The sequence below is a fragment of the Schistocerca piceifrons genome, chromosome 6 (genome assembly GCF_021461385.2).
Source record: "Schistocerca piceifrons isolate TAMUIC-IGC-003096 chromosome 6, iqSchPice1.1, whole genome shotgun sequence".
Taxonomy (NCBI): Eukaryota; Metazoa; Arthropoda; class Insecta; order Orthoptera; family Acrididae; genus Schistocerca; species Schistocerca piceifrons.
This window is the reverse complement of record NC_060143.1, coordinates 517,463,230-517,751,587: the sequence shown is the minus strand read 5'-3', so window position 1 is coordinate 517,751,587 and position 288,358 is coordinate 517,463,230. Positions and strand designations below refer to the sequence as shown.

General features: G+C 42.9%; 1 protein-coding gene and 1 long non-coding RNA gene across 4 annotated transcripts; one reads left to right on the top strand and one right to left on the bottom strand.

Moving 5' to 3' along the window:
* Positions 1-15,421: 15,421 nt before the first annotated feature.
* LOC124802931 lies at positions 15,422-55,701 on the top strand. Of its 3 annotated transcripts, XR_007017167.1 has the most exons (5): positions 15,422-15,584; positions 49,471-49,673; positions 50,018-50,170; positions 50,746-50,860; positions 55,298-55,701. It is a non-coding gene; the product is annotated as an uncharacterized LOC124802931 (long non-coding RNA). The 3 variants fall into 3 exon arrangements; XR_007017165.1 differs by lacking the exon at positions 55,298-55,701 and having other exon boundaries at positions 50,746-50,980; XR_007017166.1 differs by lacking the exon at positions 55,298-55,701 and having other exon boundaries at positions 49,471-49,751; positions 50,746-50,980.
* A 39,790-nt stretch (positions 55,702-95,491) lies between these two features.
* On the bottom strand, positions 95,492-222,487 carry LOC124803426 (cytochrome P450 4g1-like). Its single transcript, XM_047264609.1, has 6 exons — positions 222,276-222,487; positions 170,025-170,241; positions 158,282-158,509; positions 153,475-153,705; positions 116,974-117,174; positions 95,492-95,932 (listed from the first exon to the last, which is right to left on the bottom strand). The coding sequence occupies exons 1-6, from the start codon at positions 222,485-222,487 to the stop codon at positions 95,492-95,494; spliced, it is 1,530 nt and encodes a 509-aa protein (XP_047120565.1).
* Between the last annotated feature and the right edge of the window lie 65,871 nt (positions 222,488-288,358).

Below are 288,358 nucleotides of genomic sequence, written 5' to 3'. Positions count from 1 at the left end.
TCTGAGGCGTCAAGGGATCACCAGTTTAGTATTGGAGGGCAGCGTGGAGGGTAAAAATCGTAGAGGGAGACCACGAGATGAATACACTAAACAGATTCCGAAGGATGTAGGTTGCAGTAGGTACTGGGAGATGAAGAAGCTTGCACAGGATAGAGTATCATGGAGTGCTGCATCAAACCAGTCTCAGGACTGAAGACCACAACAACAACAACATAAATGATGTCAAGATTCCAGTAAATGGTATTCACATAACCCTGTTTGTGGATGACACAAACATTGTAGTAACTGACATAGAGAGCTGCACCAAACCAGTCTCTGGACTGAAGACCACAACAACAACAACAACAACATGTTTTAAATTCACAGAATGTTATTCTTTGGTAAATTATGCATCAGCAGCATTTAGTGTTTTATCGATATAGTCATCATCTCACTTACAAAGAACCATGAGAGAACAATGAGTACAAAGCCAAGACATATGTAGAAGACCTCTCGTCCAGCACTCCACATATTTTAAATCTTGGCATTGTCTACATATAGGGGACATCTAAGTCTGTTGGAAATAACAGCTGCTAACTGAATGCCCATTGAAAAACAGAAAATACGAAATGAATATCGTTGGCCATGCAACAGAAATCTTTATCAGTATAGAAATAGCCGATTTCTACAAGGAATTGAAATATACAACTTGTCAGTAAAAATAATGTGTATTGTCTTTTCCTTGTTTAGGGGAAATCTAAAAGCATTTTTGCTTGATAATTGTTTTTAAAATGTATCTTTATTTGTGTATAAAACAAAAGAAATACAACATTAGCAAATGCAAGAATAAAGGATATAAGCAATCATGCAAAATCTATTTTAGTGAATTTCTTTCATATAAACACTACAGGTGCCAAAACAAGGAAACATAAAATATGCATCCGAGTAATGCAAAGGAGTCATCACAATCACAAAAATAATGAAGCTATACATGCAGAGTAAAGACAGTTTGAAAACGTTTACGATCAGTCGCTATACCTTTACTCGATAGAATTCATTCCCATGGAAGTAAGCCTATCATAAGCTCACTGTGATTTGTCGATGACCTGATAGAGCGAGTCAGAATTAGAACGACATCCGTCAGTAACCATACTGTGTGCAGTATTAAGGGCAGTTCTCAATAGCCATCACATCATGTCAAAACATTCCACAGTACATTTAAAATGGCGGCATTAATATACACCATCAACGGACTGTCACGTCACGTAAAAGTTTCATGGAAAGAAAGTTTTGACGGTGTTATCGTTTCCTAACATCGGAAGATAACCTGTTTTGGCCATGCTCATTCATTTTCTAGTAGTATATTCAGTACTTTTGCGTCAACTTTATTTTATTATTATGCTTTCTTTTCGTGGCAAATCGAAAATAGTTCGTAACGACCTGAAATTTTCTTTCATTCTGAGTTCTTCCACAAGGGAGATCAGATATCTGAAAGCGAAAAATTATTTAGGTTTTACGATAACTGAACAGAGCTGACACCCACACAGTATACAAATAAGGACATAATTTTATGAATCAGTTTTCATTAAACAAGATTTTGTGTGAATAATTCAGCTCTAATAAGGAGAAAAATGCAGTTGTTATGACAATATTAATCGTGTAAGAAAAAATAATGGATTAAGTACACAGGCTTTATTTATTCAATTATGAATATTGTTTGATGTGTATGCACGCATATATATTTGCTAGCAAATAAGTGCCTATGCTTTGAAATGTTGTTTCGTTTCTCAGCAATTTACCAGACAAAATTGATCAAGAGCTTGCGTTTGCTTAGGCCATTAATGAACTTTCACCATTCAATATTGGGCTAAGCAAACTGATGTAATATTATGAGACAGACATTATGAATACACTCTGATGTGATAGTGCTGTGACATGATGTGACATGATGGCTAGTGTGAATTGGGCTTTAGCAGTTACATAGTATCAGCATCATATGGCCAATGTCTTCATTACACTGGTCCACAAATTTTCACTTTTTATTTTTTACAGAAACAGAAGTAGGGATACTTGATAAATTTAGTTGCACTGAACATGAATATCAAGGTTGAAATTGTCTCCTAGCTCAGGTTTACAAGAAAATAAGGTGTTAACGTTTCACAGTCACACTTACAGGACATTATGAGAGCTACATGCAAAGTCATCGTGACAAGGGTTCCCCTGTCATAACTGAGATGAATTCTTTCAGTACACTTCAGCAAAACTGTTCTACACTGTGAAGTTTGTTGTGCCTGCTATTTGGCGTGAAACCACAATCATGCATGGGATTTCTGTACCACCATTGACCAGTGCCAGCAATGATGCTGAACTGATATATACAAATAAGAAACTATCATCCTTCAGTGACTCTGACATACATAACACCAACATCGTCATCTGGAGAACACACAAAATCACTCAGCATGAACCCAGTGACCTGTTAGGGTTTTAGATCTTCCAAAGCTTAGAACCAAACTCTTGGCCTCAGAACTACAGTAGTGGAATTTCCTCTTTGACACAGTACATGCGTGTGTTACCTGTGTGTTACACCAGCATCAGAAAAAAACCTGAGTGTAATTTCAGTTCTGCAGGTCACATCGGATTCTGCAGTGTTATTGATTTCTTGGAAATCTGAACATTACATGCAAGCTAGAGAAGTGGAGACTCTTTATGGGACGCTCAAAAACAAGACTGTGGGCAGTACTGTTATACAGTAGTAATGAAGGGCCATTCATCACTGTCACGTATATCTGTGATAGATAAAGAATGTTATACCATGCTTTAATCTGCTGTAAACTGCATTAAAACTGTAAGCATGAATGGCTGATATATGGAGATTTCAAAGTCATTGTGATGCCATTGGATTTGCCAGAGGGGCTACACTAAGTATTGCTGCTACCTGTATGAGTGGCGCAGGTGTGCAAAACAAACACAGATAGCTCTGGTGCCTGCATCAAAAAATGTTGTTATGGAACCTTTAGTGAATCTGAATAAAATGCTTCTCCCACCATTGCACATTAAGTTGGGACTCATTTGTTAATGCTGTGCCCAGAAATGAAGCAGCATTTCAGTATTTGTGTAAGACGTTTCCACAATTCAGCACAGAGCAGTTCACAAATGGAGTAGGCATTTGTTCACAGTTATCCCAACTGTGGGGGGACCTGCACTTTGAGTCCACTCTAACCTATGATGAGCTGCATGCATCGTATTGTTTTCATTGTGTGACAACAGCATTCTTAGGGAACAGAAGAACCAAGGACCTCATGAACAAACTCATTTGTACATTTAAGGTCATTGGCTGTAACATGACCATGAACAAGCGCTTGCTTTACTGCAACCTCGAGAAATTTCCAGAGAACTGTGCTGCATTCAATGCTGAGCACTGTGAGTGGTTCCACAAGTACATTTCTCTCAGGGGAAATCGGTGCACAGGACTGTGAACTATTGCCATGTTGGCTGATTTCTGCTGGATGATGCAGGGAGGTGCTCCAGACACCATCCTCAAAAGGAAGGCAAAGAAAAGGTGGGAATACGCTAGGGAAGTACAATTAATGTATGTATCCTTTTGGTTATGGTAACAATGTACATGAATCTTGAAGTCCCAAGCTTACTTGTAACCCGGAGCTAGGAAACAGTTTTAATTGTGATATTTGTGTTCAGCACACCAAAATATATGAATAACATTTGCTTTGGTTTCTGCAAAAAATCCACTGTGCACCAGTATTATGTATGATAGAAATAGTGATGTACAATGTACTCAAACTGACAAATACATGATTGCAGTTTTTGGTACTTATATATATTCGTGAATATATATTTGTGAATAAATATATATATGTGAATACTTGATAATAATTACTTATTCCAGTTAAATTATTTTCTGCCACATCTTCTATGGTTGTACATCATCAATTTACTTATACATTGTAGGGCAGGTAACCTAAAGCTCACAAGGCTTCATAAACATATGACATCAGTTTGGTGTTACACTCTGAATCGAAGACAAAAAGAGCTGTCTGTCGACTTTCGTGATCATTGGGTTCTCAATGTGTGAAGCAAACGTGATGTTCAAAACCGTAACATTCACTGCACGTAAAGAGGTTGCGAATTTTCTTTACTGCACAGTACATTAACCTCGAAGTTACATTGTTCATAAATATGTAAAGTTCTGTACACGCACACGCACACGCACACGCACACACACACACACACACACACACACACACACACACACACACACACAGAAAGAGAGAGAGAGAGAGAGAGAGAGATAAACAGAATTCTTATATTTATATAACATCAAATATGACATAAAATACTTTTATTAACTAATAAATTAATAAAGAAGGATGCCCCATAGCCTTTTAGAAACGCAAAGGCGAAAATAAAAATTTAGACATGGCAAAATGTGAACTTTGCAACAGCACAATTTCAGTCGCCATTCTGCAATGAATTTGCGAAATTTTAGCGCTTGTGCTGATACTTAGATTTCATGTAGCCTTCAACCACTGGTGTTTCACTATGTGACATCTAATTATATTGAATCATACCAAGAGTGATGTGTTTTCATAAATCTACAATGTAGGGTTGCCAGATGTTCTAACTGAAAATAATGGAGATTCTTCAAATAGTCTACATACTATATGAAGTAGGATGAACTACTACACTATCAACGTTTTTTGTAGTATTTCTGTTTTTCACTTTGATGAGTTCAACCAAATTTTTTATTCTTGCAGACTTAAAATACATAAACACGTGATTGAACAAATATGGTTACAAACACAATTTGATATGCATTCAGAAAGAAACTTAACATGATTTTTCACCATTTTTTCTGCCTTTGTGAGCTTACAGGACATTTTTCGTGTTACAGCAGCCACTGGATAATCCTCTTAACTGTTTACTGCCACAGTTTATAGTATTAGAACTTAATTTGTTCTTCACTGCATGGTAATTTATAGCTACTTCTGAGACTAAAGATTTGTCATCAATTCTTGTTGCCGAGCCTGTAGGCCTGTTGAGGAAGGTAGAGATTTTGAATTTTTGTTTCGTTTTGCGCCCCTTACTTTTATGAGCTATGAATTTAAAACTGTATAATTACTTCACCTTTTCAAAGTCTGGTATCATGTTTTACTTTAGTTTAACATATACACTCTTTAGATGAAATGAGCCAACAAAACTTAACTTTATACTGCACTCTACCAACTACATTAAATGATTAGTTACCTGTAGTAGATCCGTGTTCTAGGCAGTCAGTGTTCGCTCCCTCTGCGATGATAATTTTTTTCCTACACAAGGAACAGTACACTTTATGTTTATTTGTTTTCTCTCAGTTTGAAAGGTAAGCACACATATAACGAGGCTTCTTCTTTGGTAATGTTTTATGGTAGTCCTCATTAATTTGATCGCCCATATAATTTCATTTATGCTGTAACAGACGTGATCTAAAACCATACCAAAGAGAAGAGACACACACCCAGTGGCCTAACTGCCACATAAATGCAAAACCAAAAGAAAATTCGAGGGGAGTTCGAGAAACACTATCATTAACAAACTTAATAATTTTGTTCCATGTAGCAGTTCTAGAACCTAAACTAATTTAATGTTGACAGTAATGCTAATGCACTATGTAGAAGTTTCATTAATGCTTCTGAACAAAGCTGTGATTCCAGTGTATGGTTCGATCTATCACTCAGCATATTTTTGATAATAGAAATGGAATCTTTTTTGTATCGCCCACCTCAACGTTTTCAGTGTCTGACAGTAGCTCTCTGAGTTAATTGTTGTGTATTTCAAGTAAATCAACGAGAATCACTCCCTTAGGGCCCTGAACCACAGTAACCATGATCTCTCTTTCTGGTAGTGTTTGAAAACCCTTCCATGGTATCTAGCGAAAACTTGTGTGTCCCCATTCCATCGACTGCCTTTTTATTTCACAACTGGCATGTTTCAACCAAGTCTCGTCCCTAGTTACGATACAATAGATACATTTGTTACCACTGTTAATCTAATTTCTTATTTAATCTCTACTGTTCACGTAATCTTCGAGGACAGTCAGTGCTTTAGCCAGTCTCTATTTTTATGGTTTTCCTTAGGATTTTGGGAAGCCACCTAGAGTAAACTTTGTGTTAACGAAGCTTCTGCACCACAGTTTCACCCACAAACTCCATGAAATTCGGGGAAAATCTTGGGAAAGTTCCGTAATCGTGAAACGACGATTTTTACGAATTTTATCGTTGATTTTCATCACCAGTTCGTCAGTCACTAGGCTAGTCCAACCACGGCGATCGTCGTTGTGAACATTGGTATTGCCGTCTTTTTTGTCTCACTTGGCTTTCAGTCATTACTCTTTTCTCGTACTCATAACAAAGATCACGATAAATTCCAATTTGTTTGCAGTTTTCTCGCCAACAAAAACCTACACAGAACATACCTCACAAGTTGCAGTGTTCTCTACTGCAGCACACATTTTAATAAGTCATCGAAAGCAAAGACAAAGGCTAGGTGTGTATCGAATGTGTGAAAATTATGGGGCACGGTGGTTTGCCTGTATAGACAATCACACTACCTAAAACATACTACCGTCTTCAATGCTGTTACAGCCATTCTTATTATCAACAGTACACTGACAGCAGTCTCAAGTCGTTTTCAGTGCTTGTATTTAACTCTTTTCACGTTGAATAAGAAGTCAGTTTTCTTAGAAATATACACGTTTTGTTAAAAATGCTAAAGAAACCTCCATATACGTAAAAATTTAGAAAAGAGTGATTAAAGGATGAAGAGGTAAAACACAGTATTAAAAAGGTACTGTCAGATAAAACGAAGGTGCACTGTTGTCTTTGTCAATGCCACCTCAACTGCAAATGTTTGGGTCTGGGGTATCATTCTAAATCTGTCATGCATGTGAAAGCGGCTAAACCATTTTCTTGTGATAGACAGTCTAAACTGAATTTTCAGCGTAAAGTTACGACAGTTGCAACAACTAGAACTGAGGTCAGAATGACATAATTTGTGAATATGTCTCATGCCAGGTAGCTTGTTGACCACCACAGAGAGCTGAACAAGTGGGGTTTCCAAATAAGAGATTCGAAAATACATCACAGGAAATGCAGTGAAATGATAAAAATGTAATATATAACAATTTTGTTGAGAAATGATGTTGATGGTAGTTTGTTATCATACTTGTGGCCGAGAACAATGACATTACTGTTACGAAACAGGTATGTGTTTCTATTTTGTACTTCTCAGAAAACGAAGGGTGTGTAGTATCAAAATTTTTGAAACTTTTAGAGATTAACTCAGGTGATGAAATAGCAACTGTTGAATGTTTGAAAGCTATATTATTTGACTTTGACTGAATTTACAGAAAATGCATGATATTAGCACAGAGAATGCTCCTATTATGGTCTGCAAAGACAATGGAGTTATACTCTCCATAAGCGAACAATTCCATACCTAATCCTCATATCATGTTCTCGTCACTACATCCAGTTGGCCCTTTCTCACTTGCGTAAAGAAGAATTACCAGCCCATTTGGAATTCATTTTTTTCAGAAACACACAATTGGTTTTGCTGCTAATCTATAAGGCGAAAGGCCTACAGTTATCTATGTAATACACTTTATGAACAGGATCCCTTGTAGATACTGCAAATCGCCAGAAAACGATGAATCTCATTTGAACCCGTCTGTGAGCATGTACTTAATCAGTGGGTGGTTCTGGTGGAACACTTCAGGGGAGCCTAGTGAAGTGCTACACTGATCAGCCTCTATATAAAATCTATAAAGACATTAAGAACAAATTTTTTCCGTATGTCTACGACCAATTCTATGAGAGTGCAATACTGTTAGTAAGGCCCTCCAGTTTAGATCTGTCTATCTCACCAAGCTGCTGCAAGATCTCACTGTTTTAATCGCAACACTTGTACAAATGGTAAAGGTAAAAGGATGTCAAGATGACCTGTTCCTTTTTTGTAAATGTTAAGATTATTCTTTGTCCAAGGGCACATTTGGGTTCTGCTTTTGAAAAGCTATTAAGAATTTTGCGTACCAATCGTAGAATAACTATGGGTATTGAAATGGGAATTTGGAAATCTTGCATTAACTTTATTGCATACATTATCAGGGATCTTCAATCCTGTTTCTCTAAGAATGTTGAAGTCCTATGCAAGGCATTGTCTACAGGACCAGAAAAGTAGAGGACAGTATCACACCATTAGCTTTGGAAACAGGTATCAGACCGGCCTCGGTTTTACTTAGAACGCCAATGGCAGAAAATCCACTTTGTGGAGCGGGAGAATGTGACAGACACGATTGGATAATGGTTTGACGTATCAAAATATGAGAATGCAAGCCATCAGAAGTCTTTTAGTGAATTCTGCAGTTTGGTTAAGGTACTTCTAGTTCTGCCTTGGTCAAATGCAGAAGAAGAGACATGCTTCAGTGAATCTAATATTGCCAAAAGTCCGTATGCGAGCAGGATGGGGAGCGCCACGCTCAATTTTATTCTAAAGATTCGTGCTGGGCTTCAGCGCCTCTGAACGTGTTTCACAACTTTCAGTTTAAGGAGGTAGTTCCGAAAAATAAATAACTGCAAAAATTTATAAATGTTTTGGGTTACTACACTACAACGCTTTACCAAATAAATATTGTTTGTTTGATAGGTAACATCCAAGCCTATGGTAAAGGCCCATCCACACGCAACGATCTGTCTGCGCAAATGTCTGCGCACATCACATCTGCGCAGACAGATCGTTGCGTGTGGACAGAAGATGTGCACCAGCCTGTGGTGTGTGTAAACCTGGAAGTTGGAGTTGGAGGTTTGAGCGAAACCTCTCAAATCTGTGGGTTCAGACTACATCTGCGCAGACAAGTTGGAGCGTGTGGACAGGAGATCGCCGCAAATCTGGCGCGAAACAGCTGTTTGCTCAGTCTAGTGTTTTTATTTGTGCGCACAGGGCAGTAAAATGGCTGATACTCGTCAGTGATCTCGAGAGTTTGTTAGTGAATTCATTGAAATACATAGAAACCACCCATGTTTGTGGAAGATTAAAAGTAAAGAATATAGTGACCGCGACAAAAAGACAGCACCATACAATGCTGTAATTGAAAAATTGCGGGCAGTTGACGCCTCGGCAAACAGAGAAACAGTAATGAAAAAAAATCGTTGCGAACTGTTTACCGAAAAGAGTTATCCAAAGTTCAGAAATCTAGAAGATTTGGTGTAGGAGTAGATTAAGTATACCAGCCAACGTAATGGTATTTTGATCTGCTTGGCTTTCTTAAGCTTCGCCCTGCAAATCTCGCAGTAAATTTACGTGAGAAAACTGCTTTCGCTTTAGCAGCCACTCTCTACACCATTTTGACCGCTTTCTATGTTTCCTGCGGTTGGTCTGAAGGTTTTTGCAACACAAGTTGCGAACACAGACCACAACAGAACTTCCTCCATTTCTATATTTCAAAATAACTTAATTAAATTTTTGACGTTTACGGGGAGCGTAGTCGCTTGCCACTGATATTTCTTTTCAACACCGACAGATGGCGGGCGAGTAGTAGATTGGGGTTTGTGTCGTGTGAACACACCATATTTGCAGCGATCTTTTGCATGTACAGACATCTGCGCCGATGTCTGCGCAGACAGATCGTTGCGTGTGGACCGGCCTTAAGTGTAGTGGCGTTAGTAGTGACAACCTTTTTTTTTTTACTTTATTGTAATTTTGAAACCTGAACAACCAGGCAGGCTGGCAGCAGCACAATACGCCGCTCTTCAGCCGAAGAGAGTACATGGAGATAAAACAAAGAAGAGACATTACATAGAAAAACGGCGGGAAAAAACAGGAGACACAGGAATAGAAAAGCACAAGAAGCCGTTCACACTTGAGGACAATCCACACTATGAACTGGAGACCCGACGCACAAACACTAAAGAAGACGATGTCACTGGTGAACAATGGAGCGTGACGGCGAAACTGAACACTAAACATGACGGCACACACGATACACTGATGGCGGTGATCTCCGGCGCGCGAATGTCCACTGAGCGTGTGCGAGTCCGGGGACCTGCCAAGAGGGCAACAGGGATGAGGAGGGGGAGAGGGGAGGAAAAGAGGATGTCACGGCTTAGGAGACGGGGACAGGAGGATAGGGACAGGGGAGGGGGGGGCCCGGGGGATGAGGGACGAGAAAAGGAGGTGGGAGGGAAAAGGGAGAGAAGGGAGGGAGGGTGCCCAGAGGAGCAAGCACAGGAGGAGGGCGGGAGGATCAAAGTTGGTAGGAGGGGTAGATGGAGGGGAGGAGGGCATCATCAGGGAGGGGGAGCTGGCGGAAGCCACCTTGGGAGAGGGTAAGGAGGGTGGAGAGATGGAGACCGGGTGGGACATGGGAGTACAGGCGTGGCAGCGGGCGGGGGTGGGAGAGGATCAGGGAGACGAGCGGGTGAGGAGGATCGAGTTTACGGGAGGTGTATAGGATTCGTATCCTTTCGAGGAAGAGGAGGAGGTGGGGGAAGGGGATAAGGTCATACAGGATCCGCGTGGGGGAAGGGAGACGGATGCGATAGGCAAGGCGGAGAGCATGGCGTTCAAGGATTTGGAGGGATTTATAAAAGGAAGGGGGGGCGGAGATCCAGGCGGGATGGGCGTAACAGAGGATAGGGCGGATGAGGGACTTATAGGTGTGGAGGATGGTGGAGGGGTCCAGACCCCACGTTCGGCCGGAAAGGAGCTTGAGGAGACGGAGTCGGGAACGTGCCTTGGCTTGGATTGTCTGGAGATGGGGAGTCCAGGAGAGGCGACGGTCGAGGGTGACGCCAAGGTACTTAAGGGTGGGGGTGAGAGCGATGGGACGGCCATAAACGGTGAGATAGAAATCAAGGAGGCGGAAGGAGGGAGTGGTTTTGCCGACAATGATCGCCTGGGTTTTGGAAGGATTGACCTTGAGCAACCACTGGTTGCACCAAGCGGTGAACCGGTCAAGATGGGATTGGAGAAGGTGTTGGGAGCGTCGCAGGGTGGGGGCAAGGGCAAGGAAGGCGGTGTCATCGGCAAACTGGAGAAGGTGGACAGGGGGTGACGGCGGCGGCATGTCCGCCGTGTACAACAAGTACAGAAGGGGGGAGAGGACGGAGCCTTGGGGCACACCGGCGGAGGGGAAAAAGGTGTAGGAATCGGTGTTACGGATGGTGACATAGGAAGGACGGCGGGAGAGAAAGGAACCGATCAGACGAACGTAGTTAATGGGAAGGGCGAAGGTTTGGAGCTTGAAGAGGAGACCGGAATGCCATACGCGGTCATATGCGCGTTCGAGGTCAAGAGAGAGGAAGATTGCGGAGCGACGGGAATTGAGCTGTTCGGAAAGGAGATGAGTGAGGTGAAGGAGAAGATCGTCGGAAGAGAAGGACGGCCGAAAGCCACACTGGGTAACGGGGAGGAGGCGGTGCTGGCGGAGATGCTGGTGGATGCGGCGGGTGAGGATAGATTCCAGGACCTTGCTGAAGACCGAGGTAAGGCTGATGGGACGGTAGGAGGAGACGGCGGACGGCGGTTTGCCAGGTTTGAGGAACATGAGGATACGGGAGGTTTTCCACAGGTCGGGGTAGTAACCGGTGGACAGGACTACATTGTAGAGCCTGGCCAGGGTGGAGAGAAAAGAGACAGGAGCTTCACGAAGGTGACGGTAGGTGACACGATCGTGACCAGGAGCGGTGTTGCGTTTGGTGCGGAGTGTATTGATGAGATCCTGTGTGGTGATGGGGGCATTAAGGTCCATGTGTGGAATGTTGTCCAAGTACTGGAAACCAGGAGCGAGGGGAGGGACAGAGGTGTCAGTTCGATCGCGGATATCTGGGAAGAGGGAGTAATCGAACTGGGGATCATCAGGGATGGAAAACACATCGGACAGGTAGGAGGCAAAGTGATTGGCCTTACTAAGGGCGTCAGGGAAGGGGTGATCATCGTGGAGAAGAGGATAGTAGGGGGAGGGTTTAGTTCCGGTAAGGCGACGGAAGGCGGTCCAGAACTTGGACGAGTTTATAGGGAGGGTAGCAGTTAAACGGGTGCATGTCTGTCGCCAGTCCCGGCGTTTCTTGGCCGCGAGCAAATTTCGAATGTGTCGCTGTAGTTGCTGGTGGCGTCGTAGGGTGTCCGGGTCACGCGTGCGGAGGAAGGCACGGTAGAGACGACGGGATTCACGGAGGAGGAGGACGGCCTGTGGTGGTAAGGTAGGACGGTGGGGGTGGATGGCAACAGTAGGGACGTGGGCCTCCACGGCCTCAGACAAGGTCTGCTGGAGAAAGGAGGCGGCATGGGTGACATCATCGGGACGGCGGTAGGCGAGAGGGTGGCTATCGACCTGAGTGGAGAGGGTATCCCGGTAGGCATTCCAGTTGGCACGGGAATAGTCATGGATGTACTTAGGGGGAGGGTCATGACGAGGGTCGGGGCGGGGGCGACGGCCGTCTGAAACGGTGAGGAGGACAGGGAGATGGTCGCTACCAATAGGCTCCAGGACATCCACCGTAATGCGACCAAGGAGGTTGGGGGAGGAGAGGATAACATCGGGAGTGGAGTTGGATTCGGGACGAGTGTGCTGGGGGATGGGGATGAGGTCGCCTTGAAGGGAGGAGAGGAACCGATGCCACCGCCGTAACTGGGCAGCGGAGCGACTATGGATGTTGAGGTCGGCGGCGATCACATAGGAGGAGAAGGTACGGTCGATGTGGGAGAGGAAGTCGAAAGGAAGAGGGGCGTTGGGGCGGACATAGATGGTGGCACAGGTAATGGTAAGGCCGGGGAAGAAGAGACTAAGGATCAGGTGTTCGGTGGGGTCGGGAAGGAGAGGCTGGAGCCGAACGGGGATCTGGCGGTGGTGGCCAATGGCAACTCCGCCACACGCAACTGGGAGGGGATTATCGGAGCGGTGGAGGAGATAGGGGGAGGTGTGGATGGAGTGGTGGGGTTGGAGGAAGGTTTCATTGAGGAGGAAGGCATCCACACGGTGGGTAGCAAGGGTGTGCAGGAAGAGGTTCTTGTTGGCGGGAAGGGAGCGGATATTGTTGAAAAGGATACGATGCTGTCGCGCCATGATAAGGACTTATACGAGGGTGTCAAGGCGGGAGAAGGTGAAATGGGCCTGGTTATTGGAAAAGGTGGCGTACATTTTAAGGTGGAATATGGAACGGGCGGCGAGGGAGATCTGTTGTAAGGTGTGGGGGCGCTGAAAGGGATGGACGTTTTGAAGGACAATGGTGAGGAACCTGATGATGTCCTCAGCAGTGGGGGGGGGGACGAAGGGAATTGCCAGGAGGGGTGGGGGCGTCCAGGGGACGGACAGGTACGGTGAATTCAGGAGTGGTGGGAGGGGGTCGGGCTTTGCACTTTTGGGAGTAGGTGGGGTGGGGGAGGCTGCAGGTATTACAGGAGGGAGGGGATTGGAGGTTGGGGCACTGCCGGAGGAAGTGCGCTTGCCGACAATGCGGGCAGGTGGGGGCCTCGCGGCACTCTGCTGTTGGATGTGCATTGTAGCGCAGACATCTCTGGCAGCGCAGGGATTGAGGGGGGGAACGGGAGGGGTCGACCTTGTACCGCTGATTGAAGAGGAGGGCACCCTCCTTCAGGAGACGGTCAATGGAGGGGGCGTCCTCAGAGAAAACCCGCATAAGGCGGGTGGGGCCGGTCGCGTTGAAAATGCGGCGGACCGCCCGCACCTCCAGGGTGGGATGGGCCTTCAGCTCCGCCAGCACCTCCTCCTCCGTGATCGACGGGCTAAGCCGAGTGATCACGGCGGTGAGGGTCGGCGGGCGACGCGGGGGTTGGGGTTGGCGGGTAGGAGATGGGGAGGGAGCAGGGGTGAGGGAGGCGTGAGGACCAAAACGGGTGATGGGGAGGCGGGAGAGGATGTCAGTATGGAGGGTTGGGCTGGGGGAGGAGATAAGAACAGAATCCCGTCTGGGAGTAAGGAGAGAGATGGGGGCGCCAGGGAAATGTTGGCGGAGGAGGAGGGAGAGATTCCGGGCCTCGAGGAAGGAAGGATCGGGACGGGACAGGAGATATTTGTAGAGACCGGGTGGGGAGGAGGAGGAGGAGGAGGGAGCGGGGCCTGGTGGGGAGACGTCCATGGCATTTTGGGGTGGGGATGGCGGGCGGGGTGGAGCCTTTTTAGGAGCAGAGGAAGTGGAGGCGCCACTAGGACGTTTGACAGCGGCAGATGGGCGGGTGGTGACAGGAGGGACGGGAACGATGGGGAGGTGGTGGGAAGGGACAGGTCCCGGCACGGACGCAGCAGTCAGCGCCGGAGATAGTGACTGTGACGGTGCAGGCGAATGTGGCAGTGATGGTGATGGTGACGATGACGGTGGTGGCGGTGGCGGCGGTGATGGCGATGGCGATGGCGATGGCGACGGGGAGAGCTGGGCGTGGGCAGTGGCCCGACGGGCCACCACCCTAGCCGGAGCTGCAGTGACAGGCTGGGGGAGTGGGGGGAAAGGATCAGAACGAGAGGAAGATGCGGGAGAGGGGGCAACAAAGAGCGAGGGCGAAGGGATAGAGAGGAGGGGAGGGATGGAAGGAGGGGGGTGGGACTGGGCACACCAAGTGATAGTGGTGGAGGCGCCGGAAGGGGACGTATACACGATGGCGGTGGTGGTAGTAGTGACGGTGGTGGTGGGGGCGGACATGATGACAAGAAGAAGAAAGAAAAAACACAGCACTAAAGGGATAGGACACACACTGGGAGACGACGGACGGCGACGGCGACGGCGACGGCGACGGCGACGGCGAGAGGCAGGGACGCTGCTGCCGCGGACGGGGCCGGGGCGGCGGCGGCGGCGGCGGCGGCGGCGGCGGCGGCGGCGGCGGCTGCTGCTGGCTGGACTGCTGCTGGCTGGACTGCTGCTGCCACCGGAGGGCTGGCTGGCGGGCGGGCTGGCTGGCTGGCTGGCTGGCTGGCTGCGGGACCACTGCTGCAGGCCGGGACCGGGAGCTGCTGCTGCTGCTGCTGCTGCTGCTGGCACCTGGAACCCCTAGCACTTCGATTAGCGCGAAAATGGCACTATCGAAGGGCGGTAACCTTGCGGTGTACCGCCGGAGATGTAGTGACAACCCAGAAGCCTCAATATTTAACACAGTTTGTAGAAACAGAAGTCAGAAGTGGATTACCACGATAGACCTGTTTTTCATATGGAGTTAACTGTTCCATTCAAAATTCACGTGTTATACCGGTACTGAGGGAAAGTGTTATCGTAATATGGAAATGTGAATAGTCATTAGTCGGAAGAAAGAAAGAGCATGCAAAAAAATAGAGTGCTTTTGATATATGTAAAGCATGGTCCTAATACAAGTACTTTTTCTGGTCGATTTCCGGCAGATGGAGTTGGTTAGACGAAATACGTGTCACAGTTGGCAACGCTGCCCCAAATTGACAAACATGATTTCTGATCTTGTCAAATCAGTGTCAAACAGAGTAGCCGAAGAAGTACTATAGAGGTTTCGTTTGGGTAGATGCTAGATGATATGCGCGGTACGGATAACTACAGAATGCAGCTGTATACATTATTAGTGCTTGATGATTTAAGGTAAGGCTTCCCATGCGCCTCGTACTTTTATGTGGCGAAGAAATAATGTCACAGTTGCACATGTCAGACGTGGTCGACTGCGTTCTTAACACATGAGCCTAAACATTGGCCGATTGAACAGTGGAAAAACGCTGTATGGAGTGACGAATCACGGTACACAATGTGGCAATCCGATTGCAGGGAGTGGGTATGGCGAATGCCCGGTGTACGTCATCTGGCAGTGTGCGTAGTGCCAACAGTAAAATTCGGAGGCTGTGGTGTTATAGTGAGGTCGTGTTTCTCATGGAAGGGGCTTGCATCCCTTGTTGTTTTGCATGGCACTATCACAGCACAGACCTACATTGATGTTTTAAGCACTTTCTTGCTTCCGACTGTCAAAGAGCAATTCGTCTATGGCGATTGCATCTTTAAACACGATCGATCACCTGTTCATAATGCAAGGCCTGTGGGGGAGTGATTACACGACAATAACATCGCTGTAATGGACTGGCCTGTACAGAGTCCTGACCTGAATCCTGTATAACACCTTTGGGATGTTTTAGAAGACAGACTTCGTGCCCTGCCTCACTGACATAGATACCTCTCCTCAATCAAACACTCCGTGAAGAATGGGCTGCCGTTCCCCAAGAAATCTTCCAGCGCCTGATTGAACGTATGCCTGCGAGAGTGGAAGCTGTCGTCAAGGCTAAGGGTGGGCCAGCGCCGTATTGAATTCCAGCATTATCGATGGAGGGCCACTAACTTGTAAGTCATTTTCAACCAGGTGTCCAGATACTTTTGATCACATAGTGTAGGTTGTTTGTGTGGGCCAGGAACTGAACAGTTACGCTGTTCGTGTCACGTTGACGGAGCATGGTGGTAGCATATCAATAAAATAAAAGACCAAGAAATGGGAAATTGAAACCTACAAAAGTATCAAAAGTTTTAAGTTCGAAAGACTGCAGTTTATTCTGCAGAAGGGTAATCCAGTGCACATGCCCACAAGTATCTGCAAATATGCAAGAACCCCCACAGAATTAATTTCTTTTAAACTAGGAAAACCTCTACACAAAAGATCAAAACTTACCAATCTTTCAGGTTCTGAATCTGATGTAACTGCATTTTCCATGCGTACTGGACTATCACGCGACCATGCTGTTGATACAGATGATGCCCCAATTTACTAGCCAATACTGTTAAATATTTGTATTTCTTTATTGACCATGCAAATAGTAATTTAGTACATAGTTCGCATACAGTATGGGACAGATCAGGTTTTATATGGTAAATACATAGGCCTTATTAAGCTTTTGAAAAATAATTGAGTATATATTGCATATATCAGAAACATATTTTTAAAAACAAATAACATGATTGAAGGAATAGTATGGTTAAGAACATTTGATTATTTACACTGCTTTTTATGGTGTTCCAAAAACTGAGAAACAGACCAGAAGCAGTGGTCGAGCATTTACTTCACTTTAAACTTACGTGCATATGGTATCCTGTTTCAGAAGAGATGGCATGTGTTTGTACAACATACCAGTATCATACGCTACTATAGAAATATTTGTACGTGTGAATTCTTGACATGTAGGTTATGCTTCTGCATAATATGAGTGAAAAGTCACAGCTGTTCTTGAAGATATTTTCTTCTGCTAATGTGCTTACTTTTGTGGAGATAAGTACTTCATAGATTCATAAACAAGGAAGGAACATAAGATGTTGGGACACTTAACTGTTGGTCTGGATTCAGCATCATTTATTATTCTGACAATTGTTTTCTGTAGTTAATTTTTTTCTGCTAATTATAAAGTTCTTACTAAAGATAATTCCATGCAGCAGTAGGCTAATGACTGGATAGTGCCATGGTACCCAGTGACTGCTGGTACATTGTTTTTTTGTGAAAGGATTTTTATGGGTCAACCGAAGTGACCAATTCCACCTGTCGGCTTTGACCCGTGATGTAAGGTGGTTGTGGTGTGTGTCGTCACGGCGGCGCGTGTTTGTAGGTGTCGTGTTGATGCAGTCGGCGGTGCTATCTGGTGGTGTTTGTGGGTTGTGTGTTGTATTGGGTTCATTTGAGTGGTAGATGAGGGGTTTTGTTGTGGTGCCGACTGTGTCTAGTGGAATATTTTGCGTTGAGTTGATGGTGTAGTTTTTTTTATGCCTAAGTTACTGTAGTGTCGTTTTCGGTTTGCCGTGTGTGAATTTTTTATATTACTGCTGTTATGTCTTTGTTAGGTATGGATATGACCCAGAAGATTAATTGTTTTTGGTTATGGGGACTAATGGGCGACATTCCCTTGTCGCTTATAGAGTTCCTACAACTTTTCGGTCTTTGGGCAGAATTTGTGCGGCGTTTGTTGTGCGGAGAACCTATGATGCTTACCAAAGTTCTGGTGTCGTGGACCAGGGACAGCTGTATGTGAAGATGTCGGAGGGATAACGTATGGCGCTCCATATGTTGAGGTTCCTGGTTCAAGAAATCTAAGTTGGACATGCGTGAGATTGTGCTGATGAGTTATCATTTTTTGCTATCAATCCTCTCACAGTTTCTGTGACATGAGGTTGGTGTGAGTGAGCTAACGGTGCTTGGCTGGTATTCTTTTTGTCATGCGGTTTGTTCTGAATACATTAAATACAGGGGTAAGTTGGGTGGGCCTGGGGTGGTTATAGAGATTGACAAGTCGCAGTTTGGGAGGAGAAAGTATGGGAGGGGTAAGCCTGTGGTTGTTTTATGGGTGTGGGGAGCTGTGGTATTGGGGGCTGGGTCTTCAGAATGTGTTTTTAGAGTAGTTGAGCATTGTACAACAAGGGAGTTAGTGGGTTTGGTTCAGGAATATGTAGAAGAGGGTAGTACTGTAGTTTCAGATGGGTTTTCTTCTTATAGCGGGTTGGGTCGGGAGGGGTACCAGCATTTAGTAGTTAACCACAATGTCGAGTTTAAGAATTTTGAGAGTGGAGCCTGTACTAATACTATAGAGGGGTTTTGCGAGGCTGTTAAATCTGTTATTGGGAGGGGGAAGAGGCGCTCTTCTAGCCTTCAGGCTCATGTAGATGAGTACTGTTGGCAGAAGAGCGTCCCTGAGGGCTGTTGTATTTTTAGAGATTTTTTTAAGGCCTGTCAGTAAGATGTATAGGTTGAAGGTTGTGGGTTACTTAGGTTTGGGAGGGAGGGAGGTGGGGGTGTTGGTAAGGTTTGGGGAGGTAGGTGGGTGTGGGGTGGTCGTGGTTTTTTGATTATGCTGTGGAGGATTTGTTTTGCTGTAGTTTTTTTAGTTGTAGTGTGTGATTCTGATTTCTTTTGTTTTGTTTTTCGTTATTATTTGTTTAAAGGGCTTTGATTTGTGTGTGTGTGGGGGGGGGGGGAGGGGTGTCTGGCCTAGAGGGCAGTGCCAGAGCTTTTTTGTGGCAAGTTGTTTACTTTTGTTTATTTTATGTTTGTTTAGATCGTTGGTTGGTTATGTGTGTGTGTGTGTGGAGGGGGGGGGGGGGTGTTTGTATTTGTGATATGGTATTGAGAGTTTCTGTCGGTCTTTATAAGTGAAGGGAAGTATTCAGTTTCAATGTGTGGCTGTAGCTGTGGGTGGTTTGGTATCTGTATTTTCTGCTGACCTATATAGGTCAATGGAAGTGTTAGATTCCAATTTTGTCTTGTGTTTTTTGAGGTAGTGATTATTGTGGGGTTTTTTGTCGGTAGTTTCTGTTGACCCGTATAGGGCAAGGGAAGTGTTAGATTCCAGTGGATATTGTTTTCAGTTGATTTTGGGAGGGTTGTGATAGTTTTATTTTATCGTTTGGTTTAGTGCTTGTGTTTTTTAATTTGTCCCCACCCAAAAACCCCTAATTTCCCCTGCTTGTCCCATTAGTTTCGTTATGTTTTTGGAGAAATATGTGTTTGATGGTTTTTCGATCTATTTTTCTGTTTGTTGTCATGTTTATGTAATGACGTCATAGTCGTGATATGGGAGTTGTTGTGAATGGTCGTTTCTGCCAATCATTGCTCAAAGCAGATGGGTGGAATCGGATGTTTCCGTTAACCCATTTTTGTAGCATGTGTTAGTGTATTTAATTTTTAATTTATGTTATCCAGCTGTTTCTCCCATTTCAGATTTATTTATTTATTAATTATATGTTCACTAAAAAATTTATAGATGTTGCAGGATTGAGTTTCTTTGCAGTGTAGGAACTGAGTCACTGGTTCTTCAGATATTTATTACTAGCCACGTAGTTCTGAACCACTGTGTTAAGTATTGTATTAAATCCACAACTTTTTTAAGTGTCTTCATGGTGTGACTTAATTGAGGTATTTATGTCATCTGCGAGAAGTACTGTGGCCCCATTAGTTCAATTTTCTGCTAGATTGTTAACTTAAGAGATTGAAAAGAATGAACACAAGAACTGTCCTTTAATGTTCTCATCTGATTTTTTTGCACTTTGTTGTATAAATTAGAAATTTTGTATGTTTTTGTATCTTAGTGTTCAATTTGAGGGATTTGTTGTTGATCATGGAGGTAAGACTGGACCAGTTGTTTGGTAGGCCTGGCATTCCATAGTTACTTAGTTTCTGCAACAGAATATCATGATCAGTTACATCAGAAGCTTCACCAAGGTCAAGGAGTATGCCGGAAACGTGCTGTTTTTGTATAGGAAGGCAAAAACAGCTGACAGGGTTGATCTGCAAGTTTGAAATCCACATTGTGAATCACTTATCATCCCTTTATTTAGGAAGGCTGTTAATCACCTAACAAACAGTTTCTCAAGAATTTTGCTGAAGCGCTAAAAAACTCCTATAGTTTGCAGCTTCACATGTCTTCTGTTCTTGTACAGTGGTGTTACTTTTGCAATTTCCAGATTTTTAGGCAATATGCCACTCGTGCCTGACGAATTGTGAATATGTTCTACAATGAATACACTTGCTTTGATGATAATATCCGGTATTTCTTCAGCACCCAAGATATTTTTATTGGGTAGTTGTTTATAACTTTAGATAATTCCTCAGGTGTAATAGGAGGCACGAAATGTATTCTTGTACAGATTTTTGAATCTGGTTGTAGTTTATTCTGTTGGTTTGTGTATTGTTATGTTTGGTAAGTAGGTGTTGTGCTATATTTGAAAAGTATCTTTAAAATTTACCAGCCACTACAGTGGGGCCAGTTATTGTACTGTTTTTTCCATGAAGTTCCTTGTTGTAGTCTAACAAACCACTTGTTTTTTAAAATTATTTTCAAAAGTACTGGTTATGAGTTGGATTAGTTACAGCTGGTTTTAAGCCAAGGACTTCAGCAAATCCTTGACTTCACCTTTAAATTTATTGGATTTGGGGAAATTAGTGTTAGTCTTAACGCATGATTATATTTATCTGGATGATGTTGAAATTTTTCGTCAACTCTATGGTATGATAATAAAAAACTTTATTAAAATTTGGTGGTCTATATATACAAATCACAATATTTTGATTTGACAACTGTCTCATTCTGTGTGAGAGTTTTCAAATTTCATTATATTAGAGGATTATATATTATCAACACATATGCAGCTAACAGAGTGCTTGAGAATTTACAAAATTTGGCAACTAATTTGAACTGTTCTAACATGTCTTTATTCAACCAGTGCTCAGTAAAGCATGAAACAGAAATCACTCACATTGTTTAGCAAGATTTTTATTTAATTCAGTTTGTTGGAGGGAGACTGAACATTGTAGTGGATCAATTTGAAGAAAGAAGCAATAGAGAATGTATTGCTTCTTCCCTGACCTCTTACTTTTTGTATATGTAGCATTGTTAGCTGTTACAAATTCTCCTTGCCAGCCGGTACTCTGGATCCTGTCTTTCTTGTGCTTTGATGCTTCTAATAGTAATCCACCTGTTAAGTCTTTCTTTCATCTTAGGCACTCATACTTCACCCCCGAGGGAGCACGCCACTCTGTGGCAGGTTCGTGCTTGGCCACCATGGGCCCCGGCCTTTGCAGAATCTTTTCCCTTCTGTGTTGTATGTCTATCCTCTTGCTACTCTTTTCCCCCTCCCTTGGGGAAAATGTCTGGTGTGTTATTGGAATGATCCACATTGTGTGTTGCTGACATAAGAACAGTCTCACCACTGTAATTTGTTCCCTTTTCCTTTCTTTGTTTCCCTTCTTGTCTCCTTCCTCCGTTTCAGAGTTAGAGATTACTCTTTTTCATCTTCCTCCCTGTGCACTCCTGATGGCCAGCCCATACCTCTGACTCATAACAGGTGCCTGGGTAATTCCTAGCCCCGGGTTGACAGGCACAGGCCAGGCCCAGGGAGGGGTGATTGCCTGAGCTGCTACCTTACCATATTGCTGATTGGTCCCTCTGTCAGGTGTTTCAAAGACACTGCCAGCTGTACCACTGTTCCCCATGGTTTCATGTAATGAAGACAGTCAGTGCTTCACAACGATAAATCCGTTTACTATTCAGAAAGGTGTTGATGGTATTGCTGGCCCTGTGAAATCATGCTCTCATTTATGGAATGGCACTTGCTTTCGGAGACAACTTCTGATTCTCAAACCCAACAACTGCTTGCTGCCTTGCTTCTCCACGGCTATCCTGTTTGTGCCAAGGACAATAGAACTCTGAATTCTTCCCATGGTGTTACCTACACTAGGCTGCTCGATAGTCTGACACAGGCTGAAATCCAGTCTTACCTCTCTGATCAGAGTATCATTGCCGTCCATCGGGTGATGAAAAAAGGTAGATTCCTCCTTAGTGCCCATCTGCACTCTTTTTCTCACCTTTATAGAATCGTGCTTCCATCCAAGGTCAAAGCAGGCTGCGAAATTATCACAGTCCAACTGTACATTCCGAACCGAATGCGCTGCTACCAGTGTCATTGTTTCAACCACACTAGAATGTATTGTCGACACGTAGCCAAATGTGTAACATGTGGTAGTGATGCGCATGAGGGTGATTATGCACCACATCCTCCCCACTGTATCAACAGCAATGGTGGCCACACCACCTTCTCTGGGGATTGTTCCATGTATCTTAATGAACAGGCTGTCCAGAGGATCTGGGTAAAGGAAAAAGTGCCTTACCCAGTCGGCTGCAAGCTATTGTCAAGTCGCAAACCCTGTGTTCTCCCGTCTGGCACTTACAGTTCTGTTCTTGCTACCTCTCGCTCCATGGAGGACATGGCCACACAGCCATGTGACCTTACATTCAGCTCTGAGTTTGTGAAATCACCCAGTGTCAAGGTAGCATCACCATCCCTCCATCCAGCTGTACAACAAGCTATCAAACTCTCGCCTCAAGGGGCGAAGCTACCAGATACACAAAGGGGAGGCCAGAAAGGACAGAAGGAGTACTCCTGTGAAGACATCCTATGCCCCTCCAACCAACCGACACCTGTGTCTTCCTCTGCTAACCGGAAAGGCTCAAAGAAGTCCAACAAAGGTAAACAATCTTCTCCTTCGCAGACTTGAAGACTGTGCTCCTTGATGGTGTTGCCATGTTATACCTTAGCCCGTCCGGTCTCCGTGTCACCGGTGCACACCACCACCTGTTTTTCTGCATTGGACTCCACAGACCAACAGCACAAGCAAGCCGATGCTTCTGTGGTCCTCATGGAGCAGGATCCTTCTGCTTCTGTGCCCTGTAGCTGAGTGTCTTCGCAGACTGTCACTCAACAGCCACTGAGGTGACCCCTTCACTTCTTCCTCCTCATGATTCTCATCCAATGAAACGTTCGTGGCCTTTGGCCCCACAAAGGGGATTTATGGCTGCTTTTAACATTGCAGTGTCCCTTTGTACTCTGCCCTCGGGAAACAAAATTGCTTCCTCATGACTGCTTTGGGTTCTCACGTTTCTTCCCAGTTCGTTTTGACCTTCCCCCTGAAGGTGGCATTCCATCTCATGGAGGCATCATGCTGCTCATACAGGATGACATTCATAGTCAACCCATCCCCTGACTATGCATCTTCAAGCTGTTGCAGTTTGCCTTTTCCTTGCTCACCTGACGTTTTCCTTTTGTACCATTTACATCCCTACATCATTCAATGTCACCAGGGCAGACTTCCTTCAGCTTATTGGGCACCTACTTCACCCATTTCTGCTACTTGGTGACTTTAATGTGCACCATCTCATTTGGGGCTCTCCCAAAACCTGTCAGAGAGGTGCCCTCTTGGCTGATCTTCTTAATCAGCTCAACCTCTTCTGCCTTAGCACTGGAGCACCCACATTCCTTTCCGACTTCCACGCACCTATTCCCATTTGGACCTATTCTTCTGCACTGCCCGGCTTGCCCATCGTCTTGGGTAATCTATTCTTTCTGACACCTACTTGAGCGACCATTTCCCGTGTGCTATCCATCTGCCGACTCCTACCCCACATGCGTGCACACCAAAATCGCTGCTTACTAAGGCTGACTGGTGGCTTTACTCCTTCCTGGCGAACTTTGAAGAACAAGATAACCTCAGTTGAGATAACCAGATGGTATGTCTCACAAACATCATCCTTACCACTGCAGAACATTCCATGCCTCGCACTTCCTCTTTACCACACTGTGTCCCAGTCCCTTGGTGGACTGAGGCGTGTCATGACGCAATTTGCCCGCGGAGATGTGCTCTCCGTGTTTTTAACAGTCATCCTATGATGGAAAACTGCATTCATTATAAACAGATGCATGCAAAACGTCATTGCGTTCTTCAGGATAGAAAAAATGATGGCTGGATTTAATTCACTACTTACTTTAACAGTTCCACCCCTTCCTCAGTTGTGTGGGCCAACCACCAATGGGTCTCTGGGACCAAGATCCATTCACAAATTTCCAGCCTGACAGTAGCGGACAATGTCATCGTGGACCCTCTTGCTATTTCCAACACCTCGGGCCGCCATTTTAAGGAAATTTCGAGCCCTTCCCCCTATCACACTGCCTTCCTCCATCGGAGACAAGCAGAGGAGGCTCGGGAGATACCCTTCTCTTCTCAGAATTATGAGTGCTACAATGCTGCTTTTACTATGAGGGAGCTAGATGGTGCTCTCAGTTCCTCCCGATCCTCTGCCCCAAGGCCAGACGCTGACCATTCAGAATATAAATTTTCTGGGCGTTGGTGTGAAGCCACCATCATACCCATAGCTAAGCCCAGTAAGGACAAACACCTTTCTTCTAGCTACTGCCCCATTTCTCTCACCAGCTGTGTTTGCAAGGTGATGGAACGTGTGATTAACGTCAGCTGGTATGGTGGCTCGAGTCTCGCAATTTACTAATGACTGCACAGGGTGGATTTTGAGTGCGGCGGCATTCTGCAGTTGACCATATTGTTGCTTTATCCACCCATGTCATGAATGGTTTTCTGTGGAAATCCCAGACTGTGGCCATGTTTTTGGATTTGGAGAAAGCCTAAGACACCTGCTGGAGAACTGGTACCATCCATACTCTTTACACGTGGGGCTTCCATGACTGCCTGCCCTGTTTCCTTCAGGAATTTGAAAAAGACAGAGTTTTCAAGATGCATATGGGTTCTGCCTTGTCGGACACCTTTATCCAGGAAACCAGTGTGCCTCAGGGTTCTGTCCTGAGTGCCATCGTCTTTGCTATCACCATTAACCCTGTAATCACGTGTTCCCGCTGGGCATCTCCGGCTCCCTTTTTGTCAATGATTTTGCCATCTATTGTAGTTCTCCGTGGGCCTGTCTCACTGAGCGGCGTCTTCAGCGATTTCTTGATTGTCTTTACCCCAGCAGCATCAACAATGGCTTTCGTTTTCCCATTGACAAAACTCTCTCTTTGAATTTCTGGTGGCGCAATTGGTTACTCCCACTGCCTTTACATTTTGGGTCTGTTACTCTTCCATGCATTGGAACTATGAAATTTCTGGGGGTCATGCTCAAAAGGAAACTCTCTCGGTCCTACAATGCGTCTTACCTGGCAGCCCACTGTATGCGGTCCCTCAATGTCCCACGTGTCCTCAATGGTACTTCCTGCGGCGCAGGTAGAACCGTCCTCCTCTGCTTGTACCAGTCCTTTGTCCGTTCAAAACTCAACTATGGGTACTTTGCTTATGCATCTGCATGTCAGTCACTCTTATGGCATTTCAACACTATCCGTCACCATGGCATCTGTTTGGCCCTCGGCACCTTTTACACTAGCCTGGTTGAGAGTCTGTTTGCTGAAGCTGCTGAACTACCACTGTCCTACCACCATGACTTTCTCCTCAGCCAGTATTCATGTCATTTGTCTGCCATGCATGGCCACCCATCCTATGCCTCCATCTTTGATGATTCCTTTGATCACCAGTATGGGGCATGTCCCTCTTCCTTTACCTCCTGGAGTCCTCTTTTGGCACCTGCTCCAGCGGCTTAACTTCACACTACCTGCAACTTCCCTCGGTGGTGTGAACCCTTCACCACCTTGGCTCCATGAAGCAGCCCGTGCTAACATTGGCCTTCATTTGCTTCCTAAGGACACGACTCCAGCCTCGCTCTATCACCTTCAGATCGGCATTCCTTCTAATGAGGGAGTCGTGCTGCTCATTTGGTATTATGATCATGTTCAACCCATCTCCCTGACTACGTATCATCAAGTTGTTGCAGTTCGCCTTTTCCTTCCTCACATGACCTTTTCCCTTTGTACTGTTAATATCCGTCCATCATTTGATGTCAACAGGACAGACTTCCTCCAGCTTATTGGGCAACTAGCTCACCTCTTTCTGCTACTCGTTGACTTTAATGCTCACAGTCCCCTTTGGTGCTCTGTAAGAACCTGTCGGAGAGGTGCCCTCTTGGCTGACCTTCTTAATCAACTTAATCTCTTCTGCCTTAACACAGGTGCACCCACATTCCTCTCAGACTCCAGGCACACCTATTCCCATTTGGACCTATCCTTCTGTACTGTCCAGCTTGCCCGTCATCTCAAGTGGTCTGTTCTCTCTGACACATACTCTAGCGACCACTTCCCATGTGCTATTCATTTGCTCTTACTCCACCAGTGTGCACATCCAAATGGCAGCTAACTAAGGCCAACTGGAAGCTTTACACCTCCCTGGTGACTTTCGAAGAACAACATTTCCTCAGTTGTGATGACCAGGTGGAATATCTTAAAACCGTTACCGTTACCACAGCAGAACATTCCATTCCTTGCACTTCCTCTTTTCTTTACCACGCCATGTCCCGGTCTCGTGGTGGACTGAGGTATGCCGCGACACTATTTGCACATGGAGACGTGCTCTCCACATTTATAACCGCCATCCTACAATGGCAAACTGCATTCATTATAAACAGGTGCATGCACAGTGTCATCGCATTCTTCGGGGTAGCAAGAAGGCTAGCTGGAATTCATTCACTAGTTATTTGAACAGATCCACTCATTCTTCCCTGATGTGGGACAACCTCAGACGGCTCTCTGGGACCAAGATCTATTCCCCAATTTCCGGCAACGTAGCAGCAGAAGATGTCATCATGGACCCTATTGCTATCTCCAACACCTTTGGTCACCATTTTACAGAGTTTTGAGCTCCTCCCCCTGCATTCCTCCATCTTAAATGAGTGGAGGCGGCTCAGGTGATACCCTTCTCTTCTCAGAATCATGAGTGCTTCATTGCCGCCTTTACTATGAGGGAGCTAGATCATGCTCTCACCTCATCCCGATTCTCCACCCTAGGGCCAAATGCTGTTCACATTCAATGCTGCAGCACCTTTCTGATATGTGATTCCTTAATCGAACCACACCTACACACCATATCTTAAATACCATAAAGGAGGAAGCGGAATGGAATCATGGTTGGTAGTCACACTTCATAATTAAGACAATTTATTGACATTACACCTTTAAAAAGGAATTTGAAAACTACAAATTGTGGACGAGCCACTAGATAAAGCTTTGCAAATACAGTTAGAAACCCAACATACTCAATTCTCAAACAGTCCCTTACTATGAAAACAGAATTACTGACAAAAGTCAGAAATTCAGTCTCCCATATAGGATTTCCCTGAAAATACATATAATAAAACAATTACAATGACACTTAAATTTGGAAGGTAATATGTGAAAAACTCCTGGAAGTGGCCAGGTTCTTAAACACTGCCAGACCTAGACCTCGGATGACATTTCACTCCCCGCCAAGGTGCTGGCACAATCAAAAGTTTCTGCGCGAATCACAAACACATTCCAATAACTCTGAAACATAAACACTCGGCAGAACCTTCAACTCACTTGCACGTGGACAACTGTATTAATAGAGTGCAGGCATAAAATCATTTGATTGCAAGAGACACAAAGCTCTAGTAAAAGTTCTGAAAAAACTTTCAAGTAATGGCCACCATTTAGCTAGGCCAACTGAACTCTTCCACATTGTCTTAAGGTTGCACTCCGAAAGTCTCACCATAATAATAAGTTTAAATGGCTCTGAGTGTGTCGGTGAACAAACACAATTACGACGGCTTACTTCATATCAGGTACACAATACGAGGGAGTGGGTTCCACAGCTTCACCACTTCCCTTCAAATTTTGTTCCCAGTGAAGTCACAGAACTTCTATATCCAAGCTGCCCGTGTCTGCAAAATGCCCAACCAATTTCACACCACAACATGTAATAGTCGTCATGCTCGTTTGGCAGCTGTTGACACTCATCTCCCTGCGAATGTCACAAGATCTCCAGGGTTACCTGTTGAAGGGTAACAACCAAGTTGCTTCACCCGCCAACCCGGAAGATAACACACACGAAAAGCAAAGATAACACAGCTCAACCACAATCAGTCTCAACGACACATGAACAAAATAACACTGGCGCTTGCTCGTCATGGCTCAACCTTGCCCTCCTAAGTGAGAGGACATGGCCCAGGGCTGGGACAGACCATCACTACTCATCCCATCTTAACCCGGCTGAGATGTACCCTAAACAGCTTGCCCGATGTGATCTCCCTTACCTCGAAGTTAACTGGGCTCAAGATTTTACAGATACGACAAGGGCCCCTATGTCACAGTTTCAATTTTACCTACGTATCTTGGCTAGACGGAGCCGCCAAGTTACAGACAAAAACCAGGTCTCCAATCTTTCTTGAAAATGGCCTCGACACTTGTTATATCAAAGCTACTGTCACCTGTGTGCTGCTCGGATATTTTGTCTGGCTCTTTGCCAATTCCCATGGAGGCTCTGAGGAGTGATGGACATTGGTAAGAGGTCGTTTATACTCCACGAGTTTGACAATGGAGAATTAATGGTATAGGCAAACATCAACGCAGTGGGTGTCATCCAGGTTGCCTCATGTTTGGCCATATTAAACACCCGATTGAGCCAGGGCAAGATGATATCCCATCTACCAGGTGACCGGGCATGGTAGAATGGTTAGGGCTCTTTTGAAATTCCGATTAACTCTTTCTGCAAATGACGCTGTAGGATAATAAGCCATGGTGGTAATTTGTTTAATACCCTGATTGAAACAGAAGCCTTTAACACACGAGACAGAAAGGCGGGTGCATTGTTGCTTACCAATGATTTCGGCGGTCCGAACCAGAATATAACCTTCGACAATTGCTGGGTGGTGATTTCTACAGTGACACCCCCCCCCCCCCCTCCAAGTAGGAAGCAGCCATGTAAACCAGTAGAAAGCATCCACGACAACCAAGATGTAATGGTTGCCTTTCTTTGTCCAGGGCAATGATCCAATATAGTAGATAATAACTTTATCAAGGGGATACTGCTGCCACTGTGAGTGTAGAAGCCCACGAGAGACCCCGGAATCTGGCTTTGCATTTTTGCCGAGATCACACTGCCCAACAAATTGCCTAATGTCGTGATAAAGAGAGCCACACAAAATGTTCATGGATCCTGGCAAAGGTCTTATACAGGCCCAAATGGCTGCCAAGAACAGATTCATGATAATACCGGAAGACCATCAGTACTAACTCAGTAGGCAAACACAGCCTCCATTCTCAATCATCACTACCCTGCTTACTCAGTACTCCCAGTTGGAGGCAATAACACGGCACTGAAACCTCAGCCATGACCCTTTCTCGAATCGGACAACAACACAGGTTCTGCACCTGCTTCTCTCTAAGCCCACCAAACGGGTTAGGAAGGTTGTACAAAATTGCCCCATCACTTGTGTCCTGTTAGCCTTGATTCTGACCTTCCTGGGAGTCAGATATAAACATAAGACTCAGAGCATCGGCAGTTGATTTATCTGAGCCTTTAATACGTCTGACTTGAAAACAAAAGGCAGATATAAGGACTGCCCAATGTGCAATTGGGCCAGTCTTTCTTGGCCTAGCCAAGACCCAACTTAATGCTTGGTTGTTCATCTCTAATACAAATTCTTCATGCTCCAAATAGAAACAAAACTTTTCCAAGGCAAAAACAACGGGCAGAGCCTCTAATTCATATACAGAATAGTTGGATTCAGGAGCTGTCAGTCGCCGTGAGGCCTAAGCTAGAGGTCACCTCTCCCCTTCATGTTCTTGAAGTAAAACTGCCGCTACCCCAGTGTGACAGGCATCGGTATGTACCACAAATTTACTATTAGTCTGGCATAGCCAACAACGGGGGATCAGTAATTGCAGTCTAAATATGTACGAAGGCTCGCTGCTGATTTTCTCCCTGTATGAAATCGCTATTCTTCTTCCGAAGATCATTATGGGGGGCTGCAAGATGGGCGAAATCAGCAATGAATTTACAGAAGAAATTCTCCATGCCAATGAAGCGAGCGACATCTTTCTTATTTTGGGGAGGGGGAAAATCCCATAAGGCCTTGGTTCCATCGTGGTCGATGCTTACACCTTTTGCAGATACCACATGGGCTGAGAAAGAAATCTGTTGTTTGCACAAGGTGATCTTAAATGATTTCACGGTGAGGCCAGCCGAACGCAACCTTAGGAAAACGTGCTCCGGGTGAACAAGGTGTTCCTCAAAGGTGTGACTGTAGATAACTAAGTCATCTAAATAGTTGTGGACACAGATGAACTTGAAGTCCCCTAAGACCACATCCAACAAACGGGACAACACAGCCGCACCAGTGGCCAACCAAAAAGGGACATGGTTGAACTCAAATTCCAATCTGTGCAAAACGCTGTCACAGGCTTAGATGACTCGGCTAGGTGGATCTGCTAATATGCCTGATTGAGATATAAGATGGTGAACGCATTAGCACCAGCAAACCACGTAAAGCAATTGTTCAAATCGGGCAAGGGAAACGACCCCAACACCACTTTTTCATTAAGCCTCTGGTAATCAATGAAAATCTCTACCCTGGTCTTCAGGCACTGGAAATGCAGTCAAAGCATAGGACGAAGTTGATGATTTAATCACCACCTCTTGTAGCATCTTATTGATTTTTAACTCTCAAAATCTTCATCTTTGGTGGAGAGAGACATAAGGGGCCTGATGGACAGTCACACTATTAGTTAATTGGATGTCATACTTAAGAATCTCTTGTCTCCCACAACTTATCCGATAAGACCTGAGGATAGCGCTCAAAGACCTGGTTGAGAGCCTGCACTTGATGCACCATAAGACAACCCATGTCAGCCTGCACATTGTAAACTTAGCTCACATTCCCTGCACAAGACCGCTGGCACGAACACAGAGACAGTGGTGAGGTGCAAACTTAAAACAAGACACTCCAAGCATAATTGAATACCAAACCAGCATGCTGGATGAAATCACACCCGAGCAACAAAGGAACCCTCAAATTCTTAGCTACGAAAAATCTAAAAGGCCATGAGAATTTATCGACGTGCAACCACCCCCACACTTCCTCTACTAGAGGTAACTCTCGGCCATTGGTGACCCGACATCTGTGAACTGGTGACTGTGGAGACAAAAACCTGCACAAATGTCTATATTCTATGTACCAGTCATAATCAGCTAAGGATACGGTACTAACCGAATCCAGCAATGCACACACTGGTTCCTGTCCTACCCTAGCACAGATAAAAGGGAGTGCTGGAACACGCGTCGTCTGAATGGCTTTACAATTCATTTGCCAGTTGGTACTCTCACCCCTTTTTCCCATCCTCTCATCAGCTATTTGAGCGAGGGCTCCTAAGTACCGGACAACCCCCTACTAAATGATCAACCACATGGCAACAGTGGCAACGGCAGCAACACCGAGCTACTGAATTAGAACTGGTATTAATAGAGTTACTATATGTTGGTGCCTGAGATATTACTTTCCCTTGTGCAGCGGAATGCTGTTCATCCACCCAAGAAATAGCATGAATAGAATCAACTAAATGTAGAAACTGTTCCATAGAGCAAGGGCGCTGTACAAGGTTCAACCTGGCGCGATCCTGTACCTGCATGCCTTCCAACATATGTTCGATACAGTCAAGGTCGGACACACGCTTATCCAACGCCACTACGGCTGCGCGAACCCTCTCAAAGTATTGCACTTAGGTTTCGTTACACGCTTGACCTTCCAATAATGTTCCTGCTCTAATTTGACGTGCACGCTTGCCAAGAGCCTTCTATTAATAATACACTGACAGAGCTGAACTAAGGTACCCTGTTGTTCCAATTCCTCGGTGATCATGCTACTAAGCACACCCTTGGCCATCAGATATAATAATGCTAATATGACAGACTGTGGAACATGCAACGCATCAGCGTGAATCCGGAGACGGACTAACAACCACAGGAAGGATTGAATTTGGCTAAAATTTTCGATATACAAGACAGTTAAATCTTTCAAGACATTCATAATTGGATTAGATAACTTGGAAAATAAACTCAAATATTCTTCATTACCCTTAATGCGTGTGACCTCACTCATATTTTCAGGCTTAGAATTAGTACTTAAACCTCCCCCTCTTAAAGCAAGCGCTACGGCGCATGACTGCAAACCTCTGGCAACACCAAACAACTTAGTACGGAGAGCACCCATTGCATCATTGACATTGATTGACGCAATATCTGATAAACAATTACAGTAATGGGCTAAATGCACTGCATGTGACAAATTTGTTTATGCGTCAGCTGAGAGGACGTCAGAAATTCAATTGTCCGACCTACATCACTTAAAACTGTTTCGATATTCGACAAGAAGTCACCTATCTTCCTAACGATGTCTGTCGGTAGGGCAATGGGAGTGTCAACCGCTGCACGAAGCCTGGCCACCAAATCACACATTTCCATCTAGGAGCAGCTGGCACACACGGAGTTCATACATCAACTGCCCTTTCCATAAAAAAGTTTTGCCGGGAAAGCTCGAAGACTCATGTTCCTTACGGAACAGGCAGACAAGTCTCAAAACACAATAATGACAATTTTACAGCTTACTAAGCAACGACTACCAACCATAGGAGAGGATAGGAAAAGCAAACCCCCCACTCCCTTCTGTTTCTGCTACCAAGTGATATGTGATTCATTAATCGTACCACACTTACACACCATATCTTAAATACCATAAAAGAGAAGCGGGATGGAATCTTGGTTGGAAGTCAAACTTCATAATTATGACAATTAATTGACATTATGCCTTTAAAAAGAAATTTGAGAATTACAAATTGCGGATGAGCTACTAGTTAGATACCCAATGTACTGAGTACTCAAACAGTCCCTTATTAAGAAAACAGAATTACTGACAAACTTCAGAAATTCAAACTGCCATATAGGATTTCCCTGAAAATACATGTAATAAAACAATTACATGTAACAGGTGATTCAATGACACTTAAACACTAGTGCCAAGCTAAGATCCAATTACATAACATGATAGGACCACTTAAATAGGAAAAACTACAGCAGAAACATTGATCTTTAAAAAATAAACATTCACATGCTCAGATGTTTTAATAAAACAAATATTACTAGAAAAGGTTGCACAAGGAACTCGGAAGATGCTGTGCAGTTTAAGGTTTGGCCAGCTGCCAGTCCCTAACATTTAAGGAAACTTGTTCATATACGAACAGGTTACATACAATATGTATTTATATAAATACCAGCTTAAACCGCCTTGCTGGAAGGAAGATAAGTACTAAACTTTGGAAGGCAATATGTGAACAACTCCCGGTAGTGGCCAGGTTCTTAAACACTGCCAGGCCTAGATCTCAGATGACATTTCACTCCCCGCCAAGGCGCTGGCACAATCAAAAGCTTCTCCCCTAATCACAGACATTCCAATAACTCTGAAACATAGGAACACTCGACAGAACCTTAGACTCACTTACACATGGACAACTGTATTAATAGAGTGCAGGCTTCAAAAACGGCAACATAAAATCATTTGATTGCAAGAGACACAAAGCACTAGTAAAACTCCTGAGAAACTTTCAAGTAACGGCCACCATTTAGCTAGGCCAACTGAACTCTTCCACATCGTCTTTAGGTTGCACTATGAAAGTCTCACCATAATAGTAAGTTTAAATGGCTCTGAGAGTGTTAGTGAACAAACACAATTATGACAACTTACTTCATATCAGGTACACAATACGAGGGAGTGGGTTCCACAGCTTCACCAGTTCCCTTCAAATTTTGTTCCCAGCGAAGTTGCAGACCTTGTATCTCCAAGCTGCCCGTGTCGGCAAAATGCCCAACCAATTTCACACCACAACATGTAACGGTCATCATGCTCGTTCGGCAGACTTTGACACTCATCTCCCTGCGAATGTCACAAGATCTCCAGGGATACCTGTCGAAGGCTAACAACCAACTCGCTTCACCCGCCAACTGGAAGATGACACACGTGAAAAGCAAAGGTAACTTAGCTCAACCACAATTGGTCACAACGATACATGAACAAAATAACACTGGCGCCAGCTCGCCATGGCTCTCTTTCTCTTGCGGGCAAGCACTTTCTGCTTAATATGAACAACTACATCTGGGCAGAAGGCAGGTTCCCCCTGCGGGTTCGGGGGTAAGAATAGGCCCGCGGTATTCCTGCCTGTCGTAAGAGGCGACTAAAAGGAGTCTCAAATGTTTTGGCCTTAATGTGATGGTCCCCCTTGGGGTTTGACCTCCATTTTTCAAAATTCTACAGAAGTACGAGCCTTTTGGGGAAGGACACCTTACATAGTGTACCACTGGTCCTAAGTGCACTAAGACCTTGGCACTCAGCATTGCATCGGCGTTGTCACCATACCCATTATTCCTCAAATTGGGCCTAAACGCCTGATGGGTTGTCCAAGTTACGCCCATAGTGCATCTCCATCTGCACCAGCGATCATGATGGACTTTCCATGGCACCAGAAATCCAGCACGGTAGCCAGCCCGTTGTGGTGGGGTCGTCATGTACCCTCTAGGTTGTAGCCCCCTGACAACACAGGGATCGTACTGCCGATACCTGAGCTGCACCCTCCCCACGTTGGCCAAGGAGTAGATGCCCGTCTCCTTGGGGCATCAGGACTCCCGGCAATGGTCATCCTGCCAGGTGGCCCTTGCTGCGGCTGGGTGGCGCCCGTGGGGAGAGCCCCTGGTCGGAGTGGGTGGTATCGGGGCGGACGTTTCGCACATGAAACGTCAACACGTATCAGGTCGCTCTGCGGCCGAGTCTTCCAAAAGAAAAGGTACCGTTTCTAGTTCTGGTTCTCCTGCCCTTTCCCCCTTGGCCACTCCATGGGAGGAGGGACAGGCCCGCCGGCTTGGGGCGAAGTACTTCCCCCGCTATTTGGTCTGTTCTCGAACAGATGGGGGGACGTTCGCCACCTCCAAGCCCATGTTCTTTGTTCAACACATTGAGGACGTCTTCGGGGAAATCGAGGCTCTCAGCAAGATGCGATCAGGGTCCGTTCTTATCAAGACCACCTCTGCCACACAATCGGCGGCACTCCAGGCGTGCGACCGCCTAGGGGACATCCCAGTCTCCATTGTCCCACATCTGGCACTAAATAGGACGCAGGGGGTTATTTTTCATCGTGACCTCCTGCTACAATCTGATGAGGAGCTCAGGGCCAACCTGGAGCGCCGCGGCGTGCATTTCGTCCGGCGAGTCCAGCGCGGCCCCAAAGACCGTCGCATCGACACCAGGGCCTTTATCCTCGCCTTCGAGGGGGACGTTCTCCCGGAGAAGGTAAAGGTGATGTGCTACCGGTGCGACGTGCGACCTTACGTCTCACCTCCTATGCGCTGCTTTCGGTGTTTGCACTTTGGGCACATGTCGTCCCGGTGTGAGGCTGAGCCCCTTTGTGGCGACTGTGGACGTCCTCTTCGTGAGGAACATACTTGCACCCCACCACCTCGGTGCCCTAATTGTCCTGGCGTCCACTCGCCTAGGTCCCCAGACTGCCCCGCCTATCAAAAGGAGAAAAAGATACAAGAAATCAAAACTTTGGATCGGCTCTCTTATTCTGAGGCCAGGAAGAAGTATGACCGCCTTCATCCCGTGTCACTGGCCACTTCGTTTGCCTCAGTTGTGTCCACTCCTTCCGCTGTATCCTCACCTCTATCCTGTCCCCCCTCCGCCTCCTCTGCCCGTCAGGGGGCTCTGCCTCCGCCTCCCAAATCCTCCTCCCCCGCGGCCCCCACCCCCCCTGCCCCAGGGGCCACCCTTCCTCCTCCTCCTCCCCCCACGCCACCTGAGAAGCGATCCTCTTCTCAGGCGTCCATCGGGGAAACGTTCCGGACCCCAGCTTCCGAGGTCCGGCGTTCCAAAACGGACCCCGTGCGTGAGGACCTTCTTCGGGTCCAGCCCACCATCCCTGTGCCTCCTCGGCCTTCCAAGAAGGCCTCCAAGAAGAAATCTCTATCCCCCTCTCCACCCCGGCGCGTTTCATCTGACGCTTCATCCGTGAGTCGCTGCTCCCGGCCGTCCTCAGTTTCGCCGGGACGCTCTGCTGCCAGGCGTTCCGCCGGCCTTTTGTCGGCAAATGATGCGGCCCCTCCTACACAATCAGGGACAGCGGCCGCAGCTGGCGACGAGTCGATGGAACCGGATCCGCCTGCCGTCAGTTGTAGCGTTGTTGCCTCGCAACCTGGCCCTCCGCGGCCATCGAGGTGACCAGCTCTTCCCCGTCTCGTTCCCCCAACTTTTTGACTAGCAATGGCGTTGTTTCATTGGAACATAAGAGGTATTCGATCTAATCGGGAGGAATTACAACTGCTCCTCCGCCTGCACTGTCCGCTCGTCCTTGGTCTCCAGGAAACCAAGTTGCGCCCGACTGACCGTATTGCCTTTTCCCACTATACCTCGGAGCGGTATGACCTCGCCCCTGTGGACGGTATCCCAGCTCATGGTGGGGTCATGTTGCTCGTTCGGGACGATGTCTATTACCATCCCATCCCATTGACCACCCCACTCCAAGCAATAGCTATCCGCATTACTCTTTCTGCTTTTACTTTTTCAGTTTGTACCGTCTACACTCCACCGTCATCTGCTGTTAGTCGGGCTGACATGATGCACCTGATCGATCAGCTTCCCCCGCCGTTCTTATTGTTTGGCGACTTCAATGCCCATCAGCCCCTTTGGGGCCCTCCTGCATCCTGTCAAAGAGGCTCACTCTTGGCGGATGTCTTCAACCATCTCAATCTTGTCTGCCTCAATACCGGCGCCCCGACTTTCCTCTCGGACTCTACTCATACCTACTCCCACTTGGACCTCTCGATCTGTTCTACCACTCTTGCCCGTCGGTTCGAGTGGTATGTCCTTTCTGACACCTATTCGAGCGACCACTTCCCCTGTGTCGTTCGTCTCCTGCACCACACCCCATCCCCATGTCCTTCGCGCTGGAACATACTGAAAGCTGACTGGGGACTTTACTCCTCCCTGGCGACCTTTCCGGACCGCGATTTTTCCAGTTGTGACAGTCAGGTCGAATACCTCACGGCTGTTATTATCAATGCTGCCGAACGTTCCATACCTCGTACTACTTCTTCTTCACGTCGCGTTTCCGTCCCCTGGTGGAACGAGGCTTGTAGGGACGCTATCCGTGCTAGACGACGTGCTTTACGCACCTTTCGCCGCCATCCTACGTTGGCGAATTGTATTGAATACAAACGACTCCGAGCGCAATGCCGTAGAGTCATCAAAGACAGCAAAAAAGCTTGCTGGGCCTCTTTCACGAGCTCCTTTACCAGTTTTACTCCCTCTTCCGTTGTTTGGGGTAGCCTGCGCCGGCTGTCGGGCATTAAGGCCCACTCCTCAGTACCTGGCCTGACCTCAGGTAATGAGGTCCTTGTTGATCCTGTGGCTGTCTCCAACGCCTTTGGCCGCTTTTTCGCGGAGGTTTCAAGCTCCGCCCATTACCATCCTGCCTTCCTTCCCAGGAAAGAGGCAGACGAGGCTCGGCGACCTTCCTTCCACTCGCTGAATCTGGAGACTTACAATGCCCCCTTTACTATGCGGGAACTCGAACGTGCGCTTGCACTGTCCCGGTCCTCTGCTCCGGGGCCAGATGCCATTCACGTTCAGATGCTGGCACACCTTTCTCCGGCGGGCAAAAGCTTCCTTCTTCGTACCTACAATCGCGTCTGGACCGAAGGTCAGGTCCCCATGCGTTGGCGTGACGCCGTTGTTGTTCCTATACCCAAACCCGGGAAGGATAGACACCTTCCTTCTAGTTACCGCCCCATTTCTCTTACAAGCTGTGTCTGTAAGGTGATGGAGCGCATGGTTAATGCTCGGTTAGTTTGGATTCTTGAATCTCGACGACTACTTACTAATGTCCAATGCGGCTTTCGTCGCCGCCGCTCCGCTGTTGACCACCTTGTGACCTTGTCGACATTCATCATGAACAACTTTTTGCGAAGGCGCCAAACGGTAGCCGTGTTCTTCGACTTGGAGAAGGCTTATGATACCTGTTGGAGAGGAGGTATCCTCCGCACTATGCACAAGTGGGGCCTACGCGGTCGTCTGCCCCTTTTTATTGATTCCTTTTTAACGGATCGAAAGTTTAGGGTACGTGTGGGTTCCGTATTGTCCGACGTCTTCCTCCAGGAGAACGGAGTGCCTCAGGGCTCCGTCTTGAGCGTAGCCCTTTTTGCCATCGTGATCAATCCAATTATGGATTGCATTCCACCTAATGTCTCAGGCTCTCTCTTTGTCGATGACTTCGCGATCTACTGCAGTGCCCAGAGAACATGCCTCCTGGAGCGCTGCCTCCAGCGTTGTCTAGACAGCCTCTACTCATGGAGCGTGGCAAATGGCTTCCGGTTCTCTGAAGAGAAGACGGTTTGTATCAACTTTTGGCGATATAAAGCGTTCCTTCCGCCATCCTTACATCTCGGTCCCGTTGTTCTCCCATTCGTGGACACAACTAAGTTTCTAGGGCTCACGTTGGACCGGAAACTGTGTTGGTCTCCACATGTCTCTTATTTGGCGGCCCGTTTTACACGTTCCCTTAATGTCCTCAGAGTTCTTAGCGGTTCATCTTGGGGAGCGGATCGCACTGTCCTGCTTCGCTTGTATCGGTCTATTGTCCGATCGAAGCTGGATTATGGGAGCTTCGTCTACTCGTCCGCTCGGCCATCCCTCTTACGCCGGCTCAACTCCATCCACCATCGGGGGATACGTCTTGCGACCGGAGCCTTCTACACTAGTCCTGTCGAGAGTCTTTACGCTGAAGCTGCCGAGTTACCGTTGACCTACCGGCGCGACGTACTGCTGTGTCGGTATGCCTGCCGGCTGTTGTCTATGCCCGAACACCCCTCTTACAAGTCCTTCTTCGCCGATTCTCTCGACCGTCAGTACGGGTTATATGTGTCTGCCCTGCTGCCCCCCGGAGTCCGCTTCCGTTGCCTGCTTCGACAATTGGATTTTGCCCTCCCTACCACCTTCAGAGAGGGTGAGAGCCCGACACCACCTTGGCTCCAGGCTCCGGTTCGTATTTATCTCGACCTCAGCTCACTCCCGAAGGAGGGTACTCCGGCTGCAGTGTATTGCTCACGGTTTGTCGAACTTCGTGCTCGACTTGCTGGTCACACCTTTATTTACACCGATGGCTCCAAAACTGACGATGGTGTCGGCTGTGCCTTTGTCGTCGGGACCGCCACCTTTAAATACCGGCTCCTTGGCCAATGTTCCAGCTTTACGGCCGAGCTTTTTGCTCTCCATCAGGCCATTCAGTATGCCCGCCGCCACCGCCATTCATCGTATGTCCTCTGCACTGACTCACTCAGTGCTCTTCAGACCCTTGGGGCTCCCTATCCGGTCTATCCCTTGATTCAACGAATACAGCAGTCCCTCCATTGTTTCGCTGATAATGGCGGTTCTGTCAGCTTTCTGTGGGTCCCCGGACATGTAGGAGTGCCTGGGAATGAGGCTGCGGATGCTGCAGCCAAGGCTGCAGTCCTCCAGCCTCGGCCAGCCTCCCATTGTGTCCCGTCATCTGACGTTTGTGGGGATGTATGTAAGAGGCTTGTGTCCTTGTGGTGGGATGCTTGGTCATCCCTCCAAGGAAACAAGCTCCAGGCAGTAAAACCGCTCCCAACTGCTTGGACAACTTCCTCCCGACCATCTCGGCGCGAGGAGGTCCTTCTGACCAGGTTGCGGATTGGGCATTGCCGGTTTAGCCACCGCTACCTGCTCTCTGGTGACCCAGCCCTGCAGTGCCCTTGTGGTCAGGCATTAACGGTGCGCCATGTTTTATTGTCGTGTCCCCGTTTTAGTCAATTTCGTGTTGTCCTGTCCCTGCCATCTACCTTACCGGATGTTTTAGCTGATGACGCTCGAGCAGCTGCTCGTCTTCTGCGTTTTATAACTTTAACTGGCTTGACCAAAGACATTTAACCTTTTTACTTATTTCATCTGCATCTTTGTCAGGTCCTTTTGATGTCCCCCCATCCCCTTGAGTTTTAGCAGGTTCCTTGTGCTCTAACACCAGTGACTGGGCGCTAATGACCTCAGCAGTTGAGCGCCCTTCTTAAACCCTACCAAAAAAAAAAAAAAAAAAAAAAAAAAGAAGGCAGGTTTCCCATTTCCCAAATGCTGGCGTGAGGCCACTGTCATGCCCATACCTAAGCCCGGTAAGGACAAACACCTTCCATCTAGCTACCACCCCATTTCTCTCACCAGATGTGTTTGCAAGGTGGTGCAATGTATGATTCATGCGTGGCTGGTATGGTAGCCCCAGACTCGCAGTTTACTAATCACTGCAGAGCGTGGATTTCGAGCATATCATTCTGCAGTTTGTCCACCCATGTCATACATGGTTTTCTCGTGGAAATCTGACAAGGGCTGTTTTTTTGATTTGGAGAAAGCCTACGGCACCTACTAGAGGACTGGTATCCTCCGTAATCCCTACACGTGGGGCTTCCCTAGCCGCCTGCCCTGTTTCCTTCAGAAATTTTAAAAGGCGGAGTTTTCTAGGTATGTGGTATGTGTAGGTTCTGTCTTGTCGGACACCTTTATCCAGGAAGACCGTGTGCCACAGGGTTCTGTCCTGAGCGTCATCCTCTTTGCTATCGCCATTAACCCCATAATGGCCTGTCTCCTGCCGGGCATCTATAGCTCTTGGTGACAATTTTGCCATGTATTGCAGTTCTCCATGGACTTGTCTCATTGTTTGGCATCTTCAGCAGTGTGTCAATTATCTTTACTCATGGAGCATCGACAATGGCTTTCGTTTTTCCACTGACAAAACTGTTTATATGAAATTCTGGCGGCGCAGTTGGTGTCTTCCACCATCCTTACACCTTGGGCCTGTTGCTGTTCCATTTGTTGGAACTAGAAATTCTTGGGGCTTGTCTTAGATAGGAAACGTCCTTGGTCCTCCCACATGTCGTACCTGGCAGCCCACTGTACGCAGTCCCTCAATGTCCTTTGTGTCTTCAATGGTACTTCCTGTGGTCCAGATCAAACCATCTTCCTCTGTTTGCACCGGTCCCTTGTCCATTCAGTACTAGTCTACGGGTGTTTCGTTAATGCACCTGCACATCTGTCCCTCTTGAACCGTCTCAATACTATCCACCATTGTGGCATCTGTTTGGCCACTAGTGACTTTCACACTAGCTCATTTGAGAGTCTATATGCAGAAGCTGCTGAACTACCGCTGTCCTACTGCCATTCTCCTCAGCAGATATGCATTCCGTTTGTCTGCCATGTGTGGCCACCTATCCTATGCTCGTTCTTCGAAAGTTCCTTTGATCGCCAGTATGGGGCGCATCCCTCTTCTGTTACGCCCTGGAGTTCGCTTTCGGCTCTTGCTCCAGCAGCTTAACTTCATGCTACCTGCAACTTTCCCGCTGGGTATCAATGCTTTGCTATCTTGGCTTTTTGTGGCAGCCAGTGTTCACCATGGCCTTCATTCATTTCCTAAGGACACTATTCCAGCCTCGCTCTATCACCTCCAATTTCACTACCTTCGCTTGGAACTTTTTTTGTACACTCGTGGGTCTTGGACTGACAGTGGTGTCAGGTGTGCGTTCGTCATTGGCGACCACATCTTTTGATATTGGTCCTCTGGCACACTGCTCATTATTTATAGCTCTTCGCCCTGTCTCAGGCCACAGCGTACATCTGGTGACACACACCTTTCAATTGTTCTCTGCTCAGACTCACTCAGCACCATTCAGAGTTTGTGCGCTGTAAGCTGCCCATCCCTTAGTTCAGTGGGTCCAGGAAAACTGTCACTTGCTCACTCTTGGTGGAGCCAGTGTGATGTTTATGTGGGTTCCTGGTCATATCGGTCTGCCAGGAAACAAGGCTGCTGACTCTGCTACCAGGGCTGTAGTCCTCGTACCTCAGCCCACTAGTTCCTGTATTCCCTCCAATGATCTCTGTGTTGCTGTCTGTCAGAAGGTGGTGTCCCTATGGCATTGCTATTGGTCCTCTGTTCATGGGAATGAGCTCCAGCTTATTAAGCCACTCCTAGTGGCTTGGATGACCTCATCTCGGTCCTCCCGCCGGGTCGTGGTCATTTTAACTAGGTTGCTTATTGGGCACTGTCTTTTTAGTAGTCGTCATTTGATAGGTGATGGTCCCCCACCGCTTTGTACACATTGCACCCAAGTTTTAACTGTCCGTCAGTTCCAGATAGAATGCCCATTTTTTTAACTGTTTACGTTCCCACTTGGGTTTGCCGTCTGAGTTATTGGCTGTTTTATCAAATGACATGCAGGCTGTCGACCATGTTTTACTTTTTATCCATCAAGGCAATATGGTGAAGGCCATTTAATTGTCAGTTTTGGACCTCCATTTCTTTATGATGTCTTCTGTAGCCCTTTCTCCACCTCCCTGCTCTTAGCTGTCTTCTCTTATTTCAAGTGGGACTGACATATAGTAATTTTTTAACTCCTCTGTTTCTTCATGTTCTGTAGTTTTGACTTGGGCATGTATGACCTCAGTTGTTTTTGCCCCTTCAAACAAAACAAAAACACATACTTTACTGGCTTTCACTCTGTTTTTATTGCTGGTGAAACACAGATGTCTTCAGGCAGACTTTTTGGTTGAAAGATGGCTGCAGTTGTTTTGTACAACTGATAATTTTAATTAATGAAAGGAGCTCCTTCCCATTCCATTTTTTGTTCAAGTGAGAATTGTGATTTGCGAATTTATCACTTGTTAGTCATTCCATTTCATAGTTTATCCCTGCTTTTGTTCCATGATTGCAAACAGTTTGCTGTTTGCACTAAAGTGTGGTTAACTGTGCTGATTTGTTTGTTCATATATTCTTTACCAAAATTTTTAGGAATTAGGCATAAAACAAATTTCTCGTGTTATGAAGATGAACACTTAGTAAGATATTATTGATGTTTTTAAGAATGTTGTCATATATGTTTTTAGTATCATTGAACTAACATTGATATAACAGTATCACTTGCAGTCAGGCCTCGTGTTAACCATGAGACATAGTGGTTTCTGCCTCAAACCAGAAACCACTGAGGCTAAAAGTGTTTATATTTTTTATTAAAAATTTTTGCAGAGGGGAGCATTGGCTTAATAATAGTTTGAATGTCATACTTTGATTAGATTTTTCACCAGTATGTTTCTGCAGCACCTGCCCTTACTTTTGCTCACTATTAGATCTTCCAGTTTCCGTACTGTATTTCTTGATGTGCAACTGGGTTTTACATGTTTAGACACTTTGTAGTCCGGAACACTGTTGGTATCTTTAACCACAGTTTCTTCTGTTCTGGTTTTGCCGGTTTGCATGTAAACATTGTCTTTAATTAACTTCCTTAAGTAATGTTTCATTACATTTATTCTGACTTTTATGTTGAATGTATTTAAATATAATGTACTGAAGATTTTGCTATGACTGTAATTTACAGAATTTTTGAAAATAATAAAGGGTGTAGTCTGTATTTTATACGATAGCTGTTCTTGCAATGTGTTCATTTGTACTAGTTTTGAAGCCTTTTTTCTCCTTAGTGTAAGACTGATTTTGAATTAATATTGCCACTCTATAAAATACTTTTTTCTGCATTGATTTTTGACAGTTTTAGCTGGATTGTTACAAATTAGCATAGGCATTCACATTTTGAAATCAGTATGTTAGCAGAGTAGGAAGTTACGAACATATGTAATGAAAATATAATATATTAATTAACAGAACATGTCAGAAATCACCCATGTTTATGTGAATGTTGTCGGTCTGTTATCATAAAATGGCTGACTCAGAACAGATTTGTTTGGATACTCTGTAGTAATTGTTTTGCCCTACTGGGTGTCGCACTTCTGTTCCAGATAGTGTTTGGAGTCAACTCAAATGTTTGATACCACTCATTGGCATTGACATAGTGATGTTTCTTCTGGAAAACCTGGAATTCTCAGGGAATTAAATTTTACCCGGAAAAAATTGGGAAAATCTCAGGGAATTTCAGGAGTTTCATAAGGTCTCAAGGAATGCAACATTTTAACCTAGCATTGAAACTGAATTTTATTGAGTTTTATAAATCAAAAATTTTAAAATATGTAATACTGCAAAGTGCATTAATTACATGAATATTATTACATATTAATTAATGATGCTTAAAAACTGCGGTTGAACTACTGCTTATGGCTGGCATATAGCTCAGCTGAGAGGAAAGAAGTCATTGTGGTATGCTGCCCCCCCTCTGTTCTCCCTACTAATTTATCAGGAGCTTCTTTACTCTGTCTTTCTCCTCCTCACGCCTTTTTTAGGACATTTTTTTCCCAAGTTTGAGTAGCCATCCTGCATTGAGCCATGATGTCACTTGTTTACAATATTAAGCCAATAAGTATCCAGAGATTAAATATTATCTATAGGCCCATGCCAAACAATACTTCAAATTGTACTATGTTTGCCAAATATTTGACAGTGTACGGTACCATTTGATGTGTTTCTCAAATTTAGAGTGAGTTTGTCAGAAGTTTTCACTGATGGGAATATCTGACAAGATGGTGGACATTTTTTATGTTGATACTTTGCTGGATATATTTGGTGAAAAATAGTTTTATTACAATTTATCTTACTGTATAATGAGTTTCCACAACTATGGAAACTGAAATCATGGTTAAAAATAAATTAGCAGTGACAGTTACCAAAATGGTAGAGTTGTCACATCTTTCCCAGCATACATTACACAGGGGAAATTTATAAAAGAATAAATATTCTACACGCAGCATACAAGGAGGAGTGCAATGAAATAAAACATATGAGCGCTTCGGTTCTTCCACGGATGGTGTAAGCTATATGCCCCTGGATGATGTAAGCTATATGCCCTCACAGTCATAATATTTTAATGAATTGTTATTAGGGGCCCAAGTAGAGGAGAATAAATTTTCGCTGAGGGTACTTTGTCACTCAGAGGACAAAATTAGCTCTTAAACAAGATATTAAATGTTTCACTGTCCATTCACAGGAAGCTGATGTAATAATCAGATTTTCTGTGTAACATTCTCTTTAACAGGTTGTAATGTATATATTTTTCTCTCATTTAAATCATTCCCAGGAACAGATCCTTGTTTTGTTTCTTCTTCTTCTTCTTCTTCTTCTTCTTCTTCTTGTTGAATACTCACAGTTCCAAAGTCAATTTTAGAAATGCTTTAAGTGTATTTTTAGCCTTTCTTACTAGAATCAAAATATAGCATGCATGAATACTGTTTACTTCAAAAGTGAGTTTAAATTGGTATGTGTACACTGTATGTGCTTGACAAAAAAGCTGTCATTTACAAGGGTGTAGTGCTAGTCTTAGTAACTGGAGAACACTAAGATTGGAATTCATGTGAACTGTGAATTGTAAGTGCAATTTAATTTTATATTGAATAGTAGCTTAACAATTTTATTTTTTGAAATGAAATTTTTGTTCACTGTGGTAATTACATTTGGTGATCAGATGTTCTGTTGTCTTAGTTGTATTTATTGTATCCCTTCTTTTATTTCTAGGTAAATTCTCTTGTTTTTAATAAGGTATATGGTCTATGGTATAAGGATTGTTTGGTTTAGTTTACTTGTAATCTTGCTGTGTTATTTTTTGCTACAGAGATTCAAAATTAACCTTCAGTAGTTTAGTTTTATGGGCTGAGATAGGGTGTGTTGTATAAACTACTAAGTTTTTGCAGCTGTTTGGTGTTGTTAAGGGATACTGTAAATATCACATGTATGAGAATAATAAGAGATTTACGAAGAGGCTATGTCGTCACTCTTCCAATGGCTACATGTGGTAGTGTTGCCAGGATAATTTGCAGCAGTCTGTCAGATGCCGAACAAGGTTTGACAGCTTGAGACTGTCTTTGTTATAGTTCTGCTGACATACTATTTTTGTTAACGGCTCTCATTCAAATACACCATGCATGAAACTGATGGTTCTGAAAGTAGGGTAATTGATTTTTTTGTAAAAGGATGTGGGTGAATCTATTAAGTAGAGGTGATCATCAGGAGGGCTAAGGGTGATAATGGAAGTAGATAAGTCGTGCTTTGGTAAGAGGAAGAGTGGTGGAGGCCGTAAAAGATGTTGGTTTTGGGTTTTTGGAGCCGTTGTTTCTGACGGGGATTCTGATGTTCATTGGGTGGTTCTTGCAGCAAGCATATTCTGAAGTCATTAACAGCGGAATAGGCTGTGTAACAGAGGGGTGTACTATTATGTTAGATGGGTTTGCTTTATATAAGGAGTTGGGCAACAGGTGAAATAATCACCTTTTTGTGAGCCATCATAATGAATTTAAAGACTGAGACTGGGACCTGTGCTAATACTATTGTGGGATTTGTGGGGAGGGGGTGTCATCAAATTTGTTGTGGTGGTGATAGGTGGTATTTTGTCTTACAAGCTCATCTTGGTGGGTATTGCTGGTGGTAAAAGTGTACTGCAAATATGTATTTTTCAGGTATTTGTGTAGTTAATGGACAAGTTGTACAGGCTCTGGCTTGTGAGTTAAATAGGAGTGGGTGGCAGGTTTTTTGTTGTTTGTTTCTACACTCCTGGAAATGGAAAAAAGAACACATTGACACCGGTGTGTCAGACCCACCATACTTGCTCCGGAAACTGCGAGAGCGCTGTACAAGCAATGATCACACGCACGGCACAGCGGACACACCAGGAACCGCGGTGTTGGCCGTCGAATGGCGCTAGCTGCGCAGCATTTTTGCACCGCCGCCGTCAGTGTCAGCCAGTTTGCCGTGGCATACGGAGCTCCATCGCAGTCTTTAACACTGGTAGCATGCCGCGACAGCGTGGACGTGAACCGTATATGCAGTTGACGGACTTTGAGCGAGGGCGTATAGTGGGCATGCGGGAGGCCGGGTGGACGTACCGCCGAATTGCTCAACACGTGGGGCGTGAGGTCTCCACAGTACATCGATGTTGTCGCCAGTGGTCGGTGGAAGGTGCACGTGCCCGTCGACCTGGGACCAGACCGCAGCGACGCACGGATGCACGCCAAGACCGTAGGATCCTACGCAGTGCCGTAGGGGACCGCACCGCCACTTCCCAGCAAATTAGGGACACTGTTGCTCCTGGGGTATCGGCGAGGACCATTCGCAACCGTCTCCATGAAGCTGGGCTACGGTCCCGCACACCGTTAGGCCGTCTTCCGCTCACGCCCCAGCATCGTGCAGCCCGCCTCCAGTGGTGTCGTGACAGGCGTGAATGGAGGGACGAATGGAGACGTGTCGTCTTCAGCGATGAGAGTCGCTTCTGCCTTGGTGCCAATGATGGTCGTATGCGTGTTTGGCGCCGTGCAGGTGAGTGCCACAATCAGGACTGCATACGACCGAGGCACACAGGGCCAACACCCGGCATCATGGTGTGGGGAGCGATCTCCTACACTGGCCGTACACCACTGGTGATCGTCAAGGGGACACTGAATAGTGCACGGTACATCCAAACCGTCATCGAACCCATCGTTCTACCATTCCTAGACCGGCAAGGGAACCTGCTGTTCCAACAGGACAATGCACGTCCGCATGTATCCCGTGCCACCCAACGTGCTCTAGAAGGTGTAAGTCAACTACCCTGGCCAGCAAGATCTCCGGATCTGTCCCCCATAGAGCATGTTTGGGACTGGATGAAGCGTCGTCTCACGCGGTCTGCACGTCCAGCACGAACGCTGGTCCAACTGAGGCGCCAGGTGGAAATGGCATGGCAAGCCGTTCCACAGGACTACATCCAGCATCTCTACGATGGTCTCCATGGGAGAATAGCAGCCTGCATTGCTGCGAAAGGTGGATATACACTGTACTAGTGCCGACATTGTGCATGCTCTGTTGCCTGTGTCTATGTGCCTGTGGTTCTGTCAGTGTGATCATGTGATGTATCTGACCCCAGGAATGTGTCAATAAAGTTTCCCCTTCCTGGGACAATGAATTCACGGTGTTCTTATTTCAATTTCCAGGAGTGTATTTGGTAGGATGGGGTATGGGTTAAGTTGGGTGGTAGTGATTTTTTGTGTTTGTTTTTTAAATGGAAACTGTGAGGTTTGGAATGAGTTTCTTTCATGTATTGCATAGTTTTCTGTTGACTATGGTGTGTGTTCTTATTGTTTCTGTGTTTTTAAATTGGTTGGTGAATTTTGTTATCTTATTATTGTTCACACCATTTTTTCATTATGTTTTGTGCTACCTGTGTTTGAGGTGGACCTCTGATGAGGAATTTGGTGTCTGGTAAGTTTGATTCTTGGTTTTGTTGAAGTTGTTTTTGTTGTGAGAGTTTTGGCCTCTCTGTACCAGTATTTAAAGTTGAATTATATAGGTCAACTGGCATTGTCAATACTGCCTGTTGCCAGTTTTCATTGTTTTTCGCTATGTGTGTCAGTCTTGACTTTTGATTTTGTTTGTAGTGTGATCTGTTTCACGGTTTTAAGTTGAGCAGTGTAGCTCATCGAATGTTGGTAGCAGTTATAGTTTATTATCTCTCATTGCACAGTTTCTGCATTTTTGAAATTATCGTTTTATCACGTTTTTGTTGTTGCATTTTGTTTGTCTCTGGTATTGTGATTTTGCGGATATTGTGTCAGGTCTCAATTTGTCTTAGCACAGAACCCTATTTTCCTGTGATAGTTTCATTAGCTTCAGTGATTATTATGAAGAACTTGTACCATTCTAGATTTGTTTATATTTGTGCACTATGGAAAGGTTTAAGGTTACTGTTGCCATTTTGAAATAGTGTTTGTGTTGCTAATCTTGGTGCTTGATATGACGTCATTGGGCAAAGCTGATGTATGGTATCAAACCCTCTAGTTTATCTGTGTTCCCCTGGAGTAAAGTAAGTATATTACTCGGGTGTATGTTGTTAGTAAGAGTACATCAGTATACTGTATTTTGGCTATGTATATGTTCCAAATCCTTGTAGCCCTTTATACACAGTCAAACATGTTAGTGCTGCCTATGTCTCTTCCATAAACTAAAAGTAAAAATTCAAACACCATTCAGTACTGTTAAAAATGAAATTTCTGTATATCCCGCTTAAATTGAAATTAGTCTGTTTTGCGGTCCTTCCTGAACAGCAGTAAGTATTTACCTTGCAGTAAATAGGTGTTCTGTTAATTGTTCAGTTCAGACCGTGTGCTGCTGCACAAGATTTGGCCTGACAGAACAGTATTAACAGTAGGATGTCATGTGTAGTTAAGAGTGTTTTTTTGATAATATGTTTATGGTTGGGATAATTATTGAATTGTTACAGATAAAACTGTGGAAATTGTAACTTCACTGAGGAATTTGGGTGATGGGAGACACTCCATCCATACTGAATAAGCAGAGAAAATAAAGGGGCATTACTCGGCATGACTCAGCAGGCCCTCTGTCATCAGGGATTTTGCCATAAGTGACAGTCAGCATCTAACAGTGAAGTGTTGACTGTGTGTGCTGATTCTGATCATACAGAGTGTAAGAATTAACTTGATTAGTCCTCAGTTCAAATCATGGTCGATGGTACTACTAGGGAAATGTGCCACATAAAAATGAGTACGTCTTATGGCAATGTGAAAATCTGACAGTTGTTAATAAAGAAAATAAATATTTGTTTATTTTTCTTCCTACCTTTATCATAACAAGCTTTCCCTGATATATTTGAAATATTCAGTTCATTATTTCAGTATCAAATGGACTAAGTGACTTTGCTTCTGTTCATAATTAAAGTATCAGTATATCCTGAAGTTGGTATAAAAGTGAGTTTGTAAACACTATAGAAGTGAGCTGCTAAATTTGTTATCTGTGGGTTTCATCAACAGGTGAGTAGTACGGAGATGCTTCATGAAATCGAGTGTGAATCCTTTTCATGGAACACTGTTGAGAAAATTTAGAGAACCAGCATTTGAAGCTGACTGCAAACTACTCTTTTGCTGCAAGTGATAAATGATACATGTCGTGTAAAGATCACAAAGGTAAGAGGAGTTGGGGCTCATGTAGAGGTATGTAGGCAGCTATTTTCCCCTCTCGCTGTTTGCTATTGGAAAATGAAAGGAGATGAGGTGTGGTACAAGGTACTCCTGCTGTGCACCTATGGTGGCTTGCAAAGCATGTATGCAGATGTGCATTCAGTATTGGTAGTCATCAGTAGATCCGTTTGCTACTGCAATCTTCACAGTTGCATTTTTCCATATTTGTTGCTCAGTTGTAGCAAAAATGCAGTAAGAAAAAACTGTTGAATTAGAATTGTTTTTAAAGTTAAAATATTTCCTGGGATTTATCTTCTCTAATTTTCCAGATTTAACTAGTTTGTAGGGAATCTGAGCATGAGGTACAGACATTTGTAACACTATTCACAGACTGAAAGTACTACCAAAGGGTGCTGATTTCATTATGAGGGATTGTCCTGTATCACTTGCTTCCTGCAATGAAATGTATATATCAGAGTCTTAATTCATTGAAAAGAAATTTCTGTTTGTTTAACTTTTTTTCCGAAACAGTCACTTTTTTAACTAGTTGTTTTGTAACACACAAATTGTTTATTTTACAGGCCCAAAAATCTGCTTGAAGGGAACAATAAGAAGTATTAGAAGGGAAAACGAAATACTAGAAGAACAGAATTGATAAAAATTATTGTATCTAATGTTTTTAGTGTAAAAATCCAGGTGAGTTACAAAATACAGAAAGGAAATTGTGCAAATCAATTGCATTCTAATTTTCTTTCGTCAGAACACATTTAAAATTGAATCACGATATTTTCTTGAATATGGTGGAGCCATGTTATAAATGACTCTGCATATACCCTGTATTATTTAAAATGTTTGTTGATAATATGTAGTACCACTAAAAATAATAAATATCCAGAAATATATTTTATATTCACTAGAAGTAACCCTGACAATTATTTATACCCAAACCCATGACAGTGTCAAACTGTTAAAACTTATGGTGTAATTATAAGTAGTTGACTCAGAAAACTGATAAATTTGATTACAAAACACACACTGCTAAGCAAGCTGTTATGTAAAAGATGCAATGTCTGGACAAGATACATCTGTATATGCAAGAAAGTGTTTCACTCAGCTAAATAAACTTAAACATTACAACTGTAATAGACCTGGCTGCAGTATCTTTTGATCCTAACACATTTTTTAGTCTGTGTGGGAATGATGGCTTACATTGAAATATGTTAGGCTTGATGAGTGTTGAACTGTCTGTAGACAATTTTAATTAATAAAGTGGAAGAAAAATTGAGGCTGATTGACCAAAAGCGCCAACTGAATATAAAAGAAGTATAATTTAAACATGTACCTGCAAATTACACAGAGGGGGGAAAAATCTCAATGCATTGGGATATAAATGTAAACTCCAGAATTTCCAGATAATGTCATTGCTTTCTTCTTCAGCACAAATACTAGTTTGTTGCAGCTATCCACGAGTCAGTATTGTGCAAGCCTCTCCGTTTTGACATAACTGCTGCGACGTACATCAGTTTGAATCTGCTTATTATAGTCAATCTTTGGCATACCTCTACAAATTTTATCCCCTCTACAAATTTTACTAAAGTGATATTCCTTGATGCTTCGAGATGTGTCCCACCGATTGACCCCTTCATTTAGAGAAATTACTCCATAAATTTCTTCACTTCCTAATTCAGTTCAGTATCACCTTCTTAGTTATCGATCCCTCCATATAATCTGGAGCACATTTTCATAATATAACATTTCAAAAGCTGTTTTCTTACTTAGTCCATAAACCAATGAACTTTCAGATTATGCGACCATTTATTTTATGTGCCTAAACGAATATGGGCATGATGAGACTGAATATCCATTTGGTTATGGTTATAGGCTGATCTGTAGCATAGGCCAATGGCTGGGTTACGTTGGAAGATGATAATTTGATTTGTGTGTGTGTGTATATGTACTCACAATCACACACAGAACTCCACTGACAAACATTCAGAAGTTGTTCAGGGATGCTTTCCGAATATTGTGGTGTAAGGAACGTGTGGTCCCTGACAGCTCATTATAGAATATCGCATTTCATTTGGTTTCTTATCCCAGTTATCTGTATTGCACTGACCATACCTGCACAGCAGTAAAAATGTCAACAATGTGTGCTGTGTCCTGCCTGTAAACAAACTTTTTCCATTCACTCACGGTACTTGCTGTTGACAACAGTAATGCCTAGTTTACGTCTCACCCTCGAGCTTGTATTCAGTACTGCTCGGTTCTGCCTTGGGTTTGCCTTTCTGGCAGTGTTAATTGTGTGCTAACAGTGATTCACAGCATTAGGAATGGTTTACTGGTGAAGAGATAGCTAGTATGCACCTTGTGTATGGGCTAACTGAATGCTACATGGCACTGTGCTGAGGTGTTCCCACAGCAATGGCACCACACCTACTTTTACATATGCCTTGTGACTGTTTCATTACTCTGTATCTTGTGTTGTTTTGTACATTTTGGTTATTGCATATTACAGACTTCTTAAGTCAGGCATGCTCTTCCAAAGAAATTAGTGTGATTCCAGTAACAAACTGAATAAGTCATAACTACATTATTACTCTGTAATCAGCTGCCAGAGACCATGTGTCCTTTATATAAATAAAAATGGAGGATATCTCTGAACAACCTGTGAAAGTTTGTTTGTACTGCATTAATGGCAATTCACATACAGTTTTTCTACCTTGATAATATAATCACTAATGTTCAGAAAAGTCAGTATGAACTGGGGTTGTTCAATACATATTTTTTTTTTCAAACCATGAAGGACACTAGAATGTGTTGCTGGACCAAACCAACAGCAATTGGCATGTTAGGTCGTCAAAATTTGGGCTGATTGAAGGGCCCAATGTTACAAACATTCTCAGTTCGGGAGAGATCTGCTGACCCCGCTGGTCAGGGCAGCGTTTGGCAAGCATGAGAAAGCAGTAGATACTCGTGCTGTGTGTGGGCAGGCATTATCTTGGTGAATGTAAGCCCAGGATGGTTTACCTTGAATGGCAACAAAACAGGGCATAGAACATCATTGATGTACCAATGTGATGTAAGAATGCTGTGGATGACAACCAAAGGGGTCTTGATAAGAAAAGAAATGGCTATCCAGACCATCACTCCTGGTGGTTGGGCTGTGTATTTGTAAAGGCCCATAATGATAACACAAATTATACAGTACATTATTGCTGGTTTCAGCTACTGCCACTTTCAGATGCGTAAAAAAAAAAAAAAAAAAAAAAAAAAATAAAAATAAAAATAAAAAGCAGTGGTGTAACCAGCTATGTTCAGTTAGCTGAAGCAAAATCATAGTGGTAATACATAAGAAAAATAAAAAACATTTACACAATTAACAGCCATGTATACCATAAAATGTTCTGATGTAGGCATCAGTTCAAAATCTATACTTTGTGGATACACAGTAAGTACTGGTGATGGCCTGTATGCATCTGGTATTTATATGAGGCCAGCAGAGACCACTATAGCTGGGGTACATCAGTAACCAGTATCCTAAATTTAATAATTAAAATGCAGTATGCATGGCCATTAATTAAGTTACTTCACATGCCAAAATGAGTGTCCGATAATAAAACATACTGACATACAATATGTGGAATTATATCCATATTCAAAAAAATCCACATGAAAGGTGTAAAGAGGAATAATGGGAAGCTCTGAGCCTAGCAAAGTAAATATACTTAGTTGTGTAAAAGTCAGAATAAGAAATTTAAAAATAACATCACATCTACAAATGGAAGCCTTCCACCATGACAAAACAATTAAAAAATATGCACAAGCATAAGGTAATTAACAAAACAAGCTATTAATGAAAATCTCAACAACAGTCGATAAGACATCCAGAGTGGTATTTCAATACAAAGTTCTTGCTTTTCTGTGATGGAACTTGCTGAAGAAGGCGCAATCTCCTTGCTACCATTGGTAGGTGGATGCGACTACACACCAAGCTGCCATGGCACGTGATGATGCTCAGACTGATAAGTTTCCGAATACATCAAAATAAAGATTCAGGTTAAATTCATTCTATTCATTCCACAGTAATTTCAGTTACCGTTTTCTGAGTACATAAATTTCCATTTCTTCAAGCAGGTTCAGTAATTGTCCCTTTGGGGTCTTATGCAACATCTCAGTACTATTCTCTGTTTCCTGTCACACGGTTTTTCCTTATAAAAATGTGTACCGACTGTGCTCTTCTACGTGTGGTCTCTAAAATGAGTCTTGAAATTCCTTCCCATCTGACCAATATATAACTTGTTTCAGTCTCCCAGATTCTAAAAGTTGTTGCCACTGCCAACTTTGTGGCATAGCCTAGAACCAATTGTACTATTTGTTTGGGATTCAATTTTTACTTTCATTTTACTGAAAGCCTGCACAGTTGCGTAGGAAAATGCACCACTGTGTGACATTGCAACAAACTTCTTGCTTTCTGGATTTATTGCCTCCGCCTTGTCACATATTTTTAACTTTAGTTTATTATAAAGGTTCATTACATAAAGGTCCTTATACCCGTTTGCACTGGCTACCTGTTTAATCACATTTAATTCTTCCACTTTGTCATTAGGGGTGAGCAGTAGTTTTAGCATTGCGTTTATCATGGCCCTCAAGTATGCTCATCTATGCTTCTTAGTCTGATTGGAGTTTGCATTTATAATCATGTCAGTAGCAGTCATCTTCCTAAATGTGCTAATTTTATGCATTCCATCTCTCTTAGTTAACCTAAGGTCAAAAAACTTATTCATCGTCCTCCTTCCAGTTCCACTGTGAACTTAATTTTTTCATGCATGCTACTGTACAAAGGTGATGAAAATGAAATACATGAGATAGCCGAAAGAATGAGTGGGATGCACAAAAAATAAAGTTGACAGTGGAACTGGAAGGAGGATGACGTGTAAGATTTCATTAGTAAACTGCCGTTTTGTGTCTGGGATGTGATACATCAGCTAGTATTATTTTGGTATGTAGAATACAAATATACCTCTCATAATGTTCTAGCATGTGCCATTTTTCAGTTTTTAAAGGCTTTTTAGTTTTCGTATTCAGTGTTTCGCTTTTTGCTGTTCTGTTTTGATGTTTGTTTTTGATTTGCAGAGGAGAGCTAGATCATCTACAAATCATCAGTAAATGGTTGGTGTGATAATCCAGAAGTGGTGTGAAATAGATCCTCAGTGTGTGTTTCCTGTGAAAGATAGTGCAAACTTTTTGAGTTTAAGACTTACACTAAGAAAAATGACAACTAGTAAATCTCACTGCTGTCCAAGCCACCCCGACAACTTTTGTTCTGTGTGTGGGAAATTCGCTCAAAAAGCCCAAAGAAAACCAATCACTGATTTGGTTTAGAAGGCATATAAATTATGATTGTCCTGTTGGTGATCAAGATAAAAATTTTGCACCCCATATTGCCTGCATAACCTATACTACAACCTTAACAAAATGATTAAAAGGGAAACGCCGAGCCATACCATTCGCTGTTCCAATGGTGTGGTGTGAGCCTAAAGTCCATTATTCAGACTGTTACTTCTGTATTACAAATATTTTTGGACATTCATGCAAAACTAGATATAAAATAAAGTATCTAAATGTATCTTCAGTGCATTTGCCTGTGCCCCATGATAAGGGGTTGCCTGTTCCTGTCTGCAAGTTGAAAGCCACGGAACCAGACACCATGTCAAGTGAATCAGCAAATGTTGAACATACAAAAGAGCACTGCCCTCAATATCATGACACTTCGCCTCAGCTCGTTAATCAAAAGGAATTGAACGATTTGGTTCGCAATCTACAACTTCGAAACCATAGGCTGAACACTTGGGGTCGAGACTGCAACAGCGGAACCTTCTAGCTCCAGGGACAAAAATTTCCTGTTTCAGATCAAGAGGTGCTTCCTTCGCTCAGTATTTCGATATGCAGAATTCAGTGTGTGTATGTAGAGATGTCAATGTTCTAATGATGCAGCTAGGTGTACAACATAATCCTCAGGAGTGGCGACTATTCATTGACTCCAGTAAAACCAGCTTGAAAGCAGTACTACTGCATAATGGCAATGCATTTCCATCAGTAACTTCGGCTTATGCAGCAGACATCAAAGAAACTTATGAAACCATGGCTTTGCTGCTAGAGGCAATCAAATACAAGGATCATGAATGGCAGCTTGTTAGGTCGTCAACACTGCGGACCCTACGTTTTTGTCTGCCTCCACGACAAATTTGTCTCATTTGAACCTTTCGGTCGGTACTGTTCCGCTAGCTCGGCACTTCGAATGGATTGCCCTTGATGATACACACTCGAGTGACCACTTTCCATGTGTCCTTAGACTGCAGCCTCAACTGCCATATATGCGCCCGCCGATTGGACACTTTTTTTGTCTCTAGCGTCATTCGATGACAGTCACTTTCCTAGCATTGACGATGAGGTCACACATATTACAGACATTATTCTTACAGCTGCGGAACGTTCAATACCATGTACCTCCGAATTGCCCCGGCGCCCCCAAGTTCCTTGGTGGAACGTGGCATGCCGTGATGCAATATGTGAGCGGCGACGTGCTCTTCGCGTTTTCTGCCACCATCCTACTTTGGCCAACTGTATCTGCTATAAGCAGTTCTGTGCGCAATGCCATTGCATCATCCGCGATAGCAAGAAGGCAAGCTGGGACTTCTTTACTAGCTCATTTAACACCTTCTATCCCTCCTCGGAAGCTTGGAGTCAGATTCGACGGTTATTTGGTGCGCCTAGTTTCTCCCCGGTCTCTGGACTCACTGTCGCGCGTGATACATTTGTGGACCCCGTCGCAATTTCTAACTCATTCGGTCAACACTTTGCTGAGATTTCGAACTCTTAAAATTACCTGCCAGCCTTTCTCCTGAAAAAACGTTCAGCAGAAGTGCAACCACTTGCTTTCTCCTCTCAAAATCGGGAAAGCTATAATACTGTTTTCTCCATGCGGGAACTCCAACATGCACTCTCTTCTTCTCGCTCCTCCGCCCCAGGACCGGATGGTATCCACATCAAAATGTTGCTGCATTTATCAACCCATAGTCTGTGTTACCTCCTTCGCCTTTATAATCGAATTTGGACCAACAGTACTTTTCCCAGACGATGGTGGGAAGCTATCGTCATTCCTGTTCTGAAACCTGGAAAGGACAAACATCTCCCCTCTAGCTATCGCCCCGTTTCTCTCACGAGTAGTGTATGTAAGGTTTTGGAGCGTATGGTGAATTGGCGTTCAGCTTGGTGGCTGGAGTCCCGCAGTCTTTTAACACCTGCTCAATGCGGTTTCCGAAAGCATCGTTCTGCAATTGACCATCTTGTTGCTCTGTCCACTTATAGCATGAACAATTTTCTCCGGAAACGCCAAACAGTAGCAATATTTTTTGATCTGAAGAGAGCATACGATACCTGTTGGAGGACAGGCATCCTCCGCACAGTGTTCTCTTGGGGCTTTCGAGGTCGGCTGCCCCTTTTTCTTCATGAATTTATGGCAGAGCGCATATTTAGAGTGCGGGTGGACACTACTCTCTCCCGTACTTTCTCCCAAGAAAATGGGGTACCCCAGGGCTCTGTGCTAAGTGTTGTACTGTTTGCCATTGCCATAAATCCAATTATGGACTGTCTCCTTCCCGATGTCTCGGGCTCCCTCTTTGTGGACGATTTTGCGATCTACTACAGCTCTCAACGGACCAGCCTTCTTGAACGATGTCTTCAAGGATGTCTCGATCGCCTCCACTCTTGGAGCATCGCAACAGGCTTCCGCTTTTCTCCCAGTAAGACCATATGTGTTAATTTTTGGCGTCTTACGGAGTTTCTTCCACCTTCCTTACATCTAGGACCTGTCAACCTTCCGTTTTCGGACTAAATTCTGGGGTCTTACGTTTGACAGAAAACTGTGCTGGTCCTCCCACGTTTCCTATCTTTCGGCTCGCTGTCTGCGATCCCTCAACACCCGCCGTGTCCTGAATAGTACCTCCTGGGGAGCTGACCGAGTGATCCTTCTCCGCCTCTATTGCGTCTTAGTGCACTCGAAATTGGACTATGGAAGCATAGTTTACTCCTCTGCTTGGCTGTCTATTCTTCGGTGTCTCAACTCTATCCACCACCGTGGATTACGTTTAGTGTCTGGAGCTTTTTACACCAGCCCTGTGGAAAGCTTTTATGCTGAGACTGCTGAACCTCCGCTGTCCAATCGGCGAGCAGTCCTTCTGAGTTGTTATGCTAGCCATCTGTCTTCCATGCCTGCTAATCTGGCCCATGACATTTTTTTCGACACCTCCTTGGATTTTACTACCACCGGGAGTCTGCTTCCATCAACTGCTCCATTCTCTATCCTTCAGCTTTCCTAAAACCTTCTTGACAACTTGGGGTACAGCACCGCCTTGGCTCCGTCCCCGGACCTGCCTGCTCCGTGACCTTTGTCAATTTCCCAAGGATGGTACCCCTTCACTTGTTTATCGTCGGGCATTTGCTGCTCTATGTGCACAGATGAAGGATGCCACATTTATTTACACTGATGGCTCAAAAACATTGTTAGATGTAGCGAGTGCCTATATTGTTGGCGACACCCCAAATCGATTTCGGCTTCCCGACCAGTGTTCGGTTTATACTGCGGAGCTTTACGCTGTTCTCCAGGCTGTCCAATACATCCGTCGCCATCAGCGGATACAGTATGTTATCTGTTCAGATTCTCTCAGCTCTCTCATCAGTCTCCAAGCTCTGTACCCTGTCCACCTTCTGGTCCACCGGATTCAGGACTGCCTCCACTTGCTCCACTTGGGGGGCGTCTCTGTGGCGTTCCTCTGGATCCCAGGACAACTTGGTATCTGTGGAAATGAGGCGGCCGATATAGCGGCCAAGGCTGCAGTCTCTCTTCTTCAGCCAGCTATTCGCACAATTCCCTTCATCGATCTACGGAGTGTTTTATGTCATCATGTTACTCTTTTATGGCACGCACATTGGTCGACACTTCCCAATAATAAATTTCGGGATGTGAAAGCTCTTCCCTGTGCTTGGACCTCTTCCTCCCGAACGCGTCGTCGGGAGGAGGTAATTTTAACTAGACTCCGGATAGGGCACTGTCTTTTTAGCCGTCGACATCTCTTAAGTGTTGATCCTCCCCCACTCTGTCCCCATTGCTCTCAGCTGTGGACGGTAAGACACCTTTTACTTGAGTGCCCCTATTTTACTCCGTTACGCGTCCGTCTATAGCTGTCGCCTGATATATCGTCTAATTTACCAGATGACACGCGCTCAGCCGATTGCGTTCTCGAGTTTATTAGTGCCAATGAGATGACGTCAATCATTTGAAGCTCTTTTTGGGGACAACCAACCCCTTTCTATAGTGGTTTTTTAAGCTTTCCTTCTATTTTTAGTTTCTCCAATTTCTTGAGTTTCGTTCCCATTATTGCCTTTTCCTAAGTCACAGACTGGGTGCTAATGATCATAGCAGTTTTGCGCCCTAAAACCATAACAAAAAAAAAAAAAAGCTTTGCTGTGATCTAAAAATTGCACTCTTACAGGTTTACAGGCTGGATTCATGAAATACTGCTGCTTTTTGTGGCTTTGGGACAACCATGACACCAGGAACCACTATGCAGTCAAGGAATGGCCTACAAGAAAATTGCTGAAAGATCTAATCTATGACACTAAACTTCCAGATATCCAATTAGCTGCTTGGTCTTCTTTTAAAGCAGTTGTGAAGGGCTTTTTGGGTAACACAAAAGACAAAAACTTTGTTACCATTGTGAATGATCTGTTGGACAACTAAGAACACGGGGTGTAGAATGTTGCTTAAAATTCACTTTTTACATTCTCATTTTGATTTCTTCCCGTAAAATTTGGGAGCCATAAGTGATGAGCATTGTGACGCTTTCACCAAGATATTCTTACCATAGAACACCTTTACCAAGGCCCTTGGAACCCTTTGATGATGGGTGACTATTGCTGGGGTCTTGTTGGGAAGAGTGATGAAAGGGCTAACAAAAGAAGAGCTCCATCATTGCATTTTTCAAAACCAAAGACGATTAGCTGGCTGTTGTGGACAAGCGGTTCTAGGCGCTGTGCTTCAGTCTGGAAACGCGCAACCGCTATGGTCGCAGGTTCGAATCCTGCCTCGGGCATGTATGGGTGTGATGTCCTTAGGTTAGTTAGGTTTAAGTAGTCTGTCTAGGGGACTGATGACCTCAGATGTTAAGTCCCATAGTGCTCAGAGCCATTTTTGAACCAAAGACGATTAAAGGTGAAAATATCTTCTGAACTAATTTGGACCTTTTATTAGCATCATACAAAACACACACACACACACACACACACGCACACACACACACACACACACAAAGTAGTATTGATTTCAAATGTTCTGAATGTTTATTTTTGTTTGACTTAATTGTGTAAATTTGTGTAATTACCAATTTTTATTCTGGTGTGTGTCTAGGAACCCAAAATTAGGTAAATCCATCCATTTACAAACCAAATACAGAAAACAATTTAAATTTCTTAACTAGTGTTTTTGGATCTTAGGTTGACTAAAAGAGATGGAAGGCGTAAGATTAGCATATTTAGGAAGACAACAGCTACTGAAATGATTATAAATGCGTAAATGAGCATACCTGAGAGCCATGATAAACAGGATGCTAATAAGACCACTCATCCCTAATAATGAAGCGGATGAATTAAATGTAATTAGACAAGTAGCCAGGACGAATGGGTATAAGGACCAAGATGTAATGAAATTTCATAGACTGAAGTCCCAGAGAAATTGGTATAGGCATGCGTATTCAAGTACAGAGATATGTAGACAAGGCAGAGTATTGCGCTGCTGTCGGCTACGCTCATACAAGACAACAAGTGTCTGGTGCAGTTGTTAGATGGGTTACTACAGCTGCAATGGCAGGTTATCAAAATGTGAGTGAGTCTGAACATGATGTTAGCGCACCAGTGATGGGACACAGCACCTTCGAGATAGCAATGTAGTGGGGATTTTCCCGTAAAACCATTTCACGAGTGTACCATGAATATCAAGAATCCAGTAAAACATCAAATCTCTGACATCTCTATGGCCGGAAAAAGATCCTGCAAAAATGAGATCAATGACAACTGAAGAGAATCATCCAACATGACAGAAGTGCAACCCTTCTGCAAACTGCTGCAGACTTCAGTGCTGGGTCATCAACAGGCATCAGTGTGCGAACCATTTAATGAAACATTGTTGACCTGGGCTTTCGGAGCTGAAGGCCCACTCATGTATCTTTGATGACTGCACGCCACAAAGCTTTACACCTCTCCTGGGCCCATCAACAGCAGCATTGGACTTTTGATGATTGGAAACATGTTGCCTGGTCAAATGAGTCTCGTTTCAAATTGAGCAGATGGATGTGTATGGGTAGACAACCTCATGAATCCATGGATCATGCATGTCAGCGGGGACTGTTAAAGCTGGTGAAGGCTCTGTAATGGTGTCATGGATGTGCAGTTGGAGTGATATGGGACCCCTGATATGTGTAGATATGACGCGGACAGGTGACACGTACGTAAGCACCCTGTCTGATCACCTGCATCCATTCATATCCATTGTGCATTCCTATGGACTTTGGCAATTCCAGCAGGACAGTGCGGCACCCCACATGTCCAGAATTGCTGCAGAGTGGCTCCAGGAACATTCTTCTGAGTTTAAACACTTCCACTGACCACCAAACTTTCCAGACATGAACATTATGTAGCACATCTGGGATGCCTTGCAACATGCTGTTCAGAAGAGATCTCCAGCCCCTCATACTCTTGAAGGATTTATGGACAATGCTGCAGCATTTGTGGTATTGGTTCCCTCAAGCACTACTTCAGACATTAGTTGAGTACATTTCATGTTGTGTTGTGGCACTTATGCGTGCTCGTGTGAGCCTTACACACTATTAGGCAGGTGTACCAGTTTCTTTGGCTCTTTAGTGTAATAAACTTAAGTCAAAAATATGTGACCCAAAAGGATACAATAGATCCAGAAGGCAAGACGTTTCTTGCAGTGTCTTACAATGGCGCATTTTCCAACAGAACTGCCCAAGCCTTCAGAAAAATGAAAGTAAAAATTGGATTTCAAATGGAAGGTACAATTTGTTGTAAGCTATGCCGCACAGTTGGCAATAACAGCAACAAATATTCAGAATCTGGTGATTATAAAATCTGATGTCAAGGCTGTGAGAAGTTTTTTAACAGTCAGTCGGGAAGAAATTTCAAGACATGTTTTAGAGACCATATGTATAGTCGAAAAAAAAGAGCACTTGTGGTACAAATTTGGATAAAGAAAATCATGTAGCAGGAAACATAGAGAATAATATGGGAGTGTTGCATAAGGTAATAAAGGGAAAATCGCTGAAATGACTTGGAGAAATGTAAATTTATGTACACAGAAAAGAGGAACTGCAATTACTGCTGAATGAGCAGAATGAGTTTAACATGAATGCTTATTTTGCTGTATTCAGAAACCTAGTATTCTGAGCAGCATAGTGTGCCACGGCAGCTTGGTGTATAGTCATGGGCACCAGTCACTGATGGCGAAGAGGTTGGTCCTTCTTCCACAAGCTTCAATGCAGGAAAACAAGAAAATTATACAGAGAAGCCATGTGGCAGCACCATCGAAATCCCACTCCAATTGTATTATCAGCTACGGAGATTGTTATAAATAGTCACTGTTTTGTTAATTACCTTACACTTACAGCTATGTTTTAATTGTTTTGTCATGTTGGAAGATTTGAGATAAAGACTTGATGCCTTCAGTTGATAAAGTTGGGCTGAATGACGGGTAATGGTCAATTTGGGATCCCACAGTTGTCGCGGGCAACTCAGGATTGTCTTTGGCCAAGAATTTCATTGATTGGAATAGAATTGTCATCAGTGACGAGTCCTGCTTCAAATTGATCACTGATGGCCATTGAAGATATGTCTGGAAATGTCACAGACGGCAGTGGGATACCAAAATGGCTGTTGCCTGCCATACGGCCCAACAGCTGGAAGTGACGGTGTGGGGTCCATTTCTTTTCGTAGCAGGAAGTCTTTGGTTGTCATCCGCGTCACCCTTACAGCACAGCCTTACATCTGTGATATTCTATGCCTCGTTTTGTTGGCCTTCTACCACACAGCAGTACATCGATGATGTTCTGCGCCACGTTTTGTTGCCCTTTATGGCAAGCCATCCAGGGCTTACATTTCAGCAGGATAATGGCCACATGTACATGGCAAGAGTTTCTACTGCTTGCCTTTGTGCCTGCCAAACTCTACCTTAGCCGGCAAGGTCTCCAGATCTCTCACCAGTTGAGGATGTTTGAAGCATTGTAGGCAGAGCCCTCCAACCAGCTTGGGATTTTAACGACCTAGTGTACTGATTGGACAGAATTTGGCACAACATCCGTCAGAAGGACATCCAACAACTCTTTATCAATCAGTGCCAATCTGAACAATTGCTTGCATTAGGGCCAGATATGGGCCAACACATTATTGACTTGCTCAGTTTGTGAAGCTTATCCTCGTGAATAAATCATCAAATTTTTCTTAAATTGTAATCGTTTGTTTGTACATGTACATCACATCTGTTGATTTCTGTCCCATTCAGATAATTCCTTTGTGGTGTGCCTTTTTTTTTTAATGTTTTTGTGTATTTACAAAAATGAGCTAAGAGGCTGTTCCTGGTCCTAATAGTGGCTCCCTGTATACCTTTGTGTCACTTCTGCAGTGCATTAAGCCCTTACATGGGAAGAGGTGGGCCCCGTCCCAAAAGTCTGCACGCTAAGAGCCAATCACAAGCTTCTCATCCCAGAATCCTCCACTCAGGGGCCAAGTTAAAGCTTACGGTCTGTATATTGCCCTTCTGCCTTCTGAATGAATGATAAGAAAATAGAATCACACTTTATATGTGTAATATTCACCTAGTGGTAACGTGGGCACTTTATCAAATTTGTCAGTTCTTGTAACCAAATTAACTGAATAACTAATATAATATTGCGTGGAGACATGATGAAATTAGTAATAACTTTCTAAAGATTTTGAGCACTTTTGACATGATACAAATGGTAAACACTGCTGCTAGGTTAATAAATAAGTTCAGCATCAGTCTGAGACCACATGCTTACAGATATTGACAGGGAAAACTGTGAAATATTTGTAAGAGAACTTGGTCTGTTTGATTATTATTGTCAGTTTAATAAAGCCAAAGACAGGCTCTGTCAGACCTGCAAAACTGCAGGCCTACAAAAGGATCTTCTTGGAGTGTAAAATACATACTTTTTCTAGTGCAATGGCAAATGAAAGCTGGGAGTAGTGTGTATGGAAAACAGGGTGGATGCTAAGTTCTCTAAATTCTACACATTGTTTAACTCATTTACTGCAACATGCTTAATGATGGATTCATCACCAGGCTAGGCACACAGTGCTAGGTGTGAGGCTTAGCTGGGACTGCTGGCAGCCATACAGCATTAGGTGTGCAGTTCTGCCATGACTCTGTGACCACATGGCACTCAGTGTGTTACATTTATCTTTGAGGAGGTATTTCCAAAAGTAGCCATTTCTGTAGCAGCAGCAGCAGCAGCGGCTAAGGAAAATAAATGGATAACTATGGCTATTAGAAAGTCCTCTCAGACACTTAAATTTTTCCTTTCTTTACAAAACAAAAGCACTACACTAATTCGCAGTTCTTAGATTACTATAACAGGTATAAAAAATATACATACAGGAGGAAGGAGAGTACTGCTTGCAGGAAAAATATATGTATATATCATTCAGGGACAAAATAACACATAGCACAATGCAAAGAATAAAAGCCAGGTAGTGTGGGAAGCAGGAAAAATATATGTATATATCATTCAGGGACAAAATAACACATAGCACAATGCAAAGATTAAAAGCCAGGTAGTGTGGGCTATCATAAAAAAAAAAAAAAAAAAATTGGAAAAGGCAGACACAGGTACAGGGTCTGGCAACAAGACCTCCCATATTTCAAAAGTAATTACAAACAAACAAATAACAGAGGAAATACTTTTATGTGTGAACAGCAAATACGATGTTATTTTGCATTAACTGGTTTTCGAAATTGTCTGGTAAATTGTGTTCCCCTTTCCCTGATGTTGTCCATAGTTATTCGTGGTATTTCTGGTGGAATGGCGTCTATGTCCTGGGTGATTGTCTCCTTAAGTGCGTGCAGGGTTGTAGAGCAATGTGCCTTGTGTCTTGAAGTGACTCCGAAGAAAAAAATTACAGGGTAATAAATCGAGTGACTTTGGGAGCCAGCCAATGTCTTTGTGCGAAGAGCAGTCTAGGAAACAACTCTCCCATAATTTCTAGAGGTGCTTGTGAAGATCTCTGTGCAGGATTCTTCTTACATTCCTCTCGGACAATCACATGGTAACTGTGTGTTTAAGTGCTGAATGCATTGGAGATTGGTGGATGGACACTCTGACACATGTTGCATTTTCCAGCGTTCTTACTGTCTGAGGTCGGCCAGTAGATTTTCTTTCTAGTGCAGAGCCTGATGCTCTAAAGTCTGATACCTGAACTATTAATGGTTTTTCTATCAAGAACAGAATCATGTCAGTCAAGTTTGAACCAAATGTGAAATGCTTGCTGACTAGTAATCACAGAACTACCATGAATATACTCATCCACAACAAAAGTATGATGCTCACCTAGCCAAGGTGTTGCACCTATTGAAAGTGGCAGGTATACTGCTATCGAACAATGTCCCTCCACATTGTTAGCCCCACTACAGTTCACAGTGGCATCTCTAAATATGGGAGGTCATTTTTCTGGACTTGGTATAATAACATCCAAATCAAAGATGGGTATAAATAATAGAAATTCCTGAGGAATTGGCAAATTTTGTAAATGAAAAGTTCTGTGGTGTTGTGGGGAAACTGCAACAAAATCTTCCAAAACACATGTAGCATCCATAGTGACTTATACAACAAGCACACTGAAGATGTTCACCACAACAGTGCTTGAAGTCAGGAAGACAATACAGAAATGTAGTCAAGAGGTATAGATGAGATTCCAGTCTCCGTTCTGAAGGCACACACAGAGAGCATATAGGCCCATATTTTTCCAGAGTACCTAAAGCAAGCACAAATTGTGCTCTTACTATAGAAAGGTAATGCGAGAGAATCGAAAATCACTGGTCAGTTTCACTACTACTGTATCTTCATTCTCAAAAATGATTGAATTTGTCATGAAGGACAGACTAATGAGTTACATGAATAGATACCTTTTTAATGAAGCACAGGTTGGTTTCTGAAGTGGGGAATGTAAAATATTGGCCAGTACAGAATTAGCAAAAGTGTTACTTGAAGCTCTTGACAAGGGTGACTGTGCCACTGGCATATATTTAGATGTGAACAAGACTTTTGACACTATTGATCATATAATACTACAAAACAAACTAGAAGCACTAGGTGTAAGAGGAACAGAAACAAGTGGTTTCAGTCTTACTTGGAAAACAGAAGGTAGATCTACTGATAAACAGCACAGGTGTTCTCAAAAGAATTAGGGGAACACATGTATTTCTGTATGATATGTTAAATTTGATTTGATATAGGCAGACCTTTGGTCTTTTTGCAAGGCTTCACTTTTAGAGAAGGCAGCAATTATTTGCCACCTGTTGGCTGTGTTGTGCATTACAGTGTCAGATGACCCCTCAGCAGGAAGTGGGTTCCGGTGTCCCAATGTTTTCAAGTGAGGTACACAGATAGCTGTTGCCATTTGTGGATGTCATATTCAACCAAGCACATGCAGTGCAACATGTTAATGCAGTGCAAGTTGCAAGAGCAATCTGTTTGATCAAAAATGGATGAACTTCCAGTCATGTTGCTGCAGATAGGCAATGCCTCTTCATTTGTCATCCATAGGTTGTGGGCACACTACAGGGAGACACGTCAGCACACAAGGCAAGGTGGATAAGGTTGCCGAGACATTATAACCCCATGTGAAAGCTAATACCTGACTATCTTTGCATTACAGCGGCATACTGATACTGCCAGAGCACTGCAAGGTGATCTTGGAAGAGTCACTGGAGCCGCTGTGTCTGACCAGACTGTAATGAACAGGTTATGAGAAAGGACCATATGCCCCAGACATCCCGTTTGAGTACCCCACTTGACATGACAATATCTTGCAGCTCTCCTTCACTTCTGCCATTCCCATGTCAACTGGCAACTTTGCCACTGGTGAAACATTTTATTCATAGAAGAGTCCAGGTATCCTGTGATGCAAGGTGATGGCCACATTCGTGTGTGGATGCACGTGGTTAGTGTTATTTGCCAAATGTTGTCCAGGAAATTGACAGATTTCTAAAGTTATTTGATGATGTGGGGAGGCTTCAGTGTTGAGAACCGTATGTATCTTGTTGTTTTCCAGGCAGTTTGAGGTCTGCTGAAAAATTCTGAAACATTTGTTATTTCGCACCAAAGGTGTGTTGGAGTGAAATGCAGTTGGCATCCCTGCAAATGCCTCTGTTGAATGTGTAATACCAGAAGTTTCACTGTTGTATGTGTGTTAGTAATTGTTCAGTGATGTATTGAGTAGAACTTATGTCACACAGTTTGCAAATTTCAAGATGGCAGAATTAGAGGAGCAGTGCATCTACATTACATTTTGCATGAAACTCAAGAAAACCTTTAGAGAGACGCACCGAATAATAAAGGAAGCCTGCGATGATGAATGCTGAAGCTGTACTCGGTGTTGTGAATGGTTTACATGGTTTAAAAATGGCCAGGTGCAAGTTAAAGATGACCCTCAATCAGGATGTCTACTTATGACGCTCATGTCAGGAATGTCAACGAAATTGTGCATGCTAACTGAAGACTGATTGTCTGAGAGATTTAGTGGATCATGCTATGAAATCCTGACAGTATCTTCGAATGAATCATGTTGCTGGCAAGTTTGTCTCATGACTCATGAGTCAAGACCAGAAAGACTGTCACCTCACAATCTGTGAAGAGTTTTTGGATCATGCAAATGAGAACAAGATGTTCCTTAAAAGAATGATTACTGGTGATGAGATTTTTATTATTTCCAAAGTTGAAAACCCTATTGAAAGGATGAAGATTTGCAATGACAGACAAGATAAAAGAAAATTCGCAGATGACGCTTCACGCGATCGAGCAAAAGGTGTACCAAGACTGCTTCTGGATGAGGAATTGTGTCAGGAGTGGTGTATCAATTGTGGAGGAGAGTATTTTGAAGGAGACCATGCACAATAAGTAAAAGATAAGCATAGAAAAATTTTGTGTATGAAGCTCCAGGATTTTTGAGCAGATATCATGCAGTGAACAGATTGGACCTGAATTCCTTCTACTGCCAGGGCCCATGTCGCTGGCATCAGCATGGATGTCCTCTGAAGCCTGGACACTGAAGTAATCGAATGGCTGGCAATGAGCCCATACCTAAATTGTATATGTGTGGGATATGCTAGCAGACGTGTTTGTTGTTGTCTTGTTGAGAAACTCTCATGGTCTCTCATTGAAGAATGTGAATGGATACCACAATCATAAATACTCACGGCAGCCATCGATGTTATTGAGTCTCTCCAAGTCCAATGAAGATCACCTAGGATGATGGGGTGAATGATTGTTTCCATTTTGTTTTCATCACCTGTCAGATATTTCATTTCTTTGTATGCAAACAATTGAGGATGTAATGATGATTTGCTGTGTATTTAACTTGTGAAAGATCAAGGAATAATATGTTAAAATACCCGTCCTCAGTTATTTCTCAGTGGATTATGCAGATTCCCAAATTCATGTTCCCCTAATACAAGGTGTTTCAAAAAGTATATACATATTTTGAATGCATATATTTATTAAACTGTAAGACATATGAATATGAAACTTTAACACACATTTACAAACCTCTCAAATTCAGATTACAGATGTTCAATATGTCCTCCATCAGCAACATGAACAATATCAAACTGATACTCAAATTCCTCCCATACTCGGGCAAGCATGTCCCTTGTCACTGATGTGATGACAGTACGGATCCATTTCTTCAACTCTTCCAAGTTCTGTGGGAATGGTGGTACATAAACACTGTCTTTAACGAAACACCACTAGCACGATGAGTAAATTTTGAAGGACTACGTTAGAAAGAAGTTTGAATTCGTGCAACATTTTCTTCAGGAACAAGAGGGTAGCCAGGACTCTTTCCTTTACACACACACACACACACACACACACACACACACACACACACACATATACACATACACATCCTGTACCAAGAAGCTATCAATACCTTCTGCGAATGTTCCACCCATTTGGAGGATCAGTTTGGGACCTCAGCTTGAAACGTCTTTGCAATTTAATTGTGGAAATGCACTTCGCAAACTCAAGAACACAAAATGGTTTCTGCCGCAGAGTAGTCATTTTAAACATATGACAGTTACCAAGCAAAACAGAAGACAACTGACATCTAGCAGCTATTAATATAAACTAGATTATGAATTTGTTTCTCCAATAGCCAAGCCAAGGCGCAGCAATCGATAGCTCGGACAAAATAATACTTTGTAATACCTATATTCTTTTTGAAACACACTGTAGTTTTGAGCTGTGTATATCAGTTACATTCTGGACAGTATAGGACATGGAGGAAATGTTCTCTTTGCTGATAACAGCTACATCATAGTCACTGATAAGACAGCAGAACTATTACTAGAAAAAGCAAATGAAACTCTCAAGGGTGTGTACGATTGGGCAGTATGTAATAAATTGCTTGAACATAAATAAGAAACTGTATGCAGTTGCTATAAAGAGAACAAGCACAAGGTTTTTAGGAATGAATATTGATTGTCGATTAATGTTGAATGAACACACAAGAGTGGACAAGAATAATGTTATTTGCATGGTTTGCTTGAAGGTCTTTATCGTAAATTTGTAACAGTCAGTGTCTTGTTGTGGCATACTATCATTATGCAAACTTAGTTCTTAGCTATGGGATTCTGTTCTGGGGATTGAAGGCACAAAACATGGGTACAGTTTTTAAACTTGCTAGATGGATCATAAGAGTAGTAACTAGAAGTAATAGTTGGGCTAGTTGTAAAAACTGTTAAAAAAATATCTGGTGTCTTTACTGGACCTAGTGCATCCAACTGTCAATCAGTTGTGCATATCAGGGAAACCATTTATTTATTTATTTACATAGTTTATGCCAAAATTGGAGCACTAAAATCAAACATAATACAACAGAGTCTACAATGATTAAGTTTAAGTCTTAGCAGTCAGCAGTTTCTTCGTTTCCCAAAATTTCTTCATTCATTGTGATCTAGCTGCTCATTCTTCTGTAGATATGACATACTTCTTCCGTTCTGATGGTTGTAATGTCAGCCATGTGTATTTGTTCTTCAGAATCAGTTTCTCTTATCTGTGTTGAATTTGGTGTGTGGTGATGTTCAATTCATCCAGATCACTTTGTAGTTATTTAAACCAGATGTTTTTTGTTTTACCGTTCCAGAGGTAGTCAAAAAGTTGGTTCAGGATTCTAATATTTGGTAGTTGAGATATGTGGCTGAAAAATGTGATCCTCCTCCTCTGCAATGTATCAATAATGGATTCACTTTCTTTATACACTACTGAATTGGGCAAAAGTCTCCACTGCCCATTAACTTGATGTTTTTTTACTGATAAGTGTTTGAAGTATTCTTCTATCAACTTTCTGCAATTTGTCAGTTGTTGCTTGAGCATTTAGTTTGAATAGTGTTTCACTTGGATGTATTGCTTCCAGTTTAACGATGGAGGAATAATGTCAAAATTTAGCATTTATTGAGAGAGATCGTTTTTTATAGGTTGGCCATGTGGTTCTCTGCACTCACTGTAGTTTTAATGTTTTACTATCTATTGATGCTCTTTCATTAGCATTCCAGGTAATAATCTCACCAAGATATTTAAACTTTTTTACTACTTCAATTGTTTTATCATTATGGAGTATGATATGGGATGTGTGAACTGGGAAGCTGGGCATCATTTCTGTTTTCTCAAACAAAATCTGCAGTCCAACTTTCGCCGCTAATCGTTCTAGTTGTTCTATCTGAACCATTGCTTAATCAATATTTTTTTCTAACAGCGCCAAATCATCTGCAAATGCAAGGCAGTTAAGTCGAATCTTTCTTCCAAACTTAACAGATGGTGGGCATATCTTGTTCCATTCATGCATGATTTTCTCCAGCACACAATTGAACTTTAATGGAGACAATCCATCACCATGTCAAAGGGAAGTATGAAACTCAAAAGGTTCAGAGAATTCATTTCTGAACGTTACTCTAGCTTTGGTATTTCAAAGGGTGACTGCAACGAGGTTGACAAGTTTCTGATGTAAACCAAATTCTTTAAGAATTGACAGTAGAAATTCACAATGGATACTATCGCAGGTTTTTTTAAAATCGACAGAGGTGATCACTAGGTTATTGTTCCTGACCCTTTGATGTTTCATTATCCATTTGAGACAAATAATTTGATCAGCCTCCTTGATATTCACCTAGTTCATCATCAAGCTGTTCATGAATTCTGAAATACAGAACCTTGGAAAAAAAAAATTATATTTGGTTCCGATCTATCTTCTTTTTTGTGTAGTGGATGGATCATTCCAACTTTCCATTCCTCTGGTAACTTCTCAGTATTCCAAATGTCTGTAAGATGTTTGTGTAAGTTCAGAATAGTTTATACATTTGCATATTTCCAAAGTTCTGCCACTAGTTGTTTCCCACCTGCTGCTTTATAATTCTGAAGTAAGATAATCGTGCTTGTACCTCATCTAGATGTCGTGGTATAACTCTTTCTAAATGCATTTTGTTTCTTGGATAGGGGTCAAATTCCAAATGATATACAGGTTTCACACTATTTAGTAACTGTTTGAAATATTTAGCCAGTATCATGGAATTGTCATCATTGTTTTGTGCTACCTTTCCGTTTTATCCTTCATCATAAGAATAGGTGGAGTGTATTTTGATTGGTACTGTTTGAATGTCTGATAGTAATCTCTTGTCTTGTAGCAATTGAAAGCTCCCTCGATAGATTTTAGCGAGCCCTTATGAAATTGCCTTTTGACCCTTCTAATTTCTTTGGCGGTTGGTCATCTAGCATTTATTAATTCCTGCCTGGAGCTTTCAGTTCTCTTTTGTTAGTCATCTAATCAGGCCCCATGTCTATGTTGAATCGCTACATCGCACTCCTCATTCCTCCCTGCATTTTTCTTGTTTTTCCATACAGGAGCTGCTTCTTCAGCCAAGGCCTCGATTGACAGTGGCATCTAGATTGTCACTTAAAGGTATTCTTGATCTCTCATAATACATCTGATTATTAATAATATAACTAGGGTCATATGTTCTCTTTCTATCTAACTTTTGAGGTTTGATTTTTCTTTTAGGTGTCAGTTTGCTTTTAATTTTTGAAATGTAGTGGTCGGAAGCAACATCGATGCCACGCAGCACTTTGACATTGTAGATTTCCTTATGGAATTTCTGATCCATGGCCACATGATCTATCTGGAGCTCTCCTAGCTTGATGTTAAGGCATTTCCATGTCATTAACTTATGTGATCTTCTCTTAAACCTTGTCTTCAAAACCAATCCATTTATAGTACAAAATTCAATTAACCATTCCCTGTTCTTGTTTGTAAGTTTATGCTCTGGCCATCAGCGCACAACACCTCGAAATTTCTTCTCTTGTCCTATCTTCCTTACTAATTGATCAAGTTCATCCCAGAATTTTTCTGTTCCATCCTTGTCAGTTCTATTTTTAACATTAGTTGGAGCATGAATATTTATCAGTGTGTGTCTTCTTTTTTTCCGCCTTAATTGTTAACTACAACACCTTTCCACATCACAATACCATAACGATTCTGCAAGGAAATCATGAGCCAAGATCTATAGTGCTTGATAGTAATGAAATATCATTCTTCTGAGTTCAACATTCACTCTTTTTTTTTGGGGGGGGGGGGGGGATGACGTTGACACTGTTTTTCAGATGGACTCTGGGGAGGACATGAATAATCCATTTTCTTGAATGGATTTGAGTAAGGGCAAAGGGTAAGCAGGAAGTTCGTGGGTATGGATTCATCTGTTGGGAGTGGGGGGGGGGGGGGGGGTAAAAAAAAAAAATTACAGTAGGGACTAACTGACTGAGACAGTGTTGTTGTGAAGACAATATCCTCATATCTTAGAGAAGTTTGCTGTATCTGGCCATCTTGATTAGTTTTTCCTAAGTCACTTGAAGGCTGTGGCCGGCCACCTACCCTGTGCTGTTAAAGCATACATATATTTGTTTCCTCAGTCTTTTGTGATGGCCTGTCTGAATAAAGTCTTCTCAGTTTTCAAACATCATCAGTTCGAATAAAACACTCAAGCTTTCGATGGCTGTCTCTGCCATTGTCTTCAGGAGTAAAAACGTATTTGAAGCATTACATATTTTCTTCCATTCAACCCTCTTATATATGTAATTGTTTTACAATGTGCACTTACATCTACATTTTGTGTGTCCTTTCGTTAAGAATGCGTTTCTTTACACTTTAATTCAAGCAGATAGAGCTGCATTAACTGTTCAAATTTGTTTACCTCAAAGTTTTTATTTCTTCTTCATGGGTTTTAATACCTACTCCGAATTTTTCTTTTGTTTTCTTTATGGCTTGCGCAATATACAGATTGAATAACATCGGGGAGAGGCTACAACCCTGTCTCACTCCCTTCCCAACCACTGCTTCCCTTTCATGCCCCTCGACTCTTATAACTGCTAACTGGTTTCTGTACAAATTGTAAATAGCCTTTTGCTCCCTGTATTTTACTCCTGCCACCTTCAGAATTTGAAAGACAGTATTACAGACAAAACTGAAAATTAAAACAATGAAAATCCCCGGAATTCTAAGAAATTCCTGGGTTTTTCCCGGTTTTCTCCCAGATGAAAAAATTCCCGGGTTTTCCCGGATCTTTAGGTTGTCTTGGGTCTTATATACCCTGAGTATTGTTCCTAAAACCTGATTAGTCATTAACATCCTGCACAATAATGACTAGACTCAAAGATGAATAGATCTTTGTCAAGGGAGTTAGAGGGAAGTTTTATAGTGAAGTACCGTCCCAATATCAAATTACATTCCGACTTTTACAATACAATTAGTGCATTATACAAAGAAATTAAAAAATAGACATTCAGATATAAAAAGACATATAGGGGTACAATTTTTAAAAATATATTTTTTGCACTTTTAAGGAATCCTAAGGAAAAGGACGTTGAATGTACTATAAAAATTACAAAAGCATATTTCAGTAACCAATGAAACTACCTTTTTAAACTTTGAAATTGCTCTCCTGAAAAATCTATAAAAAGGCCTTATCCACTTCTTTCCGTGTGGTCTTCATTGTGGCAATCTAGGGGGCTGAACATGTTTCATGCAGTTTGCTGGTAAAAATACAAGTTCCATGTTGCTCAACTACAGTGCTTGAGGATGAGTCGAACAGTTGTCCAGAAGCAAAGTAGTTTTCTCTTCTCATGATGCATGTGGACACCAAGCTTTGCGGTGAGTCTTGAAGGGGGTTGCAATCCATGCCATGTTGATTACCTCATAGTCGGTGGGATATGATTTTACTCTCTGGGAGCATCAAGGCTTCGTTGACTTCCCAATCACTAGTTGTCGCAATTTATCTGAACCAACTACGTTTTGGGTAAAGAGTACCGTTTCCTTCACTTGATAGGTAAAAGCTTCCATCTATGGGGTATCCGACTATTCAAAATTGGCACTTAATGAATTGGTCGCAGTTTAATTTATTGATAGCTGTTTTAGAAAGGAAACGAAGGAATTACAATGTGAAATGGCGCAGAACAATTGCACACAGGGTGGTCAGCCGTTGCATCGACACTTACAAAGAAATACAAGAACGAGCCACGCAGCCATACAGCAGTGGACACATGAGATACTGAAAAATAGCTCATATATATATATATATATATATATATATATATATATATATAAATACAAAGATGAGGTGACTTACCGAACAAAAACGCTGGCAGGTCGATAGACACACACAAACAAACACAAACATACACACAAAATTCAAGCTTTCGCAACAAATTGTTGCCCTCATCAGGAAAGAGGGAAGGAGAGGGGAAGACGAAAGGAAGTGGGTTTTAAAGGAGAGGGTAAGGAGTCATTCCAATCCCGGGAGCGGAAAGACTTACCTCAGGGGGAAAAAAGGACAGGTATACACTCGCACACACGCACATATCCATCCACACATACAGACACAAGCAGACATATTTAAATATGTTTGTTTGTGTGTCTATCGACCTGCCAGCGTTTTTGTTCGGTAAAGTCACCTCATCTTTGTATTTATATATAATTTTTCCCACGTGGAATGTTTCCTTCCATTATATATATATATATAATATATATATATATATATATTATATATATATATATATAATATGTGTGTGTGTGTATATATATATATATATAGCCCAGTGTCAGACTGAAAGTATATAAGCAACTAATGGTGAGAAAAACAACTGTCATCATCAGACGGCCTTGGCAACTAATAGATCACTTTAATGACTATTGAAAAATGTAACCAATACGAAGTCATACACTGAACATCGATTATGCGGCATACAATTTGAAAGCCACGCAGGAACCATGCAGGCATAATATTTAAAAAAATTCCTAATGCACAGAATAAAAATTAAAAATATAAAGAAGTATAATTATTAAACAGAGAGCAATCATCAATTATGGAGGTAAACTATAACAGCATGCAAATTGTAAGACACAGAAATAATGTAACTTACGTTCATAACTGTTACAATGTGGGCACAGAATGTGACATTGCATCATATAAATTACAATTTATGCTCAGAAAAAAACTGTCTGAAAACGAATTACAATGTAGGCAAAAGTAACAGATTGAATTTCTCGTGTGTTATTATTAAGATCATAAAGTAAAAGGAAGGACAGGCAATAAATGACGAGAATAAATTGACAGGTAAATTGTTGAAATTGCCGGCCACGCTCTAATAATACAGTTAAGATGCTCTTATGCTGAACCCAACTTTATACCAGGAAATGTTGTTTATCAGGGCCAAATATAAGTAATAAGAAATGAGATGCATGTTATGTCATCCATAAAATCAGCGAATAAAATAAACATAACACCAACAGTGGTGACCGAGTAGCCACAAGATTGCGTCAGAGTAAATGCTAAAAGTAAGAACCAAAGAACCATAGGAATAACATTGTCTATGTCGACGTACGTACAGCGCAAGACGAACAAGGCCATTTCTAATGCACTGGCCTAGTCAGGCCACAAGGACCACAACAGTGTACGTGGTGAGGGCGTTACAGAGTATTATCAATTACTAAACGTTACACCATCTGACACAACAGAATTGCACAATGGTTAATGTCGAATCAAATTGATGACACAAATTTCAATAAAGAAGATACTAGCTAAGCACCGCCAAAGGTAACAAGAGTGACAAGTTGTAAATTAGGACAGCATATGAACAGAATCAATGCTGGCAATGTTAAGTCACAGAAGACTAAAAACAGATAGACGACAAAATTTAAATTTGAAATTCATGGTAACTAAAATAGTAACCAAGCAATTAAGAAAATAGGTAAACCCACAGTGCAACCTTGCGCCGATTAGTAAGGAGCACGCACTTACTACCTTGTCCTTCATTGCGAAAAAAATGCTAACATCTTAAAAAAATAAAAAAGGAGAAAATCAATGTTTCCTTCAATATACAATGGAAAACATACTCTCGTTTGAGACATGATGTCTGGCTGAAGAACTTAATACGTTTGGTAAAGCTGGAGTGCATACGATAACAATGCAGGAACTGTGACTACTTTTACACTGGTAAATCAGGCAGAGATTTTTCCACCCTAGTTAGATAGTTAGAGAGCATACCTATTCTAGTACTTCTAGCGCATTAGGACATCTTTTGAAACGCTAAAAAACATGGCATGCTTCCAAACACAAAGGTCAAAACATGCTCTTTTTTTCTCTGTTGTTATTTCATCCCTTCCTCCTCATATGGGCAGGGGGAGGACCGTCAACGGACACAATTTGCCATCTTTCAGCCAAAGACAAATCGTCGCTTGCATAACTTAAAATATAAAAGGTTGATTTAGTGAATGATTACCATATAGACACAGATGAATGTAAAATGAATGTCGCATACTAACGTACAAAGACAGATAGACAGTTGCACAAAGTAAAACGAAAAGGCCAATCTGTTGACTAATTAAAAAGTTGAAATAGATACATAGATAAGTGAGGAAATGAGTGGATGTAGACTGCCAGGGAAAAGAGTATTATGGGAACACAGCATTTAAAGTTAGTGAATAGGAGGGGGGTTTGTGTGGGTGGATGTTTGGATGAGGGATGGGAGAAGAATGGAGAGAGATGCAGTTCCGAAGTGGGTGGAGAGGACTGGAGGGGAAGGGATCCCTGACAGGGAAGGGTAGTTGGGACCTCCTAGATGTGGTAGGAGGGGTTACATCAGAGTGGATTTCATGGTAAGGTAAGGGAAGGCGATTAAAGTTTCTTTGGGAGAGGATGTGGAAGATGTGGAGATATAGTGTTGGTGGAATGTTATGGTAGAGGCGCAGCAAAATACCAGGATCAGTGTGCAGGGCAGGAAACTGGGGGATGGATACTTCCGAGTTTACAAGTAACATAGGACATTAGGATGTGTTCAAGATGGAAGGTACGCTGGAGAATTTTATAATTCGGTAGTGGATCCTGGTGGTGGAAGGTAAGCTGATCTGAAAGGCTAGACAGAATGCATGGTATTCAAGGATATGTAGGGTGTGATAAAAAGGAGGGAGGAGCAGGAGTCCGTGCCACATTGACATAGCAGAGGATGGGTCGGATCAGGGCTTTACAGGCGTGGAGGGTTGTGGAAGTGTGCAATCCCCATGTTCGGCTGGTTAGTAGTTTTAGTAATTTTAGTCTGTTATGGGCTTTCTGTTGAATGGTTAACAGATGTTAGTCAATGGTCAAGTGTTAGTCTGAGGTATTTTAGTGTGTTAGTTAAATGGATATGACGGTCGTAAACGGTAAGGTAAAAGTCATGGGGGCGGAACTGTAGGTTGTTCGGCCTATAATTATTGCCTGGGTTATGGTAGGATTGATTTTGTGGAGACACTGATTCCATCAGGAGATGACCAGTTTGAAATGGACTGGAGGGATCGTTGGAAGTTCTAGAGGGTAGGGTAGAGGGCAAGGAAGGTGGTGCCATCAGCATACTGAATGAGATGAACAGCGAAAGGAGACTTAGGCTGTGGCATATCAACAATGTAGAGAACACGCAGGAGAGGTGAGGTGGCAGACACTTTGGACGCATGTGCAGTGGGATGGAAGATATGGGAGTTGGTGTTATTGATAGTGACAGAAGATGGGCAGTTAGAGAGAAAGGAGGCAATGAGGTGGACATAATTTATGGGAAGTGCGTAAGTCTGGAGCTTAAAGGCCAGGAATGCCACACACGGACATAAGCGTTTTCAAAATCGAGGGAGAAAAGTACGGCGAATATTCGATTATAGATTGGGAGTGATAGGATATGAGTAAGGTACAGGAGTTGGTCATCAGAGGAAAAACTGGGAAGGAAGCCACATTGCTGGACAGAAATGGGTAGGTGTTCTTGTATGTGTTTATAGATACAGAGGGATAAGATTGACTCAGAGATCTCGCTAAACACGGAGGAGTGGCTGACGGGACGGTAAGAGGAGGTGTCAGTGGCAGGTTTATTAGGTTTGAGGAAGAGTATTGTCAACGTGACTAGGATTTCCATGAAGGAGTGCAGTCATTTGTAGAGTGTCTGTTGAATGTCTTGTCATTAGAGTTTAGAGTTCTGTCTGTGGGATGTTGTCGAGGTACTGGAAGCAAAAAGCAAGGGGTGGTGGGTAGGTATTAGTATGCTTATGGACTGTCGATAGTAAGGAGTAATCACAGTGGGGGTCTTCTGAGATGGTGAAGGTGTCAGAGAGTATACGTGCTCTTTCTTCCTTTATTGTTCTTTCATTCCTCTCAACCCATATGGGCGGAGATGGGCTGTCTGCAGTACAGTTTTCTGCTCTTCAGCCAACCGTATTAAAAACTGTTTAATGAGAAAATAAAAAACAAGACTTGAGGTTTTTTTCTGTTTTAAATTAAAAATCAAAGATGGACAGTTAAAAAATGGAAATATATAAATTTTAAAAACATATCACAGGAAAGTGAAATTCTGATAAAAACATTGAAGTGACCACGAATATGACGACGAAGTCTTACGCGATGGAGTCCTTGCATAAAAAGTTCTCAGTTTACTTGCCGCCTCAAATTTGGATAAAATCCCGAGCTTTCGATGACTACCTCCGTCATCTTCATCAGGGGTGAAACTGACTGTCGTGGATCGATGAGGCTTCCGCTCTTATAAGCAGTGGACGGCTTCTCATTGGCTGGATGACGTCACGGTGAAGACGGCGCGTACGAAGGCGGTGGCCTCTATGTCCATAGATTTTGTATGCGCGCTTTATCCAGCGTTGCTTGCAGCGCAATCCATCGCAACAGGCGGAGAACTGCGAGGGGTGTTAGAAGTCCTCCCTCTGCGCTCTTTCTTTATCAACTGCGTGCATCCATGCATTGCTGAGTGCACATCCGGAGTCTCTGTTGAAATTATTTTCACATAGTCTAATTTCAACTGCTTCCCTGATGACAGAGTCCCAATAGTATGAAGTGTGAGCAAGTATTCAAAAACAGTGAAGCACTGCACTTTCACTTAAAACTGAAGGACCTGCAAAAGGATGAAAGATATTGCTGGAGGAAAGAGTATAGTCCCGTGGGTAGGGGTGTGGGTAGGAAGACAGGGGTCTGTTAGATATGAAAAACGGTGGAGATGAGAGGTAAGAGCTGAGGTGGGTAGTGGGAAATATAGTCAGTTGGAGAGACAGAGGGTGATGAGTAGTGTGTTGTGTGGGTAGGACAGTGGTTGTAAGAGAAAAGGGATGGAGATAGATGGTGAGGGAAAGGAGAGAGCAGTCCTGATGTGCAATGGGATGTGTGGGAAGAGTTAGGGTTGGGAAGAGGGATAAACATCAGCGCAGGTCTCGTTGTCAGGGAGAGGGAGTAGGCTGAAGTTGCATTGGAACAGTACACAAGGATTGGTGATCAGAGGGGAGACAATGGGGTGATTGTAATTTAATTTGTGGACAGTATAGGAGATGCAGAGGTGTTCCATATGGGTGAGAAGGGGTGGGAATTTGATGACATTGTAGAATATATGGGTGGGTAAAAATGTGGAGAAAGTAAGCCAGAGTGCATGGCGTTTGGGGATTTGGATGGAGTTGTACAACTCTGCTGGCAAGGAGATCTGTGCAGCTTTTGCATAGCATAGGATGGGCTGGATCATGGTTCTGTAGGAATGGAGCATAGTGGAGGGTTGTAACCCCCAAGTTCAGCCTGTTAGTAGTTTCAGACTCTTGTGGGCTTTCTGTTGGATGGTTAGTAGGTGAGGTTCCCAGTTGAAGGTAAGGCCAAGATATTTTTGTGTGTTAGTTACCTGGATAGGACAGTTGTAAATCGTATGGTAGAAGTTATGGAGGTGGGAGGTGCCAGTGGTTTACCCTGTGATTATTGGTTGGGTTTTGGAGGGGTTGCTCTTGAGGAGCCATTGGTTACACCAGGAGGTAAACTGCTTGTGGTAGATTTAGGAGGATCGTTGGGTTTTCTGGAGTGTAGGGTAGACGGCGAGAAAAGCGATGATAACAGCATACTGAAGAAACCTGATTGGTGGGTGTGTTTTGGGTACATCAGCAGTAGAGGAGATAAAGGAGAGGAGAAAGGATGCAGCCTTGGGGCACTCCTGTAGTGGGGTAGAAGGTATGGGAATTGATATTGTTAATAGTGACAATGGAAGGATACAATAAGGAGGACGCAGTTAATCGGAAATGCGAGTATGTGGAGCTTGAAAAGATGACTGGAATGCCATACACGGTCTTAGGTCTTTTCTAGGCAGAGAGAGACAATAATAGAACGTTTACAGGAGTTGAGTTGACGGAATAGGTGATGGGTGAGGTGCAGAAGCTGGTCGTTAGAGGAGAAATTGGGACAGAAGCCGCCCTAGTTAATGGGAAGAAAGTGGTGTTAGTTCATTTGTTGATGGATACAGCAGTAGAGGGTTAAACGTGCTCCAGATCTCTCCTAATTTATATGCATCAAATATTCTGAAGCCTCGCTGTATTTATCTTCTGCTAGAAGCATTAGATCTTATCAGCTTTTCTTTGCATTTAAGGTAGCAATGGGATTTTGGAATGCTTAGTGTTGCTCACTTTAGGTTCAATTGGTCTTCTTGCACTCCTTCAGTTTCGTTTATTTTGTCCTGAATGGAAAGACATCTTTTGTTTTGTGGTGATCTCATCATTTTAGCATGCACAAAAATTGGAAATTAAGGCCCGTCCACACGCAACGATCTGTCTGCGCAAATGTCTGCGCACATCACATCTGCGCAGACAGATCGTTGCGTGTGAACAGAAGATTTGCACCAACCTGAGGTGAGTGCAAACCTGGAAGTTGGAGTTGGAGGTTTGAGCGAAACCTCTCAAATCTGTCGGTTCAAACCACATCTGCGCAGACAAGTTGGAGCGTGTGGACAGGAGATCGTCGCAAATCTGGCACGAAACAGCTGTTTGCTCAGTCTAGTGTTTGCATTTGTGTGCACAGGGCATTAAAATGGCTGATACTCGTCAGTGTTCTCGAGAGTTTGTAAGTGAATTCATTGAAATATACAGAAACCACCCATGTTTGTGGAAGATTAAAAGTAAAGAATATAGTGACCGAGACAAAAAGACAGCAGCATACAATGCTCTAATTGAAAAATTGCGGGCAGTTGCCGCCTCGGCAAACAGAGAAACGGTAATAAAAAAATAATTTCGTTGCGAACTGGCGAAATTATTTGCGGATGGATGTCGAAACTTATAATTATCTCTTAAAGCATGTAACCCCTCATATTATGAGAAAAATACTTGTATGAGAAGGGAAATTTCTCCTCATGAACGCCTGGCAGTAACATTAAGATTCCTAGCAACAGGAAGGAGCTACAATGATTTGGAATTTTCATCTGCAATATCGAAACAAGCATTGAGTGAAATAATACCCAACACATGTGAAGCTATTTACGCTTTCCTGAAAGATGAGTTCATGAAGGCAAGTCAAGTAAATTAGTCTGTCAGCGAACTGTTTACCGAAAAGAGTTATCCAAAGTTCAGAAATCTAGAAGATCTGGTGTAGGAGTAGATCAAGTATACCAGCCAACGTTATGGTATTTTGATCTACTTGGCTTTCTTAGTGATCAAGAAACGCCAAGACCAAGCAGGAGTACAATTGAAGATGAAATTGGAGTGTCAATGTGCGAGGAAATGGAACACGAGATTATGTAAAACAAAACAGGTTCGCCCTGCAACTCTCGCAGTAAATTTACGTGACAAAACTGCTTTCGCTTTAGCAGCCACTGTCTGCACCATTTTGACCGCTTTCTCTGTTTCCTGCGGTTGGTCTGAATGTTTTTTGCAACACAAGTTGCGAACACAGACCACAACAGAACTTCCTCCATTTCTATTTTTCAAAATAACTGAATTAAATTTTGACGTTTTCGGGGAGCGTAGTCGCTTGCCACTGATATTTCTTTTCTACACCGACAGATGGCGGGCGAGTAGTAGATTGGGGTTTGTGTCGTGTGAACACACCACATTTGCAGCGATCTTTTGCATGTACAGACATCTGCGCCGATGTCTGCGCAGACAGATCGTTGCGTGTGGACCGGGCTTAAAAGATTAACTGACTTCGCCCCTTTTTATTATTTTAATTACTTTAATTATTTTTTCCATTGCTTTCTCTGCACTTTAGAAAATGTGTTGTACTAATTAGAACGTAATCCTCTCATACAAACCCCAATGTTCACCAACATAAATATCACGGAAACATTTTAATCTGAAAACCGGTCAAAATGAGACTTAACGTAGTAAAAGACTACGACACTAAATTACACAATCACACTAACTTCTGTACACAACTGTATGTAGATGAATACATTACACTGTTTACTATGAAAGCTATGAAAGGGAGTAGCAAAATATTAGATAACTAAATTACAAAATAGTACTAATATTTATACACAACTGTACACGCCCTAAGACATATAGTTAATGAAGTACAAAATCATACTAGCTTCTACATGCAACTGCATGAGTTTAAAGACGTTACATGGTTACTGTGCGCTTTTAATGCAAATAAACTACAAAGCTGAAGGATGGTCAGCACGCTTGTCTAGAAATATCAGGGGAAACAGGAAACCAGGCAAATGGATTACGGACGTTTCTGGGGTGAACTGCAATTCTAGCATTTTTGTCCGACGAAAATCTCGTCGAAATATTTCTTCTTAGATGGAAAAAGGAGAGAGAATATTAGTGCGATGTAGGTTACCACACTCTAACGAAAGGCTCTGTAATACATTCAAAGTATACCTTCCTTGGACTATGGCTTGGTAGTGTTCATTAAATTTTGTCTCATTTGCATAGTCGACGTCAGCTGTAGCTCTGTAAAATGGACAGGGTGTCCCATGCTTCTACTGGGTGTACCACAATTAGTATCGAAAACTAAAGTGGATGACAATATACGATACTGGAAGCAAAAACATACCAGAGAAGATGGGTCTCGCAGAGAGCCGTGTTGTGAGATAATTGCGAGTGTGTGGTTACGAAACAACTCTGACTGCAGTGTAAACTATTGTGCTACTTAATGTAAAAGTATTGCAGTACATAAATTTTGTTTTAAGTTTCTGTCTAGTTGGGCCCACATTTAAGGCATTGCCTGCCTTATAAAAGAGTATAATTCTTCATAAACACGTTACATGTTACAATTTACTGTACACTCGGACCAGTTAAAGGAGGCGTTCAACATACTATCCTCGAATTTGGATGCAGTAGTGCGTTAGACTCTTCAGTGAGCTAATAATTCTTTCAAACAACCCCGGATCATCTCGTATATCTTGACAAGACTCTACAGATCGCGGCTCCAGCTCTTCAGCATTATGAAGGGGAGTTCTGTACACCTCACTTCTGAGATAACTGCAGACAGAAAAATCTAGAGGCTTGACGTCAAGTGATGAGGGATGCATATGTAAACACCCTGCGTGACTGACCCATTTTTGAACATATTGATGCGTTGGATGTCGTGTTACATCGGCAGCAGAAAAAATTGATACGGCCTCATCATACATGTACCACATTCTCTAACTCTATGAAAGGGGCATGTACGATATCTAAGCCCAATAAGATAAAAGTTTAATCGCATACTCTATATTTTAGACTACTTTGTAACAGCCCAGACAATACTTTATGCCGAAATCAGTGGCACCCCATAACCGCAAACGTGCAGTTATGTCGCCAATGGATCTTTATGGGACCTATGTTTACTGGGACGTTTTTGATTTACTATCGCACACTTTTGTCTGTATCAGTTTTCGACACTAATTGTGATAAACTTTGCATAATCAAAAGTACATTGTGCACGTGAATATTATTGTAAACCTTTTTCCAGTGAGTGATTCTATATCCTCAGTTCTTTATCTTTTCTTGCACACTAGTGTGGATTGAGCCGTAACATATTGAAAGACGTCAGTCAGTTGTTATGTCATGTATTTGTGTCGTTTTGTTATATGAAGTTCAGTATTTTTTTCTCTGACCGCTTTTGTTCACATTCCCCATGCCTGGCAGGAAGATCACACCGGGAACTTAAGTTGAAAATGTTTATTCTCAACATAGTTGCAGTTGATAGTGTGCAGTCCTAAAGCAGCGACTGCATACCAGCTAGCGCAGCGCCACGAAACGGTATCAAGAAGGCGCTGACTCGTGCACCAGTGGAGAGAGCGGGCAGCGCCACATCTCCAGCAAGACAGAGTTCTGTGCCTTCTGTCAGCGCTGGTTCAACTGCCGCCCAATGCTGTTCGCCGCAGTTCAGTCGCAGACTACGAGAGCAACAGTATTGAGTAATAGGTATAATTATACTTAGCCTGCATTCTGTGAGTAGTAATAGGGAGCGAAGAACTTGTATGTAGGAGGGACAGGAAGTAGAGCAATCAAGTTAAGTAATGGTTCTTTTCTTTTTAGAAGTAAAGTCTTCCTTTAATTAGAAAGAGTTTTGTACAGATGATTATGGATTCCTGCCACCAGCCATCGCAACTTCTCTCGCTCCTTGTTTGTGTCAGTGCTGACTCCCACAGTAGCCGACACAACAGATAGCACAATATGTGCCTGCAGCTGCCTGTCCAAAACACGGATGATCACTCGTTTCGAATAAATATGGATGTGATTACAAATGCAAGCAACTGGATAAATTCAGGTGGAAGTTCTCAGCTTAACTTCGCAGCAGCTGTTCAATGTATTCTTTGGAGCCAGCTGTGGTGGTCAGACTCGGCTGCACGACCCTGGACGTGCGGTCCTGCGACTGCTCCCTTCGAATTCAAGAGTAGGGACAAAGTCTTCAAATTTGCAGCCGTTAAACCGGGTGGACAATTTTAGGCTGAAAGAACCAGGCGCTTCCTCTCCTGTGTTCTGATATGAGGAACCACATGGAACCCTGACAAATTTGTCTTTTTGACCCGTCACTGCGCCCCCACCAAATATTTTCCCTGACTGCACGCAGAGGTGAGGTAGTTTGGTTTTTGAATAGAAGTGACTGGGGTGCGGGCAAGTCGACTCCCAGTATTTAGTCACTGCTCCGTAATCAAGTAAGCATGGCGTGCTGCTTGCGTGCACATGTGAACTGTAATTATTGAATGAGAGTTAGTTCAGTTTTGAGTTAGGATTCTCTGTAATGATAAATCTCAATTGATAAGAGCAGTACAGGATGCTCGCAAATGATGAGTTTAGTGCCGATTTATATAAAGTTAAATGGGACTGAACTTGGTCCTTAATTGTTCACGATTCATTTCACTTCATGTATCATGTGCCCAGTTAACTTCCACGTTTCTTTGCGCTGAGAGGTACAAGCCGGCTACGAAAATTCGTTGTGTGTGAGTAATTGCACGTCCATGTTGCGTTTCCTTGGTCCACAAATCTTTGCTGACTGGTAATGATCGGTACATTACTGTCGTTTAGTTCTATGGAACCATAAGTTAAGTAGTTTATGCATGTTTCATGTAAGTGTAGTTTCAGGAATGTGCTCCATGCGTTACATAAATGTTCATTACGTAACTACTTAGTTCGTTAAGCTTAGCCACAACGTGCATACCTGCACAGCTTCCCTCCTCCTGTAAAATGTAGTCTCAAGTACCCTCTGAGAGAAAATTACTTCAAGTGTCCAGTCACGTGCCGTCCTTCATAGACTGCTCTAGAGTTCACTAATTAAATTTCTATTGGACAGTTTTCCCCTTAGGATAAAAACTGGAGCTAATACTCAATTAATATTCATGGAACTCTAAACTATTTGACACTCTGGGGCAAGTAGATAATGTTAAGCGCTGTATTTGTGTAACGGATCACCCTCAGCTATAAAAGTTCCTTGATACATGGCAAAAAGCAGTTACACCACAGAACAGGAGCAATCCTTTTGATGTTTATACAGTCTGCTGGCTGTGCAAGCCCACTTTAACTGTCTTGGATCTTACTTCGCCATCTCAGCTATGACGTGATTCCTTTGTGTCTTTAGATTTCAGACTTGTAAATACCAGATACGTTCAGTAAGTAATACAAAACTTTTTTTTAGAAAGCAGGTTGTTTTTATTCGGGATTCCTGTACACCATATTACTCCCCATTCTACTTGCTACAAAACCCTGTTTTTCGACATAATCGCCGTTCAGTGCGACAATCTTACGCCATCATACTGGAAGAGCCAGTGTCCCCACTTGGTACCATTCTACTGGTTGACGTCGGAGCATCAATAATCTCCCCGTCAACAATGCTCTGCCTCCTGCAGGGTGCGTCATTCGCTGGTCCAAAAAATTGTCACGATCAGTATCGTAACAGGCGCTCTTTATGGTCTGTGAGTACGCCAACTGGTGAAAGAGTGTGTCAGCACTGTCAACAGAGACGTCCAGTTGAGCAGCGAGGTGTTTGATTGTGATTCGTCGATCACTTCGAATGAGAGCGTCCGCACATTCCAACACTGACAGTCACAGCTGTGTGCGGCTGGCCAGCACTTGGGATCTCTGACACGTTTGCGCCGTCCTTGCTGCGATGATGACAGAAGCCTCAACCAACGACTCAGAATGCTTTTGTCCACTGCCAGTTCTCCGTAGACATTCTGCAGTGGCCTGCGAATATCTGGGATTCTCTGGTTTTCCGCCAAAAGAAACTCGGTGACAGATCTCTGCTTCTCACGCACCTCCGTTAAAGACGCCATTTTGAAGACTACTTATAGTGCTGCCACCTATCGGAAATTCAACAAACTGCTGGGGCTGAAGGGGGAATATTCCACCATATCCCATAAGAAATTCCACATTTTTTCAACTGATATTGGGTGAGAAAAAGAAATATGTTGCATTACTTATTGAACACCCCTCGTAGAATGGTTAGGCTAGCAGTCTGGTCCAAACATGTCGACTGCACGTAACTTAGCTACAAGGTGGGTCACTTACACATTAATGATGCTAGTTTTTGTGCTTGTCACAACATAGTACATTCATGGAACTGAGTCAAGTGTCTGTTTACGCCCAAAATCATACCTTGCGCAAAGTAAGCGACTGCTTTTCGTCTCTTCTTCTGTTACTTTAAAAAGTGTGGTTAGATTATGTAATTTGATGCATGTGAACTTTGTATGGAAGGGGAAATTTTATTTAGGTATTTAGGGCATATCCCAGGATCATATTTGCATGTAACCAAAAGTTAAAAAAAAAAAAAGGTAGAGCTACAAATTCAGTTGATTTATGTTACTATTTGCCAGTTATCAAAAAGGGTGTGTTATGTTAAGTTAAATTATTTATAAAATCAGTTCCAGCCTGCACAGCCCACAGCTAGAATCCCACTTCGCCCCAAACCCATGCTACACTTTATGAGTAATTTTCTAAAACACACAATATTCGTTAAGATTCTAGTTCATGCTCGTCTCAGTCTCTAAACATGACATTAATTACTTCATGGGAATTGAAGAGCAAGATCATATTAATTTACGATAATCAAATCTCCAAGAACGACGCATAGTTGTCTGTAAACTGTTGTGTGTCTGTCTGTTAGGATACCAGAGTCTTATTACATGACCTGTATGGCGGTCTGCATTTGACCATTCTGAAAAAAAAAATGTGTGAACGACTCCACGTTTTGTATTAGTTTTGTAAGTAGGCTGTTTGGGTTTTTATGTTGGTAACGCCACGTAGCGCTCTGTATGATAATCACTGGCTGTGCTGTGTGCAGTCTGTGGCTGGTTGGCATTGTTGGAATATTTGCTATTGTACTGTTGGGCAGCTGGATGTGAACAGCGCGTAGCGTTGCGCAGTTGGAGGTGAGCCGCCAGCATTGGTGGATGTGGGGAGAGAGATGGCAGAGTTTTGAGAGCGGACGATCTGGACATGTGTCCATCAAAAAAAGGAAATTTGTAAGACTCGATGTCATGAACTGATATATATATTATGACTTTTGAACTCTGTTAAGGTAAATACATTGCTTCTTCTCTATAAAAATCTTTCATCTGCTAACTATGCCTATCAGTAGTTAGTGACTTCAGTAGTTAAAATCTTTTATTTAGCTGGCAGTATTGGCGCTCGCTGTATTGCAACAGTTTGAGTAACGAAGATTTTTGTGAGGTAAATGATTCATGTAAGGTATAGGTTGTTGTTAGTCAGGGCCATTCTTCTGTAGGGATTATTGAAAGTCAAATTGCGTTGCGCTAAAAAAATTATTGTGTGTCAGTTTAGTGTTGATCAGAATAAGTAAAGAGAGAAATGTCTGAGTACGTTGAGTTTTGCTCAGCTGTTTGAAACTCAAATAACGTAAGACGTTTACCAGCACAGTCATTACAAATTTTTTCTAAGGGGATGATTCAGTTTTATTGCTTTCACTAACGTTATATAACATTTATATAACATTTCGGCCAACTGTTACCAATATCTACTTTAATGGTTTCCTGATGTGCGTGCGCCCCAGTACTCCACATCAGACTTCAAGCATGTCATCTCATTATAACCGAAACGTAAGTTCCCATTAATGATTGCCATGCCCGACCGTAAAACAAGAGCATTAGTAAATTCCCTTTCTGTTAGTGCTGTCCACCTCTGGAACAAGCTGCCGTGAGTTCTGTGCGAATTTCCATGCCGTATTGTTTTGAAGAAGGAGCTAAAGCGCTACCTTCTGCAAACAGAATATCATCCTCCCCCCCCCCCCCCCCCAAACTAACGTCTCTCGTTTGCCAAAAAGTGACTTAAATGCACCCAAGTGTCAGGTGTACTTATTTCCCTTGTTATTGCTCAATAAGTCAAGCCACTTTGCTTCCTCCTGTCTACACATTTTTTCAGTCTCATTCTTCTGCGCCTCCATCCTACACTCCCTTCCGTCGTGTCCATTGTTGCTAGCTACTATATTTAAATCTCCTTTGTTGGAGTTTGTCTTTATTGTTGTACTTGCTATGAAAGAATATATATAAATTCTGTTACTTCCTCTGCACTGTTTATGTGATGGTAATTTGCAAATATTGTAATGAATCTAATGTAAAATATATACCCCCTAATGCCTTAATCTTGCCAAGTTAATTAAAAAATTTTTTCTTGCTTCTTTAGCAATTGGGGTATCAAAAAACGTCTTTTTTTTGGGCAGCGCACTGACACCAATCTATCCCAGAATAGGGGAGGTACAATTAAACTTGTCTGACACATTACTTAGCTGTATTGCAATTTGGAGACTCGTTTCATACTGCAGAACAATCGGGTAAATCTCGATTCATAGTTGACGGAATAGAACGGAACATTGAAACATTCCACAACAGTTTTCAAATGGCGGTATTCACACTGGTCGTCAGCGGAACGGCACTGAACGGAACGTCAACGTTAAATTTCTTGGGAACAATTAGATTTTACAATACAATACTGGGACAAGGAAAAGGCCTAAACCATGCGTAAATAATAACTTACATTAATAAAAATATTTTTTAGAAGAAAGTGGTTCAAATAGTGAAAAATTATGCACTTCTAAAGAAGAAAAAAACACAACTTACGTTTGACGTAATGGTAGGCGTGACGGAATAACTTTGGTAATGACACTAGTTTCGTTCGACGGAGGATTAGCTATTTCAGTATCTTTCAGCTTCATGCTGCAGAGAAATTATCGAAGTTACTAGCATCTAAAGAAATCAGCATCGCAACCAATGTTGTACCACCAACGTAATGTCTGGTAGCGTAGGGAACATCCGTGACGTACTGCCATACTCCATGGCACACGGTTGGCCACGGCGTGCCAAACTTCACGCGTGCCTAGTGTGTGCGCAGCGTGTGGGCCAAGGTTCGACTCGTCTGGTCTTTGTTCGGTCCTTCTCGGAAGTACTCGGCACAGCGCGACATCTTATTTAATATTGCGGGGTAGCATTTTTCGGTCGGAACGACTCTCTTCAGTTCGGCGGAATCGTGGTGTCAGCGGTGTTTACCCATCGATATTTGGTCTTCGTATGAAAGACAATCACAGATCCAGTGGCTGTTTACAAACATTCATTCTAGTGATCTATCGTCACAAGCATTTAAAAATGAGTGGGAATGACAGAAGAGAGGGATGAGAATTCTCAGTGTGTATTATGCAGTTCCATATGTGACGGGTACTGCCAATTTGCAATGAAACAATATTACAGTACCATCCAGAAAGATTTTGGAGATCCACTTGACAATGATAGAGTAAGAGATTACAATCCACAACAGACGGAATTTATCGTTCTCTACATCAACAAGCACTTTTTGCTCAATTTGCAGGCATACAGCACTTGAAGAAATTAGTGGTACGGAGAGTAAAATTTCTGGAGTTTCCCGCATTATTCCACTGACAGTTGCAACAGTTGCCGATGGAGATGAACGAAGAGTACTGCAAAGTACGTTGGTTCAGTCAAGGGCCATGCCTGGAAGATTTTTCGTTTTAAAACATGTTATTGTTGAATATATGAAGGAGAAAGGAGTGCAGGAATGAATATTAGAAAATCCGGAATGGATTGCAGACCTTGCATACTGCCCACAGTACGACACTGCAAAGTGAGTATTTGATAGGGAAGCTTTTAAAAAGAAGATCGAGTTATAAACGGGACACATTCTGACAAGCACAAGCTCATTGCCTGTAAAGAAAAGGGAGCTGTAAAGAATTCATTGTGGCCTTGAAAGAATTAGGACAGTTTTCTAGAAGTTTTGAGGACACTATCAATTTTACATCTGTTTTCAAGACCATTCACCACTTCAGTTCATAGTGCACTTGTAGATGTGCATATGTAACTGACTGGCCTGCAAGATAATTCGCACTTTAATGGCAAATCCTTTTACATTAAAACAATCCAGGATGCCTACGTTGCTTTCCTCGGATACAGGTTTCCATGTATCCCTAAAGAGTTTGCAAATGTGCTACATTATCTCGATCGACATATTTTTGTGAAGGACATTTTTTTGATAATGCAAGCAAAAAAGTCACAACTATGAGTGCGAAAAATCTATATTTTCCGTATCTGTCCGTAAAGTTTGTAGCGGATAACAATTATGTCTTGAGCCTGTCAAAAACAGTTAAATAATGCAGAAAATTTGTTTTGCTGTGATCTATGTTGTTGTGAAATACGAAATATAAAAAAAAGTCATATGCAGTGGGACTGCATTGTCATTTAAATGTGGCGCACTTCCAGTTTCCCACTCTTCCCCCTCCTAGCGCTCAGACAACGCGCTGTGGTGGTGGGGGAAACGTACAGTGAGGCTGAGCACTATGGCACTCGTGTCAGAGCACGGCTAGTGAGCCGAATTCTTGGTCGTTCCTGAACTAAATAAAGTACAATGCAGTCCCCAAATAACCCGCAACGATGACGACACAGCCAATCGCCGAAAGCTTGAAATTACACATAAATCTGACATGACAACAAACTCATGAAGCATTTATTCAAGAATGTCGTCACGAGCAACTGTGTTCTGAAATTTTCTTACTCCTTCATTTCTCGATAGTTCAGTACAGAGCCTTTGTTAAGGAAATCAGTTGTGAATTTTGCTTTGGCCCTTAATAAGCTTTACCATTGTGGGACCTGAGATTCTCTCAATGTATAATATGTTCAAACAATTTACGAGAATGCCTCCCAGTGACGTTTTCGACCACCACCGACATTTGGACAGGTGGAAACTCAGTTATTTCCAAGGCAAATATGCAATGAGGGAGCGCTGCATAAGGCAATTTAAAACCTTGGCGTGTGGGGCTATTCTGAGCAAGAACCATAGTACATCATATGCAGAAAGACAAATGTTAAGTCCCATAGTGCTCAGAGACATTTGCACCAGAAAGACAAAACGCAATCACTCACTCACTCACTCACACACACACACACACACACACACACACACACACAGTAAACAACAACTACCACCACACAATCAACTGTATCCAATGTCGGTAGTTATTTATTGCGAATGTATGCAACTATCACATGAGCAAGTAGCATTAATTCTGGCGCTCTGTTGTTTGCCAGGCAGAGACCAAGATTACAAATGACTAGTTCCTTCATTCTGGTACTGTCTTCTGTCTTTTTGTATCATATATGATATGTAAGAAACGTACTTTCACTGTTCTGCACTGTGCTAAACGAAGTGACGTAGAATTTCTGCTCCATTAAATGTAATTGCAGTGTGAAATACACAACCATCAGCTGTAGAAAAGGAATGATGACAATGAAAATTTGTACCGGAACACAACTCGAACCCGGATTTCCTGCCCATAGCGAGCAGTCATCTTACCATTTGGCTATCTGTGCACGCCTTATGGCCAGACTCAAACTTCCGTACATTGTTAACTGTGCGACTACAGCCTGTACTTGTACATGCCTTATATATATTCCCATACAGGTGAGACATGTTAGTTGAAAGTAGTTTGCGCAGTGGGAGGCATTGTCGGCGGATAAATACGATATTACAGTGTCTGTGTTAGTCAGAGTACGATACGAAGTTCCCTCGCAACTGCGAGTACATTTGTTGTATTTCATAACGGCTGCAGACGCTGCAGTGCCTTTTCCTTTGGACATGCTTCCATGTCCAAAGAAACTTTTCAGCGTAATTCAGAATAACATAGGCACTGCCATGTCGTATTCCCCTGTACCGTCTAGTGTGAAGACACCATTGCTCTACAGGGGCGTTCCGCTGACGTCCAGTGTGAATTGACTGTAAAAACACAAGGGCAACTGAAAGTTTGCAGCTCAAAGGAACTTTGCATCGTAATTCCCAATAACACTGGCACTGCAGTATAGTTTTTGTCCGCCGACATCGGGCAAGCGAGCTTCAAGTAACATCCCTCACCTGTACGGGAATGTACATAATGGATGTACGAGTACAGGGTGTAGACACGTGGCTGACGACATATGGAAGTCTGGATCTGGCAGTGAGTCACGCGTGGATGATCAAATGGTAAGGCGACCGCTCGCGGTAAGTAGGAAATCTAGGTTCGAATCGCGTTCCGGCACAAATTTTATTGTCGTCAATCCATTTAGAAGCTGATTGTTGTCCATATTCGGAATTTCGTCACATTTAATGTGTTTCATAACGGCTGTAGTCGCCACAGTGCCTACTCCTTTGGACATGCTTCCATGTCCAAAGAAACTTTGCAGCGTAATTCAGAATAACATAGGCACTGCCATGTCGTATTCCTGTACCGTCTAGTGTGAAGACACCATTCCTCTACAGGGGCGTTCCGCCGACGTCCAGTGTGAATTGACTGTAAAAACACAAGGGCAACTGAAAGTTTGCAGCTACGAGGGTCACGCCAAAAGAAATGCACACTATTTTTGTAAAAATACAGTTTTCTTTCTGCATCTGTGAAAGTTTTACAATGTGTAGATACATCCTTCCCGCTTGTTTTCAAACTTAGTTCAACCTGTTCCCGTGAGTGACGCCGTCGCCGCATGTGTTCAAGATGGCTGCTAAACTTGACGTTCGTCAGAAGCAACGTGCTGTCATAGAATTCCTGTGCTGTGAAAACGAGACAGTGGGAAACATCCACAAGAGGTTGAAAAAGGTGTATGGAGATGCTGCTGTCGATCGCAGTACAGTTATTCGGTGAGCAAGCAGGTACAACGTGATGAAAGCGGGCACGGCAATATTGAGGATTGTCCTCGCAGCGGCAGGCCTCGCACTGCACACACTCCAGACAATGTGCAGAGAGTTAACGAATTGGTAACTGCTGACAGACGCATCACAGTGAACGAATTTTCACGCTACGTTGGGATAGGGGAAGGAAGTGTTTGCAGTATACTGAAAGTGTTGGCGTTAAAAAAGATTTGTGCCAGGTGGGTTGCCAGGATGTTGACAGTGGCTCACAAAGAAAGAAGAAAAACGGTATACAGCGAACTTTTGGAACAGTACGAGAATGGTGGAGATGAATTTCTTGGAAGAATTGTGATGGGTGATAACAGGGTTCCATCATTTTTTACCAAAGACGAAGAGGCAATCAATGGAGTGGCATCATGAAAATTCACCCAAGAAAAAAAAAAGCACACCTTCTGCTGGAAAAGTTATGGCTACGGTGTTTTTCGATTCCGAAGGACTCTTGCTTGTGGACATCATGCCAAGTGCAACCACCATAAATACTGATGCATATGTGACGACACTGAAGAAACTTCAAGCTCGACTGAGTCGTGTTCGACCACATCGGTAAAAGCAGGACGTTTTGCTGTTGCACGACAATGCACAGCCACATGTCAGTAAAAAAACCATGGAAGCGATCACAAAACTGGGATGGACAACACTGAGACACCCGCCTTACAGTCCTGACCTGGCTCCATGTGACTATCATCTCTTTGGGAAACTGAAAGACTCTCTTCGTGGAAGGAGGTTTGAAGATAATGACTCCCTTTTGCACGCTGCCAAAAAGTGGCTCCAACAGGTTGGTCCAGAATTTTACTGTGCGGGTGTACAGGCGCTGGTTCCAAGATGGCGTAAGGCAGTTGAGAGGGATGGAAATTGTGTGGAGAAATGAAAATATTGTTCCTAAACGATGTATCTACACACTGTAAAACTTTCAAACGTGTAGAACAAAAGATGGATTTTAAAAAAAATAGTGTGCATTTCTTTTGGAGTGACTCGTGTAAATAACTTTTCCAACACAGTCTTCTCTCAGACAGAACTGGAAGGAATGTTATCTCGTGGGATGAAAGTAACTCGAAACCCAGTGACTGGCTGTGATACCATTGAAACCACACTGTCTTCCAGCTCCTCCCTGCTCGTTCCAGGCAGTATACGGTAGCGGCGCAGAACCGTCGCTAGGACGACCTTCATCTGCAAAACTGCGTACCGCTCCCCCACGCACTTGCGCGAACCGATACCGAATGGAACGTAGCTATAAGCTTTCCTGGACTCGGCGCTGCCGCCCTCCAGGAACCGGCCGGGGTCGAACTTGTCCGGCTCCGGGAAGAGGTCGGGGTGACGGTGCATGAGGTAGTAGGCGATCAGCAACGTGGTGCCTCGGGCTGCGATGTACCGGCCACCAGCCAGCGGCACATCTTCGGCCGCCACGTACAGCATGCAGGGCACCGTCGTGAAAAGTCGCCCAGTCTCCTGCCAACAAGAAAGAGGGCAGCTACAGCCAACCAAACATGGGCAGGATATCATTGCGGTCAGGACCTCTGAAACAGCATTCAAGAAGTTTATACGTTAGTAAGGCAAAACTTTATGACCCTGAACACCGCTACGTTGGATACCACTTGGTGGCGTTGTGGGCTCATGACGCGTTGGCAAAAGCAGACGTGGACGGGGGAAGATGTGGGCTACAAATGGGGAAATCCACTGAGGTAAGTGACTTCAAGAAGAATATAATAATTCCAATCGCAAAGAAAGCAGGTGTTGACAGATATGAAAACTACCGAACTATCAGTTTAATAAGCCACGGCTGCAAAATACTAACGCGAATTATTTACAGTACTAACGCGAATTATTTACAGACGAATGGAAAAACTGGTAGAAGCCGACCTCGGGGAAGATCAGTTTCGATTCCATAGAAATATTGGAACACGTGAGGCAATACTGACCCTATGACTTATCTTAGAAGAAATATTAAGGAAAGGCAAATCTACGTTTCTAGCATGTTGACTGGAATACTCTCTTTCAAATTCTGAAGGTGGCAGGGGTAAAATATAGGGAGTGAAAGGCTATTTACAGTTTGTACAGAAAGCAGATGGCAGTGATAAGAGTCGAGGGGCATGAAAGGGAAGCAGTGGTTGGGAAGGGAGTGAGTTGTAGCCTCTCTCCGATGTTATTCAATCTGTATATTGAGCAAGCAGTAAAGGAAACAAAAGAAAAGTTCGGAGTAGGTATTAAAGTCCATGGAGAAGAAATAAAAACTTTGAGGTTCGCCGATGACATTGTAATTCTGTCAGAGACAGCAAAGGACTTGGAAGAGCAGTTGAACGGAATGGACAGTGTCTTGAAGGGAGGGTATAAGATGAACAGCAACAAAAGCAAAACGAGGATGATGGAATGTAGTCGAATTAAGTCGGGTGATGCTGAGGGAATTAGATTAGACACTTGAAGTAGTAAAGGAGTTTTTCTATTTGGGGAGCAAAATAACTGATGATGGTCGAAGTAGAGAGAATATAAAATGTAGACTGGCAATGGCAAGGAAAGCGTTTCTCAAGAAGAGAAATTTGTTAACATCGAGTATAGATTTAAGTGTCAGGAAGTCGTTTCTGAAAGTATTTGTATGGAGTGTAGCCCTGTATGGAAGTGAAACATGGACGATAAGTAGTTTAGACAAGAAGAGAATAGAAGCTTTCGAAATGTGGTGCTACAGAGGAATGATGAAGATTAGATGGGTAGATCACATAAATAATGAGGAGGTATTGAATAGAATTGGGGAGAAGAGGAGTTTGTGGCACAACTTGACTAGAAGAAGGGATTGGTTGGTAGGACATGTTCTGAGGCATCAAGGGATCACAAATCTAGCATTGGAGGGCAGCGTGGAGGGTAAAAATCGTAGAGGAAGACCAAGAGATGAATACACTAAGCAAATTCAGAAGGATGGAGGCTGCAGTAGGTACTGGGAGATGAAGAAGCTTGCACAGGATAGAGTAGCATGGAGAGCTGCATCAAACCAGTCTCAGGACTGAAGACCACAACAACAACAACAAGTGACTTTGACAAAGGGCACATCATTGTTACACAAAGCCTATGAACGATTATCTCGAAAGATGCGAAACTGGTCGAATGTTGAAGTGCTACTGACTTGAGCATCTGTGGAAAGAGGAAGAAAGACAGTGAAACTATCACTAGGAAGTAAATGGTTGGATGTCCACGACTCATCACAGAACGTGGGGTTTGTCTGCTCTGTAAAGTAGGATAGAAGGTGATCAGTGGCATCTCTGCCGAAAGAGCACAATGCTGGTGCACACATGAGTGTTTCGGAGAACACCGTTGATGTTTCTTCGTTGAACATGGAGCTCCACAGCGGACCGCCCGTACGTGTTAACATGTTGATCCAACGACATCGTCAATTACGATTGCAGTCAGTTACGAATACCATCGGAATTCGACCGTCGATCAATGGAAACGTGTCGGCACTTTGGGTGAATCACATTTTTGCTATACTAGGTCGTCTCCACGAACGCTGTCATCGAGGTGAATGGAGGCTCTAAACATGCAGCGAGCCACGAACGCAGGCTGGTGAGAGCAGTGTTGTTGTGCGGGAGACATTCCTGTGCTTACATGGAAGCTGTGGTAGTAATCTCACAGACGTTGACAGCTGCGAACCACCTGTATCCCCTCATTCTTGATTTCTTTCCCGGTGTCATCAAATGGTTCAAATGGCTCTGACAAGGGAACCTCCCCATCGCACCCCCCTCAGATTTAGTTATAAGTTGGCACAGTGGATAGGCCTTGAAAAACGGAACACAGATCAATCGAGAAAATAGGAAGAAGTTGTGTGGAACTATGAAAAAGATAAGCAACTCAAGGGTTCTGCGAGGCCAGTAGCGCCGTGGTCCCGTGGTTAGCGTGTGCAGCTGCAGAACGAGAGGTACTTGGTTCAAGTCTTCCTTCGAGCGTAAAATTTAATTTTTTATTTTCAGACAGTTATCAAAATTCAGGCACTCACACATAATCAAATTCGCTCTCCAAAATTCCAGGACATGTTCAGATTTGCTTGGACATATGCAGGATTTGACGGTCTACACACGGAAAAATTTGAAAACGTTAAAAACATGTTTTGACAGAGCACAGGGAAAATTGTGCGACTGTGAAACTGTTGGATTCATTTGTTGCAGTTTATGTGACAAACTCTTATGTTTTCATCACTTTTTTGGGAGTAATTCTAACATCCACAAGAAAACCTAAATCGGGCAATGTAGAAGAATGTTTTTACCCATTCGCCAAGTGTACAAGTTGGGTGGGTCGACAACATATTCCTGTCATGTGACGCACATGCTCTCACCAGTGTCGTATAGAATATATCAGACGTGTTTTCCTGTGGAGGAATCGGTTGACCTATGACCTTGCGATCAAATGTTTTCGATTCCCATTGGAGAGGCACGTCGTTTCGTCTACTAATCGCATGGGTTTGCGGTGCGGTCGCAAAACACAGACACTAAACGTATTACAGTGAACAGAGACGTCAATGAACGAATGGACGGATCATAATTTTGCGAAAATAAAGAAAAATTTTTCACTTGAGGGGAGACTTGATCCAAGGACCTCTCGTTTCGCAGCTGCACACGCTAACCACGGGACCACGGCGCTCTTACGTTCAGAGTATCCTTGATGTTGCCACCTATCTGCGCATGGACTACTCATTTTGTATATTTTGCTCATTTTTTCATAGTTCCACACAACTTCTTCTTGTTTTCTCGATTGATCTGTGTTCAGTTTTTCGAGGCCTATCCACTGTGCCAACTTATAACTAAATCTGAGGGGGGTGCGATGGGGAGGTTCCCTTGTGAGCACTAAGGGACTTAACATCTGAGCTCATCAGTCCCCCCAAAAATGGTTCAAATGGCTCTGAACACTAGGGGACTTAACATCTGTGGTCATCAGTCCCCTAGAACTTAGAAATTCTTAAAGCTAACTCACCTAAGGACATCACATACATCCATGCCCGAGGCAGGATCCGAACCTGCGACCGAAGCTGTCGCGCGGTTCCGGACTGAAAGGCCTGGAACTGCTCGGTCACAGCGGCCGGCAGGTGGTGTCATACTTCAGCAGTATAATGGTCCCCGTCTCGCAACCAAAACCGCGCTACCGTGGTTTGAGGAGCATTATAGTGAACTCACAGTGTTGTCTCGGCGGCCAAATTCGCCTGATGTAAATCCTATTGAACCCATCGGGGTCGCTGCAAATCAGCGGCCCGTTATTTATACGAATAACGTGACCTGTGCGTAGAAATCTAGTGCCACACACTTCCATAAACCTACCTACAAACCGGCGGGTCCCTGATACACAGAATTAGTGATGACAGACCAAAGACCTTGTAAAAAATAACTAGACTCACTGATGGCGCTGCAGTCGCGGGATAATTTGAACCTTCGGCTGGACGCCATTATAGTGGTTGTAGTCTGATGTGTTGTGTAGTATTGTTGTTTATGAAGACCCTGATTCAACGTTTTATATTTGTTGGGGCGTACATACAGTATTTGTTACTCGTAATTCTACTGTCTGTACATTCCAATCAAAAGAAGTACAATGGTGAAGAGTTGTGCAGCGATTAATTGTACAAATAAATTCGAGAAAGGAACGAATATTACATTTCACAGGTATGTGAATATTTTAAGTTGTTTTGTATGTCAGTGCGCTTGCTTAATAAATGTTTTTGTAACACGGTATTAGCATAATGTCTGTGCATCTATTTGCAGGTTTCCTTTCTCAAAACCACAGCTGTTACAAAAATGGTTGCACGCTGTCAGGAAGCAAGATTTCCGACCGACAGAATACCATTTTACATGTTCTGATCATTTTGAAGAAAGTTGGCTTATCGGTAGTGTTTTCATGGTCTAGGTTAGGTTGAAACTTGATAATTTGGTTGTGAGTTGCCAAAGCACTATGCCATATACAACGCACTTCTCGTCATAAAATCTAAAGCAAGGTAGAGTCAGAAAATATCTATTAATATAGTGGGCAAATCTTCGAGTATTTTGATGCATTTTGCGTACATCTATCGTAAATGAACTACGAAAAATGCTAGGGGTCCAGTACATAACTTTTAGCTACGGCAGATTCCATATAGTACGTAAGATAAATTCATTAACAGTGACTAGTTGCTGTTTGTTCATAAATTAAAAAGTTTACTGTAGTAACGTATTTAAATGAGGCAATATGTTTGCGACCTAACTCAAGGGAAGGCATTGTATAACCAAAAGCGATGTATAAACATTCGAACTCCGCGCGTCAGTATACCACTCTAATGGCCGCCGCCCAGCTATTCAATTTGTCCCCTCTTCACAGTCGACCGCTCGTGCGGTTGTGGGGGCCTGTGACAGACAAACAACCTATTAAGCAGGTGAGCATAATGTTCCGGCTCATCAGTGTATCTTTAAATAAATTAGTTTAGCAAAGTTGTGGAGGAAAGAGCAGTTGCAAACTAAACCATGAAATTGACAAGAAACTTAAAAACAATGTTTAACACTGGATACTCTTCAGTTGCGATTTCCACGGTCCTGTCCCATTGACGTGACTACCGCCTATGTTTAACATGAATGTCCAATATTCACTCGCAGACGGCGGGTTGCAGCCCTAGCAGTGGAGGGTATATATAACGTGTCGGGGTGACGTGGAAAACAGTGCAGTCGTCATCGTAATGCGGAAACGGTGCGACTTATTTGAAGTCCAAACCGGCACGATCATTGGCTTTCGGGCAGAGGCCCGAAACAGTTCGGAAACGGCTGTATTTGTGCCACCGTGGTTGAAGTATACCGTACATGACAAAATGGCGGTACCCAAAACCAGTTCAAATGGCTCTGAGCACTATGGGACTTAACTTGTAAGGTCACCAGTCCCCTAGAACTTAGAACTACTTAAACCTAACTAACCTATGGACATCACACACATCCATGCCCGAGGCAGGATTCGAACCTGCGACCGTAGCGGTCGCGCGGTTCCAGACTGTAGCGCCTAGAACCGCTCGACCCCCAAAAGCGGCACCGAGGCAACTGTGGTGCACCATGGGCCATAGACTGGGAATGGCGATAATCGCTGAAACAGCTGCTTTTCGGTTATATCGGTCTATTTCCACGATAATTTAACCTGACTGCTAAAACCGCTGAAGATAACCGATTTTTGAAATAATCGATTTTTCGGTTTTTCATTCCTGTTATTTCCACTAATAAAAGTAAAAATCAAAGAAAGATTGAAAAATTTTGACTCTCTCTTTCAATATACACTGAAGCGCCAAAGAAACTGGAATGGGCATGCGTATTCAAATACAGATATATGTAAACAGGCAGAATACAGCACTGCCGTCGTTAACACCTCTATAAGACAAGTGTCTGGCGCAGTTTTTAGACTGGTTACTGCTGCTACTATGGCAGGTTATCAAGATTTAAGTGAATTTGAACATGGTGGGATAGTCGGCGCACGAGCGATGGGACACAACGCCTCCAGGGTACCGATGAAGTGGAGATTTTCCCTCACGATCATTTCACGAGTGTACCGTGAATATCAGGAATCCTGTCAAACATCAAATCTTCGACATCGCTGCGGCCGGCAAGAGATCCTCCAAGAACGGGACCAACGACGACTGAACAGAATAGTTTGACGTGACAGAAGTCCCAATTGCTGCAGATTTCAATGCTGCGCATTAGCAAGTGTTAGTATGCCAACCACTCAACGAAAAATCATCGATATGGGCTATCGGAGCTGAAGGCCCACTCCTGTACTCTTGATGACTGCATGACAGAAGGCTTTACGCCTCGTCTGGGCCCATCGACACCGACATTGGACTGTTGACGACTGGAACATGTTGCCTGGTCGGACGAGTCTTGTTTCAAATTACATCGAGCGGATGGACGTGTACGAGTATGGAGACGTCGTATCTGTGAATCCTTGCAATGTGCTGTTCAGAAGAAATCTCCATGCCCTCGTACTCTTACGGATTTATGGACTGCCACGCAGGATCCTGCAGGGCTGTCCATAAATCCGTAAGAGTGGTGTCACTTCACTCCAGCACTACTTCAGACTTTAGTCGAATGCATGCCGCGTCGTCTTGCGGCATTTCTGAGTGCTCGCGGCGCCTTACACGATATTGAACAGGTGTACCAGTTTCCTTGGCTCTCCACTGTATAAAGAATCAAAACATTAAATTTAACAGGCAGATAAAAGAAAACTTATTCCGTCCACCGTTCACTGCTTTTATCGAAAAGTGAAAGTGGTTGAATACTACAAAAAAATCTGTGGTATTCGCCTGTTGGTTCAAATTTTTTTAAGCTCTGCTCAGAAATTGTGTTGTAATCGGGGTTCATACGGTTATTTGGAAATTACGAATAGTCAGTGCTAAAGAATGAAAACTGAGGCTGAAGAACTCTGTTTTTCGTGTTAATGTGTCCGTCTTCAAGGGCTACAAGCTGATAGTGGCATTATATAGACACAGACAACAGATGTGCTACCTTCGGTTTTTATTGTATACTTTGAATGAACTGTTGTTGTGTTTTTACTTTATTACTGTTAAAATAATTTTCTTCTCCTTTTACTAATTCGTATAAATAACAGGCAAATCTTTAACCTTTTAAGGCAAATGAAGCATGTACTTCACTGCTATGTCACTTTGTAAGCGTAGCGTTGGTGCCGTTTTGCAACACAGCGGATGTCCCGCTACGACACCTAGAAACAATTTTATAGACCAGGTAGCGGTAGATCTTGCTCACTGCACGTACACGCGTGCCTTAAGCCACGACACACCACAACAGGTCATTATTGCCTCAGCAATGCTGTACCAATTGTTATGCCATTTAATTGTTCCTCATTTCTGTCAGCACTGTTATTAAAATAACACTGATCACTTTTTCCATTTTCTATAATAACGCAATACTTCAAACGAATGCAAATTTTATGAATAAGAATTACTCCTTTTTTAAAGAAAGGCTATTTTAACAACTCCGGTTTCCGAGACTGACATACGGTCGGAAGAGCGGTTTTGCTGACCACATGCTCCTCCATATCCGCATCCAGTGACGCCTATGGGCTGAGGATGACACGGCGGCCAGTCTGTGCTGCTGGGCCTTCATGGCCTTTTCGGGAGGCGTTTAGTTTAGTTTATTTAACAACGAGAAATTTTAGCACTGCTGCTATTGCTAATGGATTTTTAGGGTTTTTTACTCGGTTAATAGTAAAAACTACAGAAGATCCGTTATATCTGAGACCAAATAAATACCGAAAAATGCCGGTTATGCAGAACTAAAATACAGGGTGTTTATAAATGAATATCGGGGTTTTAACCCTTTACAATATTTATTATATTAAACTTACAGTTATAAATGATATGTCAAATGAAAGAGCAACTCACAGTTTTACCAAGAACCTTAGAAATGTTCAATGTGAGCACCATTTGTCACACCGCACACAAGTCTATAGCCGAGTTGTTGCCTTACGTTGATAAGTGTGTCTTCAGTGATTGTAGCAGCAGCTGCTTCAATCCGGTTTCGTAATTCAGGGAGGTCTGCTGGTAGCGGAGGCACGTACACACGATCCTTGATGAAGCCCCATAAGAAAAATCGCATGGCGTTAGGTCAGGTGAACGTGGAGGCCATGCAAAGCAAGACCTGTCATTGGGCCCCTTACGGCCTATCCAGCACTTGGGTACAGTGAAGTTCAACCCCAGTCGCGTACTTCGCTATGCGCACTGATGCCAAACACAACTGTTTGAGTTGCTCTTTCATTTGACATATCATTTATAACTGCAAGTTTAGTGTAATAAATATTATAAATCGTTGAAACCCCGATATTCATTTATAAACACCCTGTACTGGTGTCGGTTTTAACTGGCAGCTTGTTGGCATCCCTACCTAGACGACAGGGACGAACGACGGCTACGGAGATGTGTACAGGCGAACTGGAGTGAAACTGTTCAGCAGCTGACTGCCGAGATGGACCAAGGGGCTACCAACAGTGCCTCCTGAACCACTGTTCAGGGATCGTGGCTGTGTATGGACATCTGCAGCATGTCCCTGGTTCATGTATCCATGCTGACTGCTGTTCATCGGCGACGAAGGCTGGAATTTGCACTCCAGTACCGCAATTGTACGTCCGCTGAGTGGCGACATGATAGATGCTGGTTGGTGTGTATGGCGCGAAACCTCTGAAAGCAAATACCCTGCAACAATTATCGGAAGAATCTAGGACGGAGGAGGGCACTTTATGGTCTGTGGAATGTTTTCGTTGCTTTGCCTTTGTGATCTAATCATTCTGGATGGCACAGTGGATCAATACAAGTAACTATCTATCCTTGGGGACCATCTGCACCTCTACATGCAGACTGTTTTTCCTCGGCACGATGGCAGCTACCAGCAGGACAATGCAACGTGTCACACAGCTCGCAGTGTATCTGCGTGGTTCGAAGAGCAGAAGGGTGAGTTTACCCTACCTCCAGGCGACCTAACTCCCCGCATTTATACAAAATCGAGAATGTTGGGACCAACTCGATCGGGCTGAGTACCTCTCGGCACGTAAACTGTTGAAATAACTCACAGGAATGCAGTCAGGTGACGTCTTCGACAGCCACCGGTGTACCGACAGGTGCACGACCTGCTGTTTTCAAGGCAAATGGCAGCCTATGCACATGATGAAATACTGATGGTTGTGGAAGATGTCAGCCGAGTGCATTCCCGTAACTTACTAGAACATTTCTCAACAGTGTTTCGCGGAAAGAACGAGTTCTCTCCAGGAATTCCCAGTTTACTGCGCGCGTACTTCGGAAACTCGCGTGTTGACAGCCTACCCGTAGAAAATGTAGCTGTACCATTGTGAACTACTCCGATGTCTTCCGTTTGTCCTACTTTTTCGGGATCCCAGATCCTCGAGTTCACTGCAGAAGTAGAAAATGGCGATGGCTTGCTCTTCTTCCATGTGATCGTCCATCGCTAAACGAAACGCATGCCTTAGTTACAGTGCCTACAGAGAAGCTATTCACAACGGTTCGTCATCGCGATCTCCTAGAGCAAAAGCTCTCCCTCATAAAAACGCTGGTACATCGCTGAAGAAACATTTCAAGCGCTGATTAGCTGCCACACGAACTGAGCACCTACGCAAGAGCTTCAGGAACGACGGTCAACAGTTACAACCATCAGCGTATAACTAAAGGGATCGCAAATAAGAATCGCAGTGAGGAGCTAGAAAAAAAGTTTTCATATCTGCCATTCTGTGGCTGCGTTTCGGATAAGCCGCGTGCTGAAGACATACAAAATAAATTTATCTTTAGTTTTTCGTCGGCAATCTTGCAACTACTGAGTCTGGTTAAAGAGGCGTCAGGGACTTACAAAATACTCTCACAGTGCGGAAATGTGACGTTGGACAAAAGTGTGCACTTTACCTCCCAAAAACCGCTTTGTCTGAGCATACTCTATGCCATGGTCACCAGACAAATTTGGCGGTACATCTGTCATGGCTCGCATTAACGGCTTCTGGAGTAGTATAATCAAAGAAGCGACTGAAATAAGAACAACTGACAACACACTAGAGATGGCTGCGTATAACTCAGTGATCGCGAGGTTGAGTAGCGAGCAACAAACACGAAGTCACAGCCGGCGTACCAGCAGCCTGTCAGCACACACAAAGGTAGCGTTAATTCTCAAAGTGCTAGAAGCTACTCTTCCAGATTCGAAATCTGTTAGTTAAAATCCCTCTCTTAGCGCATCAGGGTACTATCGCCACCGCTGGATTCACAGCCAGAGATATTCACCACACCGACCCCGAGTTGTCATCTCCTGCCGTGGACGGACTCTACCTCCATCGCCGGGTCCTATTGCACCAACCAAACTATCAGAATGAGTACACTCCTAAGAACTCCTGCTACTGCAACAGCACCAGCAATCTTCACAATGCTGCCACCTATCTGGACAACAACATGGTCAATGACTAGCTGTCAGATTTAGGCAGGATGTTTCCACAGCACTCCAGAACCAACAATGGCGACATCGACCGCCCAGCCAACGGTATCATCACCAGCAGAAATCGCAGCACCAGTCGCATCATCGCCAGCAGCTTCCACAGCCACAACATCACCAGCAATTGCATTAATCACACCATCACCATAAGCAATCACACGACCAGCAACAATAGCTACAAGCCGTACAACGATGTCTGCAGGTAAGCATTCTCTACGGTAAACTCACCTCAAGCACAGCCTAAACCTATCACGAAAACTAACAAAAGACCCAGTAGAGGTGAACATGAGGGTGAAACCGAAAAGATCCAGCTAACTCTTTCAGACACTGGCGACATACAGGTCGAAATCATCAAAGTACCGAAAAACCCTTGCTCTTCCTTTTTATTGATTAGATGTGACCCCAAACTCCTACAACCAGCGAGGTGATGCACTGGACTCGCATTCGGGAGAACGACGGTTAAAACCCGTGTCCAGCCACCCTGATTTAAGTTTTCCACTATTTCCCTAAATCGTTCCGAGCAAATTCCGGGATGGTTCCTTTGAAAGGGCACGGCCGACTACCTTCCCCATCCCTCCCTAATCCGATGGGACTCATGAGCTCGCTGCTTGGTCCCCTCTCCCCAAATCAACCAACCAAATTCCTAACCGCCAAAACACTCCTCTGTCACATTTAACAATACCTACCAGCACTACCAAACTTAATTCCAGGAGAGGCTCCATCGTCATCAAAATCAAGGAACCCCATTCCAATTCATCCATACTCGGAACTATCACCTGTTTTCGTGCCAATGCTACCAAAACAAACCTCAAAAACTACCCGCGAGAAGAATCACGGCGGTATTAAGAGATTGGCACAGAATAATTTGAAAGTATAGTGAACTCGCTACCACGAATTTATGTCCGCAGGGGACCTCGCATTCAGTGTGATAATGGACCTCGCTTCTTCGTATTGCCTGTTCTGTGTCCAAACCACGTCACCTTGACTCCGGCATACGTCGCGCAGCTTTCATAATCGCCAAGCCTTCTGTGTGTAACGTAATAATACAGACCCGATCGGTGGTCATGATTGTCCTTACTCGCATGTTGCATGTTCATGCTACTCTTCCAAAGACGTCTCTGTTTAGTCACTGCAGGTGTTTACTTTCAACTGATATGCTGGAATCCATTTGAGTGCGGTTTTCTACCCACATATGAAATGTGGCTTTATGACAGTACTTTATAGTAATTAATGATATCCTATTCGAACACCGAGTTTTGGGGGATTATCGATGGCCGTTAGTTATTTCCTATGATCTGATCAATAGGACTGCGTGGTATATTCACCTCAGCCATGCATACTTTGATGGCTGCAAACATTTTAACGAACTGAGGGAAGCATGATATTACAGCAATATGCTGAAAAGAATTCGCCGGTTGACAGAAGTATGCATGACCTCAAAGCATGTCAGAAGGCGAAATCTCCTTCTGTGTCATATGCTGCTATCCTCCACTTGGCTGTGACAGACTTGTTTCGATCTATCCCACGAATTTACGTAAGATTTTGATGTATTTTTGTTGATACTGAAATGACAAAAATCCGTTACTCGTGTGCTCTTATGAAAAGCTACAGGGAAAACCGTAGCTGCCGTATTCTTGAAACACTTCCTGAATTAAGCTGCCATTAATTTTTGGAACTGAACTCCAGTACAGATCGCATTTGAGGCAGAAACACCGTAAGTAAATTACACTCCAACTGTATAAAAGAAAACGCTGTTTTTAAACTAAAGCAACCAAAAATGTACCAACATATGTAACCAATTTGCAGAATGACCACGAAAGATGCTTTATAAATAAAAGCGAAAAGAACATGATGTAAAAGTCTCTTTAATTAAATTTCGTTAAGCATATGACGGAAAAACCAATAATAACTGAAAAATAGACCTGTTCAGAAAAGCAGATAAAAATTCGCTTGACGTCTTCCCGAGAGACGATCTCCACTCCTTCCAAATTAACACGGTGAGTGTAGACGGGATGGGCTTCAATTCAAAGAAATAGTATCGACAGCAACTGAGAGATTTATACCAAATAACAAACGGTGGAGCCGATCCCACGTAGTACACAAAATAAGTCATAACACTGTTGCAGAAACAACGAAAAAGGCATGCCAAATTTAAACGAACGCAAAATCCCCACGATGGCGACCTTTTACGAAACCTCGATATTTAGCGTGGACTTCAATGTGAGATGCTTATAATGGTTTCCATAACGAAATCTGGCAGAAAATCCGGGGAGATTCTGGTCCTATGTAAAGTGTGCTAGCGGAATGGCACAATCAATGACTTCTGTGCGCGATACTAATGGAAATACTGTTGATGACATTGCTGCTAAAGCAGAGCTACAAAGCACGGCCTCCTGAAATTCCTTCACCAAAGAAAACGAAGTAAACATTCCAGAATTCGAATTAAGCACAGCTGCTAACATGAGTAACTTAGAAGTAGATACACTCGGAGTAGTGATGCAACTTAAGTCAATAAAAGCAATTCTTCCCGTCCAGACTGTATACCAATTAGGCTCCTTTCACAGTATGGTGATGCAGTAGCTCCATACTTAACTATCATATACGACTGTCGTTCGACAAATTAACCGTACCAAAAGACTGGAAAGTTGCACAGGTCACACCCATATTCAAGAAAGGCAGTAGGAGTAATCCACTAAAATACAGGATCATATCATTAACGTCGATATGCAGCAGAATTTTGTGACAGCAGAACGGTCTGTTGATACATAGTCAACACGGATTTAGAAAACATTGTTGTTGTGAAACACAACTAGCTCTTTACTCACACGAAGTGTTGAGTGCTGTCGACAAGAAATTTCAGACTTATTCCGTATTTCAAGATTTTCAGAAGGTTTCTGACATCGTACCACACAAGCAGCTTGTAATCAAACTGCGTGCTTAAGGAAGATCGTTTCAGTTATGCGACTGGATACGTGATATCCTGTCAAAGCGCTCATAACTCGTAGTAATCGACGGAAAGTCATCGAGTACAACAGACGTGGTTTCTGGCGTTCTCCAAGGTAGTGTTGTAGGCCCTCTGCTGGTCCTAATCTGTATAAACGATTCAGGAGATAATTTGAGGTTGTTTGAGGATGATGCTGTGCTTTATCGTCTAGTAGGCCTAAGGTCATCAGAAGATCAAAACGAATTGCAAAGCGATTTATAACACATATATGTATGGTGCCAAATTGATAACTGACGCTAAATAATGAAAAGTGTGATTTCATCCTGATGAGTGCTAAAGGGAATCTGTTAAACCTCGGTTACGCGATAAATCAGTAAAATCAAAACGCCGTAAATTCAACAAAATACCTAGGAATTACAATTATAACAACCCAAATTGATTGGCAGAACATTACTAGATGTAACAGGTATATTAAAGTGACTGACTAAATTACCCTTGACCATCCTCTTTTGCTCCGCGGTGTGGAATCCTTACCAGGTAGGACTAACGTAATTAATCGAGAAAGTCCAAAGAAGGGCAGCACGTTTTGTATTTTCGAGAAATAGGGGTGAGAGTTTTATGGAGATGATACAGGATGTGGGGTGGACATCATTAAAACAAAGGGGTTTGTCGATGCTGCGGGATCTTCTCACGAAATTTCAATCGCCAACTTTTTCTTCCGAATGCAAAAATATTTTGTTGATACAGACCCACATAGGGATAAACCATCAGCGTAATAAAATAAGGGAAATCGGAGCTGGCACGGAAAGATATATGTGCTTGTTTTTTCCGCGCCATGTTCCAGAATGGAATAATAGAGAATTATTGTGAAGGTGGTTCGATGAACCCTCTGCCAGACATAAATGTTATCTGCTGAGTATCCATGTAGATATAGATGTAGATGTAGACAGGAAACGCAAAAATTTTTCAAATCCGGTTTTATTTTATTTTTCATTACAATGACATTTTGAAACCTGTGCACAGTGAGATCTCTTATTATTCCACACATGATTTTTGTGTTAGGAAGGTAGGAAGGCTTGTGTGTAGTTCGGGTTATTGTACGGTATTCAGTCATGGTAATGATGAAACATATGTGTTGTACAGTACTAGACAGTGATGGCATTGAAGACAGGTACTATAACGGACGTAAAATGTGTGCTATGAATGATATTTGAGTGGATGATGTGAGCTATTCTTATTCTTCACTATTTGTCTGCAATGAATGCGATTCATACTGAATGCATTCTTATGGGCAGCACGCAAATTCTGGCAAGAACACTGGTTAATGATGGTCAACTCTCTCACCGATGGAAAAAAATCATTCTGATGGTGAGAAGAATACATGTTCCTGATGTACATGTCATGGGCAGTCTTGGGCAATAAACACAGGAGCCGACATGTCACTTATGTCTGACATGCACTCCATTTCGACATACTGCTACTACTTGTTGGATGGTGGATGAAGTGAGTTGGGCCACGAAGACGTCATGAAGCGCAGTGCGTGTGACAAAGCTGATTGCTGTCATTGGAAATCAATGGCCCATCTTCACCGTGATACATCCGTGACCTAGTGTGAGTGAACACTGAACTGTGAAGTATGGATACTCTGCAACTTAGGCTTCGTGTGAACATGTGTGGGTTTTTCTATCAGTGTACCAAAGGCAGTGATTTGTTATATCAGGAGGTGTGCATTTGTTACAGTATTCTGATGTTATTGACGTACCATGTGCCAAGTGCGTTAATTTTAATCATTCATACACCTTAACATTTTTGGAAATTTGATGATTGATATGGACCGACCTTACGTAGCTAGCTCCTTAAATTATTGATTATATAATTACATTTTGCTTCATTTTAATCAACATTGGTACGCAGTATGCTTTTCAAATATTTTATCGCCAGGGATACATGGTGGTCATTATTTATCCACACATTTAAGTACCTTTAATTGTGCTTTGGTGTACCTTTAATCATGCTTGCGTGATTCGACATTTCATTTGATCATGCTAGTACATTTATTTAAGTAGTTTTCGTTTGCAGTCACGATATTATGCACTGTGACTCATTTTTATTAACAGTTTTGTGAAGGTATTGCTCTCCTAATCATTTCGTTTGTATGTAAAACCAATTGCCATCATTTGCATACACAATAAGTACATTTTTGTTGTTCCTGCATGCACTAGCTCTGAAACTAATACTAGCTACACTTTATGATTAAAATTTCTTGTTCCTTTACTCAAAAGCATCTAATTATCTTTTACCCTCGTATACACCAATGATTTGTATTTATTATGAGCTCATGTAAATTTTTAGCTATTTAATTACTATTTACACAATTTATTTGCTCCTTCTTGATGGGGCTTTTATGCAATTTTGTATGTGACAATGGATTTCTTTCCGTCACATTTGGATGTGTGTTTTTCACTGCATTTCATATACATGTGAAAGTTTTGTTTTTCATTATGTAGTCATGTATTTAATACACTTTGCTTTCAATGTTTCCATTTTTAGGATGGGTATTATAATGAAGTTTGTTGTAGTAATATCTAGTACTTCGTGTGTTTCCTTTTGATTTCGTTAGTCCATTTTCCGGACCAGATTAATGATTTTCTTGAGTGTCAAGATACTATTCTAGGAAATGTCAGTTTATTTTACCTTACTTGGTGACAAGACTTCCGTAATTCGTTTATATAAAATGTGTTTGAAATGATGTCTCTTTATGCATATATGTTAAATTTTCCTCATAAGTTTCGCTGTGTGGATTGTTTCTTTTCCTCTTTGTCATACTGTAGTGTACTTTAAGTATGATTAAAAGAATTAATACTTGGTTCCTACATTCACAGCCCTAAGTGATGCACTTCAGACAGTTCTAAAATCTGTTACGGTTTTGAGGGCACTGTGAAAGAAAGAAATAAGATTTTTTTTCGAAAATGTTTTGAACTATCCTTCCACGGCAAAGCTACTTCCGACGTATTTTCTTTTTGGAAGCTGTGGTGTGAATAGACTGCTCTAGCAGAGCCATCTCTTGTAAGTCATTCTGCTCCACATTATCACTTTCTAACTGTCTGCAAAGGTAATAAGCCTCTGAGAAGGAAATGAGTCGATTTATTCTGTATATTCATCTTGAGATTTGGATCCCTGTGTCTTTCATATGTCCTTTTCATATTACTCAGTTTTAATGAGACGAGTGAGTGTTAAGTTTGTAAGGGAAGCCAGTATCTGCTGTATGCTAGGGCAGTTGTAAGAACAGTAGTAATTTCCGTCGAAAGGCCGAAAGCAGAACTATTTACCATTACCGTACATCGCGTGCCTGAACATGTATACAGTTAAGTTGGCAGGAGTGACTGTGATCGTCTTTGGCTGCCCACTCCACACTGAAAGTGGAAGGCACTCTGTTCACCTGCTAACTCGCTCAGGATTGACCAGGTGTCCCCCAGACATTCTACCAAGTGGAGGTATTGGAAAGTATCTACTGCGTAACATTTAACCATCTTTATTTGTGCCATTTTGGACATTTGGGGAAAATTATGTTGGTGACTGCAGGAGAGCTTTCAGAGATGAATTTATTATTTCTTGTGCATTTGAGAACATGTACTTTGTGTATGTGTGAATTGCCCGCCACGTAAGATGTAATACAAGGAAACTTCATTCTCTCATACAGTTACTAAAATCAAAGTGCTTTCAGTGTGTAAAATAAATTCGTGGATCGTAATTGTGACAAGCATGCGGCTGAACTGCATATTTTTCCTGAGTTTTCGGGATTTGGAAGTACATGGTTACACTTAGCTTGCATGTCACATTGGCAACCTTAGGATCCAAATTTAGCCCTTATTTAACTTTCAGTAAATGCTTCCATCTTCAGTGCGAGAGTGATTTCTACCAAGCTGTCTAAATTTAAATTGACTTTTCTTTCGGAAACAAACGGGGTTTCTTTGTGTGAATCATGGCGTGTTACATAATATGTTGCTCTGAGTACAGCGTATTGCAGTTCCTTATTAATTATTGGATGGATCTTGGTTTTCAGGGCAGACAAATAGTTACATGGTCAACTCTTTCTCATCGTTTCGGAGTAGTGTAATTTATTTTTCGCGGTTTGTGGTCTTAGCCAAACTGAGTTCCTTCTTCCGTTAGTTTCGCAGAAAACACTTATGCCTTCAGTATTCATGGGATATTTGTGCACAGAACTAAATTTCAGTTTTATTTTATTCAGGAAGTTATGGGGTTTATTTGTACCTACAGTGGCATGCTCAATCGCTTGTTGTTCGTAGAGCATTGATTTGCAGTTCCTTATTGTTTGTCGGACGGATCTAAATCTGCGAAACGTATGTAGTACCTACACGTGGAAATTATTTTTCTTTTCATTCACTTTATGGAATTTAGTAGATTTCTCTTCGTTTGCCACTGGCTCCATGTTGAGTTACGATTCTCTCTGCTAAGTTGGCAGTGGGCTGCATAGTGGTATCGGCAGTGGAAAGCAATGCTTATCTCTGTTTCTTGAGGCATGAAACGGGGTGTGATTATGGAATTTACATACCAATTCTGGCCTCCTTTGGACTCGTATTCGGGAGGATGATGTTCCGACCATCCTGATTTCGGTTTTCCGTGATTTTCCTAAATCACTTCAGGCAGATGCCGGAATGGTTCCCTTGAAACGGCGCAGCTGATTTCCTTCCCCATCCTTCCCTCATTAGACGGGACCGATGACCTTGCTGTTCGGTCTCCTCCCCCAAATCAACCATCCAGCCCCCATCACTACTCACTTTGGTGCAGCGATAAACTTAATTTAACTCTCGTATGAAGTAATAATCAAAACGATGTAAAATCTTCATAAGTACTCTTTTATTCCCTTTACGTGGATGTACATAATTTTTGTGGTGAAAAAATTGTTTGAACTGAATGTTTAAGAGATTATCATTCCTGTATTACTCTCGCATCTCCGCCTTTAATCCATTCGTGGTGGAGTACGACAAAATTTTTATTACTGAAATTAGATATTTTGATTATTTGGTTGAAAGAACTCAAGACAGTAAAGCTATTAGTTGTATTTTCCTAGAGCCACTGTCACATTCATCCCATGTATGCTTCAGGATGACAAGTAACAAATTAAAGAGAAGGAGTAAATTACTGTAACGGTTCGATTTTTTACGATACCATAAAGTAAAGACATTTCAGTTAGCGACTGTTCCCAAGATTACAGATTTTTCATATAATGGCGACCTCTGACAAAATCCTGTTATGTGTAGATGTATGTCCACAACAACAGTAATTACTCGCATAGTATTTGACTAAAAGTGTCATTTCTGTTATTCTCATTGTGTATTTCTTTTCCTTCTGTGCTATACTGTTGCAGTTCTTTCTATGTTTGGTCCAAGTTACACTTTTGGTTTTTCTACCGAAACAAGTGCCCTCTCCTCAGAGTCATCTATGATAAGTTTGTTACCAGAGGGGAGGGAGGACTATCCGTGGCAACACTTCCAATTTGCTCAAAATATTCACTGTTGAAAAATGTAGGTTGAGTATAGAGCATGATGAAATAGCGTTGTTATATCGGCTTGGAACTTTTTGCTGATAGGTAACAGTGAATGCATGAGAGGGACTATAGCAAAGAGTGAGACGACGCCGGAGCTTACTAATAGGTCGGACTCGCTGAGTCGAGGTGACATCACTCCATTAATAAAGCCACCGGAGTTGCGAATATGATGCCAGAACATCCCCATCTAAAGTCTCACTTTTAAGTAGACTCCCTGTCATGGGAGCTCCCTACAAAATTTATAGGCACATCATGCGGAAGTTAGTGTCGCTTTAAGTTTTACGCACTGCAGCGTACTGAATCCGTTATATACAGTTACTTGCACTCTTTTTGAAGTTGTAATTAAACGACAGAGCATTTAATAATCGTTCACATATCATTACATCATTATGAGAATTTTTAGTATGTATAAGGTAGATAATGTGTGATGAGATAAGAACAAGTAATATGTCACGACCATAATTGCTGAAACTGCTTAATTTTTTATGGTTGACATGCGTTAAAACCAACAATAAAATACACTACTGGCCATTAAAATTGCTACACCACGAAGATGACGTGCTACAGACGCGAAATTTAACCGACAGGGAGAAGATGATGTGATATGCAAATGATTAGCTTTTCAGAGCATTCACACAAGGTTGGCGCCGGTGGCGAACCCTAGAACGTGCTGACATGAGGAAAGTTACCAACCGATTTCTCACACACACACACCAGTTGACCGGCGTTGCCTGGTGAAACGTTGTTGTGATGCCTCGTGTAAGGAGGAGAAATGTGTACCATCACGTTTCTGACTTTGATAAAGGTCGGATTGAAGCCTTTCGCGATTGCGGTTTATCGTATCGCGACACTGCTGCTTGCGTTGGTCGAGATCCAATGACTGTTAGCAGAATATGGAATCAGTGGGTAATACGGAACGCCGTGCTGGATCCCAACGGCCTCGTATCTCTAGCAGTCGAGATGACAGGCATCTTATCCGCATGGCTGTAATGGAACGCGCAGCCTGGTCTCGATCCCTGAGTCTACAGATGGGACGTTTGCAAGACAACAACCATCTGCACGAACAGTTCGACGACGTTCGCAGCAGCATGGATTATCAGCTCGGAGACCATGGCTGCAGTTACCCTTGACGCTGCATCACAGACACGAGTGCCTGCGATGGTGTACTCAACGACGAACCTGGGTGCACGAATGGCAAAACGTCATTTTTTCGGATGAATCCAGGTTCTGTTTACAGCATCATGATGGTCGCATCCGTGTTTGGCGACATAGCGGTGAACGCACTTTGGAAGCGTGTATTCGTCATCGCCTTACTGGTGTATCACCCGGCGTGATGGTATGGGGTGCCATTGGTTACACGTCTCGGTCACCTCTTGTTCGCATTGACGGCACTTTGAACAGTGGACGTTACATTTCAGATGTGTTACGACCCGTGGCTCTACCCTTCATTCGATCCCTACGAAACCCTACATTTCAGCAGGATAATGCACGACCGCATGTTGCAGGTCCTGTACGGGGCTTTCTGGATACAGAAAATGTTCGAATGCTGCCCTGGCCAGCACATTCTTCAGATCTCTCACCAATTGAAAACGTCTGGTCAATGGTGGCCAAGCAACTGGCTCGTCACAATACGTCAGTCACTACTCTTGATGAACTGTGGTATCGTGTTGAAGCTGCATGGGCAGCTGTACCTGTACACACCATCGAAGCTCTGTTTGAGTCAATGCCCAGGCGTATCAAGGCCGTTATTACGGCCAGAGGTGGTTGTTCTGGGTACTGATTTCTCAGGATCTATGCACCCAAATGGCGTGAAAATGTAATCACATGTCAGTTCTAGTATAATATATTTGTCCAATGAATACAGGTTTATCAGCTGCATTTCTTCTTGGTGTAGTGATTTTAATGGCCAGTAGTGTACTGTCTCCACAATTAGCGGAAAACTACCTTTGAAATTTACTATTAAAATTTTCGCAAGGAAAGAATCATTAAAATTAACTGAATCCACGACTACCTTCAGAATGGCATCGATGACTTTAAGCTGTGCAAGATCTGCCATGGTGACGTGTCGTAAGTAGTCGCCCCCAGTTCCGAAGCAGTCGTCCAGCTCACGCTGCGCCAGTTCTTGCCACTCTGGGTGGAGTCCGAGCAGAGTCAGTGAGTAGCCCATAGTGCTGGTAATGGTCTCGACGCCAACCGTCGCCATTGTCGCTGCCTGAGAGGAGAAAAAGCTGTGAGAATTCACACCATCACACATGTCACAGAGCAAAGTTACAGACCAGCAGTTACTCTTCTACTTCATATAACACATACTAGGTTACTCAGCTCATTTGTTTGTATTAGATCGAGGAACAAGAAGTGCTCAATTTCGTATTGTAGAGTGTGACAGTGACTGTGTGAGGAGGAAAATTTGTTTAGCAAAGTAGTCTTCTTTTGCTGCTGTTTGCCTCACAATGCGACCCATAAAATACTTATGATAACAGCGGAAGGATTCCACTTTCTCGAATGAAAGGGGTAACGCAGCACTTTTTCTTTTAAATCGCCAGCTGATCTCTGAAACATTTTCTACTTGGCTGTAAAAAGATCTATTTAATTATGCTGAAATCTGCTTACTGAATGTAGATCATTCTTGGAGAGCGATTTGTGTATTTTTATCACTGTTGTTATTGACGTATGGGCTATGCAAACCTTCTAATACAGATCCTGTTGAGTTTATGGACTTCGAGCTCTGTAATCCGTGCTATATTTCATCTTCCTTTGTACAGTTTGTTAGACAATTCTAAGACAAAAAAGGAGTCACCAAGAGGTAGTTATACAAATTGGCCACAAATTGATATTCATACAGGTATCGAGGGCAAATGCAGAATTGTAAATTTTGGCAGCCGATGGATGAAGGTGGGATGCTGCAGCGCAGTTTCACAGCGCAGCTGGAAAGGATAGTAAACAATGCACATGGCCATAGCAGGGTGTCAATTCTGGGCGAATTTCATTCCGTGTACTCAGTTGGATAGTAGCTACGCCTCGCAGACAGACCCGTGAATAATACATGCTGATGTCACCATGTGAGGGAGGACATCAGAATTTGCCTCGATATCCCTAAGGAGGACATCTAGCAACTATAGCAACGAGTGCCAAGCCGAATGCCTGTTCTAAATCCTCGCACAAACGAAAAAATGGCTGACATCGAAATAAGTGTCCAAGGAATAGAAAAGCAACTGGAATCACTCAACAGAGAAAAGTCCACTGGACCTGATGGGATACCAATTCCATTCTACACATAGTACGCGAAAGAACTTGCCCCCCTTCTAACAGCCGTGTACCGAAAGTCTCTACAGGAACGGAAGGTACCAAACGATTGGAAAAGACCACAGGTAGTCCCAGTCTTCAAGAAGGGTCGTCGAGCAGATGCGCAAAACTATAGACCTATATCTCTGACGTCGATCTGTTGTAGAATTTTAGAACATGTTTTTTGCTCGCGTATCATGTCGTTTCTGGAAACCCAGAATCTACTCTGTAGGAATCAACATGGATACCGGAAACAGCGATCGTGTGAGACCCAGAAAATATTAGATACAGGCTCCCAGGTAGATGTCATTTTCCTTGACTTCCGGAAGGCGTTCGATACAGTTCCGCACTGTCGCCTGATAAACAAAGTAAGAGCCTACGGAATACCAGACCAGCTGTGTGGCTGGATTGAAGAGTTTGTAGCAAACAGAACACAGCATGTTGTTCTCAATGGAGAGACGTCTACAGACGTTAAAGTAACCTCTGGCGAGCCACAGGGGAGTGTTATGGGACCATTGCTTTTCACAATATATATAAATGACCTAGTAGATAGCGTCGGAATTTCCATGCGGCTTTTTGCGGATGATTCTGTAGTATACAGAGAAGTTGCAGCATTAGAAAATTGTAGTGAAATGCAGGAAGATCTGCAGCGGATAGGCATTTGGTGCAGGGAGTGGCAACTGACCCTTTACATAGAAAAATGTAATGTATTGCGAATACATAGAAAGAAGGATCCTTTATTGTATGATTATATGATAGCGGAACAAACACTGGTAGCAGTTACTTCTGTAAAATATCTGGGAGTGTGCGTGGGGAACGAATTGAAGTGGAATGATCATATAAAATTAATTGTTGGTAAGGCGGGTAACAGGTCGAGACTCATTGGGAGAGTCCTTAGAAAATGTAGTCCATCAACAAAGGAGGTGGCTTACAAAACACTCGTTCGACCTATACTTGAGTATTGCTCATCAGTGTGGGATCTGTACCAGATTGGGTTGACGGAGGAGATAGAGAAGATCCAAAGAAGAGCGGTGCGTTTCGTCACAGGGTTATTTGGTAAAGGCCGGTTCCCACTAGAGCGCGGCAGCACGGCGTGCGGCATCGGCAGCGGCAAGCATTTTCCGCTTTGACGTGGCTTGCGGAATTGGCGTTCCCACCTGGAAGCGGCAGACGCTAGCGGTAGCCAATGACGGACAGCCACTGAGGTACGGGGTGGGACCCACCGAAACGCCCGGTGTGTTTGAATAGCTACATTTTACACCTACATGAAGGAAAGACGAAGTTGGGTGAAGGCATACCAATTTTTTCATTTTCTGTACAATGTACTCTTTCACACATTTCATTATTCATGTTTTCTCATTTCAACATAAACAGATTTCATGACTACCGTTCATGATTGTTCACTATCTCCTAACACATTGAAACAATGTATGATAAAAGAGATTATTCAGATAGCTAAGCGAGACAAAAATTTAAAATGTGATACGGTAGCAGGTACACGAAAACAGTAAGAACACAAAGGCTTGGGGGAAGGGATGAAAGTGGAAGCCACCTGATAGAATTTCGCACAGAGCATAATGTAATCATCGCCAGCACCTTGCTTAAGAATCATGAAAGAATAATATATTTTTGGAATAAAGTTTTCGAAACCAGATTTTAAATTATAAGACAGTTCCTGCTGCAGACGCAAACCTACAATAATTTATTGGTTATGAGCTGCGGTTTACAACTAAAGAGACAGTAAATGGTAGCAAATTAAGGAAATGGAACTTGAATAAGTCAAGACCCACAGTTTTTCGATAACCTTAAAGATACCATAATGCAACGATTGACAGAAACAGAGGAAGGAATCCGCTAGAATACGAATGGATATCCTTGAGAAAAGAAGTGGTGAATGCAGCAGAGTATGTGAACGGGAAGAAGGTACAGTAGAAATCGTTAGATAAAACGTGATATTAAATTTGACACGAGGGAAAAACATAAAAATGTAGCAAATAAAGTAGGCCATCGGAAATAGAAATATCTAAACATGAAGTTAACAGAAAGTCCAAAATTGCAATGCGATTTTGCTCTTGGAAAACATAGGGGAATGAAAATGAGAAAGAACAAAGAAAACTTTGCTCAAAGGAGAAGCAACTCAATTGGCAAAGCCAGAACTAAGCATATGAGAGAAGGCTAGAAAGTGGAAGAAATATGTAGAGAGGAGAGGGGGAGGGGTTGTACAAACTAAAATAAGCACAATGTTAGATTCCTGTGAGATGTCTGAACATGCAAGGCAATACTGATCCTACCACTTAGCTAAGTAGACACACTGAATAACTGCGAAACTGTGTTTAAAGCTTTTGCATGTTTAGAGAAAGGTTTTTACAATCTTAATTAAAACATTCTTTGAAACTCTGGAGATGTCGTCGATAAAACACAGGGCCACAAGATTATCTACAACTTGTGCAGAAACAAAACTGCATTTCTAAGACTTCAATGACTTGAAAGGGAAGCAGTGATTGAGAAGGCAGAAGTAGAGAGGATATAAAATGAAGACTGTGAATAGCAACAAAAGCGTTCTGAAAAAGAAAATTTGTTCACATCGAATATAAATTCTAATGACTGGGTACTATTTTACAAAGGTATTTGTGTGGAGTGCGGTATTTGTGTGGAGTGCAGCCTTGTATGTAAGTGAAACGTGGGCGATGAGCAGTTCTGTCAAGAAGACAATGGATGCTTTCGAAATGTGGTGATCAATAAGAATGCTGAAGATTAGATATGAGGATCGTGTAACTAAAGAAGAGGAACGGAATTAAATAGAGGAGGAAGAGGAAATTATGGCACAACTTTGACTACAAGAGGGATAAGATGACAGGACATATTATGAGGCGTCAAAGAGTGAGGACAAAGGGATTGGGTGATAGTATTCTAATAATAATCATCTGTTGAAATGCTATTCTACTATTTCATCTATTAATGTAAGCAGTGAATTTACTCTTCCATGCACTCCTCCACAAAACATTTAAACCAAAACTGAAATTAACTGAACACCAAATCTTTCAACCACTGTCTGACAACTACTGCATTCACTTTCAACTTTCTATAACTGCCACTGGCTAGCCACACACACATACAGATATAAGGAGAACAGAAATAAACAAACATTAGTTTTCAGCATATAATTCTTTAGGTTGGCAACATGTACATAAACAAACCAAACAGGAAGGGACATGAGGTGAACACACTGTAGTTACAACTTCATATCAGTGTTTTCGGTAAAATGTCTACAGCTATTGACAGAAGAAAACAGAGCGAACACGAAAATGTGGTTCAAATGGCTCTGAGCACTATGCAACTTAACTTCTGAGTTCATCAGTCGCCTAGAACTTCGAACTAATTAAACCTAAGAACATCACACACATCCATGCCCGAGGCAGGATTCGAACCTGCGACCATAGCGGTCGCTCGGTTCCAGACTGTAGCGCGTAGAACCGCACGGCCACTCCGGCCGGCACGAAAATGTGCTTACGTTCCATAATATATGTTTCAGTTCAACCTCCAGCATGTGACCAGGTGAGGGAAACACAGATGTCCGCCAAAAACTCGATTCACTGTAAGTAATCAGTTATTCACATAAAAAAATATGTGAACAGTTTTATAATCTTCATGTATCACATATCAAAACAAAACTGAATCGTTTTAGATTCCACCGAAGATGCCTTAAAGTAAAAGGCGAAAAGCATCTTGAACCAATAGAGTACACTGGATAAAGAAAAAAACGTTACTTACCAAAGGAAATAATCAATAGCTGTAGATACTTAGCAAATTACATCTTATGACATACCAGCAAATTAGTTTCGGTTTAACTTCTCATTCCACATTCTATTAAGTGCCATTTAAAAAAATTCATCTATCCCTTCTGAAAAACTGTGGTTACTTTCATATCTTGGTAGATAAACAGATTTTGGATATTTATCATGCGACGAAATACGTGACTTTTTACAAGTTATCGTTTGCAAAAAAACGCGTTTCGATTTCTTGAACCGTTTACGAAATTTGCGGTTGATACAACCACATGGTTTACGACGAGCAGGACGAAATATTGGTCGCGTCGCGAGCGATCCGCGCGCGATCACCGCATAGCCCGTCCGCCGACATATCATTCAATATCTCGAGAACGGTGATAGCTATCGTTCTGCTCTCAGCTTTAAAAACAATTTCGATATGTTGACTAAATTTCATACGCAATAATGTATTACCTAAAATGAACTGTACGCAAAGTCCACGCAATGCGTTTTTACCTCTGCACACTCATTAAAATTTCGTGTAAAGGTTTACGTAAATGCGATACAGCAAGTAACCACGACGAATAACGAAAAGAAATTCGGTCCTTTATCGAGAGAAGATATCAGGCTGTAACATGCCCAAGAATCAAATTTTTCTACCGAATAGTTTCCTTGGAATCGGATGATAAGTATTTCATAGCTGCCGCCGCGTCCGCGCCAGCGCTTCGGCGGAAGTTCGTGTGGCCCGGGGTGCCGTACCTGACGTCACGCTCAGTGCGTTCTGTGATTGGCGGCGCGCACCCGGAGTGCGGCACGCGGCAGCGGAAGCGGTTCGACATGGTCAAACCGCGACGCAGAGCCCGCCGCGCCTTGCCGCTGACGCCGTTTCCATGGCAACCACGCCGCTGACGCGCGGTTTTGACGCGCGGCAGCCCTAGTGGGAACCGGCCTTAAGGCCGGTTCCCACTAGAGCGCGGCAGCGCGTCGTGCGGCAGCGGCAGCGGCAAGCGTTTTCCGCTTTGACGCGGCGGCTCGCGGAATTGGCGTTCCCATCTGGAAGCGGCAGACACTAGCGGTAGCCAATAACGGACAGCCACTGAGGTACGGGGCAGGACCCACTGAAACGCGCGGTGCGTTTGATTAGCTATATCTTACACCTACATGAAGGAAAGACGAAGTTGGGTGAAGACATACCAATTTTTCATTTTCTGTACAATGTACTCATTCACATATTTCATTATTCATGTTTTCTCATTTCACCATAAACAGATTTCATGACTACCGTTCACGATTGTTCACTATCTCCTAACACATTGAAACAATGTACGACAAAAGAGATTATTCAGATAGTTAAGCGAGACAAAAATTTAAAATGTGATACGGTAGCAGGTACACGAAAACAGTAAGAACACAAAGACTAGGTGGAAGGGATGAAAGTGGAAGCCACCCGATAGAATTTCCCAAAGAGCATAATGTAATCATCGCCAGCACATTGCTTAAGAATCACGAAAGAATAATATATATTTGGAACAGTTTTCGAAACCAGATTTTAAATTGTAAGGCATTTCCTGGTGCAGACGCAAACCTGACTGAAGACTGTCAATAGCAAGAAAAGCGTTCTGAAAAAGAAAATTTGTTCACACCGAATATAAATGCTAATGGTTGGATACTATTTTACAAAGGTATTTGTATGGAGTGCAGCCTCGTATGTAAGTGAAACGTGGACGATGAACACTTCTGTCAAGAAGACAATGGAAGCTTTCAAAACGTGGTGATTCATAAGAATGCTGAACTTTAGATACGAGGATTGTGTGACTAAAGAAGAGGTACGGAATTAAATAGAGGAGGAAGAGGAAATTACGGTACAACTTTGACGACAATAGGAGTTAGTTGACAGGGCGTATTGTGGGGCGTCAAAGAGTGAGGACAAAGGGGTTGGGTGATAGTATTCTGATAATAATCATCTGTTGAAATACTATTCTACTATTTTATCTATTAATGTATTGTGGGGCGTCAAAGAGTGAGGACAAAGGGGTTGGGTGATAGTATTCTGATAATAATCATCTGTTGAAATACTATTCTACTATTTTATCTATTAATGTAAGCAGTGAATTTACTCTTCCATGCACTCCTTAAAACATTTAAACCAAAACTGAAATCAGCTGAACACCAAATCTTTCAACCACTGTCTGACAACTACTGGATTCACTTTCAACTTTCTGTAACTATCACTGGCTAGGCACACACACATACAGATATAAGGAGAACAAAAATAAACAAACATTAGTTTTCAGCAAATAATTCTGCAGGTTGGCAACATGTACATAAACAAACCAGACAGGAAGGGACATGAGCTGAACACACTGTAGTTACGACTTTAAATCAGAGTTTTCGGTAAAACGTCTACTGCTAGTGACAGAAGAAAAAAGAGCGAACATGAAAATGTGCTTATGTTCCATAATCTAAGTTTTAGTTCAACCTCCAGCATGTGAGCCGGTGAGGGGAAACGTATATGTCCGCCAAAAGCTCAATTCACTGTAAGTAATCAGTCATTCACGTAAAACAAGATGTGAACTGTTTTATAATCTCCAAGTATCACAGATCAAAACAAAACTGAGTCATTCTAGATTCCACCGAAGATGCCTTAAAGTAAAAGGCGAAACGCGTCTTGAATCAGTAAAGTACACTGGATAAAGAAAAAAGAAAGGAAATAATCAATAGCTCTACATATTTAGTAAATTACATCTTATGACATACCAGCAAATTAGATTCGGTTTAACTTCTCATTCGACATGCTATTAATGCCATTTAAAAAAATTCATCTATCCCTTCTGAAAAACTGTAGTTACTTTCATATCTTGGTAGATAAACAGATTTAGGATATTTATCATGCGACGAAATACATGACTTTTCACAAGTTATCGTTTGAAAAAAAAAAAAAAATAAAAAAATAAAAAAAAAAAAAATAAAAAAAAATCGATTTCTTGAACCGTTTACGAAATTTGCGGTTGATACAACCACATGGTTTACGACGAGCAGGACGAAGTACCGGTCGCGTCGCCGAGCAGCCCCCGCGCGGTCACGGCATAGCCCGTCCGCCGACATATCAGACAATATCTCGAGAACGGTGATAGCTATCGATCTGCTCTCAGCTTTAAAAACAATTTCGATATGTTGACTAAATTTCATACGCAATAATGTATTACCTAAAATGAACTGTACGCAAAGTCCACGCAATGCGTTTTTACCTCTGCACACTCATTAAAATTTCGTGTAAAGGTTTACGTAAATGCGATACAGCAAGTAACCACGACGAATAACGAAAAGAAATTCGGTCCTTTATCGAGAGAAGATATCAGGCTGTAACATGCCCAAGAATCAAATTTTTCTACCGAATAGTTTCCTTGGAATCGGATGATAAGTATTTCATAGCTGCCGCCGCGTCCGCGCCAGCGGTTCGGCGAAACTTCGTGTGGCCCGGGAGTCCGTACCTGACGTCACGCTCAGCGCGTTCTGTGATTGGCGGCGCGCACCTGGAGCGCGGCACGCGGCAGCGGAAGCGGTTCGACATGGTCAAACCGCGACGCAGAGCCCGCCGCGCCTTGCCGCTGACGCCATTTCCATGGCAACCACGCCGCTGACGCGCCGTTTTGACGCGCGGCAGCCCTAGTGGGAACCGGCCTTTAAGCGTGATAGCGTTACGGAGATGTTTAGCAAACTAAAGTGGCAGACTCTGCAAGAGAGGCGCTGTGCATTGCGGTGTAGCTTGCTGTCCAGGTTTCGAGAGGGTGCGTTTCTGGATGAGGTATCGAATATATTGCTTCCCCCTACTTATACCTCCCGAGGAGATCACGAATGCACAATTAGAGAGATTCGAGCGCGCACGGAGGCTTTCCGGCAGTCGTTCTTCCCGCGAACCATACGCGACTTGAACAGAAAAGGGAGGTAATAACAGCGGCACGTAAAGTGCCCTCCGCCACACACCGTTGGGTGGGTGGCTTGCGGAGTACAAATGTAGATGTAGATGCATAAGGGCGAGAGATGAACCAATGCGTTACTGATCTGCTCATTTGTGAAGCTCTTTTTCTTGAACATATCATTCAGTTTTTCAGAAAATATAACCATTTGAAAAGTGAAGGTTTCAGAGACTTTACTGGTCTCATACAGATATGATTTTATAAGTGTAGACTGAAACGGAGAGCGAAAATTTGTGAGAAGGTCGGGAATCTATCTCAGGTTTCCTGCATACTACGCTGGTGCGGTAACTGCGAAGCCTCCTACGTACAGTGGTGCATACAACTGCACTGATTACCCTGACACGCCTGCCTCCTCAATCCAAATTGTCACTGCAGCCCCAGTCTACTTTAAATTCTCCCTTAGACACGAACAGAACTGCCGAGGCTCTCCATGTTCTAGAATAGCACCTCATCATCGAATGTAAATGGGGGATTTAGCCCCAAATACAGGAGCAACTACTTATACAAATGAAATGACACAATTTCAGAAAATTTACTTGTCTCATACAGATAGGATTTCATGTATATAGATTGGGGGGTTCGATCCCGGCCTTGGTAAAAATTTTCACTCACTGTTTCAGTCTATACACATAAAATCACATATAATCATCTGTTTGTCTGTACATGTACACAACATCTACCTTTTAGTCTTAAATTGTATGTATATGAACCCAAGTCCGCTGCTTCAATGTAATTCCCTTATCGCGATGAGCCCATTTCGGGAACAGGTGCTACTGTTCCAGTTATTCGTGACTTCCACATCACATTGGTGGATACTGCAGCTTGTGTTAAATTCCTGTCTGTGACTTTGTGATCTATGTTTTCAAAAACTTGTTGGTCCTTTTTAACAACAGTGGGTGCTGTCCAAGGTACGAGTATTTAGTTTGTATTTGTATATGAAGGAATTCCTGAGAGCAAATTTGTAATATGGAAGTCAAGAGTAATTAGACATAACTTGACGATGGCAACTTAAACTGAAACAGGCCTATTGCGGTAAGGAAATTAAAAATATTGTACACTTGGAAAGACGGCGTCGATTTTGATCAGATGACGGCATATGCGACCTGGGGGATAGTAGATGTACATATGTTGTTGTTGTTGTTGTTAATGTTGTTGTTGTCTTCAGTCGTGAGGCTGATTTGATGCAACTCTCCATGCTACTCTATCCTGTGCAAGCTTCTTCATCTCCTAGTATCTACTGCAACCTACGTCCTTCTGAATCTGTTTAGTGTATTCATTTCTTGGTCTCTCTCTATGATTTTTACCCTCCACGCTGCCCTCCAATACTAAATTGGTGATCCTTTGATGGCTCAGAACATGACCTACCAACCAATCCCTTCTCCTTGTCAAGTTGTGCCATAAACTCCTCTTCTCCTCAATTCTATTCAATACTTCCTCATTAGTTATGTGATCTACCCATCTAATCTTCAACATTCTTCTGTAGCACCACATTTCGAGAGCTTCTATTCTCTTCTTGTCTAAACTATTTATCGTCCATGTTTCACTTCCATACATGGCTACACTCCATAAAAATACTTTCAGAAACGACTTCCTGACACTTAAATCTATACTCGATGTTAACAAATTTCTCTTCTTCAGAAACGCTTCCTTGCCATTGCCAGTCTACATTTTATATCCTCTCTACTTCGACCATCATCAGTTATTTTGCTCCCTCAATAGTAAAACTCCTTTACTACTTTTAAGTGTCTCATTTCCTAATCTAATTCCCTCAGCATCACCTGACTTAATTCGACTACATCCATTATCCTCGTTTTGCTTATATCCTCCTTTCAAGACGCTGTCCATTCCGTTCAACTGCTCTTCCAAGTCCTTTGCTGTCTCTGACAGAATTACAATGTCATCGGCGAACCTCAAAGTTTTTATTTCTTCTCCATGGATTTTAATATCTACTCCGAATTTTTCTTTTGTTTCCTTTACTGCTTGCTCAATATACAGATTGAATAACATCGGGGAGAGGCTACAACCCTGTCTCACTCCCTTCCCAACCACTGCTTCCCTTTCATGCCCCTCGACTCTCACAACTGCCATCTGGTTTCTGTAAAAATTGTAAATAGTCTTTCGTTCCCTGTATTTTACCCCTGCCGCCTTCAGAATTTGAAAGAGAGTATTCCAGTCAACATTGTCAAAAGCTTTCTCTAAGTCTACAAATGCTAGAAACGTAGATTTGCCTTTCCTTAATCTTTCTTCTAAGACAAGTCGTAGGGTCAGTATTGCCTCACATGGTCCAATTTTTCTATGGAATCGAAACTGATCTTCCCCGAGGTCGGCTTCTGCCAGTTTTTCCATTCGTCTGTAAAGAATTCGCGTTAGTATTTTGCAGCTGTGACTTATTAAACTGATAGTTCGGCAATTTTCACATCTGTCAACACCTGCTTTCTTTGGGATTGGAATTATTATATTCTTCTTGAAGTCTGAGGGTTTATCGCCTGTCTCACACATGTTGCTCACCAGATGGTAGAGTTTTGTCAGGACTGGCTCTCCCAAGGCTATCAGTAGTTCTAATGGAATGTTGTCTACTTCCGGGGCCTTCTTTCAATGCTCTGTCAAACTCTTCACGCAGTATCATATCTCCCATTTCATCGTCATCTACATCCTCTTCCATTTCCATAATATTGTTCTCAAGTACATCGCCCTTGTATAGACCCTCTACATACTCCTTCCACCTTTCTGCTTTCCCTTCTTTGCTTAGAACTGGGTTTCGATCTGAGCTCTTGATATTCATACAAGCGGTTTTATTTTCTCCTTAGGTCTCTTTGATTTTCCTGTAGGCAGTATCTATCTTACCCCCTAGTGAGATAAGCCTCTACATTCTTACATTTGTCCTCCAGTCATCCCTGCTTAGACTTTTTGCACTTCCCGTCGATCTCATTTTTGAAACGTTTGTATCCATTTTTGTACAGATAACTGTTAGGAATAGCATAATGGGATAGCTACCACAGCGCCATTTGGTCTACCGTTTAATAGGGAATGCTCACAGCCAGTAGGCTCTGTGTGATGCAGACGTGTAAGCCAAGAAGGTAGCCATGCCACGGAGTCGCACTTGTACATCCCACAAGCAACTGAGTGATTTTGAACGAGGTCAAATTGCGGCATTCTGAGTGGTGGGATGTTCCTTTCGGAGACTTGCCGCACAAGTTGGGCATGCTGCATCAGTTGTGCAAAGTCGCTGGTATCAGCGATCGTGTGAACATCCTCACACCTACAGACGATATTCTGGGCGTCCACGCAGCTCACATGTCCATCAGGAAGGATCGCCGTATTGTAAGGGCGGCAGTGGCAGATCGTGCGCTACCACAGCTCAAACAAAGAGGCTCGTGAACCTAGACGTGTTACACGAACTGTTGCGAACCGGTTATTAGCAGTGGGACTACGAGCACGAACTGCTCTAGCTCGTCTTCCAATGACGTCACAGCATCGAAGTGCACGGTTCCACTGGTACAAGCAAATAACGGTCGTCTGAGCGTATGACGTAGACCTGGTGAGCAGCGCTGTCTCACAGAGTGTATTCGTCCAAGACACACTCGCCGCACCACAGGCCTTACGGTCTGAGGTGCGATCAGCTACAACTCCCGTTCACCTTTGGTGTTTCTGGAGTGTGCGCTAACGAGCAGTCGGTATGCGCAGAATACTGTTAGACCTAGGGTGACCAACTCTCCCGTATTTTCCAGCATCTCTTGTATTTAGAGACATTTTTTCATAATCTCCCGGCTCCCATCTTTTCAGGTTCAGTGGCCGTTTATCTCCCGTTTTTAACTTTGTTTTTCTTATCACGTACCGGTATGTAAAAATATTTTTCAATCATTTAAATTTTGCACACACTTTCAGGATTCGTTGGTAGACACCAGAGACAAGTAATTCTATATCGACCTTCGACCATAGATGTCGACATTAGGTCTATCGATATCTTTAAAATGATCGACCGACGCTTGGCGGTTAGATGTGACTTTGTTTCTGTGCCAGTGCTTACTGTGAATCGACGTTAACTTGTTCAAGATTTTGTGATGGGCAGCGAAGACGAAGCTAAAACGCCACCAAAAAAGAAAACAAAGTATATGTGTACATATCTTACGAAATGGGAAGCTTTATATTCCTGGAATGGACCAGCACGGTCAAATGCTTATAAAGCAAACTGCTCAATTTGCAAACGGGAGTTTAGCATCACGCATGGCGGCAAGAACGATTGTTTACAGCACCCGGAACGGTAATATATATATATAGCTATAGAAGCTTCGACTGTGCTGTCAAAGTTTCGAAAAACGTGTTCAGTGAATCTAATGTGTCAAAGAAAATATCTTGCGGACGAACTAAAGCTGAAATGATGATAATGAACGTATTGGCCCCATTTTCTGGAAGTTTTAAATGACCCCAAGAAGTGTTTCATGTTCTTTTCTTTAGCAACAGATGCCTCCAATCACTTAAACAGGAAAATGTTTCCAATTGTCATACTTCATGTACTTTATAATGCAATGAAATGTGCTTGCAACTGCTTACAATATGTAGATGTTGAGTGTTGGTGTTAAAAATATATAGTCACTTTTCCTGTTCTGCCAAACGAAGGGAAACGTTAAAATCGTTTTTTGAATTTGTTGATATGGAATGGTCTGAAATCTTGCGACATGTGAATACTAGATGGTTATCTCTCACTCCTGCTATAGAAAGGCTTTTAAAAAATGGGGAGCCTACAAAAAGCTATTTTAAAAGCATAGATGAATCAGACTGTCCTAAAGTTCTGAAAAAGTCTTTTTGCAATGAAATACGGAAGTAGAAACAATTGTTCAAGCTTATATTAGTTTTTTGTGAATATTGGAAATGTTTTCATTCAAAAAGCAAAGTATTTGGAGAATTCCGACCTTAGTATTATGGAATCTCATGAAGCTGTAAACTTACTAATTCGTAAAATTAGACAGAGAAAGGAAGATAGTTTTTTTTTGGTAGTGCTACTCATCAATTATTAGCCTCTGTTCTTGATTTAAATTTGAAATCTAGTGGTGAGAACAGCTTCATTGAATTCTATGATTGTTTATGTAGTGTTGGCAGAAGAGCCAACACTGTTTTTCTAGAGGAGGCCGAAATGCACGCGTTTAATTACACGCTGACTGGCGTGAGGTCTGGAACAGGACAATATCTTGAGAATTGCAAATAAAGTACGTAGTTGATATAATACTTAACTTTAATCCACAATTGTAGAACATCGCTCTTGATGATACATGCTTCACATAATAATTATCAATTGAATACGGGCCTTGCTAGGTCGTAGCAAATGTAGCTGAAGGCTATGCTAACTATCGTCTCGGCAAATGAGAGCGTATTTGTCAGTGAACCATTGCTATGAACGTCGGCTGTACAACTGGGGCGAGTGCTAGTAAGTCTCTCTAGACCTGCCGTGTGGTGGCGCTCGGTCTGCTATCACTCACAGTGGCGACACGCGGGTCCGACGTATACTAATGGACCGCGGCCGATTTAAAGGCTACCACCTAGCAAGTGTGGTGTCTGGCGGCGACACCACAGTTTATATTCTTACTTAGGTAGTAAATTTGTTAATAGTTTAAAGAGTTTAATCCCACTATGTCTAAAAAGGGAATTGACATTCAATGACATGCATGAAGTTGTAGAATATCTTAAGCTGGATTGTATTAATGAAGATGAATTATGTGAGGAGTTTTGTAGTTCTAATGATACAATTAAATGTGCTGTCTCTTTAGATGGTAATGTTAGCCGGAAATGGATACAGGTTTTTACAACTTTGAAATCAAACTTCGGTAATCTGGTTTGTTTTGTTATGAGTATACTAGGAAGTAATGCTCACACTGGGAGAGTATTTTCTCTTATGAATAATAAGTGAACTGATGTAAGGAACAGAAGTAGCGCAAAATTCGTCAAATCTGAACTACAAGTTGTCATGAATTTTCCTTATTCGTGTAGTGAATTCCTTGAATTTTCTAAAAATCATGTAAAACTACTGACTAAGGCAAAATGTTGCAAAATATGTATAAGTAATTGTGATGTGTAAATAAATAGTCTACTTTCACAAATACTGCTTTGATTTTTGGCGAAATTTTACCGTGCTGTTAATCTCCCTTATTTTTTGTCAAGGATATAAGAATCTCCCTTATTTTCGTTTAGAAAAGTTGGTCACCCTAGTTAGACCCCTTCTTTTGCCTATCTCGCAACAGGAAGAGAAGGTGTTGTTCAAACAGGATAATGCTCATCCACACACTGCCTGTGAAACTCAACGTGCTCTGCAACACGTACAGCAGTTTCCGTGGCCAGCACGATTTCTGAACTTGGCTCCAATCGAGCACGTGTGGGATACGATGGGACGAGAATTGACTGAAGCGTCTTCTCAACCTGCAACTGTTACAGAACTATGTGAACAGGTCGGGCAGGCGTGGCATAATGTACCCCAGGACAGTATCCTCCATCTGTACGATCGACTGAATCCCAGAGTAAGCGTCTGTATTGCCAAAAAATGGTTCAAATGGCTCTGAGCGCTATGGGACTCAACTTCTGAGGTCATCAGTCCCCTAGAACTTAGAACTACTTCAACCTAACTAACCTAAGGACATCACACAACACCCACGCCCGAGGCAGGATTCGAACCTGCGACCGTAGCGGTCTCGCGGTTCCAGACTGCAGCGCCTAGAACCGCACGGCCACTTCGGTCGGCTCTGTATTGCCACCTGTGGAGGCTACACAGTATACTAATATGGGTGTTTCAGCATAGGTCGATACCTGATGCCTTAGAACCGCTTGTGGTATTGATCTGTAAATGTATCATTTCATGTACTCCATGTACACTGTCGCAACATTAAATCTTCACTCAACTGGAAACCTTTAAAAGGGTGTACTAATTTTTCTTTCCGTCAGTGTATATTTAATTTTGTTACAAGACTTATATCACGCTGTGGACCCAGAAGAACGTAAAAAAGAAAAGTCTTTTTTTCACGAATTTCCAGAAGCCAAATTGAGCTGTTTTTAAAGGTTTACTCCCTCAAAGGTAGTTAAATATTCTAAGCTACTATATAAAAGTTTTCGAAAACACAGAAAGGAAGGAGATTGGTCCATGATGAGAGAGCCCTTGCTCTTCTCCTTTTTTTATGCTGTAACGGCACGCTTATAATGACTGTATTAATTTACTTTCCTAGGCAATCTACCGGTCTAGTTGTCCAGGGATGTTGTTTAATGTCGAGGCAGCTAAGAACACAACCACCGTCCATAATGGGGGCAATTTCTACGCCTAATCGTAGTTAAAAATGCTGCAGAACGAGCGATGTAAATAACTCTACGCCGCTGTTTGCACGCCGATCGGTGGACGAGACCATTAACAGCGGGCAGCCGCCAACGAGAACACGACCTCGGCGGCTGTACTCTGAGTTTATTTAAAATATTGTCTAATAAAAGAGGTCTAAGTTGCAGCTGGTGTTATAAAGATACACGCGGCAAGACAGGACTGTTTCTGAAGGACATAATTGTAACTTGATTGTCAACTCAGGTTAGGGAATCGTAGTGGCGCACTGCTGTATAAATACAGTGAAAATACAGTGATATGTTCTTAAATCAATTTTGATGGTGGTTCGTATTTGAAGAGAAGCGTTTAGATGAATTGATGGGATGGGTTCCCGCCTGTCTGAACGCACAGCTGGTTTGAGGCATTTTTAACCAGATTAAAAATGTTCCTACAGGAGCACAGAAAGCCAAATTTGCCCCTCTTTAAAAAGATACTGACAGAGAAGTAAGGAACCACCAGCCTCAATTCTCGTCCCACATTCCTCACTAAAATTTTTGACATGTGAACATGTTCTCACTGTCTTAACACAGAAATTCTAAACACCTTTACCCAGTCTTTGTAGTGAAGCCTTCGTACTCGGCATTACCCTTACTGCCACTGTCTATAAATGTCTCTCTCCCACTGTCTCCCTTTTGTCCCATTGCCACTTTCTCCAATCTGTTCCTCCAACTATCACTGTCTTGATCCCTTTATTCTCACGCGTCCTTTCCACCACTTTCACTGTCTCTCTATTCTACTGTCATCGTCTTTGTCTCAATCTTTTTCACTCGCACTGACACTCTCTCTTTCTTTCTCACTTACAGTCTGCTTTGTTTCTGTGCAGCCACCACTGTCTCGTCTTCACGTGTGTCTTTGGAGATGGTATGCTCGGGTTTTCACCCTTTTGAAATTTTGACACAAGGATATAGGAGATGTCGAATAGTAGGCAAATTTTCTAGTTTTAAAGTTCTCCAGTCTGTGGGATGGGGGTGTGATGAGGGGGGCGGGGAGAGGCGTGTTGGCAGTGGGGGGGGGGGGGGGGGGGGGAAGATCCCACTAGGCTATGTATGGTCTTGGCTCAAGTCTCTTTTTCATTTCCGTTGTCTCCTCTCCCTTTTTCCCCCACTGCTACTACCTCCATCCACCTGTCTCTTTCACTGCCACTGTCAATCACTGGCCATCACTACCTCCAATATCTTTGGCTTCTATTGCCCTTGAATTCATTCATATCGCTTTCACTGCCACTTTCTCTCTCCCACCATCACTGTCTCCTCTCTCTTTCTCTCCTACTGGCACTGTCTGCTATCTCTTTCTCCATTACTTGATTTCTCATACTTTCTTTTAGCGCAAGAAAGCGCAAATATGTTCGCAAGTCACAGTTTTTGGGAGGAAGGCGGAACGTGGATTGAGGCGGTTGGTTCCCCATTTTTCTGACAGTTTTAAAAGACTTTTCTGTGTTTCGACGGGAGGATGTTTCAGCTGGATCCCTTGTTTTCCCTGTTACAGCAGGGTGTGCTGCTTGTATAAAACGAACTTTGTAAGTGAGTAAAGTTTTGACTGTTTGTATACTGCAACACTTGTACATACTTTGACACATATCCTGAAGAGCCAAAGAAACTGGTAATGGCACGCGTATTCAAATACAGAGGTATGTAAACAGGGAGAATACGGCGTTGCGGTCGACAACGCCTATGTAAGACAACAAATGCCTGGAGCAGTTGTTAGATTGGTTACTGCTGCTAAACTAGCAGGTTATAAGGATGTAAGTGAGTTTGAACGTGGTGCTATAGTCGGCGCACGAGCGATGGGACACAGAATCCTCGAGGTAGCAATGAAGTGGGGATTTTCCAGTACGAGCATTTCACGAGTGTAGCGTGAATATTGGGAATCAGGTAAAACATCAAATCTCCAGCATCAGTGCAGCTGGAAAAAGATCCTGCAAGAACGGGACCAACGACGACTGAAGACAATCGTTCAACGTGGCAGAAGTGCAACCCTTCCGTATATTGCTGCAGGTTTCAACGCTGGGCCGTCAACATGTGTCAGCGTGCGAACCATTCAACGAAACGTAATCGATATGGGCTTTCGCAGCCGAAGACCCTCTCGTGTACCATCGATGACTGCACGTCACAAAGCTTTACGCCCCTCCTGGGCCCGTCAACAGTTACATAGGCTATTGATGACTGGAAACATGCTGCCTGGTCGGACGAGTCTCGTTTCAAATTGTATCTAGCGTATGGACGTGTACGCGTATGGAGACAACCTCATGAATCCATGGGCCTGTATGTCAACAGGGGACTGCTCAACCTGGTGGAGGCTCTGTAATGATGTGGGACGTTTGCAGTTTGAGGGATATGGGGCTCCTGATACGTCTAGATACGACTCTGACAGGAGACGCGTATGTAAGCATCTTGTCTGATTACTTGCATCCTTTCATGTCCATTGTCCATTCCGACGTACTTCGGCAATTCCAGCAGAACAATTCGACACACCACATGTCCAGAATTGCTACAGAGTGGTTCCACGAACACTCTTCTGAATTTAAACACTTCTGCTGGCCACCGACCTCTCCAGACATGAACATTATTGAGCATATCTGGTATGCCCTGCAACGTACTGTTCAGAAGAAATCTCCACGCCCTCGCACTCTTATGGATTTATGGACAGCCTTGCGGGATTCATGGTGTCATTTGCCCCCAGCACTATTTAAGACATTAGTCGAGTCTATGCCACGCCATGTAGAGTTGCGGCACTTTTGCATGCTCGCGAGGGCCCTATACGATATTGGGCCGGTGTACCAGTTTCTTTGGCTCCTCAGTGTATAAGCAACAAAAATGTAAAACATAAGGTTAACACAAAATCGTCTCCCCTCCAACGCAATTTCACTTTATACTACTTTAAGTAAAAAAGGCAACAGCTGGAGTAAACCAAAAAATGCGGTCTTTGATTTGCTAGTACGAACCATTTCGTGTGACAAAGTATTTTCTTGTAAATTACTTGCACTGTCATCGAATAATTTCCAGATCAGGACAGCGCGTATAGGCGTGAAGTTCCCGTTAAAGAGTGACAGGGTGTCACAAGTTTTTACTGGTAAAGGAATGAGGTCACAGTTTGGTGACCTCACAACCGTTGCAATAACCCCAGAACCCTTGCCATGTGTTCACTTTATTAGTCACAACTAGAATTCACCTCAGACCGGATATCACATGCATATTCTTCGTGCACAAGTATGGTAACTTTACCTCTTTATCTCGGTAACTGATAATGATATCGAAAAAAAAGGGTCATGGTTCCCCGAGAACATAATCTTCAGGATGTTTCGTTGAAATTTAGACGATCTGCCATAAAGAGAAATTCCAGCAGTGACTATCCCCACAATTCGTACTTTTGGTACCTAAAAATCATGGATCTGGGTGTATCTCGTTAATGTATAAATGTTTTCGTAAATGTGAAAAATGGTGTATAGGGTATGGTTCAGATCTGACTCATTTTCTATGGTTATTTATTTAGATAATTGCTATCCACGATGCAAAAAGCCTAAAAATCGGTGTTCTGCATAAGTAGGGCAACTTTGAACATCTGGATCTCGGTGACGAATTATGATATCGAAAAAACTGTCAAATTTCCCCGAGAACATCATCTTAAGATCTTCGACATGTGCCATGAACAGAAATTTTAGAAGTATTGGTACTTTTGGTGCACAAAAATCAAGTTCTTTCGTGGTTTTCTCAGGAACCGCCCATGAATGAAAGGTACTTTTACAAGCCACCTAAGCTCCACCGTAGACCACACCTAAGGCGCAAAAAAAAAAAAAAAAAGTCTAAGGCGGCTACAGTATGTTCGTTCTTCCGACAGCTACACAGATGGTCGCTAGTTCAAGGGCTACCTAAAATACACTCCTGGAAATGGAAAAAAGAACACATTGACACCGGTGTGTCAGACCCACCATACTTGCTCCGGACACTGCGAGAGGGCTGTACAAGCAATGATCACACGCACGGCACAGCGGACACACCAGGAACCGCGGTGTTGGCCGTCGAATGGCGCTAGCTGCGCAGCATTTGTGCACCGCCGCCGTCAGTGTCAGCCAGTTTGCCGTGGCATACGGAGCTCCATCGCAGTCTTTAACACTGGTAGCATGCCGCGACAGCGTGGACGTGAACCGTATGTGCAGTTGACGGACTTTGAGCGAGGGCGTATAGTGGGCATGCGGGAGGCCGGGTGGACGTACCGCCGAATTGCTCAACACGTAGGGCGTGAGGTCTCCACAGTACATCGATGTTGTCGCCAGTGGTCGGCGGAAGGTGCACGTGCCCGTCGACCTGGGACCGGACCGCAGCGACGCACGGATGCACGCCAAGACCGTAGGATCCTACGCAGTGCCGTAGGGGACCACACCGCCACTTCCCAGCAAATTACGGACACTGTTGCTCCTGGGGTATCGGCGAGGACCATTCGCAACCGTCTCCATGAAGCTGGGCTACGGTCCCGCACACCGTTAGGCCGTCTTCCGCTCACGCCCCAACATCGTGCAGCCCGCCTCCAGTGGTGTCGCGACAGGCGTGAATGGAGGGACGAATGGAGACGTGTCGTCTTCAGCGATGAGAGTCGTTTCTGCCTTGGTGCCAATGATGGTCGTATGCGTGTTTGGCGCCGTGCAGGTGAGCGCCACAATCAGGACTGCATACGACCGAGGCACACAGGGCCAACACCCGGCATCATGGTGTGGGGAGCGATCTCCTACACTGGCCGTACACCACTGGTGATCGTCGAGGGGACACTGAATAGTGCACGGTACATCCAAACCGTCATCGAACCCATCGTTCTACCATTCCTAGACCGGCAAGGGAACTTGCTGTTCCAACAGGACAATGCACGTCCGCATGTATCCCGTGCCACCCAACGTGCTCTAGAAGATGTAAGTCAACTATCCTGGCCAGCAAGATCTCCGGATCTGTCCCCCATTGAGCATGTTTGGGACTGGATGAAGCGTCGTCTCACGCGGTCTGCACGTCCAGCACGAACGCTGGTCCAACTGAGGCGCCAGGTGGAAATGGCATGGCAAGCCGTTCCACAGGACTACATCCAGCATCTCTACGATCGTCTCCATGGGAGAATAGCAGCCTGCATTGCTGCGAAAAGTGGATATACACTGTACTAGTGCCGACATTGTGCATGCTCTGTTGCCTGTGTCTATGTGCCTGTGGTTCTGTCAGTGTGATCATGTGATGTATCTGACCCCAGGAATGTGTCAATAAAGTTTCCCCTTCCTGGGAAAATGAATTCACGGTGTTCTTATTTCAATTTCCAGGAGTGTATTTAAGCTCTTATCTCTGTTACCAATACAACGCGATATAAGACCCTCTGAAAAATCGAATTTTCGCACGCTGCTTTCTGGAACATATTCGTACGTTGCGGCGCATTCACGGACCGAAGGGGATTGGAAGCATTTTTTTATGAAAGTGATAAGCTGTTCATTCAGTGAAACATTGTTGTGAATGTTTTGATGGCGTTTGATAGTAACAGTTGTAGACGCTATCACACTTTGACCTTGAGTATGCAATTAGATTTTAAGTAACTCAGGCCTTCATTTGCAACTATGTGGCATTTATGCAGGGGGTTTGTCCAGACGTGTATATTGGGTGGTATCTACCTAGGTCGACAACTCGTGTCCAATGCGCCTCCTTCCCAGTGGTCCAATTCGTTGATCAACATATGAAACCCAAGTACAGATAGCGTCCCAAGGATAGGAAGACAGCCGAAATGTTGGTGTCACTACCGATAGGTTCGGTCTTTCTGGAAATACACTTTGATTCATCGATTGATTTAAAATGTTAATCAAGATCGTCGTAACCGAGTAAGAACAAAATTTTAGTACTTTGGAAGAAATAGTCATAGCCGGTAAAGCTGTTGCTTTTTACTGATCTATGATTTCTGTGACCTCTTTAAAGAAGAGCTGGTAAAACTAATCTCTGGAAGTGAAGTGTACAATGATTGTTGAAGGAATTCTATTCGATGAATGTGTAATGGAAACCTTTTGGTCCCTGTTTTAGCAGACACATGATCAGGTAGACAAGTGAATGGATTACAAGATAAAGTAATTGATGTCAGGATGTAAACCTTCAGACGCCCGTAGTCTTCCGAATTAAGTACGAGGTGCATTCAAGTTCTAAGGCCTCTGATTTTTTTTCTCCAGACTGGAAAGAGATAGAAACATGCGCATTGTTGTAAAATGAGGCCGCGTTCATTGTCAATACGTCCCAGAGATGGCAGCACCATACGGCAGATGGAATTTTACCGCCAGCGGCGAGAATGAGAACTGTTTTAAATACTTAAAATGGCGACGTTTTCCTTACTTGAACAGCGTGCAATCATTCGTTTTCTGAATTTGTGTGGTGTGAAACCAATTGAAATTCATCGACAGTTGAAGGAGACATGTGGTGATGGAGTTATGGATGTGTCGAAAGTGCGTTCGTGGATGCGACAGTTTAATGAAGGCAGAACATCGTGTGACAACAAACCGAAACAACATCGGACACGCACAAGCCGGTCTGACGACATGATCGAGAAAGTGGAGAGAATTGTTTTGGGGGATCGCCGAATGACTGTTGAACAGATCGCCTCCAGAGTTGGCATTTCTGTGGGTTCTGTGCACTCAATCCTGCATGACGACCTGAAAATGCGAAAAGTGTCATCCAGGTGGGTGCCACGAATGCTGACGGACGACCACATGGCTGCCCATGTGGCATGTTGCCAAGCAATGTTGACTCGCAACGACAGCACAAATGGGACTTTCTTTTCGTCGGTTGTGACAATGGATGAGACGTGGATGCCATTTTTCAATTCAGAAACAAAGCGCCAGTCAGCTCAATGGAAGCGCACAGATTCACTGCCACCAAAAAAATTTCGGGTAACCGCCAGTGCTGAAAAAATGATGGTGTCCATGTTCTGGGACAGCGAGGGCGTAATCCTTACTCATTGCGTTCCAAAGGGCACTACGGTAACAGGTGCATCCTACGAAAATATTTTGAAGAACAAATTCCTTCCTGCACTGCAACAAAAACGTCCGGGAAGGGCTGTGCGTGTGCTGTTTCACCAAGACAACGCACCCGCACACCGAGCTAACGTTACGCAACAGTTTCTTCGTGATAACAACTTTGAAGTGATTCCTCATGCTCCCTACTCACCTGACCTGGCTCCTAGTGACTTTTGGCTTTTTCCAACAATGAAAGACACTCTCCGTGGCCGCACATTTACCAGCTGTGCTGCTATTGCCTCAGCGATTTTCCAGTGGTCAAAACAGACTCCTAAAGGAGCCTTCGCCGCTGCCATGGAATCATGGCGTCAGCGTTGTGAAAAATGTGTACGTCTGCAGGGCGATTACGCCGAGAAGTAACGCCATTTTCATCGATTTCGGGCGAGTAGTTAATTAGAAAAAAAATCGGAGGCCTTAGAACTTGAATGCATCTCGTATAGTACTGCAAAATCTACATCTACATCTACATTTGGACTCCGCAAACCACCCAACGGTGTGTGGCGGAGTGCACTTTACGTGCCACTGTCATTACCTCCCTTTCCTGTTCCAGTCGCGTATGGTTCGCGGGAAGAACGACTGCCGGAAAGCCTCCGTGCGCGCTCTAATCTCTCTAATTTTACATTCGTGATCTCCTCGGGAGGTATAAGTAGGGGGAAGCAATATATTCGATACCTCATCCAGAAACGCACTCTCTCGAAACCTGGCGAGCAAGCTACACCGCGATGCAGAGCGCCTCTCTTGCAGAGTCTGCCACTTGAGTTTATTAAACATCTCCGTAACGCTATCACGGTTACCAAATAACCCTGTGACGAAACGCGCCGCTCTTCTTTGGATCTTCTCTACCTCCTCTGTCAACCCGATCTGGTACGGATCCCACACTGATGAGCAATACTGAAGTATAGGTCGAACGAGTGTTTTGTAAGCCTCCTCCTATGTTGTTGGACTACATTTTCTAAGCACTCTCCCAATGAATCTCAACCTGGTACCCGCCTTACCAACAATTAATTTTATATGGTCATTCCACTTCAAATCGTTCCGCACGCATACTCCCAGATATTTTACAGAACTAACTGCTACCAGTGTTTGTTCCGCTATCATATAATCATACAATAAAGGATCCTTCTTTCTATGTATTCGCAATACATTACATTTGTCTATGTTAAGGGACAGTTGCCACTCCCTGCACCAAGTGCCTATCCGCTGCAGATCTTCCTGCATTTCGCTACAATTTTCTAATGCTGCAACTTCTCTGTATACTACAGCATCATCCGCGAAAAGCCGCATGGAACTTCCGACACTATCTACTAGGTCATTTGTATATATTGTGAAAGCAATGGTCCCATAACACTACCCTGTAGCACGCCAGAGGTTACTTTAACGTCTGTAGACGTCTCTCCATTGATAACAACATGCTGTGTTCTGTTTGCTAAAATCTCTTCAATCCAGCCACACAGCTGGTCTGATCTAACCCTCGGATCGCGACGTAGACTGCGCCGGTATGGGGCAGAACTGCCATACTCTCTCACAACAGTTTTTCTCCAACCTGGAAACCTAATATCACGGAGCCAAGCGATTCTGCACTATTAGTCCCTATGCCGTGTAACCCGTAATGTGCAGGATTAAACCACCTCTTACACAAGAGGCCAAGATTTGTCATGTAAGCCCCTGTGCCTAATAATGACTTCCGCTCTCTAACGTCTCCTCTGCAAAAGTCATCGCAGCACTGAAATTTATTGGGAGCGTCATATGGCGGAACTGGGAATTGGCACTGGTGTTTTACGACTTGATTACCTCGTCGTTGTCGATTTTGCTTCTTGTTCCGACGATCCTGCTCTCACTACCCAACCACTCCACATCCTTTACATAGTGTCAGGCGACTCTGTCTGTCGTTGTACCTTAACGCCCACAACAGCAATACATTACATCGACACGGAAGATACTCCTTGTTTGCTGTACCCTGATAGCGGTAAACAGATCGTTTGGCTTTTTTGTATGTACCCTCGGTGACATATTCGGTGGTAGTCTTTTAGGAAAGCACGCAATGCCCTGCGCTATGCTGCACTTCGTGGAAAGTGACTTTCTTCGCTTCTGTCAACTCATAGCTGTTAGCATTAATCTGTCTTATTCTGCCGACAAAATTTACCTTGATTCATTTCGCCTCTAGAGCACCCCACTCAGCTGTTTAGGACAGAATATAGAGTTATTTTCCTTCATATAGCAGTGTACGAGACCTTCTTTAAACTGCTCCAATGTGAGCGCATTTCTTAAGTCCTTGTGATACGTAAGTCTTTGCAATTTGGTCATTTGTAACAACTGTTCATTTGTCTAGAAACCGCAGCATATAGCTGCTAATATACCGTCTATAAATGCCAACACATCCTCAGATGTCTAGCCTGAAGAGGATTAAGCAAACAGGCTGCAGCTAGACCAAAATAGAGCGGTTACACTGGCCATGGCTCTGTCCTCTATTTGGGAACTAGCTGCATTTACACCTCCATGTACCATGTATCTACTTCCTTACAGCTGCTAATATACTGTCTATAAATGCCAACACATCCTCAGATGTCTAGCCTGAAGAGAATTAAGCAAACAGGCTGCAGCTAGACCAAAATAGAGCGGTTACACTGGCCATGGCTCTGTCCTCTATTTGGGAACTAGCTGCATTTACATCTCCATGTACCATGTATCTACTTGCTTATAGCTGCTAATATACTGTCTACAAATGCCAACACATCCTCAGATGTCTAGCCTGAAGAGGATTAAGCAAACAGGCTGCAGCTAGACCCAAATAGAGCGGTTACACTGGCCACGGCTCTGTCCTCTATTTGGGAACTAGCTGCATTTACATCTCCATGTACCATGTGACTACTTGCTTATAGCTGCTAATATACCGTCTATAAATGCCAACACATGCTCAGATGTCTAGCCTGAAGAGAATTAAGCAAACAGGCTGCAGCTAGACCAAAATAGAGCGGTTACACTGGCCATGGCTCTGTCCTCTATTTGGGAACTAGCTGCATTTACATCTCCATGTACCATGTATCTACTTGCTTATAGCTGCTAATATACCGTCTATAAATGCCAACACATCCTCAGATGTCTAGCCTGAAGAGGATTATGGAAACAGGCTGCAGCTAGACCAAAATAGAGCGGTTACACTGGCCATGGCTCTGTCCTCTATTTGGGAACTAGCTGCGTTTACATCTCCATGTACCATGTGACTACTTGCTTATAGCTGCTAATATACCGTCCATAAATGCCAACACATGCTCAGATGTCTAGCCTGAAGAGGATTAAGCAAACAGGCTGCAGCTAGATCAAAATAGAGCGGTTACACTGGCCATGGCTCTGTCCTCTATTTGGGAACTAGCTGCATTTACATCTCCATGTACCATGTATCTACTTGCTTATAGCTGCTAATATACCGTCTATAAATGCCAACACATCCTAAGATGTGTAGCCTGAAGAGGATTAAGCAAACAGGCTGCAGCTAGACCAAAATAGAGCGGTTACACTGGCCATGGCTCTGTCCTCTATTTGGGAACTAGCTGCATTTACATCTCCATGTACCATGTATCTACTTGCTTATAGCTGCTAATATACCGTCTATAAATGCCAACACATCCTCAGATGTCTAGCCTGAAGAGGATTAAGCAAACAGGCTGTAGCTAGACCAAAATAGAGCGGTTACACTGGCCATGGCTCTGTCCTCTATTTGGGAACTAGCTGCATTTACATCTCCATGTACCATGTATCTACTTGCTTATAGCTGCTAATATACCGTCTATAAATGCCAACACATCCTCAGATGCGTAGCCTGAAGAGGATTAAGCAAACAGGCTGCAGCTAGACCAAAATAGAGCGGTTACACTGGCCATGGCTCTGTCCTCTATTTGGGAACTAGCTGCATTTACATCTCCATGTACCATGTATCTACTTGCTTATAGCTGGTAATATACCGTCTATAAATGCCAACACATCCTCAGATGTCTAGCCTGAAGAGGATTAAGGAAACAGGCTGCAGCTAGACCAAAATAGAGCGGTTACACTGGCCATGGCTCTGTCCTCTATTTGGGAACTAGCTGCATTTACATCTCCATGTACCATGTATCTACTTGCTTATAGCTGCTAATATACTGTCTACAAATGCCAACACATCCTCAGATGTGTAGCCTGAAGAGAATTAAGCAAACAGGCTGCAGCTAGACCAAAATAGAGCGGTTACACTGGCCATGGCTCTGTCCTTTATTTGGGAACTAGCTGCATTTACATCTCCATGTACCATGTATCTACTTGCTTATAGCTGCTAATATACCGTCTATAAATGCCAACACATCCTCAGATGTCTAGCCTGAAGAGGATTAAGCAAACAGGCTGCAGCTAGACCAAAATAGAGCGGTTACACTGGCCATGGCTCTGTCCTCTATTTGGGAACTAGCTGCGTTTACATCTCCATGTACCATGTGACTACTTGCTTATAGCTGCTAATATACCGTCTCCAAATGCCAACACATGCTCAGATATCTAGCCTGAAGAGGATTAAGCAAACAGGCTGCAGCTAGATCAAAATAGAGCGGTTACACTGGCCATGGCTCTGTCCTCTATTTGGGAACTAGCTGCATTTACATCTCCATGTACCATGTATCTAGTTGCTTATAGCTGCTAATATACCGTCTATAAATGCCAACACATCCTCAGATGTGTAGCCTGAAGAGGATTAAGCAAACAGGCTGCAGCTAGACCAAAATAGAGCGGTTACACTGGCCATGGCTCTGTCCTCTATTTGGGAACTAGCTGCATTTACATCTCCATGTACCATGTATCTACTTGCTTATAGCTGCTAATATACCGTCTATAAATGCCAACACATCCTCAGATGTCTAGCCTGAAGAGGATTAAGCAAACAGGCTGCAGCTAGACCAAAATATAGCGGTTACACTGGCCATGGCTCTGTCCTCTATTTGGGAACTAGCTGCATTTACATCTCCATGTACCATGTATCTACTTGCTAATAGCTCCTAATATACCGTCTATAAATGCCAACACATCCTCAGATGTGTAGCCTGAAGAGGATTAAGCAAACAGGCTGCAGCTAGACCAAAATAGAGCGGTTACACTGGCCATGGCTCTGTCCTCTATTTGGGAACTAGCTGCATTTACATCTCCATGTACCATGTATCTACTTGCTTATAGCTGCTAATATATCGTCTATAAATGCCAACACATCCTCAGATGTCTAGCCTGAAGAGGATTAAGGAAACAGGCTGCAGCTAGACCAAAATAGAGCGGTTACACTGGCCATGGCTCTGTCCTCTATTTGGGAACTAGCTGCATTTACATCTCCATGTACCATGTATCTACTTGCTTATAGCTGCTAATATACTGTCTACAAATGCCAACACGTGCTCAGATGTCTAGCCTGAAGAGAATTAAGCAAACAGGCTGCAGCTAGACCAAAATAGAGCGGTTTCACTGGCCATGGCTCTGTCCTCTATTTGGGAACTAGCTGCATTTACATCTCCATGTACCATGTATCTACTTGCTTATAGCTGCTAATATACCGTCTATAAATGCCAACACATCCTCAGATGTCTAGCCTGAAGAGGATTAAGCAAACAGGCTGCAGCTAGACCAAAATAGAGCGGTTACACTGGCCATGGCTCTGTCCTCTATTTGGGAACTAGCTGCATTTACATCTCCATGTACCATGTATCTACTTGCTTATAGCTGCTAATATACCGTCTATAAATGCCAACACATCCTCAGATGTCTAGCCTGAAGAGGATTAAGCAAACAGGCTGCAGCTAGACCAAAATAGAGCGGCTATACTGGCCATGGCTCTGTCCTCTATTTGGGAACTAGCTGCATTTTCATCTCCATGTACCATGTATCTACTTGCTTATTGCTGCTAATATACCGTCTATAAATGCCAACACGTGCTCAGATGTCTAGCCTGAAGACGATTAAGGAAACAGGCTGCAGCTAGACCAAAATAGAGCGGTTACACTGGCCATGGCTCTGTCCTCTATTTGGGAACTAGCTGCATTTACATCTCCATGTACCATGTATCTACTTGCTTATAGCTGCTAATATACTGTCTATAAATGCCAACACATCCTCAGATGTCTAGCCTGAAGAGAATTAAGCAAACAGGCTGCAGCTAGACCAAAATAGAGCGGTTACACTGGCCATGGCTCTGTCCTCTATTTGGGAACTAGCTGCATTTACATCTCCATGTACCATGTATCTAGTTGCTTATAGCTGCTAATATACCGTCTATAAATGCCAACACATCCTCAGATGTGTAGCCTGAAGAGGATTAAGCAAACAGGCTGCAGCTAGACCAAAATAGAGCGGTTACACTGGCCATGGCTCTGTCCTCTATTTGGGAACTAGCTGCATTTACATCTCCATGTACCATGTATCTACTTGCTTATAGCTGCTAATATACCGTCTATAAATGCCAACACATCCTCAGATGTCTAGCCTGAAGAGGATTATGGAAACAGGCTGCAGCTAGACCAAAATAGAGCGGTTACACTGGCCATGGCTCTGTCCTCTATTTGGGAACTAGCTGCATTTACATCTCCATGTACCATGTATCTACTTGCTTATAGCTGCTAATATACCGTCTATAAATGCCAACACATCCTCAGATGTGTAGCCTGAAGAGGATTAAGCAAACAGGCTGCAGCTAGACCAAAATAGAGCGGTTACACTGGCCATGGCTCTGTCCTCTATTTGGGAACTAGCTGCATTTACATCTCCATGTACCATGTATCTACTTGCTTATAGCTGCTAATATACCGTCTATAAATGCCAACACATCCTCAGATGTCTAGCCTGAAGAGGATTATGGAAACAGGCTGCAGCTAGATCAAAATAGAGCGGTTACACTGGCCATGGCTCTGTCCTCTATTTGGGAACTAGCTGCATTTACATCTCCATGTACCATGTATCTACTTGCTTATAGCTGCTAATATACTGTCTACAAATGCCAACACATCCTCAGATGTCTAGCCTGAAGAGAATTAAGCAAACAGGCTGCAGCTAGACCAAAATAGAGCGGTTACACTGGCCATGGCTCTGTCCTCTATTTGGGAACTAGCTGCATTTACATCTCCATGTACCATGTATCTACTTGCTTATAGCTGCTAATATACCGTCTATAAATGCCAACACATCCTCAGATGTCTAGCCTGAAGAGGATTAAGCAAACAGGCTGCAGCTAGACCAAAATAGAGCGGTTACACTGGCCATGGCTCTGTCCTCTATTTGGGAACTAGCTGCGTTTACATCTCCATGTACCATGTGACTACTTGCTTATAGCTGCTAATATACCGTCTATAAATGCCAACACATGCTCAGATGTCTAGCCTGAAGAGGATTAAGCAAACTGGCTGCAGCTAGATCAAAATAGAGCGGTTACACTGGCCATGGCTCTGTCCTCTATTTGGGAACTAGCTGCATTTACATCTCCATGTACCATGTATCTACTTGCTTATAGCTGCTAATATACCGTCTATAAATGCCAACACATCCTCAGATGTGTAGCCTGAAGAGGATTAAGCAAACAGGCTGCAGCTAGACCAAAATAGAGCGGTTACACTGGCCATGGCTCTGTCCTCTATTTGGGAACTAGCTGCATTTACATCTCCATGTACCATGTATCTACTTGCTAATAGCTGCTAATATACCGTCTATAAATGCCAACACATCCTCAGATGTCTAGCCTGAAGAGGATTAAGCAAACAGGCTGCAGCTAGACCAAAATAGAGCGGCTACACTGGCCATGGCTCTGTCCTCTATTTGGGAACTAGCTGCATTTACATCTCCATGTACCATGTATCTACTTGCTTATAGCTGCTAATATACCGTCTGTAAATGCCAACACATCCTCAGATGTCTAGCCTGAAGAGGATTAAGGAAACAGGCTGCAGCTAGACCAAAATAGAGCGGTTACACTGGCCATGGCTCTGTCCTCTATTTGGGAACTAGCTGCATTTACATCTCCATGTACCATGTATCTACTTGCTTATAGCTGCTAATATACTGTCTATAAATGCCAACACATCCTCAGATGTCTAGCCTGAAGAGAATTAAGCAAACAGGCTGCAGCTAGACCAAAATAGAGCGGTTACACTGGCCATGGCTCTGTCCTCTATTTGGGAACTAGCTGCATTTACATCTCCATGTACCATGTATCTACTTGCTTATAGCTGCTAATATACTGTCTACAAATGCCAACACATCCTCAGATGTCTAGCCTGAAGAGGATTAAGGAAACAGGCTGCAGCTAGACCAAAATAGAGCGGTTACACTGGCCATGGCTCTGTCCTCTATTTGGGAACTAGCTGCATTTACATCTCCATGTACCATGTATCTACTTGCTTATAGCTGCTAATATACTGTCTATAAATGCCAACACATCCTCAGATGTCTAGCCTGAAGGGAATTAAGCAAACAGGCTGCAGCTAGACCAAAATAGAGCGGTTACACTGGCCATGGCTCTGTCCTCTATTTGGGAACTAGCTGCATTTACATCTCCATGTACCATGTATCTACTTGCTTATAGCTGCTAATATACCGTCTATATATGTCAACACATCCTCAGATGTCTAGCCTGAAGAGGATTAAGCAAACAGGCTGCAGCTAGACCAAAATAGAGCGGTTACACTGGCCATGGCTCTGTCCTCTATTTGGGAACTAGCTGCATTTACATCTCCATGTACCATGTATCTACTTGCTTATAGCTGCTAATATACCGTCTATAAATGCCAACACATCCTCAGATGTGTAGCCTGAAGAGGATTAAGCGAACAGGCTGCAGCTAGACCAAAATAGAGCGGTTACACTGGCCATGGCTCTGTCCTCTATTTGGGAACTAGCTGCATTTACATCTCCATGTACCATGTATCTACTTGCTTATGCAGGTCTCCGTTACCTTCCTTCAACTGAGCTGCCTAATCTATCAAAGATTCAATCGCTTCTTGAGTGGGTATCAGCTATGTTTCCGACCTTGGCCATTATACAACTTTTGTCTCAGACAATAGGAAAACAATTTGTGCTGACGAGAAAAACACTTGAAGTGTTATAACACATCTTGCTCTTACCCAATGTCTGTTCCTAAGTGGGTGTTCTGTACTTTATAGCCGGCCGCGGTGACCGTGCCGTTCTAGGCGCTTCAGTACGGAACCGTGAGACTGCTACGATCGCAGGTTCGAATCCTGTCTCGGGCATGGATGTGTGCGATGTCCTTAGGTTAATTAGGTTTATGTAGTTCTAAGTTCTAGGGGATTGATCACCTCAGATGTTAAGTCCCATAGTGCTCAGAGCCATTTGAACCATTGGTACTTTATATATACCAAAATAATGCGCCACATAGCTAATTCAGAATAAGCGATTGTGCATATTAATTGTCGCAAATTAGCATAAATTTTTACACGACCTCAAATGGCTATCTGAGATCAATTGGCACAACACCATTACAAACCTGCTAGAAAACACACTGACCCTCCATGACATGTGCAGGCAAAAAACGCAACAGACAGTGAACTCACCACACTGCGTTCTTGATGCTACAAGTTGGAGCTGGTGACGTCATCCTCGATCCATCTGTCTGTGGCAGCAACACTTCTGGCGCCACTTTTAGATACCGGGGTTGATGACCGCTGCAGTGAGTGGCAGAACTCAGCTGCTAGTTGTCAGACAGGGTTGTGCTTCACCACCCTAAGCATGGTCTCATTTGGTACGACAGGTGCTTACCAGACGGTTGTCTGATATTCCGACATGTAAACGGCAATGTTAAATATTCTTTTCATTCCACAGCAAACTAAAACAGTCATGTTGGTACAAGAAGATGGCAAACGCCCCCAAGGGACAGGCTGGACTCTGTTGGCGAAACTTGTTGAGGCAAGCAAGCGGTTTCCTCCCGCAGCTGATATGTGGCATCACCATGTCAGCAGATAGTGGCCCAGTGATGTGGTGTGTTCAGCACTCCACATGCAGCGCTGACCCTACAGTCAGAGCAGGGCGGATTCCGACAGCCAACACATGCAGCTGGGCCGACTGTTACAAATATGCAGCTCGGTGCAAGGTGTGTGCAGAATCAAATCGTGGTCCTCCGCATGGTCAGTGGGTGCTTGCTGTGGCGAGTTGTACCTGCACAGGCGATGATAGACAGGAAGAAAATTTTCCCACTCAGATGGTGATGGAGAGGAACACCTGTATGGCTGAGGTAGAACTATGGAACGTCAAAGTCGTCAGCCAATAGCAGATGGAAGTTCGACTAGTTGAAAGGCAGCAAGTCGGTAACATTTTGACGTTGCATGGGTAGCAGGCCCGCAGCTAGTGGATACAATCTGGCAATGGTAGCTTGCTGAGACTGGATGTAAAGGTGATAATAGCATTTTTACTGATACAGGTAACGCTTGCCCAAAAAGAAGAGCCAAAGGAATGAAATTCAAAATTTACTAATTGAAGTAGTATGTGCGAAATATTTTTATTTAAATCACCAAAACAGCATATTTTTACACCTGAGTGTTAACTATAAAATGTCGTCGGTGATACGAATTTTTCTCATCGTATTAGCAAGGGACACATTAAAAAGTGAAAAAAATAAACCACTTTCATTAAATGAGTTTTCCCATCCTGGGCTGTGTCTTTGGATTGGCGAGATGGAGAACCAGGGCTGACCAATCAGATACATGAACACATTCTTACAGAACTCTGCAGAATGCTAGGGGAGAAACCCTCTCTCACCTCCTTGATGTGGATACTTCGATGCTAGCCTTCACATAAAAACACACCACTTCTCATCCTGATGCAAGACATGTCAACGTTTACTGGCACGACACAACAGGTTTCTGCTTTCGCCCATAAGTGATGACTATCAGGGAGTCCTAGCTGGCAGTTATCTCTCCTGTTCCATATTGCTGCCATCACCTCCATCGAACACATCTTTTATGCATACTGCCGGCCAATGTACTACTGTCGACAGTGAGCAGTTTCATATACCCTCATCGCCAGTACGTTTTATGAACTTCCATAATAGTCTGCCTGCCAATCTTTTCCTTCCCCATAGCAGTAATAAACAAATCCTAAAAGGTAACCTAAAAAGATTTATATTAATATGCTGGGCATATAACTGTTTCCTGTTCTAGTGATATTTCTGATATTATTTGGTAAAGGATATCTGAAATTCAAAAGCTGTGGTCGAAAAAGAAATTTTATGTGTCAAAACTGTTGTAATGTTACCTGTTGACGTTCCTACAGCTAGCATATTTAGTCAGTTTTTTTTATTTAATTAGCTGCAAATACACAGTCAAGCGTCGTTGTCTCATAATTTACAAAAATTGTAGAACTTCACATTGTTCCATGACAGGTTTTCTGTAAAACTGACACAACACAGGATATTATATGCTCTGCTACGGTACTGCAGACAAAAAACAGTACACCAGTGCCTCAGCAGTCAGTTACTTCTCCTTTTCCCTTCTTTTATTACATTGAAAGACTGCAGACGAAAGCCTTCGAGCTGGCTGGGAAGAGAAATGAGTTTTCTTAAAGAAACAGCCAGAGTCATGAACTTATATCCGAGCTGCATTTCACTGCAGATAGCAAAAACCACATACACTTTGTACAATCCCCGCACTCTAAACAATGTACACGAGCAGCTATGTGGCAAAAAATAAAATTGTCCGAAGAATCTTCTTAGAAAGATAAAAATCTTAGCCAGGTGTAGCCTTCCAGAGGCCAACATGAGAAACGCTGTTGCATCAGCTGCCACACCACAATCGATCGTTTTGGTTTAAATTTCAGAAAAAAATATTCCTATTTGCTCATAGTGTTATTTTCTGTAGAGCACACATTTTCTCGAGTGTGCCTGCATGCAAGACTTTCGATAGGTTCGCTTCATAATCATATCATAGATCAAGAGAATTCTCCTGCCTTCATCCCCAGGCCACAGCACAATTGGTTTGTAATAAAGAAAACTGCAAGCATAAGAGTTTGTGTAACTGTATTACAAATTTTTTACTGCATGGAACTCGCATTGCCTGCATCTATTGGTCAGTGGCATGCCGGCTCTGACAGAGACAACCAGGTTCCAGAGTGTAAAGACAGAGAACGCTTGCTTCTAGGTGTTCATGGAATGAAGACTTACAGGCCAGCAATAGAAAAGATAACTGATGAGGCGAGCCTGGCTGTCATATAGAAGGATGTTTCCACTTGAGTACTGAGTATAGAGGGCAAGGTGAACTCATAACCAAAGTCGCTACTGCTGTTGGATTCCACATTTATGCTGGCAAAAATGTTCTAGTAATTGGCCAGCGTTGCAAGGGCTGATGTGGTAGGGACACGATGTCAGTTAATTTTCTGCAGGAGCCAGCTGCACAGTATTAACCCTTCGCAGCCAGATAGTTGCTTTCATTGTGCACTTAGGCGATTTATTGGTGTTTGTGCCCTTTTTCCGTAGTCTTTCTGTAACCAAACAATCACTTTTGCATTCATTGTCATATCCACGAATTATTCTCATAATTATGCTGTTATCATGCCCACCAACCCACGCCAAGGTTATATTTCACAATTATAATCCTTTGTATATTCGTTAAATGTTCAGTGGTTTTTCGTAGTGGGTAATTCAAGTGTTACTGAGTTGCGATAATCAATTTGATTGTTGTCGAGACCGCTTGTTTCCGTTATGGATAGATTATGCCTTCTGTCATTAATATATCTAACTGTAAGGTGTGGTACACCGATTTTCATACTTGGGCATCCATAATAGTTATTCTTTGAGAAAGATATTTCCGTTTATATGGCGCTATCATTTCCTTCAAATTAATTTGCTTGACCCTATGGGATGCTTCACTTGTCGGTGGATCACAAGAGATTGGACTATAGCAACTTAGGAGCATGCTAAACAGCACAGCTGCTACCCCATAACAAGCATGGTGCCTTAACTTTTCAAAAATTCATTGCTTACAAGCCTACCAAAGATAGTTTCTGATATCTAGTTCTGTTCCCTGTTGGACATATAATGCATAAGGATACCACAAACGAGTCACTCTTGTGACACATGTAACAAGTATGGAAAATTTACTTACATCTCTGGGGTGAGGATACTCACTTCATCATGAAGTTCCTTGTCAGTAAATATCGTTCCTGAATTCTTTTCTTTAAGAATCCAAGTCAAGAGCGATCTTTCACTGGCCTTTGAACTATCAAGTCTTTTCCTGCCTAAGGCGAATACACGGTCAGTTATGTATCTGACAACAGTTTTGAATTTTGTCAATATCCGACCTTCTTTAGTCATCCACCTGGTCCAGCTGAATATGGTCATTGGACGATATAAAATTTCCTGTCAACGAAGATATATGAGTTTTAGTATTAGAAAAGATCTGTGAAACTAGGCATTCATATTACTCATCAGTTATAATGTACTAAAGGGATAATATTGTAACCTGAAGTGATTTATAGGAGTAGTTTTGATAGCCTCAACACTGAAACGAATTTGTTTGAAATATTCAGTATTATAAGGAGTATAAAACGAGATACATTTTACATAAACTGTTAACAAATGTTGTTATAAATATGTGTGGATATAAAATATAACTAGAAATCGTGTTCTACTTGCCACAGTAGGTTGTAAAAACATGTACTTCTGCAAACAAATAAATATTGTGGAAATAATAATAGAGAAGTTATGTTCAAAAAGACGCCCCACAAATTTTACCAGAGTGTACTAATTTTTATTTTTGTTAATATAGATAAAAATATGCACATTGATTAAAATTAATTAATGTACAGTCCTTACCTCTATATTTGAATTATCTCAAATTTAGTATTTGATTAAAAAAAAAAAGTTCTATTTTCACAAATAAAATATGTAACTCAAATAATGTGTTATAGACTTGTGCAGTACACCTATAATTATTTACCTGGTCGTATTAACGACATTTTCAATACAAACATACTCACTATCAGCTACAAAAACCTTTTCACAATCTTAATTTCACATAATGCATGATTATCAAAAATCTCATAGCTTGATTTACTTAATCTTCCTGGTTTCTGCAGATTTGTAATTTTTTCTGTATGTATAACTAAACATGTAAGTTGTAATTGTTTCATTGCCAATAATTCAGTCACAAATAGAAAAAAATATATATTGATGGATTATATGAAATTGCTGAAAATAGTAGGACTGCTGAATTTGTACTGCAATGAGGTTTCTATATCGAAGCAAGAGAAACCCAAGTGGAAGCCATAATTGTGTAAGCTTCTGCAGCCAGTGTCATGATGATTAGAATTCTTCTGGGTGTTGTACGATGTCATTGTATAAAAACCTTTAATTATAAATTGTAAAACTAACGTTTTGACAATGTTACAACCACCTACCTCAGGGTAAGACTGGTTGACATATTGAGACTGATCGCCCGCCATAAACAGAGACCCCTTTCCCCCACCATAACAGTCTTGACCTGTTGAAGGCCATTGTAATACACTTGAAACGTTATTTTTTACAATTTACAATTAAAGTATTTTATACATTGACATGTTACAATACTCGGAAGAATTTTAATCATCAAGTGAAAGAGTTTACTCAGATAATCGAATTATACAGTATTTAATTAAGTTTTGCAATTAAAGTATCATATGCAAATAAACATAATAACATCATTATTATTGTACAGAAGTCATCTGAAGAAGCTTCAGTACATATTTATTTTAAGGTCCTGTATTAGTGTACTAGATTCCTAAAAGATTTTCTAAATTACTCTGATAAAATGGCTTTCTTTCTCCTGTTGCCTTTGACATAAATTGCTTCTTACAAACAGATTCATCTTGCCTGAGTTCATCAGTCATAAACGTTGTCTCTATTGTATCTATTTTTCCTTCTACTGCTTTAAAAGTTTTGCAGTATCCTTGTTTCTAAAATTTGGAAGTTATATATTCTCGCTTATGCTTTTATACACATTATTTCCTTTTTTATTTACATATTTTAATCAATTCAGCAGCATGAGGAAATATCATTAAGCAACTAATAAATGTTCACAACATGAGTAAATGACTTTTGTGTTATCTTGTTTAAGGTTTTCAATACGATTAAATGAATTGTATATAAATGAAGTATAAAAGTGCACCATACAGTTTTCGCTGCTGCAAGATCATAAGAAATCTACACTAGAAGATAATAGCGCGGATTTTTAATTGGCACCACCACCCCAAGGAAATTGCATCAGTTGCGAAAACAAAAGGCGAAAGCTAATGTAAAACGTGAACTAGCTGTCTGAAGATGAACCTGTCGGCTCGAAACCAGTAACAGCGCTTTTTAAATAAATAAATAGCTCTGTAAAAATGTAACACCTCATTTTATTGATTCATTCTTTAATAACTCGCTGTTATATAGCTCTGTTAACTACTATAAAATGTTCAACAACTCCTCTTTTATGTCATTGACTATAAAATGTTCAACAACTCCTCTTTTATGTCATTGACTTTTTTCTTTTTTGAGGCGTGTCCAGCATTAAGCAATCTAATGATATTCATATTTAAATTTTTATAAACTGTTCATGTAGTTTCTGTAAATCCTCTACTAATGAGTGTACAGCACCACACGCGGAAAATAAGAGACAGAGACATACTACTTTATGTCGTTTTCAACTATTCGATCCTTTTGCAGTTTGGTTTCATCACTGACCAGTTTTAACTATTGAATTATGTTGCAGCATTCCACACTTACTGTTACTAAATGTTGCAGTTTCTAATCTCTTGCTTATTCATCTTTGTCCTTTGGTTTCTCCTTTAGAAAAGGTCAACGGATCTAGATTACTTTCGGCTCTCATGTGGCATGCAGCTGAAAGAAATGTAATAATGATCTCTTCATCGGAAAAAGATAGCAGATCAGTAACTTACTTGGATCTCAAGGAGGTAATTGCAGAGGAGAGGTGAACACATAGGGGTGGTCCTCTGTGAAGCTCCAGGTTCAACAATGTCCGACGACACGTGTGCTCCGAAACACTTGTGGGTTCGCCAGCACTGTGCTCTTTCGTCAAAAATGTCACAGATCACAATTTGTTCTACTTTACAGACCAGACAAGCTTCCGAACCCCACGTTCTGTGATGAGTCGTGGACGTCCAATGATTTAGCGCCTAGTGGCAGTCTTACTTTCCTTCTACATCTTTCGGTAGACGCTCACGACAGTAGCACGTGAACATTCGACCAATTTCGCCGTTTTCGAGATACTAGTTCTCAGGATCTGCATAATAAAGATCTGCTCTGTGTCAAGGTCGTTTACCCCAATGGATTTCCCCATTTGGAGCCCACATCTTTGGTCTTCGTGTCTGCCTCACTTACGTACTTTTGTTACGGCGTCACGCGCCCACAACGCCACCAGGTGGCATCCAACGTCGCGGTGGGCAGTGACCTAATCGTTTTGGTTTATCAGTATATGCCTCCGGTTGCTCGCAAATTTGTTTATGGAGAAAAGTGTGTGAGAATGGGGTCGGGGTGAATTGTAGAGGGAGACAAAGGTTGAACTATAGTGTGCAGCTTCAAACGGGTTATGCAGAGATGAACAGACGTGCACAAGATAGATTGGCAAGAAGAGCTGAATCAGACCAATGGTCACAATGAAGACCACAAGGGCAGCATTACGTCGAGTTGGCCATAGTTTACATTATGAACTTGAAATTTAACGGAACGGTGTTGGATAAAACGAAACTACCTATACCTCTTCCAATCGGGGATTACAATATTCATACTGCATGTTGGGTTTACTCACAGGAGTCAACTTCTGCGGCATATACGTAAGTCACTTTCAAAATTCTAAAACTTTAGCCTTGCCTGATGCTATAAATAGATAATGATCCAAAAGCTGTATGGGGACTCCCAGGACATGAAGATTTCTGCAACGAAGCAAATACGTTCCACTCATACAGGCGCAAGACGAGAATCAGTCACAAATGAAGTGTACTGGATGTGGTCGCGTTTTAAACTGCTCTTGGTACTTGCGATACTTACGTTAGTAGGAAGTCTTTTTATCGTTACGTCCTACCGACTTTTCGTAGCAGAAAGCATTCAAAAGAAAAAAGTAGGTGGTCCATGTAACAGAGGCACTGACTGAGCCCGTTGGAAATTTGACAAATGATACGAAAGTTACCAAAATTTTCGGACGTAAACAAGTCGTAACACCTAGAGTAAGAATTAATTTGCCTAACACTGCAATTAAGTGGCTTTAAATTTCTTGCTGCCGGATTCAGTTTCGAGGATTTTAGTTTCATCTTCAGATGTTACCGTTCACATTAAACAATAAACCATTGTGTAGATGAAATAATTCCATTATTTGTTGAACATGTGTTAACAAATGGTTTGATCTATTCGTGAGACTATTTAATGTCCTGACATTAAAGTTAGAAACGCACATAAATTTACAATTTCATATAGTCACGCGCAAGAAATATTAATACAATGATATAGTCCAATGTACTTTTGTTAAACATCATGTAACGGAGTTACCAGTTAGTTTATGCCTTAAATTGACAAACACCACAGCGTATATGGCATACTCCAGCATTGTCACGGGTTTTTGTGCCAGAAGCGAAGTCAAAACCATATGATTAAACAGGGTAACGCCGTGTTATAAAAGCCCGAGTTGTTAACATATAGTCAAAAAGCAGTACAATTGTCTCATGTATGCAGTGTGTTACAGTAATACTGTAATTATATAATGTCAATGGGTATATCAGAATATCAGAAGATGAGGCTGAATTCTTCAGAGTAGATCATTGTAAAACAAGGTGAAAGATAATTTAATTGCAATCTGAGGAAAATTCGTTCTTACAGCCATTTTATCACTGTATGACTGCAATCTCGCGGTTCCGTCAGTGATGGAAAGTTTAAATATAAGTCAAAGGATATTTCATCAACTTACCGATAAAGCTTCTCCGAAATCAATCCACAGATCAATCACTTCAGACTGCCGGTGCTGATCTGGAAAGATCCAGTTCAGGTCGAGGTCGAAAATAGTGGCTATAGCCGAGCGGAATGTAGTGTGAACGAGTGAGTGGGACACTTCGACTTCTGCTCCTTTGCTTTCTGCTAGTTGCTCGCACAAGAAGCGTCCAGCGTCGTTGAATTTGTCCACGAATTTCTTCAGCTCCTGTGGAGAAGACAGAGAGAGTAATGCAGTACTGTTTTCGACGATTAACAGACAGTTCAAAATTTGCGGTCTTGCCGTGTGGTCTGTTGTCACCATGCTTCACATATTTCTCCTATTATTGTTTATTTTATGGTGAATATGTAGCGTAATGTACCTAAAACACCAGTTTCGTAGAAACTTGCATGCACGTCTGAAAGAACTGATACTGACGTTGATCCACAGCTGCACGAAATTAATTTCGAAATTATGAAGCTGACTGCGAATTTCTAGTCATCTATGTCAGGTATAGATTTACCACCCGACAGCGACACATGAAAATTTGTGCTGGGCCAGGATTCTAGCCCGTATTTTCCGATTATCGTGAGCTGTCGCATTAAGCCCATTTTTCCTCTCCCATCTCCCCTTATGCACTGAAGCGCCAAAGAAACTAGTATAGGCATGCGTATTCGAATACAGAGAGATCTAAACAGGGAGAACACGGCGCTGCGATCGGCAACGCCTATTTAACACAAGCGTCTGGCGCGGTTGTTAGGTCGGTTACTGCTACTACAATGGCAGATTATCAAGTTTTAAGTGACCTTGAACGCGGCATTAAAAGTCGGCGCACGAGCGATGGGGACACAGCATCTCCGAGGTAGCGATGAAGTGGGGATTTTCCCGCACGTCAGTTTCACGAGTGTACCGTGAATATCAGGAATCCGGTAAAACATCAAATCTCCGGCATCGCTGCGGCCGGAAAAAGATCCTGCAAGAACGGGACCAATAACGACTGAAGAGAATCGTTCAACTTGACAGAAGTGCAATGCATCGGCAAATTGCTGCAGATTTCAATGCTGGGCCATCAACACGTGTCAGCGGGCGAACCATTCAATGAAACATCAACGATATGGGCTTTCGGAGCCCAAGGCCCACTAGTATACCCTTGATGACTGCACGACACAAAGCTTTACGCCTCGCCTGGGCCCGTCAGTGCCAACATTGGACCGTTAATGGCTGGAAACATGTTTCCTGGTCGGATGAGTCTCTTTTCGTATTGTATCGAGCGGATGGACGTGTACGGGTATGGAGACAACCACATGTCAGCAGGGGATTATACGAGGTGCATTCAAGTTCTAAGGCCTCCGATTTTTTTTCTAATTAACTACTCGCCCGAAATCGATGAAAATGGCCGTACTTCTCGACGTAATCGCCCTGCAGACGTACACATTTTTCACAACGCTGACGCCATGATTCCATGGCAGTGGCGAAGGCTTCTTTAGGAGCCTGTTTTGACCACTGGAAAATCGCTGAGGCAATAGCAGCACGGCTGGTGAATGTGCGGCCACGGAGTGTGTCTTTCACTGTTGGAAAAAGCCAAAAGTCACTAGGAGGCAGGTCAGGTGAGTAGGGAGCATGAGGAATCACTTCAAAGTTGTTATCACGAAGAAAATTTTGCGTAAAGTTAGCTCGGTGTGCGGGTGCGTTGTCTTGGTGAAAGAGCACATGTGCAGCCCTTCCCAGACGTTTTTGTTGCAGTGCAGGAAGGAATTTGTTCTTCAAAACATTTTCGTAGGATGCACCTGTTACCGAAGTGCCCTTTGGAACGCAATGGGTAAGGATTACGCCCTCGCTGTCCGAGAACATGGACACCATCATTTTTTCAGCACTGGCGGTTACCCGAAATTTTTTGGTGGCGGTGAATCTGTGTGCTTCCATTGAGCAGACTGGCGCTTTGTTTCTGGATTGAAAAATGGCATCCACGTCTCATCCATTGTCACAACCGACGAAAAGAAAGTCCCATTCATGCTGTCGTTGCGTGTCAACATTGTCTGGCAACATGCCACACGGGCAGCCATGTGGTCATCCGTCAGCATTCGTGGCACCCACCTGGATGACACTTTTCGCATTTTCAGGTCGTCCTGCAGGATTGTGTACACAGAACCCACAGAAATGCCAACTCTGGAGGCGATCTGTTCAACAGTCATTCGGCGATCCCCCAAAACAATTCTCTCCACTTTCTCGATCATGTCGTCAGACCGGCTTGTGCGAGCCCGAGGTTGTTTCAGTTTGTTGTCACACGATGTTCTGCCTTCATTAAACTGTCGCACCCACGAACGCACTTTCGACACATCCATAACTCCATCACCACATGTCTCCTTCAACTGTCGATGAATTTCAATTGGTTTCACGCCACGCAAATTCAGAAAACGAATGATTGCACACTGTTCAAGTAAGGAAAACGTCGCCATTTTAAGTATTTAAAACAGTTCTCATTCTCGCCGCTGGCGGTAAAATTCCATCTGCCATACGGTGCTGCCATCTCTGGGATGTATTGAGAATGAATGCGGCCTTATTTTAAAACAATGCACATGTTTCTATCTCTTTCCAGTCCGGAGAAAAAAAATCGGAGGCCTTAGAACTTGAATGCACCTCGTAACGGCGTGGGGCGTGCGCAGTGGGTCTTCCATGTGCAAAGAGCTGTAAAAAGTAAATTTATAAGTACTTATACCTGTACAAGCAAGTGTCATAATATAAAACTAACTGTTGAGTCTGTAATTCAGAACAGTAGTAACCTACATAAGAGAATAACAATCACTTAATAAGCAATGATGAAAACAATATCGTATTAAATAGGAACTTTGAGCTCACATAAATATTTTGTACGAGTAACATTCTAATATGTCACACAGCACCCCTTGAGCTTCGCGCGGTAGAACAAACGACTTTACAAGAGATCAGACAGTTCTGTTTGCGTTTCCCGCGTCATTACCGTCTACTGCTGGTGTGCGCCTGGTATATCTCGCGTGAACCAGTATGTAGTTACAGATATGCCCGCTTGGGGTGCTGGTGCATAGGTTTGTGGTTTAGATGCATCTTGTAATAGGGGAGGCCGCTGGACGCCTCATTCTGAAGAACACCTTTGTTTTAGTGATTACCACTCGAAGTCGGTTATCACATCTGTGACTCTCTGTCTCTCTCTCTCCCTCCCTCCAATTTCGCGATATTACAAAACGAGGTGGTCTTCTTTGAAATTTTTCGACGTCCTCTGTCAATCCTATCTGATACAGATCCCATACTGCGCAGCAGTACTCCAGAAGAGGACGGACGATGGTAGTTTGGCCAGTCTCTTTAGTAGACCTAATACATTTTCTAAGTGTTCTGCCAACAAAACGCAGTGTTTGGTTCACCTTCCCCACATCATCTATGTGATCGTTCCAGTTTAAGTTGTTATTAATTGTAATTTTCTGCCGGCCGCGGTGGCCCAGCGGTTCTAGGCGTTTCTGTCGGGAACCACGCGGCTGCTACGGTCGCAGGTTCGAATCCTGCCTCGGGCATGGATGTGTGTGATGTCCTTGGGTTAGTTAGGTTTAAGTAGTTCTAAGTCTAGGGGACTGATGACCTCAGATGTTTTTTTTGGGGTAAGCATACCCCCTTGTTACATCACATGGTGGTACATTAGATTAGCTGGAGCCGAGCGGCTCCTGCATTATCTAAAACTGACATAAAAACAAGACTTATCATATGCTGTGGCTTTAGATAATAGCCAGATTACATTTAGCGTACTTCAGAATAAATGCCCGCTGGTAAATACCCACTGGTATAGGCTCTTGCCAACATAAAATTATAACAGGAGTCGTAGGACAAAATATTTGCATAAGTTAAATGTACATCAAGTCAGAGACAAAGGCCAATATTCAAATATACAGCCTCAAGTGATCAGGAAATATTGGGCAGCAGAGGACGGTAACTACATGCGCGTAAGAACTGCGCCTTGCTTGTGTTAAATAACAGCTTTTACACTGAAGTAAAAATGAAATTTCTTCTACAAGGCTGCTAAAACTGCAATAGATCTACTGGTATACATTGCGTATAAAATTACTAATTCATTTGCTGACAGAGTAATACCGAAAACAAATACGGCGTGCAGAGGCTAGAGTTCTATTTACAAAAGACCACTATTACAAAGGATGGGAGAAAAAAGACCAACTACGAGTATAAGCTCGAACAACGTCACTAAAAAGAAAAAAGAAAAAAACTTCCGCTTAACACTACGGAAACTTAGGCGATAAGGGAAATAGGAAAGCTATGGGCGCTATACAGGGTGTTACAAAAAGGTACGGCCAAACTTTCAGGAAACATTCCTCACACACAAATAAAGAAAAAATGCCATGTGGACATGTGTCCGGAAACGCTTAATTTCCATGTTAGAGCTCATTTTAGTTTCGTCAGTACGTACTGTACTTCCTCGGTTCACCGCCAGTTGCCCCAATTGAAGGAAGGTAATGTTGACTTCGGTGCTTGTGTTGACATGCAGCTCATTGCTCTACAGTACTAGCATCAAGCACATCAGTACGTAGAATCAGCAGGTTAGTGTTCATCACGAACGTGGTTTTGCAGTCAGTGCAATGTTTACAAATGCGGAGTTAGCAGATGCCCATTTGATGTATGGATTAGCACGGGGCAATAGCCGTGGCGCGGTACGTTTGTATCGAGACAGATTTCCAGAACGAAGGTGTCCCGACAGGAAGACGTTCGAAACAATTGACCGGCGTCTTAGGGAGCACAGAACATTCCAGCCTATGACTCGCGACTGGGGACGACCTAGAACGACGAGGACACCTGCAATGGACGAGGCAATTCTTCGTGCAGTTGACGATAACCCTAATGTCAGCGTCAGAGAGGTTGCTGCTGTACAAGGTAACGTTGACCACATCACTGTATGGAGAGTGCTACGGGAGAACCAGTTGTTTCCGTACCATGTACAGCGTGTGCAGGCACTATCAGCAGCTGATTGGCCTCCACGGGTACACTTCTGCGAATGGTTCATCCAACAATGTGTCAATCCTCATTTCAGTGCAAATGCTCTCTTTACGGATGAGGCTTCATTCCAACGTGATAAAATTGTAAATTTTCACAATCAACATGTGTGGGCTGACGAGAATCCGCACGCAATTGTGCAATCACGTCATCAACACAGATTTTCTGTGAACGTTTGGGCAGGCATTGTTGGTGATGTCTTGATTGGGTCCCATGTTCTTCCACCTACGCCCAATGGAGCACGTTATCATGATTTCGTACGGGATACTCTACCTGTGCTGCTAGAACATGTGCCTTTACAAGTACGACACAACATGTGGTTCATGCACGATGGAGCTCCTGCACATTTCAGTCGAAATGTTCGTACGCTTCTCAACAATAGATTCGGTGACCGGTGGATTGGTAGAGGCGGACCAATTCCATGGCCTCCACGCTCTCCTGACCTCAACCCTCTTGACTTTCATTTATGGGGGCATTTGAAAGCTCTTATCTCCGCAACCCCAGTACCAAATGTAGAGACTCTTCGTGCTCGTATTGTGGACGGTTGTGATACAATACGCCATTCTCCAGGGCTGCATCAGCGCATCAGGTATTCCATGCGACGGAGGGTGGATGCATGTATCGTCGCTAACGGAGTATATTTTGAACATTTCCTGTAACAAAGTGTTTGAAGTCACGCTGGTACGTTCTGTTGCTGTGTGTTTCCATTCCATGATTAATGTGATTTGAAGAGAAGTAATAAAATGACCTCTAACATGGAAAGTAAGCGTTTTCGGACACATGTCCACATAACATATTTTCTTTCTTTGTGTGTGAGGAATGTTTCCTGAAAGTTTGGCAGTACCTTTTTGTAACACCCTTTTATAAGCACTGCGTCTTGCTGGTGTTAAGTAATAATTTTACATTAATGTAATACGACAACCTCTTATAGAAGGCTACTAATAAATGCGATAATTTTCGAGGTACACATTAAATACAAAATTATCTGTAAAACATTTATGTAGCAACGTGTTACAGCAAGTAGATTTAGCGTGCAGAAGATAACTATTACAAGAAATTACTTCTGTTACCAAAAAGAGTGGGGGACAGAACAAAATGAATAAAGTTATATTGTACTGTAAAACTGAGAACCTTCTGCGTAACTGTACCAATACTATTTTTGGAATATGAACTACAGGAACATGTGTTCGTAAGGCCACGAAAAATGAAACACAATGATAGGAAATGTCAGTAGGTCAACAGTAGAGAATAAATATTTTGGAGGAAATTTCACATTCGCCGATATTAGCGGAGATAGATAAATACGTATTATGTGGCCGTTCAAAAATGATTCAAATGGCTCTGAGCACTATGGGATTTAACATCTGCGGTCATCAGCCCCCTAGAACTTAGAACTACTTAAACCTAACTAACCTAAGGACATCACACACATCCATGCCCGAAGCAGCGATTTAAATCCATCAAGGAAGTGCTTACTCTCGAACTGCAACTGATCATTCAAAATGTTACCGTCTCTCTTAGAAAGATATTTATGAAATTCAAGTTCTTCTAATGTATATTTATACATGACAAGAGCCGCTCGGCTTCAGCTAATCTGTCGTACCACCATGTGATGTAACAAGTGAGTATGCTTACCTCATAAATTTTTTCTATTATTACTGTTTTGTTATGTTTGTAAAAATAATTTTTGTAACCGGTTATATACGTTTTAGGGCCTACTCCTTCCGAAGAAGTTTTTTTAGAAGTATCGAAACCTAGGTCAAGGGCTAATAAACCTTTGTTTTGCAACTGGTTGGCTCATTTTTTCAACCTCTTCAGATTTATACATTTGCTGGTTCGCAGACATATTTAACTTTTTGATTTTTTTAATGATTTTAGATACATCGTGCATATCAATGTAAGTATGCGTTTTCAATAGATACTTTGAACATTTGGCTTCTTTTTATGGACTAAAATAAATAATTTTGAAATATTCCCTATTGTAATAAATAAACTGATAATTGAATAATTACCATGCAAAATAACAGTAATAATAATTAATTATGCAGTGGAGTGTACCTAACCAACAACTTTTTCTGAATTCTGGCAGTCACGACCTGCTCCACGCTGCTACATTCATTTGTTGATTTTTTGGAATGATGCCCAACAAATGGAAGCACTTGTGCGTGATGAAGAAACTGAACATTCATAGATGCGTACCTGAGGTTTCCATTAAAGAAAAATGTTTCTGTTGCAGCTAATACAAACTAAATATTAATCTGCACTATTCTAGACAATGGATTTGACAGGGATAACTGTGTGGCAAGATCTTACTGCTGCACCCTCTTTCTAGAGCAACGTTGCAATACTAGGTCGATGAACAATGATTCTGCGGATCACTGTCAAGCATGTGTCTAGAAGGCTACTCTTTGGTTTTATAGATCATCTGTGACCGTGTTCCGTATCTTAGAAGCAATAACAAATCTGCTTTTCTGTTTATGAAGAAGCAATACTTGTTTTCCCTTGTGGTATTGACGGAGATTTACGCAGGTGTTCGATTATTTCATTATTCAATAACGGAACGGTCACAATGGGTGTATAGAATGATTGGTTCGTAGGGAGGATGAAGGTATTAGGAAGAATGGACTTTAATATAGGAAATTTTACTGAAGACATGTCGAGAAAAAAAAAATTAACAGCGCCTCTCCACAGCTGAAAAGTCAGTTGAAGACCCGGTATAGGAAAGAAGGCAGAAAACGAGATGCCAAGAGAGAAACCTTGAAAGGAAATAGGACCCTGAGTACAAATCTGGGGCAATCGGAAGAGGTGATATAATAAAAAAGTTAGGTTCAACGTTAAACTGTATTTTCGGAAAACTGTGTTCAAAGTTTTTTTCCTCAATATCCATGGAGGTGAGAATTATGAAATTTTGTACATGAAATTTTGTACACTTATTTCTACAAAGCCAATAAATGTTCTCTCACGAGTAAATTTTGAAATTCTGAGTCTATGCTGAGATATGGAGCAAAGTCCTTGGAATTGTGCACGCATTTTATGTTGTATTTAAAGAATTATATTTAAAGAATTATTAAAACTCTCCTATTCGATGTATTCAAGAAAACCACATGAGAGAAGCTTGCTGTATGCAAACAGGTTAAACTGCGAAAATTTTGTATAAATCTTTTGAATAGTTTCTGAGAAAAAGGCACATATTTAATTTTTACAAATATTTATCAAATTTCGTAAAAAAAGCTGAGTGTTGATACTCCAAGGAAATTAATAGTAAATGTGTTGATTCCGTGTAAAGGATAGTGCAAAATTTTATTGCCGTTTCTTCAAAATTGTGGATTTGGTACATCTTTTAAATAGTGTATGTGTTTCAGAGCGTTACCCGCCTTTACCCCTCAATTAACGCTTCATGTGCCGGTAACGGCACCAGACGAAATACAGTCCAGAAGAGTGCAATAGTCACAAAATTTTAGCCAAATGTTCTGCTCCATAGCTGTCATATGTTTGTGCTGCAAACAGAAAAAGTGTATTAGCGATTTGTACTCAGTATGCGCTCTTACTTCGTCTGACTACCAATCCCTTGAGTGCGAGATGGCAAAAGGCCAATGATGCTTACGACATTCAGCGTCCCACACATTATCTACCATGCAACCACGATATTGACTACTAATGGCAACCGGGGGGGGGGGAACTCGATTTAACCAATGGTGAACAAACACAGCATGAATGATATGAATGATAGTACGGAGCATAGTTGAATTGCTTAGTCTATGAGTATATCACAAAAGTGCTACATAGCTAGGGGTGTTGATACAGAGGAGGGCAATTGTACCGATGAACAAAGCAAACACTGCATTACTTCTGCAGCAACACCTGCCGAAGAAGACATTTCGTCAGAAGGAAACGCAAGGAATTTAGAAGAGTGTGAAAGATATGGCAGATGAGATATTGCCGTTTCTGCAAGATAAGTCAATCGAATATGTGGTGTTGTAGACGCTCGAGTGTGCGGACAATGTATATGAGGAGTACAGTGATGACGATACGAGCTTAACAAGTGACAGTGATACTGAAACAGGTGTCGAAACATGTAGTTCATCATTCTTGTCGAACTGGGAGCCACAAATCCCGTCTCCAGTGAAACGTAGTGAAGGACAGTTGTTGTCCAAGGAGCGGGTACCAAACATAATTACGTACATAGAAGATCATCCGCAGATAGTAAAATAATAACTATGAACAAATTTCAAATAAGTCCGCAGCAATATGACCGTGTACTGCATAAGAAAACCTATGGATATTCAAGGGAGGACATAAAGCACTTGTTACAAAAACTGGTGTTCGTGTGTTTCAGGATGTTCGATACAATTTACAATATGTGCATGAGGGTCACCTACTACGTTATGCACATTAAGTTGTGCGCGCCTAGATTACAGTGATTTCGATGGAAGCAGTGGATGATTGTGTTGTGACTTGGCAAGACAGCCAAGTCACTATGCGAGGATGCCGAAAGGCACGCGTTAAGCTCACGCAGACTGGCGTGAGGTCTGGAACAGTTAAGGGAATTTTTAGTAGCAAATAAAGTACGTAGTTGATGTAATACTTAACTTTAATCCATAATTGGAGAACATCGCTTTTGTTGATACATTAATAACAATCTCAATATAAACTGGTAATGGCGCCTTGCTAGGTCGTAGCAAATGACGTAGCTGAAGGCTATGCTAACTATCGTCTCGGCAAATGAGAGCGTATTTGTCAGTGTAGCATCGCCAGCAAAGTCTGCTGTACAACTGGGGCGAGTGCTAGGAAGACTCTCTAGACCTGCCGTGTGGCGGCGCTCGGTCTGCAATCACCGGCCGATTTAAAGGCTACCACCTAGCAAGTGTGGTGTCTGGCGGTGACACCACAGATTGCATAACTTCAAACAGTGCTACGGAATTGGAAGAAGTAAGATAATGGAATTTCAAACAAAGCATCAACTTGACGATACACAGCAAACTGCAGAATGGGCCCGAAAATATCTAGATGAGATAAACAAACTTGTCCCATCGTTCAGTCAGGAATTTGTTTTCAGTACCGACCATACGGGATCTGAAGAGGAAATACCTATGAAAGTAGCCCTGGAAATTAGAGGTACCAAGAGAGTTGTATCAAAAGCAACTAAAATCAGTGCCTAAATGCATTTGTATACAAGTATGCCGACTGTTAATCTGGATGGCAAATCCGCTGGAAAGTTACTTATTGTGCTGCGAGAAGCAGGAGGTGCACTGCCTCCTACGATACATTCTCGTGTGTGTGATCTTGCAAGGACTGCAGAGAATATTTTCATCACAGCAAGCAAGGGTGGGATAATGGGCGTAAGAGAACTACAACTATGGTATCAATACTGTTTGTGGGCAATAGTTGGTCAAAATAACTTGCTACTGCTTGGTTCCTGATCTGCATATGAAAATCATACCCCTTTAGAGCAAACTATCCCTCCTGAAAAGCGTGTGACATTGTAATTCATATGACCTGGAACCACTTGACAAATTCAGGGTCTGGATCTTTTTTTTTCTATCTATAAAACATATTATCGCACTATCTGAAGCTAAGTCTTAAGGAATAGCCATTCTCACGATAAGCCCCACGACAGACTGTTTCGCATTCGATTACATGCCATCACATACGGTCAGTTCTCATCAACCCGTTACACTAATATGATTCTATGTGCACACCTAGCTGAACTGCCTGCGCGGTTTGTAACTCACAAGGGTTTCGCCTTCGATCTTGACTGTGCGAAACTTTATGATCACTATGGCGCGCCAGTTTTCATTCTGTGTTCATGGTGCAAGTTTGTTTTGAACATTTCTTGAATGTGGACGACGTCCATTATGTGAAGTGTAATAAATACAGCCCAAGGAAGGTTGACCTCTGCGCCTCCCGGACACTTATCAGCAAAATATTTTCATGTCGCAATTGTTAACATTACACTTTCAAATGAGCCTTACTAAGAATTGAACTTGCGACCTCACACGGTTCCTTGCGAGTGTTAGTTCAGATTTCGGCCAGATTAGCTTCAACTTGATAATTTTAAGTACATAACTTGAGCTCGTCTCAGCTAGGAGTTATGGCAAAGACAAGGAAATAACTGTCTCAGCTGTGGCCGAGTGGTTCTAGGCATTGCAGTCCGGAACCACGTGGCTGCTACGGTCGCGGGTTCGAATCCTGCCTCGGGCATGGGTGTGTGTGATGTCCTTAGGTTAGTTAAGCTTGAGTAGTTCTAAGTCTAGGGGACTGATGACCTCAGATGTTAAGTCCCATAGTACTTAGAGCCATTTGAACCATTTGTCTAATTAAGAATTGCTGGCCATCGTCAAAGCAACACCTGTAACGGTAGACTGGTTCAAAATGGCTCTGAGCACTATGGGACTCAACTGCTGTGGTCATTAGTCCCCTAGAACTTAGAACTACGTAAACCTAACTAACCTAAGGACGTCACACACATCCATGCCCGAGGCAGGATTCGAACCTGCGACCGTAGCAGCTGCGTGGTTCCGGACTGCAACGCCTAGAACCGCGAGACCACCGCGGCCGGCACGGTAGGCTGGGAAGAGAGGAAGAGGTGATATGTAGTGTGACAAGACACTGAAGTGATCACACTGCGTACTTCCTGCTCAATCGATTAAGAGTGAGAAGACTTGTTAATACCATAATGTATTTTAAGTAAGAGAATCGTACACCAAATTCGACTTACTTCTGTATGAAATACTCGTTCGATGTGCTTTCGGTGCCTTTTCCATCTTTCACCTTGGACGCCGATTAGCCCGTCTCCTAGAAATGTACGGAAGGTGTATGTGACCAAAGGTTCACGTTCACGTGGCATATTTTCTCGTGGTGTGCTGCCCAGCAGCACACTCTGGATGTCTTCTGGCTGCGTCAGCACGATCACCAGCCTCGAGCCTATGTAGAACCTGGAACATGGTGTTATGTAAGTAAATGAATCAAAGCAGTTTAGCAGATCGCATGCACAGTTGTGGACCTCAAGCAGTACAGAATAAGTAATGACGTGGAAACGTTAACTACCACTAATAACTTGATTTCTGATGTTGATTTTCACAGCAAAACTTGCACAGATAACAGAACACTAATGATATAACTGAATTAACTGATAAAACACTGCAGCAGTGACGTTTTTTCATGCATGACATGAGGCGCTTCTAGAATTTATTCCTATTTTCAAGCGCTGCTGCTTACATTAGTACTGTATGTGAAATCTGGGTGGGTTACGTTCTGCTTCTCTTGTCCTGCAGTACTCTCTTTATCTGTTCAACACAATCCGTAAACACAGATCTTTTTATTTTAGACGGTAGAGTTATAAAATAGTATTTCTTGTGTACTATTTGCAGATACCGTCATGGTGTATACGCCCCGGGAGATCCAGGAAAAACCCGGGAATTTTTTTCATCCTGTAGAAAACCGGGAAAAACATGGGAATTTTTTAGAACTCTGCGAATTTTTCAGAGTTTTAGTTTTTCAATTAAATTTTTGTGATTTTGATTGCTAACAACTGATAGTCTAACAAAGAATATTACTATACCTCGCTACTGCAGAATTATAATGCAGCAATAAAACATAAACGGGAGAAAAAAATTAAGTAAAACTTAAGTTGCAAAGGAAATGCGCCATTTACAAGAAAACAAACTGCACACGCAAACGCCTGCCGACAACAAAACGCGTTAAATGCATTAGGACGAAAGACTACGCAATACTTCATAACAGCAAACTGCTTGCGATGAGCGTGACGTCACAATTGTTTACCTTAGGTTCGTTAGAGAAGATGCCAGTCGCGTATGAACAGTACATTCTCCCGCTTCTGGTTACTTGGAAGTGTGGTTGTAGCAAGCAGCCGGATGCTACCAGGAAATTTTTTTTGGGATACAGTGTCTACATTTAATTATTTTGCTGTCATTTACAGATCTGACGTCAAATGAAAACAAAACGGATTTCTGTGCTCGGGAGCCATTAATTCATAGATTTCGTAGATTCATAGATAAAATAAATCACATAATTATGGAAGGCTAAAATATGTTATTCGTTTTAGTTTTTTGGTTTTATTTTAATTCCAGGTTTATATCAGTCAAGCATTAATCGCCTTGCAGAACGGTGAAGTTATTTTCGTCGGTTTGCTAAAGATATTTAGTCGTTATTAATCTTTATCGCTGAGGCAGTCAATTTATTTGAAACGAAGTGTTTCGTTCCATACTATTGACTAGTTTCAACTGTTTGCTGGATTACACGTGCAAGTTTTCTTCTTCTGGCACGTATGGCACTATCGATAAAATGAAATGAGCGTATGGCATCGTTGGCCGGGAGGCCCCTATTTGGGAAGTTCGGTCGCCAGGTGCAAGTCTTTATTTCATTCAACGCCACGATAATAAAGAACCAAACACGAGATAACGCAGTATTGATACTCTAAGAAAATTTACATCCCGAAAACCACACTGAAAAGCTTAACTTCAGGTTGGGACCTACTTCATTGTGAATCTGGACATACGAATGTACACTTTAAGCGGAATTGGGTGTTTTAGTATGGTTTACGAAATTCCGATGCTCTTGGATTATAGCACTCGTAGAAAAAGACCAAATTATACGTGAAACCTTAGCTTTTCTGGTGGCTAATTGATCTTCGAGACCAGTATTATATGTGAAATCATAGCTTTCCTTGCAGCCGCACTTGTATATTAATTTAAACCATTAACTTCTCCTACTCGTGTGTTCGTCCTATTTAACAGTGATGTTGCTGTTGACTGACTACATCACATGTTCTGTGCTTTGAATACCTACCTTCATTGGCTGGCGAGATCACGTGGCATTATGATTGACTTACAAAAGCGCATCGCAAACTCGATTTCAATGCTTCGGAAAGTAACTTGCCGAGTTTGTTGGAATTCGAATTTATTCTTTTGTAATATGAAAATATGCAGCGTACTTGTGGGTGCATATAATTTTTTTTTTCCGCTTACGGTCGTTTACTAATGTGTCCGGAATTTCAAGCTGGTGCATGAAACCTTAACCCTTCAAAGGACTGATATGTTTTACAGCTCCAAGGGAAAGTATCCTGTAATTTAACGCGGAAAAAGCGTATTTTCGTCTGGGATAAAGTGTATTTTTAACCGGGAAATCCGGAAAAAATCCGGGAATATTTTTTCCTTGTCCGCATATACACCCTGTACCGTGCATTCTTTATTCGGTAAAATTTATCACACACACACACACACACACACACACACACACACACACACGCGCGCGCATGCGCTGTCAATAGATACGTTATTCGTTCACGTAAAAGCATAAGATAGTATGAAGGTATTGTGACACGATAGCTTCCCTAAGAATTGCTCACAGTCAGAGGCGTTCTGTTTTAGTGGATAACATTGTTATTACAATATACTGTTACTATTTGTGTTTGTAATTATTTTATTGTAACGTAATTCCTTAGGTATACATGACTGAATCAGAATGACGCATAGGAACTGAGAATGTGTGTGTACCAAGGCTTTTTGGAAATGAAGGTCCAATCGGTTGCGAAATGAAAACCACAAACAAAAACTAAAATTTTTTATTCGCGACAGTTAGCAACACCTTCCAGCTACCTCTCTAAATAGTCGCCGCTGCGACTTCGAGATTCGTCGTGGCATTGTACAAACATTCCAGTACCTTCGTCACATAATGCAGCCGCCTGTGCTTTCCGCCAATTCTCTACTGTGGTCTGCCTTTCGTTGTTTGTGCTAAAAGGTTGTCATAGTCAGCGGTTCGTGTGAGCAGACATGAACCATGGAGTAAGTCAATTAAGGGCTGTATTGTAGGTGATCAAACACTGCCCATCGAAAACGCTGCAGGTCCGTCTTCATTGCCCCTGCAGAATGTGGCTGAAAATTGTCTTGAAGGAAGAAACGCATGACATTTATGTTAAGTGGGCTGCATAGCTTCAGGCGAAATCGCTCACCAGATCCACATACTTGGCGGGAGATGCTGTTGTTTTAGGCATTTCTACGTGATCACTTTGCGCTCTGTACTGACAAGAGCGACTTGAAGCGATGGACAGGCACACTAAAGACACTGCACATCACACCTGTGCCAAGTTCCATCGGATTTTCACAGTGGTTTCCATTTCGCGCCTAATCGGATCTTACCTTCCGAAATGCCTCATAATATTTTTTATGTATGTTGTTGCTGGTCCAATATAAGACAGCGACACAAGGTCCTAATCTGCCCAATCTAAATAAAAAAATTAATGAAATAAAATAAATAATTATGAGCAGAACATCCAGGGCCTATTAAATCTCATGATGTACCGAAATCTAACACGGAATATGAATCGGTTAATCAAGGCGTCTTCTCTCTCGGCGAACATACAGAGGAACTGGCCCAACACAGAAGCCCTACCACCTCAGATGCATGAATTACCAAAGATCGATAAGCATAATGTTCCGTCAAGACCGATGTTAGCGCCCATGGCTCACCGAGGTATAAATTGGCAAAGCACCTCTCTGCTCTTCCTGCATATGGCGAAGACTGACCCATACCTAAAGGATTCAGGACATTTAACTGAGAAACTGAAGAAAGTAAAACATGGATCAAACAAGTCCTGATCAGCTTTGTTGTTATTTCTTGGTTTACCGAAGTGCTACTCGATAATTATCTGGAGTATATCGGTTCTCGCATTCGGGAGGACGACGGTTCAATCCCGCGTCCGGCCATCCTGATTTAGGTTTTCCGTGATTTCCCTAAACCGCTCCAGGCCAATGCCGGGATGGTTCCTTTGTATGGGCACGGCCGACTTCCTTCCCAGTCCTTCCCTAATCCGATGAGACCGATGACCTCGCTGTCTGGTCTCCTTCCCAAACAACCCAACCCCCCCCCCCCCCCCCCTATATCGGTTCCATTTTCCCGTATCTCGGCGCTCTTTCACGCATGTCGCACCAGGAGATATTTCATGTGGCATGGCAACTTCTACGATCGGCTCGATCGGCTGGAAGGCTTCGCCAAGGATAGTCCACTTAGTCTGGTGGTGACCGAATTCTTCAAGGAACATTTCGGAGGACAGGAGCTATACTTGGCACCTTGTAAACCTAAATTGTGGTACAGATACGTCGACAATATCTTCGTTGCGTGGAGCCATGATGGTGAACGGTGATTTACTAAGACATCTGAATAGTCGCCATGCCAACATAAAATTTTCCGTGCAGGTACAAAAGGACGGACAGCAACCCTTTGCAGACGTAAAAGTGACGATGGGTGATGAAAACCTGGGACACAGTGTGTATCGAAAACAGACACAAGCGGATCGATACCTGTAAAAACTTTCAAAGTGGTATCCATGCCAGAATAGAGCCATGATTAATACGCTCGTAACGCGAACGAGACAAGAAGGTGAGCCGCTGAACCTCAGACGCAAAATGCAATGCTTAGAGTTTTGGGGAACACTGGGTACCGCATCAGTTACGTAAGAACTGTCAAGAACTGTCGGCGAGGTGACAGGTCGGAATAAGAAGTGTCACGTACAGCCTTTATGCATAATATTTCCAGAGTTACAGACAGATTAGGACGTATATTATGCAAATACGGCACGAAGACTAATTATTAACCGACAAAGAAGAGCAAAAAGTGTCTCAGATCGGCAAAAGCGAAAGAGGACTCACGTGAAACGTCGGGAATATGTCGCCTACCGTACCGCATACCACGTACGTTTGGAAAAGTATATGTTGGAATGACTGGACCATTAATCAACACTAGAATCACCGAACGTAAGTGGCTGGGCCTGTGTGAGACAGACCACACAGTAAAATTCGTCTAACGGATTTCTTGCTGTAGAGAAGAGTATCGCACCCACTTGTTCAATCAAGCTACAGAAATACATTTACATGACAATAGTTTCAACGGGAAACAAGAAAGCCTCAAAGTGAACGGATCCTGGATTCCTGTGCCGCAGCCAACGACCATTGGAGGTAGCACGGTGAGAACTGTAATGGCAATGTTCACGGAAAATCCCTTGGACGTTGGCGCGCCATGTACATAATACACTCCTGGAAATGGAAAAAAGAACACATTGACACCGGTGTGTCAGACCCACCATACTTGCTCTGGACACTGCGAGAGGGCTGTAAAAGCAATGATCACACGCACGGCACAGCGGACACACCAGGAACCGCGGTGTTGGCCATCGAATGGCGCTAGCTGCGCAGCATTTGTGCACCGCCGCCGTCAGTGTCAGGCAGTTTGCCGTGGCATACGGAGCTCCATCGCAGTCTTTAACACTGGTAGCATGCCGCGACAGCGTGGACGTGAACCGTATGTGCAGTTGACGGACTTTGAGCGAGGGCGTATAGTGGGCATGCGGGAGGCCGGGTGGACGTACCGCCGAATTGCTCAACACGTGGGGCGTGAGGTCTCCACAGTACATCGATGTTGTCGCCAGTGGTCAGCGGAAGGTGCACGTGCCCGTCGACCTGGGACCGGACCGCAGCGACGCACGGATGCACGCCAAGACCGTAGGATCCTACGCAGTGCCGTAAGGGACCGCACCGCCACTTCCCAGCAAATTAGGGACACTGTTGCTCCTGGGGTATCGGCGAGGACCATTCGCAACCGTCTCCATGAAGCTGGGCTACGGTCCCGCACACCGTTAGGCCGTCTTCCGCTCACGCCCCAACATCGTGCAGCCCGCCTCCAGTGGTGTCGCGACAGGCGTGAATGGAGGGACGAATGGAGACGTGTCGTCTTCAGCGATGAGAGTCGCTTCTGCCTTGGTGCCAATGATGGTCGTATGCGTGTTTGGCGCCGTGCAGGTGAGCGCCACAATCAGGACTGCATACGACCGAGGCACACAGGGCCAACACCCGGCATCATGGTGTGGGGAGCGATCTCCTACACAGGCCGTACACCACTGGTGATCGTCGAGGGGACACTGAATAGTGCACGGTACATCCAAACCGTCATCGAACCCATCGTTCTACCATTCCTAGACCGGCAAGGGAACTTGCTGTTCCAACAGGACAATGCACGTCCGCATGTATCCCGTGCCACCCAACGTGCTCTAGAAGGTGTAAGTCAACTACCCTGGCCAGCAAGATCTCCGGATCTGTCCCCCATTGAGCATGTTTGGGACTGGATGAAGCGTCGTCTCACGCGGTCTGCACGTCCAGCACGAACGCTGGTCCAACTGAGGCGCCAGGTGGAAATGGCATGGCAAGCCGTTCCACAGGACTACATCCAGCATCTCTACGATCGTCTCCATGGGAGAATAGCAGCCTGCATTGCTGCGAAAGGTGGATATACACTGTACTAGTGCCGACATTGTGCATGCTCTGTTGCCTGTGTCTATGTGCCTGTGGTTCTGTCAGTGTGATCATGTGATGTATCTGACCCCAGGAATGTGTCAATAAAGTTTCCCCTTCCTGGGACAATGAATTCACGGTGTTCTTATTTCAATTTCCAGGAGTGTATTATAATCTGCGGCCGCGAGTTCGACTCCAGTCCACCAGCAGCAGTGCAGGGTAAAGCTTTGACAATTCCAACTACTCAGGCTCGCGAAAAGTCAGAAAAATCATCAAACGAACGTTAGCTGAAGAACCTGAGACAGAACCCAACAGGCATTTTGTCAACAAGTGGCCTCGAAAGTCTTAACAATTTTGTAATAAATAAATTGTCAATTGCAACTACTATCACTAGAGCAGTTACTATTCAAATTAACAGTTTTGAATCGTATCCTGTTCCTCTACAAATGTTTGAAAGGATCAACATATTTATATGATTTACTGTAGTTATTATATACAAGAGAAATATTTGAAGAAATTAATCGATCCACTATATAGCTTGTCACTGAGATCTTTTTGCCCTGATTTTTTGTGGTGTATAAAACTTTCTGGCTCCTCCATTTATCCATTGTATGTGATTTTTGATGAAGGAATGGTGTACTTTAAGATCTTCTTCTATTGACACAGTTGTAGGTTTTCAAAACATCCATTATGATTATCGAAATTAAAAAGATAAAAATCATTACCTAGTAGCGAATGGCCTCACAGACCATTTATTTTGTAGCTTATCGACGGTATTCTGTCAAAAAGTGCGCCAGAGCGGAAGTGAGTTGCAACAGAGCCAGCCACAGGAATCAAAATACAACCAAGAGGCGTTTCAAAGCAGAGCTAGCAGGGCCCAGTACAGCAAAAGCCGACACTACAATGTGCTAGCAAAAGGTTGATAGAATCGCGATCGTCACAGTGGTGTGTAGATTTGTCAATCGCAAGTTCAATTGCTGCTTCTCTGGTAAGGCAACCGAGGATGTAGGCGTTTGTGGGAGATCTTGGAAATGTAAAATTGAGACACATTCGAAGAATTTAAAGAAGGGTTAATTGAGAGATGTACGAAAAGAAATAGTGTCAGTCACTGTACTAAACAATTAGGAGTAATATCTAAGAGAAATATGGAGACTGTGGAACAATGTGGATAAGGAAAATTAATGGATTTACCTATGAATTAGGACAGTATGCTCCAGTCGATGAAATTATTTGCAAGAAGCTGAGCAGAGGGCGCTCGATGCTTTTCTAAGAGGGTTGCATGCGGAAATGCAAGATGTGTATGGGTAGGGGTCAGACGGATTTGTGCACAGCAGTTAGCTACAGAGCGTAAGGAGATCGATTTGTCGACTGTCATGCAGGGCAAACGAACAATGTTTGCAACTAATATAAAAGTGTCAGATGCGGACGAATGGGGCATGTAAGGTGGCAGTGTCGCAGCCTCAGGGTAATGTGAATAAAGCAAGATGAAGCAATCGTTTTAGAAGTAGGGGACGGGGAAGAAGAAGGTATTAAACGCCAACGAGAACTTCAGGTGCACCTATAGACATTTCCAGCAAGAGTGTACGCTACAAAATCGTAGGCCGAGGTGGATCTGCGATAAGAGGAATAGTAGAAGAAAAGGGCTGGAAGATATTATTGGGCACAGTTGCACCTGGGTATGTAGCCACCAGTTATCTGTTGAAATGTAAACAATGGGACTCAATGGGACCCCCCATGGTACAGATTGCATGGAGCGGAAGATAAGCATGTCACACCATTAGTATTGGTGGACATAGACTTTTGCCTGGATATGATTCAATTTGAACACTGTGGAGAGATTGCGCCCTTAGTGAGTGACGACTATGATATTATTCTAGGATTAGATTTTTTTATATCAGCATTGCGTCATAATCTATATTTGGCAACACAGGGTGGAACTTGACGGAAAAATGTTTCGTGTAGGTGAAGCCATCGCCAGTGTAACGACGTAGTGATGGGAGTCTCTCTCGAAGGACGAACCGATTAAAACGCGAACATCACACTAAAACTTGATTCGCATTAATGTGTACCCAAGGGTACTGGAAAATAACTTTGGGTCAGTATTGAGCCTACCTTGCTGGTAGAAATTTTGGGGAACGTTAGAAGAAAATGAAGTATAAGATCAGGCAGGTTGGTTAATTAAAAGAGGTATTGAATGCATACAAGAAATAAGGGGCGAAAAGAAGGTATCTGCTTTTATAGATAATTTTACCATAGAGGACATAGAATTAACATATGGGTCATTGATCGCAAATGTGGATATTGTAGAGGAAGAAGAATGGGACATGAGGGGTATCAGCCGTGGACAACTGCCAGACACCATTGAAACTGCATTACGAGGAAAAGTGAAACACTTAGAGGGAAGCAATGGAAAACTGATGGGAAAATTTCTTCTGGAATTTAAGGATTTATTTTTTCCAAATCGCCGCTACTAGCTACGCATATTACACAGCACCATATATCAGCGGAAAATGAATCACCAGTCTACTGCAAAAAAAAAAAAAAAGTGGCTCTGAGCACTATGGGACTCAACTGCTGAGGTCATTAGTCCCCTAGAACTTAGAACTAGTTAAACCTAACTAACCTAAGGACATCACAAACATCCATGCCCGAGGCAGGATTCGAACCTGCGACCGTAGCGGTCTTGCGATTCCAGACTGCAGCGCCTTTAACCGCACGGCCACTTCGGCCGGCGTCTACTGCAACTCATACAGAATATGTAGGTATCTGTAGCCAATTTATATCAGCGGAAAATGAATAACTAGTCTACTGCAACCCATACAGAATATGTAGGTATTTGCAGCCAATTTTGGAGGAATTTATCGATCAACAGCTGAAAGATGGAATGACTAAAGAAAGTAATAGTCTATGGGGGGCAGGAATAGTTGTCGTACCGAATAAATCAATGGATGTAACACGAAAGTATAGGTTTTGTTGTGATTGCAGCTATCTAAATGCGAGAAACCCTAACGGACACCTACCTTTGCCAGAAATCACAGAAACCTTGGAAAAAACATTTTTCAACAATGGATTTGAATAGTGTTTATCACCAGGTGGAGGTGACACAATAGGATCGACACAAAACAACGTTCTCGGCTCCATAGGAACACTACCAGGTCAGAAGAACGCCATTCGGGTTTAAAAAATCCACCTGCAATGTTTCAGAGATTTTTGGACAGAGTACTCAGCGGTTTAAAACTATGGCAATGCTTAGTGTATCTCGATGACATAATCGTCTATGTGACTGATATGGAACAGCATATGCAGCGATTAAGGGAAATATTCCTAGATTTAAAAGCAGCTAAGTTAACACTGAGTACAGAAAAGTGTAATTTTGCCATGCAAGAGGCAGCATACCTAGGTCATAAGTAAAGTTGGGATTAAGGCAGACCCAAGATTAATTAGAGCTGTACATGAATTTCCTGTACCAGAATCAGTATATGAGTTGCAATCGTTCTTGATAGTAGTGAACTATTACCGCCATTTCGTAAAAGGATTTGTGGATATTAAACTTCCTGGCAGATTAAAACTGTGTACCCGACCGAGACTCGAACTCGGGACCTTCACCCTTCGCGGGCAAGTGCTCTACCATCTGAGCTACCGAAGCACGACTCGCGGCCGCCCCTCACAGCTGTACTTCTGCCTGTGAGGAACAGTTCGGCGCTAGCGGCCGTGCGAAGCGGAGGTCCGATACTTCCGCCTGTGCGGCGTGTGCGAGTGTTTGTTTACTTGTGGACTTAGTCTGCACGCGGGCTGGTGACAACGATCATGGCGAACAAGTACAGGAAAACTACATTACGATTCAATTTCTGCAAAGACTACGAACGACCAAAGGCTTTAGCAGTGGAACGATTCATTCGAGAGGACGTCAAGATACCGCCAAACGATATTATCGGAATTCACCTATCCATCGTTAGTCCCACGGTGAATGTTAAGATGGTAAATGACGCGGCGTGTGAGAGAATTCTACAGGCGACAAAAGCAGGTCTCCGATTTTGCCATAGTGACGGGAATGTCGGCAAGGTAACTGTAGAACATGCTGGTCTGGGTATACGGACAATACGAGTTTTTGAGCTGCCATTTGAGCTCCCGGCTGACGAAGTTATCGAGGCTTTTAAGCCATACGGCACAGTACATGGCCACACAGTAGAACGCTGGACACAATTCGCCACATACCCCGTTCTTAACGGAGTGCGGCAGATCACTATTGATCTTCAGAAGCATGTACCGTCCTATCTGACAATTGGTGGTTGTCGGGCGGTGGTGATTTACGATGGTCAACCACGTACATGTTCTGGATGTGGCCAGGAGGGACACCTCAGGTCGAACTGTATGCAACGGCGGATTACGCAACTGCCTTCAGATGTGCGGGAGCCGTCGCCGGCGATGACAGTACTACCGATCACCTATGCCAAAGCCCTCACTGCGTCCGCTGATGACCGAAAGGACACAGCCCCGGTGGAAGATCAAGATGGCACTCTCCGAAACCTTGTAGCAGACGTCGGGATGACAGAGCATGCTGCTCCGTCGAGCATACAATCTACGGCGACAATATCAGATGAGACCGAACTCCCACCAAGCACACCGATAGTACAAGAAGCAGTTCCAGCCACTACGGATGCTGTTCCGTCTGAAACGCACTCTGAGACGACATCATTAGTTTCGACCGAACTCCCGCCAAGTTCAACGATGGGACTCGAAACACTTCCAGCTCCTACGGATGCTTTTCTGTCGGGCAGCCGTGATTCCCTGCAATCTGAGGACACGGACGGAAGATCACGCAAACAGCGTTCCCCGACAAGGAGGAAACGGCGGCGTCGCACGACATCTCCTCGGGATGACTCCCCTTGCCCCGACGACGATGTGCCTGTGGACCAAGACGACACAACAGCCTCTACGAAACAGGATGAGGCACTGGGAACTGTTCGATCCGACCCACAGCGGTCTGTCACATTGACGGTACGGGGACGTGGTGATGCTGAAGAGAAATCACAGCCAGTTGGCTCTCCAGACGCAGATGCTGTGGCTATGGACACGAATATATCACAGCCTGAAAAGATGTGGTATGAGGATATTGAGGAGGCGCCGGACGTCATACAGAGGCAGCTGGCACTCACGAAGACGGCCTAATAATTGCTGCAGGTGAAGGGAGATGGGCGAGAGAACGTCTTCTACCTCAGCCCCCGGCGCCGGTGCAGGGGGGGGGGGGGGGGGGGGGGGAGGGATTCAACGCCATGCGAACCGTATTGCGACATTAAATATCAATGACGTGCGTTCACCGGCCAAAATACAACTACTGAAGGAAACGGTTTGGGCATCTGATGTGGATATTGCTTTGCTGCAGGAAGTCCACATAGCTGCACTCCCATACATCGCAGGCTACCAATCCTATTCGTCTCATGGAGATCACAATGGGAGTGGGGTGGCAGTTTACGTGCGAGATGGCTTCCCAGTGGAAAACGTGTATTATCTTCCGTCGGCCAGGGGAATGGCTTTCACGACGTTTGGGACACGCATCATCAATCTTTATGCACCGTCGGGAAACAATCGGCGGCGGGAAAGGGCGCGATTTTATGCAGAAGACATTGCTCCACTATTCCATGGACGTTCTGAATGTGTAATAATTGGTGGAGATTTCAACTGTGTTCTCAGCCAGAAAGACCAATGGCCGCAAGCAAACATCAGCCAGGAGTTGCGAATCGTTGTCAACGACCTTGTACTTAGTGACACGTGGGAATTACGACATGGAGCTGCACCGGGATACACCTATGTGACAAGTCATTCGGCGAGCAGATTAGATCGCATTTATATCTCACGGGCTCATGCAAATGATGTCCAGGACGCGGAACGCTGGCCCTTGGCATTTTCCGATCACAGCGCTTACATCTGTACGGTGCTTCTTCCCCGTAGAGAGGTGTGGAACAGTAAGGCCCCGTGGAAACTAAACATTCAACATCTACATGATCCGGAATGCCGTCAACGGATCCTTGAGACATGGACGATGTGCGAGCGAAGGGTTGGAAAGTATGCGACGAAGCTTGATTGGTGGCTGACTTGTGCTAAACCGGCGCTTCGCCGTACGTTCATCTCATATAGCAGGGAAAGGGCAGAATGGCGCCGCCGTACCACCGACTTTTACACTCCTGGAAATTGAAATAAGAACACCGTGAATTCATTGTCCCAGGAAGGGGAAACTTTATTGACACATTCCTGGGGTCAGATACATCACATGATCACACTGACAGAACCACAGGCACATATACACAGGCAACAGAGCATGCACAATGTCGGCACTAGTACAGTGTATATCCACCTTTCGCAGCAATGCAGGCTGCTATTCTCCCATGGAGACGATCGTAGAGATGCTGGATGCAGTCCTGTGGAACGGCTTGCCATGCCATTTCCACCTGGTGCCTCAGTTGGACCAGCGTTCGTGCTGGACGTGCAGACCGCGTGAGACGACGCTTCATCCAGACCCAAACATGCTCAATGGGGGACAGATCCGGAGATCTTGCCGGGCAGGGTAGTTGACTTACACCTTCTAGAGCACGTTGGGTGGCACGGGATACATGCGGACGTGCATTGTCCTGTTGGAACAGCAAGTTCCCTTGCCGGTCTAGGAATGGTAGAACGATGGGTTCGATGACGGTTTGGATGTACCGTGCACTATTCAGTGTCCCCTCGACGATCACCAGTGGTGTACGGCCAGTGTAGGAGATCGCTCCCCACACCATGATGCCGGGTGTTGGCCCTGTGTGCCTCGGTCGTATGCAGTCCTGATTGTGGCGCTCACCTGCACGGCGCCAAACACGCATACGACCATCATTGGCACCAAGACAGAAGCGACTCTCATCGCTGAAGACGACACGTCTCCATTCGTCCCTCCATTCACGCCTGTCGCGACATCACTGGAGGCGGGCTGCACGATGTTGGGGCGTGAGCGGAAGACGGCCTAACGGTGTGCGGGACCGTAGCCCAGCTTCATGGAGACGGTTGCGAATGGTCCTCGCCGATACCCCAGGAGCAACAGTGTCCCTAATTTGCTGGGAAGTGGCGGTGCGGTCCCCTACGGCACTGCGTAGGATCCTACGGTCTTGGCGTGCATCCGTGTGTCGCTGCGGTCCGGTCCCAGGTCGACGGGCACATGCACCTTCCGCCGACCACTGGCGACAACATCGATGTACTGTGGAGACCTCACGCCCCACGTGTTGAGCAATTCGGCGGTACGTGCACCCGGCCTCCTGCATGCCCACTATACGCCCTCGCTCGAAGTCCGTCAACTGCACATACGGTTCACGTCCACGCTGTCGCGGCATGCTACCAGTGTTAAAGACTGCGATGGAGCTCCGTATGCCACGGCAAACTGGCTGACACTGACGGCGGCGGTGCACAAATGCTGCGCAGCTAGCGCCATTCGACGGCCAACACCGCGGTTCCTGGTGTGTCCGCTGTGCCGTGCGTGTGATCATTGCTTGTACAGCCCTCTCGCAGTGTCCGGAGCAAGTATGGTGGGTCTGACACACCGGTGTCAATGTGTTCTTTTTTCCATTTCCAGGAGTGTATTTTGCAGCACTGCGCGACCTGGATGATGGCCCGCCGGGACAGGACATCTGGATCGAACGCAAAAGGATAAAAGCTAAACTAGTGGCTTTAGCTCGGAAACATCTTCAGGGAACCATGGTGCGCGCCAGATGTCACGATACGATAAGGCACGAGATTCCTTCCATGCACCACGTCGTGAATGAACGAAAGCACCGACGACGCGTTTTGGTACGGGAGTTAATCACCCGCGAAGACCGAAGAGTGACGCGTCAAGCGGACATTGTCTCTGCATTCGTCGACCATTACCAACACATCTATCGGGAAGGAGCAGCCTCTTTCGATGACCTCGACCGTATAGCCGCGTCCGTCTCCCGTACACTGACGGTGGAAGCCGCGGGAACCTTACTGGAAGCCATTAGCTGTGAGGAAGTACATGATGCGATCGCACAAGGTGCGTTGAATCGGTCCCCAGGCATTGACGGGCTTCCTGCTGAATTCTATCGCGAATTTCGCAACGAAATGGCACCGCGATGGACGGAAATGTACAACGAGATGTTAAATTCCGATGCGCCTATTCCACCGGCTTTTATGGAAGGCCTCCTGGTGCCAGTACATAAACCGAAGCCAGGAATTACGGTCACACATTATCGCCCCATCACCCTGCTTAATGCCGACTATAAGATCTTTGCACGGTTGCTAGCGTCCCAATGTCGTATGTTAATTCGTAGCGTTCTCTCTCCGGAACAGACGACACCGGGTGGATCGGTGAATGTGCAAACAGCTACTGGCGAGTGCTGTGATGTGATAGCGCTGGCGGAGGAGTGCCGGCTTAAAGCGGCGATGGTGGCGATTGATTTTGACAGTGCTTTTGATAAGGTGCGCCACAACTATCTGTATGCTGTACTGGAACAAATGGGTTTTCCAGACCGTTTTACTGGTCTCATTAGAAGGATTTACGGGGGCGCACAATCCTTGGTACAGGTTAATGGCCGTATAGCAGGGCCCATTCAAATTCGACGATCCATTCGCCAGGGCTGCCCTCTTTCGATGCTGCTGTTCGCGATAGCGTTGGAACCATTAATTGGGAGGCTCACCAATTCTCTTTCTGGGATGGAACTACGGGGCTACACCTTCAAATGTCGTGCCTATGCGGACGACCTCCTGCTGCTCGTTCGTTCTGAGGAAGAGGTGAAGACGGTCCTTGAACTGTTGTTGGACCACAGTGTGACGGCGGGTAGTGCAGTGAACATGAACAAATCGGCGGCAATGCCGGTGGGAAGGGGCCTTACGCCGGAAGAAATCAGTCCGTTTCCTTATGTGCAACGATTCCGCTATCTCGGCATAGACTTTACCTCATCTGTAAAACATACTGCAGCGGTTAACTACCGACGTATTTTACAGACAACACTTACCATGGTCCGACAACATCTCCTACGGCGCCTTGATCCTTTGCAGCGAGTCGAGTACCTGAACACTTATGTGGTTTCTCGAATGGTGCATATTTCGCAGATCCTGCCCCTACCACTCACGCTCGGACGTCGACTTCAATCAGCACTAGGCTATTTCGTGATGATTGGGTCGCCCCTCAAGGTGCGATACGAAACGCTCACTCTCCCTACGGACAAGGGGGGACTCGGACTTACGAATGTTCACTGCCGTGCGACGGCGCTCCTTCTAGCCACAATGTATAAGCAATGGCGTAGCGGGCGTGATTCCCTTACATCCCGCCTACTGGATCTCCTGGTTCCAGCGTCCCTCACACCTCCGGTGGCGGTGGGCAACATTACGCCACATTTTGTGCATGTCTCAACATTTATCGTGGAACTTAGTTATATCAGAATCGAGCTTCCGCGCACGAGACCGCCATGCGCGAAGGATTTTTATGTTTGGCTGCTACGACGGATAAGTTGTAATGTAATTGAACTGAAACACCCCAGGTTGCATTGGCCGAAGATTTGGAGACATGTGCACCAAAAATTCTTTCCTACCTTCGTTCGGGCACTGTGGTTCTCTGTCGCCTGTGGCAAGTTCAACACCCACCAACGGCTCCATGCAATTGGACTAGTGGACACTCCACTATGCCCGAAATGTCACCAAGTGGATGACGACCATCACCGCTTAACTTGTATCGCGGTGGAGGACGTCTGGCTCCTAGGAAGACAGATGGTGGCTTGCTACCTCCGTGTGACCCCGCAACATATTACACCTGCTTCCTTCTTACATCCGGAGAGTTCAAATGGTTCAAATGGCTCTGAGCACTATGGGACTCAACTGCTGAGGTCATTAGTCCCCTAGAACTTAGAACTAGTTAAACCTAACTAACCTAAGGACATCACAAACATCCATGCCCGAGGCAGGATTCGAACCTGCGACCGTAGCGCTCTTGCGGTTCCAGGCTGCAGCGCCTTTAACCGCACGGCCACTTCGGCCGGCATCATCCGGAGAGTGACTACTTTCCGGCGACTAAATCACAGTCGATCATCTGGATCAAAGGTTGGACGATCGCGTACCTCTATGGGGATACTGCCACGTCGCGACTTGAATTTTGGTATTTCTTGCAGCAAGCACACAATGAGGTTGATAGATGGTCACACTATCGGAAAACCTTTGCCAATTATCTTCAGGCAGTCTTCCTTGACCCCCCACGCAGTTGGGATGTGCCGGGTGCAGTCGGTGTGCACATTTGACAGCTGATGCTGAACCTCACGCTTCTCTCACCACTCAATATGTAATGCACATACTATACGATGGAATGGTCTATATGTTCCTTTTAACAGAGTGGTCTTTATTGAAAATAAATAAATAAATAAAAACAAAAAAAAGTCGGTAGAGCATTAGGCTTTTAACCTAAGGGTCCAGGGTTCAAGTCCCTGTTCGGGCGAAAATTTTGTCAATGTTCTTAAGAACACGGACAACATGCAAAATACTAACGCCGCTGAGGCAGGCTACCTGGTAGCGTGAACTCTGCTCTTGCAAATAGGGTTGCCAGATTAAATTGACAGAATTACCGAATTTTACCTGACGAAAGAATTTGCTGAGGTGAAGGCTGGGGGTGAACACAACAGAACACTTTCGAAGTAAGCACTGAAAATTATATTCATTATAGCTAATTACCTGTTTGAAAAAAAAAAAAGTTTATTTATTTGTAAAAGGCATTGCATGTTGGAAACTTGAAGTTGCAACGGATGCGAAATTGTGCTCTTACCATATCGACACTCAATTGTTGACTTGAATTTGCAAATCAGTAAATAGATTACTGATATGAATGAAATTCTAATAATACCGAACACGAAGCAGAAATATCAAGCATTTCGGTAGAAAACCAACATGTGCAATCCAGCTTGCAAATGAAAAAAGAATAAAAAAAAGAAAAAAAAAGAAAAAAAAAGATGGTAGAGCACTTGCCCGTGAAAGGCAAAGGTCCCGAGTTCGAGTCTCGGTCGGGCACACAGTTTCAATCTGCCAGGCAGTTTCATATCAGCGCACACTCCGCTGCAGAGTGAAAATATCATTTGTGGATATTGCCAGACCTTTGACACAGTTGTTTAAAAAAAGGATACTAAATCTGCTTCGTCAGAAGAGAGCCAGCATGCTTTTGAGGGGCTAAAAGAAATCGAGTCCAATATTGGTATTTTCGGATGTTAATAGAGAATATGTTTTATCCTGTGATGCATTAAAACATGCACTTCGCTGTGTGTTGTCACAAGAGGTAAAAGGCATAGAACGTCCCAGTAGCTTACGCATCAAGACAACTAAATTCTGCAGAAAGAAATTATTTCACAACGGAGAGAGATATGTTGAGTCGTATTCATGGAATCACGTATTTCAAATGTTATCTGTACGGTAAAAAGTTTAAAGCAATAACAGATCATATGGCATTGAAACAGTTGTTGAGGTTAAACGATCCTTCTAGCAAGTTGACGCGATGGACAGTATGACTAAGTGAATTTCATTTCGAAGTTACACATAAACGTAGAGAGAAGCACGAAAATTCAGATGGCTCAAGTGGAAAAGTTGTAGTATTTCATATTGGCCGTAATGAGCATAAGGAGTGGCAAACTGCATAGAGAGCAGTTGAAGCATTGAAGCAGCATTTTAAGCAATTACAGTTTTGTATGCAGCATGGGTTGCTATGCAGAGAAACCAAGTTGGGAATGTGGGTAGTGATATCAGCGAAGCTAAGGAATAGAGTCTTACAAGAAGCTCATGGCACTTCAGTCTGGAACCGCGCGACTGCTACGGTCGCAGGTTCGAATCCTGCCTCGGGCATAGATGTGTGTGATGTCCTTAGGTTATTTAGGTTTAGGTAGTTCTAAGTTCTAGGGGACTGATGACCTCAGATGTTAAGTCCCATAGTGCTCAGAGCCATTTGAAGAAGCTCATGATCACACATTGTTGGGTCAATGAGGTTGCATGTCTACCAACAAAAGAGTAGCAGAAGGGTATTATGGAGGAATAGGCAGACAGACGTACATCAGTACGTGCAGTATTGCATACACTGTGCACTGAGAGGGGATCTGTGTCTCATAAGAGCACCGTTTCAGAGGTTATCTGAAGCATTAACACCATTCGAGTTTCTGGGGATTGATGTTTTAGATCCATTAAATAAAACACCTGCAGGGGATAAGTAGATACTCACGATCATAGATCATTTTTCAAGATACGTAGAAATGATCGCGATGCCAAACTGTCATGCAGCAACAATGGCACAGGCACTTGTGAATAATTGGATACTGAAGTCTGAAGTGCCTGAAACAATAGTAACATGCCAGGGAGCGAACTTCTTGGCAGATCTATTGAAGGAAATGTGAAGTTATTGAATGGAAAGAAGTTAACTACAAGTCTTGTCCATCCACAAGCAATGGAAGAACTGAAGGAGTGCATAGGACACTCTGGAAGATGCTTGGATACAACGTTGACTCAAATCACATCAACTGGGAGGTTGGATTGGATTGACTGGGGGGAAGACACCAAACAGCGAGGTCTCGTCAGATTAGGGAAGGAAGGAGAAGGAAGTCGGCCGTGCCCTGTCAAAGGAGCCATCCCAGCATTTGCCTGATGCGATCACGGAAAATCTAAATCAGGACGGCCGGACGCGGGATTGAACCGTCGTCCTCCCGAATGTGATGGTGGTGGTGGTTAGTGTTTAACGTCCCGTCGACAACGAGGTCATTAGAGACGGAGCGCAAGCTCGGGTTAGGGAAGGAAATCGGCCGTGCCCTTTCAAAGGAACCATCCCGGCATTTGCCTGAAACGATTTAGGGAAATCACGGAAAACCTAAATCAGGATGGCTGGAGACGGGATTGAACCGTCGTCCTCCCGAATGCGAGTCCAGTGTGCTAACCACTGCGCCACCTCGCTCGGTCCCGAATGTGAGTCTAGTGTGCTAACCACTGCGCAACCTCGCTCGGTCAACTGGAAGGTCTATCTGAAGTATGTATCTCCGCCTACAAATCAAAAACATGTGGTAGTATATGGTCGTAAAACGCCATCATCGTTCAACATATTGAAAAAGAGAAGAGTGAAGGTTGGAGTGTCTGTTAAGAAATTTGCAAGGGTGATTAGGGAAGTTTGTAACAGAATACGGAAGGCAAATAACCAGCACTGGAGAAAGAGGAAGAGTCAGTAGTTTTATGGCAAGAATGCCACACTATGAGGCTATCAACTTCGTGTACGCCGAAGGAAAAGACAAAAATTTTTTTGCAAAGTATCGGGGGCAGTACCAAGAGGTAAATACTACGTCGCCAATAAATATCAAGATTCAGTTGCTGACAAGAGCGACAATTGTGCCTGTAGGGTGGTTGAAACCTTTTCAAGAGAATCTGGTAGTTATTCCTGGGACAGGAATTGCGGACCAGAAAAGGGGAGTGAGAAGAAAAGTGTCGGAGGATGAGCAATAGGCTGTGAATGAAACGGTAACGAGGAACCCCTATGGACTAAGGCGTATGAGATAGCCATTTAATATCTATTATAGGTTAGGTATAGATTTAGTGCAATTAGTATAAGCAGCTGCAAAGCAGCAATGAATTTAAGGAGGAGGAAAGTAATAAGTATTCCTGCTTGTAGGTAAGGTGCAGAGAAGGCGAAGTGATGCATTCATAACGGGACTACTGCTTCTCGTCGGGGCGGATGCGTTACGGAACTGGAACCTGGAAGGGGGAGCGCTGTTCGCTAAGCAGAAAGACGTAGTGATCGGCAGACATCGTTAGGTGATTTTGTTGGTGTTCAGTACATGGGAGATGTGTAATGAGGTGAGAAGATTGGAAGAAGCATTCGACAAATTCCGTCAGAATATGGAAAGGCACAGGATACTGAACGGAAGCGCCAGGGTATGTGAGAGGGTACTTGGAGCAGGCGAGAAATTAGGGGGTAAGATGACCAAGGCACTGGGGATTATTCCACATACGTGAAGAAAGAGGGGTTGGATTGATGCTTATACAGTAAAAACAATATTTGGCACTGATGATGAGGAAGACATTCGAATGGTAAACGACACCGTAGGTTAAACAGTAGCCAAAAAGAAACAAAGACGTGAGTGATTGGCAGACTGCGCAGATTGAAAGTTGAGGGAAGAACGTATGACACACGACTACTGCGAAAACTGATTGGAGAAGTAATCCAGTATGCCAGATCTGCTGAAGAGACAGTTGTCCAAAAAATCAGGGAACTACCAACCGAAATGGAAATCTTAGAGAGCGACGTAGTAATGACAAAATGGTTGCAGCCCGTAGATGATACTGTTTGAGAGTCACGAGGGAGAGTAACAGAACTACAGGAAAAATCAAATGGCTCTGAGCACTATGGGACTTAACATCTGAGGTCATCAGTCCCTAGAACTTAGAACTACTTAAACCTAACTAACCTAAGGACATCACACACATCCATGCCCGAGGCAGGATTCGTATCTGCGACCATAGCGGTCGCGCGGCTCCAGACTACAGCGCCTAGAACCGCTCGGCCACACCGGCCGGCGAACTACAGGAGGCTATGTACCAGGCTGTAAGAGATTAGCTATGGGTAAACTTGCTGTCGCCAGACCAATACTTAGAGACTCTAAGGAAACTACAAAGGGAACTACCTCTGGACTCGGGGTTGGTTTTACAACTCGACCCCAATACCTTACCTTTTTATTTCAAGATAGCGACAGTATCGGTAACTATTGATGGAGCGATAGTTTACATTTCTGTTCCTGTACTAGTAGGAGGGAAGCAAGCGCATTACGAGTGGTACATACACACAACAAAAAAAGGTTTGCGTCACCTCGGTTCTGCCTTTTTTATTGTTCATGAAAACCACACATTGTATGCTGTACCACCATACAGCGAGACAAGTACCTCTAATACCCAGTAGCACATCCTCTTGCATTGCTGCATGCCTGTATTCGTCGTGGCATACTACCTATAAGTTCATCAAGACACTGTTGGTCCAGATTGTCCCATTCCTCGACGGCGATTCGGCGTAGATCCCTCGGAGTGATTCGTGGGTCACGTCGTCCATAAACAGCCCTTTACAATCCATCCCAAGCATGTTCGATAGGGTTCATGTCTGGAAAACATGCTGGCCACTCTATACGAGCGACATCGTTATCCTGTAGGAAGTCATTCACAAGATGTGCACGAAGGGGGCGCGAATTGTCGTCCATGAAAACGAATGGCTCGCCAATATGCTGCCGATATGGTTGCACTATCGGTCCGAGGATGGCGTTCACGTATCGTACAGCCGTTACGGCGCCTTCCATGAGCACCAGTGGCGTACATCGGCCCCACATAAAGCCACCCCAAAACAGCACAGAAACTCCACCTTGCTGCACTCGCTTGACAATGTGCCAATGGCGTTCAGCCTGACCGGATTATCTCCAAACACGTCTCCGACGATTGTCTGGTTGAAGGCATATGCGACTCTCATCGGTGAAGAGAACATGATGCTAATCCTGAGCGGCCCGTTCGTCATGTCGTTGGGCCCATCTGTACCGCGCTGAATGGTGTCGTGGTTGCAAAGATGGACCTCGCACTGGACGCCGGGAGTGAAGTTGCGCATCATGCAGCCTATTGCGCACAGTTTGAATCGTAACACGATGTCCAGTGGCTGCACGAAAAGCATTATTCAACATGGTGGCGTTGCTGTCAGGATTCCTCCGAGCCATAATCCGCAGATAGCAGGCATCCCTTGGGCGGCCTGAGCGAGGCATGTCATCGACAATTCCTGCCTCTGTATCTCCTCGATGTTCGAACAACATCGCTTTGGTTCACTCCGTGACGCCGGGACACTTCCTTTGTTGAGAGCCCTTCCTGGCACAAAGTAACAATGCGGAATCGATCGAACCGCGGTATTGACCGTCTAGGCATGGCTGAACTATAGATAACACGAGCCTTGTGCCTCCTTCCTGGTGGAATGATTGGAACTGATCGGCTGTCGAACACCTTCCGTCTAATAGGCGCTTCTCTTGCATGGTTGTTTATTTCTTTGGGTGGGTTTAGTGACATCTCTGAACAGTAAAAGGGACTGTGTCTGTGATACAATAACCACAGTCAACCTCTATCTTCAGGAGTTCTGAGAACCAGGCTATGCAAAACTTTTTCTGATGTGTGTAGTTCACTCTTATACTGCCAAGTGGGGGATATTGATGAAATTTATGAGCAAAAACGCAGGAGGTATTGTCAATTGCCAAAGACAAGGGCAAATACATAGAAATGGAGGAGGCAAAGTTAGATAAATGCTACCGGGGAAAACAAAGTCTGTCCAAGTATGGTAATAAGAGAGGGCGAGGATTCTTGCACAGTGAAACTGCTAATGGGACAAAAGGAGGTAAGAGAATGCAATAAAGAAGTGACCGAGCCAGAATTGTACTGTCAGCAGATCAAGGGGCTCTGGTTGTACTCCACCTTTGACTAGATGGTAGCAGTGGTTAGTTGTTTCGAGCAGGGGAAGCTAACGTCAGCAAGAGGCTCGAATTAAACAGGAGTGCTTTGTTATTAAATGGAACAGCGTGCGAGATAAAGGGGCCTACTTTCAATTCATCCTCCACCATATCGGGATAACTCACCTGAATATTTGGCATCCTCACTTGTATTTGCCGTAGGAGCTCTAACAAGGTTAAATCAAACTGTAAGGTTAGAATTAATGCAGTCTATGAAGACATCTCTGAATCAGCAGGAGGAAAGAGTCTCTCTGAAAATCTTATTGCAGCCTGTAAATTCATATCGTGAAGATCAGTACCGAAAAGAGACAACATTGACTATTGTCAGACTAACGACAGCGATGGCACTTGTTCTGCTGAGCATAGTTCTTAACCTGAAATGTAGAAGACGAAGCACAAGACTGAGTTCAGGCCCAGCTATCATCGACATCCGAGTGGGTTGGATACCTGTGCATAAAAGCAGTAGAAAGAAGATGAACGCTCAGTGGGGTAGTATTGAGGATAATTAATTCATTTTAGCTTGTATGTTTTGAATAGAGTTAGACGCTATCGTGCATGAAGCCTAGTAATGAAATAAGTACCCTGGTATCTAAGGAGAAGAGCAAGGGGTCCTATAGAAAATTAATGTGTAAGTGGTAGGGATAAGGAAACCAATTGTTAGAATAATTCTTAAGAGGCAAAACAGGGCCAGAAGGGCCAGTCGCCAGGAACTGTAGTACAAAGGATAATCTAGTTTGGTCGACCCAAGCGACTGGGACTTGATAAAAAGTAGGGTAATGTAATGTAACATATCGACCGTATTTGATCAAAAAATACCAAAGAGCAGAAGTGGGTTGGAACCGAGCTAGCTACAGGCAGGCAAGAGTGTTAAGCATTGTGATGCAAAACATGGCATACAGGCGTTCCAAAGCAGAGCCAGCTGGGCGTGTTGTAGCGACATCTGAGGTTGCAATACACTAGCAGGAGGATGGAAGCCTTTCGACACTTGCCACCATGGAAGTGTTTAGAGTGTGTGCCTTAAGCCCTAAACAAACATAGTCTGTAGCATATAAGTACTCAGCCATTCATGTACTAAGATGTTCTCGTTTCATTTCACAGCCTACACTATGAGCCTGTGACAACGAGAGCAACATCCCGTAAAGCAGTAGGGGAGCTGTTGCTCGATCCCGCTAGGGGGTAGCCTGCCCTGAGTCACGAGACCAGCTGCCGCCAGAGCAGAGAGCCACCTGCTTGCTGGAGGGCTGGAGAGAGGTCACGGCCTTATCGCCAGCGGCGCCGCGCCGCTGTTATCACAGTCAGCTGGAGTCGTCGCAGACAATGGCATTCGAGTGATATCATGCTTAGTCCCACTCTTTGCGTTGTCAGCAATGCCGGACATCTACTTTTTCGCTTGAGAGGCACCTGGAAGACTCCAGCAAACCGTTCCTGATGTACTACTGCCAATGGCCATAATAAAATAGTTATTTAAATAAGCCTACTGTTTTCCTGAGTCTTATTTCACCCACCATGGGTGATAATCCATGGATCACCTGACAACCCACAGTGCCAGGACCACTGTTTTCACACAATTTCGCAAATTTATTTTCTTACTTAGTGGCAGAATGTCTTTTCTGTCGCCACAGCCTTCTTTACACCTAAGAGACAGAGATAGTGAACGCCACCTGTCTATGGATGATCTAAACATTGTTCTGTGTGATATGGAATTTTAACTGTCTCCACCTTGTATTTTCTGAGCCAGGGGTTGGAGACCATCGCAAGAAATGTCTAAACCAGGGTGGAAAAGCGTCTAAAAGCCACACCAACTATCCTTAATCCGCCACGAGCATTTGATCCGAATTTGACGTACCTCCCTGTATTGCAAGCGTACATGCTGCTCGTTAAGCTATACGAGATGGTCACGGTGATAAAAAACAAGCAATATTTAATAACTAACTGAAAAGACCCATTTAATTTGGTAATTTCTTTCATTTGTTTTCTGAGTCGGAAAAATATGTACAATTAATCACCTCATTTGATAACTGAACTTATTCAACGTACATTTTTGTAAACTACGTTTCGTATTTTGGTTTCGGCACAAACACGAATATATTTTATGGATGTCCAACACGCCAACAGTCACTCATAGTCGTATTTTTAGTATTTTATCCGCCTTCAGCAACTCTAATCATGTACATCAAAGTAATCAGCAACATTTAAACAGCTGCTCACAACTACAGTTAGTCAACCTTATACTGTTTAGTACATTTGTCACGTATAGTTAGCTTTTTTATCTTTTTTACACGAAGTTTTGATCATATATAGTTACAGGTTTTTAGGCCTCTACAGTTATGGTAGTGAAGCATTTTCCGTTCTATGTGGTTAGTCGCTTTCATTATCAGGTAGTCAACCATTTATTATTGCAGATACTAAACCATCTGCAACCTGCAGGTGATAATTCATTTTGTTACAGGTGGTTAGCTATATGTAACCAGTGACCTATAGACACACTGTTCTTAGAGTTACAGATGCTCTACTTTAAGGTTACAAGTTGAGTCAACGATTAGTAAGCAATTTTAATCATTCACGGTCAGGCACTGAAACCTAGTACGCTCGTTTCACACAACTTATGGGAATGTCGCTAGTTACATTCATTTCACGAAGCGTATTTAGGACTTTGTACACTTTTCTGAACTGGTTATTCCACTGTAACAGAAGGTACACAACGATGCCCAGGATTCCTTTCCCTTATAATATTTTTTACTCCTCATTTTAGTCACTGACTAGAAATTGTTCCTCCATTTATTCCAGTTGTTGCTTCTCGCCTCTTGGTGTATCTCGCGCGCTATTTGAATGGCCGTATTTCTTCCTACCATGTTGCTGACATCTTACAACAGTTCAATGATGTGTTTTAAGACCTACGGTACCATAGAATTCATATGAATACCGCTAGTTACAAGTCTTTCACGAATTATCGCTGCTTATATCCAGTACTGGTAGTTTCACTATAATGCAATTGTGCACACATTTTGCACACACTTCATTTCTTCTATACTCACTTTCCAACACTTAATAATACTATAAGCATCTACACTTCAATAAATGGAAACGAATTTACGAAGAGATATTGCTGTCAGTCAACGAAGTATGTAACTGTAGCTCACAACCTTTTATTGGCTGCGAAATACGTTAAGCACGTCACTCGAAATCTTTTGAACATTCTCTAAAATGTAGCTTTACTAACAAACCCGTTGGATTTGCATCCTAAACTCATCTCTCTCTCCCCCCCCCTCCCCCCTCCCCCACCCCCCCCCCCCTCCCGCCGGCCGGGGTGTGGCCGAGCGGTTCTAGTTCTAGGCACTACAGACTGGAACCGCGCGACGGCTACGGTCGCAGGTTCCAATCCTACCTCGGGCATGGATGTGTGTGATGTCCTTAGGTTAGTTAGGTTTAAGTAGTTCTAAGTTCTAGGGGACTGATGACCTTAGAAGTAAGTCCCATAGTGCTCAGAGCCATTTGAACCATTTGAATCTCCCCCCACCCTCTCTCTGTCCATTTTCCCTCCCCCCTCTCTTCATTTTCTTCTTCTCCCCTCTACCTCTTTCCGTCATCTCCTCCTCCTTCTCTATTTCCTCCTCACACTTCTCTGTATCCATTTGTCCCCTCCTCCTCCCTCTCCATCTCCTCTTCTCCCCTTTCTCTAACCTTGAGCCTTGTTTAGTATTATCACAAACGAAACTTTGATTGGGAACTGGAGTCACTCGCACTGAAACGACAAAGAAACTATTACAGGCATGCGTATTCAAATACAGATATACGAGTATGTAAACAGGCAGAATACGGCGCTGCGGTCGGCAACGCCTATATAAGGTAAGTGTCTGGCGCAGTTGTTAGATCGGTTACTGCTGCTACAATGGCAGGTAATCAAGATTTAAGTGAGTTTTAACGTGGCGTTATAGCCGGCGCACAAGCGACGGGACAAAGCATTCCTGAGGTAGCAATGAAGTGTGGATTTTCCCGTAATCCGATAAAACATCAAATCTCCGTTATTGCTACTGCGGGAAAAAGATCCTGTAAGAACGGGACCAACGACGACTGTAGAGAATCGTTCAATGCGACAGAAGTGCAACCCTTCCCCAGATTGCTGCAGATTTCAGTGCTGGGCCATCAACAAGTGTCAGCTTGCGAAACATTCACGGAAGCATCATCGACATGGGCCTTCGGAACCGAAGACCCACTCGTTTACCTTTGATGCACGACACAAAGGCATATGCCTCTCCTGAGCCTGTCAACACTGACAGTGGATTGTTGATGACTGGAAACATGTTGCCTCGTCGGACGAGTCTCGTTTCAAATTGTATCAAACGGGTAGAAGCGCACGGGTATGGAGACAACCTCGTGAATCCGTGGATCCTACATGTCGGTAGGGGACTGTTCAACCCGGTGAAGGCTCTGTAATGGCGAGCGGCGCGTGTAGATCGAGTGATGTGGGATCCATGATACGTATAGATATGACTCTGACAGGCGACACGTACATAAGCATCCTGTCTGATCACGTGCATCCAGTCATGTCCATTCTGCATTCCGACAGAGTTGGGCAATTCCAGCAGGACAATGGGACGCCCCACACGTCCAGAATTGCTACAGAATGGCTTCAGGAAAACACTTCTGAGTTTAAACACTTCTGTCGACTACCAAATTCCCCGGAGATGAACATTAGGGAGCCTATATGGGATGCCTTGCAACGTGCTGTTCAGAAGATATCTCCACCCCGTCGTCCTCTTACGGATTTATGGATAGCCCTGCAGGATTCATGGTGGCAGATCCCTCCAGCACTACTTCAGACATTAGTCGAGTCCATGCCACGTCGTGTTGCGGCACTTCTGTGTGCTCGGGGCGGCTCTATACGATATTAGGCAGGTGACAGTTTCATTGGCTCTTCAGTGTAAAAGGAATAGGTAAATCTGTTGGGATCATTGGTTTACTGGTTATGACATTACCTCTGGATAAGTGAAGACAGAAGCTTCAGTTACTGGATTTTGCTGAGTATTAATCTGTGAGAGAAACAACAGCGAAGAATAAAACAGACTAACATATAATTTTTGTATAAAATTTTATTTATGGAGAAAGACTATATATATATGGGAAAAGCTATTGTCTGATGGTTTACATGGACCGTTATCGTAGTAAAATCTGTGAGAAAAAAAGAGAAACCGCACATTTTTACAGGACAACATGTACAGAAAGCATGTACATTATCATTTAAAGCAATATAAAACCTACGTCCGGTCAAAAGCTTATTAGGTTAACGTGTAAAAATTTGAAGTAAGACGGTCAAGTACTTTTCGAGATTTTTGTCAACTATGTCAAACAACGAATTGTCTTTATATAGTAGTATACATTCTAACATACTGCGTGGTGTCTGTTTGTTCTATATCGTGTCTCCCTACTACTTTCGCGCAACGACGCTCTGAGCGTATTTTTTAGGGAGTTGACTAGTTTGAACCTGGGACCTGTTGCTGGTACGGAGACGCCAGACCACACATGACATGTAGAGTTCAGAAGAGTTCAGTGAGACTAGCGATGATATAATCAAATACTCAATGATTTCAGCGTCAGCTTCACTGCACTCCCTGTAAAAGAATCTTAATACTAACTAAATTTAGTGGAAGGGGTTCAAGGCTTTCCTATTTTTAGTTAGCTGGTAAAATAACGTCGAAAAAGCAGTTAAGTTTACCATTGGAAATTTTATTCTACTTACAAAACATTGTTTATAAATTGCACTATTGATAAAAGGAAATGTTTTAATACAGGATGATAAAAACCAACTGCGTTCAACAAAAATGTGAACGAATATTCCCTGAGTGGGTTTCCAAGTTCTACAATGCCATATCACATCTATAATCTAGGTTTAAATTAAGTTTCACAAGAGAGAAAACTATCAAAATGGTCTACAGTGACTCTCAATTATCTTTAATTATTTATCTAACTTATCGTAAATTACAGTGGCTGATGTGGCTTCTCAATAATTATATAACAGAAAAATCATCGTGTTTCAGATTTTTACTTCAAGTGGCAAATGTGAACACCATGAGCTTTAATTGACGATCGACACTAGTATTACGCAAAAAGGGGGTGTAACAGATGAGACTTCTGCAGTTCTGAGTGAAGCTTTATGCGCTGTTATGCGGCATCGCGTGTGTTCATTACCTTGTCGGTAAGCTCCGCTCACCTCGCTGTCTCGGAAGCAACTCTTTCCTAACTTCTCCTTACTACAATTTACCGAAGTTGGCATAAAAAAACTATCTGGTTGTGTTTTCATCTGACCAATCAGGGTCTCAATGTTAACCTTAAGCTCTGCCTACAAAAATTCTGTCTATCTAATGAGAACGTTATACTTTTCGTGGTGGGGCAATGTTTTTAAAGTTTGCAACGTAACAGAGACGCGAAAAAGTCTCACGCTAAAACTTGCAGCTGGTGTGGTCCTTTTAGTGTTATAGTAAGATCTATACTGTTCTTCTGGAGGGCTCTATCTTTTAACATGGGCTGGGGGTGGTCCTGTCGTAACAGAGACACGAAAAAGTCTCACGCTAAAACTTGCGGCTGGGGTGGCCCTTTTAGTGTTATCGTAAGATCTATACTGTTCTTCTGGAGGGCTCTAGCTTTTAATATGGGCTGGGGGGGGGGGGGGGGGTCCTAGCGGTTTGCTAGCGACGTGGGTGTCCATCCCTTATCGAAGGGCCTTCTAGCTTAACACGGTTCTGCCCTCGGAACTGCGTCTGTCTCATGGTGGGAAGGTATGACATGCATTTAGGCATTCTTGTGTTAGTCTGTGGTATTCCATTTGCTCACTCGTTACTCGTATTACTTTGGTTAATTTAATGTCAGGATTTATTCGGAGCTATGTGACATACTACTGGATTTGCTTATCATGTCAGGGTTTTCATGGAAGGTGTTGGATTTGCCTGACACCTTACATATCACCACCCTTCGAACTTAATTTTTGTACTGAAGTTAGGCAATAATTGAATCGTTGTCTAAGCCAGTCAAAAAATTCCGTTATCTAAATTTTGTTGCCTACTGTTCAGCCACGTTATTCTGTTCTATGCTAGTTTGTATTACTAATTTATGTTTTTATATTTTTCCACATGATTATCAAATATATGTTTATATTGACATGGGAAGAATATTTTTATTCTATTATAATCATTATTTTTTAATTATTTTCTTTCTTTATTTACTTGTGAAGTTTGTTTTTTAAGAAGTTTGTTATCGAAAGTGAGGAGTCTTTCACACCGATTTTCTTAGAAATATTGTTTTTATAAATGTAGTAATTAAGTGAAATCTATATCTAACACATTTTCTGATTATCATGTACAAGTGAAATGTTTTTGTTTCTAGACACTCATTTCAACTTTGTTACACTAACAAATAAGAATTATTTCCAAGAATTTGCTTTGACAAAGAAATATACATACACAAGTATTGAGATATTATCCTAACAAATGGTACAAATGTTAAAAGAGGGGAAAACATCCAACAACATAATTTTTTATTCTTTGTTTTTATAAGGAGAAAATAAGTAAAATATAGTTATTCTTTTATTTTTATGAAGAGAAAATAAGTGGCATATAATTTTAGTGTTTATTATGCCCTACTTTTGTTCTTTATATACTGTCCATTTCAGAACTAATGACTCATTTTTATCGATAGTCTATTTTTTACTTAAGTCCATTGTCAATGGCTGTTATTTTGTAGTTTATTAGCTGTCTGGTGTGCTTAACTTATTTAGTTTTTCACACGTTTCTTTTGCACAATTCCTACATCACATAATTTGATTTCACACATTCACACAATCCTATGAATTCAGAATGAGATTTTCACTTTGCTGTGGAGTGTGCACTGATATGAAACATCCTGGCAGATTAAAACTGTGTGCCCGACCGAGACTCGAACTCGGACCTTTGCCTTTCGCGGGCAAGTGCTCTACCATCTGAGCTACCGAAGCACGACTCAAGCCCAGTTTCATATCAGCGCACACTCCGCTGCAGAGTGAAAATCTCATTCTGGAAACATTCCCCAGGCTGTGAGTAAATGGTTCAAATGGCTCTGAGCACTATGGGACTTAACATCTATGGTCATCAGTCCCCTAGAACTTAGAACTACTTAAACCTAACTAACCTAAGGACAGCACACAACACCCAGCCATCACGAAGCAGAGAAAATCCCTGACCCCGCCGGGAATCGAACCCGGGAACCCGGGCGTGGGAAGCGAGAACGCTACCGCACGACCACGAGATGCGGGCAGGCTGTGAGTAAGCCCTGTCTCCGCAATATCCTTTCTTTCAGGAGTGCTAGTTCTGCAAGGTTCGCAGGAGAGCTTCTGTAAAGTTTGGAAGGTGGGAGACGAGATACTGGCAGAAGTAAAGCTGTGAGTACCGGGCGTGAGTCGTGCTCGATAGCTCAGATGGTAGAGCACTTTCCCGCAAAAGGCAAAGGTCCCGAGTTCGAGTCTCGGTCGGGCACACAGTTTTAATCTGCCAGGAAGTTTCATATCAGCGCACACTTCGCTGCAGAGTGAAAATCTCATTCTGGTAACATCCCCCAGGCTGTGGCTAAGCCATGTCTCCGCAATATCCTTTCTTTCAGGAGTGCTAGTTCTGCAAGGTTCGCAGGAGAGCTTCTGTAAAGTTTGGAAGGTGGGAGATGAGATACTGGCAGAAGTAAAGCTGTGAGTACTGGGCGTGAGTCGTGCTTCGATAGCTCAGATGGTAGAGTACTTGCCCGCGAAAGGCAAGGGTCCCGAGTTCGAGTCTTGGTTGGGCACACAGTTTTAATCTGCCAGGAAGTTTCATATCAGCGCACACTCCGCTGCAGAGTGAAAATCTCATTCTGGTAACATCCCCCAGGCTGTGGCTAAGCCATGTCTCCGCAATATCCTTTCTTTCAGGAGTGCTAGTTCTGCAAGGTTCGCAGGAGAGCTTCTGTAAAGTTTGGAAGGTGGGAGACGACATACTGGCAGAAGTAAAGCTGTGAGTACTGGGCGTGAGTCGTGCTTCGATAGCTCAGATGGTAGAGTACTTGCCCGCGAAAGGCAAGGGTCCCGAGTTCGAGTCTTGGTTGGGCACACAGTTTTAATCTGCCAGGAAGTTTCAATCCTATGAATGTTTAAGCATGAGGTTGGCGAATGTTTTTTGCACGAAGGTGATGGACTTGAGCGAGATGGATGTGGGCAAGTATTTGATGTACAGCTTCGTTTGTCGTTCCTTGTAGGCTTTGCAAGTGTGTGTTGCTGTTGTGGGTCCCATAATGGAATGGAGCTGTGAGTGCAGAATCTCGTGGTTTAATGGCTTTGTATGCGTTATGTGTCGCTGAAAGCGGTCGTTATTCGTTGTAATACTTCGCAGACGACTAGTTTACAATAGGACAGGGATTTGGGAAGGTATGTTGTCTATTCTTCACCCATCTTCTTTCTTGGTCTCAATCTTGCGAATCTTCAACTTCTGTTCTTCCTGCTTTTCTCTGCTTCTTACTTGCTTCTTGGTTCTTCTCTGGGCAGGATATGGAAATATTTATTGATAACTAGTCGCTTTGAAGTTCTCCTCTTAGTAACAGTTTGATAAATTGTATGGGTGTGTCATTTTTACTTTGTGGATGTTTTCTTCGGTTTCGTGCATCAGCGTGCTGTTTAATAGCAGTAGTGTGACTTTTTTTGCCAGTGGTGGCTTGCCCAAGCGGTCTTTTCGTCGGGCCGTTTTTTGCTCGCTCCGCTGAGTCGGGGCGTTCGGAGACCCTTCTGGCGTTCAGTGTCCTGTCTTGTCTCTGTAGGGTTCTGCCACTGTGTCGTTCCGTGTTCTGTCCCAGCAGGGTTCCGCCACCCTGTGGTTCAGCGTGGCAGCAGATTTATTTACTGCCCACTTCGGCTACAAGGGCCTTCTGTTGGTCTCGCTGTTCTTTCCCTTCTCTTGACGCTTCTGCCTTTTAGGAATCGTGTCTTGCTAATTACGTCCTTTCCTTTCTTGATACTTCTCGCGTTGCAACTTGTGGGTCGTTGCATCTCGTCCTTGCTGGAGTTTTTACAATGGTTCTTACAAAAAGTTTTACTTATAATCATCTAACATATATCTAGTACCTACATTGTTTTACGCCTTATTAAAAGCTTTACAAATTTCGGCGCCCTTTCCATGTTACAATTCTAAGATATTTTGAGTCTTAACGTCTACAAGAATCCCCAAATTCGTTTTTTATTTTTGTGTAGTGTCGTGGTGTATAGCATTTTAGTATTTCATGCTGTTAGACTATCTACGCTTTATCCCTTCACCTTAATCTATGGTACTATTGGTGTTATTTTTGTTTTTATTGAAACTACTTTCTTTTTCCCACCTTCCTCTCTCTTCATTCTTCTTTCTCCTGACGATCTTATCTGCAACATAATCTTGAAATATTGTGCTGATTATTTACCAGTAATAAAATTAATCTTCAAACTTTATGATATGGCTCACATGGTGAAGTCCTAAGGTTTTGCCTGTTTTTGGGTTCATTAGTTCCACAGCATTATCATGAGCAGTTCGGCTAATTATGACAGGTCCTTTGTATGCAGCATAAAACTTACGTATTTTGTGTTTCTGTTTGCTGGAGAGATGGTGTGTTTTTACAAATACTTTCTGGCCTACTGAGAATGTTCTTTTAATTGCTGTTCTATCTCCTCTTTCTTTTCTTTTAATGGCTGCCTTTCTGATGTTGGAGAGTGCTGTTGCTATGATTTGTTTGTGCTGTCTACGTGATACAATAGGAAATCTAACATTTTCTCTGGTTATGTTTGGGGGTTCAATATTCTTAAGTACAGTAACAGGAGGTAGTAGTGTAGTGCTATGTGGCATTTCATTTATTACTTCCTGAAAATCTTTAAGGTATATATCCCAAGTGTTGTGTCTTTTGCCTGCATGTAATCGGCATAAAGTGCCTATGTCCTTCATAGATCGTGCTGCTGGATTTACGCTAGGTTTGTACTTAGGTATGTAGATGGGTTTTATTTTGTGTTGTTTTAACGTGTTCTGCCATTGCACTGATTTGTATTGTGGGCCATAATCCGAAATTATTCGTTCCACCCGACCTACTTGTCTGAGAAAATCTTGTCTAAATGCTTTACTTATAGTAAGACCTGTTGCCCATTTTAATGGTGTCAAGGTAACATATTTAGAAGTAAGTTCCAAAACGACAAATATGAAAATATATCAATTTTTTGTGCGTGGGAGGGGCCCCATCAAATCTGTTGCAGCTATTTGTTTTAATATTTTAGGGATTATCGGAAACATAGGTGGTTTGGTTTGGAAAGTGATGTGTTTAGCCCTCATACATTTTTTGCATTTGACTAATACTGTTCTAATTCGTCTTTCCATATTAGGAAAATGGCTTGTTTGTTTTATTTTTAAAAAGCATTTCTTTGATCAAAAGTGGCCATTACTTAAATGTGTATGCCATATGTACTTATTAATTGGTTCATCTGGGATATAAGTTAACCATTCATTCGTTGCAACATTTCGTCTAAAAAATAAAACATTGTTTTTTCGAGATAGTGCTGTCGAATGTCTGGAAAATCCTTACTTCTCCACTTGTGTTTGATTCCTAGTATTTCGGGATCCTTGTCCTGATCTTTGCCTATGTTTTTCAATGCTGTCGTAATGTAGTTTTCGAAATGTACTTGTTTCATATAGTACATTGTAAACTGGTCTTCTGCTGCTTCCAAACCTATGTTATTGGATGCACCCTGTGGACATCGTGATAAAGCATCTGCTAATACATTCGCTGGTCCTGGTATGTGTGTGAATAGTGAAGTCAAATTCTTGTAGTATTAACATCCATCTGGCTAACCTCCCATGAGTTAGTTTGGCGGATAACAGAAATTCTAATGCTTTGTGGTCAGTGTATACTTTTGTTTTTCTTCCCAATAGGAAGTATCGAAAACGTTGGCCAATGCTTCCAGCTCCGTGACTGAATAGTTTTTCTCGGTTTTTGTGAGTACCCGACTGGCAACTCCAATTGTTCTATATGATCTTAGCCCTGCCTGTTCGTATTCTTGGAATAAAACAACTCCTAAACCTGTTTTCGCGCTATCAGTGGCCATACAAAAATTTTCTGTTAGATCAGGATGTGCTAAAATCGGTGCTGCTGTTAGTGCGTTTTTCACTTTTAAAAATTCTTCATTGGCTTGTTGATCCCATACCCATGGCGTGTTTTTTCCAGTCAATGCACATAGGCGTGGTGTTGCGAGAGAGTCGATCCAAATAAATTTTTTATAGAATCCGGTGAGACCTAGTAATCCTCTGAGAATTTTCTTATTATATGGAGTACAGAATTCTTTGACTGCCGTTAGTTTTTTTGGGTCGGGCATTACCCCTTTCTCGGAAATTATGTGTCCTAGAAATTTGACCTCTCGCCTTCCAAATTTGGATTTTGTTATATTTACTGTGACCCCACGCTCTTTCATGATCTGTAAAAACTGATTTAATGTGTCGTTGTGATGTTCCCAAGAGGGTTCTGCTATAATCACATCATCAACATAATAAGTAATTTTTTTGTAAAATTTCAGGACTGAGTATAGCATTAAATCCCCTAATAAACGCTGCTGATGATATGTTTAAACCAAATGGTAATCGTTTAAACTGCTAACATCTACCGAATACGATAAATGCTGTAAATTTTCTACATTCTGGGGCCAATTCTATTTGCCAGAAACTACTCCGTAAATCAATTGATGAAAATATCTTAGCAGCGTGGAAGTTTTGTATCAATTCCTCTAATTTTCCTGGGCGATCTGTCTCAGTGATTATGATTGTGTTGATCTGTCTGGAATCAAGCACTAACCTGATGCTCCCATCTCGTTTTTGTACAATATGGAGCGGGCTGTTATATGTGGAGGTAGCTGGTTCAATAGTATCGTCATCTAACATTTTAGATATCTCCTGGAATACTTTATTCCTGTAGCTTAATGGGATTGTATAGGGTGGCACTCTAAATGGTTTGTGCTGTTTTACTTCAAACTTGTACTGAAAGTGTTTAATACTGCCAGTCTTCGGTAAAAATACCTCTGCTTTATCTCGTAAAATACCCTCTAATTCTCTTTTACTGTGTTCCGAAATACCTTGAATTTATTGTAATTTTTCGTCGATTTCTTTATGGACTTCTAACATGAGTTGAGGCGATTCCCCCTTTTGTGCAAACCATTCTAATTCTTCATCCTCTTTATTTCGCGTCATTCTTAATTGTTTGTTTATAACTGGTATTTCTTCTAATTTCAGTTTTTGCTCAAAGAGAAATGTGACATTCCCGAATGTTACGATACCTTTCCCCATATCTATTATCGCTCGTCTCTCATTTAAAAAATCTGCACCTATAATCAAATCTACAGTTAGTTTAGGTACAATCACGAAGTTGGCTTCGATCTTTTGACCTTGACACGAAGGAGTTAATCTTGTTTGTCTCGTAACTTCCGCAGCATTGTTTCTAATAGGACCCCTTACTTTAATCTTACATGTTTTCAGAACTGGCAATTCCTCATTGGCATTACATTGCATGAATGAATTTTCTGAAGTCGCAGTCAGTTCACTTCCGCTATCAATTACAATATTGATTGGGATATGCTTTACCATGGCCTTCACAATTGGTTGAATTTGAAAGGGTTGGTTCTGTTCTTCTTCTTCTTGCATCAACGAATTCTCCACTGAATCATACATGAGTCTTTTCAGGAATTTACCTTGTGAATTCGAACTTTCTGTAGGATAAGCTTCGACTTCTACTTCTCTTTCTTTTATTTCCTCTTCTCTATTTCTTCCTTCATTTACGCTTTCTTCAACATCCTCTACTTTTTCCTCATCCTCGTCTATCTTTTCCTTCTTCGTCGCTACTTCCACATAATCGCATCTAAATGCTCTAATTATCGCTTCATAACTTCCTTCATTATATACGTTGGGTTGTGTGCCCACTCATAACTTATTTTCAACTTCTGTCGACTGCGCATTATCCTCATTGAATTCGCTTTCCCTGCTTTCCATCTCAAATAGCTCTGCAATACTCATTACTTCGTCCTTTCCTCCTACATTCGTTGTGCATGCCTCTGGTAATTCACCTTCCTCGTCAGTATTCTCCCAATTAATTTCGTCCCAACACGATATTGTTATTTTCTTGTCTTCGTTTTCATCTGGTCCCTGCGGATTTGTTTCTTCCTTCTTCTCTTCTCATGATAAGATTTTTACTTCTCTGTTCAAGGTGTTGGAATTGTCCTGGGTCGGTGCGTCATTCTCTTTGGCATGGGCGCTAAGCTGTCAATTCGAACGTTTATCGGGGTTTGGTGGTCTTACCTCCACCTCTTCTATCTGTATTCTCTTTTCTTGTTCAGCTTGTTGATAGTGGTTTCTTTGTTGATAATTTGTCGGTCTACTGGTTCTCCAGTACCCGTTCCGGTTGTCGTTATTCCCTCTGTAATAGTTGTTGCCGTTCCTGGGTGAATTATAGTTATTGCCATATTCTCTTCTAAATCCATAACCGGTTCTTTGTTGAGATCTTGTCGTTTCTTGGTGCGAAGTTATCACATGGTTCGTAATTATTGTTTCTTCGTACTGTGTCTTGTGGATTCCACTGCTTTTTGCTTTCGTTTTCACGTGCGCTTCGTCTTTTTCTTGCGTCATCTTCCGAAAATATGAACTCTAGTTCCCTTAGAATACCTTTAAATGCTTCGACGTCATTGCCTCCGCGACCTACTAATGATTTCTGGTATTTCAATGGTAGCTTCATCGCGCATAATTTAATCAACTCTCCGTCACTGTATGGTACATCTAAGCATTGATTTTTCTTTGCCATTAATTCGAAAAATTTCACGGGACTCTTCTCTCCTGAATTTTCAAAATATGGGTTCTGTAATAATTCGTACTTCACTCTGTTCTGTGCTTCGCTGGACCAATATCGTGAGAGAAACTTCTCTCTGAAATCATCGTACGATCGGCATGTCGCTGCAACATTCTGCATGGTTTCTGCGACTGTTCCTGACATGTGTGCACATATAAAGTCTACTTTGTGTGCTAGCGTCCAGTGTTCTGGTAATCCTACTCGGAATTGATCAATAAAAGTTCGTGGATGTAATGAGTTTCCCTCTCGAAAGTGCTGAAATTTTCTGACTGTGAGGAAATGATCGTTGTCGTACTTCGTCATATTTCCATATGAAATTCGCGATTCTTCGCCACTTTTGTTTCTGATCATTTCTCCCATCGTTCTTTCCGGTTGTGGTAGATCCATTGGATATTGTCCACCGTAACTTTCGCCTACCCTTGCGTAGTATCGTTGGAGTGGTACGCAATAATTTTCTTCCATCGGTTGTGAACGTGTAGCTGAATGCATTGCACTGTACTCTTCGCGACCTGGCTTTCCATTGTCAGGTATTGGTTCGGTATCTTGTCTGGCTAACCTTGCCGCTTCATTGCACCAACCAAACTGTCTTGAAACATACATTTGTGGTTCCGTATGTGTTTGTGATGACGTTTGTTCATCAAGAATTTCGAAACGCGTTTGTTGCTGTGCAGGCTGTCTGATTTCACGTATGTTACTTTCCGCCTGTGACTGGAATCGCAAATGCGTAATATCTTCGTTAATTGCTTGTTTTTCCGGTGCTGTTACAGATACGGATGTGGTTGCAGACTCTGTGCTTGTTCGATCCTGTTCACTACGCTCTTCAATGGTTTGCAACAACTCTGTTCGCAATTTCTGAAATTGTCGCTTCGTTTGCGCCTCAATTTTGACTATGCGGTTATCGTATCTTTTCAGCGCTGCTTTTGTGATACGTTTGTGTAACACACTGTTTTCAACAACTTCACGCGCTGTACCTGCTGCTTGTCTAGTAATTTCGTTTATCTGTTTCTCTAGTTTCTTGACTTCTCCCTGGGTGTTGTTACGTAATGTTTTGATCTCGTCCTAAATGTCATTACGCAATGTTTGTACGTCCGCTTGTACCTTGTCAGTGTTTGTTCTCAATTGATTGTGACCTGTTATTAAGTTTCCTATCACTTCTCGAGATTATTTCACCTCGTCTTCAATATGACTTAGGTGTAAGTGAATTTTTTTGTTTTGTTCTTTAATCGCACGCATTGGCTCGTGCTTTCTGCATTCTGAATTTGAATTTGGTTCGCTATGTCTTTTTTTTGCCTTGTCATGGTTTCCGTAATTTGTTGTAATAATTCTGCCAGATTGGTGGGTCCTATTGCGTTTTCTTCCGACGTCCTACGCTCTGTGTTTTCGCCCAAGTGTTGGTTCGCAACCGATTGCATTGAACTGTGCTGTGATACGTTTCTGTTCGCATTCCTTGTACTCTGTGTTGAGTGAGCTCTGATTACTTGTACTACGGGTTCTATGTATTCAAGACGCAAGTTAGAATCCTCATCGACTGTCTCTCTACTTTCCTGCTCCTCTGTCGTATGCTGACTTACGTTTTCTATGCCTTGACGTACATTATCCTCGTTATGGTGCGTTATATGTCCTATTTCTCGCGATACTGCATCGTCTGTTGTACTGTCCTATATTCTCTGTCCATTTTCATGCTGGGTCTCTACCTCAATTCGGTCAAGGTCTCGATTTGCCATTGCTAATCTTTCCGAATCCCTTACTTTCTGTTTTAAATGGCTCTGAGCACTATGGGACTCAACTTCTGTGGTCATCAGTCCCCTAGAACTTAGAACTACTTAAACCTAACTAACCTAAGGACATCACACACATCCATGCCCGAGGCAGGATTTGAACCTGCGACCGTAGCAATCACGCGGTTCCAGACTGAAGCGCCTTTAACCGCACGGCCACACTGGCCGGCTTTCTGTTTTAAAAGCAATTCACGCGCCCTACTTCGAGTTAACATGCGCTCATACGATCTCACGCGTTTCATAAACATTTTGTTCACATGACTTGACACCTATTATACCCAAGACTGACAATCCATTCACTTACTTGTTGGGTCAGAACCAACTTGTCAACGATGTATACGCCACCTGTGCGCTTGCATTGAGGAGAAAGCTTAATTCTAACAATTTTTAAAATTCATAACTTAATTATGCTATTGTCTCTGCTAGAATGTCTCACTATCTATCACTGTTTATGCCTTTCAAAAAAAATTTTTTTTATTACGAAAATTTTTTAACACGATATTTTTCTGACCTAGTTAGGCATGGTATTTTACCATCCTGGCAGGGTCACCATTTTCTGACATTCTGCGTGGTGTCTGTTTGTTCTATATCGTGTCTCCCTACTACTTTCACGCAACGACGCTCTGAGCGTGTTTTTTAGGGAGTTGACTAGTTTGAACCTGGGACCTGTTGCTGGTAAGGAGACGCCAGACCACACATGACATATAGAGTTCAGAAGAGTTCAGTGAGACTAGCGATGATATAACCAAATATTCAATGATTTCAGCGTCAGCTTCACTGCACTCCCTGTAAAAGAATCTTAATACTAACTAAATTTAGTGGAAGGGGTTCAAGGCTTTCCTATTTTTAGTTAGCCGGTAAAATAACGTCGAAAAAGCAGTTAAGTTTACCATTGGAAATTTTATTCTACTCACAAAACATTGTTTATAAATTGCACTATTGATAAAAGGAAATGTTTTAACACAGGATGATAAAAACCAACTGCGTTCAACAAAAATGTGAACGAATATTCCCTGAATGGGTTTCCAAGTTCTACAATGGATCGAAGGATGACCTATGCCATATCACATCTATAATCTAGGTTTAAATTAAGTTTCACAAGAGAGAAAACTATCAAAATGGTCTACAGTGACTCTCAATTATCTTTAATTACTTATCTAACTTGTCGTAAATTACAGTGGCTGATGTGGCTTCTCAATAACTATATATCAGAAAAATCATCGCGTTTCAGATTTTTACTTCAAGTGGCAAATGTGAATACCATGAGCTTTAATTGACGATCGACACTAGTATTACGCAAAAAGGGGGTGTAACAGATGAGACTTCTGCAGTTCTGAGTGAAGCTTTATGCGCTGTTATGCGGCATCGCGTGTGTTCATTACCTTGTCGGTAAGCTCCGCTCACCTCGCTGTCTCGGAAGCAACTCTTTCCTAACTTCTCCTTACTACAATTTACCGAAGTTGGCATAAAAAAACTATCTGGTTGTGTTTTCATCTGACCAATCAGGGTCTCAATGTTAACCTTAAGCTCTGCCTACAAAAATTCTGTCTATCTAATGAGAACGTTATACTTTTCGTGGTGGGGCAATGTTTTTAAAGTTTGCAACGTAACAGAGACGCGAAAAAGTCTCACGCTAAATCTTGCAGCTGGTGTGGTCCTTTTAGTGTTATCGTAAGATCTATACTGTTCTTCTGGAGGGCTCTATCTTTTAACATGGGCTGGGGGTGGTCCTGACGTAACAGAGACGCGAAAAAGTCTCACGCTAAAACTTGCGGCTGGGGTGGCCCTTTTAGTGTTATCGTAAGATCTATACTGTTCTTCTGGAGGGCTATAGCTTTTAACATGGGCTGGGGGGTGGTCCTAGCGGTTTGCTAGCGACGTGGGTGTCCATCCCTTATCGAAGGGCCTTCTAGCTTAACACGGTTCTGCTCTCGGCTTCTGTTCTCGTTTCTCCTCTCGGAACTGCGTCTGTCTCACGGTGGGAAGGTATGACATGCACTTAGGCGTTCTTGTGTTAGTCTGTGGTATTCCATTTGCTCACTCGTTACTCGTATTACTTTGGTTAATTTAATATCAGGATTTATTCGGAGCTATGTGACATACTACTGGATTTGCTTATCATGTCAGGGTTTTCATGGAAGGTGTTGGATTTGCCTGACACCTTACAACCTTCACATAAATACATGTTGATATCACGTGGAAACGATTCCTGAATGAGGGCACAGCCACCAAAAACTGTACTAACACATAATTATTTAATTTACAACCGAGATTATACAGGTAGTAGGAGATTTGCGTGGCGCTTGCAAATATAAGCCTTACGTAATCAAAGATCCATAATGGAAAACAAACGACTGCTAAAATAGGGAAAATCGCGGAGCACCAATGAAGCACGTCCTCCGCCTATGGCGACTAACTATGCAATCTGTAGTTGACACTTCATTCATGATAACGCACTGTATCGACTCTGTGAGGAAATTTTCTATTTAGTTACAAACCTTATCATATATTCCACAGGAGAATGCTTCCTTTACAAGACATGGCTTTGATGCTCAATGAATGGCTATTCCAAAGCCTAGATACAAAGAATCTATTTGATTTTTTATATTCCCATCACTGAATATATCGTGTGTGAAGACCGCGAATTTGATGATCGATGCTTCCAGAACATGATCGATGCTTCCAGAACACACCCTAATAATACCTAACGACTTTTTTTTCAGGTGCTCATATTTGAGCTTAGAATCTGTTCAGGCTTTAGTGAGAATGGCGGGAGTCTTCCTTTGAACACGAGACGACATTTTTCCCTTTCTACCCCTGATGAATATGAATCATTCCTTCATATCTGGTGATATCACCAGACGTGAAATTATAACCTTTATGCCTTCTTTTTCTGCAGACTGACACTGAAAACCTACCATCGTCTTCAAAAAGTCACTAAATGTTCAGTGAAAAGATTCAAACAAGTTTTTCCTTGGTTCTCTGACAATTTTCAGGCCTACTTGCCCTATAACACAACCTGACTCGCAACGTTTAATGACAACGCAACAGGAATTTCATTCAAAAGTCTCCAAAATAAATATATTAGTAAGCTCAACCGGGAACGGTGCTGCATTAATGAGTAGCTATGTAATAACTCCCACCTTATAGATGAAACGCGTGCAAGACAATGAACTTGCCATTTGCGCATTCTGAGGCTAAGCACTCACGACGAGAACTTTCAAATCTTGACAGACGACGACGAAATTTATGCTGAAGAAACAGAGACTGATCTACCGGTGTCGTCGTTACGAACTGCATGCGTGACCAAACTACAGTTACCTTTAGTTCATTCATTCATGTTCTCATGTGTGCTGTAATATTTACCAGTAGATCTCGAGGAGTGTCTAGCTGACAGTATTTTGTTGCTTATTTAGCACCGCCTATGGGACACGCGCACTGCAATTAGGCGGTTATACACTGAAGAGCCAAAGAAATTGGCACACCTGCCTAATACCGTGTTGGGCCCCCGCGAGCAAGCAGAAGTGCCGCTATGCGACGTGCCATGGATTCGACCAATGTCTGAAGTAGTGCTGGAGGGATCTGACACCATGAAACCTGCAGGCCTGTCAACAAATGCGCATGAGTATGAGGGGGTGGTGATCTCTTCTGAACAGCGCGTTGCAGGCGTCCCAGATGTGCTCAATAATGTTCGTGTCTGGAGAGTTTGGTGGCCAGCGGAAGTTTTTAAACTCAGAAGAGTGTTCCTGGAACCCTTATGTAGCAGTTATGAAGGTGTGGGATATCGCATTGTCCTGCTGGAGTAGCCCAAGTCCATCGGAATGCACATATCATTTCAAATCCACACGCCCAACACCAGTACAGACAGAGCCTTCCACCAGCTTGAACAGCCCCTGCTGACATGCAGGGTCCATAGATTCACGAGGTTGTCTCCATACCCGTACACATCCACCCTCTCGATAGAATTAGAAACGCGACAGGCAACATGTTTCCAGTCATGAACAATCCAATGTCGGCGTTGACGGGTCTAGGCAAGGCGTAAAGCTTTGTGTCGTGCAGGCATCAAGGGTACACGAGTGGGCCTTCGCTTCGAATGCCCATATCGACGACGTTTCATTGTATGGTTCGCACGCTGATATTTGTTGATGGCCCAGCAGCAATTTGCGGGGTCAGTAATTTGCGGAAGGGTTGCACTTTTGCACTTCTGTCACGTTGAACGATTCTCTTCAGTCGTCGTCTGTGCCGTTCTTGTAGGTTCTTTTTTCGGCTGCGGTGATGCCGGAGATTTGATGTTTTACCGAATTTGTGATATTCACGGTACACTCGTGAAACGGTCCCAAGGGAAAATACCCACTTCATCGCTACCTCGGAGATATTGTGTCCCATCGCTCGTGCGCCGACTACAATACCACGTTCAAAGTCACTTAAATTTTGATAACCTGCCATTTTAGCAGCAGTAACCAATCCAACAACGGCGCCAAAAATATGGTTCAAATGGCTCTGAGCACTATGGGGCTTAAAATCTGAGGTCATCAGTCCCCTAGAACTTAGAACTACTTAAACCTAACTGACCCAAGGACATCACACACATCCATGCCCGAGGCAGGATTCGAACCTGCGACCGTAGTAGTCGCGCGGTTCCAGACTGAAGCGCAACTGCGCTAGACACTTGTTTCTTACACAGGCGTTGCCAAACTCAGCGCCGTATTCTACCTGTTTACATATCTCTGTATTTGAATATGGGTGGCTATACCGGTTTCTTTGACGCTTCAGTGTACCTGCAGACGTGAGCAACAGGATCTGTCATGGGGCCTTTTATTTTCAGTTCGTTCATGACAGACATACCTGGAACTGCAGCAAGAAAATTTGGGTGTGCTGTAGACTGGGAACTTTCAAAGAGGCACACGTATCTGGAAGTTACCGCGTCCGTATTGACGAATAAATGACCAATAATTGGTAAATATTTCTGCAACTGAAGGTCGGAGCCGAGCGTCGCGAAGACAGAAGTCTCAACGTTTCACCTAGGCGACAAATTGACCAACAAAGAGCTTACTGTCCACTTCGAAGAAAGGCTACTGAGACATATGTAAGTGCTCGCTTGACAGGATCCCCAGCTGCAGAGAACTTCTATTAAGAACAGCTGCGGAAATATGAACTCTCAATAACATTCTCCAGAAAACCTGTTGCACGTCTGCGGATCCTCGGAATCGACACCTTGTACTTCAGGTCTGAGATTGGTCTACCCTATTGGGGCAAATTGCTCCTCAGCTTGGATGAATACTATTCACACAAAACTTGTTGACGCACAGTCTCATAAATGGTACAATGAGATCTACATCTACCTTCTGACTAACCATACTTAGCTAGATACCACCTCCATCTCTGCGGCAGGAAGTGCACTTGTATGGGAGCACAAAAAAACAGAGAAACTTCCTCACCTCCCCGTTCATGCAGTCATTCCGAGTAAAGAAAGACTTCGCCCGTGTCATCCACTACTGGAAACTGCAAGGACGATAGTTGGCAACGGCTTTAATATTAATGACTGCTGGAGACACATTGTGGAACAACTTAAGACGCCATCACGTTGACCAAGCCATCTGGCTTTGAATTGCCACGCAGGATTTAGTCGGTTCTTAAGCGAATAAGAATCAACACTGGCAGCTGCTTCCCTTCTCAGCACCAGTGGAAGAAAATAACTTCAATTTGTGACTGTGGCACTAAAAAGCAGACTGTTAACTATGCAGTTCTAGAATGTCGGCTGAGAGCTTTCGCTGGCGATCCAACAGAGCTTCTGGTGATGACACACCACGGTCGTGGCCTAGATATTAGTTTGTAATATGAAGTATTCATATTTAGTGATGTAGCCATACGCTAAGTACATAAATGAAACCTAATAGTTGTAAATGTTACTAAACGCAGGAGTTGAATGCATGGGAAAATTAAGCAAGTGATTTTTCTCATAGTAGCAAAAGCGCTGAAAGTGGCCAGATAACCATAAGAATCTCAGCACTGGTGCAAGGATATACAAAGCCATGTGGATGAATAATCAGAAAAGGGAAACCTTTTAATGTAAGGAAAGGAGGAACGCAAGTTGTGCTACAAAAATATTCAAATGTTCCAACAAATTCTGCACGATGTAGATAAACCCATGTCAGTGATTGCAATGTACATCAAATTCCACGCAATAATTATCAGCAGTTTCTACGGACAACAAGGCAAAAAAATAATACAAGGTAATCATTGTCCCTACTTTAAGCGGAAAGAGAGAGAGAGAGAGAGACTGATTTGTGCGAGTACTAGCGAATGTGAGAAGCACAGGTAGATATCAGAATCTACGTGGCCCATTTTTCCTCTCCCAACGCAAAACAATATTGTGTTCAAATCAGATTAACACATTATGCGAGAAATCACTCCGTGATAAACACAATAAACAATAACACTTCGTGTCAGAACAGTAAGTGAAGCACACTTGCGATCGCGGTGTATGCCAAGAGCATAAATAAGTCTCATCCTAGTAAGTACAGCATGATGAAACGTGAGATTAGATTCCACAGTCAACATAATGCAACGGCTAAGTCCCTACTCGCACCACCATGTTGGTCGTAAACGGAACTTTGGCGACACGGCCTCTGTCTAGCTCTCACAGGACAAAGACTTCATCCTTCGCGAGACATACAACGCGACACTGTACAGCGAATGGTTTTGTACGTAGTGCACATGAGAAGATATTCTACGAAACATTGCTAAATGCGCTCTCTGAAAACTAATGGCAACAAATTAATGACAACAAACAGATCCGGTTTGAGAACGTCTATGATGAAACTGATGCCACTGATCACGCGGGTATTGTAGCAGCAATGGACCTCCAACACAACAGTGAGATTTACACGTTCCCAATGTAGATAAAGAGAAACTTGTGTCATTTCTCAAAGAAGATCTCAGAACATTTACATCTGGGCCTTCAGTTTAAAAGAATTGTTGACCATGCACTGGATAGGTATGTTCCTAGCAGAACAGTTCATAATATGATGAATTCACCATGACATACAGTCACAGTAAATGAACTTCTAAACAGACAGCGACCGCATAATGCGTGTAAAATAAATCATAGAGCTATAGACAGACGCTGGCTATCAAGAGAGCAATGTTTGAAGCCTTTAATGATAATGGTAGAAAAATCCTATCGTTTCGTACCTCACAAAACACGAACAATTATGATAGTACGTAAAGGCCGTTAGCTGCACTACAGGAGGTGTCCATATACTCGTGGGTGACACAGGAACCGAAACTAAGGGTAGCAAAGCAAAATCAGAAATAATTAACTCCGATTTCAAATGTTCGTTTATTAAGGAGTATACAGGAATATTGTCTCAATTTATATTTGGACCATTACATAGACGAGTGATACAAATGTTAGTGTCCGTGGCGTTGACAAACAGCTAAAATCGCTAAAATTAAATAAGGCACCAGGATCTGACAGCATATATGTCAGATTCTATAAAGAATTTGCAGCTTTGCTCCCATTACAACCGTAATATACCGTAGACCCCCTGAACAAAAATATCTACACATTGATTCAAAAAATCCCAGGTCATACCTGTCTATGATGAGAGAAGAAAAAGCGATGGACAAAAGTACTTTCCTATCTCACTGACGTCCATCTGTTATAGACTCATAGAACATACTGTGAGCTCAAAGAAAAAAGGGCTATCTGGAAAAGAATTACCTCCGCCATGTGAACCAGTATAAATTCTGATGACATCGTTCATGCAAAACCTAACTTCTCACGTGTTATGCTAAAAGCCATGGACCATGATAGTCTGCCGAGTGCAGCATTTCTTGACTTCCGAAACGGATTTACAGGAAACTATACCAGTAATTACTAATAAAATTATGTTTACACTGGTTATCAAACGATTTTGTCGCTGCGTTGAGAATTTCTTGTCAGGGAGGACGCAGCATGTGTTTTGGGTGGAGAGCCATCGACATAAGTAGTTTCAGACCATATGGAAGTGTGTTGGGGCCCTGCTAACGACCTGGCAGACAATATTAGTATTAATCTCAGAATTTTCGCAGATGATGCACTCATCTACCTGAAAAAAATGCGCCAATGGTGAGGTAGATCTTGATAAGAGTTCAAAGTGGAGCAGAGATGGGCAACTTGTTTTATGCGTGGACTATCTGGGTAGCCTGTGTTGCCCGGGAATGTATTTATTCAAATCTTCTATTAGTTCATCTCCTCCTTACCCCTCCGTCCATCTTCTCCTGACCCCCCTCCTCCCTGTCTGTGCCTATCTCTTTCCCTATCTCTGTCTGCCCATCTGCTCCTCCCCACTTCTCTCTCCGAATTATCGCACGTACCCCAATAGTAGGCGGATAGTTCTATCCTCGTAGTACGTGTTTCCAGATCGTAGCTAATATGTGTACTAAATTTGACTGAAGTCGTTCCAGGGGTTTCGGATGAGCTTTTTACCCTTGTCTGTGCTCGCGTATACACATGTCAAATATATTTCACACATATTTAACACGTTTGAAACCTATTTAACATGTATTTTACGTGTGTCTCTAGAGAATTTCGCCCTGTAATTTTCATATAACTCAGTGTTTATGACGTCATATCCACTGAACTACGTGTAGTATAACGATATGATTTGCAGGTATATCCAGTATTATATGTGTCTGCTGTCTAAGAAATGTGTTTTACAGTAAAGAAGTAATAAATTGAAGTGTCATGCATGACAAGGTAAGATCCGGAGTACCACACGGAAGTGTGATAGGACCGTTGCTGTTTATAGTATGGTGTGTAGCCATGTATGGAAGTGAAACATGGACGATAAATAGTTTTGACATGAAGAGAATAGAAGCTTTCCAAATATGGTGCTACAGAAGAATGCTGAAGATTAGATGGGTAGATCACATAACTAATGAGGAGGTACTGAATAGGATTGGCGAGAAGAGAAGTTTGTGGCACAAGTTGACTAGAAGAAGGGATGGGTTGGTAGGACATGTTCTGAGGCATCAAGGGATCACCAATTTAATATTGGAGGGCAGCGTGGAGGGTAAAAATCGTAGAGGGAGACCAAGAGATGAATACACTAAGCAGATTCAGAAGGATGTAGGTTGCAGTAAGTACTGGGAGATGAAGAAGCTCGCACAGGATAGAGCAGCATGGAGAGCTGCATCAAACCAGTCTCAGGACTGAAGACCACAACAACAAATATATATACGCTGGACTCTTACTAGAATCGGCGGAACGCCGCGATTAATGAGGACAATGGCACTACGTCAGTAGTTTGTGGATCACTTGAGAATTTGGGTTGATGGGAGGCATATTACGGTAGTCTGCGCAGTTGCGATGATCGTTGTCTGGATGGCTTAGTTGTCAGAGCATCCGCCTCGCCAGCAAGAGATCCGGTTTCGAATCCCGTTCCTGCATAAATTTTCAACATTCCCCATTCACATAAATCAGTGTTCTCTAGCAGCGAAATGTCGGTAACTGTGTCTATATTTAACGTTTTCTTTACGTGTCAGAGGTTTCGCGACGATCAACGCGCCGCACGCTTCACTTTTTCGTATTTCCTGGTGGAACCGTTGTATTATAATTGAACAATTGCATTGATTGCAGAGCACAACAACAGAACTTCTTGTAAATTTCTTGTCCCCCCTCCCCCATCCCAACATCTCACTTTCTCACAAGAAGCGATTGCTTCAACATCGTACCAGACAGTTCATACGCATGCAATAACAGACGCCTGATGATGAAGAAGGAAGCTTGAAACGCGTAGCAACGTGTTAAATTGCAAGCTAAATAAACAATGTGACCAGTAGCAGAACAAAACAAATAACTTATTCACGACAGTCACGGTACCAACACTTACAAGGGGAGGTCACGACGTTTGGAACGCGGATTTACTGCAAACTTCCTACACCCGTAGTACTCCATTAGGACAACAAAATGTGTAAGCAGTAGCGCGTACTTCTCAAGCGTTATTAAGAGAATCGCAAGATAATTTAGGTTGTCAAATAGATATCTGTGTGTGGTCAGTTTTACCATAAAGCTGCTGCAGCCGAATGGATCATCGAACAAGCTGAACGGGTGTCACCGGACGTCCATCCTGAACAAATTCAACGAACAACATAGAACAAAATGTTTTTTTTTTTTTAAATGGTTGACGTTCAAGACGCTGGATCGAGTTCCGTTCGTCAGTTTTTTCTTTTTTTTCAACACAGTCATTATCTCTATTATTTATATTACAATTGATATAATGGGGACAATACGTGTGATCGGATGAACTTTTATTAAATTTATAATGTTATTTGGCAGTCTACTAATTTTTATTATCACAAATAATGTAATATATCGACTAGTAAACGACTAAACGTGCATAAAGTGATACTGAAAATGTATGCTTGTCCCTGATTTGAGAAATCCCTTATACCTGGAAGGAGCCCGAAACGACTTGTTACCTCCAAGTTTTGACCGGCACAGACAGCTTTCGAAAGACGTAAAATTAATCGTCGCTTTCGACATTACGAGTGCAAATTGCAGGATGGTATTTTCCGTAAAAACATGGAAAACATTAAGTTAAACGGCACCAGCTGCATTGAATAAATGCTATGTTTCCGCATACGCAAGGTCTTTTGATGTTTTCCGTGGAAAAACAAACCTCGTTAACATTTTCAAAAACCTCTCTTTCAGACGGTAGTTTGGAAACAAACCACCCATAACGCAGTATTTCCTTAAAAATCGGCACTGACAATTGGTTATGCAGTATCGAGTGTATTTTGATAGCGTCTTCCGAGAAGCAATTTCTCGTTCTTTTTCGATTAAATACGAACAGTTTTGAAGACACGGACAAGGATACGTTTTCAGTATCACGTTATGCGTTTGGTCGTTTACTAGTCGATAGTTACGAATACTATATTATTTGAGATAATAAAATTTAGTAGACTGCCAAATAACATTTGTAAATTTAATAAAAGTTCATCCGATTACACGTATTTTTCCCATTATATCAATTGTAATGTAAATACGAGGGTTATTCCAAAAGTAAGGTCCGATCGGTCGCGAAATGGAAACGACTATGAAAATCCGATAAAGCTTTGCACAGATGTGTTGGGTAGTGTCTCTAGTATAACCCCAGTTAGCATCACGTCGCTCTTCTCATTTCTGAGCTCGCAGTGAGTGCGTAAAGATGTCTAGAAAATAGTGTCTGCCGCCAAGTACGAGGGCCTGGTGAGAAATTTCGCCTGAAGCTATGCAGCCAACATTACATAACTGTCGTGCTGTTTCGTCTTCACGACAATTCTCAGCCGCATTCTGCAGGGGCAATGAAGATGCTCCTGCATCGTTTTCAAATGGAAATGTTAGATTACCCACAATACAGTCCGCAATTGTCTCCCCCTGAGTTTCATCTCTGGTCACATGAACCGCTGTCTTTGACGACAACATTTTGACACAGACAACGAGGTGTAGGCCAGCGTGGAGAATTGGCGGAAAGCACTGGCGGCTGCCTTCTATGATGAGGCTATTGAAAAGTTGGTACAACGCTATGACAAAAGTCTAAGTCAGAACGGCGACTACGTAGAGAAGTAGCTGAAAGGTGTAGCTAATTGTTACAAGTAAAACATTTCTGATGTTCACTGTGGTTTCAATTTGGCAATCAATCGGACCTTACTTTTGGAATAACCCTCGTAGTAAAGAAAATGACTGTGTTGAAAATAAAAAAAAAACTGACCAACGGAACTCGATCCAGCGATCCAGTGGCTTGAGCGCCAACCACTTTTTTTTCACAAAAAACCATAATGTTCTACATTGTTTGTGTTGACTTTGTGCGGGGCGGACGGCCGATGACACCCGTTCAGTTTGTTCGTTCATACGTTCGCTCAGTTTTTTTTTATTAGAAACGGAAGCTAACGCTCTGACCGAACACGCTTTTTTTTTTTTTTTTGTTCGTTGTTCATCCTTGTGTTTGGTTGTTGCGGACGTCACATGACTTTCGTTCAAGATCGTTTTGTTGGTCCTTCCACTCAGTTTTTTTTTATTACAGAGGCCAACCGGCTCTCTGGCCGAACACGCTGAGCTACGAGCTACCGTGCCAGCACCACTCGGCTGCCGCCACTTCATGGTTAAAATGATCGTGCACAGATATATATTTGACAACCTAAATTATCTTGCGATTTTCTCAGTAACGCTTGAGAAGCACGCGCTACTGCTTACACATTTTGTTGTCCTCATGGAGTACTACGAGTATACGAAGTTTACAGTAAATCCGCGTTCCAAACGTAGTGGCCTCCCCTTTTTAGTCCCTATGGCCACTGTCAAGTCACTATTGAGAAAGAGTAAAAATATCTCATGCGCTTTACGATGTTTCTTGGATTCAACTGTGAACCAATCTTCACTTTCTAAATGCGTAACGGGGACTCTACGAACAGACATACAACGGTGGTGGTCTTTTCCAAAGACTACAGTGGGCCGCTTTTCAGTGCGTCGACCTGCATGACGGTACCTCACCTGAAGATGTCCCCGTAGCGACTGTGCATCGCCCAGAGGCGGTCCCACAACACGGGCACTTTGTAGAAGCTGAATCCATTTCCCGCAAGCGGCAGTGTTGGAGGTCCTGGGATAGCCGTCCGACGGCGGTTGGCCCACAGCCAGGCAGCGACTGCCAGCAGCCCCGCAAACAGGGAAACCAGCACCACACAGGCAGCGAACACCACACACATGATTCAGCGTCTACGGAGCTGCGCCACCTCCCTTCCTCTATTTATACGCTCTTGTCTCCCCACCAACGATCGTTCCAGGGCCTCTCCTGAAACAGATTGCCTTTCCGAGTTCACACGTTTAAGATACTACTGTTTCTTTTGGCAACCGCTATTAAAGTTATATAACAAACTTTACTTCAAGGCTTCTCATCTCTCGTCCTTGAAAAAGAGCTTCCCAGTTCCTCGTAAGCCGCGCGGGATTAGCCGAGCGGTCTCAGGCGCTGCAGTCATGGACTGTGCGGCTGATCCCGGCGGAGGTTCGAGCCCTCCCTCGGGCATGGGTGTGTGTGTTTGTCCTTAGGATAATTTAGGTTAAGTAGTGTGTAAGCTTAGGGACTGATGACCTTAGCAGTTAAGTGCATAAGATTTCACACACTGAAAGGTGGCTACACTGAGCCACAGCGCCAGAGATTGCGCCAAAGAGTATTATTCCGCCGCCTCCACTGGCAGTGCTTGTCGAGAACTCGTAGTACTCAGTGCTTGCTGAGATGTCGTAGTGAAAAGTTCTTGTCGAGAAGTCGTAGTGGAGAGTGCTTGTTCCATGTTTTATGCAGTTGTTTGATGGGATAGACAGCAGATGTTGTTCTAATGGAGATATTGTAATGATTAGAGTGCTTTTCATCAATATATATGAAGGTAACAAAACTCGCTTTATTTTTCATTATTTTAATGTCGTAAATAATGCGTCATTACAGGTTCAGTCAACAAAGCACCTGGCTTGTGTTCTTGTATTAGAGTGTAATTCTGGTTTTCTTGCGCAATTATAGTATTTCTAATTTTTTTATCACTTCAGTATAAATGGTATTTGAAGTTTCTTGTCTTATTGAAGAGGAACCGTGCCAGATGCGTACGTTGAGTCATACTTCCACACACAGAACAGTTATACTTGTGCTTTGGTTTCGTAGGTTTTATAGTTGCTGGGGACTTAATTAATTAATTGTGTTAACGAAAATTTTCATTTCATTCTTTGTTGTTGTTCTATGCAGTCAGATCGCATACAAAAACTAGTCAGGGCCAACCGTTTACGAGACTTCGTAATCGGACAGACGAAAACTACTAAAAATTTAAAAAGTATTTGCATTTCATATTTATATAATTAAGCCCCCATACAACACACACACACAGTTCCTCGGACATTGGCCCACGTCTGGTACACACACGTGCCCTGCCTCCTCGGTCAGTGACCCACATATAGGAGACACGACAGGTTAACGAGAGCGAATGCTTAAGAGAGGTATCTGCGTATCGTGACCGTAAACAACAAGTTGCGATGCCGTCGAACTGGGTTCAAATGCTTACCTAAGTTGCTGCATCTTAATCCATGCTCCGCAAGCCAACTTACCGTGTCTGGCGCAGCGTTCCGTTTCCCACCATCTCTGCTCCATTTGCGAATGGATCATGAGAGGAATGACTGCCGATAATCCTCTGTATGAGCTCTGATTTCTCTGATTTGCTCCTTGCGCTCATTTCGCGAGGCGTATGTGGGATGAAGTCAAACCCGACTTATCACGAATTGTACTGTCCGCCCCCTGCAGCTGAGTGGTCGGTAACTTAGCGTGTTCGGGCAGAGGGTTAGCTGCCTTCTGTAATAAAAAAAACTGAGTTAATGTATCAACGACGACCTGAAACGGATGTCTAGCAACATCCGCCACGAGCAGATACAGCGAACGAAAACGAACAAAATGAGATTTGCCGGCACGGTAGCTCAGCTTGTTCGGTCAGAGGGCTGAGTGCTCTCTATAATAAAAAAAAACTGAGTCTAAGAATCAACGATCAACTTGAACGGATGTCTTGTGACGCCCGCCCAGACCAAACGCAACGAACTAAAAAAAAAAAAAAAAAGCCGGCACGGTAGCTCAGCGTGTTCGGTCAGAGAGCCGGTTGGCCTCTGTAATAAAAAACTGAGTGGAAGGATCAACCACCGAACTTCAACAGGATGTCTTGCGACGTCCGCAACGACCAAACACAACGATCAATAAAAAAAACTCTGTAATAAAAAAACTGAGTTAATGGATCAACAACGAACTGGGTGTCTTACGACGTCCGCCCCGACCAGATACAACGAACGAAAACGAACAAAATGAGATTTAAAAAAAAGTGGTCAGCGCGACGGACTGTCAATCCTAAGGGCCTGCGTTCGATTCCCGGCTGGGTCGGAGATTTTCTCCGCTCAGAGACTAGGTGTTGTGTTGTCCTAATCATCATCATTTCATCCCCATCGGCGCGCAAGTCGCCGAAGTGGCGTAATATCGAAAGACTTGCACCAGGCGAGCGGTCTACCCAACGGGAGGCCCTCGTCACACGCCAATATTATTATTATGGATCGTAATCTATTGCAATTTGAGTAGTAAATCCCTTCATGAGGCACAACACCTCCCTTGTAGCGTCTGCCAATGGAGTTTGTTGAGCATATCTGTAACGCTCTTGAGTCAACTAAAGGATCCCTTGGCGAAACGCGCCTCTCTTCTTCGGGTCTTCTCCATGTCTTTTATTAATCGACCTTCATAATGGCCACAGACTGATGTGTAACACTAAAGAATCGATCGGAGAAGCGACTTGTGAACCACTTGTTTCGTGGACGGAGTACATTTCTTCCAACGAATCTCGGCCTGATATGCGCTTTTCATACAATTGAGGTCGCTGCAGATGGTTATTGGCACGTGTCTTACGGCAGTTTCAGTGATTTGTCACCAATAGTGTAATCGAACAAAACAGGATTTCTTGTCCTATTTAGGTTTAATATGTCAATCTGTTTCGCTGGACCGCGACGGTCGCAGGTTCGATTCCTGCCTCGGGCGTGGATGTGTGTGGTGTCCTTAGGTTAGTTAGGTTTAAGTAGTTCTAAGTTCTAGGGGACTGATGACCTCAGCTCTTAAGTCCCATAGTGCTCAGAGCCATCTTTTTGTTTCGCTGGGGATTACCTGCCAGTGCCTGCCTCTATCATCGACTTTCTGCAAGTGTTCTTGCTGCTCACTACAGACCTCTGTCGTTGCCACCTTCTCGTAGACAACTACATCGTCGTTGAACAGCCTCATAGGGCTTCCGACGCTTTCTATTAGCTCACTGATGAACATTTTAAACAGCAACGGGCATAGCGCACCTCCTTATGGTTCTTTTGAAATTACATTTACATCTGTCGATTTTGTTCCGTTGAAAGCGACGCGTTGAAATGTTTCTGCAAGGAAGTCTAAATACGAGGGTTATCCAGAAAGCCAAGAACGACTGCGTACCACAGCCAGCGCCGATCCCCTAACACTGTAATCGCAAGCGAATGAGTTAGCTTCCTTCCACGTCTTAGTGTGAGTCGAGTTTTGGCAGGCGTCCTTGTTCTGTGACCCTTCAACACAGCAGCACCCACTGAAAATGTCACCAAGTGCGAAGGCATGGTGTCACTCGTTTCCTGAATGCAGAGAATGCTCGGTCTATCGATGATATTTGGTTTGTGGATCGCTCACATGCGCGGTCATCAGCGCCCGTACAAAGTCCCAATTTTTACGCACACCTATTTCTTACACAGTCCAATCTAGTCAACGCCACGAATGATGATGATGATGATGATGATGAAATGATGAGGACAACACAAGCACCCGGTCCCCGGGCAGACAAAATCCCCAACCTGGCTGGGAATCGAATCCGGGAGCCCGTGATCCAGAGGCAGCAACGCCAGCTACTAGACCACGAGCTGCGGCCTCCGTCTATCGAAATTTAAGATTGTTTACGGTGTTAGTGCAATGGACGAGTCTTCGGTGACATGGAATTTTGTGGGCAAAAGTGTCTTCGATTCATGACAATCCGCGGCCTCAAGCATCAGCTCAAAGACAGCAAGAGCCTCAACGTCAAAATGGGGAATGTTTGGATATCGTTCTTACAGTCCGGACTTGGGATTAAAATATTTTCACTTGTCCCCCCCCCCCTCCTACCCCAAAAATTAGGTTTTCGTTGGTAAACCACAAACGACGAAAACCTCGAGCAAGCAATGACATCATGGCTCATATATTTACGGTAGAGCTAACCACTGTGGCCGAGCGGTTCTAGGCGCTTCAGTCTGGAACCGCGCGACCACCACGGTCGCAGGTCCGAATCCTGCCTCTGGCATGGATGTGTGTGATGTCCTTAGGTTAGTTAGGTTTAAGTAGTTCTAAGTTCTAGGGGACTGATGAACTCAGGTGTTAAGTCTCATAGTGCTCAGAGTCATTTGAACCATTTTTTGCGGTAGAGGAGTACAATATACGAATTGGAAAACTGGTCCCATCTCACAACTGCTTTGATAGTTATGGGGACTACAGTGAAAAATAGATAAGGTACTGTAACTTTCAAATAAAATTTTGTTTTGATTACTTTCGTTTTTACTTCGTTACGCCAAAAAGCTTCTTTTTAGTTTCTGGACGACACTCCTACAACCACAAATTTGGATGACACTACGAAAGCTCCTGTTTTCTTCACTGAACGACAATCCGAAACTCTATAAAATGTCTTGCTAAAGTCAAGGAACACAGCAACAACCTGTGCGTCTTTCCCTATGGCGATTTGGATCTCACTGATGAACTGAAAGTATTGAATTTTACAAGATCCCTCTTTACTGAGAAGATGTTTATTCTTGTAGAGGAGATGTTAGTTCTCTAAACGCATCGTAACATGTGAGAATCAAAGAGATGCAGCGTTCTACAACAGAATGACGCCGTCGATTTAGGCTTGTTCATCTGTCCTACAACCTTCTTGAAAACGGTAAATACCCTTTTCCCCAATCCGCTACACAAATTCGTTACTCCGGCGACCTACGATAAACTACTGCTAGAAGGGGGGCAAGCTGTTTCGCGTAGCCTCTGCAGAATCTGACAGGTAGATGCCTCTCCACTACTGTGCCATTTTAGCTGATTTTATATTCCGCGATCACGTATCTCAATTTCTACCATTTGAGGGTACGTGCGATGACTGAGAGGAGAAACTGTTATCACGATGTTCCGCGACAGAACTGTTTCGGAGGCCCTAACTTAGTGTTTCGGCTTTATGTCTGTCACCTTCCAAATGGTTCAAATGGCTCTGAGCACTATGGGACTTAACACCTGAGGTCATCAGTCCCATAGAACTTAGAACTACTTAAACCTAACTAACCTAAGGACATCACACACATCCATGCCCGAGGCAAGATTCGAAACTGCCACCGTAGCAGTCGCGCGGTTCCGGACTGAAGCTCCTAGAACCCCTCGGCTAACGAGGCCTGCTGTCACCTTCCGTTCCGGTGCTACTATGGTGAGTGAGACAGTGAATAGACAATAACTTGCAAACAACAAAACATTTTTTTTAAATTTTTCTGTTTGCTGTTCATTTCCACCTACAGCACGTTACTTGTGGTTTTTGATTTTGTGTTTTTTCCCTTAATTGTATAAAGGGAACACACACAAACAAACAAACAAACACGAGTTGAACATCACAAAGGTCAACCGCACGTCAAATCTCAAACATGCCAGAAAACAAACGAAAACCACATAGTCAATACAACAAGTAATGGCGTCAAGAACTCCGTGCTTGGTGAATAAATCTGATGTAAAATACTTGATTGTAATCGATCTCCTTACAAACGTAAACATTTTTCACCGAAAGTTCATATAACCCTCACAAGTGGTTGATATGTAATAACAGTTCTGGAGGAACCCCCCGTAGATGGCACAATAAAATGCTGAAACATGGCTGGATGAAAACACAACTACAAAACGGTGCGTTGCATAAGGTGGAATTCGTCTCCAGCTTTTCTTAGCAAGCACGGAGATTAAAAGAACTGCAATACCAGTCTATGAGGTATTCAAGAATTAATTCGTTTGTCCCCCGCAGAGGTAGAGCGTTCTAACGAAGTTATAGGATAAACTGCATAATGATTGACATACCGTAGTTGCCCATTAAATGTCAGGATTCCGTTTGTCATTTAATCAGGATTAGAGTCTTCTGTCATCGAAGTCGCAATGCTGTGGTCGAGGCGGGGGTGGGGAGGGTGGTCATAGGGAACTGGAAAAACCGAGAATCGATGAAATCGGATGCGACGGAGTGATATAGTGATAAACGGCATATACCGACTGCGAGAATTGAACGTACTGTGTTACGAACGCGTCTCTGCCCTACTGAACCAAAGATTTTGTTTTAAGGACTCTTTGTGGTAAAAATAGAGGGATCGGACGTGTGAGACAAGGAGACAGGTTCAATTGTTGTGAGATGACATTACGGTATATAGTAAATGTTCAAATAGTTTTTTGCACAAAATAATTGCCAATAACTAACATCAAGTATTCAAGGTGTGTATCTCCATACCGCAATTAGATAATTATCACGGTATATATATTACGAGACGTAGATCGCTCGGTGGTGAAGTGTGGAACGATAGTGCGAAGCTACATTTTCCACGATCAGAATTCGTCGAGAGATTATCTCCGAATTAATAAGCTATAACTTGCTAAATTGTTGGATCTATCATCCAGACTCATCAAACATAGCACACAGTTGTGCCGAACGATTTGTGTAGCGAGTAAAGGTTTTAGGAATTTCAGGTGGGGCAGGTAAGGACGAGAAACTTCCGCGAGATCGCCGCTGCGGAATATTTCTCTTGCTCTCCTGTGGTACTTAAAACGAAATATTTATATTTTCCAGGTTTTCAGGAGAGTAAAGATAAAAGGAAATAAGGAACTAAGCTAAACCAAATAAACCAACAATTAAAATAAAAGCACACATAAATAATATTTATTTATAATAATAAATAAAGAATATTTTTAAGTGACTAAGTAATAATAATATATTAAACTCCGCAGAGCCCAACTGGAAACGGGATCCGGACAGCCTACAGCGGCTATCGCCCAACATGGCTCTGCGGAGGCGATACGACGTACATTCGTCGTCGTCCTGTACAAGGTTCACAGATCTGAAAACATTGTCCTACGATACTGAAGCTCTGTCCCAGACACAGTTGATCTTGGAAACAGGAACCGTTGTGTCAGCACCTTTATGTAACGACACAAGCGTCTAGCAGCAGTTATCACCCCTAGTGAGTAATTCCTAACGTGCTTCCGTGTTACCTACTCACTCGTTTGTAATAGCCTGATAAGATACTGCGTCTGCACCCGCACCATACGCCGCATCTAAACGAAACATATTGTTGTGTGACACGGACATCTCGCTTCTACGCCATACAGGCGCACATGTGTTAATGAAGTGATACTGTGTGGAACGTCTCTCCTGAGAGCCGTCACGCGCTTTTTCTCTCGTGTTACGGCAGATACATGCAATTTGGTTTTTGTAACGTGCAGCTATAATCAGCCAAATAAGATACCGCTCATTACGTGTTTCACCCGTCGCCCAGTGTCAATAGCAACACTCGGTTTGTTTCCCGTTGCAAACTCTTCAGTTTAAACATTTTGTTGATACTGCACCAGCAACGTTTCTTATCATTTCATCAAGCGTTTGTTAACAAATCTACCACAGTTGCAGTACATATGTCTCGCGACTAGTTTCGAAGCAACTGGTTCATTGTCAAGTCGGGTCTACTAATGATGCGAAAATAGTACATATTTGTCAGTGAACAGTGAATAGAATGTACGGAATTACAATATAAACAATCCAAAACTAACAGGAATAAATTACAAGGATTCAGGCATACCTGCACTGAAAGTGCCTGATCTTAATGACGAACATCAAACGGCAATACCAGCTTTGCAGAATAGTCGTAGATGACAGTCACAGTCAGCCTGTGTGTGCTTACTGGAGACCACCACAGCCGATAGCACCGGGAAATGTTCGATGGCGCTAGTGGAACTCCTCATGCACAAGCGCATGTCCTCAGCCCATGGTCGTGTCGCATTTAAACGTGGAAGCGTCTAAGCACCTTTATTAACTAGTCATAGTAAATACAAAATGACTACAAATAATAAATAAATGAAAGTACATATTTTGTTTCATTACAAACGTACAGGCAGTTGTAATCTAAAAATTTGTTTGTTGTTGTGGTCTTCAGTCCTGAGACTGGTTTGATGCAGCTCTCCATGCTACTCTATCCTGTGCAAGCTTCTTCATCTCCCAGTACCTACTGCAACCTACATCCTTCTGAATCTGCTTAGTGTATTCACCTCTTGGTCTCCCTCTACGATTTTTACCCTCCACGCTGCCCTTCAATAATAAATTGGTGATCCCTTGATGCCTCAGAACATGTCCTACCAACCGATCCCTTCTTCTATTCAAGTTGTGCCACATCTTCAGCATTCTTCTGTAGCACCACATTTCGAAAGCTTCTATTCTCTTCTTGTCCAAACTAGTTACCGTTCATGTTTCACTTTCGTACATGGCTACGCTCCATACAAATACTTTCAGAAACAACTTCCTGACACTTAAATCTATACTCGATGTTAACAAATTTCTTTTCTTCAGAAACGATTTCCTTGCCATTGCCAGTCTACATTTTATATCCTCTCTACTTCGACCATCATCAGTTATTTTGCTCCCCAAATAGCAAAACTCCTTTACTACTTTAAGTGTCTCATATCCTAATCTAATTCCCTCAGCATCACTCGACTTAATTCGACTACATTCCATTATCCTCGTTTTGCTTTTGTTGATGTTCATCTTATATTCTCCTTTCAAGGCACTATCCATTCCGTTCAACTGCTAAGTCCTTTGCTGTCTCTGACAGAATTACAATGTCATCGGCGAACCTCAAAGTTTTTATTTGTTCTCCATGGATTTTAATACCTACTCCGAATTTTTCTTTTGTTTCCTTCACTGCTTGCTCAATATACAGATTGAATAACATCGGGGAGAGGCTACAACCCTGTCTCACTCTCTTCCCAATCACTGCTTCCCTTTCATGTCCCCCGAATCTTATAACTGCCATCTGGTTTCTGTACAAATTGTAAATAGCCTTTCGCTCCCTGTGTTTTACCCCTGCCACCTTCAGAATTTGAAAGAGAGTAATCCAGTCAACATTGTCAAAAGCCTTCTCTAAGTCTACAAATGCTAGAAACGTAGGTTTGCCTTTCCTTAATCTTTCTTCTAAGATAAGTCGTAGGGTCAGTATTGCCTCACGTGTTCCAACATTTCTACGGAATCCAAACTGATCTCCCCCGAGACGGCTTCTACCAGTTTTTCCATTCGTCTGTAAAGAATTCGCGTTAGTATTTTGCATCCGTGACTTATTAAACTGATTGTTCGGTAATTTTCACATCTGTTACCACCTGCTTTCTTTGGGATTGGAATTATTATATTCTTCTTGAAGTCTGAGGGTATTTCGCTTGTCTCATACATCTTGCTCACCAGATGGTAGAGTTTTGTCAGGACTGGCTCTCCCAAGGCCGTCAGTAGTTCTAATGGAATGTTGTCTACTCCCGGAGCCTTGTTTCGACTCAGGTCTTTCAGTGCTCTGTCAAACTCTTCACGCAGTATCGTATCTCCCATTTCATCTTCATCTACATCCTCTTCCATTTCCATAATATTGTCCTCAAGTACATCGCCCTTGTGTAGACCCTCTATATACTCCTTTCAGCTTTCTGCTTTCCCTTCTTTGCTTAGAACTGGGTTTCCATCTGAGCTCTTGATATTCATACAAGTGGTTCTCTTTTCACCAAAGGTCTGTTAAATTTTCCTGTAGGCAGTATCTATCTTACCCCAAGTGCGATAAGTCTCTACATCCTTACATTTGTCCTCTAGCCATCCATGCTTAGCCATTTTGCACTTCCTGTCGATCTCATTTTTGAGACGTTTGTATTTCTTTTTGCCTGCTTCATTTACTGCATTTTTATATTTTCTCCTTTCATCAATTAAATTCAATATTTCTTCTGTTACCTAAGTATTTCTACTAGCCCTTGTCTTTTTACCTAGGACCAGCACAGCAAGGTCGTTTTCGTTAGTGCTACAAGGCCAGATCAGTCAATTATCATAAAATATTTAAAAACAATATATATTTATCAGTAAACTCTTCCGGGCTAAGTTGCCGTGGTCGATCTGTAGAACTTCTTCTCCCTGATGTTTCGTTCTCAACTACGGAGAACATCTTCCGAGGTGAGTCGACGACTGGCTGCTAGGAGCTGGGGCCGCCGCTTATATAGAGATCGTAGGGGGCGCCACCACACGTCACATGGCGTCGATGTGCAGCTATCTCTGGCTATCGTCTGTTCTCTCGATTGCAGGCAAGGATGGAGATCACGACATAAAATTTGGTGAAACAAGCGTGCTAGCGGGGACGTCGCACTATTATACACGTATGTATAGAGAGGCAATTGAAATCCACAAACATCAATACAATTTTAATCGTAAAGAAGAAGGATTAAAATTGGATAAGATATGGCGGTCGACGTTGCATCAATCACGTGACAATCGATTGCCTGCAATCGAGAGAACAGACGATAGCCAGAGAGAGCTGCACATCGACGCCATGTGACGTGTGGTGGCGCCCCCTACGATCTCTGTATAAGCGGCGGCCCCAGCTCCTAGCAGCCAGTCGTCGACTCACCTCGGAAGATGTTCTCCGTAGTTGAGAACGAAACGTCAGGGAGAAGAAGTTCTACAGATCGACCACGGCAACTTAGCCCGGAAGAGTTTACTGATAAAGACGCCGGCCGTGAAAGCCTACATGGAATGAACAATATATATTGTTTATTTAGCCAATAAGCTTTCGTAAAAAAAACAGGTGTGTCGTCCTAATAATACAGTGTCTCATGGCACAGATCTATTATGACATCTTGCAACAGCGACCACAATGAGAGCGCATTGTCCCATAATCGTAGTGCGTATTCGGTTCTTCGAATCCTATTATGGTAAATTACAGAGGACGAATGCGGAAATGAGGGTGGTCAAGCATATTAACAAATTTAAATAATTATGCATTACTGGTCATACATGCTGAATGGGCAATGTTAATATAAGCACCTGCCAAACTGAAACATAATGACATGACAATTTTATTGGATGGACATATTTGGAACATCGTGCTGAGACAATCTGACAGGTCCTGTAAAATACATATTCGTTCTACATGATAAAATTCACTTGTAACTGACTAATGGCGGTTTTTAGTACCGCACCGAATATGACAGAACAGGGGTATTCAGGAGGCGGTTAGGGGAGCATGAGCTCACACATTCTATCGCCGCCTGGGTAGTGAGCGCTCCCAGTAAAAGGCGGTGGTCAGACGTCATTGTGTAGCGCAAGGGAAGTGCAAACTGATCGCTGTCTTCAGAGGAGTGACCCTATGTTACGTTCGCCGTGGCCCTAGACGCAAACGTATATACTCGTACTTAATGGCGCACAGGGTAAAGTGGAGAGTAGCTCTTTGTAAATCGATGAAAAGTACCATTATGGCCGGATTCGGAACTTCAAAGCATCGATAAGCAGACAGCAGTTTACAAGATGTCAGTGCAGGACGGATAGCTACATTTATAACTCACAGACCTACAGTGTGACAGGCATCTGCGTACTAAGATTCGTAATAAAGTAAGGCTTGTCGACGCGTATAAAAATTTCCCTCGTCATAAATTTGCATGACTTCGCAAGATTACAGTTCGAATATGTCTATGTACGGAGCTACGTAATCGTGCGAGCAACTATTTTCCGCAATGAAGAGAACGAAATCCACCTACAGAAGCTCACTCATAGAGTGCTACTTCAAACCTTATCTTCGCATTGACAATGCTCAGAAGTGATACCGGACATTGTTAGTACAAAAATAAATAAGTAAAATTCATTGAAATCCAGTGTATTTTGTTTAACATGTGAATAAAATGATTATGAAATACAAGTTCAAGTCAGTTTAAACTTCGTCAGAAAACGAAGTTCATCATAAGGTTGCGTCAGTCGTAGGAAATACCATATTTCGTACATTGCTGCCCCATGTTCCTGGCCTCAACAATCAGGGGTGGTGGCAAGGGGGGGGGGAGGCTATGGGGGCTATAGCCTCCCCCCCTCTCCCCCAATGGAGTATCATATTACACTGGATAAAATGACTTCAGAAATCACCGAATATATTACTCCAACGGATTCAATCATTTTTTATAATTATGCAGCAATATAGGTTGCAATGCATTTCAAACACATTTTACCAAAACAATAAGAGCGGCAAATAGCTTACTATCTAAACCAATAAATATCATTTAACTTAAAATGGGCGTCTAATTAGACATTTTTTACCCTGAACTCCAAAACAAACTACTTTAAGCAACACTAAATTTTACCAATTTGTCGGTGGAGGACACCAACCCTCCTTTTGTTAAGCGATATTCCATTCCCCTCAAGCCCTCCCCCCCCCCCCCTCTCCCCTCACTCGAACGACTTCTAGAATCGCCCCTATCAACAATTTAAAAAAAAAATGTAAGCTCCATTCCATTGTCGTTTCTCATCAATACAGTAGTCTCAAGAGATCAGTTTCTCACGAAAGGCATCAATTAGCCAAAATGAAGCGATACTTGTCCGTAGAGCTAACATTTATGTTGTAGAATAGCTACGCTCGTTGGCAATGGTTCCCCGTGCCAAGCTGCTTCGTTCCAATTCCTCTTCATCTCCCCTCCGCTTGCGACGCCATTACTCGACGTGAGCCGGTCGCTCGCTCATTGCCGCGGCGTGAGAAGAAGTGAAAGAGGTAGTTTCAAAATAGTGCTAGTACAGTCATTAGCAATACATACTGCATATACTATCTATGTAAATGTGTCGTATTGGTCGAACATTTTCTGCAGTATCAATTCGCTTTTCAGGGTTGGTGACATTCCAAGTAAAGAAATGAAATGAAATGGTCGTATGGCATTGCTGGAAGGGGGGCCCCATCCGGTGAAGTTCGACCGCCGAGTTTTATTTCAGTCGGCGCCACACTGGGCGACTTGCATGCCGGTGATGAGGATAAAATGATGACGAAGACAACACAACACCAAGTCCACGAGCGAAGAAAATCTCCAACCCGGCCTGGAATCGAACCCAAGCCCGCAGCATCACTCAGAGTAAAAATACGCTGTTACAGCCGCTACGTTCTGCAGGCAGAGTGACTGTGTGGGAAGCTGTATTTCTGCTGTTAGTCCACTTCGGTAAAAAGAGTAAATCTGTAAGCTTGGAACAGAACGGATTCTTAACAAGTGTGGCGTGGCGAAGTGTGTTTATTACATACGGTCGGCGGCTACAGCTCAGCTGACCCTGAAAACGAAAGAGGACCCCGGCGGCCGGCAGTGGCCGTACCGGAACACGTAGACGAGCGGTTTCTGAGACTGAAAGAGAGAATCCTCCACACTGGGGGCCGACATTTGGCTTCTAACGAGCGATCACTGTGCACTTTCTGCGTGTATTAGATAACTGGACATTGTTACGCTGGTTCCCAGTCCATACAGGAAGAACCAACGGCCGAGCAAAACTGCCATAGGTGCTTCGCCCTAAAATTTGGCGTGGAAACCTCTGTTCGCTCGTCAGTCAAAATACCGTCAGACTAGAGTTGCTAAAAACTACGAGACTCATAATACGTGAACAATGATTCAGCCTACAATGGATGGATCATGTATGTATTTGTTTGTTTCGCAGTACTTGTTTTACTTATGACGTCATCGTACCTGTGTAGGTGCACGCGCGTGACTGTTTCGAATGAGCTAATGTCAAGTTACGGACTGGTCTACTGTGGAAACATTTTTAGCTCCGACATTGATTCGGGCGTCATTATCACGTTTGTGTATCACCACTAGGACCCAAAGTGAGACAATAAAATTATTAGCGGGAACACAAGTAAAATCGGTATTAAATGGAAAATTACAAAATAACGAAAGATAAAGTCTCATATGACTCGTAATTATTAATTATACTTGGAAGCATAGAAAATGCAAGTCAAAGAAAATCTCGCGTCCAAAGGAATTGAAATGGCCTAAAAAGTACAGTGCCGAGTGAATGCGAACCCTTTAGCGGCATGTAAAAGGCACGCAAAGCGAATCCATAGCAGGTCAATCGTACTCACAGGGGTCACCAACAGTCCAAATTTCTGGTTTAGCTGTTCTGTAACAATCGTACCACTCTGTGTAAACATTGTATTAAAGAGATTCACGATAGAAATAAATACTGAAATTAAATCATCAAATGGATCCCTTGCCGTTGGTGGGGAGGCTTGCTTACCTCAGCGATACAGATGGCCGTACCGTAGGTGCAACCACAACCACAACCACAACGGAGGGGTATCTGTTGAGAGGCCAGACAAACGTGTGGTTCCTGAAGAGGGGCAGCAGCCTTTTCAGTAGTTGCAGGGGCAACAGTCTGGATGATTGACTGATCTGGCCTTGTAACACTAACCAAAACGGCCTTGCTGTGCTGGTACTGCGAAGCAAGGGGAAACTACAGCCGTAATTTTTATAGAGGGTATGCAGCTTTACTGTATGGGTAAATGATGATGGCGTCCTCTTGGGTAAAATATTCCGGAGGTAAAATAGTCCCCCATTCGGATCTCCGGGCGGGGACTACTCAAGAGGACGTCTTTATCAGGAAAAAGAAAACTGGCGTTCTACGGATCGGAGCGTGGAATGTCAGATCCCTTAATCGGGCAGCTAGGTTAGAAAATTTAAAAAGGGAAATGGATAGGTTAAATTTAGATATAGTGGGAATTAGTGAAGTTCGGTGGCAGGAGGAACAAGACTTTTGGTCAGGTGATTGCAGGGTTATAAATACAAAATCAAATAGGGATAATGCAGGAATAGGTTTAATAATGAATAAAAAAATAGGAGTGCGGGTTAGCTACTACAAACAGCATAGTGAACGCATTATTGTGGCCAAGATAGACACAAAGCCCATGCCTACTACGGTAGTACAAGTTTATATGCCAACTAGCTCTGCAGATGATGAAGAAATTGATGAAATGTATGACGAGATAAAAGAAATTATTCAGGTAGTGAAGGGAGACGAAAATTTAATAGTCATGGGTGACTGGAATTCGTCAGTAGGAAAAGGGAGAGAAGGAAACATAGTAGGTGAATATGGATTGGGGGGAAGAAATGAAAGAGGAAGCCGCCTTGTAGAATTTTGCACAGAGCATAACTTAATCATAGCTAACACTTGGTTCAAGAATCATAAAAGAAGGTTGTATACCTGGAAGAATCCTGGAGCTACTAAAAGGTATCAGATAGATTATATAATGGTAAGACAGAGATTTAGGAACCAGGTTTTAAATTGTAAGACATTTCCAGGGCAGATGTGGATTCTGACCACAATCTATTGGTTATGAACTGCAGATTGAAACTGAAGAAACTGCAAAAAGGTGGGAATTTAAGGAGATGGGACCTGGATAAACTGAAAGAACCAGAGGTTGTACAGAGTTTCAGGGAGAGCATAAGGGAACAATTGACAGGGATGGTGGAAAGAAGTACAGTTGAAGAAGAATGGGTAGCTCTGAGGGATGAAGTAGTGAAGGCAGCAGAGAATCAAGTAGGTAAAAAGACGAGGGCTAGTAGAAATCCTTCGGTAACAGGAGAAATATTGAATTTAATTGATGAAAGGAGAAAATATAAAAATGCAGTAAATGAAGCAGGCAAAAAGGAATACAAACGTCTCAAAAATGAGATCGACAGGAAGTGCAAAATGGCTAAACAGGGATGGCTAGAGGACAAATGTAAGGATGTAGAGGCTTGTCTCACTAGGGGTAAGATAGATACTGCCTACAGGAAAATTAAAGAGACCTTTGGAGAGAAGAGAACCACTTGTATGAATATCAAGAGCTCAGATGGCAACCCAGTTCTAAGCAAAGAAGGGAAGGCAGAAAGGTGGACGGAGTATATAGAGGGTTTATACAAGGGCGATGTACTTGAGGACAATATTATGGAAATGGAAGAGGATGTAGATGAAGATGAAATGGGAGATGAGATACTGCGTGAAGAGTTTGACAGAGCGCTGAAAGACCTGAGTCGAAACAAGGCCCCGGGAGTAGACAATATTCCATTAGAACTACTGATGGCCTTGGGAGAGCCAGTCATGACAAAACTCTACCATCTGGTGAGCAAGATGTATGAGACAGGCGAAATACCCTCAGACTTCAAGAAGAATATAATAATTCCAATCCCAAAGAAAGCTGGTGTCGACAGATGTGAAAATTACCGAACTATCAGTTTAATAAGTCACAGCTGCAAAATACTAACGCGAATTCCTTACAGACGAATGGAAAAACTGGTAGAAGCGGCCCTCGGGGAAGATCAGTTTGGATTCCGTAGAAATGTTGGAACACGTGAGGCAATACTAACCTTACGACTTATCTTAGAAGAAAGATTAAGAAAAGGCAAACCTACGTTTCTAGCATTTGTAGACTTAGAGAAAGCTTTTGACAATGTTAACTGGAATACTCTCTTTCAAATTCTGAAGGTGGCAGGGGTAAAACACAGGGAGCGAAAGGCTATTTACAATTTGTACAGAAACCAGATGGCAGTTATAAGAGTCGAGGGGCATGAAAGGGAAGCAGTGGTTGGGAAAGGAGTGAGGCAGGGTTGTAGCCTCTCCCCGATGTTATTCAATCTGTATACTGAGCAAGCAGCAAAGGAAACAAAAGAAAAATTCGGAGTAGGTATTAATATTCATGGAGAAGAAGTAAAAATTTTGAGGTTCGCCGATGACATTGTAATTCTGTCATAGACAGCAAAGGACTTGAAAGAGCAGTTGAACGGAATGGACAGTGTCTTGAAAGGAGGATATAAGATGAACATCAACAAAAGCAAAACGAGGATAATGGAATGTAGTAAAATTAAATCGGGTGATGCTGAGGGGATTAGATTAGGAAATGAGAAACTTAAAGTAGTAAAGGAGTTTTGCTATTTAGGGAGTAAAATAACTGATGATGGTGGAAGTAGAGAGGATATAAAAGGTTGACTGGCAATGGCAAGGAAATCGTTTCTGAAGAAGAGAAATTTGTTAACATCGAGTATAGATTTAAGTGTCAGGAAGTCGTTTCTGAAAGTATTTGTATGGAGTGTAGCCATGTATGGAAGTGAAACATGGACGATAACCAGTTTGGACAAGAAGAGAATAGAAGCTTTCGAAATGTGGTGCTACAGAAGAATGCTGAAGATAAGGTGGGTAGATCACGTAACTAATGAGGAGGTATTGAATAGGATTGGGGAGAAGAGAAGTTTGTGGCGCAACTTGACTAGAAGAAGGGATCGGTTGGTAGGACATGTTTTGAGGCATCAAGGGATCACAAATTTAGCATTGGAGAGCAGCGTGGAGGGTAAAAATCGTAGAGGGAGACCAAGAGATGAATACACTAAGCAGATTCAGAAGGATGTAGGTTGCAGTAGGTACTGGGAGATGAAGAAGCTTGCACAGGATAGAGTAGCATGGAGAGCTGCATCAAACCAGTCTCAGGACTGAAGACCACAACAACAACAACAACAGACTGGCAATGGCAAGGAAAGCGTTTCTGAAGAAGAGAAAATTGTTAACATCGAGTATAGATTTAATGGTCAGGATGTCGTTTCTGAAAGTATTTGTATGGAGTGTAGCCATGTATGGAAGTGAAACATGGACGATAAATATTTTGGACAAGAAGAGAATAGAAGCTTTTGAAATGTGGTGCTACGGAAGAATGCTGATGATTAGATGGGTAGATCACATAACTAACGATGAAGTATTGAATAGAATTGAGGAGAAGAGGAGTTTGTGGCACAACTTAACAAAAGAAGGGACCGGTTGGTAGGACATGTTCTGAGGTATCAAGGGATCACAAATTTAGCATTGGAGGGCAGTGTGGAGGGTAAAAATCGTAGAGGGAGACCAAGAGATGAATACACTAAGCAGATTCAGAAGGATGTAGGTTGCAGTAAGTACTGGGAGATGAAGAAGCGCGCACAGGATAGAGTAGCATGGAGAGCTGCATCAAATCAGTCTCCCTAAGGACTGAAGACCACAACAACAACAACAAATGGATTTATTGTCCAGGAGACCCTCATCTCGGGTTGTCGGACGCCTGAAGCAAATCTTTCTATTCGACGCAACCTCGGCGACTTTCGTGTAGGTGAAGATGAAATGAAAACATTTTTTCTTCTTTGAGTGATCAGTCTTCTGAGTCATTTGATGCTGTTCGCCACATATTCCTCTCCTGTACCGATCTCTTGATCTCACACTAACACTTGCAAGCAAGGTCGTCAAATATTTTCTGGACGTATTCCAATCTCTGCCTCCCTCTACAGTTTTAACGATCTATAACTCCCTCTAGTAGCATGGAAGTTCTCCCTGATGTCTTAACAGATGACCTACCATCCACCCGTTCCTCTTGTCAGTGTTTTCCATATATGTCGTTCCTCACCGATATTACGTGGAACCTCCTCATTGTTTACCTTGCCAGACCGCTTAATTTTCAATATTTGTCTGTAGAATCGCATGGCGAACGCTTCTATGCTCTTTTGTTCCAATTTTTCCACTACCGAAGTTCCACTGTCATACAGCGCTGTGCACTAAACGTGGAACGTCAGGAATCCTCAAATTAAGCCTCATGCTTGACAACAGTAGGCTGCTCTTGGCTAAGTATGTCCTCTTTGCCTGTGCTACTCTGCTTCTTATGCCCCGCTTGCTTCGTCCGCCAAGGGTAATGTTGCTCCCAAGTTAGGAGAATTCTTTCGCTTTGTCTACTTCGTGATCCCCATTTCTGGTCTTAAGTTTCTCGCTGTTCTCATTTCTGCTACTTCTCGTTACTATCCTCTTTCTTCGCTTTACTCTCAGTCCATATTCTGTACCCATTACACAATTAATTCCATGGAAGAGATCCTGAACTACTTCTTCTCTTTCACTGGGGGAGCAATGTCATCAGTAAATCTTGTCATCGATATCCTTTCATTCTGAATTTTAATCTCTCTCTTGACACTTTCTTTTATTTACATCCTTGGTTCTTCGATGTGTAGACTGAAGATTAGGCACGAAAGAGTACATACCTGTCTCGCGTCCTTTTTAATCCGATCACTTCGTTCTCGGTGTTCCACTCTTATTGTTTCCTCTCGGTTCTTTCACATATTGAGTGTTATCTGTCTTCCCCTACAGCTTGCCTCTATTTTTCTCCGAATTTCGAACTTTTCCGAGGTCGACAGATGCTATGAACGTGTCTTGAATTTCCTGGGTCTTGCTTCCATTGTCAACCGCAGCGTGATCACATATTATCTGTTAGTATAGGTTATCTGTCTTGTTACACCAGACGCTTTTCGCTTTAATTTATAAAGCATCTTCCATTGTTATTCTGTAAATTGGATACATACAATTGTACATTTATGATTATTTTAGGTTAAAAACACCGTTTTCTTCATAAAGTTGGTCTGCAAGTTACTTACGGTGTTTCTTTACATACTCTGCTCCTTTCCTCCTTGCTAGCGGCGGTTGGTGTCGAAATGCTTCACTTCACATCTACACTTGGCAGTTTTTGGTATTCTGAAGTATTTACTGCGTTGCACTATTTACAATTCACTTTCTTGAACTGCTTCTAATTCTGCATTCCTTCAGTGTTTATCTCTGTTCGTTTGATTTCGTTCACGTTCTGAGTGTTGCCAACCTGTCTGTGAAACGAGTTTGTGTGTGTGTGTGTGTGTGTGTGTGTGAGAGAGAGAGACAGAGAGAGAGAGAGCTAGTGAAATGGTCTGGTATGTAGGTAGAGACATGAGGGGAGTGGGGATGGTTTTTTTTTTTCCAGGAAGAGGGGTTGGGGGAAGACGGAGATGGGCCGGGACAGTGACTATAGGACAGAGCCTGGAAGTGGATAGTAGTGGTAAATGGAGTCTGTGGTTATATGTGTACCTGTAATGTTATATTAAGTAGTCAATCAGTTTAAAGAGTTTGTGGTTTGTAGAACACGTAAACCACAAAAACAACACAAACACACCAAAATAGAACGCCCTGTCCCCCACAACTAAAACCCTCTTCCCACAAAAAAAGCCCCAAACACCTCCTGTCTCACCCAAATACATTAACTAGCAATCTTCGGCCTACACATTTTGGCCACGAACTTAAACAAGCCATTACACAAGGACTGTTGTGAAGTTAACTGTTTCTGCCTATGATCCTACATTATCATCATCATACTAGTGTCTGGCTGCCCTGGTGCACAAATTATAGCTTCTTTCAACGTTGTAGAAATACAGCCAAGGTCAAGGGAAACAGTAATTTTTTACGAATTGCAGTACTTGTGTCAACAAGGCAACAATGTTCTGTTTTACAGACATGTTGTCACCTACTACATTAGCTTATAGAGTGCATGCAGCTTATATACACATTTCCAGACAACTTGTGATGGACTGGGTTCTTCTTCCGTGCTTTCATGTGTGATGATACGAGAAGAAAGTTTGACGTCGAGGTTACTAGGCCATTTGCTAACGTCGTAAGTTAATCTAGTTTTGTTGCATTCACTTATGTAATATTAGAGGATTTTGAGCTTTTACCTCTGTTTATTATTATTATTATTATTATTCTGCCTGGATGGGCTAACTGAGGATCACGTACCAGTTTCAGTTCCTTACTCGTTGTTCTGTTCTTTTGCTTCCAGGATTTCTTCACCGGTTCGGTTTGTTTTTTCTTCCTCTTTTTTGACAATTTTTTTCAATATCCTAGTTGATTTTTTCATACTCAATGATTTTTTCCCTAAACGATTGTATCAGTTCTTTTTTCAGGATTTTTATTAGTTTTTTCTAAATCTTTTTTACATAATCTATCCTACTTCTTGTTGACGTTCCGCTCCATAAATGCTTCAAAATACTTTTGGTTAATCTACTGTCTTGCAATCGATCTGAATATCCAAATATATCAGTCCTGTTTTTCTCATTATTTCTGATGTTTTCTGTATTTGGATAAATTTCATTATTAGTTTATAATTTCCATTCATCCACAGTTTTTCATGGGCCTAATAATTTCATAAGGATGCTCCTTTCTAGCTTTTTTAATTTACCTGCATTATAGTTTAATTCTAGACATTACCTTGGGTGTAGACATCCTGGTTCCACTGTTGGGATGTAAAGCCTTAATTTTTCATTTTTAGACAGGCACTTTTTCTATTTGAAAGTCTTCAGCCATGCTATAAGTCATTCCCATTTTATGCATCCTACCTTTTTTAACAGTTTTCTCCAAACCATTTTCCTGGATTATCTCCTCAAGATATTAAATTTCGTGACCTTCTCTATTTGGTCAACATCTGTTTCGACAAATTTCAGTGCATTTTTAATGCTTGGCACAGTTTTTTGAGCAGAAACGTTTAAGCCAGTCATACTGCCCAATACTTACAAAAGATTAGTTTGCATCACAGCAGATGCCACATTTTGGGAAAATACAGCAAAGTCATCTGCAAATGTGAGACTGTTTATTCCAGTACTTTTGTTTCCTCTTCCCAATGTTACAGGTGAAATCTTATATTCATTCAGTTCTTCATTTCAAATTTTCACTGCTTTTTTTCTCCTAGAACACAATCAAAAAGAATTGGGGATAAGCTACGATCTTGCCATGCACCTGCTTTTATCTCTAAGTGTTGACGTTTCTTCCATAAACTTCTCTTTATATACAGCATATCAATTTTAAGTGAAGACACGAAATATCTCGAAAGTTGCACAGAGGATCTAAAAAGTTATAATTCCAGAATGTTTGTCTCGAAGGACGGCATCCAACGATACCATACTCGCCCCCCGCCCCCTCCCAAACCCCACCCAACGTGTGGATGGCGGCGAGCGACTTTGACCTCTTCTATGCAAACCCCATTTGTATTGCAGGCTGCAATTCAACGGCAAAATATGCATACGTTTTGTCTGAAGCATTTTCTTAGTTGCGTCCCAGACGGCGCTGTAATCGCAGGGATAGAAATGGGTACACAATCGTAATTTAGGACATGCTACTCAGTGGGTCTTGGATATCCAGTGACACGTGGGACCACACCTACAGCTGCGAGGGTACCACATACCATTATTTCACAACTTCTAATTGGGAACCCTATTCGCAACATTGTATTCCCCCGACATATCGAACAGGGGACTACTCGATGCGCCACTGTGGCCATGTAGCGAACTACGACTTATCATAACAAGCAGTAAAGACATTGCGACAGCGGTTCACGTATCGTGCCTGCACACCTACCTATCATTTCGAGAACAGACGCTCAAGTGGAAGAAGAAAAAACTGAAATAATCCTGATTTACGGAGAACATAGGAGAAATGTTAAGGCTGCTTTTGCGTTGTATGCAGAGCGTTTTCCATAGAGTAAATACCTCTGGAGTGAGCATTAACATGCGCAGAACAGATATTGTGTTGTCAACATACATTGCTAGCCTGGTCAAGTGTTCCCGGGACGTCGTGTGTTTGTCCGTATAGTGTCCTGTATATTTAGAATGCCACTACATTCCTAGTACAGACGGATTCTTTTCGTACGCGTCGTGGATTATTTATATATGTTGCGCAGACATTTTAACAGTATCCATTTGATACCGGGAATAATCGAGCTACGTAACTTTCAAGGGCAAGTGATATTACATTCTGCTTCTTTGCGATAGGTGTCACAGTTCAGATGCACTCGATGTTTGGTAGTTTTCGGTATGATGCGGCACTTTATAGTATTACAGAGCCTGGCGTACATTTTTGCAGTGATAGTCTTGCAAAACCACTTGACAGTACGCTAGTACTTTTCAAGTGTCCGAAAAACACCGAATTTGCCACACATTAGCGATTATATCCCTGCTAATTCGTCCTTTTTTTCTGCTGTTTCTGCGTATTTATTTTCTCGTTTTTGCTACCTAAAGCACAATTTTTCTTACTGGTGACAGTTTGAAGTATTTATTTAACGCATTTTACGTACTTGCTCACAGTTTATTAAATAAATAGTAGACTGAGTAAGAAGGGGGTAAAAAAGGCGATCGGAGAATAATGTACTGTAAAGCAAATACAGTTGGTCATGTAACAGTTAACCATATAACACCATTTAGGGAAGTGGAAAGCGACACAAATGAAAGAGTTTGGGGACATGTTTGGACACACATATTATACGAAGACAATTACAGACTCCTACTCTATTGAATTTATCTGTCTCCCGTCTTTCAAATCTATATACATAATCGACAAGTCACTGATAACTGCATGGAGCATAGTATTTGCTGAAAAAACTGACCATCCCCTTTCCTGTTCCAATAGCAAATTTACGAGAGGAAGCGAGTGTTGTAAGCTTTTGTACGAGCCGTAATACCTATTATGTAGTCATAAAATCGTTGAAAAATAGGTCTACAGAATCAAGCCTTAATTATAATGCGTCTCGAAATTTTTAAACATATATAGTGTCTCTTACTAATATGATACCAATAATTAGAGCTAATGGTATGTACCCATGAAAAGTTACTCTCCCTACTTTCTGTTGTGACTTGGCAAGACAGCCAAGTCACTATGAGAGGAAGCCGAAAGGCACGCGCTTAAGCTCACGCAGATTGGCGTGAGGTCTGGAACAGGACAATGTCTTGAGAATTGCAATAAAGTACGAAAATCTTATAATACTTAACTTTAATCCGTAATTGGAGAACATCTCTCTTGACTGTACATCATTTCCATATTAATATAAACTGGTAATGGCGCCTTGCTAGGTCGTAGCAAATGACGTAGCTGAAGGCTATGCTAACTATCGTCTCGGCAAATGAGAGCGTATTTGTCAGTTAACCGTGGCTAGCAAAGTCGGCTGTACAACTGGGGCGAGTGCTAGTGCGTCTCTCTAGACCTGCCGTGTGGTGGCGCTCGGTCTGCTATCACTGACAGTGGCGACACGCGGGTCCGACGTATACTACCGGACCGCGGCCGATTTAAAAGCTACCACCTAGCAAGTGTGGTGTCTGGCGGTGACATCACATTTCTCCCCCGCAAATCGGCGAACGGTTGTGTTATAAGGCTTCCGCCCGCCGTGGGGAGGACCTCATGTTGACGTATGCGACGAGGTGGGGAGCCTAACAACAGGCAAGGCTGTGCCACCCGCACCCGGCCATTCAGTCCGAGGGGAGCTAGGAAACGCCTGAAAACCTAGTCCAGGGTGCACGCCAACATACGGTGTATGCGCCCGTAGAGAGACAGGAGGGGCCGAAGGGTCGACCTCCATCGCGTCGGGGTATCCGACGGCCGAAGACGACATCTGGTCCGGAGCGGGCAAGAGTTCCATTTCGGAGGACAGCTGGTCACGGGAAGCGATCGGCGGCGCGTGACCAAGGGAGGCGCCCGGCGGTTGCAGCAACGCGTCCACTGCGGGCGGCGCCGGCGGGAGGACCGGCGGCGGCGGCGGCGGCTGCGCGTCGCCATAGGGCAAAATGGAAGGCAGCGTCGGCAACACCTGGGGCTGAGGCGAGCCAGTAGATGGGTCCCCAGGGCGCTGACCGGACGGCACCGTCGCTGAAAGCAGACGGGGAGCTGCAGAACCCGTGCGACGACAGAGGCGCAGCTGATTGAGATGCCGACGCACCTCACCGGAGGCCCCCAAAACCAAATACATCGCGCGGCCGAGGCAGCGAAGAATGCGCCCTGCGAGCCAATGCCGTGAACCGCGATAGTTGCGATAGTATACAACGTTGCCTGGAGCAAAAGCAGGTGGCTGCCGCTGCACAGGAACCTGATGCGGCGGATGCAGCAAAGACATCAAGGTTCGATGAGGACGACCGTGGAGCAACTCAGCCGGCGAGCGACCATCTCGGGGCTGAGAGCGATACGAAGACAGAAAGAGCAACAACGCGTCCTCCCGAGAATGTGACTCTTTTAACTTCAACATCTGTGACTTCAAAGTCCGGACCAAACGTTCAGCGGCACCGTTTGACTGAGGCGAAAACGGCGCGGATGTCAGATGTTGAATACCATTGGCCTTGCAGAATGACTGAAATTCGGCGGACATGAATTGCGGGCCATTGTCGGAAACAATAGTCTGTGGAAGACCTTCAATGCAAAAGATAGCGGATAACGCTTGGATGGTGGCAGATGACGACGTGGAAGACATTCGGACAACAAAAGGAAAATTACTGAATGAATCGACCAGAACCAACCATCGAGCATTCCAGAATGGACCAGCAAAATCGATGTGCAAGCGTTGCCAAGGGGAAGTGGCTTTCGGCCATGCAAAGAATTTCCGCGGTGGTGCGGATTGTTGTTCGGCACACGCCATGCAAGAAGAGCACATATTCGTAATCGCAGCATCGATTCCGAAACAAGTACAGTGCTAACGAGCAAGTTGTTTCGTTCGCACTATACCCCAATGACCTTGGTGGAGAAGCCGTAAGACAGAGGACTTTAACGAACTTGGGACCACGACCCTGGACTGATCATTATCAGAACGCAACAACAAAACACCACGTCGGACAAAAAGTCTCTCCTTGTGAGCAAAAAATCGGCGAACCAACGGATCCTCGATCCGTGACTTTGACAAGGGCCATTGAGTAGCAACAAAACGCAAAACGGTAGCAAGGACAGGGTCAGCAGCTGTGGCTGTAGCTACACGACGAAAATCAATCGGAAACGATTCGACCACGTCATCGGTTTCCGAATCAATGAACATGCAAGCAAGTTCGGAATAATCGAATGCTCTATCCTCAGCAACAGGCAAACGGGACAACGCATCGGCGTTTCCGTGCTTAGCAGTGGACCGATACAAGATATCGTAGCGGTACTGCGAGAGGAAAAGAGACCAGCGAATGAATTTCTGCGCTGTACGTGGAGGTACAGGCTTGGACGGATGAAAAAGCGATGTCAAAGGTTTGTGGTCTGTGATGATGGTAAAGTGACGACCATACAAGAAATCATGAAACTTTGTAACACCAAATACGAGAGCCAAAGCTTCTTTCTCGATCTGTGAATAATTTCTTTGCGCAGACGAGAGCAATTTGGACGCAAAGGCCATAGGGCGATCATGCGATCCATCTTTGTGCGCAAGCACAGCACCGATCCCTAAATCCGATGCATCTACCATTAACAAAAGGGGTTTCTGGGGATCGAATGGCGTAAGGCAAGAATTTGAAAGCAACGCCGATTTCAACTGGCGAAAGGCGCGTTCGCATTCCATCGTCCAGACAAACGGAACACCTTTACGGCGTAAGCGATGAAGCGGAGCTGAAATGGAAGAGGCGTGGCGCACATATCGGTTGTAATAATTAATTTTTCCCAGCACACTCTGTAGCTGCTTCAAATTCTGCGGCGAAGGCAAGTCCTGTATGGCACGGAGGTGCTCGGGACTGGGATGTATGCCCTGGGCTTTGATTACATGTCCCAGATAGGGTAAGTCACGAGCAAAAAACACACACTTGTCCTTCCGCAAGCGAAGACCATTTTGTCGCAAGACCTGAAATAATGTTCTGAGATGGGATAAATGTTCTTCTTCCGTCTTTCCGGACATCACAATATCGTCCAGATAGTTTGCTACAGTAGGGACCGAGGCACAAACAGTTTGCAGATATTGCTGAAACAATGCAGGGGCGGATGCACACCCGAATGGTAGTCTTTTGAATCGATACAAACCAAGATGCGTGTTAACCACCAAAACGCGCTGGGATTCTTCGTCCACCGGTATTTGCTAGGTCCAACTTCGAAAAATATTTACCCAGGCACAGTTTGTCAAAAAGATCTTCCGGGCGGGGTAAAGGAAAAGTTGCAATCACTAGTTGTGGATTCACTGTTGCCTTGAAGTCCACACAAAGTCTCAGTTTTCCGGAAGGTTTTGGCAAAATTACTAAGGGTGATGCCCAGAGAGAAGCCTGCACACGTTCAATCACACTGTGTGATTCCAAATCGTGTAACGTTCGTGCGACCTCATCATGCAATGCGTGGGGAATATTGCGCGCTCTGAAAAATTTCGGTTGCGCGTTTACTTTCAGTTCCAAGTGTGCTTTATAGTTTTTAGCGCAACCCAGGCCCGGTGCAAAAAGTCTGCAAATTCTTCACATAGACGAGAAACACTGGCTGAAGGCACAGTCTGGTTCACTGATAGGACCTGATTGACTATAGACAAGTTAAACAACTGAAATAAATCTAAAGCAAACAAGTTCACAGCAGAAGAAGAACGAAGGACGTAAAGAGACACAAGTTTTGTTTGTCCCTTGTATGTTGCAAGAAGGCTGCACTGTCCTAACACAGGGATATTCTGTCCGGAATAGCTAGTTAACATTTGCGGCACGCAACGGAGGTGTGCCTAGTTGTTTGTACGTGTCTTTATTGATCAATGAAACTGCAGCTCCGGTATCGAGCTGGAATGGGATCACGTTGCCATTAATGCCCAAGTCTACAAAAAGTTTATTGTCCTGCTGACAAGAGCGACTGTCTCGTGCAATGTGAATAGACACTGGTACAGAAGCACTTGCGACTTCACGCGATTTCCGGCGATGTCGACGCACACTATTTGTGGGACGAACACAGTCACCGTTAGAGAGAGTGGCACTGGGCGGAGTGGAATTAACTACATGAATTTCCATGGGCGAAGGTTCACGAGCCTGAGTATTCATGGTTCGATTCCAATTCCGGCGCAAAGCAAAGGGCCTGGAATGGTTTTTAGTGTCCGATCTGAGCTTTTTCTGGCAAACACTCTGAACATGTCCTTTTTTATTACAGAAAAAGCAAATAGCTTGGCGTGACGGGCAATTCTCACGCGAATGTCTAGTAGCACACTGCGAGCATGATTTTAGCACTGCATTTGCTTGCTTGCGCGGCACACGTAGCGAAGAGCTTGCCGACAGCTGCGCGGACGGCCGTGAGGGCTGTTTACTGTTCCGTGCAGCTCACCCGGTGGGCCGGTTAACGTGACACACGGCTGGCGAAGTTGCAAATGATTCCTAAGCAAAGTCAATTGTGTCCTGCCTCTCCAATATGTCCATCACTTGTTGAAGGGAGGGATTGACTAGTTTCAAAATCTGTTCCCTGATACGAACATCAGAAACGTTCTGTGCAATTGCATCACGCACCATAGTATCTGAATAAGGGAGTCCACATTCACACTCAAAAGCACAATCCCTAGTAAGGCCTTGCAATGTTGCAACCCACTCCCTATTAGTCTGACCAGCCGTACGTTTTGTACGAAAGAACGTATACCTTTTTGCAACTTCATTGACGGATTCCTTGAAATATGCATCTAATGCCGACAAAACATCTTCGTAGGACAGAGTTGCTACTTTGCGTCGGGGAAACAGTTTCACTATCACACGGTAGGTGGACACACCTACACATGCCAACAAAAAAGGCTGCCGTTCGTTACCTTGAATTCTGTAGGCGGCGAGATGGAATCCAAATTGGCATGACCACTCCGTCCAGCTTTCCAGTGCCGCATCAAAAGGACGAAAAGGTGGTGCAACTGCGTGTTGTGGCTGCGGTAGCGGTGGAGCTGCGGCTGCAGCATCGTTTTGCATTGCACGTTGACCCTGGACGAGCTGTCCAAGGGCATCCAATAAGGCCTGCGTCTGCTGATTCTGCAAGCGATAAAAGTCGGACAGTACATCTGGAGATTGTGGCGAAGCCATGACACAAGTAAATTAGTGCAATATAAAGGAGACCGTTTGTATCCTCATCGCCAAAAATGTTGTGACTTGGCAAGACAGCCAAGTCACTATGAGAGGAAGCCGAAAGGCACACGCTTAAGCTCACGCAGACCGGCGTGAGGTCTGGAACACGACAACGTCTTGAGAATTGCATTAAAGTACGAAAATCTTATAATGCTTAACTTTAATCCATAATTGGAGAACATCTCTCTTGACTGTACATCATTTCCATATTAATATAAACCGGTAATGGCGCCTTGCTAGGTCGTAGCAAATGACGTAACTGAAGGCTATGCTAACTATCGTCTCGGCAAATGAGAGCGTATTTGTCAGTTAACCGTGGCTAGCAAAGTCGGCTGTACAACTGGGGCGAGTGCTAGTGCGTCTCTCTAAACCTACCGTGTGGTGGCGCTCGGTCTGCTATCACTGACAGTGGCGTCACGCGGGTCCGACGTATACTACCGGACCGCGGCCGATTTAAAAGCTACCACCTAGCAAGTGTGGTGTCTGGCGGTGACATCACACTTTCCACATATTTTTCTTTGCATCTGTAGCAACAACATAATCACCATTGCTATTACACTATCAATAAACGATGAAAGCACAACAAAAACTCTTGATAATATAAACTTCAAACTGTGCAGAAAGCACACATTATCAGCGAAGTCCCGAAAACACTTGACAATCCTGGTTTAATGTTGACAACATGTGCAGAACGCAATGCTCACTCCAGAGATATTTACTCTATGGCGTTTTCCAGAGAAAGCTCGCTCTCGTTCGTTGTTTGACAAGGCTGTGGACGTACGCCTTAATGCCTGATGGCAGCTTACAGATAGGCAAAAGTAAAAGAAGCAAATGCGTTGCCGCAGAACCTAATGAAACAGCTGTGCTAGCGGCAGTGCACCACAAGCCACGGATAAGCAGCCGGCAGTTATACCATGATTCCAGTTTGTCCATAGGTAGTATTGCCACAGTACTGCATCGTCATAGGTATCGTCCACACCATGTGTCAATGGATTAAGAACTTCATGGCCCTGATTTCCATAACCAGGTAGTGTTTTGTGAATGGGCACATCAACAAATGCAAACGGCCCCCACTGTTCTTTGCCGAGGTACTCTATTCCAGTGAGGCTACATTCATGGTAGCGCTAACGGGCATAACATTCATTACTGGACTGTAGACAGTTTTCACTGGCTACTTCAAGCTGAACATAAACGTCCTTGGTCGGTTAACGTATGGTGTGGCATCACGGGGAACAAACTCATTAGTCTGTACTTTATCGACGGCACGTTGAATGGACGCAAATATCAACCGTTTTTCGAACAGGAACTACGATACTACTGCAGGATGTTGCCCTGGCCGTTTGACAACATACGTGGTTTCAGCATGACGGTTACACAACTGAAGCACGGGATGTATGAGGTGCATTCGAGTTCTAAGGCCTCCAATTTTTTTTCTCTGGACTGGAAAGAGATAGAAACATGCGCATTGTTTTAAAATGAGGCCGCGTTCATTGTCAATACGTCCCAGAGATGGCAGCACCATATGGCAGATGGAATTTTACCACCAGCGGCGAGAATGAGAACTGCTTTAAATACTTAAAATGGCGACGTTTTCCTTACTTGAACAGCGTGCAATCATTCGTTTTCTGAATTTGCGTGGTGTGAAAGCATTTGAAATTCATCGACAGTTGAAGGAGACATGTGGTGATGGAGTTATGGATGTGTCGAAAGTGCATTCATGGGTGTGACAGTTTAATGAAGGCAGAACATCGTGTGACAACAAACCGAAACAACCTCGGGCTCGCACAAGCCAGTCTGACGACATGATCGAGAAGAGAGAATTGTTTTGGGGGATCGCCGAATGACTGTTGAACAGATCGCCTCCAGAGTTGGCATTTCTGTGCGTTCTGTGCACACAATCCTGCATGACGACCTGAAAATGCGAAGTGTCATCCAGGTGGGTGCCACGAATGCTGACGGATGACCACATGGCTGCCCGTGTGGCATGTTGCCAAGCAATGTTGACGTGCAACGACAGCATGAATGGGACTTTCTTTTCATCGGTTGTGACAATGGATGAGACGTGGGTGCCATTTTTCAATCCAGAAACAAAGCTCAATGGAAGCACACAGATTCACCACCACCAAAAAAATTTCGAGTATCCGCCAGTGCTGAAAAAATGATGGTGTCCATGTTCTGGGACAGCGAGGGCGTAATCCTTACCCATTGCGTTCCAAAGGGCACTACGGTAACAGGTGCATCCTATGAAAATGTTTTGAAGAACAAATTCCTTCCTGCACTGCAACAAAAACGTCCAGGAAGGGCTGCACGTGTGCTGTTTCACCAAGACAACGCACCCGCACATGGAGCTAACGTTACGCAACAGTTTCTTCGTGATAACAACTTTGAAGTGATTCCTCATGCTCCCTACTCACCTGACCTGGCTCCTAGTGACTTTTGGCTTTTTCCAACAATGAAAGACACTCTCCGTGGCCGCACATTCACCAGCCGTGCTGCTGTTGCCTCAGCGATTTTCCAGTGGTCAAAACAGTCTCCTAAAGAAGCCTTCGCCGCTGCCATGGAATCATGGCGTCAGCGTTGTGAAAAATGTGTACGTCTGCAGGGCGATTACGTCGAGAAGTAACGCCAGTTTCATCGATTTCGGGTGAATAGTTAATTAGAAAAAAAATCGGAGGCCTTAGAACTTGAATGCACCTCGTATTAGACCGGTTTACAGTTTTCGGTGGATTGGAAGAAGTCGTAACTGTCCCTCTAGGTCACCGGATTTGACTTGCTGGCTTTCTGTGTGTGGGGATATTTCAAAGGGAAGGTGTGCCAGCAAGTGCCACCGGGCCGTGAAGAGCTGCTCGACCGCATAAGAAACGCCTGTGCTGATATTCCCGCAGATGTGCTTCTGTCCCATGTACGGGCATTTGCAAAGTGGGTTACTATGTGAATTGAAGTTGTCGGTCCTATGTTTGAACACTACTCTAATTGGTAAAGTAGAGTAACTTCCGTCTCGAGCCACGGCGCGTCGAGTAGTCCCCTGTTCGATTTGCCTCAAAAGTTGGTTCAAAATGCTTCAAATGGCTCTGAGCACTACGGGACTTCACATCTAAGGTCATCAGTCCCCTAGACTTGGAGCTACTTAAACCTAACTAACCTAAGGACATCACACACATCCATGCCCGAGGCAGGATTCGAACCTGCGACCGCAGCAGCAGCGCGTTTCCCGACTGAAGGGCCTAGAACCACTCTGCCACAGCGGCCGGTCCTCAAAAAGTTGCAAATGGGGTTTCCAATAAGTACGACATGCTACTCGACGGCCGTTGAATATCCAATGGATATCCATTCGATATTCAACGGCCGTCGAACCATTCCTTTTCCTCGAATTAAAGCGCCATTTGTAGCGAAATGAAGAAAACGCTTCAGACACAACTTGTGAAGATTTTGCCATAGAATCTTGATCTGCAACATAAAATGGGGGTTCCCACTGCAGATTTGAAGGATGCTCCCCGCCACCAATGCACGGTGCCTGGTAGGGGTGTAACCTCCCCACAAAAATTTGAAAGACAATATTTAAATGTTAACGAGAATAGAACCTAGTGTAACCTCCCAGCAAATAAAATAATTTATTGACAATGACAATTAAATGAAAAATAGCAATCTGACCCATGTGTAAGATCCCCACAAAAATGAAAGTAAATTCAATAAAAATGAAATCTCAGTGACAATGAAAACGCAAATAGACCGAAATGTCGATCTTAGGCCCTGTTCTTACCTCAGTAAAATTGCACCTGCTCTTATTTTTCGCCATAGCTTGGAGGAAATGCATCGCAAAAATTCTTTGAATTTAAGTAAAATTTTTTTTAAGGAAATGCAAGGGAAATTTTCTTTCAATAAAATGTTTGTTTTGTTAAAATGCTTGGTTTGAAAACAAAATTATTATTAGGGTGATTCTTGAACAAATTAATTACACTTAAGATGAATTACATTATCAGATGAGCGCAATGCTGCTTCATTACCTTATTTAAAAAATATACCTCGTCCTGAATCTTGACCAGAGTCCTATGTCCACGCCCGCCGACTCCTCACACACAACTCCGACTATCTCTTGTGCGCTACTAGCACTAACGAACTACATGCTCTCGCGACTCGCTACGTACCACAACTGCCTCGCAACTGCAACTACCGACTCCCTACATGCAACTCAACTCTCGCGCGGTCAAGCGCAGACTAGCAACGATAAATAACCCTCTGTTCAGAGATTCTGTCATGCCTCGCCATCGCTGGTACTGAATACATGAATACATACGCGTTTCATAACCCTCCACTGGGGGGGCAAAAATTTGGCAGCGATGGTGAGTCATTTGGACTTGCCATGAGCAACAAATTTTTTTTAACTAATTAACTGAACAATTACAAAGAATATACTGATGTAGCAAATATGGTGCACATGCACCGAGTACCTAACATATCAGACAATGAGAAAATGTCAGTACAAAACATATTAGCAAATCAGAAAAATGTATATACAAATCATTTGATAGATAACAAAAGTGCACACGCACTGAAAAACTCTTTAGCATTTTCAGAACAAATAAACAGAATGGCAAAAAAATCATGTTGACAAGTGACATGAGTGCACATGCACTGCAGTTCAGAACATATCCGCAAATCACAAAATGTATTAATAAATGGCAAAAGTGCACACGCACTGTAGTACAGAACATATCAGAAAACCACAAAATATATACGTAATGAGTACAAATGGCATAAACTGCACACCCACTGAAAAACTCTCTAATATTTTTACGACAAATAAACCTAATGAGTACAAATAATATTCACAAAGACAAAAGTGCACATGCACTGTAGTACTCTCTAGTATTTTTCTACAATAAACAAACAAATCAAGGAGTGTAATAAAGTGCACATGCACTATAGAAGTCTTTAGTAATTTCAGGATAACTGATCTTATTAACAAATGAAAGGAAGTGCACACGCACTGTATATGACTTTTTCATTTTACAAGAATTAGGGAAGGAATAGGAAGGATTGCGTCATGGTTGTAGCACTTAGGTTGCATGCAGCTGCACTGAAAGTCCATATCTTTCCACAGAAATACAACACCAAGTGAGACAATTTGCAGTTCTTTTCCCAGAAGTATTTATCAGCGTATCCAAGACACTGAAATGTCGTAGTAATATTCCCTGTTATCATTTTGGCAGTACATCAGGTACACCAAACAGTGGGACCATAATAACGTCTTCATCGCTCACGGTGGTGGACAGCATGTCGTGTCAACACCACGCTCTTACAAGGCACACCAACGTAGAATTAGTGCAAAAACCAAATTTAGTGCTCCATGATCATGAGGATGGACAGGACAAATGGATATTGCAGTAATTCAGGGTAGTTAGCTCAGAAGGTAAAGGACATTAAGTCACATAGTAGTCTTCATTGAGAATTATAGTAGTAGTTTGCGGCATTCATAGCCCAGTTATTGAGCATTTCTGTACCATGTATTTAGTATTACAAAATAATGTTCATAAAATTAACTGAATATAGCAATTATTGGCATCATGGGTAATCGTATTACTATAAACAGTGGGAATCCTTGGCCAGTTACAAAGCATATTTAGTATTGGCATAGTATTAACATAATTCATTTAGTTACACTAATTATTGGCACTCATTGGCCAGCAAGTATTGAATAGTACAACATTTTAAATTATTGGCAGTCATTGGCCTGTTACAAAACATCAAAAGTCATCATTGAAAACAGGAGCTAATGAATGGTATAGTATTAACATAATTCATTTAGTTACACTACTTATTGGCACTCAGTGGCCAGTCACAAAACATCAAAAGTCATCATTGAAAACAGGAGCTAATGAATGGTATAGTATTAACATAATTCATTTAGTTACACTAATTATTGGCACTCAGTGGCCAGTTACAAAACATCAAAAGTCATCATTGAAAACAGGAGCTAATGAATGGTATAGTATTAACATAATTCATTTAGTTAAATTAATTATTGGCACTCAGTGGCCAGCAAGTATTGAATAGTACAAAACATTGTTCATCATTCAGTATTATTCAGAACTCTCTTAAATGGGTTAGCATTATTTGGAACTAGTGATACATTTTTTTTTGTTAGCAATGCATTGCTTTGGGTAATTATAGAGGGAAGCAAGAGAGAAAAATTTGCTTCTGGGTTGTTGGTGTAAATGAAAATGTGTAACGTCATTCGTCATAAGTCAGCTGTGGCAAGATTATGAAACAAGTAGAGTATATGTAATCACATGCATAGAAGACATAGATTTAATGAACCACTGCTTATAGCACATTAATATCATAAACGATTTCTCCTGTAAAAAATATATAAAATGGATTATTAAGCTGAAAGAAGAAATGCATTTTATGCTGAAAAGTAGTGAACTTCGAATTAACAGGTAGTGAAATGTGTATAAAAAATGTGTTCCATAGCTGTCCTTTCCAAAACCTTCAGTCATCATACCATACGATATAAAACATACTGTCAAAACAAACTGCAACAAATACGTAAATAACTACATAGCATAAATACATAAACTTCAACATCATCCTCATCTGTAACGAAAAAACTTCATTATCCATCACTTCATTATCCATATTATCATAACTTCATTATTATCATCACCTGTAAAGAAAAACTTCATTATTCATAGTAGCATATTCTTCATCATTACTCTTCATCAGCATTCATTATCATCTGCAAAAAAAAATCACTTCATTACTCATTACACAACTATTCCTTATCTCTAGCATATTTCATCACTAAAACTAAGATGTGTAGTTCTGTCTGACAGCCTGCATCAATCGCCTTGTATTCTGAAAGAAAAAATTAGTTAAGACTGCTATTCTACGATGTGTATAGTATATTCTTGTCAATGCTTGTCAATTCTGATCCATTTACTCTTCCTCATAAGGTTTTTGTATCTTCTTTCGTCCATTCCGTAGTTGAAATCCCCATTTCTGTTTAATTTATTTCCTTTACGCATCATTTGTTTCTGAAATTGATGAACAAAGGTTAATGTCTTGCATTTAAATCATATACCCACTAAATAATGACTGGTTTATGATGACATAATTAAGCATACAGCATAACATGACAGAAAACGTAATATGTCAAAAGCATAGACAGTGTTCAAATGCGAAAATGTACAGAGAATATCACAATGCAGCAGCAAAAAAAAGAAAAATGTAAAACAGTCACGATGTTGAGATATCATAGGGCAAAAAATGTCAAAGTCAACTGGTGTGTGTTATACCTTAACTATTTCACAGTGCATACAAACAAAACATGAAAACAATCGTACATACATAAACAAATGATGACAACTTGCCAAGAAAAAATGCGATAATCATCAATAGGTAGTCATGTGAATATAATTGCATAAGTAGTCATAAAATGTGTAAGTTCGTCTGGAAAAATGTGCACGGTCTGATGTGTAACGACAAGAAAAGCGACCTGCTGACCTTACCTTGCTGGGCACTTGCCAAAAAAAAATACGATAATCATCAGTAATTAGTCATGTGAATATAATTAGTCATGTGAATAAAAATTAGTAAATGGCATCATAGCATGTTAAATCATAAAGTGGTTTCATTCAAAAAAGGGTTTAATATTGGACACATGATGGGTGCCTTTACTTTTTCTGGTTCTCAAAGTTTCGACGTGTACAACATTGGGGTGAGGAATGCTGCGAATCCGATATGGACCTGCGTATAGAAGTTCAAATTTACTGCACTTACCTTTTATTCTGCTGGATAAATAGTGTGTACGTACTAATATCTTCTGTCCAATGTGAAAGGCTCGGCGTGTACAAACCTGTTTTTGCTGTCTTCTCCGGCGCTCTGCGGCACGTTTGATGTTGTTCAGCGCAATGTCAATTATTTCGTGGTGTCGTAATCGACGAGATGTAGGAAAATTTACCAATTCTGTAATTTTGTTTGGTGGTTCAACGTTTTTCAGTATAACAGACGGAGATAGCATAGTGGATTCATTTGGTATGGAATTAATTACATCTTGGAAGGAGAATATGTGTGTATCCCAGTCAATATGTCTTTTGCGGCAGTATATTCTACACAGTTTACCAATTTTTTTCATTAATCGTTAACAAGGGTTCGAAGAAGCATGGTACTTGGATATATAGATCGGAGAAATGTTTCTAGCTCGTAACATGCGTGTCCATATAGCAGAACGAAATTGTGATCCATTGTCAGAAATTACTTTCAACATATGCCCTACATGAAATAGAAAATGTTTTACAAATGCTTTCGAAACGGTTTTAGCAGTAGCTTTGTGTAACGGAGTGAAAGTAACAAATTTTGAAGTGAGTTCAACAGCGACAAAGATGTAGCAAAAACTTCTATTAGTTCTCGGAATTGGACCAAAAATGTCTACTGCGGCCATATGTCTTAATTTAACAGGTACAATGGGATATAATGGAGGAATATGTGAAGTGGTGTCTGACTTAGCTTTCTGGCAAATTTTACATGACGCTAAAACTCGTCGTATACGTTTTTCCATGTTGGTAAAATAACAGTTCTGTCTCAGTATAAGAAAACATTTTCTGGCTCCGGAATGTGCATAACTTAAATGAGTGTACCAGATTAATTTGTTAACCAGTTCGTCAGGAATGCATAATAACCAATTGTTGCTGTCAGGATGAGAGCGGTGAAACAGAATGTCATTGCGTACAGTGTAATGGTTTCTAATCGTAACATTATTCTTATCTTGCCAAAGGTGTTTAATGTCTTTCCACACATTGTCTTTACTTTGCTCTTGTGCTATGTCCTGTAATGACGATGAAATAAAATTTTCAAATGCAACTTGCTGAATGTACATGACGCTGAAATTTGCTTTGCAGAAGTTGGTTGCGACGTCTTCCTGATTGTTGCTGAGAGAACGAGATAGTGCGTCTGCTATAACATTTTGTGTGCCGGGAATGTGAACAATTGTAAAATTAAATTCCTGCACGTAAAGTTTCCATCTGCTTAATCTGTCGTGAGTGAATTTAGCCGAAAGTAAGAACTGTATCGCTCTGTGGTCTGTGTAAACGGTGGTATGTTTGCCATAAAGAAAATGTCTAAATCTCGTGAAAGCCCAAACAACACATAATGTTTCCGATTCCGTAACGGAGTAATTTCGTTCAGCAGGCGACAGAATGCGACTTGCAAATGCGATGTTTTTAATTACTGTTGAGCCATCTTCTTCAATTTCCCGAAAAATATGTACGCCTAAAGCGGTGTTAGAACTGTCGGTGGCAATGGAAAAATTTCTGGTAAGATCTGGGTGTGATAAAAGTGGTTCATTCAACAAGGCATGTTTCAGGTTCATGAATTCAGAATGTGCTTGCTTATCCCAGGACCAAATACTGTTTTTACCTGTTAAATGGCATAATCTAGGTGTGTCTAAAGCAGAGTGATGAATAAATTTACGAAAAAAGTTAATTAACCCCAAAAAAAAGCGTAGTTGTTTCTTCGTCGTAGGAACAGTAATGTCACGTAGAGGTTGAAGTTTTTCCGGATCAGGCGCAATGCCTTCTGCTGAAATTACGTGTCCAAGAAATTTTATAGAGATTAACTGTGAGTCCTCGTGCATGAAAAGTTTGCAACAGTTGTTCAAGAATCAGATTGCGTTGAGTCCAGTTAGCTCCTGCAATAAGAATGTCATCTACGTACGTCATAATTCTGTCCTTAAGTTCTGTCGGAAGTATTGTGTTCAAACCGCGAATAAAAGCTGCTGAAGAAATAGTTAAATCGAATGGTAATTTACAAAATTGATAACAGTCACCAAAACAGAGAAAAGCTGTATACTTTCTGCAATTCGGATGAAGTTGAATTTGCCAAAATCCCGATTTCAAATCTAATGTAGAATAAATAGGAGTAGCGTGAAATTTCTGTAGAAGTTCCTCTAATGTCTGTGGTCGATCTGTTTCATTAATGATTATGTCATTGATGTGACGTGAATCAAGTACGAGGCGAAGTGAGCCATCTTTTTTTTTAACAATATGTAGCGGATTTATGTACGGACTAACTGCTGGTTCAATAATTCCTGGGTCAAGCATATCCTGCAACTCTTTTTTAACCTGTTCTCTATGAATATACGGAATGGGATAATGCTTTGCTTTAAATGTGTCGTGCTGTTTGACTTGAAATTCATACATAAAGCCGGACATAGTACCAGGAATGTTGTCAAAAATTGGAGCTTGCTGTAAAAGAATTTTGTGTAGTTGCGTTCGTTCGTCGTCTGTATTTGCATTGCTTTGTTTAACTTTATCGGAAATCATCTGCATTACGTCGTAGTCAGCTTCGTCTGGAGTGTTATAGTTATGTACGTACGTATCTGTGAACAATGTGGAATTACAGTCTATGTTACGTGTTGCGGAAATGACCTCTGTGCGGTTAATTGTTTGTTGTTCCGCAGATAGTGAGTGCTGAAATTCTATAGCAAATTGTATATTTTCATCCTTCAACATTAAATAAGAATTCTGAAAATCGACCACTGCGTCGTGTTGTACGAGAAAATTAGTACCTAAAATAACGTCTGTTGTCAATAAAGGAACAATCCAAAAATTTGAGTGAAAAGTATGACCTGCAATACAAAATGATAAATGTGTCTGTAATTTAATGTCTACTCCTTTACTCGATACTGCTCCTTTCACTTTCGTTTTGCCTAATGGTAATGTAGGATAGGTATTCTCTTTATTACACTCGTTGAACGTTTCTTCATTTATAACTGACATAGGTGATCCAGAATCGATTACTGCTGAAAATTTCGATGAACCAATTTTAATTTCAATGACAGGATGTGAAATAGTTTTCTGAACAACTGGTCTTTCCTGCACGAGAGTGTCTCTGATGTTGTCAAAAGTAATAACATTTTCGTGAACATCATTTTGCGTGTCAAAGGTAGTGCTTGTGTTACTGGAAGATGCGACCTGTACAGTATCTAGTCAGATTCTATCTGACGTGTTATTATTATTAGGAGGATGTTGTGGCATTTCTATTATTTGACCTGTTCTATTACTTCTTCCAGACGTATTACGCTCTGGATGATACCTACTGTCGGGTTCATTCATGATAATATGTTGTTGCTGATGTTGTTGCTGCTCATAAGATCGACTATTATTAAATGTACGCTGAAAATTGTGCTAATCATTTTTAAGTCTGTCATGATAGTAATTTCTATACGGCGCATTGCGATATGAGTTGAAATAGTGTGTTGTCTGTACGTAGTTATTTCTTTGCTGCCGTGCGTTACTATTTGTTGGAGCTGAGACTATACGTGCACGCGGCGAAACATTAAAGCCTGGTTGACCTTGTAGACTGCATTGTTGGTTAGGTATGCTAAGCGGCTGACTTTCATGCTGTTATGGTGAAAAACGTCTATTGTTACCAAAAAATGCGTTTGATGTTAATTTTACACATACTGATGATTACGATTTTTACCTGTTATTAATATTCTCGTGGTAGTTCTGGAGTGCCTAATGAAAATTGTCACTTTCGGTAAAAATTTGTCATATCCGGTTTTCAGTACATATTCTTAATCCTACATAGAGCAATAGTTAAAGAGCTGTTTTGATAGATATAAAGGATAGTAGAAGAGAAGGCAGCAGTGCAGAAAACTAAAGATGAAACAGCACTACTACAGCTCGGGGCCCTATGCACGCTACGGCACATATTCATTAAAGCGTAATGAATCCCCTGAGGTCGATTACGCGCTGCAAATAAATTTTAGCTTTTGCGTTGCAGGTAATAGCGATGAAAATTCAGAAATAAATTGCTGTATCCATGCTAACTCCAGTTTCTGCATTAGAGGTAATAGCGGTGAAAGCACGAAAATAAATTGTCTTATACAGTGCAAATCGTGTATCTGCGCTCTGTCATTATTAAGTTCCTTAGATTTTTTTACAGATAAAAATTGCTCGTAATCTACGTTCTTGTCTCTGAATTTGTGAACACGTTCAGGTTTGTGTATCAATCTGTTTGTCTGTGTCATTTCGGATTTCAAGTTGCGTAGCTTTTCAGATTTTAAGTCGCGTAGTCTCTGTAAATTGCTCACATTATACGCGCTGTGTGACTCTGACAAATGTTCGCAAAGTGGCGTCTGCTGTGATGTGTTATTAACTGAAATATTTTTCATCTCTGTTACTTCTTGCTGTAAACTTGACAATTTTCTACATAAGGTGTTGTTAGATGAATCGATCTCATTAATTGTCTGCTGTAAATTTTGGAATTCAGGTGTTTGATTAAATGAAACCGGTGAGGTATCGTCTGATTTGCTATCATTATTACTTTCAATAACGTCAATACGACTGGCCAATTCATCACATTTTTCATTCAGTATTTTTACCTGATCATCGGTTTTAGTATCAGAGGCATTAATCTGTTTTTGCAATTTACGTGTAGTTTCGTTCAGTTTTTTAACGTCAGCTTTGACGACATCGGAATCCTGTGTTAATTCTGATTGTTCAAATCTGTCGGTCACTGTTTGAAAATCTGTTGTGTGTGTATCTGTTTTTGATTTAAGGTCAGAAATCTCATCACGTAATTCCGCGTTCAACTGTTCGATGGTATTAATTTTGTCGGACACTGTAGCAATATTGTTGTCTATGTATGTTTTTGCTTTCGCAAACATTTTACGTTTGTCTTCTTGTCTCTGAGCAGTGATTGTTTCCATGACTTGACGTTTTACTTTATTTTGATCCTGAATAAATTTGCGGAAACGCGTATCACTGTTTTGTATGTGAAGATTAAAACGTTCGTCAATTTGAGTGTTCTGTTGGTCGAATTTCGCGTCAATCTTTTCATCCATTTTGCGCGAAAGTTCTGCTGTCATTACTTTAAACTCGTCGCGTAATTGTGTAGCTTTTTCAGAGCATTGTTTACTGACTGTACTAATTTCCTCTCTGAGTGATTCTGTTGCAGCTATTTGCGTATCCCTTAATTCTTGAGCAACCGATCTAATTTCTTCGCTACTTTTTCTTGAACAAGCCTCAATTTCCTCGCGTCTGTTCCTTAGTATCATGACATTGCGCGGCAACGGCTCTAATCTGTTCACTAAGCTGTCTGGAATTGTTGTCTAACTTTTCATTTAACTGTCTGGAATTGTTGTCTAATTTTTCATTAAGGTTATCTTGTTTTTCGTTCTGTTGGTTGACCTGTTCTCTAAGTTGTTTGAGATCTTCATTATTATTGTCTAGTTTTTCATTCATTTCAAAAATGCCATAATTGGATCCGACACAAAATTATCATTTCTATTCTCCGTGTTGTTTAGTGGTGTACCTGGAATTGTCTCGCTTTCCGTAACCATTTGGTTATTCTGAGATTCACAAAAAGGATTGTCACTCGGATGTACACTGTCAGACATTATTTCGGAATTAAATAAATCCGTCGTACTTTGTGTATGCTGTTCATTTCCATTAGACAAATTTGTGTGTTCGTCACATGAATTTAGTAAACCGGTTGTGTTAAGCTGGGCAGCGCTCATTACAATAGGGCGTCCCGCGTCATCAAATTAACAGAGGAGACAATTGAGTTCGTTTGCTCATCAGTAGGATGATTGTAAGTAAACGGTGGATTGTCATCATTACCCTGCGCGTCACAAGCACTATCGGTGAAGTTGCTTAAGTCGGTAATTTCGTTCATTATACCTCGCGATACACTATTCACAGTCTTTCGCGGCATTTTTACAGTAGTCACAATTATTCACAAATGAAATAAGCACAAAGCAAAAAGCAACAAACACAAATACAACAGAGCAACGAATTGCCGATGATCTGAGGAAAGAAAGTCATAAAATTAGTAAAAGCGTTGCGCCAAATGCTAATTATATTAAGTAAATAAGAGCAGATATCTGACTACTTTTCAGAAGTTTCTCAAAGAAATACGATCCTGGACCGGATGTCGCCAAGTGTAACCTCCCCACAAAAATTTGAAAGACAATATTTAAATGTTAACGAGAATAGAACCTAGTGTAACCTCCCAGCAAATAAAATAATTTATTGACAATGACAATTAAATGAAAAATAGCAATCTGACCCATGTGTAAGCTCCCCACAAAAATGAAAGTCAATTCAATAAAAATGAAATCTCAGTGACAATGAAAACGCAAATAGACCGAAATGTCGATCTTAGGCCCTGTTCTTACCTCAGTAAAATTGCACCTCCTCTTATTTTTCGCCATAGCTTGGAGGAAATGCATCGCAAAAATTCTTTGGATTTAAGTAAATTTTTTTTAAGGAAATGCATGGGAAATTTTCTTTCAATAAAATGTTTGTTTTTTAAAATGCTTGGTTTGAAAACAAAATTATTATTAGGGCGATTCTTGAACAAATTAAGTACACTTAAGATGCATTACATTATCAGATGAGCGCAATGCTGCTTCATTACCTTATTTAAAAAATATACCTCATCCTGAATCTTGACCAGAGTCCCATGTCCACGCCCGCCGACTCCTCACACACAACTCCGACTATCTCTCGTGCACTACTAGCACTAACGAACTACATGCTCTCGCGACTCGCTACGTACAACCGCCTCGCAACTGCAACTACCGACTCCGTACATGCACGCGGTCAAGCGCAGACTAGCAACGATAAATAACTCCCTGGTCAGAGATTCTGTCATGCCTCGCCATCGCTGGTACTGAATACATGAATACATACGCGTTTCAGGGGATCGAGTGTGATATCATTTGATGTCCCCCACGGAGACAAACAACTCGGAATTGTAACTTTCTTCTGATCCGATGTGTAGGTTTCAATATATTTCAATATTTTCATTTAAAATAAACATCCTGTATACTGTGAAACTTTGTATTTCGCTTTGTTTTGTCAGTTAAGTCCTCTGTTGTCTATATATGAAATAGCGACTTCTCCATAGACCTTGCCCATCAAGAATTTTATCAGTGCATTTGAACAAGGTGTCTTGAAACTTCCGAGTGAGACTGCTGAAGAAATAAGGCGAGAGTCTTACAGGGCTATAATTAGGATGCCCGCCCCAGGCAGAACATCAACATCGAGGAAAGAAAAGCGCTCCGTTCCTTAAGAGAAGACACAGAAGCAGTAATTTTACGTGCTGACAAGAGAAAAGCTACTGTTCTTTTGCTGCATCTTCTTCCGTCGGCAAGACGACGGATTTACTGCAGGACCCAGCCTCTCGTCTTCTCCAGAAGTAAGTGCTGCAGTACAGTGGAAGATGTCCGTGATCAGCAAATCCAGCCAGTTTTCTGAGTATGTTAACAAGAGCTTAAGGGTACAAGCGCCAGTCCCACCACGTCTCTTATAGGCTGCCTAAGATACATAAGGAAGGGGTTCTGCTTCACCAAATTGTGGACAACATAGGAGCCCCAACATATTACCAGTCAAAACATCTGGCTTGTCTACTGAGTCCTTTGGTAGGAGAATGTGAACATCACATTCAAAACTCAGTAGATTTTATACAGCAACTGAAGACTTTGCGTTGCGAAGCAGCTGACATATTAGCGAGTTTCGATGCAGTCTATTCGTTCACACAAGTAGGTCTGGAAGATTCACTACAACTTATAGGAGCTAAGTTGGAGGAAGGCAATGTGAGACCTTAACTTTTCCCGGCGAATCGAATGTTGAAATAACTTACGGGTTTGCTGCCGGCTGACGTCGTCTAACACCGCCGATATTTCGACAGGAGCACACCCTGCCATTCTCAGGGCACAAATGCAAGGAAGAAAAAATGTGCAAGCAAATTTAATACCTCGGTTCACAGAGGAGAAACAAGGAAGACACCACACACAGAACAAGTGTCAACACAACCAAAGATAAACAACATCAGAAATATCGATATTTCTGATGTTGTTTATCTTTGGTTGTGTTGACACTTGATCTGTGTGTGGTGACTTCCTTGCTTCTCCTCTGTGAACCGAGGTATTAAATTTGCTTGCACATTTTTTCTTCCTTGCATTTGTGCCTTGAGAATGGCAGGGTGTGCTCCTGTCGAAATATCGGCGGTGTTCGACGACGTCACCCGGCAGCAAACCCGTAAGTTATGTAAGTAGGCTGTTTAGGTTTCTTTATTGGTAACGCCACCTCTGTATGAAAATCACTGGCTGTGCTGTGTGCAGTCTGTGGCTGCTTTGCATTGTTGTAATACTCGCCATTGTAGTGTTAGGCAGCTGGCTGTGAACAGCGCGTAGCGTTGCGCAGTTGGAGGTGAGCCACCAGCAGTGGTGGATGTGGGGAGAGAGATGGCGGAGTTTTGAAATTTGTCATGAACTGCTATATTTATATATGATGATATCAAGGTAAATACATTGTTTGTTCTCTATTAATATCTTTCATTTGCTAACTATCCCTATCAGTAGTTAGTGCCTTCAGTAGTTTGAATCTTTTATTTAGCTGGCAGTAGTGGCGCTCGCTGTATTGCAGTAGCTTGAGCAGCGAAGATTTTTGTGAGGTAAGTGATTTGTGAAACGTATAGTTTAATGTTAGTCAGGGCCATTCTTTTGTAGGGAATTTTGAAAGTCAGATTGCGTTGCGCTAACAAAATATTGTGTGTCAGTTTAAGCACAGTCATGTATAATTGTTCAAAGGGGACGTTTCATATGTCGACCCTTAGCCGACGATACCTCACTGGAATCTTCTGATTTTTTCTTGTAGTTTGTGTAATTAGTGTAGCTATTGTTTGTTGCTAGCGCGTAATTGTAGAGAAAATCTCCTTTGTAGTTGCAGTCTTTCATTGTTGTACAGTAAAACAGGTGTGGCATGCATGTAGATTCGCACCAAGTATTTCGCAGCTGCAATTAACTAGATATCATTTTCAGTGCTATGTTAATGTGTTCTCTTATTTTTGATCTTCAAATTGTGTTTTTCTGTGTTGTCATGTGAAATACTGTGACAATAATGACGTGTGAAAAACGTAATACTAGGCTCCAAAGTAAACTGAGAAATGACAGTGAAAATGAAAGCAGAGTGTTAGCGCCACCGAGTAATGAATTAACTGATGTTCAAAGTAGTAATTTGGTAATTGTGCATAGGGAAATGGAGCGGGCGGCAAACAATGGCGTGGACAGTTAAACAATTAGTGAAGAGGGAAGCATTATCGATCGATCGGTCGGCAACAGCTCGCCTCAGGAATCCGAAATGACAGGACACAATTTTGCAAATACTGTAGATTCAGGTTTTGCGTCCTCACCGTTTTCTCAAATGAGTCAAGACACATTTTCCGCTTGTCAAAATGTGAATGTTGCCGGTGCAAATTCACTGCCGAAAAGCACTGACGAACATGTTTCAGACACCAGTGCATTGTTATTACAATTAATGCAAGAAATGGGACAAAAGCTTCAAAAGTTAGACACAATGGAACAAAATTTTCAAAAGTTAGACACAATGGAACAATACCAGAGACAAACACAGCAACAGTTAGACGCAATGGAACAAAATCTTCAAAAGTTAGACACCACGCTTGAACAAACACGTGAAGATTTAACTACTGAGTTACATAAAATCGAATCGAAATGTCAAAAAGTCTGTAATGACGTAAAAACACAAATTTGTGAGCATTTCCAACATATTTTTTCGCGTCATGAAAATGCATTACAGAATCACGAAGCAGCCATAAAAGAACTGCAAACTATTGTTCATGAAAATCACGACACCCTGCAAGCTAAAATTGACTCAGTTGCATCTACCGATTTGGTTACGCAACTTGCAAAAACTCAGGAAAACTTAAAGGACAGAGTAGATACTCTGAAAGTTGGTTCAGAAAAACATACAGAGGAAATAATTTCACTATCGGATAAAGTAGCCGAACTTTCAGATCAGTTCACTAACTTATCTACAAAGGTAGATGATGATCTGAATAACACAACACCTGTAGCCTTCACTGACACTGAAGAGTATGTAGAAATTAGAAAATTCAAACAAAATCAAAATCAAATCAATACACAGTACAAAAGAGAAATCCGGGAAGTGCAAGATCAGTTGGCACAAGTAGTACAAGAATTACGTATTTCAGAGGATACTCGCGCCCCAATACGGGAAGAGGGACACAGAAATACGGAACAGCCACAAAATAATAACACAGGGCATTTCGGAAGTTATGAAAGAAATTGGCAATGTGCACCGAATTTTGAGATGGAACGGCCGACACGACCTAACAATGACCGATATGCGACTCGCCGACATGATGATTTTGATTATAAGCTGTTCATTACTACACGTAAATTCAAAACATTTAAGAATTCTGGCAACGACATTCATCCACAAGCATGGCTCCATCAATTCTCGCATTGTTTTCCTCCCAACTGGTCGTTAGAACACAGATTAGAATTTATGTGTGGCTACTTGGAGAATGAACCAGCTGCAAGAATGCGATCAGTCATTCACGATTGCCACAGTGAAGGAGAGTTTTACCATGCCTTCCTCTCAGCATATTGGTCTCAAGCCACACAAGACCGAGTAAAACATAGCATCATAATGATGAAACGTTTCGAACAATCTGAATTTTCCAGTCTTATGAAATATTTTGAAGATATGTTGCATAAGAATCAGTATCTTTCAAACCCATACAGCCCCTCAGAACTCATCCGCATTTGCTTAATCAAACTGCCTGAACATTTACGACATATTATTTTGGCAGGACGTTGCAAAGACGACATTGAAGCATTTCAGGGACTTTTACAAGAATTAGAAATTGACACTGACAATCGCGGAACGCGAAACCAGGAACACAACAATTACAGGTCACATCCGTCGCAATTCCGTGATGAAAGAAGTAATAACTTGACACGACAAGGCTATTCTCACAACACAAATCGTGACCAAAACAGACACCACCCGTATGACAACCGTTGGCAGAGTAGTAATAACTACAGGGAAAGATCACCTCTCCGTGGTAATGACTATTACAGAGACAATAAGAGAAACAGACAATATGGGAACCAAAATAAATACTATCAAGGGAGACAGAATAACTTTAGACGCAACGGACCAGCGCGCAGTTACGATTCAGGGAGAAATTCTCCACCATGTGACCGACAAGAAAGAAACTATGGAATCTACCGACATGACGACAGACGATATGATCGTAACGACAGACCTGAATTGCATCAGAACTGGCGGGATTCAAACATAGCAGGGCCCTCTCGTCACGGTGAATTTGTAGAAGTTAGGTCTCCAAATCCCAATAACGACGCGCGCCAACAAAGAGACAATAGGCAATGACTCACACCGCTGGCACCAACAAAACGTACTTATGAAACTGATGACGCAGCTGACGTAGCTAGTAATTACGTAAAAATGGAAGACATTAGGGACATCTTACTCCAGGAACACGACGTAAAACTTAACAACATTGCATATCCTGTGTTTGACATTACTGTAAATGACGTAAAATTTACGGCAGTACTTTACTCTGGCAGTCCCATCTCAGTAATTAGTGAAACAGCCTTTAGCAAATGCAACAAATCGAACGATTGCCCCACACTTCCGTTACGTAAGATTAAATTACAAGGTGCAATCTTTGTAAAAAGTGTAGATGTACGCCAACAAACCAACTTAGAATTCTTTTGTCAAAGCCACAGCTTCTCTACGAACTTTCTTATTGTTTCATTATTGTCGACGGAAATTATATTGGGAGTAGACTTTTTGAATGAATTCAAAGCAATCTTTACTTTCACGATGCTGAAATAAGTTTAGAGAAGGAAGGTAAGTCAATAGCTTTGAAATTTGAAGATTGGCTCTCAAACCATGACGAAGAAATTAATCGGCTTTACCTTCTGTTGGACAACAGTTCGGAATTTTCTACGGAACTAGACACTAACAATCACTCTGCAAGTACTGAAAGGGATGATATCGACGGCATATTTGAAATTAATGAGTTAATTCAGAATAAAATTCAAACAATTGAGAATTGTAATGACACTGATAGGCAGGACCTTTTTGAGATTTTACAAGAACATTCCACAGTTTTTACTCATAAAACAGGAACAATCAAGGGATTTCAGTACCAATTTCGTGTTCGTGAGCATACTAAATTTTGTGTTAGACCATATGTAATTCCAGCACATTATAGGGACCGTGTTAGAACAGAAATACATTCTATGTTGACGAGGGCATTATTGAGCCTGCAGTAAGCTCATACAACAATCCATTACATGTTGTTGAGAAGAAAAATGGATCGATCAGGCTTGTCTTAGATTCGAGACAAATCAATACGATCATTATTCCTGAAACAGACAGGCCGCAAACGTTGGAAGAACTTCTTCAATATTTTAATGGTGTAAAAGTGTTGTCTTCCATTGATCTCAGATCCAGCTATTATCAGATCGAACTTCATCCAGAATGTAGAAAATACACAGCTTTCCTTTGTTTCGGCGTTTGTTATCAGTTTCGGAAACTTCCCTTTGGTTTGAACATTTCTTCAGCAGCATTCATTCGCGGGCTAAATTCCATATTACCTGAGTTCTTAAAACGTCACATCACCTTATATGTGGACGATATTCTAATAGCAGAAGCTTCATGGGAACTACATAATCGCATCCTCAACAGTTTGTTACGTATTTTTGCAGAATCTGGAATTACGGTTAACTTGGAAAAGTCTGAATTCGGTAGGACAAAGGTGAAGTTTTTGGGACATATTATTTCTTCTGAAGGCATTTAGCCAGATCCTGAAAAGTTAGAAGCAATCAGAGCCATTCCAGTTCCATCCACAAAAAGACAAGTCCGCAGTTTTCTAGGTCTCGTAAATTTTTACCGTCGTTTTCTGAATATGCAAATTCTTGTTACACCAAAACTTTGTTCTCTCACTGGAAAAAATACTGTTTGGAACTGGGACGAACAAGCACAATTGGAATTCAATTCTTTGAAAGAAGCGTTACTTCACGCGCCAATCTTAGCTCATCCAGATCTGTCACAAGATTTCTGCCTTAGCACGGATTCTTCTAAAGTCGGTCTTGGTGCCCATTTATTTCAAGAAGCCATAGAAAATGACACTACCATTCAGAAAACCATTGCTTTTGCTAGCCGAGTGCTAACAAAATCTGAAAAAAATTATTCAGTTACTGAATTAGAAGCTTTAGCTATCGTTTGGGCATTTAACAAATTCCGTTTCTTTCTTTCTGGTAAGCACGTAAAAGTATACAGTGATCATCGTGCATTACAATTTCTTATGTCTTCAAAATTAAATCATGACAGGTTAAAACGTTGGGCATTGTTTCTGCAAGAATTCCGCTTCACAATAGTCTACATTCCCGGCAAGGAGAACATTGTTGCGGACGCACTGTCACGCGCACCGGCTGGGCTTGAGAAAAGTACCACAGAAGGCAACCTCGAGAAAAATTTCAGTATTCTTTACATTCAGAAAGTCGCCTTTGAAAACTTCATCACCACATCTTTAAAGGACATTGCTCATGAACAAGATAAAGATCCGATTTGGAAAGACATCAAGAGCAAATGGCATGAAAAGACACACACACAGATTCGGCATTATTATCTGGTTAGAAACAACATACTGTTCAAACGCTGCACTGTTGATGACAAGCTATGGGTACTTTGCATTCCCGACGATTTTGTTAATAAGCTCATTTGGTACATTCATTTCAGCTACGCACATTTTGGTCCACGAAAATGTTATCATATTCTTCGAACGACTTGTTATTTTAACAATATGGAAAAAAGAATTCGAAGAGTCTTGTCTATTTGTAAAGGGAGATCTCCGAGAAGTAAAGAAAGTTTTGTTTGCAAAATACTGCAGTAAAACAAACCCTGTCCTTTCCTTGTATTATTCCGCTATATGTTTGTGTACCCTTGTGTAGTTGTTTTCTTCCTGTCTCTGTGTAGTTTCATAGAATTTTTTCTTCTTTTAATATTAAGCTACATTCACTATGATGAGGAATACTGTTATCCTCAAATATAATTGGCATTAATAATATGTTATTTACTTTGTAAAGATGTTAGACATTATTTATTCTGTTTTGTGTTAATGCTCATGTGTGAAGTTGATGTTTCGAAAGTTATTCTGATCTTTTATGTATGTACTCATGTCATAATTCCTGTAACATTGATGTATATTTTTATTTCTATTCTTTTGTAAAGCCCCTATTACTACAAATGTTATCTGTATTATTATATTTCAATGATGTTTTCTGTATCTTTGTAATTGTATTCTCATGTTATAAAATTGTACTTGACACCTGTTCATCAAATTAAGTAACTTGTAAGCATTCATTTCACTGCACACATTTCAGTTGGTCATACTATATGGACAATATGTGAGAAGTAGGGACTGATAGTGTTTGCACGTGTGTTAATAATTCAGCAAGTGACTGGATAACAGCATTGCTGGTTCTAAGGACAATTCCAAAAACTTTGTGAGTGCACAAGTGGTGGTTATGGACTTGCTATATTATCCGCAAGACTCTTCAATGGTGATTGTGCACCTGCACAGTCACAACAGATGGCTGTTGGCTATCTCTACCAGGACTACAGTGGGTCTACATCAACCATCAATACCATCATCTCTACAAGGACTGCAGTGGGTCTGCACCTCTGGTGGCCCACCAATACCGTAATCGCTACCAGGACTAAAGTGGGTCTGCTCTGTGATGACCTACCAATACTCTTCAAAACGTCGAATGACTCTGCTGTTGGTTTGCTATGTTGTGGCCCATTACCTGTCAGCATGTCAAGAGTCAGCACTGTCATTCTGATGGAAGGACACTACTTCTTCAAGACTGCATGGAAATCCACTACTTCTGTGTGCATTCTCTTTTACTGTTCAGACTTTGAAAAAAAAGAAAAACACTGTAATTTTACTGTGATGAATCGGGACTGTCTTTATGGACTGTGAGAAAATTTTAGCTTTTGACCAACATTGTATCAATAAGTGTGTGCCTTTGATTTCTTTGTTATTGTAATTGTGAAAAAAATTTTAACAAATATGTATTGGCCAGTGCCCAAAAAAATTTGTAAAATTTTTTGTGGGGAGCATGGGGGCTATGTAAGTAGGCTGTTTAGGTTTTTTTATTGGTAACACCACCTCTGTATGAAAATCACTGGCTGTGCTGTGTGCAGTCTGTGGCTGCTTTGCATTGTTGTAATACTCGCCATTGTAGTGTTAGGCAGCTGGCTGTGAACAGCGCGTAGTGTTGCGCAGTTGGAGGTGAGCCACCAGCAGTGGTGGATGTGGGGAGAGAGATGGCGGAGTTTTGAAATTTGTCATGAACTGCTATATTTATATATGATGATATCAAGGTAAATACATTGTTTGTTCTCTATTAATATCTTTCATTTGCTAACTATCCCTATCAGTAGTTAGTGCCTTCAGTAGTTTGAATCTTTTATTTAGCTGGCAGTAGTGGCGCTCGCTGTATTGCAGTAGCTTGAGCAGCGAAGATTTTTGTGAGGTAAGTGATTTGTGAAACGTATAGTTTAATGTTAGTCAGGGCCATTCTTTTGTAGGGAATTTTGAAAGTCAGATTGCGTTGCGCTAACAAAATATTGTGTGTCAGTTTAAGCACAGTCATGTATAATTGTTCAAAGGGGACGTTTCAGTTATTTGAACATTGGAGGAAGGCATCTTACATGTCTTGGTCTTCAGAAATGAAGATGGTTCCATGGTTCCTTGGATCACAGTGTGTTCTGTAAACCAACTCATACTGACCTCTTTCTATGAGCTACAAGCTGGTATCATCCATCTCAATGGAGTGGGGTATTACGGACTCTCGTTCGTAGAGCTAGAGTTATCTCAGATGCAGGGAGCTTATCAGCAGAGCTTAGCTATCTTGGGTCTACGATTGCACAAAAAGGTACTCTGATAAACAGATTCGTAACGCATTTCAACCTGCACGCACTAAGCCTAAAGAACACCCACAAGAAGCGGAGAATTCCAGTGGGATGGTTTTTCTATTCTATGTTGGTGATGTGTCCTTCAAGATCAGCAGGCTGTTCTAGAAACGTCAAACAAATTATGTCGTCCGACCTTCAGCGCGAGTGCAAACGGTGTTTGGTTTTGTTAAAGATAACCTAGGTAAAGGAGGCCAGGGATATACAGAATCCCATACCATTGTGGGAAATCATACATTGGCCAAACGTGTCGCACTGTTAAAGACTGACGCGCTGAGCACAGACGTCACACCTTATTGGGTCAGCCGGAAAAATCTACTGTTGCTGAACACTATCTTGACGTGGTAAATAACATGAACTATGGAGAGACAAATCTCCTTTCGTCTGCCTCCATGTACTGGGACTCCGTCATTAAAGAAGAGTTGAAATACGTTTAAGTAAAGGCCTGATCAATAGCGACATGGGATTTCAACTTGGTAAGGCATGAGAACCGGCACTGGCGGCACTAAGGGATCGACGGCGGCAGAGGAACGAATCCGAGTCAACACAGCCGGGGAATCGGAGTCCACACACTTACACTGGGCGCCAGTACCCTGCCCGCGTACGCACTGGAACGCGATTTGCAGCCGCGTGTTTGCCACGTCGCTCCTGCGAAGACCGTGGCCCGTTTCTCCGACAGGGGCACTGGATGTCACCGATGACTTTATAGCCCCAGCCCTTGGCGCCTGCGATTTTCTAGCGAGCCAGTGTATACATTGGCGAGTCCCTGCACCAACACGTCTGTGAGCACCTGAAGATGACGAGCAGCTGACTCGTTGAAAACAGTGTAGTTTTTAGAGCATTATCCGACATGACGCCCGTGAACCAATGAAGCAGTTATTACGTCCGGAATGTCTCACAAGGGGATGTCACGACGTTTGGAACGCGGATTTACTGTAAACTTCGTACACTCGTAGTACTCCACGAGGACAACAACGTGTGTAAGCAGTAGCGCGTACTTCTCAAGCGTTATTGAGAATATCGCAAGATAATTTGGGTCGTCGAATGTATATCTGTGCGTGTCCATTTTAACCATGAAGTGGCCGCAGCCGAGTAGTGACGGCACGGTAGCCCAGCGTGTCTGCCGGCACGGTAATAAAAAAACTGAGTTAATGGCTCAACGACGAACTGAAACGGGTGTCTTGCGACGTCCGCCCCGAGCAGATACAACGAACGAAAACGAACAAATTGGGATTTTTAAAAAAAAAAAGCGTGTTCGGTCAGCGCGTTAGCTTAACTTTCTAATAAAAAAAACTGAGCCAACGGATGAACGAACAAACTGAACGGGTGTCATCGGACTCCGCCCTGAACAAATTTAGCGAACAATATAAAACAATTTTTTTTTTTTAAGTGTTTGGCGTTCAAGCCGCTCGATCGCTGGATCGAGTTCCGTTCGTCAGTTTTTTTTTTTTTTTCAACGCAGTCATTTTCTTTACTATTTATATTACAGTTGATATAATGGGAAAAATACCTGTAACTTTTGTTAAATTTACAATGTTATTTGGCACTCTACTAATTTTTATTATCACAAATAATATAATATTCATAACTATCGACTAGTAAACGACCAAACGCATAAAGTGATACCGAAAATGTATGCTTGTCCGTGTCTGTTCGTATTTAATCGAAAGAGAACGAGAAATTGCTTCTCGGAAGACCCTATTAAAATACACTCGATACTGCATAACTAATTATCAGTGCCGATTTTTAAGGAAATACTGCGTTATGCATGGTTTGCTTCCAAACTATCGTCTGAAAGAGAGGTTTTGAAAATGTTAACAAGGTTTGTTTTTCCACAGAAAACGTCAAAAGACCTTGCGTATGCGTTGCCGTTTAACTTTATGGTTTCCATGTTTCTACGAAAAATACCATCCTGCAACTTGTATACGTAACGTCGAAAGCGACGATTAATTGTACATCTTTCGAAAGCCGTCTATGCCGGTCAAAACTTGGAGGTAACAAGTCATTTAGGGCTCCTTCCAGGTATAAGGGATTTCTCAAATCACGGACAAGCATACATTTTCGGTATGAATTTATGCTTTTGGTCGTTTACTAGTCGGTAGATATGATTATTACATTATTTGTGATGATAAAAATTAGTAGACTGCCAAATAACGTTGTAACTTTAATAAAATTTCATCCGATTACACGTATTTTCCCCATTATATCAGTTGTAATATAAATAATAAAGAAAATGACTGTGTTGAAAATAAAAATGAAAACTGACGAACTGAACTCGATCCAGCGATCCAGCGGCTTGAACGCTAAACACTTAAAAAAAATCATTCTATATCGTTCGTTGAATTTCTTCAGGGCGGACGTCCGATGACGCACGTTCAGTTTGTTCGTTCATCCGTTAGCTTAGTTTCTTTTTTATTAGAAAGTGAAGCTAACGCACTGACCGAACACGCTGAGCTACCGTGCCGGCACCACTCGGCCGCAGCCGCAGCCGCTTCATGGTTAAAATGTCCACGCATATACATATATATATATATATATATATATATATATATATATATATATATATATACATATATATATTCGACGGCCGAAATTATCTTGCGGCTTTCTCGCAAGGGAACCTCCCCATCGCACCCCCCTCAGATGTAGTTATAAGTTGGCACATTGGATAGGCCTTGAAAAACTGAACACAGATCAATCGAGAAAACAGGAAGAAGTTGTGTGGAACTATGGAAAAATAAGCAAACTATACAAACTGAGTAGTCCATGTGTAAGATAGGCAACATCAAGGAGAACTTCAGCGCAGGAGCACCGTGGTCCTGTGGTTAGCGTGAGCAGCTGCGACATTAGAGGTTCTTGGTTCAAGACTTCCCTCGGGTGAAAAATTTACTTCCTTTATTTTTGCAAAGTTATGATCTGTCCGTTCGTTCATTGACGTCTCTGTTCACTGTAATAAGTTTAGTGTCTGTGTTTTGCGACCGCACCGCAAAACTGTGCGATTAGTAGACGAAAGGACGTGCCTCTCCAATGGGAACCGAAAACATTTGATCGCAAGGTCATAGGTCAACCGATTCCTCCAGAGGAAAACACATCTGATATATTCTATACGACACTGGTGACGGCATGTGCGTCACATGACAGGAATATTTTGTCAACCCACCTAACTTGTACACTTGGCGAATGGGTAAAAAGATTCTTCTACCTTGCCCGATTTATGTTTTCTTGTGGATGTGATAATCACTCCCAAAAAAGTGATGAAAACATAAGAGTTTGTCACATAAACTGAAAGTTATACTTTTTACCCGAGGGAAGGCTTGAACCAAGGACCTCTCGTTCCGCAGCTGCTCAGGCTAACCACAGGACCACGGCACTTCTGAGGTGGCTATTTCCTTGTTATTGCTTATCTTGCACATGGACTACTCAGTTTGTATATTTTGCTTATCTTTTCATGGTTCCACACAACTTCTTCCTGTTTTCTCGATTGATCTGTGTTCAGTTTTACAAGGCCTATCCACTGTGCCAACTTATAACTAAATCTGAGGGGGGTGCGATGGGGAGGTCCCCTTGTCAGTAACGCTTGAGAAGAACGCGCTACTGCTTACACACTTTGTTGTCCTCATGGAGTACTACGATTGCACGAAGTTTGCAGTAAATCCTCGTTCCAAACGTCGTGGCCCCCCTTGTCAGACAGCACAGGAACACACCCGAAATTAATTTTCGACCATAAATTTACATGATTGAACGTCTTAGAGTTGAATCGCGGAATCCATGAAAATCGCCTTTGGAGACATAGGAGGCATCCATGTTTCACATGTGAAATGTATTTCGTGTGTAGAGCTAAACAGAACTGAGCTTTGATACAAAATAGTTCAGAGTTGTTGCGGGGTGATGAAATTCAAACATAGCGATAGAAACGTGAGTGAAGTTACTGTGGCCCATACAAGTCTATCAGAATTTTCAAACTTCCGTTCTAAATAACCGCTGAGCAATTAAATGCAGTGATTTCTTCATATGGAAGAGTGATACATAAATTTGCTGAAGAGTGGTTGTCCGCCCACAAATTTTCAGTTTCAAATGGGGACACACAGCTCGAAGTAGAATTGCTAAACCACATCCCATTATACTGTGTGACCAAAAGTGTCTGGACACCTGTCTGAAAATGAGTTGCAAGTTCGTAGCGCCTTTCCTTAGCCTTGATGACAGCTTCCACGCTCGGAGGCATGCGTTCAATGAGGTGCAGGAAGATTTCTTGGGGAATGGCAGCCCATTCTTCATACAGTGCTGCACTTAGAAGAGGTATCGATGTCAGTCGGTGAGGCCTGGCACGAAGTCGGCCTTCCAAAACATCCAAAAGGAGTTCTATACGATTCAGGTCAGGACTATGTGCTGGCCAGTCCATTACAGGGATGTTCCTGCCGGGTAACCACTCCACCAAGGGCTCGACCGTGTTGAAAGACGCAGTCACCATCCGCGAGTTGCTCTTCAACAATGGGAAGCAAGAAGGTGCTTAAAACATTAATGTAGGCCTGTGCTGTGATAGTGCCACGAAAAACGATAAGGGGTGCAAGCCCCCTCCATGGAAAACGCCATAACACCACCGCCTCCGAATTGTAGTGTTGGCACTACACATGCTGGCAGATGACGTTCACCACGCCATCCGATAGCCACATTGTGTACCGTGATTCGTCTCTCCACACAACGTTTGTCTACTGTTCAATCGTCCAATGTTTACGCTCCTTCCACTAAGCGAGGCGGCATTTGGCATTTACTGGCGTGTTTTGTAGTTTATGAGCAGCCGCTCGTCAATGAAATCCAAGTTTTCTCACCTCCCTCCAAACTGTCATAGTACTTGCAGTGGATCCTGATGCAGTTTGTAATTCCTGTGTGATGGTCGGGATAGATGTCTATTACACATTACGATCCTCTTCAACTGTCGGCGGTCTCTGTCAGTCAAAAGACGAGGTCGACCTGAACGCTTTTGTGCTGTACGTGTGCCTTCACGTTTCCACTTCACTCTCACAACGGAATCAGTGGCCCCAGGGATGTTTAGGGGAGTGGAAATCTCGGGTGCAGACGTATGACACAAGTGACACCCAATCATCTGACCGCATTCGAAGTCCGTTGAGTGCTGCAGAGCACCCCATTCTGCTCTCTCATGATGTCTAATGACTACTGAATGATGACCTCAGAAGTTAAGTCCCATAGTGCTCAGAGCCATTTCTAATGACTACTGAGGTCGCTGATACGAGTGCCCGACACTAGGTGGCAACACAATACACCTAATATGAAAAACGTAGGTTTTTGGGGTGTCCAGATACTTTGATCACATAGTGTATGTAGCTCACCCGGCTAGCCGCGCGGTCTAACGCGCTACTTCCCATACAGGAAGGCGTGCTGGTCTGCGACACGAATACGCCTGGCGGATTACTGTCGAGTTCTGGTGTGCCTGTGGATGGTTTTTTAGCCAGTTTTCCATCTACCTTGCCGGCTGGTTCCCCTTATTCCGCCTCAGTTACAGTATGTCGGCGATTGCTGTGCGAACACTGTCTCCACGTATGCGTACACCATAATCACTCTACCACGCAAACATTTGGGGTTACACTCGTCTGGTATGAGATTTGCCAGGGGGGAACCGCACAATAACCCTGAGTTCGGTGTGGGGCGGCGGTGGTGAGGGTGCACGACTATGGTCTTTTCTGATAATGTGAACCACTGAGGGCTATGGTGAGACGAATCCTCTCCGTCGTTTCTAGGTCCGTGGTTCAAATACAATATATATATATATATATATATATACCGGGTGATCAAAAGTCAGTATAAATTTGAAAACTGAATAATCACGGAATAATGTAGATAGAGAGGTACAAATTGACACACTTACTTGGAATGACATGGGGTTTTATTAGAACCAAAAAAATATAAAAGTTCAAAAAATGTCCGATAGATGGCGCTTCATCTGAATAGCAATAATTAGCACAACAAAGTAAGACAAAGCAAAGATAATGTTCTTTACAGGAAATGCTCAGTAGGTCCACCATCATTCCTCAACAATAGCTGTAGTCGAGGAATAATGTTGTGAACAGCACTGTAAAGCATGTCCGGAGTTATGGTGAGGCATTGGCGTCGGATGTTGTCTTCAGCATCCCTAGAGATGTCTGTCGATCACGATACACTTGCGACTTCAGGTAACCCCAAAGCCAATAATCGCACGGACTGAGGTCTGGGCAGCCCGCATCTCGTGGTCGTGCGGTAGCGTTCTCGCTTCCCACGCCCGGGTTCCCGGGTTCGATTCCCGGCGGGGTCAGGGATTTTCTCTGCCTCGTGATGGCTGGGTGTTGTGTGCTGTCCTTAGGTTAGTTAGGTTTAAGTAGTTCCAAGTTCTAGGGGACTTATGACCACAGCGGTTGAGTCCCATAGTGCTCAGAGCCATTTGAACCATTTTGAACTGAGGTCTGGGTACCTGGGAGGCGAAGCATGACGAAAGTGGTGGCTGAGCACACGATCATAACCAAACGACGCGCGCAAGAGATCTTTTACGCGTCTAGCAACATGGGGTGTTTCTAATAAAACCCCATGTCATTCCAAGCATGTGTGTCAATTTTCACCTCTCTGTCTACATTATTCCGTAGTTTATTAGGTTTTCAAATTTATACTGAATTTTTGATCACCCGGTACACAGGGTGTTACAAAAAGGTACGGCCAAACTTTCAGGAAACATTCCTCACACACAAATAAAGAAAAGATGTTATGTGGAGATGTGTCCGGAAACGCTTAATTTCCATGTTAGAGCTCATTTTAGTTTCGTCAGTATGTACTGTACTTCCTCGATTCGCCGCCAGTTGGCCCAATTGAAGGAAGGTAATGTTGACTTCGGTGCTTGTGTTGACATGCGACTCATTGCTCTACAGTACTAGCATCAAGCACATCAGTACGTAGCAACAACAGGTTAGTGTTCATCACGAACGTGGTTTTGCAGTCAGTGCAATGTTTACAAATGCGGAGTTGGCAGATGCCCATTTGATGTATGGATTAGCACGGGGCAATAGCCGTGGCGCGGTACGTTTGCATCGAGACAGATTTTCAGAACGAAGGTGTCCCGACAGGAAGACGTTCGAAGCAGTTGATCGGCACCTTAGGGAGCACGGAACATTCTAGCCTATGACTCGCGACTGGGGAAGACCTAGAACGACCAGGACACCTGCAATGGACGAGGCAATTCTTCGTGCAGTTGACGATAACCCTAATGTCAGCGTCAGAGAAGTTGCTGCTGTACAAGGTAACGTTGACCCCGCCACTGTATGGAGAGTGCTACGGGAGAACCAGTTGTTTCCGTACCAAGTACAGCGTGTGCAGGCACTATCAGCAGCTGATTGGCGTCCACAAGTACACTTCTGCGAATGGTTCATCCAACAATGTGTCAATCCTCATTTCAGTGCAAATGTTCTCTTTGCGGATGAGGCTTCATTCCAACGTGATCAAATTGTAAATTTTCACAATCAACATGTGTGGGCTGACGAGAATCCGCAAGCAATTGTGCAATCACGCCATCAACACAGATTTTCTGTGAACGTTTGGGCAGGCATTGTTGGTGATGTCTTGATTGGGCCCCATGTTCTTCCACCTACGCTCAATGGAGCACGTTATCAAGATTTCATACGGGATACTCTACCTGTGCTGCTAGAACATGTGCCTTTACAAGTGCGACACAACATGTGGTTCATGCACGATGGAGCTCCTGCACATTTCAGTCGAAGTGTTCGTACGCTTCTCAACATCAGATTCGGTGACCAATGGATTGGTAAGGCGGATCAATTCTATGGCCTCCACGCTCTACTGACCTCAACCCTCTTGACTTTCATTTATGGGGACATTTGAAAGCTCATATCTACGCAACCCCGGTACCAAATGTAGAGACTCTTCGTGCTCGTATTGTGGACGGCTGTGATACAATACGCCATTCTCCAGGGCTGCATCAGCGCATCAGGGATTCCATGCGACGGAGGATGGATGCATGTATCCTCGCTAACGGAGGACATTTTGAGCATTTCCTGTAACAAAGTGTTTGAAGTCGCGCTGGTACGTTCTGTTGCTGTGTGTTTCCATTCCATGATTAATGTGATTTGAAGAGAAGTAATAAAATGAGCTCTAACATGGAAAGTAAGCGTTTCCGGACACATGTCCACATAACATATTTTCTTTCTTTGTGTGTGAGGAATGTTTCCTTAAAGTTTGGCCGTACCTTTTTGTAACACCCTGTGTATATTGTTCTGTGTGTGAGTGGGAGGGCGGGAGGGTGGGTGGGGATGTGTGGTTACTGTGCAATCGTCATGTACGACGGTTAGCCACAAAACTGCAGGCTATGTGGTTCAACCGGTCATGTTTGCTCATAGTGCGTTTAACGAAAGTTGTCCATATTCCAGCTGCTTTTAACGTACGCGTTAGCAACAAATTGTCACTACTGCAGCACTGGGACTGCAGATGTGAAAACGAGTTATCTTTGGATAAGAACCTACTCATGGAAATTAGAGATCGGAGACTGTCTCCGATGAAAATCGCAATGGGAGCCAGGAACAAAATACTGTCACAACGAAATCTGAATATATATATATATATATATATATATATATATATATATATATGTGTGTGTGTGTGTGTGTGTGTGTGTGTGTCGTGACTGACTCACTCATTATCATCCAGCCCAAACACCTAAGGATAGAAACTTGAAATTTGGAGAAGATATTGATTTTATACTGTAGATGTCATTTAAGGAAGTGTTTTTCGAAATTCCGCGCCTAAGCGGATGAAATACGAGATGAAACGGTTTTTTGAAAGCCAATTTCGAAGTTAAACCTAGGAAAATTGGTATTGAGTTTCTTGGCCAGAAATAAAGAAAAATGTGTTTCACTGTTTTTTGAAATTTAGCCCTTATGGGGGAGAAGTAGCGGATGCAAGTTTTTTTTAACAAATAAATTATTATTTACGAATTGCTAAAGAATTTGTAAAGCTACATCTATGAAAATTGGTATTTGACTTCTTGGTTAGAAACAAAGAAAATTTGTTTCACTGTTTTTGGAAACTCAACCCTTAAGGGGGGTGAAATATGGGGTGAAATACTTTATGAAAGTATTTCATTACGAAAGCAATTTTAAAGCTAAATCTATGAAAATTTGTATTTGACCTCTCTGTTAGAAATAAAAAGAACAGTGTTTGTGAATCTGGCAATTCAGTTCCTAAGTGGGTGAAATAGATGATGAAAAATTTTTAAGAAAATATTTCGTTGCGGTAAAATATGTTAAAGCTAATTCTATGAAAACTGTTAGTTCACTTTTCGGTTAGATCTCGGTTAAATCTGAAGAAATTTGTGTTAGGAGTGGAAGTTTCTATGGGAATATCAGCACAAGAACGCAAAAGGCATGATTAACAAAATCCTTGCACTTCAACTAACAGAATCGCTTTTTGGTCAAAAGCACATTCGAAAAATACTGTGCTTCTGTGCCTGTAACTAGCGTGAAGAGTTTAGAAGGTGTTTCAGATCGTGAATAACATAAAATTCGACTAAAGGAAAAAAAAAGAAATATGTGCAGACCATAATCTACGCAAGCATAACAGAGATCGGTAAACTAATATAACAGAAAGTTAATCTCCAAAGAAAAACTAGCAGAGTACAGCCCATCAAGGCACTGACCAAACGGCTACGCGAGAAAGAAAAAAATTTCAAGAAGAAACAGATCGAGCAAACATCTGATAATGAGAACATGAAAACGACTTCAAGAAACGTGTTTCAACACGAAGAAAGTCTCACCAACTTAAGTCCAACCGGTAGAGAATTAAAATTAAGGAAAACCTTTGGCCCCAACCTTTGTAAACAGAGTAGTTCTTGCGATAAAATAACGACAACAAAGGAACAACTCAAAGCAACGTCTACCAGGGTGTGGGCAGATGAAACAGCAGAAACTCACAAGATGAGGGGAGAGGACAACACTTCACCGGAACAGAAGTCAGAAACAAATCCACCAAACTGTCTCTATTATGTCGAGTAATAATGCCACCCAGAGAAACAGGACGTGATCACGCAACAAGAGTGTTGATTTGCGATAGTAAATATCAATAAAGAACGTTCGTCTCTGTAGTTAAGTAATCTGAAAGACTTATTATACATACTCCGCACGAATTGACAAAGTCATGCAGCAATATATAACATGTACCCATTTAGAAAGAAAAAGGCTGTAGTTGCATAGTTAACACTTTTACTGCCCCAGTCGTATACTTAAGCTAATCGTTTCGATGCTCCTGACGTTTAAATACGACTTGTTATGAAAAATATTTACAGCTGTTTCTTGCTACAATCATATAGGTACGTATAATTTCTACTAGCTGGCCAGCGAGTCGGAGTTGATTGTTCCACAAGCAAGCGGCCTTTTTGTTGGAATACTGGGTACTACCCCAACGATTTACTGAATGCTGAATTCTGTTTAGAGGTCAATGGCATCTTAACACACCTAGTTTGTGGGTTGCCTTCTCCGCGTTATCGAATGAAATGACATGGCGTTACCGCCCATTTACAGAAAATAAGCTGCTGAGTCTTCTAAATCAATGTGACGACGAGGACTTTATCATGCCCAATCCAGATGATTGTGAGTAAACAGATAGTAATGCCAATGGACCTGTAGGTGAAGCCGTCACCACAGATATTTAAAATATTAGTGAACCAGCAAACGCTGAACCAGTTAATGTAGATACAGATTTTGATGCTATCATCGCTTCCTGCAACGATTTCGAAGAAGAGCCTAAGCATATGCCCGACAAATCTGCTAAAAGACACAAAAACAGATGATTTTAGATGGAAAGATTTTGATTCGGATCGGAAAATAATAGTAATTCCGGCTGCAGTTCAGAAGATTCATCTACTGTATATGACTGCTCCCAAGTTCTTTTTTTTTTTTTTTTTTTTAACTGCATAGCTCATCGATGTAATTTATGTTCCGAGCATCTTTTCCAAGCCACCAGTGAAGAATCACGACAGTGACTTTGGAAAAACAAAGTAAATGAAATTTATTGTTCCCTTTCCGTAAATTTTCTGGTAGTTAAAGTGAGAAAAAACGGAATAAACCGTTATTAGAGCAACGATCCATTAGCGGTCTACTGCTGTTCCAAAATGGCTGAGCAGTATGGGACTTAATATCTGAGGTCATCAGTCCTCTAGAACTTAGAGCTACTTAAACCTAACTAACCTAAGGACATCACACACATCCATGCCCGAGGCAGGATTCGAACAAGCGTCCGTAGCGGTCGCGCAGTTCCAGACTGAAGCGCCTAGAATCGCTCGGCCACTACGACCGGCTCCACTGTTGTGATTGCACAAAAAAGGCCGTAGACAAAAGGGGTTCCAGGGGGTTCAGATACCCTTATCACCTAAATGAAATTATACACTACTTGCTTGCCGTGTAGTGATGTTGAAAGATATTTTGATTTTAAATCGTACGACGAAAAAGGAATGCGTGCTATCGATAGTAAGCAAAGCCAACGATAGATTTGCCGGCCGAAGTGGCCGTGCGGTTAAAGGCGCTGCAGTCTGGAACCGCAAGACCGCTACGGTCGCAGGTTCGAATCCTGCCTCGGGCATGGATGTTTGTGATGTCCTTAGGTTAGTTAGGTTTAACTAGTTCTAAGTTCTAGGGGACTAATGACCTCAGCAGTTGAGTCCCATAGTGCTCAGAGCCATTTGAACCATTTTTTTGAACGATAGATTTAAATTGTCTATACTTCCATTGTATTCTATTGTATGGAACTGGGAACCTAGAAACGACGGAGAGGCTTCGTTCCCGCTGTAGCCCGCAGTGGTAGACAACCCTACAACAGGCTACAGTAGTCCACTCACTCCACCGCTGCCCCACACCGAACCCAGGGTAATTATGCAGTTCGGCCCCCGTTCGACCGACCCCCCGGAGAACGTCACACACCACACGAGTGTAACCCCAATGTTTGCGTGGTAGAGTAATTACGGTTTACGCAGTGGAGGCATTGTTTGCGCAGCAATCGCCGACATAGTGTAACTGAGGCGGAATAAGGGCAAATGAAAAACCGCCTTAAAAACCATCCACATGCTGGTCGGCATATCGGACCTCGATACTAATTCGCCGGGCGGATTCTTGGTGGAGACCAATATGCCTTCCCGACGAAAGAAGAGAAAAGTCCATTCTGATTTATGCGCTAGCGTTACGGTAAGTTAAAAATATGTACGCACTACTATAATAGCCCAATTACCTACCATAGCAGTTTAATGCCAGCAGTGGATTCGCTATTTGGAGGATGGTAGACCTTTGTGGTTGCAATGTACCAGTTCTTCACAAGGCAGAGGGCTGTAAATATCATTACAGTAACATTAAATTAAAATCAGTGCATAAAGAACATTTGAATTGGTCTGTATCGCTCAGAAATCGACGTTGACCAGTAAAAAAATATCGCACAAACGTCGATGGCTGCATTTCTTTGAAAAAAATTGCTCAATATTCTATCGTTAGCAGTTTAAATGGCAGAATATCGCCCAATCTGGTCACCTGGTTGGTATCAGTTATCAGAACCAGTTCTAATACGGAACTGAAGCTAGCAGTTCCCTGCACAATTGAATCTTAAAACATGCATGCTTTCATGCACTATAAAACGAGTAAACACGCACAATTACAGGAAAAACATGCAAGGTCAGAGTTCGATATTTTGTTGTGATGCACTTTATTTTATTTTAAAACAGTGTTCAACAACCAGTTTTTCCAAATTCTCCTCCGACTTCGAGTGGCTCAGCGTTTTGCGCCGCTGAAATAGCGATCCGTGCATTCCCGAGGCGTGTTGGTTTTTAATCCATGCGCCAGCAACCTTGAAAATGGTTATCTGCGGTTTCCCATTTTTAGTGTAGGCAAATACCAGGGTTGGTCCGTTACTGCAGGCCACAGCCAGTTCCTTCAAAGTACCCTGAAAGATTCCAGTTCCCTTAAAGATTCAGCCCATCTGCTTACATGAAAAAAGTTGCATCGAAAGCGAGACGATCATCTCTTTGGCAACTCCCGGCGCTGAAAGCCACATCATAAATAAACAATAATTCAAATTCTGCTCATTTAGGCTTGCATTTGTCTGCAGCTTTTAACCCTTGTTGATGAGGGTCACTGCCACTGTGATGAATAAAGGCTCCTTGAAATTGCTGGAATCAGTCGCCATTTGTTTTGTTCCTCTGTTTTTATTATCCTATTACCAAAAAAAATGTTCAAATGAGTGTGAAATCTTATGGGACTTAACTGCTAAGGTCATCAGTCTCTAAGCTTACACACTACGTAACCTAAATTATCCTAAGGACAAACACACACACCGAGGGAGGATTCGAACCTCCGCCGAGACCAGCCGCACAGTCGCTCGGCTAATCCCGCGCGGCATCCTATTACCGGTTTCGAACCGCCTAGCGATTCATCATCAGATGGTAGATATTTATTGATTGTCCGCAACAGTGTGGAGTCCTGTAGCTGTCG

What these genes read in the sequence shown, in the direction of transcription:
- LOC124803426 (XM_047264609.1), bottom strand. Translation starts at nt 222,487, where the DNA reads ATGTGTGTGGTGTTCGCTGCCTGTGTGGTGCTGGTTTCCCTGTTTGCG. An exon ending in CGCTACGGGGACATCTTCAG is followed by an intron (nt 170,242 to 222,275) that starts GTGAGGTACCGT and finishes ACCATGTTCCAG; the next exon opens with GTTCTACATAGGCTCGAGGC. An exon ending in ACAAGGAACTTCATGATGAA is followed by an intron (nt 117,175 to 153,474) that starts GTGAGTATCCTC and finishes TTCTCCTCTCAG; the next exon opens with GCAGCGACAATGGCGACGGT.